The 288,085-nt window shown below is 40.3% G+C and overlaps 1 protein-coding gene across 1 annotated transcript; it reads right to left on the bottom strand.

Annotated features, from left to right (window-relative positions):
• Window positions 1-35,835: 35,835 nt before the first annotated feature.
• LOC136873950 (transmembrane protein 127) lies at window positions 35,836-170,830 on the bottom strand. Its single transcript, XM_067147337.2, has 6 exons — window positions 170,694-170,830; window positions 160,769-161,059; window positions 144,926-145,093; window positions 126,797-126,931; window positions 36,718-36,910; window positions 35,836-36,499 (listed from the first exon to the last, which is right to left on the bottom strand). Exons 2-5 carry the CDS (start codon window positions 161,037-161,039, stop codon window positions 36,729-36,731), a joined length of 756 nt encoding a protein of 251 aa, XP_067003438.1. The 5' UTR covers window positions 161,040-161,059; window positions 170,694-170,830; the 3' UTR covers window positions 35,836-36,499; window positions 36,718-36,728.
• Between the last annotated feature and the right edge of the window lie 117,255 nt (window positions 170,831-288,085).

A 288,085-nucleotide genomic window follows, 5' to 3' on the forward strand; every position in this document is an offset into this window, starting at 1 on the left:
ATGCAGCCAGTCCCTGTTATGAATGGTATGAAAATATCACTCATGGGGTTGCTTGGTGCGTGCATTTCAGTGGACTTGGCAGACTGATATGTAGGCAACTTCTGGCTCGGTGAGGAAAGCAACGGGAAACGACCTCACTCCTCATTTCCCTAGTACGCCTCTTCAGTGATGCCTAGGCCATCTATGACAGCTGTTGGCATAGCTGTGGAGGATCAAACCAGTCTTCGAGATGAATACCCAACATACAACACATATTTGAAATTTGTAACTCTTTGATATTCTAACAACCTGCTTTACATTGAACCAACACAGATAGGTCTTATGGCAATGATGGGCGTAGGAAAGGGCTAGGATAGGGAAGGAAGTGACCATGGCCTTTATTATAAGTTATGATTTTAATTTCCGTGTTGACATATAACTTATATAATAGGAATTAATTGTGGGATGTTCCACCATTCAACACAATATATAATACATAATATTTATTAAGTGAAAACTGGTTTCTACTCCCTTGGAATCATTATCAGTTCACAGTGCACCACTCCCGCGTCCAGGTGGGGATACACGAGTTCCAGACTAGCTCTTAATAACAATTCCATCTGCCAAATTTTGCTGGGTTGTGAGTTCCGCGTGAGAAAGTACACCTATGGCCTACGGTAAATCCCAACCTACGTAGATGAACGTCTTCAACACGCTATCAGTCGGTTACCGTACTTGTATGATGCCGAAATTTATCGTAAAAATCAGATTATCATGGCTTGTCAAGAATTCCGTACATGTCATCATCATAATCGCAATCAGAATTAGTCATTATAAGCTTATATCTAGTATTTATTCTAAGTAGACATTGAAAGAATTTTAATGTTTCCACTACTCAGCTTTTATTAATAAATTGGTCTAAGTATGATTTGAAATAAAGGTAGAATATCTTGAAAAATTATTTATACACTGTGGCTGGTTTCCTACGCAATCAGCATCTCTAAGGGCCGTAATTATATTGCATTGGAGAAAACAGGTTTAGAAAAACCTTTAACATAAAAAGAAATGAAATCAGGCCTCATTCATCTAGGTCTTAATCCTGGCCTGTCGAAGAATTGTATCATATTTAAGTAGTATCCAAGGAAATTAAATGAAAAGAAAAATAAATAAATTATATAATCAAGTAAAATTATTCAACACAATTATAATAATTGGATGCATCCAAATGATTTAAGTAAAACAAGCTATACTCCCTACTATATACAATGTTCAAATTGAGTTTCAATTGAAAATGTGAAAACGTAAAGGAGGTGGCCAATAATTAATCAATTAATTAATTAATTAATTAAGATCTGGAATCTTTCCATATTAAGCTGAATTGCTCCTTAAAATTACCAAAATTCAATCGTCTGAACCTAAATTCACATGCAATTAAAGAAATGCATATCACTCGGCTGAACACTTCTCATCAATGTCCACGAACAGTAGAAAAATCGTGTGAGAAAATAATGTCTGTCCATTAGGGATTTTCACTAGTTGATATTTCAAATTTTTGTATGTTTCATATTTCACATCAACTGACCTCCATATAAGCAAATCTAAGTCCACTTTAAGTCGTAAGTAATCTCAAATTAATTCCATTGTAAGGTTTATGTGGCTAAATCATTCAATTATTATTTCAATTCATGGTTAAAATTCAATTAAAGTGCGTATATGACTTAATATAGCATTACCAAGTGTATTTAATTAACCTTCCAACGAATAATACCATAGGTGGGAAAATTGACACATAGGAAGACTCTATCTTCATCTAAAATCCTCATATGAAAGACTAAGTTACCAGTGATGTGTTAAATTGCTCTCATAAAATCAAAAGTTAAGTTGCCGTATGTGAGAATGCATGAAAACAATCGTAGATATGTCAGTGAAGCCTAAATATTGACGTAGGTGGCCTCTCGGCTCTTCTGATGATCCTACATGCTCAATTAATTCTATACTGATGGCATTGAGATCGTATCCTAATTTGTATTATATATATATTAGGGAATAAAAATAGCGATCGGAAACAGTACGTTTCAATACATATACCTTAGCGTGTGCAACCTATACATACTACCATCTCTCGAAGAATACTATGACCAACTTCCTAAATAACAATAACTATCACCATCAAAATATACTATCAACTCATATACTTATTACATTCACCATTTAACATTTCAATTATCGCGTAGCATTCATAATCAAAGCACTCGTTTCATCAAATACGCAACATATGTGCCATAACCTACACATATATAAATCATTATCATTACTGTCATAGTATCAAAGAACAGCACATCGTAACCTTAAAACTGTGCCACTATATTTTATTGTAACATTCCCTAAATACGATCTTTACGCTTGTTATTTTGTTAAAGCCATCACGCATGTATATATTAGCTTCCTCTTAATACTCTAACACTTCACTGACAACGAATTAAGAAAAATATCAATCACTTCTCCACTACCATATTGACAAACTTACGAACGGCATTCACTGGTATTTTACACCTATGTCTGGGATTTATGGTAACTTCAGATGAATACCTATTTCCTTGTAAGTACACTTGTATATTAACTACGCACACACAATGCCATAATGCACATTATATATTAACCAAAAGAATAAAGATTTCTACTTACGACACGACTCAAATGGGGACTTAACTTTGCTTATCGGGTAGTGATTTCCATCTCGCTGTTAATCGTCATGGGATGGTAGGCCTCGCTCCATGGTTCGGCTTAGGTAATCGGGTCCATCTCGTCCTCACAGCTGATTACCGCCCTCCTGGGTCATCAATCTCGTGAAGCGCCACCATAGCCGGAGTAGTCTCTGCCTCAGCTTCTTAGAACATCATAGTGGTCTTCATTGCGTCAAGGACAGAATAACACAAAGCATTAGTTGATTTATACATGCTGTAATCTACTTCGTAGTGCTAATGCGAAAAGTATAATGTATTTTGGTCCGTCTAATTTGCTTATAACAGCTCTAAATATCGTCTTATTTCAACTGCCTTGCTCGCCGAAACGGTGTGAATTTTACGTGCTTTTAGAATTGCACTTTATTTTCCGTTTACATACATACATATATACATACATACATACATACATACATTTATTGAACATAACAGGCGACTTCGCCCCTATACATGTTCACATGCAATAATAATAATAATAATAATAATAATAATAATAATAATAATAATAATAATAATAATAATAATAATAATAATAATAATAATAATAATAATAATAATAATAATAATAATAATAATAACGATAAAATGAATAATAAATAATAATAATAAAATGGATAATAATAATAATAATAATAATAAGGATAATAATAATAAGAATAATTAGCAGTCATTAGCTGAAGCAGTTCACTCACTCAGTGTTCATCCAGTGTCCTTATTATGCTCTGTACTTGCGTCACATTCTTGTTACTGACCTACACCTGATCAATAATCAAACAACAACACTCAGCATTTCAGCACTTGCATTCCAGCTAACTTTAAAACAAACAGACCATGCAATCCTGTCCTCTCACCCAACTCCACCTACCTAAGTACTCAGTCCCTATATTCCCTAATCCATTAGAATTTTAACATACTATCCCCTTCCCTTATACAGATAACTATTCCACCCCCCTATTCCCCTGCCCACCCTCTAACTCACTCTCCTTCATTTTACTCTCGCAGGCCTTTTTTGTCGCACAAAAATACCTGTTCAATTCACCCCCTTTTTCCCATTGTTTAATAATCCATCTCAGTATTGCGTTCTCATCCCCTCTCCCCAATATTTCCCGATGCTCGGCACTCAATAATCCATGTCTTAACCCCCTCGTTACCTCACAGTCTCTTAGCAAGTGAAACTCATCATTCACATCTCCACAAAGTACACACCTTGTCTTATCCCTCCCCTGTAACCAGCCTGTATTCCTTGGCAAACCTAAAAGCCACCACATCATCCCATATCGTTTTGACCTATCGACGTATCTAATATTCAACCCTGCTATCTCCTCTATTTTCGTCAAAACAGTCAGCGAATTTCTTAGTCTGCTTTCCCCCAATAATTTCTGCCTATGGATATCTCTAATTCTCCTTTCCAGTATATTCATCCCTCTCACTTCTGTCTTTGACCAAACCTCCCCCCACAGGTGTCCTAATCCTATCCTCTCCAAATATCCCTTTATTTTTTCTAACCATCCACCCTTATACATGCTCTTAAATTGCTGTACATATGCTGCCTGTAATACTCTCCCACCTTCCTGTCTTTTTAAATTCATCCAGTATCTAACTATTCTTTTCACACCCTCTGATTCCAAATCCTCCCCACACATTAATTCCGCCCCTACATTTGCTGTACACCTCGGTAAGCCCATCACTAACTTAGCAAAACTACTAACAATCCTTCTTAGTTCCTCTCTTTTCTCATCCAGCCCCCAAACTTCTGCTCCGTATAATACCCTCCCAACGATTACCGACCTGAACACGAGTCTCAGTGTTTTATAACTGATCCCCGGGTACTTGAGTAGCAAATTTCTGACTGAGGCTAAGGCTGCCAATCCTCTATATTTCACTCTTTTGATCTGGTCACTCCAAGTTCCTTTATCATTAAAAATAACTCCTAGATATTCCAACTTCCTTACCTGTTCCAATCTTTCTCCCTGAATTACCCAATTCCCTTCTATCTTTCTTCTTTTGTCCACCTGTACTACCAATATTTTAGACTTATTTCCATTAATTTTCAATCCCCATTTCCTCGCAAATAGCATCACTGACTCTAAGGCCCTATTCATCGCCCCTGAAGTTAGCGTCATCAATAACACATCATCCGCAAATATCAGTCCTGGTACTTCCAAACCATTAATTACTGGTACAGCCCAATTTTCTGCCCCAAACCCCTCTAAAATATCGTTGATAAATAAAATAAACAGTATTGGCGATAACTTGCATCCTTGTTTTAAACCCACCTTGGACTCTAATGGTCCACTCATTCTCCCTTCTCCCAATTTTACACAAAACCTGACGTCCCTATATATTCCTTCCACTGCCCTCAACATCTTCTCCGAAATCCCTAACCTACCTAATTTCTCTAGTAGGGCCTCTCTATTCACCTTGTCAAAAGCTTTCTCAAAATCTATTGCTGCTACATAAACCGTACTTCTAGCCATATTCTTATACTTTTCTAAAATAGTCTTTACTATCATTATATTATCCACTGTTCTTTTCTTTTTCCTAAATCCCCCTTGGTAATCTGTCAAAATTTCATTTTCTTCCGCCCACCCGCTTATTCTGTTCGCTAGCACCCCAGTATATATTTTACTCAAAAAATCCAACAGAGATATACCTCTATAACTGTTCACATTGTTCCTACTACCCTTCCCCTTGTATATAGGGCATATAATTCCTGTTTCCCATTCCTTAGGGTAATTTCCTCCCTCAAATATCCTATTGAATAGTTTAACCATGCCCTCTATCATTATCTCATTTTTACTAATTTCCTTCCAAAACTTGTTATTTATACCATTACACCCCCCGGCCGACTTCGCTCTGGCTCTGCTTATCACTCTCCGGATTTCCTCTCTTGTGATTTCTTTATCCAGGTCATAAATTGCCACTCCCCTATTCCTCCAAATTACTTCTTCTCCCGAACCTCTCCATCTATCACCCCCCTTTTTTCCTAGTAATTCATCAAAGTGCCTGACCCATTGCACTTCCTCAATACTCGTTCTCTCTATATTCCTTCCACCCTTAATAATTCTATTAATCTTATCCCAAACTCTCTCAAAATTTTTTGTCTTGCAGTCATTATTTATGGCTTCCATTTGTTCCTCTAACCACGTCTTTTTTGTCTCAGAGATTTTCTTTTTATACTCCTTCCTCAATCTACAGAAGAACTCCCTTTCTTGGCTCCCACCTTTCCTTCTATATTCTCCTAACGCGTCCATCACCTTCCTCCGCAATCCTTCACACTCCCTATTAAACCATTCTTCTCCCTCTTTCTTATTTCCTTTTCTAGCTTTCACCTTCTGCGCTATCATCTTTATTGGATGTAGCAACAATTCCAAGGCTTTATCAGTATTATTCTCTTCTAACGCCCCTTCCCACCCATATTTCAGAAGATGTAGCTCCTCCTTTACTACCCTATTCCAATCCCGGCTCACCTTCTCTGTCCATTTATACTTATTATAACCACTCCCTCGTTTATCCTTTGTCTCATCTTCCTTCATTGTACACTTCTCTTCCTCCCTTTTCAGCATAACCCTCACCGGGAAATGGTGTGATTCAATCCAATCTCCTATTTCCATACTTACAACTTCCTCAATCATCCCTTCCGAACTTAAAACCATATCTATCACACTACCCCCCTTCTCCGTAACATATGTCAATTTCCCCGTCCTGTCACCCTCTATCCACCCATTCAGAATATACAAATTTCCCACAGCACACATCTCTAGGAGCTTCTCTCCATAACTATTTGTAATTTTGTCCTCACTCCTTCTACTTTCCAACAAACACATTCCATCCTCCCTACTATAAACTGGGCTCTGTTCTCCTATTCTCGCGTTCCAATCCCCAAATAACAACATATCCTCCTCACCTGGATACATTCCCCTTATCCTACCAATATCCACCAATAACTCTTCAAAAAAATATTTATTTGCATATGCTGAATTACTAGGGTGGCAGTAAACAAAAGCTAGATTTATTTTCTTCCTCCTTCCCTCACCCCCTCTCATATTCAATCTCAACCATATGGTTTCCAACATATCGGTCTCTATATCCTCTACTCTTTCACTAATTTCTTCCCTAATTAGAACTATCATCCCTCCTGGTGCTCGTCCCTTATTCCTCTCTTTTCTTCTATATTTATATTTTATCTCAAACCCCTTCCATGAAATCTCCCTCCCTGTTTCCAACCACGTCTCCAAGAGTGCCACAACATCAAAACTTTCAATTACTTCCCGAACTTTCTTGTTTCCTAATTTGTTCCTTAGTCCCTCAATATTCACACATCCTATCTTCCAATATAGTTATAACTTTCCCTCCCTCCCTTCTAGGTCTCCCCCTCTATTCTTACTTCTAGTATTTATCGACCTCTCTTCCTCTGTATCCTCCATCCCTTTACGTACTTTTCCCCATATGTCTTTTAAGCTCTTACTTCTGACTTTACTCATAATTTTTTTACCTTCTTGTCGATCTGTCTCCTCTTGACCTTTCTTGTTCACTACACAACTGCACCCTGTTCTCACCCCTTCTTGCTGCTCACCCCCACTCACCCCCTCACTATTTTGGACTTCTGAATCCACCTTCCTTTGTCCTTTCTTGCTCACTGCACCTCTACACTCTACTCTCCCAGTTTCTTGCTGCTCACTCTCACCGTCCACTTCACTATCTTGATCTTCTGTCTCCCGGCTGCACTGCCCATTCTCTTCCGAGATGCTCTGCTCTCCTGCCACGTCCCTCCTCCTCTTCTTTTCTTCTTTCTTCTTCCCATCTTGCCTTGTCCTCTCACCACCCTCAACCCTCTCGTTTTCGTCCATTTCCTTTAGCTTCGTCACTGAATGTACTCTAACCCACCGCCCGTTTGTCACCTCCAACCTCCAACCTTATTCGGGCCTTTAGCCCCTGGTTCCTCGCTCACCATAGGTGCCTATTCAAGATCTTCATATTTTCACTTCCTTCTCTTCCCATGTCTCCTTTCACCCCTATTTTCAGCCCTTGTAAATTCTTGCTGTTACCTAACACAGTATCTGCCATTAAGGTTGCGAACAATTTAACCCTAATTGGCCTCCGACCTTTGATTTTACCAACTCTCTCTACATCATCTATGTCTATCTCACTAAAGTTTATCTTCATTGCATCACGTATAACTTCCACCACCTTATATATCAGCTCAATCTTGCTCTCTCTCGCCCCTTCCTCAACTCCATATATAAATATGGCTTTTTTCAATCTCTCCTGCCTGTACCCCTCCGCTTCTTTCTTCATCTTCATCACCTCCTCTTTCAGATGTTTCACTTCCCCTCTCAATAACTCGATTTCTTTCTCGTTATTGACCACTCTCCTGCTCGATTCCTCTGTCTTCGTTTCAAGCCATTTCTTCATGTTCCCTATCTCCTTTCTCTGCTCCTCCATCATGTCCTTTATTTCCTGCACCTTATCCCATTGACACTTTTCCTGCATAACTTCACTTACAACCACCCTGAGTGCGGCCAAATCCTCCGTACTATATTTTCCACTGGTATTTGGGCCTGGGTTTACTTCCACCCCCCCAATAACCAGTAGCACTGCTATCACTGTCACCACCAGCACCGCTTCGCTCATTTTCAATCCGTCCGTACTTATCACCAATCCACTCCTGGTCTCCTTCTTCTGCCTTGCCTGCCATTTCCCAATAGCGGCCCGGTACTGTTCAATGCCGACCATGTTTACAGCACGCACTTCACTACGCAACCTCTCTCCTCGACCGCTCGAGCTAGACTGTATTTTCCGTTTAATTCAGCTCTCTTGAAGTTGTGCAGTATCGGGCAAATACAATGTTCCGAGCCCAACCGTGACGTAGTACAGATCCAACTTGACGTTTCCTAACAGCTGGTCTATAATCTCACGTATATGTGTCAACCACAGCTGATGTTAAGCGGGTTATCGTAGATTTGATCTTCTCTTCAATAATTGATTAAAGAATCCGATAAGTAGCTGGTTTCTTTACTCGACTCCGTCCTTTCTTCGATGCAGTGCTGAATTGAGATTTGTTCTAATGGAAGATTTTTTTTCAATAATCGGTTTAAATAATCCGCTCTCGTCATTCTTTCGCACCGCCTTCTAAAAGTGGTTCTTTCCGTGGTTGCCGGTTGAATTTATTGTCCTTTCGGCTCGTACCGCTGCTAATTGCTTTTATTTTAATTTTTTAATGGCTGGAACGCCATTTTTGTTCCTAATACTGCAACTATAGAACGGTGAAATGGCACAACAGTAAATAAATAAATCAAAGGATCTTAACAACAATCAACATGAAATCTGCCTTTAAACATATTTACAATGGTTGACATGGGTTATATGACATAAAACACATTAATATTTACAGAACGGCCTATGATGCCGGTCACTGATGACTGTAGTGCGTTTGTATGAACAGAGCTTTAAAAAAATGTATAAAACATTGTACAAACGCACTGCAGTCATCTGTGTGCTGGATCATAGGACATTCTGTAAATATTAATGTTTTATGTCATATAACCTATGTCAACCATTGTAAATATGTTTAAAGGCAGATTTCATCTTGATTGTTTTTAAAATCTTTTGATTTATTTATTTACTATGAACTGATGATGATTCCAAGGAAGTTGAAACTGGTTTTTACTTAATAAATAGTAAGTATTATATATTTTGTTGAATGGTGAAACATCCCTCAAATAATTCCTATTATGCATGGCCTTTATTAACATACAGACCCAGCATTTTCTGGGTGTGAAAACAGGAAATCATGGAAAAACCATCTTCAGGACTGGCGACAATGGGTTTTGAACCCACTATCGCCCGAATGCAAGCTCACAGCTTAGCGACACTAAACGCACGGCTACTTGCTCCGTTCTTTGATATTCCTTCTCTTACTGTGGTCCTTCCTCATGCTCCCTCTGTATTTCCCATCTTTGTATATTTTGTTTTATTTATATCCACTTCTAGTCATAGGTCTCGTGCTTTCTCTTCTAACAAAGCCTAGTTCTCTTCAAGAGCTCTTTCATTTCTTGCCACATAGTCAGCATTTGCTATAATTTGTACTAATCGGTTCAGAATGGCTCCCTCTGGGTTGATGGGTAGTTGGTGAATGACTTTTTCCAGTGCTAAATTGAAGAGCAGTGTGGAGAGCACATCTTCCTGTCTCAGCCCCCCTCTCCTCTAAAACTCCCTCTGACAAATTCTGTTCCACTCTCACCTTACACACTGTTGTTTTCAAGGTCATTTCTGTCAACCTAATAAATTTCCTCGGGATTCCAAACACTCTCATAATTTTGTAAATTTTATCGCTATCTAGACTGTCATATGCCTGTTTAAAATCAACATACAGCTGATGAAGCTACTTGTCATACTCATGAAACTTCTCCAGTAATTGTTGTAATATATCTGGCCCAGTCTAGAGCAATCATTCCTAAAGCCTGCTTGGTAATCCCTTAGTATTCTTTCCATCCAGAATTCCAGTCATGAGGCTAAAATCCTACCAGAAACCTTGTAAGTTCAATCCAGCAAAGTGATCCCTCAGTAAATTCCACATACTGTCTTATCTCCCTTTTAATGTATTGGATATATTATGCCCACTGTCCAATTCTTTGATGTCTTCTCCTTCATTCAAACCTCCTTTATCAATTCATGAACACCCTTCTCTATTCCATCTCCCTACATATCTCAACAACTCAGACTCCATTCCATCTCCACCTGGGGCTGTATTGTTTCTTAATGCTTTAATTGCAATCTTGACCTCTTCTAAATCTGGCTGCTCTACTGACTCTTCATTCAATTCTCTTTCTTTCCCATCGCCAGTGATGTTTTTCTCTTCCCTTATCATCCTCACTATTCATTGAATAACTTGTAAAAATACTCCAGCCATCTTTCGAGCACTTTGTTTTATTGCCGATGAGGTTTCCATCCTTTCTCAAGGTCCCTTCATATTATCCAGTTCTTCGATTCTCTCAAAAGCTCTTTTTTTTTTTTTTTTTTTTTTTTTTTTTTTTTTTTTTTTTTTTTTTTTTTTTTAAATCTACATATCTTATCTGGTCTTCTCTGCTTCTCCCTGTACTCTTCCATTGTTTGCCTCATCCTCCTTTGAAGCATTCTTTTCCTAGCTTCATTCATTCCTCTCTTGAATTAGCATTCCTCATTAAATCATTCTGCTCTATTTACATGTTCCTTCTTTCCCAAAGTATCATCTGTGACTTCACTGATAGTTGTTCTCAGTATCTCCCACTTATTTTCCACTTCTCCTTTCTCCTATAACTCCTTTTTTATTTCCAGAGATTCTGCTATTTTCTTCTTGTATTTCTCTTGCAATTCCTCATTTTTAAGGCCTTCAACATTGTGCTTTGCCTTTCTTCTTACTTACTCAGTTCTCACCAAGTCTAACTTTTTGTCTGTACTTGATTCTAACAAGATAGTGGTCTGAATCAGCATCTTCTAACATCCATGCCACCTATCTATAACTAGCTGTAGTACCTGGTGTAGCATGGATAGTTTTTGAATGTTTACCTTTAAGATTTGTATTACAGTAGAATTCCATTAGTCTGGCATCCAACAGTCCGGAACACCCAATGGTCCGGCACCATACCAGGCCTTTTTTTTTTTACATTTGTGACAGTTAAAGCGCACGGCACGGTTCAAAACCAGCTGGAAGTGTCCACTACGTGTCTGCTATTGTTAGACACGATCGGCATTGTTGGCTGTCACCACACACAGGTTCAGTTCATTGTTTTGATTGCAAGAACTTTTCGCTACAGTTTTTTTTTTTTTTTTTTTTTTTGCGATCTACGATCCGTATTACAGTCGTGTAGTGAACATATATATCAAAGTGCCCTGTGGAAGTTTTCTTGGTATTTAAGCAGTGAAATGTTCTTGAAACCAAAACCTTCTTCAAGTTATAACTCAGGAGAGAAACTTAAGCACGTAACTCTGACCATCAACCAGAAACTGGTAATCATCAAATGCCTGGAGAAAGGTGAGAATAGAAATATTTTGTTGAATGAATTTAATATTGACGCATCAACCATTTACGACATAAAAAACAAAAAAATGAACTAATGAAATTTGCTTCTCAGTTGGTAAGAACTGAAAAATTGGCTTCCAGACAAACATTAAAAAACCAAAATTGGAACAATTAGATAGCTTATTGTACAAATGGTTCAGTGCAGTACGCAATGTTAAGTGTATATGTGTTATGACACATAACGTTGTTTTTCTTTAACTAACCTTTCCATAACTGATTTACATCTTTACAGATGAAAAGACTTCACACCAAAAAGCTCTATTAACGTCAATATACCTTCGACTTTCGCTCCTTCAAGCAAGATAAATATGACTATAGACAGCCGAATACCTTTCCTTGCTCCCACAACTACTTAAAGAAGACTGTTATCTTATCGTAACACATTCGACTTCTTGAAGCCAGTTAAATAAGACTATAGACAGCTGAAGAAGACTGTTGTCTTATCTTAAATTATGAAATTAACATCTTTAACAGTCTATCAGCTTTATTTTTTTCTTATCCTCCAATAGGAGTATTCAAGGAAACACATTTCTATTTCATTATAAAGACTGAGCTGTTTTATTGCTCTACCCTCAACAGGTTTTGTGTAATCTTGTGAACTTGTGACATGCAGCTTGATACTACGATTTTAACCAAGGACATTCTAATAATTTTATGTTAGATAAACACCTACATTGATATCCTCTTTTTATGATATGTAAGAACAATCAGGATCCTGATTATTCACCATACAGGTTTGAGTTTGAGGCTGATGATGTCCTTAATATGGGTGAAACATGTCCCTTGTAACATTTTATAATAAGATAAAATTCTTAATTTACTAGATCTCTTTGTATTGAATAGGTGGATATTAAAAATAACACTTGTAACAGACTTTGTATTTACGTACATTTCAGTACGGACCTAACATGAGAATTATAACGTGTAACAAAATGATATTCAAGATTTTTTTTAAGTCACACTAAAATATTGTACACTATGGTACATGTAAACTGAATGTGTTTAATGAAAATTTGGTGCTGCCCTAATTTTGAGCTAAAGTTATTAAACTAATGATTCTGCTGATCAACATTTTACTGAAAAACGCCATGTTACAGCTGTTTTCACTGTATGCCTTAACCTATATCGTAGTAAGAGGTACCGTGCTATAGTCCAGCATTTTCGGTAATCCGGCACCGGGCCGGTCCCGAACGTGCCTGACTATCGGACTTCTACTCTACCAGTTAGTTATGTGTGAAGTGAATTTTTATAGAATTCCATTTTGAGATGTTGATTAATATTTTATGACCTATTATGTAGGTTTAGAGTTATTTAGATGTGTTTGATTTCAAATTTTAGATGATTTAATTTTTGAGTTAAAAAATTTGTCCTTGTGGAAGCTCAAATTGACTGGGAAGTATATGAACTCTGCAAAAAAATAGTAAATGGTAACTATGTGTATTTACCCCTTGAGCTGTAGATATGATGTTCATGATTTCAAATGTCATTGAGACTGTCACCAATCAGCCTTACAACCCCAAAAGCAGTGGATTCAACTCAATCTCGGTCAATTTAGACTATTTACTTTTAAGCCCCTCTCAACCCTCTGTCTCAATAGAGGCTGAACGTGGACTTAAACGGTATCCAGAGCATCACAATTTATCTCAGTGACACACAAACAATGGATTTGACATTAATATCGGTTATTTTCCGTTATTTTTGCATGTCATTCCCTCCCATTCCCCACCTCCAGCGGGGGTTGGTATGTTTTATCTCCATAGGATATTTTTCCAGATGGTAATTCATTTGTGTACCATGTTTCATTGAGAGCTATTCTGGAACACACCCAAATACATCCATAATTTAGGTTATTTTTATATTCATTTTCACCCCCTTCTCGACCTCCATACTGATTGTGGCTGAAGTATGACTTAACCATCCAGACTGTCACAATTCAACTCAGCGACCTCGTTAACAATGTATTCGACATTTATATCAGTCATTTTTGTTTATTTTTATATTTCACCCGCACCCCTAAGAGTGCTAGGAGTGTTTTACCCCATCAGTATGTTTTTTGATAGTAAGTTATATGTATACCAATTTTGTATTTGTGTTATACTGGAAGAAACACACATATATCAGTAATTTCAGTAATTTTGGACATTTTCAATTCCACCCCTTGTCATCTCCATGACGATAGGGGCCAATAATTTTGTATGGCTATTTCTAGCCAAGTGCAGCCCTTGTAAGGCAGACCCTCTGATGAGGGTGGGCAGCATCTGCCATGTGTAGGTAAATGCGTGTTATTGTAGTGGAAGATAGTGTTATGTGTGGTGTGTGAGTTGCAGGGATGTTGGGGACAGCACAAACACCCAGCCCCCAGCCCAATGGAATTAACCAATGAAAGTTAAAATCCCTGACCCAGCTGGGAATCGAACCCGGGACCCTCTGAACCGAAGGCCAGTATGCTGACCATTCAGCCGAGTCGGACACAATAGGGGCTGAACATGGACTTCAACGACATCCAGAGTGTCATTATTCACCTCAGCGAACCTGTAAAGTATGGACTGTCTATTCATATTTGTCGTTGTCTATGTCACCCCTCTTTCTGTATTTTTACCTCTGCCCCCCGCTGCCACAGAAATTTCTTCCAGATAGTAAGTTATATGTGTACCAAGTCTGGTTGAGAGGTATGCTAGAGCATACACACATACGTCTGTAAACTCGGTCACATTGGACATATTCTTTTCTTCACCCATTCTCACCCCTCTGCTGATTAAGGCTGAACTTCATCTTAAACGGCATCCAGAGTGTCACAGTTCATCTCAGCAACCCCAAAAACTATGGATTTTACACAAATATTGGTTGTTTTCGATTAATTTTACATTTCACCCCTACCCCAGGGGTCTACGGGTCTCTTACCCCCACAGTATATTTTCCAGATAGTAAGCCATACTTTGATCAATTTTGATTGATAGCTATACTAGAACAAACATACATTCCTAATCTAGGTAATTTTGGGCATATTTTTTCACCCTTTCTCTTCTTTATGCCAAAGAGGGCTAAACTTGGACTTCATAAATTCCAGTGTGTCACTATTCATCTCAGTGACCCCAGAAACTTTGGATTCAATGCTATTTTCGATTATTTTTATATCTCACTACCCCCTTGCCCCCTACCCCAAAGGGGTCTGAACTTGGACTTTATTCATCTCAGCAACACCTAAAACTGTGGATTTGACACTATTTTAGATTTTTTATCTCGCTCCCCAACTCCCCATTCCCTAAGGGATAAAAAATCTGGAGTGTCACTATTAATCTCAGCAAAAACTATGGATTTGACACTATTTTTGATTTTTATATCTCACTCACCCTGACACACACCACAAAGCGGGCTGAACTTGGACTTGAAATAATTCCAGAGTGGCACTATTCATTTCAGCGACCCCAAAATGTATGGATTCGACACCATTTTGATTATATTTGTATCTCGCTACCTCTGTGCCCCCCACCACCTCAAAGGTGGCTGAACTTGGACTTTTAAAAAAAATCCGGATTGCCAACATTCAACTAAGCGACCCCAAAAACTATGGATTCAACACTATTTTCAATTATTTTTATATCTCTCTCCCCCCATCCCAAAGGGGGCTGAACTTGGACTTGAAAACAGGTAATTATCAAGGGTTTTTTTTTTAAATTCAAAATATTGGTCATCGGCTTCTACACACTTCACCTATCTTTCAGGTAAGTTATGAATGCCATGCCAGAAAAACTGATTGCCTTTTGCAGCAAACCATTCATCAAGCCATTTTTCAACTTCCTCAAAATTGCTGAAGTACTGCTCTCCGAGCGCATGCTCCATTGATGCAAAGAGGTGATAGATGGCGCCAGGTCGGGGGAGTACAGCGGGTGCAGAAGGATGTCCCATCCAAGCGATTTCAAGGTGTCTTTCACTGGTTTTGCTGTATGAGTCGGCGCATTGTCGTGTAACAAAATCACTTTGCCATGTCTTCTGGCCCATTCCGGTCTTCTTTAAATCAATGCGTGATTTAAATTAATCATTTGTTGGCGATAGCGCTGTGCATTAATGGTTCACCAGGCTTTAAGAGTTCATAATAAACAATACCGCTATGTCCCACCAGACATAAGGCATGGTCTTCTTGCAATTTAAATTGTCGAAACCATGTCTCACAGGTTCTAATCGATGGAGCGTATTCACCATATGTTTCTACCAGCAAACAATGACTTTCCACAGTTTTTTTCTTTTGATTAAATAAGAAAAGCAATGCATGCCGCAAATGTTCTCTTTCGGACACAAATGTCGACACGATCAATGAACGATACAACACAGATGCTACTGCTTGTTGGACTCAACTTTTGTGTGTTGGTAGGTTGATGTCAGACGAACAAACTGACGTATGTGTCAAATTCATACACTGTGTACTATTCGCTGGCGCTATCTCTTTGTGAAACCGGAAGACTTATGCATACACTTGGTATATACAGTAGATAATTTCAATTTTTATAGGGATCTCTAATTGTTTTGAAAATAAAATACAGCCCATGTTACTCACTGGTAATGTAGCTTTCTATAGATGAAAGAATTTTCAAAACTAGTTCAGTAGTTTTTGAGTTTATCCATTACAAACAAATATACAAACATACAAATCTTTTTCTCTTTACAATATTAGTATAGAAGTATAGATAACATGGTCTATTTGGTTTCTTGTCACTCCAACTGGTGATATCCATGTCTCCTTCCTTACGTTCTTCTGAGGATGCCAAATACGTTTGATTGTAATCTGTTTCCCACTCACGAAGTCAATCAGTCTCAATCCATTATCCTTACTGATTTCATGTCCAGCTCCATGGCTAAATGGTTAGCGTGCTGGCTTTTGGTCACAGGGGTCCCGGGTTTGATTCCCGGTAGGGTCGGGAATTTTAACCTTAATTGGGTCAATTCGCTGGCACGGGGGCTGGTATATGTGTCTTCATCATCATTTCATCCTCATCACGACGCACAGGTCGCCTACGGGTGTCAAATCAAAAGACCTGCATCTGGCGAGTCAAACTTGTCCTCGGACACTCCCGGCACTAAATGCCATACGCCATTTCATTTCACTGACTTTATGCAGGCTCTTTCCTTACTGTGTGTTTATACACCTCATTTCTTCCAATCTTTGCATTTAGATCAATTTTTGTTTTGTCTACAGCATAGGTTCCCAAAAAAAGGAAATATGAGTGCGTAGATCTTGCATAACCTATCCTCAGCCTACACAAAATTACGGACTCTCTCCATGAAGGCCGGAAAGAGTTTAATTTTGATAAACAGCGAGATAAATAGATGGTGATTTTTGTTTTAAGAACAACTACCACCTACCTGAACAAAATGGAATTGGCGTATGGCTTTTAGTGCTGGAACGTGTCTGAGGACTTCAGCTCACCAGGTGCAGGTCTTTTGATTTGATGCCCGTAGGTGACCTGCGCGTCATGATGAGGATGAAATGATGATGAAGACGACACACACACCCAGTCCCCATGCCAGGGGAATTAACCAATTATGGTTAAAATTCCTGATCCTGCCGAGAATTAAACCTGGGACCCCTGTGACCAAAGGCCAGCACGCCAACCATTTAGCCATGGAGCCGGACACCTACCCAAACAAATTAAGTGGAGAAAAAATTAAAATAAAACTATTTATTTATTTATTTATTTATTTATTTATTTATTTATTTGACTTTTTGAAAGTACACAGGCAGTAAGCCCAATACAATACCTTCTTAACACAACAGTCAACAGTACTTATAATGCATACATGTAAGTAAAGATAAATACACAATAATAATGCTGAAGATAATAAAGACAAGGAAGAAGAATGAATGGAAAACACATACACAGAGACAATGACAATCCAGAGTACAACAATGATTATTTCTACACTATAAAAATACAAGAATTGCAACAAAGATATAAATAAAGTAGTAAGTGACTATATTAATAAATAAGTTAAAGAGCACCTATTATATAGAAAAGGAGTCTGAATTTATAAATTAGAAACACAGGCCTTTAAATGTATATTAATGACAGTGTGTGATTCTGAAAATAAATCTATTCCTGCAGCAAATATGTTATAAAATCGTAGCATTTTAATAAATGGCGAGTTCAAGTGATGAGATGTTCTAGATCTTGGAACTTGAAATACTGTGTTCATGCGAGCTCCAGCTCGTGGAACATGAAAGGAGATAAAATTGAGCAGTCCTATGGAATTAAATTTATTTCTTACGATTTTGTTTAACGTTTTTAGAGAAATAATGATTCTTCTGTTGCGCAACGACGTGAGGTTAAAGTTACTTCTTAAATACCGTGTTGATGTATCAAAAGGGCAAAATGTCTTATTTGTTTTATAATACAGATACCGCAAAAACTTGTTTTGAACAACTTCAATAGTATGTATTTGTTCGTTAGAACACGGGTCCCAAATTACAGATGCATATTCTAATTTACTCCTAACAATGCTAGTAAATAACAATCGATGATTGAGCAAATAATTTAGAACTCCTTATTATAAACCCGAGCATACAGTTGGCGTCGTTCGTTATTTTTGTAATATGGGCTTTGAATGTTAATTTTTCATCAAATATTACTCCTAAGTCTCTTATTGCCGAAACTGTTTCTAGTTTGGTATCTTTTATATAGTACAACGCAATCGTACCTTTCTTTTTCCTGGTAAAAGTTACTGATTTACATTTCTTTACATTAAGAGACATATGATTCATATCACACCATTCTACAACATGATCAATGTCCTGCTGTAGCTCATCCTCATCCTTCTTGTGATGTATGACTTTAAATAGTTTTACATCATCAGCAAACAGCAAACAACTGGCATGACGAAGATTATTCGGCAAGTCGTTAATCAAAATTAAAAATAGAAGGGGACCCAAATTTGATCCTTGGGGAACACCGGAGTAGCTAATGAAGTTGTCTGAGATTTCGCCTTTAAAAGACACAAACTGACGTCTATCTTTCAGGTAAGTACATAACATTCGAAGTAGTGGTTTCTAGAACCCAAACTGGTGCATTTTTTGGACAAGAATTTTATGATCTACCTTGTCGAATGCTTTTTCAAAGTCTGTATAGACAACATCCGTTCTTCCGTTGTTATCCAATACATCATACAGTGTCTGAGTAAATCCTACAAGATTTGTAATAACAGATCTATTAGGCAAAAATCCATGCTGAAATTCGGAAATACCTGCCTTAATGTGATTATAGATCTTAAAATATAGTATATGTTCGTATACTTTTGCAAAGGCGTCAATAATGGAAACAGGGCAGTAGTTAGATATATTTTCATGAATGCCTGCCTTTGGAACTGGTGTAATTTTTGATATTTTCCACCTTTCAGGGAAGCAAGACTTTTTTAATGAAAGGTTGAAAATGAAGGTTAGCTGTGGAACCAGTATTTCAGCACATTCTTTAATTATATAAGGTGGGATGTTATCTGGACTACTTGACTTTTTAGGTTTTAGTTTTCCATTAATGACTCATTTTACCTCCTCTTCTGATATAGAAGTAATATTGAGCACATCCATAGTTGGTAATACAGGAATCTCATCCAAGTCCATGTTATCGATATTATAATTAAAGTCCGGGATGGTATACACCGATGAGAAATATTGCGCAAAACCTTGTGCAATATTTCCAGTTTCATACGTGTTGTCATTATAGAAATAGGCATTATCACCTATTCGCGTTTCTCTTTTACTACTAGTAAACGTCCAGAAATTATTAATATTGTGTTTTATTCCATTTTCTAAGTTGTGAATATATATTTTATATGCAATGTTTATTTTAGATTTTAGTTCACTTCTAAGCTGCCTAAATCGATCGTCATAATATTTTGAAAACTTTCTCTTCCTGGCACATTTCTTTTTTCGCTTTAGAGTTTGGATAATATCATGTGTAAACCATACGGGATATTTGGATTTTTGAATGAGATTCCTCTTGGGAATGCATACATCAAAACATTTGTAGAGTGAGGTGTAAAAGAAATCTACTGAAAGGTCAATTTTCTCAATAGGAATACAACGGGTTCCAGTCAAAGTCACGCACTTCACTGTAAAGTTTCATAAAATCTGCATTTTTGAAGTCATAATATTCACGGCATATGTTCTTAAAAATGGGAAGTTTCCTGGTTGGTAACGATAATAAAGAGAGTGCGGGATGATGCAAATCTTCTGGTACCAGTACGAATTCTTCATGTTTTATATTAATTGGTATGTTGGCCAAAACCAAGTCTAGTGTTCTAGAGTTAAAATTGAGAACATTGTTATATGATTTCAATCCTAAATACGACATGAAATTTGCCAGACTACGACTGGGCGTTGATCCTTCAGTAAAATTATAATTTACATCATTAATTTCAGCTAAATTAAAATCACCCATAATGATGCAATCGGACATTATAAGGTGATCAATGTTTTCGACATAGTTAATGTAATCCTGATATACAGAATAGCCGGAAGAGGGAGTTATATAAACAACATTTATAAATAACTTTCGCTTGTTACCGAGAATTTGAAGAGTTAGAGATTCACATTGTTGACTATTGTAAATAGAGGACAGCTTTACACAGTATCCCTTTTTAATAGCTATTAATACTCCACCTCCACGTGACTTTCCTGTTAGAGATGCGTCCCTATCATTTCTAAATACTACATATCGATCATCGAATAATTCACTATCAAATACATCATTCGCCAAGAACGTTTCAGTTAACACTAGTACATCAAATGAACAACAAAGGAGATTTTGAAGAAATAACTCACACTTGGTACGAAGTCCTCTAACGTTTTGGTAGTAAATTGACAAATTGTTCACTGACATTTAAAAGGCAATAAAAAATGTTAAATAAAATGTAGAAGTTAACAAATGACTGGTCATTGGAAAATATACAAACATTAAGGGTAGCAAAGGAAACCAAAACGCATTACAGTTTACCTAAATCTTCGACACTACGAAGGACATGAACAGGACTTCCGTCTTCTTTCCTGATCATTATTTTTCCACTGTTATTAACCCATAGGTATTTATAATCTTTGTCGTGCTGCAGCTGTTTTGCCTTAGCAAACAGAATTCTCCTCCCTGGGGATAAGGACTGATTAATGTACACAGGATTAGTAACTGTAAAGCCCAGGTGAGAAGTTGATAAGTTTCTTTTGATTTTTCGCCTCTCGAGGAGCTGTTCCTTATGACGTCTGCGAACGAACTTCACAATAATGCCTGCAGTTGGACGATTGTTGACCTTTTTTAATCTATGGCAAGCATCAATCATGTCCTCTTTAAGCTCAACATCTAAGGCCCTAGCGACATTTATGATGGTCTGAACAACGTTTTCATTGGGACCTCGGGAACACCATATATTTCAAGAGTATTTACCCTAGAATATTGTTCACTGTCATCACATCGGATCGAAAGGTCATGTACTGTTTTCTGGAGCCGCTGATTTTCGGATAACAGATTGTCAATTATCGTTTGCTGTCTTGCTATTATTGCTTGCTGATTATCAAGAAGTTTCTGATGCTCATCTAATCTCTCGTGGCAGACATTAATTGAATTACCTAGCTGTCTTTCAATATCAGTAGTTGATTTCCTTAGAGCTGTCATATCCTCCTTCAGAGTAACCAGAAGTACATAGATGTCACCAACAGATAGCATCTCAGCTACTGACATTTCATCACTCACAGTGCTCGATTTTTTTTTACTATGACAAGCTTTGCACCTCCATTTATGATCACTGGATGAGAGTAACTTCAAGTCTCTGTCTTGGAGATTCACACATTTAGAATGAAACCATTTACTGCAATTAGAACACTGTATTTTGGCAGTGGTATCCTGCCTGGATACGGATTTTCCACACTCCAAACAGGTGCTCATCGCAAGCGTAGGCAAAGTCGATATCTCGAACAAAGAGTGAAGAACGTACTCCGGTGTTTTGAATTCGTTGGGTTTGCAACACTCACCGCCTAATGTTTACATACAATATCCTTTATAAAGAATACAAATTAAACCAGTATTATGGCTATCTACCAGTGAAACTTAGTGTTATTACTGTTCGTTGAAACTTACTACATTGGTAGACACAACTCCAAGTCAGGAAACCAGCATAATCAGCAAAAATAACACATTTACACCGGAGCACTATTCGCACACGTCCTCACTCAACCGCCATCTTCGATTATACAAGGTGTACAACTTTGCTTCCGCCGTTTTGTCCCCAATATTGGAGGCTTTAATGAAACAGATTACTTACACATGTATCATTCAAAGTAGTGTCCATCTTTTGGGCAGTGTTCGAATCCCGTGTCAAAAAGTTGTTAATCTTTTGAAGCGATCCAATTTGTGACTTCTTCATGAGATCGGAAGTGTCGGTCAGTCAGGCCATGCGCCATTGATCGAAACAGGTGATAATCAGAGGGAGCAATGTCTGGAGAATACGGTGGGTGGGGTAGGACGTCCCATTTTAACATTCCCAGGTATGTTTTGACCTCTTTTGCAACGTGGGGTCGAGCGTTGTCGTGTTGCAAAATCATTTTATCATGCCTCTCGCTGTATTGCGGTCGTTTGTCTTTCAATGCTCTGCTCATACGCATTAATTGCGTTCAATAACGAGCACCTGTGATTGTATCACTGGGTTTTAACACCTCATAGTACACGACGCCGAGCTGGTCCCACCAAATACAGAGCACGATCTTGGAGCCATGAATATTCGGATTTGCTGTCGACATTGAAGCATGGCCGGGATATCCCCATGATTTTTTGTGTTTAGAGTTATCGTAATGAACCCATTTATCGTCCCCATTCAACATCTCTTGGTTTCAACTCATACGAGACCCAAGTTCCCTCCTTCTGAATCATGCCCATGGTCTTGAGACATTTTGAAATGGCTTGCTGTGTCACTCCCACTGATCGTGCCAATTCTTCTTGAGTTTGATGCGAGTTTTAACTCAGCAATGTCTCCAATTCTGCATCTCCGAAAACTTTTTCTCTTCTACCACTATGCCGGTCTTCGACGTTAAAATCACCGTTCTTGAAGTGTTGAAACCACTCACAACACGTTCTTTCACTAATAGCTTCCTCACCATACGTACGTGAGAGCATTCGATGAGATTCAGCCACTGTTTTCTTCATACTGAAACAAAACAGTAACACCTTCCGCAAATGCCGAGAATTTGGCTCGTACACTGCCATGCTCAATTGAGAACAACTTTATGATGCAGACACACATCGACTAAGTTCGAATGGGGTTATGTTGACCGAGGTCCAAGCTAACTGCCTGACGTATGCGATCTGTTTCTTTCGACTGCTACGTACCGTTCTCGCCATCCATCGGCAAACAGCGGAAGCAAAGTTGTACACCTTGTATTATTAAGCCGAAATGGACACAAACGCATTAAATCGGAACATAAGTTCTATGAGTAACAGAACACTTGAAATTTATATGCTCTTCATTAATTCACTCTCATACAAAAAACAAATGACAAGAACAGTAGTATTCCTATCATCGGCTAGTATGAGTTGTCTCCTGCAGGCCGAGGTTCTGTCTTAGGCAAGAGAGATCAGCACTCACTGTGAATTTGTGGGCCACAGTAAATTTGGCACCACAAGAACAGTCTTCTCTCTCTTTAGGAGGTAAGACTGCATAGATCTTGCATAATCTACCCTCAGCTTAAAATTACAGCCTCAATCTGTGAAGGCTGGAAAGAGGACCACTACATGGCAGTTGTCTTCTTAATTACTCTCAGCTTGTTGAGAGTTCAGATAGCTAGCCCTCCAATTTCCAAGACGCTAAGATGATGTTGAATTTTGTTGTTTAAAGGGGCCTCACAGCTAGGTCATCGGCCCCTAATGGTACGAGGTGAACAAAACGACAATTAAAACTTCAAAATGTATCCACTGACTAGAATATAAAATGAATGATGATGAAAAAAGATCGTGAAACAAAACAACCAGTGGATCCAATTCACAATGCCTTAACCGCTCAAGTCGGTTCGACGTGTACATGTGCGGACATACAAAATATAAGCCAGGAGCGGTTAGATGTATACCTGTACGGACTAGGCTAGCGATGTTTTAGATGTACATCTGCGTGCCATCTGTTGTCTGTCAACGTGAACTTTTAGCATGGCTCTCAGCACAGGGTATCATTCTATGCAGGGGAGTATCTTCTACCATAATGCGGCAATATGTTGGCGTAAAGAATTTGTTTCATCAATGTCGATCGTTATAAACAACATGGCGGTGTCTTCGCATGGTCTGTATTTATCTAATGCAGCTCTCGAACGCATATTAGGTGAAAGTAGTTATGAGAATAATCTGAATGATAATGAAAGTGTTAGTGATGAAGATTATGTACAGCAGGAAATTACATGTGATGTACATACTGATAGTAATATAAGTGAATGCTCACCCAAGTGGTCATGGACACCTGTTGATTCAAATTTTATTCCAACAAGAAGGTAATTAGGCATTTTTTATTTTGTGTGCCACCTTTTCGTACGTAGATACAACATCTGCATGATATGAACTTCGTATCCACTTATTTTGAACAAAATCAGACAAGTTGTTCGGAAGTTATAGCAATTTTTGTGACAGCATGTAAAATTGTGATATTTTTCTAAAATATATTACCATTGTAGGGTAAAACTTGGCCAACTTTTAATACCGGCTTGAAGGTTTAATTACTGGGATGATACTCATTATCTAAAGGGGTCCAAAATCCAGGTCACTGGCCCCTCAAAATGGTACTAATCACTGGTAAAACAGAACCATGATGTTCCTCCTATAGTGGTACTAATCACAAGTAAATTAAACTCGTGGTGTTTCTCGCATGTTGGGACTAATCACAGGTAAGGTAGACCCATGGTATGTCATACACAATAGCACCACTCACAGGTAACACAAACCTATGGCGTTTTTCACATGAGGGTACTACTCACAAGCAACGCAGACCCATAGTGTTCCTCACATAGTGGAACTAATTACGGGCACCGGTATTCCTGTGGTGTTTCTTACTTAGTGGAACTAATCATAGGTCACGTATACTCATGGTGTTGCTCACATTGACGCAAGTGCGATAACAGGTATAACTTGAAAACAATATTTTCTCACTCATGGGTAACTAATGCAGATATCAAGCACAAATAATAATTATTATTATTTTATGATTATTATTATTTTGCAATTATTATTATTGTATGTATAGCTGTGAAGTGTTACATTCATTTGGTATTAGTATTATTACATCATGTGTACAGTACATGTGATATGATCACGTTGTTTTTGAGGTTATGTCGTGAAACAGGCACTGTATATAAACATTTATATCAGTTCAGTTAATGTAAATATCTGTGAATTAATATTATGATTTATTCTTACCTGTATATATAAATTGTAATCCATAATTGTGAAACACACTGTAACTTCCAGAATGGTATAGGCAAGAGAACGATTGAGAATATTCTATACATTAGAATCGGTGTATTACGCACTCTCGGGTTTTCAAGAAGATATATTTTTGTAAGGTAACTTTCTAGACACCTGGCCAGGCACATATTGATATATAAGGGGACGATCTTGACGGGGAAATCAGTTATTGTTTGGAAGTTATTGGAGTTATGATGTAGCAAGGTTATGCTTATAACCACGTGTGCGAAATGCTTATAAGCAGTCATCTGTTTTCAACTGTGTTTCAAAGTTGTAATCTCCATGTCCAGAGATTGGTAATTGTTTTTAATAATGGCGGCTTTGTTGATATTCTCGAAGTGAAGTGTTTTGTTGTGAGACTGTGATTAAGGTTATGTGTGTGTTAATTTGTGAATATGTGTGAATTAATTGTATCAACTGACAGCATCTTATGTGCATCTGTGGCTACGTTAACTGACGACCGTGACAAGACTGTTGAATCTATTGGACTCTTAAATGAAGAACGACCAGAGGACCGTGGTGATGCTTAAACAGTTAACTTCCTTCATTCAGGCCCAGTTTGGAAAACTCGAGGAGGACATCGGAGCCCAGTTGGGAAAACTCTAGAAGAATATCAGGGCCCAGTTGGAAAAACTCGAGGAGAAAATCAGGGCCCAGTTCAAGACCGGATCGACATCAGAAGAGGGAACCGAATACCCGATCGCTAGACTTCATGAGCAGGATATGGAAGCACGACACAGCCCGCAGCCACGTTTGACCTGCGAGGAAGTTGTGGGAGAATTTGGCGGGCACGGCAATGTCCACCAGCCAGGAGCCGACTGCGGGAGGGGGCGTAGTGCACCAATGGAGCGCCACAGGTGTTCAACGCCGAGACCAAACAACCAGACAACGTGATGGTGAATGGGCCGTACCGGCATAAATAGCGAGGCACTCGACAGTTGCAGTAAGTTCCACAGCACCGTGAACGGCCCAGGGAAGATGTTCAGCGTGGAGCAGAACTATTGGGAGGCTCAGACGATGTCCCAGGAGATGGAGGCAGCAATAGCAACGACACAGCCAGTGGGACCCTCTCGACGAGAGGGAGAACCAATGGGGTCGAAACCGACAACCAACAAACGAGGATGCCACCTGACCGAACACAAAGGTACGAACGAGGGGAAAGCCAGCGGAGCTTCAAAGGCCACGCGAGGACCTATGGAGTATTCTTCCCTCCTCCATCATCATAACATGCTCAAACCATCTCAATTTATTCTTCTCCATCCCATCACTCAATTTTTTCTACCCCTATCTCTTTTCTGATTTCAACATTTCTTACTCTCTCTCTCTTTGTCTTTTCTACCATACTCCTCAGCAGTGGCGCCGACTTTAGGCAGGAGTTAAGGAGTTACCTGACCCCCATTTTTTCTTCTATGGTGTTACAGTCCAGGGTGAACATTTGCCTTTCCAACGAGCTTCTGCCATCCATCAACGGTCACCTGCTGCCCTCCTCCAATTTCTGCACCCCAGCTCCTGTAGATCATCTTCCACTCCGTCCAACCATCTTGTTCGAGGACTACCTTGTCCTCTTTGACCTCCTGGGTTTCCAAAGATAATCTTCTTTGTCACTTCAGATTCCTCCATTCTTGCCAGATAAACTGCCCATCTTTTCCTTCTTGATCGTATTTTGTTACTGGAGCATCGGTGTATATAGTGTACAATTCTGCACTGTACCTTGTTTTTTATCCTCCTTTATCATACACGGGTCCAATTATCCTCCTCGAATCCATCGAGCAGCCTTGCATCGGTTTCTGTCAGGGACCATGTTTCTGAGGCATAAGCGAGGATTGGTCTAACAAGGGTTTTATAAATAGCAAGTTTTGTTGGGCGGCGGAGGAGTCTTGACCAGAATAAGTTGCTCAAGGCAAAGTATGCCTTATTTGCTGAGATCAGCCTGATCTAAATTTCAGCTGAGATATCGTTAAAGCAAGTTACTTGAAACTATCTACTCTTTCAAATGTATATCCATCTACACTGAAAGTCGTCAACATATTAGGTTGATAAGCTTTCCCACATGCCATATATTTATTTTTGTCATCATTTATCATTAGGCCCATCTTCCTGCTTGCTTGGTTTAACCCATAAATGCAGGAATTTTTATTTTCATGTTCAAAAATTATTTTTGGACTTTCCATGAAGTTTATACAACAGGAAAAATATTGAAAAAAAATATTAGTAATTTTTCCAATAAAGCAGCATATGGTTGCCGTTCAAACTAGTTATTACATAAAATATATACAAGTATGTGTTCTGTCTCTTTTATTTCAGTCACATTTGTCATTCTTACGGTACTTAGTTTTTTACATTCCCTCACTGATATGGTAAAATATATGGTATCACACCCTTCTTTCAGCCTACTTTCCTTCCCTACAACAGTACTGTCCTGAAACACTTATGCTAAATTTGAACTACTGGTGGAAAGCCTTGTAGTAATCCCTATCTTTGTTGAAACAAAGAAAAACATCACACTTTGTGCAAGAAACCAACGTGAATCCATTGCATCCAGGAAATTTGCATCGGTTTTGAGTGGTGTTCCACTTGGGCCAGTGATCCGTGGCGTCTTGTTGCAGATCTTTTGGTGGAACAACAGCTCTAGGACACTTCTTCCTGGTGTCAAGCTGTTGCTGAATTTCATGGCTTGGTCTACCCCTCTTTTGGCCACTTCTTCCCACAGAACAAAGACATTGTGCTACCTCAGTTCTGAAGTGCTTCTGATTCAGGATTTTCCTCCGAGGATCCTTCTTCAGCAGTATTTTCTTATATAAAACCCAAGCACTTATGAGTGTCTGATCAAGTAAATGGTAAAACAGTCTGAAATACCACTTTTTAGATCTCAGTGTTATATAATGGTAGCCCAGATGACTGTCCATCAAATCTACACCTCCCATGTACCTGTTATACACTATTACAATTTGAGGACAGTTTACTTCTTTGTGAGTTTTTGAGCTTCGTTCGTAGCATTTCACTATTGTTTCTGGCAATTTCCCCTAGAATGTTGACAGAAATATCACTCATTTATTGTCTTTCCAAATCAAAGAAGATACCTCAACACTATTCACATTCGCTACAAACTCTACTGATGTACCTCTTGGAAGCTTACTTAGTCCTTGCTCCATTGGTAATTTACAGTCAGGAATCCTGTTTCTGCTTACTGTTCCCAATGATGGTATGCCCTGTTTATGTAGATAGACCAGAAGAGGAACTGATGTTTAATAGTTGTCTAAGTAAAGTTTATGATTCACATGTTTAGGAATACCTCGAGCTAACCTCACCACGACATTTGAACTTGCACCTAGATATGGTTCTGTAGGTAATCGAGAGGCAGGATCATTCTCTTGTCCACTATAGATCTCGAACTGATAAGAAATCCTGATGTAGAACAGAGAACGAATAGCTTATAACCCCACTTATGTGGTTTATTCAGGAGGTATTGCCGCAGATGATGATGATGATCTTAAGTAGGACACATTTGCTCATCTATTGACAAACATTCGTCCATACGAACTGATAGAAAAGTTCCCAGTAAAGAATCAATAACCAGTCTAAGTTTATGCAGTTTATCATGACCTGGCTCACCTCTGGGTATTTGTTTATCGTTGTCATTAAAAATAGAAACTTGTTTGAATTCTCTCAAACATATCTATAGATATTGTATTCTTCACAAGATCAAGGCCAATTGTATCACTCCAGACATAAAATACGTTGTCGTTATTGGTGACAGATGTTGGTAAACAGATCCCAAGGTACTTTTGCACATCACTTTTAGTTATTTGGAAGGCTTTAGCAGGATCCCTTTGAGAGGTGTAAAGCATACTCTAATCTGTGATTCTCTGAATCAGTTCATTTGTGAAAAAATACTTGAAAAATTGATATGGAGTCTCCAAGTTCATAATTCTATCAAGGTAATCTAAATTTCCTTTGAATTTCTTCTCGTCAACACTGAGGGAAAGATTCATTGTTTTCCAGGTACAATGAAGGTGTTTTGTTCTTGATTTGACATTGTTAGTTTTGTGACTCTCCTGCTGAGTTAGCTGAGCACCGTCAATGGTTTCATTGTTATCATGATCATTTTGTGGTATTACATGGCGAGTGGAATGTTCAGTATTAGCCACCTGCGAGATACTTGTAGTAGCAGGTCTTTCATCAGCTAATGTGCCACTCTCGTAACTCATGTAGGCATATACAGTAATTCATTTGGATGAATTGTAGGATCATCATCATTGTCATCAAAGTCACTGAGATTATCGTTACCACTTCCAGAAGGTAATTCTAGGAGTTTAGAAACTCTTCTCCACTGGCATTTTTCTTCAAGAAACCATGACGATCAAATAGTCGATCCATACCTTGAAATTCAATGACGAACAATGGAATTAGTCTAATTGATAAATATATCACCCAGTCAACACTATCTATTACCAATATTGTGTATAATATGGGATTATTTACTTCAAAAATCTAAGTTATGCAACATAACCTAACAATTATGAAGTATCAATATTTACATGATGTTGCATATATGCAACAAGCACAAATTTCCGTATAACACCTGATTAGTGGTGGTCATTTCTGCTATTTTAGGAAAACGCCAACGAACTGTTTGTTTGTTGAAAACAACTGTTTTCCCAAACAGTTTGAATACAACGGGTCATTCGTTCATAACGGGACTCTGTGAAAGACTAGTGAGTCACACGCACAAGGGGTCTGCAAGATAGGAAAGGAGATCTTTCACCAGCTTTCACTGTAACTTGTTTTGTAATGCCTAGACAGACAGCACAAGCTGAAGGCTGATAAAATACCTGTATGAAGGATACACAAGAAGAACGATAAGATGAGTGAAGATTTCACTCTTAAGCAAAGGATATAGTCTTTAATTAAATTAGAAATTTCAAAAACATTTATTTATCATTAGGCTATCAAATGACATTAGCGTTTTGTGATCGCGGTGGTCTGCTCATCGTTACGGTTCCACACAACCGGAGTTGTTGTTAACCAGTCTGTTATTATTGAAGTATCTATAGTAGTATTATTATACAGCATCCATGTTCATCATATAACATTATAAGATTATTGTTCAACGAGAACTACTGTAAGTAATAGCAGTTACAGAATTTTATAGATAAGAGAGATAAATACACACGGACAAAAACAAACTAGAGTATTCACACGATGCCCAATATTAGGAAAACACTTTAAAATTATTTATTCATATTTACATTAAAGAACACTAATGTTTCAAACTTTTTTTGAGAGCTTTGTTCTTGGCATTAATTACCAATCCAATTTGGGAAAATAGGTCTTCCACATGGCAATGATGTGATCACTATGCTTCACTCAATTATTTTGTTCACATGATACCCATTATGAAAAATACTCCAGCACTAATTCTTCATATTTACATTGAGGAACATCAACATTTCAACCTTTCTTGATGACAGCCATGTTCCCTTTTTATTAACAATCAGTCCAGTTTGGAAAGTGTCTCCCTCGGCACTGAAGTGGCCACTACGTAGCACTTTTTTATGAATATTTGTGCTGAATTGGGATATACATGTTGGTGATTTTTCCACTAGTCTAAGGGGCAATTAGACTCTCCGGCATCATTTACGCAAGGTAAAATGTGATCTTTCAAATACAAATCCAGTTCCTTGATGGCTCGTGACAGAGGGCTGGTATGAGGACGTTTATCTCCAATAATGTTGTTGAAAATGCTCCAAGCGCTTATTGGACAAGAGGGCTAAAATGCACCAGTTGTAGATGGAAATGAGGACAGAATGTCACTATTCTGCTTCTCACTAGTCTGGGCATTCCTCTCTATTAGGTCCACTACTAAATTACACGCCCTCTTTTGAAGTTATCTAGTGCCGCAGGGTCTTGAAAAACGTGGTCTTTATAGCGTGGATCTAACAGAATGTATAAGGTGAAGGTGCTGTTGTGTTCAACGTTCTTGAACCTTTCTCGTAACCCTTTAATAAGGCTAGCAATTACGGCCCTCACTCCTGCGTACTCGGCTGATTGCCCGAGTTCTTCGCAAATACCTTTTAGGCACCTGACGACCACAATCACAGAACTTCCAGTCATATATGCTTCTCCACTCTGAGAATCATTAATTTCTTCAAATGGAGCTAGCATATTGTAAAGACGACGACAAGCTTGCCACTCTTCGCCAGTTATTACGGGCAGATATTTATCTAACAGAGCAATAGTGGCCCTGATAGCTTTTTTGAGTTCAACAAATCGACGCATTTATAAAAATTTGATTTCCAGCGCATCATGACATCTTGGGGAAGGTGTTTAAGCACTGCATGTCTACTTGATATCTGGTACTTCAGTAGTTTTTCACTTGCTAGTGAACTTCTCCTAAAGAAACTGACATTTTTTAATTTATTTTCTCAATGGTGACTTGTATTACCTGAAGAGAACCCTGGACAATCAAATTCAATTTCGGAGCAAAACAGCCATAGTGTTCCCACTTCTGAATTTCCTCAAATGCATTGCTTATATTACTAGTGTTATCAGAAATGGAAAAATTCACTTTGTCATTCAGCTTCCAATAGGTTAGTATGCACTTAATGTTGTTTGCCAACGCAACAGAAGTATGGCTTCTAGAAAAACTAGAACACTTCAGTAAAAGAGTTTTGAAGGAAAACTCCTTCGTAATGTAATGCGCTGTTATGGCAATGTAACTCTCTGCAACTAATGATGTCCACAAATCTGTCATTATGCACACACTGTGCTTCATTGGTCACTGTGTCTTTTATTAAAGAAAAATGTTGATGATGGAGTGCTGGAATCATCACATTTGAAAGTCTTTCTACCAGGTAATTCATAGCCAGGGGTCCACTTCATAAGTGTAGAAAACCCTCTATCCTCAACAATACTAAAAGGCTGATAATCTTAAAAAAAAAAAAAAAAAAATCAAGTAAGTCACAATCAATTAATTTATTTTGGGCAGATGAAACATTTCTGGTGACGTACGACCTAATTAATCTTTGTCTTTTAGGTGCGACACATGAATCAGCAGTTGAGCCTTTGGTATCTTCAGTAGCCCTCCTACACTTTTCATCAAACCACGTAGGTCTTTTAAATTGTCTTTCCATCCCTAGTACATCCATAGCTGATTTGTCTATAGCTGTTTTTAAAGTTAACCATCTCTGCTCATGTTCTGTCTTTTATCGTTTCTTGTTCTAGGGCCTGAGAAACTTTCTGGCAGTACAATTTGCAAGTTTCTGTTGATTTCAAGGCTGCGATATTGTACCTTTCTCTCTCTTTTTGGGCATTCGATATCCTCCCTCTTAGCTTAGCCATTACTAGAGAACGATCTGAATCCACATTAGGGCCACGGAGAGTTCATACATCCATCAAGTTTGATTTATGCCACTGGTCTATCAGTACGTGATCAATTTGATTGATAGTTACACCTTCAGGTGACTTCCACGTGCCATTCCCTTATGAGGGAATCTGGTAGACCCCACTACCATATTTCGGGAGGCTGCAAAACAGGCCAGTCTTATTCCATTGCCATTAGTAGATTCATGCTTACTACGGGCTCCAATTATGGGCTGGAAAATGGCTTCTCTTCCAAGTTGTGCGTTAAAATCACCCAGTATGATCTTGATATCATTCCTTGGGCATTTATCATAACCTTTTTCAAGAATTCATCTTTTAGGTCTTCACTAGATTCTTCTGTTGATGCATGTCCATTAATTATACTGTAATTAAAGAATCTTCCTTTAATTCTAAATACTGACAGCCTTGGGTTTATAGGCGTGAAGTTAATCACCAAGTGTTTCAGATCTTTGTGAACAAAGAAGCCTGTACCAAACTCATGTTTCCTATCATCACAACTGTAGAACATAGTACTCTCTTCCTTTTCCAATACACCACTCCCTCCTGTCCATCGAATTTCTTGGATGGCGATGATACTCTCGTCGAGTTTCCCATGCTGGTCTAATAATTTCATATGGGATTCTGGGCTATATAGAGATCGAACATTCCAGGTACCAATTCGGAGATTTCAATTTTGTATTTACTGTTTGTTGTCCAGGACACATGCCATGTCATCGTCTGTTAATCCATCCTGCTTCTGCTCTTTGGATTTTCATAATTAAATTTTTTTTATGGGAAGAGGGTGTTAACCTCAGGCCCAACCCCCAACTTTGAGGACCAGGGTAACAGTCTGGATTATCACCTTTGTTAGATCTGTCCGGCTTGGGTGGCCATACCAGGAGCACATGCTCCCACCGGCATGACTAAGGATCATTTAACACGCAAGCCTCCAAAACACCCTGCAAAATGTATTTTGCCTTCGTCAAGGCGGTGATACCATCGGGAGGTGACCCCAATTATTACCCCTCAAAAAATGTGGAGTTTGGTACTTTTGGAGGCAGCTAAGGTGTTAAATCTGGACAAGGTTGTAGATGGTTTTATGTCAAGAAATGAGATTATAAAGCAGGCATTCCTTCAGAAAACTATGTTTCCCAATGGAGACTGTTCAGACTGATAGAGCTTCATCACATTTTGTATCATGAAATGCATAATATACAGTAACAGGACATTTGTTAAGAAAATCTATTTATGAAGCAAGTTCTAATTTTTTTACTTGTAATTATTTTTTTATATGTTCATATATAAAACATTTCCTCAAAATATTTATTTAGGAATCAAGTTTCATTTCTCTATTTACATGTGAATATTGTTGAAAACTCCATACATAAGACTCGTTCAAAAATGTATTTGAGGAACAAACACTATTATTGTTGTTCTGTTTATATAGGAATGTTCACATTAACAGCTGTTCCTCATTTTACATGCATGTGTTGATGTCCCCCCAGTAACAACCGGATGTCGGCGTGCCTGCTCCTCAGGAACTTCACCTCACTGGCCTCAATTTTACTCTCATTTCTTGCTGTCGAAGTCCAAGTCTCTGATGCATACGTTAATATAAGGGTATAGTACATCTTGCACATTATCTCTTTTCATTTCATAGAAACTTCTGTTCCACACCAGGGTTCCTTACATTTTGGTAGAATGTATTTCCTGGTTGTATGCTTCTGCTGATCTCCTTATCCAACCGTGCATCTTGCACTATTTCACTTCACAAATATTTGTATTCAACAACCTCAAGGTTTTTGGCCGTTGATACTAACTATTCCTTTTCCTTCTCTTCTTGTCGTCATCACTGTTTTTCTCTTCTCCACACTGATTTTCATACTATATTTCTCAATATTGTCATTTAAAGCCTCTAGTTGGATTTGCACTTCTGTATTGTTGACTCACCACATCACTGTCATCTGCAAACAACAATATTTTCATACCCCCTCCATATCTTGCCTTTGTTTCCTTCAGAATTTCATCCATAACCATTATAAACATAAGTGGAGAAAATACACTTCTCTGTCAGTCAGTTTGGTTTCTAAACCAATCTGTTCTCCCCACTGGAGTATAGACACAACTGGAACAATTCTCATACATTGCTTTCACTAGTTCCCTTGATTGCCTTCCACATCCTTTTCTTTGTGGGGTTTCCCACACATTTTCCCTATTAACATTACCGTATGCCTTCTCTAGATCAAGGAATACCATCATCAGATCTTTTCCATATTCCCATTGTTTTTCCATCAGTAATCTCATAGTAAATTTTTTTTTTCTATTTGCTTTACGTCACACCGACACAGGTAGGTCTTATGGCGACAATGGGATAGGAAAGGCTTGGGAATGGGAATGAAGCGGCCGTGGCCTTAATTAAGGTACAGCCCCAGCATTTGCCTGGTGTGAAAATGGGAAACCACGGAAAACCATATTCAGGGCTGCCGACAGTGGGGTTCGAACCCACTATCTCCCAGATGCAAGCCCACAGCTGTGCGGCTCTAACCGCACGGCCAACTCGCTTGGCGGTTCAGATTATTTTTGAACTCTCAGGTTTCACTGATAATCTCTCTCTCACTCTTGGTCCAAACCGACAAGATTCTTACAAAGTCTTACCAGCAGAGCTTTCACAGCATCCTGACAAAAACAAATATTAAGATATTAAGAAGAAAAAAAAATTTGTTGAGGTTTGTAACTTCAACCCTTGTGAAGAAAAATTACTCCTACAGAACAAATTCTTCAAAATGAAATGAAGATAAAAAAAGATTGCATTGTTTTCTGCTTCTGGTCTCATAAATATAACATACTTTATTCAGATTTATCACACAGTTTTGCAAGTTTCTTTTTTTTTTTTACCTCACCACGAATATTTTCCATCACACTGCAACAGATGATAATATGGGTAGCTCCAGCTTTCAGTGTAAGCATTCCCATTATCATCTTTAGAGGGTTCAGGTTGTAAGATCATGTACCTGTAATTTATTGGATCTACAACTGGTAAGGGAGTAGTGTTGGTCAGTGTGTCAGGAGGCATTCACCCGAAGTTAAGGTGGGGAATCAAGGAAAACCACTTCTAGGATGACTTCTCTCTGAAAATGACTACAACTTGTTCCAGTACTTCAAACCAGTGGGAGAACCTGGACTTATTGTGTGGGAGGCAAATGTGTGAACTCCAGAATTACACAGCTCTTTTTGTAAATAATTTATTTTTAAACATTATATATATCTATTACACATTTTTACATCATTAATGCAGTCATCTCAAGAATATAATAAAAATATCAACAATATTCATGTACACTCTCTTGGTCTTAATTGACAACACTAAAAATACTTTAGTTCTCAATAAATGGCATCCTCAATATTTTCAAAGTGACAATCTACCAAACCTTTGTTTATGTTGCTCTGAGAGTAAATATTAATTAAAAGCAAAAAAGAATCATGGGCTATTAAGTTGTTATATTTAAAACTGAAAATCTAGCTACAAAATACTGAGAATAAGATAGTGGGAGAACAGATGTATGAATTTGTAGCAAGTCTTCCAGATATTTGCAGAAGAAGCCTATTTCCTCTCAAGAGATACACCGCATTTAAGATACTGAGAATGGAGAACCAACAGCCAGCTTTCACACAGACTTAATATTCCCTGTTAAGAAAACTAGCGTGGTTTCAGTTTACGAGTCCATTATTCACATGTACTTGAAACTAATGTTCTCATTTAGTATTTCATTTTCAGTAGAAATCCAAAGCATGTCACAGATCATTGCTCTACTGCTAGACTTCAAACACCATCTCCATACTTGTAGAAGTGTTACAAGAACACAACTACTCCAGAACAGCTGCTCATCAAACTACGAAAAGAAAAGCAACTTTAAAAAATGTAAAGTCACATCCCAGTGATTTGGGTTCCATGTAAAACTGGAGGTCTCGTGGCTATGAACACGATATCAACAGTCACATAAAACTACAAGTTTTTTCTTGTTTTTGTCAACATTAATACAAAAATATCTTAAAAGAAATACAACATCCATGGTTCCAACACAGAAGTAATTTCCATAAAAACTTGTACTTCATCGGCTTTCAAGGTGTGTATGGTGGTGGAGGAGGGATGCTCTCAAGAGGGGTATCACTGCCTTGTATTCCAACAGAGAATGTCTCTACTCCATCCCAATCATCTATCAGTCTCCGCCGTTGATTATCCTCAGTAGAAGTACTCTGCTGTTGGAACAGATTGCAAGCTGTAGCAAACACAGCCACAACCCCTGAACAAACAAAACAAAATACAATATTACATAAAATAAGATATAAGCAGACAATTAAAAGCAAATCAAGTAATAGGCCTACATATTTACAGAGAATGTCAGCTAAATTAGGCATCAATTAGGGAACCTCCTCTTTAACATTAACTAATACACTATTCATATTAATAATAAAAATACACTAGTTATCTAAACTCAAAACACCTAAAAGAAGTTATACTACAATGTTTATTTTCAGAGAGGGTGTACTTTGGATAATACCAGGGATGGGAAACAAAGTGACCTTGCGTAATACACAGGATAGGAAATGAGAGTGCATGCCTCAAGAAGCCCGTGAATTTCTTGGATGTCTTCTAGAGAAAAGTCTTACGAGCCTCTCACACAGAGTACACAAGCTTCTTATGTCACATAGTAAACCAAGAACTATAACATGCTGTGGCATCTAGGTAAACCAGGCAAGATAGGTGGTTGTTTGGTCTTCGATTAACAGCAAATAGCAGCCCTACAGGCAGAAGGAGAAAGTTACTGGTGCTTTAGCCAGTGCTGCCGCACGGGTGGAATGGAAATATGCTTGCTTTGTTCCCAAGCGGTGAGGATAAAATGCACAGTCAGGTAGAGCAGCGAGCATAGTTAGCGGTACGAGAATGGAATGTTTAGTTTAAGAGTGGAGTTCTTATTGAATGTATGTTATCAATGTCCTTAGTATTGCATTTTTACATTTGATGAACATTATTTTCTGTTAGCTATCCATATAGAGACATTTCTGACGTGTCTTGTGAGGCGCGCAAGTCATAATGAGCTCCATAAACATCCAGCTAAAAATTTCAATATAAGCTACAAAAAAGTGTGCACAAGTGTGACTTAAGTGTTCAAAATTAAAAATTACTTTATATTCTCTTCGCCACCATGGCTCTAAGTGAAGCAGCAAAGAAAATAAGTGAAAGACTCTCAGGCTTGCTTGGATTCTGCCATACATGCTATTAATCAAAGCACACTGAATATACTACAAACACTGGACAGCAATTTTGCAGCATTCAAAATGTAAGCCAGTCCAGAAATCAGTGACCTGAAGAAAAAATTGGATGCTCTCGATGTTCACCTGCAGAAACAAGACGATGCACTGGACTTGGCTGAACAGTATAGTCGTAAGAACTGTCTCCTAGTACATGGTGTTCCAGAAGAACCGTTGGAGGACATTTATGAGAAATTAGATGTCTTAAAAAATACATTATTGATTGACGTATGTATGTGTGATGTCAATCACTATCACAGGGTGGGACAACACATCTGAAACATATGCTGAGGTAGTCAGGCGGGAAAATCGTCCCATCATAAAATTCCTGCACTCACAATTGTGACAGTGTGGAGTGCAAAGTGTGCATTGAAAGGAAGCGGATTTCACTTGACCGAGTCCCTTACGAGTGCTAGGAAGACTACTTTAAACTGTGCGGGAGAAATCTGGGGACACCTAAATTGTTGGAGCCAGGACGGAAGGATTTGAGTGATAGAGAGTAAAAAAAAAAATTGAACTGAGACACCAGTTGCACAGTTAAATGCACAGAGTATAGGATGGACATTAGCCTGTTTTATTCCATGTATGTGTTATTGGTTTGTCTCTAATGCTGGCAGGCCAAAATGTCTCCAGTGTGAATAGCCTGCGTACTTCTCACCCCTTGTCACCCCCCCCCCCCCTCTTTCCATCCATGCCTCACAGCAACGGGACTCTTGCTGAAAGAGCAGCTTTCCGTCACCCAAATGTTTTTCGCTGTTGCTAACTAAATTCTCATTCGCTTTTAGCGCACATGGAAGAATTACAAGTCAATCTTTGAAGTAAATAATGTACATTGTATAGGCATTGCTGCAACCTGGTTGCATATCTTGATGGATATACCTAGTCTAGCCATAAATACTGTTACAACTTACAAATGAAAAATGCAAATCTTATAAGAAGTATTTTAATTTGCTGTTAGTATGTTGTTCTTACAGGCATTCTTTCCACAAATCACCAATCACTTTTCAAAATGGTCACCTTTAGCACTGATACAGGCTCTGAGTCTTTGTGGCCACTCGTTGGCAGAACAGAGGACATCCAGAGGAAAATCCGCCACTGCTGACAATAAGGAACGCTTTAAACTTCCAATGGTGGGGTGTCTCTTCTTGCAGACGATGCCCTCAAGCACTGACCACAGTCTGTAGTCCAAAGGGTTCAGGTCCGGACTGCTACTGGGCCAATATTCAGATGAAATGAAGTCAGGGACATGACCAAAGAGGATAGAATAGAATAGAGATGGAAACTCAATGATAAATTTCGGTTCCAAGCCACTTGGCGCTAGTAGTTTTAGTCTCTTTTCCGAGATAGCGCCACAGTGTGCATTCTGGTGCAATACCTTAGTATTACTATCGACAGATAGCGCGGAGAATTAACATCCGGCGCAGTGACGCACATCCGGGTATGCTTACGGCTCCTCCCCCCTCCTTTCCCTGCCCCCCCGCCAAACGGCGATAATAATGCAGTTCTACTACTTCCATGCCCAATACATTGTAATTCATATATTTTTATTTCCAAGTAAAGCTACGTTGTAAATAATGATCTGATACCCCTAGTTCGTATGGCATACTATGTTACTGAGAACATACCCACACACCTCAAAGCAGCTTTAACTTTCAAATGAATGATTGACACATTAACACAAAGCTGATATTATAACAAATAAGAAATCCATTCGAAAGAAAGACAACAGAGCACACCATATGCAAGACAATGGGGTATCACATCAATATCCGAGTACCACATGAAAATAAAAAATAACAGAATTAAATGCACTAAGACAGGAAATATATAGAACTACATTAATAGAACCATTCAGCTTTCAGCCCGATGTGTACTCAAACAGGAAATACAGGATTTCAGGAGGACTGGCGAAGATATATTTCAAATAAACAAGCACAAGGAACTAAGATTTACATCACAAGCACAAGAGCACTTGGAATTCAAACACAAATACTGTAGCATCATGGGAAATATCGATTAAAATCGATATAAGTTCGAACAAGGTTAATCGATTGGGTAAAGTCAAATTCGATGCAGTTCAGCAATATTATCTCCACAATGCTTGACGTTTTATGACTAATTTGTGAGAAGTGCCCACTGATTGAGGTTAGACTTGAAATACTTTAAATACTTCACTTCGAGACAAACTGCCTTTAATTATTAACAACGCTCATTTCATGCTTACTTGCGTGCCATCTACAGAACGTGTATATAACTATTTACACGTTATGAATGACCTCCAGCGCCATCTAGAAAAAGAGACTGAAACTACCTGAAGCTAGCTACAGATTGGAACCAAAAGCCCTATTAGAGTTTCACCCCTCTGGACATGACACCGAAGCCACCCTTGATTTGACCTAGCCTTGTGGGCTGGAGCAGAATCCTGATGAAAAATCCAGGGTTGGTTTTGAAACAATGTGCCACTTAAGTTCTTCACAATAGGCTCCAAAATGGTGCTTTCATACACTCTGGCACTGGTTTTAACAATCTTTTTGCAGAAATGCAGCTGGGTGGTGCCAGAATAACTCACCCCCCACCACACCATCACAGAGGAGGGATGATGGCCCCTCTGAACTTTCAGAACCTTTTTACTGGCTTCCCAGGATGATGCATAAACCCTGTCGTTTTGAACATTGAAAGATTCTTCAATAGTGAATACCTTTTCATTGATGAAGAGGATGTTTTGATGACCATTTTGTGCGTAACGCTGCAAGAGACGTCGACATTTAAGCACTCTCAGGTTCTTTAGGCGCATGTCAAGGTATTGTCCTGTTCGTCGGCGATAAGCCCGTAGTCCAAGGTCCTCTGACAGAAGCCTTGACATTGACCTTTGAAATGTTAATTTCATGGGCCATGATAGCCTGCTTCCACACTGCATTTCTCCAAATAGGAGCTGCTACTGCCTTTTCTGTTGCTGGAGTCCTGACACTGCGTGGGCGACCCTCCCTCGGACGATCTTTTACAGTCCCGATTGCAGTGAATTGCTCAATGGTCCGGTACACAAACATACAACTGATTTTCAGCTTTTGCAACGTCTTGAAAATGTCACATGGAGATTTTCCAAATTTATGTAATGCTATTACTGCAACACAATTTTCATAATCACCCCATTCCATGTTAAAACCTGAAGCTAGATGCTTCCTCTTTTCACAGAGAAGTTAACAATGGTTCAAGGTTACGAGGGGCATTTGAAAAGTCTGTGCAAAAATAAAAACTACTTACGTGTTTGGGGTAAACCTTTTTTATTTTTCGACACAGTCTCCTTTTAGGCTTATACACTTCATCCAACGATGTTCTAGCTTGTTGATCCCTTCCAAATAATAGGATTTGTCCAAGTCTGCAAAATATCCATTAGTGTTTGCAATCACCTCCTCGTTTGAATAAAATCTTTGTCCCGCCAGCCATTTCTTCAAATTGGGGAACAAATAGTCCGAGGGAGCCAACTCTGGAGAATAGGAGGGGATGTGAAACGAGTTGGAATCCTATTTCCATTAATTTTGCGACCACAAGTGCTGAGGTGTGTGCTGGTGCGTTGTCGTGATGGAAAAGGACTTTCTTGCGGGCCAATCGTGGGCGTTTTTCTTGCAACTCGGTTTTCAAACGGTCCAATAACAATGAATAATATGCACCTGTAATAGTTTTACCCTTTTCCAGATAATCGATGAGGATTATCCCTTGCAAATCCCAAAAGACAGTTGCCATAACCTTTCCGGCCGAAGGAACGGTCTTCGCCTTTTATGGTGCAGATTCCCCCTTGGTAACCCATTGTTTAGATTGTTGTTTGTTCTCAGGAGTATAGTAATATATCCATGTTTCATCCACAGTGACGAAATGACGCTTAAAGTCCTCTGGATTCTTCCGGAACAGCTGCAAACCATCCTTGCAACACTTCACACGATTCCGCTTTTGGTCAAGCGTGAGCAATTCTATTTCCATTAATCCATTATCTTGCGGATAGCTTTCTCATGTCCAAACGTTTATGCAAAATATTAGTACCCGTTCAGTCGAGATGCCCACAGCACTAGCAATCTCACGCACCTTAACTCTTCTGTCATCCATCACCATATCATGGATTTGATCAATGATTTCTGGATTCGTAACCTCCACAGGCCGTCCAGAACGTTCAGCGTCACTTGCGCCCATATGGCCAGTCTGAAAATTTTGAAACCACTTATAAACTGTTCTAATCGAAGGTTCAGAGTCACCAAAATGTTTATCAAGCTTCTGTTTAGTCTCCTGAGGCGTTTTGCCTTTCATAAAGTAATGTTTAATCACCACGCAAAATTCTTTTTCGTCCATTTCTTGAAAATCACTCGACTTCCTTGATTCACACGAATGCCAAACACAAAGAAATAGACCAATATGACTGAAACCCGGTGTGTGTTCATTCAAGAGATGCTACTAACTAAACATGACCTCGATACGCGCCGGTGGTACAATCTCTCTGACTTTGCACGGACTTTTCAAACCACCTTCGTAACGTGTGCACATTGGTAGTTCTTGACCTGCCAAAACAGTTGTACAGTGTGTGTCAAAAGTTTGCAACAGTATTTATGGCTAGACTAGGTACCGGTATATGCTTTTACGTAACCACATTGACAGACGAAGAGATGGGAGATGAGTTTACCATAGGAATAACTTAAAAATGGCATAAAGTTTGAAACCACTTATAAACTGTTCTAATCGAAGGTTCAGAGTCACCAAAATGTTTATCAAGCTTCTGTTTAGTCTCCTGAGGCGTTTTGCCTTTCATAAAGTAATGTTTAATCACCACGCAAAATTCTTTTTCGTCCATTTCTTGAAAATCACTCGACTTCCTTGATTCACACGAATGCCAAACACAAAGAAATAGACCAATATGACTGAAACCCGGTGTGTGTTCATTCAAGAGATGCTACTAACTAAACATGACCTCGATACGCGCCGGTGGTACAATCTCTCTGACTTTGCACGGACTTTTCAAACCACCTTCGTAACGTGTGCACATTGGTAGTTCTTGACCTGCCAAAACAGTTGTACAGTGTGTGTCAAAAGTTTGCAACAGTATTTATGGCTAGACTAGGTACCGGTATATGCTTTTACGTAACCACATTGACAGACGAAGAGATGGGAGATGAGTTTACCATAGGAATAACTTAAAAATGGCATAAAGTTTGAAACCACTTATAAACTGTTCTAATCGAAGGTTCAGAGTCACCAAAATGTTTATCAAGCTTCTGTTTAGTCTCCTGAGGCGTTTTGCCTTTCATAAAGTAATGTTTAATCACCACGCAAAATTCTTTTTCGTCCATTTCTTGAAAATCACTCGACTTCCTTGATTCACACGAATGCCAAACACAAAGAAATAGACCAATATGACTGAAACCCGGTGTGTGTTCATTCAAGAGATGCTACTAACTAAACATGACCTCGATACGCGCCGGTGGTACAATCTCTCTGACTTTGCACGGACTTTTCAAACCACCTTCGTAACGTGTGCACATTGGTAGTTCTTGACCTGCCAAAACAGTTGTACAGTGTGTGTCAAAAGTTTGCAACAGTATTTATGGCTAGACTAGGTACCGGTATATGCTTTTACGTAACCACATTGACAGACGAAGAGATGGGAGATGAGTTTACCATAGGAATAACTTAAAAATGGCATAAAGGTACTTACAAAAAAACTAACAACTTATGGATCAAAAATGAAAATAAGTTTCTATACAGAAAAAAGTCTTTTCTAAACTAAGTTACATAATGCTCATCTAGAAACTTCCTCCCTTATGGCCCCTATTGAATGGGATTCTTTTTTGAAATATGGTAATGCTAAAATTCAGAACATCTTAGATAAAATACAAGAAACCTTGAACAAAAAACTTCACAATCTTACTCTAAATCAAAAAAGCATAAACCAGTCAAAAGAATCCTCCATTAACATCTGACGTTCTTTTCGAGGACAAAGAGTTACAGATTATCAACAAACGACCCAAACATAATTGGTCTAGTCCATATAACCAAAAGCAATACATAACAACCATTGTCAAAGTGGAACAAGTCATAGCTCAGCTCCCAATAGCCCAACAACTTGAAACCAAATTCGAAGTCAAAAAGAAACTTCCAGAATTATTTAAATACCTTCTAAGGACATTAAAGGCTTAAAACAACAAATTTATTAAAAGATAATGACCTTACAATCACAAAGGCGGAAAAAGGTAATGTGTCAGTTATCATGCACAAGAAAGAGTACACAGAAAAAACCAAAGCATTTTTCTCAGATATAATACTTTCACTAAAATTAAAAAAGACCTGACAAACTCTCTCCAAAGAAAATTAAAACAAATACTCAAAAACATTAATTTCATCCTTAATGAGAATGAAATATCAAGCTTAATTAACATGAATCCAAGACTACCAACAGCGATAGCTTTGCCTAAGATACACAAACCTTACATGCCCGTAAGACCAATTATTAACTTTATAAAAAGCTCCACCTACAAAACCTCTAAATTTATCAATAGTTTTCTAAAAAAAAAGTACTATACTTTCCAAATCAGTAATTCAATAGAATTTTGTATTATTATTAAGAACACTAAATTAAAACCATCTTTCACCTTGAAATCATTCGACGTTACTAATATATATTCTACCATCCCCACAAAAGAAACTCGATATAATTAAGAACGACTTAAGGACACATAAGAAACTTAGTAACCATGACATAGAAGAATATATGTTACTCCTAAAATTTACCCTTAACAATAATTACTTTTCCTTCAATAACACAGTATGTCAACAGAGAGGTCTCCCAATGGGATCCCCAGCGTCAGGCATCCTTGCTGAAATATACATGGATTATTTAGAAAAACATAAAATTTTAAATGAAGAAAAAGGTATTGTTATCTGGCTAAGGTTTGTTGATGACGTTTTTGCAATATAGATTAACAAATCAATAGTAGCGCTAATTTAATACACTGAATCAACAGTTTAGACCCTTTCATAAAATTCACATTAGAAACGGAGAACAATAAAAAACTAAATTTCCGGGATTTTACAGTCGAAAGAAAAGAAGAAAATTTATCCTTTTCAATCTTTAGAAAACCGACCCAAACTATAAATACCATACAAAAAGATTCGTACCATCCTGAGGCACATAAAAGGAGTAACGTTTTAAGCACGTTAAATAGAGCCTTTAGCATTCCCTTGTCCGAAAACAATCTCCAAAAAGAAATTAATCTCATTTACAAAATAGCGATAAGCAACGGATACACAAAACATTACATAGATAAATAAATTCAATAAAAACTTTCCAGTCTGTCAAACACACAGCAATTACAATATAAATTATAACACTATAAATACCTGTAAAATACACTCTAATATACAAAGAATGACATGTTTCGTTCTACAAGAACATCCTCAGATTCTATCAAATCACTCACTATCACAACACCACTTCTCATTAGCTCCACCCTACACAACATTCCCCCTGCTTCCCCCACTTCCCCTACCTCTCCTTCCGCTTCTCCTCGCCTACCGCCTACACACACTGAACTGAGTTGACAACACGGCGTAAGGGAGGATGCTAAATACAATACGACCGACTGAGGTAAAACAATTTCATATATCCTTCTATACCTCACTAACAAATTCTTACAAGGTTTTCTCATTTAAAATATCTCCCTCCCTACTTAATTTCTTCTTGTTTCAGACACATTTTAACAGTAATTCCAAAACTCAACTTCAACTACAGTTATTTACAAGAGTTCCCTCGACAACAATATTCTAAGAAAATCTTTTATATTACTAATTTTATCTTCAAGATCAACAAGTATACATGTCTCCAGCCTTACGCCAATTTTACTTCGTTACTTGGACATTGACTTGTTGGAAATTTAACCCAATATGAATGAACATTTTATTTCATCACCATAATCATTACATGTGTTTTAATTGTCTTGCCATTTTTGTTTATTCTTTTAGCTGAAGATGTTCCATCATCAGAACAAAACATGTTCTATCTATTTAGTATACACCTAGAGATTAAGCTAGATTATGTCATGTAAACAATAAAACTGTTATAAGAAATTGACAAGTACTGGAAGGTGGGAATCTCCTCACAACTTAATCTCAGTAGTGTGTTGACAGAAATACTGAAGGGTCTCGTGAAACCATGGTGCATTCCCATGACTAGGCAAGCTCACAGCAACTTGTTGACAGTCTTTCCTGTGGTTAGAGATATTTAATTCGAGTTCTCATGTTGTATACTTCACACGGAGAAGTGTTACTAGAAATATTGTGATAATCGTTCTAATGAACTGAAAATACAGGAAAACAATGCTGGTTCAAATCATGATTAATCTTCCAGGAATTCAGAAAGAAAAACAAATTCAATTACTTGTGGGATGGGAATTTTATGAGCTTGTAATTAAGCAGAAGATTGCCGAATATTTACAAAGAAAAATTGATACTGTTGATAATACCTGGCAAAATGTTATGTTGATGATATAAGGGCGCATTGTCCCTGTCAAAGTAAGAGCGTAATTAGGTGGAGAAGAGTTTGGTGTACGAAACACAGATGTATTCCTTCAGGTGGAATGTATCACCTGACAGCAAGGTCATGAGTGTAGCCTTGACCGAGTAGCATGCAGACAGGTGCATATTGGTCTGTGTGTGGCGACGATTGTGTTGTTCAGACTTGGCTTATAGTGAGAGGAGAGCCTTAGCACATGATTAAGAGAGGAGTGATTGAAGGTTAACCAGGACACCGCAACTGCAATCTAGAACATTCTACTGAGTGAGTGATGAACTAGGAATTGTGACATCCAGTATATCACACCTACTGGGACATTGGCTAAGATTAAACGTGCTTACGGGGCGTGCGTATACATTCGTACCACAGAAGAACAAGCACTTATTTAATGCAATTTGATATGTTCTAAATCAAGAGTCGCTCCACTTAAAAAATTGTCAACTCCACGCTTAGAATTGTGCGGCGCTCTCCTGTTAGCAATATTACTTAAGCGAACGTTCACGAGTCTCAACCTGGATATTAGTTCTATTCATTCGTGGATAGACTCAACAATTGTCTTACAATGAATTTCGTCACCGTCAATAAGGTGGAAAACATTTGTCGCCAACCAGGTCTGAAATCCAGGACACGGCTGAAAACTGAACATGGCATCATGTATCTACACAACAGAATCCAGCTGACATATTGTCATGAGGAAGCGAATCTCAAGCATTAAAATTACACGACCTCTGGTGGCATGGACCGTCCTGGCCAGCCTGAAGAATTATAGCCAATCACTACCCTGGTTCATCATAGTATTCCAGCCATTTGATCCCTACTCTGGGGCACTGATCGGATTGAGCAGTGTGCACATTTAATGAAATAATGGCAGAGGAGTGTTCACGGCTGTCTGCAGTCCGGTCATTCCAGCTCTAGAACTTTGGACTGTCAGATCGGCAGCGTACTACTGTTCATTAAAAGTGAGAAAATGTGTGGTTTTTCATTTGATAGAGTATTTCATGATAGCATTGCTTTTTAATCACGACATTCCTACTGGCGTCATTGTAATAACCTATGTTAATTTCAGTTGAGAAAACCACTAAGGCAGTCTTTCTGAGGATGTAAAAAGGCAGGTGGAGAGTGAGAGCTTGCCCTTATAATGAAAATTCCCCAACTTGATTGTGATTGATGGTAGGCAAGAGGGCCTAATTTATATGGGTTTGGTTGTTTTACCTGAAATGGAAGATGACTTCCTAGGAGACTACTGCGTGTGCCCTTTAATAAGGCATTCAATATCAATGAAATGGTACAAGGAAACTTAGGCAATATTTAGATTCAAAATTAGAGTACAATTACATATGCATCGATCATTTAGAAACAAAATGCAAAATAAATTACATTCATATCTTTATTCACTTTACTTTTATGTTGTTTTCTTTAAAGGGTGATATTTATGTTGTTGCGTCTATTGGAATTTAAATGCTCCTGTCAGGCAGCTGCCCTTAAATGGGGAATGGCAAAGGGTTAATACTAAAACTCTAAAAAATGTTTAGCTCTAACCTCACCAGCTTACAGCAATAAGTGACAGTAAGAGATATAAGTTTCATGTAATAAATTTCATGCTATGTTCCACACTAGCTTACAATATTAAAATGTTGTGCTTTGGATCATAAGTCCATAGACTGGTTTGATGCAGCTTCCATGTCACCATACCCCGGGCATTTCTGCATAACTACTACACCCTACATCTATTTCTATCAGTTTGTCACATTCATACCTTCATCTACCCCTGCCATTTTTACCTCCTACAAATCCCGGTGTCTTATGATGTGTCCTATCATTCTATTTCTTCTGGTGAAATTTTGCCAAATCTTCCCCCTCTCGCCAATTCGATTCCACATCTCTTCATTCGTGATTCAATCAATCCATCTCCAGTGTTCTTCTGTAACACCACGTTTCAAAAGCTTTGATGCCCTTTCTTTCTGAGCTGGTTATCGTCCATGTTTCAGTTCAATACAATGCAACACTCCAGATAAATGTCTTTCTAATTCCTACATATTTTTGTACAGATTGTAGACAATAATTCTTTCTCGGTATCCGATACCGGTCACCTTCAGAATCTCAAATAGCTTAGCCCAATGAATATTATCGAATGCCTTTTCTAGATCTACGAATGCCATGCATGTACTCTTTCTTAATTCAATCCCCTAAGATCAGATGTTAATTCAGGATTGCTTCACAGGTTCCTAAATTTCTTCTGAATCCAAACTGACCTTCTCCCAGTTCGGCTTTCCAAACCTCCTGTAAATAATACACATTAAAATTTAGCAAGTGTGAGATGATAAACTAATGGTGCGGTAGTTTTCACGCTTGTCACCATCTGCTTGCTTGGGAACAGGTGTAATAATATTCTGTCTAAAATTGGATGTCACTTCTCCTGTATCATATACCTTACACACTAAATGGAATAACCTCCCCACGCTGGTTTCTCATAAGGCACCCAATGTCTTTGCTAACGCTCTCTGCTGACAATTTTAGCAGTGCAGAGTTATACGTACGGTAATTTACAGGGAAATAGCAGCTATTAAGGGAAATTGTGGTCTCTTCTCTGTCTGAATGTGGCCCTAAACATGAAAATTCAAGTGAATGTTTGGTAACTTACTTCTGATATACTGAGAGGTTTAAGATTCACCTAAGTAGTTCAGATATTTTATTTTGATTTTCTGATTTTCATTCATAGAATATGCAATAATTTCCTTCATATACCCTTCTTTTTTAATGAGCTCACATTCACAGTCACACTGTCAATACCATTAGAAAATAACAGCCACCACCATTTCTTGCCTCTAATCCACTGTTTTCATTTCAGAACGAGTTTCCACTGAATGAAAATAAGAACAGCTGAAGGATTCATAAGTATCCTTATACTTACCGACTGTCACTCACTGTCAGTCAAAATTTTACTGGAATTAGGATGCTGACAAAAAGGTACCTCTTGTACACAAAACAATGTCACAGAACAGACTTGATGAAATTAAGTACATCCTCCTTTGTAACGACGACGAATTGGTTAAGTCGAATAAGTTCTCCAAGCTACGACTTTTCCTCAATGAACTCGATAAACGATTCTTACAGTTCAGTATAATTTTTCATAACATATCTATAGATATCTATATCTATAGCTGATACCGTATTTTGGATGTCATTCCACTAAGATACAATTTGGATTCTATCTCTGGTGTACAGCCTCAGCAACAGGATATGTGTAAGTTTGAGCCTTATCGAGGAGCTTTGCAGAACAATGAAAATTTGAGTTTAGGTAGTAATAATAATAATAATAATAATAATAATCGTCCTCCCTTGCGGACCATGTGACCTTGCCAAGGTGGGGAGACTTGCGCGTCCCAATAAGCAGATAGCCAAGCCACAGGTGCAACCATATCGGATGGGTATCTGTCGAAAGACCAGACTAATGAATGGTTCATTGAAAGGGGGGTAGCAGCCTTTCAGAAGTTACAAGGGCGGCAGTCTAGATGACTGACTGGTATGGCCTTGTAATAATACTCAACATGACTTAGCTGTGCTGATACTGCTGCACGGCTGAAAGCAACGGGAAACTACAACCATAACTAGCTCCCGAGGATATGCAACTTTCTCTGTATGAATGATGTACCGATGATGGCTTCCTCCCGGTTAAAATAGACCCCCATTCGGATGTCCAGGTGGGACTACACGAGAAGGGGCGATCATCAGGAAGATGGATACTAACATTCTGCGAGTCGGAGCGTGGAATGTAAGAAGTTTGAATCACGTGGTAGGTTAGAGAATCTGAAAAGGGAGATGGATAGACTAAAGTTAGATTAGTTGGTATAAGTGAAGTATGTTGGCAGGAAGAGCAGGATTTTTGGTCAGGCAACTACAGAATAATCAACACAAAATCAAACAAGAGAAATACAGGAGATGGTTTAACAATGAATAAGAAAATAGGGCAGCGGGCAAGCTACTACGACCAGGGGCCTGTTCCATGAACAAACTTTGCAACATTTCAATTTTGCACTTTTCAATTCTTGCAAAGTGCAAAGTCTGTCTGTTCCACCATGATCTAGGTTGTACTTTCCAATTTCTTTGCAAAGTGAAAAGTCTTTGCAAATGAGTGAGCTGATCGAGTTTATTCCATGAGCGAACTGTATAGGCCTATTATTCAATGATTTTAATGCTTTACGTTTTGTGGCGAACTTGACGGTATAATTGTGGTACGGTTTAAGTTTTTATCATGGGAAAGAAAGGTATTACAAGAAGCTGGCTATGCTGGAAGTTGTCAAGGAGAAACGTGACATCTTTTTTGACATCTTTAAAGATACGGTAACCTCTCAAATGATGACACACATCAATGTTAACGAGAGTACCATCAACACATCCACGCACAGAAGGAAATTCACCCTTCATTAAAAATCCCGTCGCAATGTTATGTGGATTATCAGGCCAACGTACTGTTAGGAAATATTACATTTACTTATAACATCTATGACTTTGGTAACAGTTCTGCAAATAATTGATTTTGATGTCGCATGCATTGTGCTACACCGTGCAGCTGGGCACCATTTACAAACCAATGTATATAAGCATATAAGAATTTGTTCTTTTTCGGAAAGGAATAGACTTCTTTTTGTTGCATGTTTCAATAAATGACCGATCATTTCAAGAATATATAGTCAGCCTGTGTTGAGGTAATACGAAATCACTCGTGAAAGTCTGTCGAAGTGAGGTTATGAAAATTAATCTCATCTTTGTACGCACGCTTACTGGATTCTTCATCATCGTCTTCACTTGATGCTAACAAAAGCTTATGTCGTAACGTGTTTATATCACTAAACAAAATTCTACGCTGAGAAACTAGTGTACATACTTGTTAATTAACGGATGAAAAGGGAATCATCTCTTTGCAAGATTTATGAAAACTTTTCACTTTGCAAGCTACATCTGAAGGGTGATGATGGAATAAAATCTGAACTGAAAAGTGCAAAGTGAAAGTTGCAAAGTTCGTTCATGGAACAGGCTGCAGCATAGTGAAAGGATTATTGTTGTCAAGATAGACACCAAACCAATGCCCACTACAATAGTGCAGGTCTATATTGAACCATTCTGTTCATGGTCAAAGAAAGTTGATATAATAATAATTATGGGAATCGTATGAGACAACAAAGAAAGGGCCTTGGGTGGCATCTTACTGTGCAATAGTATCTGAGACTGCGCGCTTTGAGAGAACTTAGCGTCAGAAGCGAGCTAGAGGCTCATTAAAATTTATTGCCCCAGCGAACCTCTTCACTTGCAGCGTGGGACGCAAGCAGCTCCGTAAGAAAACGCAGGGAGGTTTACGTTGGAGGGAAAAGAATTTATTCAATATCTCTAACTACAAGAGGAATGCAGAGGATTGGATGCAAGAACTGCAATCAGGATATTTTTCTGAAAATTTTGATATGCTGCATGGCACTAGTTGTAATCACAATAAAGGTATGAGTAATTAATATGCATACCACGGGAGAAATTTTTCACTCTGCGGGCGCGCGCATGAAGCCCACACACGTAGAGCTTGGTAGCGTGGGACGAGATCGCTAATATATACGACTGCCGAGGGCGCAAGAGTAATTTCACTAGGTGTATCACTATCACGCCGCTACTCAGCGAAGAGAAGACCACACCTTTATCTACAAGCAACGCAGTCAGAGTTCACCGTATACTTGGGACGTTTTCTCCTACATCACGTGTGGACTGGACACTGCTCATCCATCACCTTGAAGCGGTAATTGGGATCGAAGCCGCCGAGCATTCTTCACGGCATCGAAGTGCGAACGTGGACCATCAGTGGCGTCCAATCATCACGACATTGATGAGGCGATAATCAAGTCACCTGAACGAGTTGCAGAGAACATCACAACCGACCAGGATGTCACCAGTCATCAAACCACGAGTGCTGTCACCAGCTTCTAACTCCAACATGATGGCGTAAATTTGCAATGTCCACAGGGGGGCTGTTCAGTTCTATCATCAGACACAGCTCAGATAATTCCATTGTTTAAGCATGCAGCAGTATGATAATGGTTAGGTCAATAGTAGATAAATTTGGCCTTCCGCCAATATGTAAATAGGTTGGGATATGAATGCCCGTGTAAATAGAATTTATGCCCAGGACTCAAGCTTAGTTAGATAATATTTGCATGTTGTTATTCTCATTTGTTTCGTTAGTGTCATTATTGCAGAGATATTATGTTCAAGGTAGGGAAATTGAGCTCGTTTTTCATTTCACCGGGACCTAAGCGGTCTCATACGAGTGTAACCCAGACAAGCAGTTTAAGTACTGGCAAAGTGCATGAGCAGGGTAGCCTGTAATGTTATTTGTCGAGTGCAGAAAGCGTAAGATCTTCTATATCTCTTGAATGCACTTGGATTGGCATATTAAGCCGAGCAATTCAGGTCATAGGAAGCCCATAAGAAATGCGGAATAATGTTATTATGCCCAGAGTATTGAGTTGAGGCCCTAAATAGCATGCGAAATAATGCTTACATAGTAATTTGTGAATGTGAGTTCCGATAAGAAGGCCAGGGTATGTATATGAATGTGCCGCTGAGAGCAACAATGATAATGAATGGGCCAGTTGTATTTGAGTTTTATCTGCGCTAGAGTGCTGAATTTGAACTCTAAGGAATAAAATGGCCTGTAGTAATTATATTATAATGAGGGCAATACATATGGTAGATTCGTGGGCCGGAAAGAGGGGAGAGTCGCCCCCTTGTCTCTGTTTACTTGCTGCCAGCTGAGGGAGATATTTATGGCAGATAGGCCTGGCTGCTCAGTTTATACAAAAAGCCGAGGTGTTGAAGGGCCAATGTGGGTCGTTTCTGACGTCACGACACGGAAGTCTGAAGGTAGAAATAGTGCGTTTGTCTGTCCAGAAGACGGGAGAGCGGTGACCTTTTTATACTATGGTCCGGAAGACGAAATTTTATACACGATTGTCGGTGTCATTCAAAGAGGCACATAACTATGCATATGTATCTGCATGATGTAAATATGTTCTCATTTTATTTGATGTCATATGGTTGTTGTACTTGGGAAAGTCTCACGATCGATTCCCAGACAGAGTGTATATTAGATGCTTGTTTAGAACTTGTAGGGTAATTATGAGCACTGAGGCAAAGATTCAGATTAGAAATAGATTATGTTCTTTGAAGACATGAGTTGCCTACAAGTAGATTTATGATTCAGTTCATTTTATTTGACGTAACCATTATGCTGCCTGTTGCAGTGTCATGTTTCCGTGACGCAAGACATCTCCTCCACAAGGTCTATAACTTCAATCGAGATACCCGTTTATGTCAAGAAATCATGAGTTGCCTACGAGCAGATTTATGATTCAGTTCATTTTATTTGACGAAACCATTATGCTGCCTGCTGCAGTGTCAGATGTTTCCGTGATGCAAGACATCTCCTCCACAAGGTCTATAACTTCAATCGAGATACCCGTTTATGTCAAGAAATCATTTAGATTTGTTTATGACAATTATGTCAGTAATGTAAATTTCATTGGATATTTGTTCATTATCAGAATTTTAGATTATTGTAATAAACCAGTTTGTTAAATCGAAGATGCAGCTCAACCGTTGTTTATTTCGGTTAGATTTGTTCATGACCTGCTCATTTTTATTCCTCATTTCATTTATTTTATTACGTTGACCCTTTTCTTACCCGATACCCACTGAAGATTGCTGTTACGCCGGAGCGGATGAAGAGGATTATTGAGCAAGGTAGAGATCGGGCCAGCTAGGAAGACATCTGGGAGCGCATGCGCATTTTGGACTATCTCGCGTAGCGTATCCCCTCCTAACAGAGCTCCTGCTACAAGGACTGTACAGTGCATAAGTTTACACTCAGCTGCCGCGCTCTGCTTTCTAATTTCCCGTTGAATAGTAACTGGTTAGTTGTGGTGTACGTTAGGCCTATCTGTGACAGTATGGAAGGCGTTAAAAGTAGCCTGCATCGTAAGGTGCTAAAGAGTCAGACTCGTGCAGCAATCTTGAACGCTATAGACTTTATGGAAAGGAAGGCAATAGAAGAAAAGTTCGTGATAAATTGTAAAAAAGTGCAGGAAAGAGTAGCAGCAGCTGTTGGTGTGTCAGAAAGTTCTTTGGTACGGATTAAGAGCGAAAAACGAAAGAATAAGGAAAACCTATGGATAGTCTGTTTGAAACACCAAACAAAAACCGAATGCTCACAAAGAATATTACTGGATTGGACGACTTTGACGAAGGTGCCGTACGTCGTATTGTTAGGAATTTTTATTTAGATGAAAAATGTTTACCTACAGTTTCAAAAATTCGTGCAAAGTTAGGTAAAGACTTAAAGTTCAAAGGATCCAATACTAGTGTCAAGCGAATTCTTCGATCATTAGGATATCATCAGAAAGAAACTAACATTAACAAGCGCATCCTAATGGAAAAACATGACATCGAATACAAAAGGTTTGTTTAAAAAAATGCCCAGTATCGGGCGGAGGATAGTTGTACATGCTGGCGGTGAAATGGGTTTCATCGAGAACTGTCTGCTAATCTGGAAGTCTGGCAGCAAGAGTGGCGACTACCACGATGATATGAATAGTGACTTTTTTTTAAGAGAATGAAAGATATGAAAGATAACTTCCACCTCGCAGTGTTCTCGTGATTGACTACGCGTCATATCACAACAAGAAAGTAGATCGTGCTCCAACCTCCAGCTCTCGTAAAGTGTTTATGATCTCCTGGCTAGTGAAAAGGAACATTCCACACCGTGAGACGATGTACAGATACGAGCTTTATGAGCTTATCAAACTGCACAAGCCGGCACATAAAACCTACGTCCTAGAAGAACTCTTGGAACAGTACGGACACTCGGTAATTCGACTGCCCCCATATCACCCTGAATTAAGTAGTATTGAAATAATGTGGGCAAAAGTGAAGAGCTGGGTAGCTTCTCACAACGTCACCTTCACTATTGACGACGTAGAGAAACTCACTAGACAGAAATTCGCGTCATTATCCGCCGAAGACTGGAACATAATGGATGGGGAATATTTTGAAGACATTATGGAGACCTTTGTGATCCAGCTGGGAGCCGACGACACGTCATCCGGTGAGGACGACAAAAGTGATGACGGAGGACTCAGTGGAACTGAAGAGATGTAGTGGACATAATACAACAAGAATGTGCTCATTTTGTGAATAATTATAGTGTCATTATTTTATTACTTATTATTTCTAGTGCCATTTAAGATATCTTCGTATACATACGTTGTTACTTAGCATATGTAGACCCTTTATGGTATTTCCTTTTATGAATTATATTTTGTTTCTGTACCTGAGAACAATTATATAATTATATATGTCATGTCATTAAGTCACATTTCTTATTTTACAAGAAAGCAACAAAATATTGGCATTAAAGAGCTAGGGACAAACGATCATATAGTCAAACATTGCTTTCTCGCCTTAAAGCAAAGTACTTATTATTATTATTATTATTATTTCTTAATCTGCATACCCTCCAGGGTCGGTTTTTCCCTCGGACTCAGCGAGGGATCCCACCTCTACCACCTCAAGGGCAGTGTCCTGGAGCGTGAGCCATTGGGTCGGGGGATACAACTGGGGAGAATGACCAGTACCTCACCTGCTATGCTGAACAGGGGCCTTGGTGGGGGATGGGAAGATTGGAAGGGATAGACAAGGAAGAGGGAAGGAAGCAGCCGTGGCCTTAAGTTAGGTACCATCCCGGCATTTGTCTGGAGGAGAAGTGGGAAACCACGGAAAACCACTTTCAGGATGGCTGAGGTAGGAATAGAACCCGGGCTTCCGGAGGTTGCAGCTAATCACGCTAACCACTACACCGCAGAGGCGGACATTTTTATTATTATTATTATTATTATTATTATTATTATTATCGAGTTATTTTACATGACGTGGCTCAGGTTATGAAGCCTGGTGTTATAGCAAACCATATTCTACACTGTACATCTACAGCGTCGTAAAGTTAATTTTACATCAAATTATAATTTAAAAATAAGGACTACGCAAATTGATACACGGAAACGATTTTGACAACTACTGTAATAAGAGGTTAAATTATGTTCTAACTCCTTCAATCTATCTGTCATCTGTAACAGTTCTAAATGCATTCATTTCGGCTAGGTATGTCTGTAATTTACAGCCGGAAGGGAATCCACTAACTGCAAATCTGCGGAGTGTTACATGTCAGTTATAACAAATATTTCGGGTCAACTGTACGTCGCCACAACACAGAGCGAGAAGGGGAAGTCAGCGTTCTCGCTCCCACGGCTCTGCTTTCTCACTCGCACACTTCCCCTCACCGGATGTCTTCCTAGCTGGCCCGATCTCTAAGCTATGTGCCAAAGTGATTCACCTGGTGGTGAGTGTATTGGTAGCTATAATGTACTTGGTCAGATTTCAGCATTGGCTTGACGTTGACGAAGGCATTATAGGGTATGATATGCCTACTAGTTCAGGGGATCATAAGGAAATCGAAAGAATATATGTACCAGGAAAAGTTGCATGAGATGGGTCCTAGGTAGTGTTCAGTTCTTAGGGGCTGGTACAGAGAAAGGTACTTGCAGTGCGAAATAATAGATGTTCTGTTTCTAAGGCTAGCTTGATTCAATCGATATGATGCGTAGAAAACTTTATTATTTCGTATGTGAAACCAAATTAATTTTACTTCCTTCTATGTAATTATTACTGCACTGTAGAAAATTCTCAAATGTTTGTAGCAAATGAAAGTCAAAAGAATCACTCTCCATGAAATAAATGTTGCTTCAAAAGAGTCTTTGAAAATTCAATATCAGATAAAACTTAAAGTTTCTTCAAGAAGTTAACACTTGAAACCTAGAGTCTTTCTAAGAAAACGCCTTCAGCAGGGATAGAAGAAAATAGAAATAATTCAGTAGCCAGCCCCTTTTTATCAGGAGCCAGTACATTTTTCGCAAATATACATTATGAACACCACTAGGATCAAGCTACGTATTATTTTTGAAATGTGGCCTTAAGTCGTATAGTCTCAGTTCATATAAGAATGGAAATTTATATTTTAAGAGATACTAACCCAAATAATCACCAGCACCTTCAAGGTCAGCGTCTTTTAAAATTACAGTACATGTGCCTCTTTGATTTCCCACCAGTAACATTCAACTTGCTTAACAATGCAAACCAACCTTCAAAATCAGTGTAGGGTCTGTTTTTTTGCAGTATGATAAGATGCCATGAACAATGGATTCATATGCTGTAACATATTAGCATTCATTTTCTTGACGCACCTCACTAACAGTGCGCATTCGGGATTTTTCATGAAACTTTCAGCCTCCTGTCGGCCCCGCGGTGTAGTGGTAGCGTGCCTGCCTCTTACTCGGAGGCCCCGGGTTCGATTCCCGGCCAGGTTACGGATTTTGACCTGGATCTGAAGGCTGGTTCGAGGTCCACTCTCTCTACATGATTACAATTGAGGAGTTATCTGACGGTGAGATGGCGGCCCCGGTCAAGAAAGCCAAGGATAACGGCCGAGAGGATTCGTCGTGCTGACCGCACGACACCTCATAATCTGCAGGCCTCCGGGCTGAGCAGCGGTCGCTTGGTAGGCCAAGGCCCTTTGGGACTGTTATGCCATTTTTTCAGCCTCCTGACACTTCGAGTGAGGATAGGATTTTATAGGATAGTATGTTTTAAACATTTCCAGTTTAAATGGTCCTGAAAATCCGGATACACCTTTAGAATGTTTGTCGGCAATACTACCAAAGTTACTGCATAATTTACACTTCGCAATTCCTTCTTCATAGCACAGCCACGGTAGTCATTCAAGCTACGCTTCTCTGCATTGTGCATTATTCTCATACTTCTCTGAATCAGTAACATTCAGCTTGCTTAACAATGTAACCAAACCTTCAATATCAGTGTAGGGTCTGTTATTTTTTGCAATATGATAAGATGCCATGAACAATGCATTCATATGCTGTGACATATTAGCATTCATTTTCTTTACGCACTTCGCTGAAAGTGCTGAAATTTCCGTTTTCCTGAAAATTGAAATTTCGACGTATTTTTTATGTTTGACCTATCATTGTCTCGAACACCATAAATTTCACGCTGGTCATTGTCGTCCTGAACTCTACAGTCGGCACTTCCATCAAGTGTTTTCTCACATTCACTCCCTTCTGTTTCACTTTGTGTTAAGTTTACGGGCCCTACTTACGAAGAAATCTGAAAGAGTACCGGTACACTGTTTGTTACTCGCATCAGTTAATTTGTGCGGTTTCGTTTGTTTCATTTTGCCGATTTTCTCAAGTATAGCACAGAAACGTGAAATACACCAGCGTTAAATGGCTTCCGAGTTCGCGGGCTTCGATGTCTGATGCTACGTTGCCAATTTTCCATAAACGCACAGGAATAAAAACAACCGTATTTATAAAGTGCAAACTGTTCAATACCAAAATGCCGTAATTAAATTAAAAGTATAAATATTGTTAGGTAAAAATACAAGAATTGATAAACACGTCATTCCGTATGTTCTAAATGCAAAGAATGAATTCCACGGGAATTTACAGTATCAGCACTGCTTTGGTGGCAATAGTCGAGGAACGGCTAGTCACGGGAAGGATGGCGGTAATGTAGTGTTTGTGGAATTATTTAACGTAGTAGTTCTCTGCATTTCTCCACAACTCTGGTCTGATCTTTGTACTCGGCTACCGATAGCTGATCATCTGTAATAGAACTCAATGTGTTACGATATGTTCACAAGAAAGGATACTTGTTTGATGGGTTACAATGATATCTCCCATGACCGCTAGGTCCGCGCAGAACTGAAACCTTCATTTCCAAGGTACGAAGAGTAATTACAGAATTCAAGACTCTGCCAAAAGCACAGAAAGTGTTTATTGCACATATTAGAATATATGAGCTACAGAAAAAAACTGTGAAACACCACACGACTTGTTACTTTGTAAAGTAATGGGAAAGTACATGTAAGGGAACTCCGGATTTCAAAAAATAAATTTTCAAAACCGAATTTGAAAATTCAGGCGCCAGGTAAAAATTTTCAGGCGCCATGGCGACTGGGCGCCCGGTATTTTTCGACCCCTGGCCTTCAGTCTGTCTAAGATTATCACTTGAAAAAAATATCACTGGAAATTTCTGGAATTGAAATTTCTGAGTTCTTTGAATTAACACCTGAATAAAAAAGTTATTAGTTCATGACGTCTATTACGAATTAGTGACTGAACTGGATTATTTATCACTTTGAAATGATTTCAAAATTTTATCACTGTCTCTGCAGTTTAAGAAGTTTTGAAATTAAAGGCACTCACATCACCTGAATTAATATTTAAGCAGGAACTGGTGAAATGTAGTACAGCAAACAGTATTGATGAGCTCCATCGATGTCGTGATGTACCATCTCCCACGAAGTACCATGTTCAGTCCCTCGTACCACGTACGATCTCCCACGTCGTACCTCGTTCAGGTTGATATGATAATGGCAACACTCGGTCAAGATTTCTGTATCATATGTTAAACTGTATTGACACTAGAAAGTTCAATTAACGGATTAACTTATAAGAGCGTTGAACTAGCACCGTTCTACTTATTTGGAAGCCAGTAAAATAGCATTAAGTATTACAGTTCATGTCACAGTCTATCATTTGAAGTTGAAATTAGAAGTATAGTTCTAAGTAAAGATACTAGACTAACAAAGAATTCACTTTGAAATTACAGCACAGTTCGAAGTTTCGAAGCACAGTCCACGATTCGAAATTCTATCTTTATAACACAGTTCAAAGCATAGTTCATTCTGTCTACACAGTTCACAGTACAACTCATTCTATTTACACGAAAATGCCAGTTTCTCTGGGTTCATGGTATTGGATAAAGAATTAATTTAAAGAGTAACGTGAAAGTTCCGTTCTCTAACCACACACAAACATATGTTTGAATGTTCCTAGTTGTTCACTGCGCCAATATTAAGCAAATAATATTTGTTAATTTCCGTCAACTGAGTTGATATTTTCTCAATTTATGGTGAAATAATCTTAAGATTCACTGTATCGTTTTGTATTACTGTTCAAACATAAGACAACATCCGATAAATTTAATCACTGAAAATGTTAATCTCAAGAATTTTTCTAAGTCCAGAGTATCATTGATACGAATTTTACAAGTCTCGAGTAGCACTGGTCGAATGTTAAAGTCACATTATCACATGCGGTAAATTTTATAAGTTCCCAGTTATCACTCTCAAAAGTTAAAGTTCACATTGATACAGGCTGAAAATTTTCCAAGTTCCAAGTAAATCTCGGAGATATGTTAATCTTGACACACACTGTGTAACCTTTATTACAGTGGTTACACAAAACAAAGCCCTAAACACAATAAGGGGGGGAAGTAAGAGCAACTACACAATGTCAGAAAACACTACACACTCAGCGAAACATCAGCTGGACTACGCGGATCTCTGCCAACAACATAATACGTAAATATCAGTAGGGCCAACTAGTGGACAATAAACCAGGAAAGTGGAAACCGGCAGGACCTTCCGAGGGCATGGACATGGCTTAGATTGCAGATTCCGAAATAAATCAACCGTGATCCTTAAGTTTTAAAAATGTTATTTACAAGTGAAATTACACAAATACATTCCGAAACAAAATCCACCAACTTACAACTTACGAACTATAAGCTCCGTGATACACAAATCTTAGGGGTTCTTTGATAATGGCTTCACTACAAATTTCAAACTTCAAACCAACTATACATCTAGTTACAAATCCAGTTGTACAATGCAATTTAGTAGGTTAAAAGCCACGTAAAAAGCAATTACAATTACAGTGAAGTGAACGTACTCTCCTAAACTCTAGTGTACATCAAGTGACACTCAATTACCAGAGGCAAACCCCAAGGTAAATATATTAAATTACAATCTACATATTTAATGAAATAAGAAATGGGAATGCCTCAAAAACAAACAGGCAAGCCCAGCTGAAAGCTAAGGCGTAATAAATAATTAATTTGGCGACTCTAGGTTAGGCTAGGGCAGACTCCTATATGAAATGGCAACCGAACATTACGGAAATTTTAGCCGGAACGGAATTCAAGAGTGCTTACCCGAAGGAGGCCCATCCCGGTAGCGAAGCGTCGCACACGACGTAAAAGTTCAGACAGACCAAGACAGACTAAGGCAGACCGAATTATCACGAACGCAGCTTCGCTCTCTATATATAGGTAAACCCTGGCCTTGGAGTAGCCAATCAGAATGCATGAGTCCGCCCATCCCCACCTAGTTTCACCAATCACAATTCCTACTTTCAGTCGCAACTTAAACTAAACTTCTCGAATGCGCACGTTCGCGAATCTTCCATTTCCAGAATAGTTAGAAAATGCCTTCTAGAACACATAACCAACAAAAGGCAACACACCCTGTTCAAAAATTCATGTAACTTTCTGGATACTTCCATTAAGTACAGAACTGAAATCTACTATTTACACATACCATATGTTACAAATATTACACAGTACAGGTTAGGTCATTACAAATAAAACATATTACCACACTTTACAAATAAAGTCTTCAATAAACATTTTCCACTTTCACTACATTGTTCACCTGTGACATCTGGATATTTTCAAAGTATCGATGCACTGTTAAAAAATCTTATAAGTCCGCTGTTCTCTCACAGAAAATGTGTTTTCTATCCACTACAATATCTCCGTAACCTGTGGGTCTATTGGCTTGAAATTTTAACAGGTGACAACCAAGTATTTGGCTTTACGGTGAAGTACACTAGTGTACTTCTATTACTCACCTACGTCACACGTAATATTTCATTTTCATTTGCAACATTTTGAGCCCCACAGCCCTTGCCTAATTCAATCACACTTCATATTGTAAATTATATATTCATAAGATTCTTACTGCTTAGAAACATATTTTAGGATTTCGCCAGATATTGTGTATGTTTAATATGGCTGATGATGACCCCGGGTAGGGTTGAAACTAGTCCCATGTAATGTAAATAACATTGTAAATACAACTTAGTATTGAGTAGGTGGAAAACTCTCCTGTGCATTATTTATATGTTATCTCAGTTCCGTACAGACCAACAACATGAAGTTCATTCCCAGAAGCAGACGTGGACTCTGATCACAACTTGTTGGTCATGAAATGCCGTCTGAAGTTGAAGAAATTGAAGAAGGGAAGGAATCCAGGGAGATGGGATCTAGACAAGTTGAAAGAAAAGAGAGTGAAGGATTGTTTCAAGGAACATGTTGCACAAGAACTAAATGGAAAGGCTGAAGGAAACACAGTACAACAGAAGAATAGTCAGTCATGAAGAATGAGGTCAGTAGGGGTGCTGAAGAGATGTTAGGCAAATGCTGGGGCTGTACCTTAATTAAGGCCACGGCCGCTTCCTTCCCACTCCTAGCCCTTCCCAGTCCCATCGTCACCATAAGACCTATATGAGTCGGTGCGACGTAAAAGCAACTAGCACAAGAGATGTTAGGAAGAAAGGAAAGATCAACTAAGAATCAATGGATAACTCAAGAGATACTAGACCTGATCGATGAACGACGAAAATACAAGAATGCAAAAATGAAGAGAGAGTGAAAGCGGAGAGGTGGAAGAAGAGAGAAGAAATTCTGCTAGAGTTCTACAGCACAGATGTCACGTCTGATCGAAACTGGAAAAACGCCAACCAGAAGCTAAGACATGTGATAATAAAACTAGCAGTGCATAGGTACCACCATAAAATATGTAAAAATATGTCTTATCACGACCCAAATGAAAAATGCGAGTGCTCGTTGTGTGATCAGTTCTGTGACATATCACATCACAAGATGTAAAAACGACAAATCTCTATGCGATTATAGCGAAGACTAAAATGGTCAATAATCTTTGTAATGCACAATTGTGCGCTTTTCTAATAATTTCAAAAATGAAGAGGACAGAAAAGAATACAGGCGATTAAAGAAAGAAAGGAAGTGCAGGGAAGCTAAGGAAGAATGGCTGAAGGAGAAGTGCAAGGATGTTGGGTAGAGCCCTAGTATAAGCACTCCAGTATATAATTGTACCTTAAAGTCCTTTTAGAAGAGAGATGTGTTAATTACGAATGCCAGGGACCCACTGACCCCGCCCAAAAAGGTATATTTACTTTTATAACGCAATGGAAGCATTCAAACGCCACCGACCATTAGCCGGCCAGCTACGAGCAGGACCATTGGCTGACGTGACGTCATTCCCATAATTCCTAACTCGCTGCTTCCGTTACCAACCCACGCAGAATAAAAACACAGCAAGAAACACGCCAAGAAAAATATGTAATTTAGTAGTTGTAACCTATCTTTCCAAATCCAGGCCAGACTCTGTCATGAGAACAGTGCTCCCTTCGAGAGGCTCTTAACTTTACATAAATAACTTAATGTTATTATTTCAAGGCTCTTAACTATCGCTGCGGCGCATACTGCCCACACGGCAAGATAAAACGTAATTTAGTAGCTGTAGGCTATTATTGCAAATCCAGGCCAAGCTCTGTCAAGAGAACAGTGCCTCCCACTCCCTTCAAGAGGCTCTTAACTATCGCCACGGCGCATACTGCCCGCATGGCAAGAAAAAAAGTAATTTAGTGGTTGTAATGGACCTTGCTGGACAATTCCTTAACAGTTGGTAACAGTTTGGAGATCACTGGCAGATCGTAAAGGACGCTCCTATCGGCAATACCGTGAACTAAAAATAAAAGAGCATCACCTGCCGCTGAGTCTCCATGTACAGCCAGCGGAGTGAGTGGAGTGCCTACACTACGGCTATGCCGGATGCTGGAAGTAGTATGGTCCTAGGAAAGGTAGAGACTGCATACAGGAAAATCAAGGAAACCTTTGGAGAAAGTAAAACAAGATGTACGAATATTAACAGCACAGATGGAAAATTACTTCTAGGGAAAGACAATGGGCGACCCAATTTTGAGGTCAGAATTCGACAGAGCTTTGAGAGACCTAAACAGGAACAAAGCACCTGGAATTAATGATATTTCCTCTGAATTACTGACTGCTTTAGCAGAATCCAGCATGACGACATTATTCCATTTAGTGTGCAAGGTGTATGCGACAGAAGTGCCATCTGATTTTCGGCAGAATGTTGTTATACCTATTCTCAAGAAAGCCAGTGCTGACAAGTGTGTAAACTACCGCAGCATTAGTTTAGTACATCACACCTGCAAAATTCTAACATATATTATTTACAAAAGAATGGAAAGACTAGTTGAAACCGAGTTGGGAGAAGATCAATGTGGCTTCAGAAGCAATGTAGGAACACGTGAAGCAATCCTGACTTTACACCTGATCTTAGAGGACCACATTAAGAAGCACAAGCCCACATATATGGCGTTCGTAGATCTAAAAAAAGCATTTGATAATGTTGATTGGACCAAGCTATTTAATATTCTGAAGGTGATTAGGATCAGATACCGAGAACGAAGAATTATCTACAATCTGTATAAAAAATAGTCTGCAATGATAAGAATCGAGGGCTTTGAAAAAGTAGCAGCAATCCCGAAAGGAGTGAGGAAAGGCTGCAGTTTGTCCTCCCTCATTTTCAATATTTATATAGAACAGGCAGTAAAGGAAATCAAAGAAGAAATTGGAAAGGGAATCACAATCCAAGGAGAGGAAATCAAAACCCTGAGATTTCCGATGATATTGTTATTTTATCTGAGACTGCAGAAGATCTGGAGAAATTGCTGAATAGTATGGGCGGAGTCTTGGGTGAAGAGTACAAGATGAAAGTAAATAAGTCGAAAACAAAAGTAATGGAGTGCAGTTGTACAAAGTCAGGTGATACAGAAAATATTAGAGTGAGAAATGATGTCTTAAAGGAAGTGGATTAATATTGTTACTTGGGTAGTAAAATAACTAGCGATGGCAGAAGTAAGGAGGACATAAAATGCAGACTAGCACAAGCAAGGAACACTTTTTTTAAGGAAAGAAATTTGCTCACTTCGAACATTGATATAGGAATTAGAAAAATGGTTTTGAAGACTTTTGTTTGGAGCATGGCATTGTATGGAAGTGTAACATAAGATGATTACTCGCTCAGAAAGAAAGAGAATAGAAGCTTTTGAAATGTGGTGTTACAGAAGATTGCTGAAGGTGAGATGGATAGATCGAATCATGAATGAAGGTACACTAAATCAAATTGGTGAGAAGTGGTGGTGGTTATTGTTTTAAGAGGAAGTAGAACTAAGCAACCATCCTCTATATAACACTAATCAGAGGGAAAAAATGGAAGGGATCCAACACTTCGAAACATGAAGATACCAGCCAAAGGAAAACAAGGGCCACGAAGGGCATGAAAATGAAAGACTCCCTAGCCCTCGCAAAACTAACAGTGTCAGGGTCAGAAAAGAACAAGAGTTGAAAAAGAGAGATTGGATAGGACAGATGAAAGTGAGGAGCCTGACACAAGTAAGTGGAAGCAATGCCAGGACTTGGCTAAGGACCTCGTCGTCGCCATACCACACTCGTAAGTTCAGGACCCCTGGGGCCCCTTTTAGTAGCCTCTTACGACAGGCAGGAGATACCGTGGGTGTTATTCTACCGCCCCCACCCACAGGGGGAGAATTGGTGAGAGGAGATCATTGCGGGTAAATCTGACAAGAAGAATAGATACAATGATAGGACACATTTTAAGACACCCAGGACTTGTGCAGTTGGTTTTTGAGGGAAGTGTAAGGGGTAAGAATAGTAGGGGTAGGCCAAGGTATGAATATGACAAGCAGATTAGAGCAGGTGTAAGGTGCAGCAGTTATGTATAAATGAAAAGGTTAGCACAGGATAGGGTGACATGGAGGGCTGCATGCATCAAACCGGCCTCAGCTACCGTGTGCAGACATTTCAATTTGACGCCATCTGGTGAGATGAGTTTTGGTGAAAATCACATCATATTTTTTGATAACTTCTTCACAAGCCATTCTCTTCTCAACGTCTGTCAGAAAAGGGATTCTTTGCAACTGGAACGATGCAAGAGAACCGACTGGCATCCTGTCCACTTCAGACAATAAAGGATTTAGCAAAGGAACCAAAGGGAGCTTTGACATCAGAATTGATGTCAACAACAAATTATTTGCAGTTACACGGCATGATAATTCTGTTATCAGAGTTCTGACCAATTTTGGTACTTAAGAGCCACTAATGAATGCAAAGATGATAACGAGGACGATGATGCTTGTTGTTTAAAGGGGCCTAAAGTCTAGGTCATCGGCCCTAATGGTATGAAATGAGACTAAATGTAATTACAATTTAAAAGTTCAAAATTGTACACTAAGCAGAAAAAAAAAACATGATGAAGAACGATGGATATGAATTTAAAACAATCAGTGGATCCGACCCAGAAACTATCATAAACAGTAGTATTACTGTCTCTAAATCACAATCCTGGATCGAGGATGCTTGTAGTCTAAAAGGGTCCAAAACCCAGGTCAACAGCCCCGCATAATGGTACTTATCGCTAGTTAACTACTCACAAGTATTGTACATCGTACAGGTAACGCAGAACTAGGGTGTTTCTCACATAATGGCACCACTAATAGGCAACGCAAACTCATGGTGTTCCTCACCTAGGTGTACCAATCACAGGTGCCGTTATTCCCGTGGTGTTGTTCATATCGTGGGTACTAATCATAGACAATGCAGACCCACGGTGTCGCTCATATAGTGGTACTAATTACAGGCGAGGCTCAGACCCGTGATGTTTCTCACAGTGGTACTAGGGGAACTTGGGGTAATTAGAACATTATCATATAAATACCATATGTAGGAAAATAAAATACAAAACTGATAGGGTAATTAGGAAAAAACTCTTGCATAAATTGAGTAACACTCTATAATGTGTGGGAATGCAAAAATATTATGGTACTAATCACAAATAGTTTCATGGTTCTAATACAATCATTCCTTGGTCGCCCCTTACGACAGCCAGGGCATACCGTGCGTGTATTCTTCATCTGCGTCCCAACCCACAGAGTGTAGACAGAGAGGGAAAAAAAGGGATCCGTCACTTTGAAAATGAAGTAACGGATGAAGACAAGAGCCACGTGAAAATGAAAGAATCCCTAGGCCTCGAATGCTCTAATACCATCGGGGTTGGAAAAGAACAAGATCTGACCAAGGGAGGTCAGACAGGATAGATGAAAATGAGAAGCCTGGCACAAGTAAGTGGACTCAGCTAAGGGCCCCGTGGTCGCCAACCCACGCCCCCAAGTTGAGAGCCCATGGCGTTCCTTTTAGTCGCCTCTTACGATAGGCAGGGGATACCATCAGTGTATTCTTCGCCTGCGTTCCCCATCCACAGGGGGTTGAATGTAAAGAGGTACAACAGGCAGGAAAAGAAGTACACCATGGTTTCTCAACCGAAATTGTTCCACAAGTACAAACAAGGAATTAGAAGACTGGATTTACATGGTAATGGCACTGCCAACCACAAGATAAGAATTAGAGACAAAACAGTAGTGGTGTACATTATTCTCTAATGATATCCACAGTGTGATTTTGGAAGATACACCGCCTGGCAACAAGCTCTACCATTTGTCAAATAAACTTCCAATCGCACATAGTTTAATGTCTGCTACGGAGTGTGGAGAAAGATTCAGAATTGGATCCAAAAGGGCAACCACTCCAAAGAAACAGTAACTTCGGGCACCCAAGCAAGAATAGCATACCATGCTCAGTGAGGGAAGATCGAATTGCTCATGTTATTTACCACGAAGAAAATGCAAGTAAAACGTAGTGATGGGCAATCTGAGATGAAATCTCGAGATTTCCCGAGACTAGCGCAGGCACTATTTCTCGCGAGAAATTTCGAGAGCACTGTCCTCGCATTGTACGACGAGCAGCGTGTCATAGGCCTACAGGTAGACGGAGCTGAATGTTGTTTGCGCCGAGTATGCGAATAGCAAACCACGCACCTTCTCCATTCCATAAATGTGTGTCAACAAGCGACTAGGGCGTTCATTTCTCTCATTATTAGCGAGAGTCTAATTTGACGCAGTATAACATAATTATAGAGGATGATACGCATCCTGGCATTGTATGCAGTGGTAAGTACACGAATGAATAGGCTAAGCACAGAAACTGACGGCTACTGTAGGTACACCTACCTGGATACTAGAGTCATGTATTATTCGAACTCGAGACGAGGCAATATGCGCCCTGCTGCATATGCAACCACCATTACGCATGAGTGGAATGTGTAATCTAAAATTCTTGAGTTTGCTCAAATTCTTTCGACAGGTAGGTGTGCATCGTTATCAGACCCCACATTCAGTATCATATATTATGACCACTGTTTATGTTTACCGATATTTTGGTGACGAAGGAAACAATTCTTACGATCTTATAGAGTATTCGCGTCATATGTTAACATAATTACCCAACAACAACAAGAGTACAACAAGCAATTCCATGGAAAGGAAATATTACAAGAAGTGCTACTAATTTAACATTCCACATCCAGCATCATCGTACACAAATTCATTATTTCCAGTGTTTAACACTACCGCTTACAATACTATAGGTTAAGCTTTCTACTAGCTTAACATTACAAGTGATAATAAAGTGAAGTTAAACCATCACTACCCTACAACAATAACAACAACGACAAGGAAAGAAAATATGACAAGAAATACCACTAGTTTAATTTTCTAAATCCAGAATCATTATACACAAATTAACACACAACTTAAGCATTTCCAGTACTTAACACTACGGCTTACAATACCATAAGTTGTACTTACTACTAGCTTAACTCTACAAGTGATATTAAAGTAAAGTTAAAACATAACTACCCAACAACTACAACAAGAGTACAAGCAATTCCATTGAGAGAAAATATTAGAAGAAATACTACTAGTTTAACACTAAATCCAGCAGAAAACCACAAATTCAGTGTCAGTTGTTTACAGCTTTTACTATACACTAGTACTAATTATCTTCTTAAACGATTTGATACCGGAAGGGAATCTGTCAAATACTGCTGCAGGTAATTTATTCCAATCCCTTATGGTCCTGTTTACGAAGGAAAACTTGCCCACATCAGTATGCTAGTTATTATTACACTACTGTAAGTGACCACTGCCGCCGGGATATTTCCCATTTGCGATGTATTTGTTAATTTAGGTACTTCGGTATATGACAGTGCAAACTGTAATTGTGTCTAGTTGTATGCGACAACTTGAAGACGATGTCCAAACCCAACGTTAAGTCGTGGATGTTGGTTATTTTGGAGAGAGGCCACATAGCACAGCCTGCTGTGCTGTTTATTCAACAATTAAAAACACATACAGAGGTGCCAACTATTACGGATTATCCGTAATTATTACGGATTTCTCCACAAGTTTACGGTATTACGGTCTAAGGGGAAATTATTAGGGAAAAGCTACATTGTCACGAAAAAATAATTGCTACGGGAAAAAGGAAAAAAAAAATATCGTTTCGAGGATTACTGTTCAATCCTCCTCGTTTCAATGCTTATGAGTTGGCAACAATATTTCAGTCATCACTTCAGTTTGCTACCCGTGAGCGTTGTGAAATTCATTGTAAATGAAGGAGCTGTACTCTGCTCTTCTCCACTATAAAATGTAATGTATTATTCCAGGATTAAGTGTACCTGACAGTAAGTCTCCCACATAATGAGTTTTCAGTGTTAATAGGAAAAAACTAAAGGAATTAAGGCCTACATTAAAAACATCTACACTGAAAGCGCTTATTGATCAGAAGACGAAATTGTCATCACAGGGTAAGGACGCAGCTAGAAAACCCACATTAAGAAGTAGCTGCTGTTTGCGAAAAAAATATCTATAAAGAATGTCTTATGACAGAACTGACTGGTAATGTGCAACTTTTACTGTGTAATATGATATAACTTAGAATAGATTTTTGTCGGGAGGGGAAGAAGGGGTGTCATTATCGAGGAATGATTTGGATATGACTCGAAAACTTTCTGATGGGAGGTGGGTATTACTGAAGAGCCCATTCAAAGATTGGCACCTCTGCACATAGTATAAATGAAGAGGAATAGTCACAGAACACCTGCGGCCTGGTCTGAATCACAAGAAGCTACCCTGCCGACAACGATTGTGAGGCATTCAGGTATGTGTACATCCTAATAACAGTTATTAACTAATTATACGGGTTATTCAGCTAAGAAGTCCACCTGAAAGAACACTTGAACAGTTTAAGATACTGGCATTCTGTCTTCACTTTCATTAATGGTATTAAGGAGCTCATAGTTCCAACATGCAGTGGGTTACGTCATGCATTTCTATCTACGAAATGTCACTGTATTTGTCACAAATGGAACATAATTGCTTTTACACATTTGAAGTCTAAAATCTGTGGTAAATTAAGAAATATTTTATTTTTGGAGAATATTATATACACCTACTTTACTACTTTACAAGTACCTTTGGTGACGCTCACAGTAACACACGTATGTCTTTTGTTTGTCTTACACTTTCAACAATTTCGTGTGTGATGCCTGTGTTCACTGAAGTTCTTTGCTTTCGTTTCATTGCTTCAGTTGTCAATGACATCATTTCCTGAATTGTATCGCGATATGCAAATGGAATAGGCGACAAAAAGCTATGGCCAATGTACATAAGAAGAATTCTGTGGACTAGTGATTTATTGGTCCAGGGATCATGCTATTTTTCTTTGAACAAAAATCATTTTGTGTGGTACTTAAGATATTCCTCTGTAATGTGCAGCACCAAGTTGTTGAATGCGTCCTTAGTTTTTTTTCTGTAGAGTTCCAGCCACATCACTATAACATGGTCATTCGCCTCATTGAAGAACGAAATAACATCATGAATGCTGTTCACCTCCATTTTGCTATTTGAACTGGCCGCTCTTGTCATATGGACAAAGATAATGAGAATCCAGAGACATAGCACTCCCATTCCTCGGTGCTAGCCCTGGACCTCAAGAAATTAACAAAAGACGGCACCAGCAGCAGAATACGACATAAAGGAGTCCTGTCTGCAGACCTTAAGTATGTATTCATATTTCTCTAATAACAACGGTATTTCTTAATTTACCGCAGATTTTTCACTTCATTTGAGTAAAAGCAATTATGTTCCATTTGTGACAAATTTTACAGTGACATTTCGTAGATAGGAATGTGCGATGTAACCCATGCAGTGCTTCCCTAGGCTTTTGACAAAATTTATCGTCGCACACGTTTCCATATGAGAACTGCTGATGATAACTATCAAGCTTACACTTGAAGTTACTGGGACGTCGCACAGCTTGCAGCACACGCGAATCTGTCTCGAGAGGGCCCATCACCCCTGCTGAAAGAAATGGAGCGAAGTGGGGCATTTTAGATTACACGTTCCACTCATGTGTAATGGTGGTAGAATATGTAGCAAACCACATCTTTCCCAGTCTCAAGTTCGAATAATGCACGCCTCTAGTATCCAAGAAGGTGCATATCCTATCTACAGTTATTCACAAATTATACAGGGTTAGTCAGCTAAGATGTCCACCCCAAATAAGTTGTGAACAGTTTAAGATACTGACATTCTGTTTTCACTTTCGTTAATGGTACTAAAGGGTTCATAGTTGAACATGCAGTACTTATCCAGGCTTTTGACAAAATTTATTAGTTCACACGTTTCCATATGAGAACGTTATTTCATGCAATAACTGCTGATGATATACTATAAGTTTACACTCGTAGTTACTGGGGCGGTCGCGCAGCTCGCAATAAGGAGAATCGGTCTCGAGATCTGTGACGTCTGTCTCGAGAGTCTCAAGCGAGAGTGTTGCCCATCACTAGTAAAAGCTGCAGGATGTGTAAATGTTGGACAATATACTGTATATATGGAGAGAAAAAAAAAAAGGCATGTTCACCTGAATACTGACTGCTTCTCAACATTCCATGAATAAAACCATAATTTCATGTCGTGAAATTTGTTCGCCAGGTTAATCTGCATAGACAGAATCAATCATGTTATAATTTTCCATGAAGCAAATATTAGGAGAAAGTGCAGGATGTGTAAGAAGACAAAATTTGTATTAAAAAAGCTATTATTAAAATTACATTATTCAAGCCATAAATTCATGTTGTGAAATTTGCTTGTGTCACTGATGAAGTTGTTACATTGTTTGTAAACTAAATAAACACAAAAAATGGAAGGTACCGGTACTGTAATCATATGTTCTACCAAGGAACTCCCAACACTGCATCAGCACAACATTAATGACCATGATCATTACAAAAGGCAGTGATATATTTGGCCAATTACTCTATTTTATTCAATTTTAAAAGAAACTGGACATAGCCTACATAAATTATAATGACAGTAAGCAGTTCTCTGATAGCAGTTGTTAGGGACATGGGATGATGTGATGCTCTAAGAAATCAGAGATTAATCATTAGGACTGAAGAAAACATACTGAAAATTATTCCGTACACTTGCCTTTCTTGCAGTATATTACGATTCTCCAGAAAAATTTAATTCTCTAGCAACTGGAGTGTTGTCTATAATTGGCACCATATCAATGTACGGCATTCCTGTGGTGACACCCACAGCAGTTGTTGCAAAGCACACTATCTGGCAGGCCAATGTAAAGCAACTTGACTCCTTATTTATATCCCCTTTCAACAGCGGTAATCCATATCTAAACTGCAATGCAGCAATTTCGTACAACGACACTGCACTCCTAATCACACCTACATTATTGCAACCATTCACAAGGCACAAACGATTGTAAAGAAAACTTGGATCGAGCATTCGGATATTATTACGAGCATTCTCAATACAATTTCTTCTGCTGGTGTCAAGCAAAATAAACACAACGTCCACATACGGTTTTATTTTATCACTATATCTAATAACGTCATAAACACTTTCACTTTTATGAACCACTAATCTGCATTTCACATCTCCAAATGAATTATGTGGTCGAAGAAATTCCTGTGTGCTTTCTAGGGCTCCTGAAAGTTTTAAACAGAGTAACCCGGGGCCAATAAGCAGTATAGAAACAGTACCGTCCGGTTTTCCAAACGCACGTAACAATCTTTCTTCCGCCATTATTTATAACATGCAAGGCAAAAACGTAAAATTAAAAATCAAGTCTACGGTATGTTACGTTCTGTCAAAGCCACACATGCTGTTTCTAACCCAGAGTATTGTATCAGCGTTTCCTAACCTATGTTTAACGAACTTACAACTTGACACCCATCAAATTCAAAACACAGCCGAACACAGCCTTCTCGATCCGGATACTTGCACAAGCCTGTAGCCCTGTACAAGATGAACCAGTGTTGCCACGTCACCCCGGTGAAAGTTTAATGGGGCTTTGGTTCCAATCTGTAGAGTAGAGAATACGCAGTGATCTCAATATATAAACAGGTGCCCGTTAGACAGAGGAGCGTAAGCAGGCCCACTCACAAAGAATGAGGGAAATTTGGGCTCTAAAGAAGGCCAAGTTCAGTGTCAAATGCAACAAGACTTAACGTGGTCCTTGATGGCCCCAGCGAATTATATATATAAACAGGATATACAACAGCTCTGCTTTGGAATGGCAAAAATGGTGACGTTCGTTTTTGTGACGTTGGCAACTGTGTACGTACTGCAGGGAGTAAAGAATACAGGTAGCTGTCCGCTACACTACTCTCTGTGGCTACCGCTTAGGGCTGGTTTACACGGGTAGAGTAGCGAGGCGAGTAGAGTGGATAGTAGAGCTACTAGCATCGTGTAAACGCCCGGGATAGTAGCAAGTAGAGTAGAGTAGTTAGTAGGCAGTAGAGTAGAGTGGGTTTCCGCTGCGGTAAAGTAACTCTACCACTATCCTTCCCCCTCCACCGGAACCGAGCTCCGAGAGCTGGCGGAGAATTCCGAGGACGTTCGATTTTTCAGCTGACGCGTCATTCGACTGCTGTATTTGCATGTGTGTACATGCGGTGGTATTACGTCGAGCGTTTATTTGGCGGCAAAATGAAGTGGACGGAAGAAGAAACTTGCAAATTTGTGGAGCTCTACAGCGAAAAAGAATGTTTATGGAACATAAACAGCGTTACTTATAGAAATAAGAATATGAGACGGGCGGCGGAAGAGGACTTGATTGCGAAAATGGGTAAAGAGGGTTTTGGGTTAACGGAACTGAAACAGAAAATAAAAAAATTACGATGTACATACAATCAAATACTCATGAAAATACGAAGATTCAAGAAGTCTGGAGGTGGTGCCGCAGACATCTACACTCGAATATGCAACATAAAATATAAACAAGTGTCAGCTGGATTTTCACTTAATATGAAGATTTCTCAAGTTTCAGTGTTACACAGCGTGTTCATCATGTGTCTCGACATGTTTAAGTTAGGCAATACAATGGTGCAGGACTGTGTACATTAATCATATTAATAACATACATAGGGATCTTCTACATATCACTTGCCACTGCCGTTAATTTTCAGCAATAACAATAATTTCCCCAACAAATTGAATAGTTTCCATATGTTGTTTGAAATATCCAAAATAATTATTGTTTACAGTACAGTGTCAGATCTAGAAGCTTAAGCTCTACACTTGGGCCGTACAAGCAACGAACAAAAAGAACAAAAAAAAAAAAAGATCAGTAATTGGGATATTTATGGTGAAGAAGCTACTGCAAATTACGCCTACGCCAGCGCAATTTACAGTGTACGTATGGCCGGTTTCGTCCCAAAACTCACGTGCAAACATTAGTAGCAAATGGTATCAAAACTCACGACTGCAAACTAATAGCTAAATTAATATTCCAATGAGTCTCAAAATCCACGACTCCGGATAGCAGGTGCCTGCGATGACGGCAGGAGGGGTGAGGTGAGCGGTGACTCACTGACCAGGCCTCTCCTGAGGCCACAATACCATTAACATTAAATTTATATCAAAAGGAAAAATACGTTATATTACCTTTAAGACCACAGAAAAATGTTTTGATGATGATAATAATAATAATAATAATAATACACTTCTGTGTCATTCATCGACCATTATTTTCCCCTGTGTGTTGGGGTGGCAGAGTAACATCCACAGTATCCTCTGCCTATCGTAAGAGGTGACTAAAAGGGGCCCCAGGGGTACTTACATTTTTTAGAAAAGGCCCTTGTCTTTCTTTGCCCGAAACCTTCATTTTCTCGAAGTATGGGCCACCTTCCATTTTTCCCCTCTGATTAGTATTAATAGAGGATGGCTGCCCAGTTGCACTCCCTCTTAAAACAGTAATCACCACCACCACCACCTTTTCCTTCATTGTTTTCAACACTTATTGATTTTTAATGAACCTTTCCACATTTTCTTGGCTGGGGAAAGAACCACCATCATAAAATATCATCAACATCAGCGCTGTGGAGTCTTTTTTAAGTCATATAGCAACAGAACGTCAAAGATAGCGATTGGCTACTTCGCTATATTTCAGATAAAATTCTGACACATTTTAACTTATGATTTTATAAATTTGGTGAGCCAAGTAGTCAATACTACAAGTATATAACATTGCGTATCGTGTAATCGCGTGGGGGCGTGATGTAATATATTAATCTATGCTAAGTAAGGCATCTGGGAGTACATGACTCAGTCATACGTGTGGAGCATGAGTTCATATTATTTTCGGAAAGCGTATCAGAGACCGTTCATCATACTCGCCCACTTTCTGAAGGGAATGGAGATAAGTAATTTAATTTCCCTGCGATGAGATTCATGACCAAATTAATCTCTAATGAAACTAAATGAGTGAATTAACAGTCGTAATATTTAATATCGGTAAAATAAAGTTTCTTATATAAGTAAATGCCGTCTTCTGGCCTCATAATAGAACTAAGCCCCGGTAATTACTACCAACTGAAAATTTATTTTAACTAGCAGCAGGCAATATACCTACTTTAATTTTATGTCGTCCGGATGCATGGATACATGGTTAGCATCCTGGTCTGTGGTCCAATGGGTCCAGGGAGTCCCAGGTTCGACTCCTGGCCGGGATTTTCACTTTCATTTGTTAATTCCTATGGCTCGGGAACTGAGTGTTTGTGCCGTCTTCAGCATTGGACTTCATGGATTGCAAAAAAAGAGGCGTATTTCTATTTTTCATCTATTGACATAATTCAATCGATTATCCATCCGACACACACCGAAAAATATATTCATGACGCAACCGATTATTCTACGCGATATAACTGAATGATATTTGAAATTCATTTGATTATTTATTCCATTATTTAAATAACCGGATGGAAGCTATTTGATTTTTAAAAAATATCCGATTATATCATCACTAGTAGGGTGGGCACATATCCATTCAAAGAAGAACTGGTCCTATTCGTGAGGTTTGAGACTGGCCCAGATAGAGAAACCTATTCTTGCTAATCCTCTTCTTAGAATTCGTGAATTTTGATACTCGTGAGTTTTGAGACTCGTGGGTTCTGAGACGACACACTGATGGCCAATGGGTATTCTTTCTATAACTTTTGAAATGAATTCTGTAAAATTTCATTCGGATAAGATTTAGGTTGGCTGAAATACAAAAAAAAAAAAAAAAAAAAAAAAATGGAAATAGAAACATCACTACAGTCTAACTGGGGAAAGGAGTACCTCACCCCTTCACCGTGGAACAAAAACCTTCGCCAGAATTATGATTTATAATTAGACTGGAGCTCGTTCATATAGTTTTATCTTAGAAATCACCACTACAGTATTTACAGACGAAGACTAGTAAAATCCTGAGGGGATGATTACACTGTCGTTACTTTCTGTACAATAATGAATAAAGTCATAACAATTCAATCGTTTGTGTTCCTGGGTTAAAATACATGCTTGTACTGCCAGGGAACTGCTCCTTCATTAACAAAATGATTCCTGAGACGATCCCTCATGTTCTTGGCCAACTGTGTCGAGTTTGTCCCCCCATATTTCTCCAAATTGCCAAGTTCTCTCAGAATTAATGCCGATGCCCCGAGTGTATCTCTCCTACTAAGCCAGCCTCTTACCCATTCCCTTTTTTCCTCATTTACTTCTTCTTCTAACGCTTCACTAACCTCTTGCAGTAATATGTTTGTAAATGTCTTTAAACACTTCCTTACGATGTGCTTACGTCTTGACATGGTGCTACTACTGTACTCTACTCTACTGTATGACTCTACTCCCGTATGAACGATACGAGTGTCAACTCTACCAGACAGCGGTAGAGTAGAGTAACGTGGCTACTCTACTAACTACTCTACTCGCCTCGCTACTCTACCCGTGTAAACCAGCCCTTAAAGCCAACGGCCACCACGCCCACCATAGTTACCAAAACATGGCTATTCTTACATTGTGGATATATATTATACAAACTAAGACATTTTCTCGGGAGCAGGGAAACTTCGAATCGCATAATTACGTACAATAGTTTTCAAAATAACACGGCGATTAGCTGTAACAAAATTTTCTGGCAAACAGACCTGTTAAGGCTTTTTTTATATAGTTCTAAGGAAGCGCTTCTCACAAACTGCGGCCTTAAATCTACTCTCTTGCTAGTTGACTATCGGTACTATAAACCGAGTACCGTTATCTTAAAAACAGGACATGCAAATCTTCATCAGATATCAGTCAAGATAAGGAGTGGGCTGTTAATAAGGGCATACCGCAATCTGAATGTTCGAGCGGAATGCGCAATGAATCACCAAACTGGACTTAGCAACATTCCTTTCTACATATTTTGGAGTGGTAGTGGCGGTCATTGTTTTAATAGGAAGTACAACCATCAAGTAAATCACTCTCTACATAAGTGGGAACAATGCAGGACTCGGCTAAGGGCCCCTTGGACGCCAACCCACACTCCGAAGAACCATTTAAGGCCCCCTTAATCGCTTTTTACGACACGTGGTGGTGATTATTGTTTTAAGAGAGAGTACAACTAGGCAACCATTCTCTATTAACACTAATCAGAGAGAAATGAAGATATCGACCAAAGAAATACAAGGGCCATGATGGGCGAGAAAATGAAACACTCCCTAGTCCTCAAAACCTCTTCTAGCCTCGGAATTAGAAAAGAAGACCATCAGAGGTCTGACACAAGTAAGTGGAAGCAATGTCAGGATTGAGCTAAGGGCCCCGTGGTTGCCAATCCATGCTCCCAAATTGACAGCTCCTGGGGCCCTTTCCAGTCGCCTCTTGTGAAAAGCAGGGGATACCATGGGTGAACACCTCCACACAGACTTTTACGACAGGCTGGGTATAGCGTGGGCCTTATGTTATCATCCTCACCCATAGGGGGATATATATTTTAGAGGTGGTGGTAGTGATTATTGTTTCATGAGGAAGTACAACTGGACAACTATCATCTATTAACACTAATTGTATGTTTAGTCATCAGCCCAAAGGCTGGTTGGATCCTCAACAGCTTTGCCATCAGCTGTAATAGATGGCCTAGGCATCACTGAAGAGGAGTACCAGGGAAATGAGGAGTGATGTAGTTTCCCGTTGCTTTCCTTACCGAGCTAGAAGTTGCTATTACATATCAGTCTGCCAAGCCCACTGAAATGCATGCACCAACCGACCCTATGAGCAACAGTTTCACACCATTCATAGCAGGGACTGGCTGCATAAGGAATGGCATTTCTAGCACCGCTCATACCTCAGTCACTTTCATACTGTCAAAGCCAAGATAAGACAGAGACAGATCAATGAAAGTAACAAAATTGCTCTAGCCTATACCAGAAGACATCAGCTTTGTTCGTGCAGTAAATCTGTGATAGTTTGTGTTTTGTTTGAGAGCGCATGCGCGGATTAGGAACAGTTGGAAACAATTTCCGATTCTTTCCTGCGCGAACGGTCACATAGTACTGAATATTACCACTAGATGCCAGCACATTTCCCAATTAATTTCTATTCGATTTGATTGATTGATTGATTGATAGATTGATTCATTGATTGTTTTACTGCGAGTTGTTTTGTCGTAAATACATTACTCATTTGGAATAAGAGGAAGAAAATTGAACGCAACATGCAAGGTACGAATAAAACAACTTATTATTAAAGTCTATGTTATGTAAATTCTAAGGATTTTTACAGAACAGTATTATTGTGTCCATTGTTAATACAATAGGAATAAAGAACGTATGTTAGATTGCAATGCAATACAGTAGAGTTATTTTTCTTTTACAGAAGAACTTCAAGAATTTTTGATTCTTCAAGGCACATCAGCATCAAATAGTGATGTTGAGTATAGGTCATGGTCACATGATAACACAAAACTTTTAATAGACCAATTCAAGAAGTACAGGAACAAAGTGGGGTCGATGGAAATTAGGAATATGAAGAGATTGTGGGAGTTAATTGCATTGAAACTGAGTGAAGAGTTTAGTGTGAAAGTTTCCCCAGCCAACTGTGAAAATAGATGGCGTGTATCAGAAAGAAATTATAAGAAATACATAGACAATATGAACAAAACAGGGAGGGGTAGGAAGACCTTTGAGTATGCCAACGAGATGGATGAGATTTTTCAGAAGAAACGAAATATTTATCCTGAACTTCTCTTATCCACCACGACAACTGCCCATCTCCCGGTAACCACACACTGTGAAACAGCCGAAGGAAGTCTTGCTTCTTGCAGTGAAGCAGCCTCCGTTGCAGTTGATGATCCCAACCCGACCGTAGGGAATCAAATTCCTAATAAATTGTCGCACGAAAACAGGAGCTCATTAAGGGCAGTTAGAAAGAAATATAGAGTTGATATGCTAGGGAATTTTAGGCAGGAGTGTTTAAAGTATCAGAAGGATAGGTTAGATTTTGAAAAAGTAAAATTCGAAAGAAAAATGGAATTGGACGAAAGGAAATGGCAAGAAAAGAAAAGAAGGAATGATCTCATTTAACAGAGGAATAACTTTATGAAACAGCTGATAGAGAAGAATATAAATGTAGCTTCTACAAGTGATATGTAGTGTGTGTGAATTTATTTTTCTGTTACCGTACCCATTAAATGTAAAATCTATTGTGAAAACTGTTCAAAGTATGTTAAAGGCAACATGATTTCTCCTGGCTATCCCATCTCTGTCATCTCTATCCTCTACTCCCACGACCTCTATCTCCTCTTGAACAATCGGCACCTCATAACCTGCTTCTTCATTTTCATGATATTCAAAGTTGTCGTCAAGAGCAAGGTTATGTAAAACACAACAAGCACGAATGAAGTGCACAATATCGGGGATCTTCTTCAATTTTATGTGATATAATTGACGAAACTTTTGTTTTAATAAGCCGAAACAATGTTCTATCACATATCGGTTTCTGGCTAGTTTCACGTTGTACTCTTTCTCTGCATGCCTTAGTTGACCACGGTCCCTAAAAGGTGTCAACAAGTTGCGCAGACAAGGGTAGCCGCTATCACCCAGGATATAAAATTCACCGCATTTCTCTGGCAAGCTCTGCTGTAATGGTGATCTGTGAAATATCCTGCTATCGTGGACTGATCCAGGGAATCCAAGAAACACATCCCTTATTCTCCTTGTGTTATCGCACACAACCTGTAACTGAGACAAAATTTCGGCTTCGTGATTAGGGTTATCGTATTCCTTTGATAAAGTGAAACCATTTTACCGATTTATAAAGCATAAAATGAAGGGCAGAGTAAACTTTGTATCTTACCTGGATGGAATAAAAAGATTTCCTGTTAAGGTAGGAATCAGGATCATTTTTTGGCTTATCAATGCGAATATGTGTGCCATCTATCACTCCTATTACTCCAGGGAAATGATTATGCCTAAAGTGTCTTTCAATAGTAGTGATTTCATCTCCTGTAGGCCACTTTATTATTTGATCAGATAAATAACTTATGAAGTACACCATACGTTGTATGACTTTGTGCAGTGTACTTAAGGTGATATTGAATCTATCACTTACATCACGATATGAAGCTGTCTGATGACCAGCAAACCACAAAAATATGAGCGTCCATCGGAAGCTACTTAATTTCCCATTTCCCCCTGCTTGATAATTAAAATATTGGCTGTTGGAAAAACGTCCAGCTAAACTTTCTGCCACGTGTCGACTGACTCTAAAATGTTCCATGAACTCTTGATCATTATATCTTGGCACAAAAACCTCAAAATAATTTTCATTCTTCGGCCGTGCTCTATTCAGATTACCGGTAATATCATCAAATAAATCTAGATTGTCATCCTCAGTTGAAGATTCACTGGAGTCACTCGTAAAACTAATGTCTGACATATGAAAATATACAAGATTTTATATCGTCAACAGTCTGTGATATTCGCGATTAGTGACTACCAACAAGTAAGAATACACTAACAGATTATTAAAATGCATTCATTTATCCACAGTACCTGGACTTACTTACATTGACAGTTCACATGTATTTTATCGTGATATTGGTTTTAATTAACGACGATATCTACTGGATGAAAAGTAACCGCTCATGTACACCCATTAAACGGAATGTGCAACTGCTACATTTAATTAAGAATTTATTTCAAAATACCGCCGTCAAGGAATGTTATTTTCAAGAAATACGCGGAAAAAATATATTTATAAGGATATGTGCTTTTTGAACCATGTGTGACAAGGGCTAATGCGCATGCCTCATTTAGAAATTCGAAAACAATCCACAAATTCTGCTGACTGTTCTCAGACTGTACGAAACTGGAATTCACGACTGCACGAACAGCAGACTACCAGTCAGAATACCAAATTCTCGCTGCACGAACGCTTCAAATAAAGCGAAGTGCATGTGCGCATGTGCCTGACAGTTTTGGATAGTTTTGTATTGCTGCACGAACAAAGCTATAGTGCACTGTAAACACTAGGTCCCACTAGGAAAGGCACTAACACTAATTAGGAGGGAAAATGTAAGGGATCCGACACTTCGAAAAATGAAAGTATCGGCCAAAGGAATACAAAGGCCACGAAGGACGTGAAAATGAAATACTCCCTAGGCCTCGATACCGAATACCCTTGGAGTCAGAAAAGAACAAGAGTTGACCAAGGGCGGTCGAATAGGATAGATGAAAGTGAGGAGCCTGGCACAAGTAAGTGGAAGCAATGCCAGGACTCAGCTAAGGGCCCCGTGGCCGCCAACTCACGCTCCCAAGATGAGAGCCCCTGGGGCCCCTTTTAGTCGCTTCTTACGACAGGCAGGGGATACCGTGGGTGTTATTCTACCTCCGCCACCCACAGGGGGATACATATTTTAGAAGTCATAGTACTAACCTATATACATTTTATCCTACTGGCCTTGGAGAAGAACAAGTTTGTTGTACAACTGCCTTTTTGAGGTAATGCAACTGACAAATGATTTGGTAAAATGCTCGATTCTTGCACTGAGGTAAGTATCAACTACAGCATGAATCAGGTGGGACAGATGATTGTCAAAACGCTCAAATTCCATTGAGTGATCATTTAGGCACCTGAAAAGTTCCACAGTTAACAAATCTTGGAGGATGTTGATCTTGAGTTTCAGGATCTTGCTGCTGTTCACTGAAAGACCTCCGGCAGTACTTCTCCTGAAGTGGGTCTCATATATTTTGCATATTTTGAATACGCCATTAGAAGGATATACAAGAAATCCTTTGTCTTTATAACATATCAGGGACTTTCTCTGCCTATCAGGATCAAGTATAAATAAGGAATTCACACATGTTACACACCTTAATTTCAACATTAACTTTCTAGCCAGAAACCCAGAAATATAATAGACAACATTTTCAGCACAAAGTGACAATGCATGAGGAAGAAACAAGTAATCATGCTCTCCATAATCAGGAAGGGCAGAATACTCTACATTCTCCATAATCTCATTAGCCTTTGTAGTCACATTGATTAACTCCACAGGTTTTGGTACCGGTACAGAAGAAGAAACTGACATTATTGAAACTGCTGAAAGAGGTAAACAGTTACCATTTCCAGTAGTGCCTATCTGAGAATTTACCAGCAATTTCTTGTATGCTGATGAAAACTGTTGAGCAGTAGGATTATTGTCCCATCCTCCTTCGAGACGGATGCAAGCAAAGAATAATTCAACATGATCTTGGCTCAGTTTATGCATAGGCAAATACTTCAGAGGGGCACTACTTGACAAAACATGTTTTTCCACTAATACTATCATGCTCTTAATACAGATCTGAAATCCTAAAAATCCAACTTTCCTATTGGACTGAATAATGCAATCTCCACTTGTGCTGCATCTGAGCTTACCAATGTATGAAAATGTATCAATTAGAAAACTTAAAATATACTCCCACTGCTCAGCACATGCTGCTTTTTTTCCATCCAACCTGCTTCAATGATCTTGAGTTTAGAATGTCATACAGATCATTGAATAACATAATGAACTTCATAGTTGCTCTGAACCAAGAAATAAACTCAACCTCAGCACTTTATTACAAAGGTCTATGGCAGTTGCACATGATTTGCTTAAAACTTGAACAGCCAAAGATACTTTCATTTTGTTCTGGCCAAAATTGACATGATTTGACCTCAGTTTGTTCCCTAAATGGAGACCTTCTTTCTCTTGCAAATCAACCAACTCTTTCACATACTTCCATGAAATAACCATACCATCACCGTCAATAATAGTTCCCTTTTCACCCAGGGCATTTCTGACAAACTTAAGCATGTGAGGAGGATCCAGTAACACTGCAATTTCTTCTCCCGATATAGGATGCTTAAATGTGGTACAGAAATTTGCTGATGAGAAATTAGAGCCAAGCTGTCTTGCCATTCCCATGTTAGAGGCTAGCCCATCAAAAGTAAGAGAAACTACTCTTACATTAGCACTATGTAAGAGGGTAAGGCACTGCATAACTAAATTTACCCTTTGAGGGGCATCAATTGCATCTACAAAGAAATACCCAACTGGAATTTTCCATTTCTCATTAATACATGTCAACATAAACACCAAAGCATCTTTTGCTATTGGCAGTTCATCATCATTTATTTCAACACCCATATTAACATAACCATGAAATGATTTGCCATCAAAAGTCACCTGCTGCCTAACAGCCATCTCATCCATGGATAATGCAAATAGTAATTCATGATCACTGTGACTTACTTTCTCTTGCAATGTTTTTATGGCTTCTGCAGTAAACCTAGGAACACCCTGAATTTGTTCATACAACTTCGAGAGTGTTCTAGGATGTGGGAGACACAAATTATACTGCTCTCTTACAAAACTGTAAGCTCTGGGAGAGTAAAAGTGCAGTGTTAGGTCAAATGCTCGCAATTCTTCTGAATATTTACTAGGCAAACTTTCACTCTGAGCTTTAGCCAACTGTCTATTTAGAAACTCTTTATTGGGAGCAGCAGCCTTAGCAAGAATATCGAGAGCTGAATCATTCATAAGATGATTTTTTCTGAGTTCTTCAATTAGAGATTTCAGTTCTCCTACCTTCTTCTTGCTTCTTCTGAGAGTTTGTCGCAAGACTTTAATTTTCTTCAACTGTCGTGCTTCCCTTTCTTGTGCTTCCTCAAGTCTTCTTTTATATTCACTTTTGGTTGGTGAAGGAACCGAGGACTCATCTCCACTGGCAGCAACTGGCTCAGGTCTTTCCGTGGGAGGAGCACGAGCATTTGTTTTCTAAAATGAAAAGAATACTTGGGTAATTATGACTTAATAAATAGTATTATTATAATACATTAATTTTATATCATACTATTATGATACATTAATTTTATATAGTAGAATTTTCACTAATATGCCAACTTACATTCTGTAGGTAAGAAGGGAATGCTTCAAAAATAGTAGGTACTGCATTCTCCTTCAAAACCACTTTCTTCATGGACCGATCAAACAATTCCGGTTTGAAATGTGCAGAACATATTCTGGTGTAAGGAGAAGGTATCCAATTTTCCCTTCTAATGGCCTTAATCCACTCTGCTCTCCTTTCTTCATGAACAGGAAACCTCAGGAAAAATTGACGATAAACAACAAGTCTAACCTAAAAATTCTTACGAAATGCGGACGGTGCTTCTGAGACTCAGAAATACTAGCAGAATAACAATGGAAGTAATATAATGTACTGTACTACATATTACAAGCCATACTTAGAATCTTACCTGTGAAATGTTATTCCAGGAATATTTTTGGATTTCCAATTCGTGCAACTGTACGCACAACACGACATTGTAAGAGCTACAACATCAACTAAATATTAGTATCTCTTTTACATTTTAGCGCGTCGTACAGTGCTTGCATCTGAAAATTCCTGCAATTACAATTTGCACACATCGTATTCACTTCAATGAGCTGTGACAGATTTGACTATCGAAAAAGAGCATGCGTTCTCATGCCTATTTACGACCACGCCCCCTATGTAGACCACTGTCATTGGGCTTCACTCTCAGCGCTCCAAGGCATCTCTCTGTATTCTTTACTCCCTGACGTACTGAATGCTAATTTGTCATTAGTGATTCCTATTGTAAAATATATTTCTAGACGAGTTTTTGTCCTTTTTGAATGATAAAATGGTGAAATATTGCATGGCGTATGGTTGTAAAGAGCTCCAGAGGAAAGGATGTGGAGTTCAGTTTCACAGATAAGTTATTTTAGTACGTAACAAAGGAGGAACTGGTTGATGTCAGACATAACCTCAAACGGTACATGGCCAAGGCTATTTATTTATTTATCTTCCCTAACAATACCTTTGATTTCAAAAATGATAAAATGATTAATGCACACAACATTATTAGGCCTATCATTCGGTTCTAAGTTTTCCTTACGAATGCTCTCAACCCAATTTTGCCTTAATACTAGGTTTTTTGGAAACGGGAACACTGAAGCTTGTGCCCTACCTCTTATTTACATCCAGGCACACAGCACATTAAACTATAAACATAATGCATAGGTAACTAAAAATAAATAAAATACTTTCAGAGAAGAACGCGAGAATCAATATTAACCTAATCACCACCGATATTGTTGGAATAAATAAGCTCTTTGAGAACAAACAGCTTCTTACGGCACCGAAAGAGTATTAAATGACACTTGTATGTTTTATTATTCATCCACCTATTCAATACAATACAATTTTAAAAATTAGGACATTGTCCTTATCAAAACTGTCGACATGAAATTAATATATTAGATGGTACATGTTTTGCCTATCAATAGTAGGCATCATCAGCCATATTTTTCACCTTAAGATAGATCAGGTACCTGATTGGAAGTAATTTATGAATGCTGTTAAAAACTATGTCGTTTAAAATGTATCCAACACACACACCACCCACCTCCCCTGCTCCCACTGCCGACAACTCCTCCTCACGCGCAGCGAATGGGCCCTCAGCCACGTCTTCTCAAGCTCACCCCCCTCCACCAAGACTCCACAAATACAACACACGTAGCAAGAGCTTGGCGACTGCCAGTTGCTCTAAAACTCTCAACGTAAACTAACATGTCAGTGGTCGAAGGGGTAAGTGTCAACACTCTTCATTTAACTTCCACTATTCAGCCCCTTAATTCCAATTATGGTTATTCATTAAATTTTCAAATTAACTCTTTAATTACAGAACTCATCATACCTTTGGCTAATTACCGAATGACAACAACATTCCCTTCCAACTAATACGCTCACCTCAACACGCCCAACAACAAAGAGATGGTCTAATGACGCCTATAAAGACTTCAATATAGCCTACGGCACCAACATTTCCAACTAATATTATCTCAAAAGGAACCAGGCCATATAAAAATTCTTCAAAATCTACAAGCAAATACATGAAAATCAACATTTATTAACTTCAAGAACCAACGACCATTACCACTGCTCAACTTTCCATAAGTTTGTAACAACACGCCACCTGACAACTAAATGGAATGTGTTTTCTGATTTTTATCTTCATTGTAATATCTTTTAATATGTCATAATCCTCAAATAATTGTCATGTTTTTAGACTCCAATATTATCACAAATATTGCCAAGTAACAGCATACTACATTTTATATTGTAATAGTTGTTTAACAATCTCCAATACATTTTAAACGGCATAGTTTTTAACAGCATTCATAAATTTACTTCCAATCAGGTACCTGATCTATCCTAAGGTGAAAAATATGGTTGATGATGCCTACTATTGATAGGCGAAACATGTACCATCTAATATATTAATTTCATGTCAACAGTTTTGATAAGGGCAATGTCCTAATTTTTAAAATTATATTGTATTGAATAGGTGGATGAATAATAAAACATACAAGTGTTATTTAATACAAATATTTTCAATACGGATCCAAAAAGGAATTTTATCACATGTAAAACCGAAAGAGTATCTATAGCCTTCTTAAGACTATAAATAAATATAAATTAATAATATTAAAATTTCAGTTAATATTTGGTAACAACATGACTTACACAAATCAAAACGAACGCATGCTAGCACTCCAGCTACCGCCATTATGGACAGGCAAAAACATATCAGATGTAAGACTTTTCCATTTTCCATTTCCATTATGGACAGTTTCGATAGGTCGTTAAGGTCTGAGGTATTGTAGTTGGTCCTGGCAAGACCGACTCCAAGCGCAATGAAGCACAGCAAGCAGTGTTATGATAAAAATTTGCATAGACAGCAACTTTTTGAGGTCCACATTGAACTGGGAACGTTGTTCTTGATAACATCTCAAAGGACTTACTTAGTGCTCATTTCCACCTCATTAGGATTGCTCCATTAAAGGGGCACTGTAGTTTTTATTGAATTATTTCTACTACGATATTACGTCAAGTTTTAAGAAGTGTGATAAATTAAGCACATAGTGTTTCAAGACTATTCTATTTTATAATGTGTTGTTCTTTTTTAAATCCACTTTATATTATAAGTGAGCAAACCGGTTTGCATATGTTTTTATCAGTTTATGGCATAAGACTCGTAAGTCTTTGACTTGTTGAAAATATGAATTTAGAGACAGTATATTTTTAACACAGTTTCATGTTGTTAATATGGTTTTAAATTGTGATAAATTTGACGTTGATAAACTTATATGATTGTCAAGTTTTCTACAAACTTTTATCAGCTGATGATGACGCAGTGGGGCATCGAAACTAGTACTGATTGAAAAATATATGTTGTAATTATATCTACACAACAATTTTTATGTATTGAATAAGGTGGACCCAAAATGATAAAAAAAAGTTGCAATCTTGGTTCAATACGAACAAACAATGAAGTTTATTAATTTAACATTGTTTGTTGACGTTACTCACTCGGTGTACTTTATCAATTCATGTGTAAAGTGAAGTGATCTAATGAATGAAGAGAGTGGTGGAGATGGGTCTCCTCATCCAGCCTCAAACATAAATGTTGGTCATGAAGAAGTTGTGCGATCACAATCAGATATGTTAAATAAGACTCCTCTGGATACTTCCTTAACGGCTCAAAATAGCAACACTGTCTCAAAGTTATCTTGCTACCCAAACTACCAATTTTAAAGATAAAAATTTCATTGTTCCGTATTGAAATTATTAACATTAAAAATTAAATAATTAAAGTTCAACCAATTCAATACATAAAAGAAAGAAATGTAGTAATTACATTCTTATTTAAATGGGACCGGTTTCGACCCTAGGTCCAATATTTGTCTTCAAGACATTCTCCACTCTACTTTGGCGTTCGAGACCGCAGCGCATGACCTTGAATGTGCCGCGCTGATCACCGGGAACTGGCGGTTTGCTTCTACAAATCTATTCGTCTGCGACTTCAAGTTTATTTATAATCTTCATATATTATTTGATAGTGTTGTGACTTTGTGCCTGACAGAGTGAAACTGACCCATTTCTCCAATATTCATAAACATTGTGTGATTTCGCCTACTTGTTTTTACGGCTGACGATGACCTGGACTAGGGTCGAAACCGGTCCCATTTAAATAAGAATGTAATTACTACATTTCTTTCTTTTATGTATTGAATTGGTTGAACTTCAATTATTTAATTTTTAATCAAACTACCAATGTCGATATTGAAACCTACCCTATGAATCATCCCGGTCCGTATATTGTCTTTGTTTCTGCACAAGGGTCTAATAATACAGGAAATATTCACCCCATGGCCCTCGATCGATTGTTCTATGAATGCGACATTCACTTAAGAGGGATCAAGCCCAAAGGATGTAACCGCATTCAGGTTGAATTTGTTAATGCTCTTCAGGCAAATACTTTCCTGAGGAATTCCGTTCTGTTTCAACATAAACTAACAGCATTTATCCCCCAATCTAATATATATCAGGTTGGCACTGTACGCGGTGGTGACGATTTATCTGAAGCTGATATACCTAAGCTCCTTAAGAGTGATATTAAGGTAAAATCCGTTCAACGCTTAAAGAGAAAATCCCTTCAAGATGGTGAGATTATATACGTTTCCAATGGATCTATTAAGATTGTTTTCTGCTCTAAGAATCTGCCTAAATATGTCTCCATCTATCAGGTATACTTAGAGGCGACACCATTTATCTTTTATCCAATAATATGTGCAAAGTGTCAAAGGTACGGCCATACTAAAAAAAAAACTGCCAAGTTACGTCCTTCCGCTGCCGTAATTGTGCATTAAACCATAACACTGCCGACTGTCTGAAAAACGTTCGTAAGTGCTTACATTAATATATAAGTAATAATAATAACAACGTAAACATTTCCACTTTTTCAATACTAAAATATATTCACAAAATTATAAATTACACAGTACTAGTTTCGACCCATCTAGGGGTCATCATCAGCCGTATTGGAGCAAAGATCACTTTTGGCGAAATCCTAAGAAAATGTTATTTTAAAGAATAACAAGTGAAATGAGATATTATGGTAATAGTTAATAATACAAGGAATATACATATTAAGAGGTTTTTAACAAAGAATAAAGTATAAATGGGGTGTTGTAAAAATTATAATCATGGAAATCAGTAAGTTCTTGTGTTGAAATGACATATATAAAATTATATATGGCTTAGGAAGAGGGCTTAAGGTGGGGCTGAAGGGTGCGGGAGAAAGTGTAATTGTCTTGGAAAAGTACCTTTGATTAAATTTAGGATTGAGTTTAGGTTGGCTGCATTATTGTTTCTGAGGAAAGTGATAAATAGATCGAAGAGTATGTTGGGTTTCTCTGAGATTTCATTGAGATTGTGACTGGCATTAAAGTATTGGTCTAGGTGTATGTAGTAATTTTCCATTATGTTGAGTAAAGGGCCCTTGTTTGCTAATACGAGGATGTCCATGTCTTGTTCAATATTGGTGAAATTATGGTTATAATCTTGCATGTGTTGGCCGATGGCTGAAAACCTGTTGTATTTTATTGCGTTAGTGTGCTCGTGGTATCTGATAATGAAGTTTCTCCCGGTTTGCCCGATGTAGGTTTTTTTTACAGGTGGTACATTTGATCCTATAAACTCCTGATTTTAAAAAACTGCTGGTCTTGTTGATGTGTGAAGTATTGTATAAAACGTTCATGTTCTTATTGTTGGTTTTGAAGGCTATTTTAACGCCTTGTTTCTTAAAGATGTTGGTTAACTTGTAGATATCATTGTTGAACGTGAAGGTGGAAAATGTTAGAGGTTTGGTTATTTCTTTTTTGAGGGTAGTTTTTGGGCGATGTTTGTGTTTATTGATTATCCTTTCTATAAAATGATTGCTGAAGCCGTTGAATTTTGCGATTCCGCGGATTGTGTTGAATTAGTTTTTTAGATCTTTATTGGACATAGGTATGCTGAAGGCTCGGTGAACTAGGCTGTTGTATGTGGCTCGTTTGTGGGACTGGGGGTGCACTGAATCTTGGCGAATGGTGGAGGCTGTTTGAGTGGGTTTTCTGAAAATTTTATAACTGAAAGAATCTGAGTTTCTAGTGATGGTTAAATCTAGAAAGTTGATTTTTTGATTTGATTCAGATTCTAGTGTGAATTTGATATGAGGATCAATATTGTTGAGTCTTAAGAGGGTGGTGGGTGCGTTAATTGATTTCTCATTCATGATTACAAAGACATCGTCGACATATCTGGCCCAAAAGAGAATGTTTTCGAATTCGTTGTCAATTTTGGTGTATTCGAGGAAGTCCAGGTATATTTCTGCTAAGATGCCTGAGGCCGGTGACCCCATTGCCAAACCATTTTGTTGATATATGACATTGTCAAAAGTGAAGAAGTTATTGTCGATGATAAGTTTTAATATTGTGATAAAGTCTTGTATCTCTAGTTTGCTTAAGTGGCTGTTTTTGTTTAAATTGTTTATAATTATCGGAATTAATTTTGATACTTGTATGCTTGGGTACATGTTTACAATATCGAAAGAGTGGATGGAGTGATCCGGTTGCAAATTGAACTTGTTTAGTTTTTCTACTAGCTCAGATGTGTTTTTAATAGACTTTTTGGATAAGAATTGATAATTTTTTCTTAAGAAACATTGGATGAATTGTGCTATTTTGTATAAGGGGCTCGGTCTATAGTTGATAATTGGCCGGATGGGAATTCCGGTTTTGTGAATTTTGGGAAGAGCTTTAGCAGTGGGGAGTCCTGGGTTCATATGTGGAAACGTTTACGTTGTTATTATTATTACTTATATATTATTCTCTGTTCAATACGGACCAAAAACATGAAATTCATAACCATTAGTGCTTACATTGTCAGAGGGAGCATTCGACTGGGTCCTCTGTATGTACTATGCACAAACGACAAATTGAAATCAAGAAACTTATGTGCTTAGAAAACATCTTATTCAGAAACTTCCTCTCTGTTATATCCTCCAGAATTGCTTATGACAATCACCAGCAATTTCCCCCACTTCCTCAGCAATAGTGGAAACGCCTCAAATGAGGAAATTTACACAAGTAATTGTCAAAGATCCCCCTCCTATTCCCACACCAGGATATGACAGAGCTGGTTATCTCCCGATAATACAACCCTCCTCTGTATCTAGACAACCTCAGGTCCATTCCCAAATTCCTACTACACCCTTTACATAGCATATTTCTCCATCATCTAGGCAGGGTGTTCCTATGCAATCTCCACAACAATCCATGCCTGTTATGAATGTGCACATGCAATGAGAACACCTACAAAGTAGTATCAATAATTTACTTCTTCAACATCAGTTATTGGGCAATCAACCCATCATATTTCCTGCGTTATGTCAAAGAGATATTTTAAATGTAATGTTCTCCACCGATGGTTCCCATCCTTCAATGGAATACTAGAAGTTTATTAAACAAGGAATACAAACTCAAAATTTTATTACAGGAACCGTTCCGCAAATTACTGCAGTGCAAGAAACATGGTTTTCACCTGCACCCGATTTCGTATCAAAGAATTTTCAAATCAAACACCATGATGGAAATGGTTATGGTGGGGTAGCCCTGTTGATACATACAACACACTCCTACACCCTGTTGCCAATTCAATACAAAATACCGAATACCTATGTCATTGTCATTATATATCAACACACATTAATTATCAATATGTATTGGCCTCCTGATATCTACATTCCATATGGTTACTGGATGAAATTTTTCCAACAGTTCACAAATGTCCATAAACTAATTATCTGCGGAGATTTTAATATACATCACACTCAGTGGGGGTCCAGTGTGGGTACCAGTTCACAATTTTTACAGGCGGCTCATATTCATGATTTAGTAATACTCAATGATGGCTCACTGACACATCTCACTCCCCCCTAGTTCCCCACTCAGCACCGTTGATCTTTCCCTTTGTAGATCTACTAATGCTTTGTTACCATATGGCGTATATTCGGCGATACCCATAATAGTGATCACTTCCCGATTCTAATTACCTATGGTATAGGGAATCCTCTCCCCACCCTACCACCCGCACCTTCTACTGGATGTATTAGGTCATTGCGTCATTTTTATGACAAGTGTTTTCATGCCTTCATGGTACAACAACTGGAGAATATGAAAGGAGACGAGTTACATTATAATTCCTTATTGCAACTTATATACAACTATCTTGAATTCCATCATCCATTGAAATCACCACCTTCCCACTCCACTCCTCACCAACATGGGTTACGATGGTGGGATTCAGAATGTCATCAGCTTGTTCAAAAACGACGTCGTCTGTTTCGTATTTATCGCAAAACTTTCACTCCATTGCATTACTTCAGAATGAAGTGACACATCGCTCATACTAGACAGATCTTTAATCTTAAGCGTCGACATGCCTGAAAAATGTTTATATCCTCTTTCAATGCACATCTATCTACATATCGATTATGGAATGCTGTATGTGCACTTACAAGAGTTTCTACGCACATACCACGTCTTACCATATCTCCACATATTTTATCGGACTTTCTCAAATCATTAACCCCTGACTATGTGGTCCCAGCCTTCACCCCCTCTTCAATTCCCACGTCTACTCATTTTTCTGTACTTCTACAACCTATAGACAGTTTCGAGTTTGTATCAATACTTCACCGAAGTAAAAATTCTTCGCCTGGACCAGACTGCATCTCTTATGCTCAAACTGTCTTAATACATTTATTTAATGATATTTTACGCACCACCATTCCCCCTACAGACTGGAATGCCTTTTTTGCTTCCCGTTCTAAAACCACGCCTACATTCGAATGATCCTAATAACTTTTGTGGTATTGTTCTTCGCTCCTGTATAAGAAAAATTTAAAAAAAGAAATTATGTTACAGAGGTTTGTATGGGCGTTAGAGTATTACGCTCTCATGCCGAAATATCAATACACATATTTTAAAGGCAAGAGCACTCAGGATGCTATCAACACCCTAATTATTGACCTACTACTAGCAAAATCATATAAGCAAAGTACGGTAGCAGTTTTCCTCGACATACGTGGTGCTTTCAATTCGATTCCCCTTCATATGCTGTGGAACATGCTTTCTTGCAAAGAATTACTCACATCCCTTTTAAAGATCTCACACAATCTCCTCAGCTATCGTAACCTCATTCTCAAACCTCCTCAACCTGCCCAGATGATGCGTACATCGACGGTAGGTGTCCTCAAGGAGATATCTTCAGCAGCATCCTCTTTGCATTATATATGACTGACCTGGAACATCTGGTAACAAATGTTGCGTGCATTCTCATGTACACAGATGATATAGTCAACTATTACACACAGATATTGACATGACCAGGCACTGTATAACACAACTCATGACTCAAGTTCAGCAGTGGCTTTCTAAACACGGGTTATACTTAACTCCATCTAAATGCTCTGCGATGATTTTTACCCATAAACACCAATTCAATGCTGAACCTATCAAGTTTACCTATGAAATTCCCATATGCACATCGCATAAGTATCTTGGCGTCATGATCATTCGTAAGTTAACTTCCCATCAACATCTAAATAGACTACATCATAGCACCACTGCATATATAAAAATCTTGAAGGCCATCACACGTAGATCATGGGGATCAGACCCTGCTACGGCTAAGTTGCTTTATCGTTCTACAATACGCATAAGATTTGACTATTGTGCTCATGTCATTGATCTTGCCCCCCCTCCTCGCAATCTATGAATACTTCACAGTATCAAGCTCTATGTATCCGTTTTGGGGCATTATCCACCACCAATCCTCTTTTGGTGGAAACTGGAGAAACTCCACTACATCTTCGCCATAGGTTTCTCTCATCCAAGTACCTCTTAAAACGATTTACGGTTGTTACGAATCCCTTGTTACCCATAACTGCAACTATTAGATACTTATTATCAACAGTCACCAATAAGGAGTAGTCGAGCTATTGCATTACTTTGGGCATATAAAACTATACATACATTTCAGGCCTCCATTATTCTAAACCCTTTCGCTCCCTATTACTCTGTATCATACGATGTGCTTTGGTATGTCCCTACTATCATTATCTCTAGAGCTGCTTGTTTTGATATATTACCAAATAAACTGCGATTATTCCCCTCATCTTTCAAAAAATTCAGTATTTCCAATTCCCCTCACGGACAAAACTTTTACACTGATGGCTAAAAAATTATTGTGGCATCGGTGCAGCTTTTTATCATGAACCATCTCAACATGTAGGATGCTAATTAATTTTTAACTATTCAATACATAAAACTTTTTAAACAATTAGGAATTTATCTTTATTTCCATATGAGACATGTTTCGCCTTATCATTGAAGACATCGTCAGTCATCATCTGCCTTGAGGTAGTACTGTGACTGATGATGCCTTCAATGATAATGCGAAACATGTCTCATATGGAAATAAAGATAAATTCCTAATTGTTTAAAACAATGTATGTATTGAATAGGTGATATTAAAAACTAATTAGCATCCTACATATAGTATCTTCAATACAGATCCATAATGATATTTCACTTGCAACAATCTCAACATGTCGAGTCGTATCATTTATCCTCCTATTTTTCAATCTTTTCTGCTGAACTCTTTGCCATTCGTCAAGCATTATTGCACAAAAACAAAACTCATCCATCAAATCTACAACCATTTTCACCGATTCCCTCAGTGTCCTACAATCCTTACCGTCTACCAAATATACACTAAACTGGTATTTATACAATGTAAAACATCTCTTCCTCCTCTGCGAACCATGTGACCTTGCCGCGGTGGGGAGGCTTGCGTGTCCCAATGATGCAGATAGCCGAGCCGCAGGTGCAACCATATCGGATGGGTATCTGTTGAGAGACCAGACTAACGAATGGTTCATCGAAAGGGCGGTAGCAGCCTTTCGGTAGTTGCAAGGGCGGCAGTCTGGATGATTGACTGATACGGCCTTGTAATAATACTCAACATGGCTTAGCTGTGTTGATACTGCTACACGGCTGAAAGCAACGGGAAACTACAGCCGTAACTAACTCCCGAGGACATGCAGCTCTCTCTGTATGAATGATGTACTGATGATGGCTTCCTCCCGGGTAAAATATTCCGGAGGTAAACTAGTCCCCCATTCGGATCTCCGGGTGGGGACTACACGAGAGGGGGCGATCATCAGGAAGATGGATACTGACATTCTGCGAGTCGGAGCATGGAATGTTAGAAGTTTGAATTGTTGTGGTAGGTTAGAGAATCTGAAAAGGGAGATGGATAGGCTAAAGTTAGATGTAGTTGGCATAAGTGAAGTACGTTGGCAGGAAGAACAAGATTTTTGGTCAGGCGACTACCGAATTATCAACACAAAATCAAACAGAGGAAATGCAGGAGTTGGTTTAATAATGAATAAGAAAATAGGGCAGCGGGTAAGCCACTACGACCAGCATAGTGAAAGAATTATTGTTGTCAAGATAGACACCAACCAATGCCCACCACAATAGTGCAGGTCTATATGCCTACTAGTTCAGCAGATGATGAAGAAATCGAAAGAATATACGAGGAGATAGAAGATTTAATACAATATGTAAAAGGTGACGAGAATCTAATTGTGATGGGAGACTGGAATGCAGTGGTAGGCCAAGGAAGAGAAGGTAGTACAGTAGGAGAATTTGGATTGGGACGAAGGAACGAAAGAGGAAGTCGTCTGGTTGAATTCTGCACTGATCATAATTTAGTCCTTGCCAATACTTGGTTCAAACACCACAAACGACGGCTGTATACGTGGACGAGACCTGGAGACACTGGAAGGTATCAAATAGACTTCATTATGATTAGGCAGAGATTCAGAAACCAGGTGTTGGATTGCAAAACTTTCCCAGGAGCAGACGTGGACTCTGACCACAACTTGTTGGTCATGAAATGCCATCTGAAGTTGAAGAAATTGAAGAAAGGAAAGAATGCAAAAAGATGGGATCTAGACAAGTTGAAAGAAAAGAATGTGAGGGATTGTTTCAAGGAACATGTTGCACAAGGACTAAATGAAAAGGCTGAAGGAAACACTATAGAGGAAGAGTGGAGAGTCATGAAAAATGAAGTCAGTAGGGCTGCTGAAGAAATGTTAGGAAGGAAGAAAAGATCAACTAAGAATCAGTGGATAACTCAGGAGATACTAGACCTGATTGATGAACGACGAAAATACAAGAATGCTAGAAATGAAGAGGGCAGAAAAGAATACAGGCGAGTAAAGAATGAAGTGGATAGAAAGTGCAAGGCAGCTAAGGAAGAATGGCTGAAGGAGAAATGCAAGGATGTCGAAGGCTGTATGGTCCTGGGAAAGGTAGATGCTGCATACAGGAAAATCAAGGAAACCTTTGGAGAAAGGAAATCTAGGTGTATGAATATTAAGAGCTCAGATGGAAAACCACTTCTAGGGAAAGAAGACAAAGCAGAAAGATGGCAGGAGCATATCCAACAGTTGTATCAAGGTAAAGGATGTAGATAATTTGGTTCTGGAACATGAAGAGGCTGTTGATGCTGATGAAAAGGGAGACCCAATTTTGAGGTCAGAGTTTGACAGAGCTGTGAGTGACCTCAATAGGAACAAGGCACCTGGAATTGATGACATTTCCTCTGAATTACTGACTGCCTTAGGAGAAACCAGCATGGCAAGGTTATTTCATTTAGTCTGCAAGATGTATGAGACAGGAGAAGTCCCATCCGATTTTCAGCAGAATGTTGTTATACCTATTCCCAAGAAAGCCGGTGCTGACAGGTGTGAAAACTACCGCACCATTAGTTTAGTATCTCATGCCTGCAAAATTTTAACACGCATTATTTACAGAAGAATGGAAAAACAAGTTGAAGCTGAGTTGGGAGAAAATCAATTTGGCTTCAGAAGAAATGTAGGAACACGTGAAGCTATCCTGACTTTACGTCTGATCTTAGAAGATCGAATCAAGAAGGACAAGCCCACGTACATGGCATTCGTAGATCTAGAAAAGGCATTCGATAATGTTGATTGGACCAAGCTATTTATGATTCTGAAGATGATAGGGATCAGATACCGAGAACGAAGAATTATCTACAATCTGTATAAAAATCAGTCTGCAGTGATAAGAATCGAGGGCTTTGAAAAAGAAGCAGCAATCCAGAAAGGAGTGAGGCAAGGCTGCAGTTTGTCCCCTCTCCTTTTCAATGTTTACATAGAACAGGCAGTAAAGGAAATCAAAGAGAAATTTGGAAAGGGAATCACAGTCCAAGGAGAGGAAATCAAAACCTTGAGATTTGCCGATGATATTGTTATTTTATCTGAGACTGCAGAAGATCTCGAGAAGTTGCTGAATGGTATGGATGAAGTCTTGGGTAAGGAGTACAAGATGAAAATAAATAAGTCCAAAACAAAAGTAATGGAGTGCAGTCGAATGAAGGCAGGTGATGCAGGAAATAATAGATTAGGAAATGAAGTCTTAAAGGAAGTAGATGAATATTGTTACTTGGGTAGTAAAATAACTAACGATGGCAGAAGTAAGGAGGACATAAAATTCAGACTAGCACAAGCAAGGAAGAGCTTTCTTAAGAAAAGAAATTTGCTCACTTCAAACATTGATATTGGAATTAGAAAGATGTTTTTGAAGACTTTTGTGTGGAGCGTGGCATTGTATGGAAGTGAAACATGGACGATAACTGGCTCAGAAAGAAAGAGAATAGAAGCTTTTGAAATGTGGTGTTACAGAAGAATGCTGAAGGTGAGATGGATAGATCGAATCACGAATGAAGAGATACTGAATCGAATTGGTGAGAGGAGATCGATTTGACGAGAAGAAGAGATAGAATGATAGGACACATCTTAAGACACCCAGGACTTGTTCAGTTGGTTTTTGAAGGAAGTGTAGGGGGTAAGAATGGTAGGGGTAGACCAAGATATGAATATGACAAGCAGATTAGAGCAGATGTAGGATGCAATAGTTACGTAGAAATGAAAAGGTTAGCACAGGATAGGGTGGCATGGAGAGCTGCATCAAACCAGTCTATGGACTGATGACTCAAACAACAACAAAACATCTCTTATATACTTTAAATCAATTAAGATTTACGATAGTGCATGTCTGGGTTCCTGCCCATAAAGGCATACCTGGAAATGAACAAGACGATCTATAGCTAAGAATGCATCTCTTTTAACCACACCTCCGCTCACTATCGCTGCTCCTTCATCAGATTTCTATACACTCATAAAATGGGAAGTGCATGGTTCATGGCGAGAGTTATGGACCCAATCTGCAAAGTACAAGGGAGCTTTTTACTATAGTCTGCAACCTATCTTATCATCTAAACATTGGTATGAAATTTCTACATATACATGTCGATACATTATAAATATAATATCGCTTTGATTTAATCATGTGTTAACACCGCAGTATAAATATAGATTTCATTTACTTGATCATTCACAGCGAGTTTGTGGTTTTGCCAATGCTGATCATTTAATATTTCAATGTCCTGAATATGATGCTGCATGTTACCCCTTTTATTCGCGCTTAATCAACCTACAATATTTGCTACCGACGAATGTGGCTTGTCGCTTACATAAACATACTCTCGAGATCTTGACGATGCTTAATACATATTTGGACGATACAAAGATACAGTTATAATGTTTTATTTCTCGTTAGATAGCTGCCTCTGTGGATCAGTGGTAGAGTGTCGGCCTCCGGATCCCAAGATAGCGGGTTCAAACCTGGCAGAGGTGGTCGGATTTTTGAAGGGCGGAAAAAAGTCCATTCGACACTCCATGTCGTACGATGTCGGCATGTAAAAGATCTCTGGTGACACATATGGTGTTTACCTGACAAAATTCATTAAATCTCAGCCTTAGACGCCCAAGAGAGTTTCGGTTTACTCGGTCTGCCATCTAGTGGACCTAGAGTAAAACGGAAAGTCGAAATTGATGAACAGACAGCCAGATGGCATCAAATGAAATGTCTGCACACGGTAGCTAAGGCCATACGATTATTATTATTATTATTATTATTATTATTATTATTATTATTATTATTCTCGTTAGATATTACTTTTTCAGCTCACGGACCGTAGTCACATGTTTCGACAGCTATCTTATTTAATTTGTTTAGAAGTAGCAGGTTAATCCTTACAGTTCGTTTCATTTATTTGAAGTCTTTCCGATGCTCTGCGTGTTGCGGTAATTCATTTGTTACTATATTGTGTTGTGTTAAACTTCCTCTTGACCTATCCCATTAGTTTCCGTTTTTCCCTTATTCTTTTCTCCCTTTATACACTGATCCGGTCATGTTTGTCTTGTAGTAAGTCGCCGAGAAGGATCGCTCTGCCGTGAAGATTTGCACCTTGTGTCCTTGTGATATTCCTGTGTATATATATAATAGGTTAGGTAGGGTTTCATTTACATGTTTGTTAATGTACCACACATCACAGTGTCTTCCTCCGGCTGTTCTAGAAGTTATCGGGTAACCTTGTTACTGAAGTGCCTGTCTCAACCAAGTATAGAAATTGTGGGCAGATAACGGTGATTAATTACTCCAAAATATAGTTGCAAGACCCCACTAGTTAACGAAGTGCATCAATGAAGATTATGTCCTTAACAAATACCATACAAAGTGCTTGATCATTTTCTTATTACATTTATCCAAGAGATATGACAAGTTATTGAATTGCATACAAATGTGAGTGTTGTTTGAGGAAGTGCTACTTGTACGTACTGTAATTCTTAATGTGAGTGGGTGAAAATAAAGTGCCCATTAATCTTTCAAGAAGAAAAAGAAGTGCTTGTTTATTATAAATATATCTTCGCCAGTCCTCCTGAAATCCTTTATTTCCTGCTTGAGTACACCTCAGGAGCTGGAAGCTGAATGGTTCTATTAATGTATCTATATATTTCCTGTCTCAGTGCATTTAATTCTGTTAATTTTATTTTCATGTGGTAGTTGGATATTGATGTGATACCCCATTCTCTTGCATATGGTGTGCTCTGCTGTCTTGCTTTTGAAGGGATTTCTTATTTGTTATAATATCAGATTTGTGTTGATGTGTCATTCATTTGAAGTTACTGCTAGATTGCTTTATGTCACACTGACACAGATAGGTCTTATGGCCGACGACATTTGAAGTTAAAGCTGCTTTGAGGTGTGAGGTTATGTTCAAAATAACATAGTATGCCATACGAACTAGGGGTATCAGATCATTATTTACAACATAGTAAGTACTTGAAAATAAAAATATATGAATTACAATGTATTAGGCATGGAAGTAGTAGAACTGCATTATAATCATCGGAAGGGGGGGATGATGGGCAGAGGAAAGGAGGGGGAGCTGTGAGCATAACCGGATGTGCTTCTCTGCACTATCTGTCGATAATAACAGTAAGGTATTGCGCATTATGGTGCTATCTCAAATTTCGCACTGTAACTACTAGCGCCTAGTAGCTTGGTACCGAAATTCATCATTGAGTTACATCTCTATTCTATTGATTAAGACGGTTGCTTATGCAAGGCTGGGAAATACAAGGCCTCGCTGGTCGTGAAACTGGTTCCCGCTTGGGCTCGTGAAACGCAATGTTTTGCCGCTAGATGCGCGCTTCTTACTAATAAAATTGCGCGGGCGAGGTACTAATTCAAACATTCACGAGCGTGTCAAGACGTATTTTTGTATTTTATGAGCTTTCTTGTGCTAGTGCAGGTGGTTATAATTTAAATTAGCTGAAATGAACACAGATGCAATAACAGAAAAAATTCGTTAAGGAAATATAGATAATGCCATTGCCAATTTAGAAAGATGTATCAAAGATATCATCATATAAAACAATCAACAAAATCGAAAAGCGAATCCCTGGTTTAATCACAACTGCTACAGTATAAAGCAAGGAAAGACACACTGAAGGCACTGAGATGCACGAGAATAACGCCAACAGAAACATCCCTACGAAAATATCATGATGCAAGAAATAATTAAAAACAATAATCAGAAAAGCAAAAGACATGAAAGAACATTTCAGCAAAGTCTTGCAGGCAAAAGAAAGAAGCCTTCGACCTTGTAAGTAGAAATATAGCAATCGATAAACTGGAAAAATTCATTGGGAAAAATTACATCACGAGGATTTTACGGAACATTCTGAACAAAATTTTCATACAAATAGATGACAATGTTGATATATCAGATCCAATAGAACAAACTGTCACCTTTACTACAGCGGTTACACTAATTACTACAGCGCTTGCAATAAACAAACACTAAACACAGTACCAAAACACTACACACTCAGAGAAACATTAGCTGAAATTACGCGGATCTCCGCCGACAACAATATACGTAAATATCAGTAGAGCCAACTAGTGGACAAAAACCCAGGAAGGTGGAAGCAGCTAGGACCTACCGAGGGCATGGATATGGCTTAGATTGCAGATTCCGAAATAAATCAACCGTGATCCTTAAAGTTGAAAAATATTATTTACAAATGGATTTTACAAATACATTCCGAACAAAATCCACCAACTTGCAACTTACAATCTATATGCTCTGTGGTACACATAACTTAGAGGTTCTTTGATAATACCTTCGTACGAGTTCAAAATTTCAAACCAACTATACATCTAGTTACAAATCCAGTTGTACAACGCAATTTACAGTGAAGTAAACGTACTCTCCAAAACTCTAGCATACATCAAGTGACACTGAACTACCAGAGGCAAACCGCAAGGTAAATATATTAAACTACAATCTACATATTTAGTGAAACAAGAAATGGGAATGCCTCGAAAACAAACAAGCAAGCCCAGCTGAAAGGCTAAGGCGTCATAAATAATTAATTTGGCAAATCTAGGTTAGGTTAGGGCAGACTCCTATACGAAATAGCAACTGAACATTACGGAAATTTTAGCCGGAACAGAATTCAAAAGTGCTTACCCGAAGGTGGACTATCCCGATAGCGAGGCGTCGCACACGATGTAAAACTTCAGACAGAAATATGAAGTTTAGAAGCTTCCACCTAATCAATACAGATATTTACACACCATTGTTCCACAGTACCGGTTTCGACCTTGTGAAGGTCATCTTCAGCTGATAATCACAATTTGCAATTGAAACATCACAATAAGAATGTCATATGATATGGGCGAAAACATAGTCATTACAGTTGTTCTGGTTTAAATAATCGTCTACAATAACTGATATGATAATTAAAATAATTAAAACTTAACATTACTATATGTACATGAATGATGTATGTTAAAATACGTTTTTCTTAAATTATAAAGGTGTCATATAGTGTGGATAAAAACGTCATCAATTTGCAAATGTTTTTCGTTGTATCTTCGTCTACGTTAATCGATATGAGAATTAACTTTGCAGTACTATTATGTGCACAGGTGATATATGTTAAATGTACAATATTCTTGAATTATAAAGTGTCCACTGTTCCACATTAAAACTTATGGTTAGATGAATAAAATATTTCGAAGTACAGATTAATTCTTGCGGCGTGTTGTATATACGGCTATGTTATATTATCAGCCGTGTTAGTCTACTGATATGATAATTAAAATAATTAAAACTTAACATTACTATATGTACATGAATGATGTATGTTAAAATACTTTCTACACGAGTGCTCGACGTGCTACCGAATAACACACATCAAGTGTCAACATCTACAATATAAAATATGTCCTACAAGAAAGAAGCTTTCACGCTAACAAAAAACACAAGATATGTTGAAATCAAGTATTATAATACATATTGACATTTGAAAAATAAAATAACATTAAAACAAAGGGAAGCACGTCGCCAAATCAACTTCTTATCTACATTTATATACCGCATTTTATGGTCAATTCAGTCTTAGCATAAACTATAAGCTTTGTGTATATATCGACAAAGTCCCGCACTAAACACCGGACAACTACCTGATTTCAACATAAGTGTTCATATTACTTCAAGAAACTCAGACTATTATACCACCAGCAGACGAACACGGCTGATCATATAAAATAGTCGTATATACAACACGCCGCAAGAATTAATCTGTACTTCAAAATGTTTTATTCATCTAACCATAAGTTTTAATGTGGAACAGTGGACGCAAGGCAAGGCAAGGCAAGGCAAGGCAAGGCAAGGCAAGGCAAGGCAAGGCAAGGCAAGGCAAGGCAAGGCAAGGCAAGGCAAGGCAAGGCAAGGCAAGGCAAGGCAAGGCAAGGCAAGGCAAGGCAAGGCAAGGCAAGGCAAGGCAAGGCAAGGCAAGGCAAGGCAAGGCAAGGCAAGGCAAGGCAAGGCAAGGCAAGGCAAGGCAAGGCAAGGCAAGGCAAGGCAAGGCAAGGCAAGGCAAGGCAAGGCAAGGCAAGGCAAGGCAAGGCAAGGCAAGGCAAGGCAAGGCAAGGCAAGGCAAGGCAAGGCAAGGCAAGGCAAGGCAAGGCAAGGCAAGGCAAGGCAAGGCAAGGCAAGGCAAGGCAAGGCAAGGCAAGGCAAGGCAAGGCAAGGCAAGGCAAGGCAAGGCAAGGCAAGGCAAGGCAAGGCAAGGCAAGGCAAGGCAAGGCAAGGCAAGGCAAGGCAAGGCAAGGCAAGGCAAGGCAAGGCAAGGCAAGGCAAGGCAAGGCAAGGCAAGGCAAGGCAAGGCAAGGCAAGGCAAGGCAAGGCAAGGCAAGGCAAGGCAAGGCAAGGCAAGGCAAGGCAAGGCAAGGCAAGGCAAGGCAAGGCAAGGCAAGGCAAGGCAAGGCAAGGCAAGGCAAGGCAAGGCAAGGCAAGGCAAGGCAAGGCAAGGCAAGGCAAGGCAAGGCAAGGCAAGGCAAGGCAAGGCAAGGCAAGGCAAGGCAAGGCAAGGCAAGGCAAGGCAAGGCAAGGCAAGGCAAGGCAAGGCAAGGCAAGGCAAGGCAAGGCAAGGCAAGGCAAGGCAAGGCAAGGCAAGGCAAGGCAAGGCAAGGCAAGGCAAGGCAAGGCAAGGCAAGGCAAGGCAAGGCAAGGCAAGGCAAGGCAAGGCAAGGCAAGGCAAGGCAAGGCAAGGCAAGGCAAGGCAAGGCAAGGCAAGGCAAGGCAAGGCAAGGCAAGGCAAGGCAAGGCAAGGCAAGGCAAGGCAAGGCAAGGCAAGGCAAGGCAAGGCAAGGCAAGGCAAGGCAAGGCAAGGCAAGGCAAGGCAAGGCAAGGCAAGGCAAGGCAAGGCAAGGCAAGGCAAGGCAAGGCAAGGCAAGGCAAGGCAAGGCAAGGCAAGGCAAGGCAAGGCAAGGCAAGGCAAGGCAAGGCAAGGCAAGGCAAGGCAAGGCAAGGCAAGGCAAGGCAAGGCAAGGCAAGGCAAGGCAAGGCAAGGCAAGGCAAGGCAAGGCAAGGCAAGGCAAGGCAAGGCAAGGCAAGGCAAGGCAAGGCAAGGCAAGGCAAGGCAAGGCAAGGCAAGGCAAGGCAAGGCAAGGCAAGGCAAGGCAAGGCAAGGCAAGGCAAGGCAAGGCAAGGCAAGGCAAGGCAAGGCAAGGCAAGGCAAGGCAAGGCAAGGCAAGGCAAGGCAAGGCAAGGCAAGGCAAGGCAAGGCAAGGCAAGGCAAGGCAAGGCAAGGCAAGGCAAGGCAAGGCAAGGCAAGGCAAGGCAAGGCAAGGCAAGGCAAGGCAAGGCAAGGCAAGGCAAGGCAAGGCAAGGCAAGGCAAGGCAAGGCAAGGCAAGGCAAGGCAAGGCAAGGCAAGGCAAGGCAAGGCAAGGCAAGGCAAGGCAAGGCAAGGCAAGGCAAGGCAAGGCAAGGCAAGGCAAGGCAAGGCAAGGCAAGGCAAGGCAAGGCAAGGCAAGGCAAGGCAAGGCAAGGCAAGGCAAGGCAAGGCAAGGCAAGGCAAGGCAAGGCAAGGCAAGGCAAGGCAAGGCAAGGCAAGGCAAGGCAAGGCAAGGCAAGGCAAGGCAAGGCAAGGCAAGGCAAGGCAAGGCAAGGCAAGGCAAGGCAAGGCAAGGCAAGGCAAGGCAAGGCAAGGCAAGGCAAGGCAAGGCAAGGCAAGGCAAGGCAAGGCAAGGCAAGGCAAGGCAAGGCAAGGCAAGGCAAGGCAAGGCAAGGCAAGGCAAGGCAAGGCAAGGCAAGGCAAGGCAAGGCAAGGCAAGGCAAGGCAAGGCAAGGCAAGGCAAGGCAAGGCAAGGCAAGGCAAGGCAAGGCAAGGCAAGGCAAGGCAAGGCAAGGCAAGGCAAGGCAAGGCAAGGCAAGGCAAGGCAAGGCAAGGCAAGGCAAGGCAAGGCAAGGCAAGGCAAGGCAAGGCAAGGCAAGGCAAGGCAAGGCAAGGCAAGGCAAGGCAAGGCAAGGCAAGGCAAGGCAAGGCAAGGCAAGGCAAGGCAAGGCAAGGCAAGGCAAGGCAAGGCAAGGCAAGGCAAGGCAAGGCAAGGCAAGGCAAGGCAAGGCAAGGCAAGGCAAGGCAAGGCAAGGCAAGGCAAGGCAAGGCAAGGCAAGGCAAGGCAAGGCAAGGCAAGGCAAGGCAAGGCAAGGCAAGGCAAGGCAAGGCAAGGCAAGGCAAGGCAAGGCAAGGCAAGGCAAGGCAAGGCAAGGCAAGGCAAGGCAAGGCAAGGCAAGGCAAGGCAAGGCAAGGCAAGGCAAGGCAAGGCAAGGCAAGGCAAGGCAAGGCAAGGCAAGGCAAGGCAAGGCAAGGCAAGGCAAGGCAAGGCAAGGCAAGGCAAGGCAAGGCAAGGCAAGGCAAGGCAAGGCAAGGCAAGGCAAGGCAAGGCAAGGCAAGGCAAGGCAAGGCAAGGCAAGGCAAGGCAAGGCAAGGCAAGGCAAGGCAAGGCAAGGCAAGGCAAGGCAAGGCAAGGCAAGGCAAGGCAAGGCAAGGCAAGGCAAGGCAAGGCAAGGCAAGGCAAGGCAAGGCAAGGCAAGGCAAGGCAAGGCAAGGCAAGGCAAGGCAAGGCAAGGCAAGGCAAGGCAAGGCAAGGCAAGGCAAGGCAAGGCAAGGCAAGGCAAGGCAAGGCAAGGCAAGGCAAGGCAAGGCAAGGCAAGGCAAGGCAAGGCAAGGCAAGGCAAGGCAAGGCAAGGCAAGGCAAGGCAAGGCAAGGCAAGGCAAGGCAAGGCAAGGCAAGGCAAGGCAAGGCAAGGCAAGGCAAGGCAAGGCAAGGCAAGGCAAGGCAAGGCAAGGCAAGGCAAGGCAAGGCAAGGCAAGGCAAGGCAAGGCAAGGCAAGGCAAGGCAAGGCAAGGCAAGGCAAGGCAAGGCAAGGCAAGGCAAGGCAAGGCAAGGCAAGGCAAGGCAAGGCAAGGCAAGGCAAGGCAAGGCAAGGCAAGGCAAGGCAAGGCAAGGCAAGGCAAGGCAAGGCAAGGCAAGGCAAGGCAAGGCAAGGCAAGGCAAGGCAAGGCAAGGCAAGGCAAGGCAAGGCAAGGCAAGGCAAGGCAAGGCAAGGCAAGGCAAGGCAAGGCAAGGCAAGGCAAGGCAAGGCAAGGCAAGGCAAGGCAAGGCAAGGCAAGGCAAGGCAAGGCAAGGCAAGGCAAGGCAAGGCAAGGCAAGGCAAGGCAAGGCAAGGCAAGGCAAGGCAAGGCAAGGCAAGGCAAGGCAAGGCAAGGCAAGGCAAGGCAAGGCAAGGCAAGGCAAGGCAAGGCAAGGCAAGGCAAGGCAAGGCAAGGCAAGGCAAGGCAAGGCAAGGCAAGGCAAGGCAAGGCAAGGCAAGGCAAGGCAAGGCAAGGCAAGGCAAGGCAAGGCAAGGCAAGGCAAGGCAAGGCAAGGCAAGGCAAGGCAAGGCAAGGCAAGGCAAGGCAAGGCAAGGCAAGGCAAGGCAAGGCAAGGCAAGGCAAGGCAAGGCAAGGCAAGGCAAGGCAAGGCAAGGCAAGGCAAGGCAAGGCAAGGCAAGGCAAGGCAAGGCAAGGCAAGGCAAGGCAAGGCAAGGCAAGGCAAGGCAAGGCAAGGCAAGGCAAGGCAAGGCAAGGCAAGGCAAGGCAAGGCAAGGCAAGGCAAGGCAAGGCAAGGCAAGGCAAGGCAAGGCAAGGCAAGGCAAGGCAAGGCAAGGCAAGGCAAGGCAAGGCAAGGCAAGGCAAGGCAAGGCAAGGCAAGGCAAGGCAAGGCAAGGCAAGGCAAGGCAAGGCAAGGCAAGGCAAGGCAAGGCAAGGCAAGGCAAGGCAAGGCAAGGCAAGGCAAGGCAAGGCAAGGCAAGGCAAGGCAAGGCAAGGCAAGGCAAGGCAAGGCAAGGCAAGGCAAGGCAAGGCAAGGCAAGGCAAGGCAAGGCAAGGCAAGGCAAGGCAAGGCAAGGCAAGGCAAGGCAAGGCAAGGCAAGGCAAGGCAAGGCAAGGCAAGGCAAGGCAAGGCAAGGCAAGGCAAGGCAAGGCAAGGCAAGGCAAGGCAAGGCAAGGCAAGGCAAGGCAAGGCAAGGCAAGGCAAGGCAAGGCAAGGCAAGGCAAGGCAAGGCAAGGCAAGGCAAGGCAAGGCAAGGCAAGGCAAGGCAAGGCAAGGCAAGGCAAGGCAAGGCAAGGCAAGGCAAGGCAAGGCAAGGCAAGGCAAGGCAAGGCAAGGCAAGGCAAGGCAAGGCAAGGCAAGGCAAGGCAAGGCAAGGCAAGGCAAGGCAAGGCAAGGCAAGGCAAGGCAAGGCAAGGCAAGGCAAGGCAAGGCAAGGCAAGGCAAGGCAAGGCAAGGCAAGGCAAGGCAAGGCAAGGCAAGGCAAGGCAAGGCAAGGCAAGGCAAGGCAAGGCAAGGCAAGGCAAGGCAAGGCAAGGCAAGGCAAGGCAAGGCAAGGCAAGGCAAGGCAAGGCAAGGCAAGGCAAGGCAAGGCAAGGCAAGGCAAGGCAAGGCAAGGCAAGGCAAGGCAAGGCAAGGCAAGGCAAGGCAAGGCAAGGCAAGGCAAGGCAAGGCAAGGCAAGGCAAGGCAAGGCAAGGCAAGGCAAGGCAAGGCAAGGCAAGGCAAGGCAAGGCAAGGCAAGGCAAGGCAAGGCAAGGCAAGGCAAGGCAAGGCAAGGCAAGGCAAGGCAAGGCAAGGCAAGGCAAGGCAAGGCAAGGCAAGGCAAGGCAAGGCAAGGCAAGGCAAGGCAAGGCAAGGCAAGGCAAGGCAAGGCAAGGCAAGGCAAGGCAAGGCAAGGCAAGGCAAGGCAAGGCAAGGCAAGGCAAGGCAAGGCAAGGCAAGGCAAGGCAAGGCAAGGCAAGGCAAGGCAAGGCAAGGCAAGGCAAGGCAAGGCAAGGCAAGGCAAGGCAAGGCAAGGCAAGGCAAGGCAAGGCAAGGCAAGGCAAGGCAAGGCAAGGCAAGGCAAGGCAAGGCAAGGCAAGGCAAGGCAAGGCAAGGCAAGGCAAGGCAAGGCAAGGCAAGGCAAGGCAAGGCAAGGCAAGGCAAGGCAAGGCAAGGCAAGGCAAGGCAAGGCAAGGCAAGGCAAGGCAAGGCAAGGCAAGGCAAGGCAAGGCAAGGCAAGGCAAGGCAAGGCAAGGCAAGGCAAGGCAAGGCAAGGCAAGGCAAGGCAAGGCAAGGCAAGGCAAGGCAAGGCAAGGCAAGGCAAGGCAAGGCAAGGCAAGGCAAGGCAAGGCAAGGCAAGGCAAGGCAAGGCAAGGCAAGGCAAGGCAAGGCAAGGCAAGGCAAGGCAAGGCAAGGCAAGGCAAGGCAAGGCAAGGCAAGGCAAGGCAAGGCAAGGCAAGGCAAGGCAAGGCAAGGCAAGGCAAGGCAAGGCAAGGCAAGGCAAGGCAAGGCAAGGCAAGGCAAGGCAAGGCAAGGCAAGGCAAGGCAAGGCAAGGCAAGGCAAGGCAAGGCAAGGCAAGGCAAGGCAAGGCAAGGCAAGGCAAGGCAAGGCAAGGCAAGGCAAGGCAAGGCAAGGCAAGGCAAGGCAAGGCAAGGCAAGGCAAGGCAAGGCAAGGCAAGGCAAGGCAAGGCAAGGCAAGGCAAGGCAAGGCAAGGCAAGGCAAGGCAAGGCAAGGCAAGGCAAGGCAAGGCAAGGCAAGGCAAGGCAAGGCAAGGCAAGGCAAGGCAAGGCAAGGCAAGGCAAGGCAAGGCAAGGCAAGGCAAGGCAAGGCAAGGCAAGGCAAGGCAAGGCAAGGCAAGGCAAGGCAAGGCAAGGCAAGGCAAGGCAAGGCAAGGCAAGGCAAGGCAAGGCAAGGCAAGGCAAGGCAAGGCAAGGCAAGGCAAGGCAAGGCAAGGCAAGGCAAGGCAAGGCAAGGCAAGGCAAGGCAAGGCAAGGCAAGGCAAGGCAAGGCAAGGCAAGGCAAGGCAAGGCAAGGCAAGGCAAGGCAAGGCAAGGCAAGGCAAGGCAAGGCAAGGCAAGGCAAGGCAAGGCAAGGCAAGGCAAGGCAAGGCAAGGCAAGGCAAGGCAAGGCAAGGCAAGGCAAGGCAAGGCAAGGCAAGGCAAGGCAAGGCAAGGCAAGGCAAGGCAAGGCAAGGCAAGGCAAGGCAAGGCAAGGCAAGGCAAGGCAAGGCAAGGCAAGGCAAGGCAAGGCAAGGCAAGGCAAGGCAAGGCAAGGCAAGGCAAGGCAAGGCAAGGCAAGGCAAGGCAAGGCAAGGCAAGGCAAGGCAAGGCAAGGCAAGGCAAGGCAAGGCAAGGCAAGGCAAGGCAAGGCAAGGCAAGGCAAGGCAAGGCAAGGCAAGGCAAGGCAAGGCAAGGCAAGGCAAGGCAAGGCAAGGCAAGGCAAGGCAAGGCAAGGCAAGGCAAGGCAAGGCAAGGCAAGGCAAGGCAAGGCAAGGCAAGGCAAGGCAAGGCAAGGCAAGGCAAGGCAAGGCAAGGCAAGGCAAGGCAAGGCAAGGCAAGGCAAGGCAAGGCAAGGCAAGGCAAGGCAAGGCAAGGCAAGGCAAGGCAAGGCAAGGCAAGGCAAGGCAAGGCAAGGCAAGGCAAGGCAAGGCAAGGCAAGGCAAGGCAAGGCAAGGCAAGGCAAGGCAAGGCAAGGCAAGGCAAGGCAAGGCAAGGCAAGGCAAGGCAAGGCAAGGCAAGGCAAGGCAAGGCAAGGCAAGGCAAGGCAAGGCAAGGCAAGGCAAGGCAAGGCAAGGCAAGGCAAGGCAAGGCAAGGCAAGGCAAGGCAAGGCAAGGCAAGGCAAGGCAAGGCAAGGCAAGGCAAGGCAAGGCAAGGCAAGGCAAGGCAAGGCAAGGCAAGGCAAGGCAAGGCAAGGCAAGGCAAGGCAAGGCAAGGCAAGGCAAGGCAAGGCAAGGCAAGGCAAGGCAAGGCAAGGCAAGGCAAGGCAAGGCAAGGCAAGGCAAGGCAAGGCAAGGCAAGGCAAGGCAAGGCAAGGCAAGGCAAGGCAAGGCAAGGCAAGGCAAGGCAAGGCAAGGCAAGGCAAGGCAAGGCAAGGCAAGGCAAGGCAAGGCAAGGCAAGGCAAGGCAAGGCAAGGCAAGGCAAGGCAAGGCAAGGCAAGGCAAGGCAAGGCAAGGCAAGGCAAGGCAAGGCAAGGCAAGGCAAGGCAAGGCAAGGCAAGGCAAGGCAAGGCAAGGCAAGGCAAGGCAAGGCAAGGCAAGGCAAGGCAAGGCAAGGCAAGGCAAGGCAAGGCAAGGCAAGGCAAGGCAAGGCAAGGCAAGGCAAGGCAAGGCAAGGCAAGGCAAGGCAAGGCAAGGCAAGGCAAGGCAAGGCAAGGCAAGGCAAGGCAAGGCAAGGCAAGGCAAGGCAAGGCAAGGCAAGGCAAGGCAAGGCAAGGCAAGGCAAGGCAAGGCAAGGCAAGGCAAGGCAAGGCAAGGCAAGGCAAGGCAAGGCAAGGCAAGGCAAGGCAAGGCAAGGCAAGGCAAGGCAAGGCAAGGCAAGGCAAGGCAAGGCAAGGCAAGGCAAGGCAAGGCAAGGCAAGGCAAGGCAAGGCAAGGCAAGGCAAGGCAAGGCAAGGCAAGGCAAGGCAAGGCAAGGCAAGGCAAGGCAAGGCAAGGCAAGGCAAGGCAAGGCAAGGCAAGGCAAGGCAAGGCAAGGCAAGGCAAGGCAAGGCAAGGCAAGGCAAGGCAAGGCAAGGCAAGGCAAGGCAAGGCAAGGCAAGGCAAGGCAAGGCAAGGCAAGGCAAGGCAAGGCAAGGCAAGGCAAGGCAAGGCAAGGCAAGGCAAGGCAAGGCAAGGCAAGGCAAGGCAAGGCAAGGCAAGGCAAGGCAAGGCAAGGCAAGGCAAGGCAAGGCAAGGCAAGGCAAGGCAAGGCAAGGCAAGGCAAGGCAAGGCAAGGCAAGGCAAGGCAAGGCAAGGCAAGGCAAGGCAAGGCAAGGCAAGGCAAGGCAAGGCAAGGCAAGGCAAGGCAAGGCAAGGCAAGGCAAGGCAAGGCAAGGCAAGGCAAGGCAAGGCAAGGCAAGGCAAGGCAAGGCAAGGCAAGGCAAGGCAAGGCAAGGCAAGGCAAGGCAAGGCAAGGCAAGGCAAGGCAAGGCAAGGCAAGGCAAGGCAAGGCAAGGCAAGGCAAGGCAAGGCAAGGCAAGGCAAGGCAAGGCAAGGCAAGGCAAGGCAAGGCAAGGCAAGGCAAGGCAAGGCAAGGCAAGGCAAGGCAAGGCAAGGCAAGGCAAGGCAAGGCAAGGCAAGGCAAGGCAAGGCAAGGCAAGGCAAGGCAAGGCAAGGCAAGGCAAGGCAAGGCAAGGCAAGGCAAGGCAAGGCAAGGCAAGGCAAGGCAAGGCAAGGCAAGGCAAGGCAAGGCAAGGCAAGGCAAGGCAAGGCAAGGCAAGGCAAGGCAAGGCAAGGCAAGGCAAGGCAAGGCAAGGCAAGGCAAGGCAAGGCAAGGCAAGGCAAGGCAAGGCAAGGCAAGGCAAGGCAAGGCAAGGCAAGGCAAGGCAAGGCAAGGCAAGGCAAGGCAAGGCAAGGCAAGGCAAGGCAAGGCAAGGCAAGGCAAGGCAAGGCAAGGCAAGGCAAGGCAAGGCAAGGCAAGGCAAGGCAAGGCAAGGCAAGGCAAGGCAAGGCAAGGCAAGGCAAGGCAAGGCAAGGCAAGGCAAGGCAAGGCAAGGCAAGGCAAGGCAAGGCAAGGCAAGGCAAGGCAAGGCAAGGCAAGGCAAGGCAAGGCAAGGCAAGGCAAGGCAAGGCAAGGCAAGGCAAGGCAAGGCAAGGCAAGGCAAGGCAAGGCAAGGCAAGGCAAGGCAAGGCAAGGCAAGGCAAGGCAAGGCAAGGCAAGGCAAGGCAAGGCAAGGCAAGGCAAGGCAAGGCAAGGCAAGGCAAGGCAAGGCAAGGCAAGGCAAGGCAAGGCAAGGCAAGGCAAGGCAAGGCAAGGCAAGGCAAGGCAAGGCAAGGCAAGGCAAGGCAAGGCAAGGCAAGGCAAGGCAAGGCAAGGCAAGGCAAGGCAAGGCAAGGCAAGGCAAGGCAAGGCAAGGCAAGGCAAGGCAAGGCAAGGCAAGGCAAGGCAAGGCAAGGCAAGGCAAGGCAAGGCAAGGCAAGGCAAGGCAAGGCAAGGCAAGGCAAGGCAAGGCAAGGCAAGGCAAGGCAAGGCAAGGCAAGGCAAGGCAAGGCAAGGCAAGGCAAGGCAAGGCAAGGCAAGGCAAGGCAAGGCAAGGCAAGGCAAGGCAAGGCAAGGCAAGGCAAGGCAAGGCAAGGCAAGGCAAGGCAAGGCAAGGCAAGGCAAGGCAAGGCAAGGCAAGGCAAGGCAAGGCAAGGCAAGGCAAGGCAAGGCAAGGCAAGGCAAGGCAAGGCAAGGCAAGGCAAGGCAAGGCAAGGCAAGGCAAGGCAAGGCAAGGCAAGGCAAGGCAAGGCAAGGCAAGGCAAGGCAAGGCAAGGCAAGGCAAGGCAAGGCAAGGCAAGGCAAGGCAAGGCAAGGCAAGGCAAGGCAAGGCAAGGCAAGGCAAGGCAAGGCAAGGCAAGGCAAGGCAAGGCAAGGCAAGGCAAGGCAAGGCAAGGCAAGGCAAGGCAAGGCAAGGCAAGGCAAGGCAAGGCAAGGCAAGGCAAGGCAAGGCAAGGCAAGGCAAGGCAAGGCAAGGCAAGGCAAGGCAAGGCAAGGCAAGGCAAGGCAAGGCAAGGCAAGGCAAGGCAAGGCAAGGCAAGGCAAGGCAAGGCAAGGCAAGGCAAGGCAAGGCAAGGCAAGGCAAGGCAAGGCAAGGCAAGGCAAGGCAAGGCAAGGCAAGGCAAGGCAAGGCAAGGCAAGGCAAGGCAAGGCAAGGCAAGGCAAGGCAAGGCAAGGCAAGGCAAGGCAAGGCAAGGCAAGGCAAGGCAAGGCAAGGCAAGGCAAGGCAAGGCAAGGCAAGGCAAGGCAAGGCAAGGCAAGGCAAGGCAAGGCAAGGCAAGGCAAGGCAAGGCAAGGCAAGGCAAGGCAAGGCAAGGCAAGGCAAGGCAAGGCAAGGCAAGGCAAGGCAAGGCAAGGCAAGGCAAGGCAAGGCAAGGCAAGGCAAGGCAAGGCAAGGCAAGGCAAGGCAAGGCAAGGCAAGGCAAGGCAAGGCAAGGCAAGGCAAGGCAAGGCAAGGCAAGGCAAGGCAAGGCAAGGCAAGGCAAGGCAAGGCAAGGCAAGGCAAGGCAAGGCAAGGCAAGGCAAGGCAAGGCAAGGCAAGGCAAGGCAAGGCAAGGCAAGGCAAGGCAAGGCAAGGCAAGGCAAGGCAAGGCAAGGCAAGGCAAGGCAAGGCAAGGCAAGGCAAGGCAAGGCAAGGCAAGGCAAGGCAAGGCAAGGCAAGGCAAGGCAAGGCAAGGCAAGGCAAGGCAAGGCAAGGCAAGGCAAGGCAAGGCAAGGCAAGGCAAGGCAAGGCAAGGCAAGGCAAGGCAAGGCAAGGCAAGGCAAGGCAAGGCAAGGCAAGGCAAGGCAAGGCAAGGCAAGGCAAGGCAAGGCAAGGCAAGGCAAGGCAAGGCAAGGCAAGGCAAGGCAAGGCAAGGCAAGGCAAGGCAAGGCAAGGCAAGGCAAGGCAAGGCAAGGCAAGGCAAGGCAAGGCAAGGCAAGGCAAGGCAAGGCAAGGCAAGGCAAGGCAAGGCAAGGCAAGGCAAGGCAAGGCAAGGCAAGGCAAGGCAAGGCAAGGCAAGGCAAGGCAAGGCAAGGCAAGGCAAGGCAAGGCAAGGCAAGGCAAGGCAAGGCAAGGCAAGGCAAGGCAAGGCAAGGCAAGGCAAGGCAAGGCAAGGCAAGGCAAGGCAAGGCAAGGCAAGGCAAGGCAAGGCAAGGCAAGGCAAGGCAAGGCAAGGCAAGGCAAGGCAAGGCAAGGCAAGGCAAGGCAAGGCAAGGCAAGGCAAGGCAAGGCAAGGCAAGGCAAGGCAAGGCAAGGCAAGGCAAGGCAAGGCAAGGCAAGGCAAGGCAAGGCAAGGCAAGGCAAGGCAAGGCAAGGCAAGGCAAGGCAAGGCAAGGCAAGGCAAGGCAAGGCAAGGCAAGGCAAGGCAAGGCAAGGCAAGGCAAGGCAAGGCAAGGCAAGGCAAGGCAAGGCAAGGCAAGGCAAGGCAAGGCAAGGCAAGGCAAGGCAAGGCAAGGCAAGGCAAGGCAAGGCAAGGCAAGGCAAGGCAAGGCAAGGCAAGGCAAGGCAAGGCAAGGCAAGGCAAGGCAAGGCAAGGCAAGGCAAGGCAAGGCAAGGCAAGGCAAGGCAAGGCAAGGCAAGGCAAGGCAAGGCAAGGCAAGGCAAGGCAAGGCAAGGCAAGGCAAGGCAAGGCAAGGCAAGGCAAGGCAAGGCAAGGCAAGGCAAGGCAAGGCAAGGCAAGGCAAGGCAAGGCAAGGCAAGGCAAGGCAAGGCAAGGCAAGGCAAGGCAAGGCAAGGCAAGGCAAGGCAAGGCAAGGCAAGGCAAGGCAAGGCAAGGCAAGGCAAGGCAAGGCAAGGCAAGGCAAGGCAAGGCAAGGCAAGGCAAGGCAAGGCAAGGCAAGGCAAGGCAAGGCAAGGCAAGGCAAGGCAAGGCAAGGCAAGGCAAGGCAAGGCAAGGCAAGGCAAGGCAAGGCAAGGCAAGGCAAGGCAAGGCAAGGCAAGGCAAGGCAAGGCAAGGCAAGGCAAGGCAAGGCAAGGCAAGGCAAGGCAAGGCAAGGCAAGGCAAGGCAAGGCAAGGCAAGGCAAGGCAAGGCAAGGCAAGGCAAGGCAAGGCAAGGCAAGGCAAGGCAAGGCAAGGCAAGGCAAGGCAAGGCAAGGCAAGGCAAGGCAAGGCAAGGCAAGGCAAGGCAAGGCAAGGCAAGGCAAGGCAAGGCAAGGCAAGGCAAGGCAAGGCAAGGCAAGGCAAGGCAAGGCAAGGCAAGGCAAGGCAAGGCAAGGCAAGGCAAGGCAAGGCAAGGCAAGGCAAGGCAAGGCAAGGCAAGGCAAGGCAAGGCAAGGCAAGGCAAGGCAAGGCAAGGCAAGGCAAGGCAAGGCAAGGCAAGGCAAGGCAAGGCAAGGCAAGGCAAGGCAAGGCAAGGCAAGGCAAGGCAAGGCAAGGCAAGGCAAGGCAAGGCAAGGCAAGGCAAGGCAAGGCAAGGCAAGGCAAGGCAAGGCAAGGCAAGGCAAGGCAAGGCAAGGCAAGGCAAGGCAAGGCAAGGCAAGGCAAGGCAAGGCAAGGCAAGGCAAGGCAAGGCAAGGCAAGGCAAGGCAAGGCAAGGCAAGGCAAGGCAAGGCAAGGCAAGGCAAGGCAAGGCAAGGCAAGGCAAGGCAAGGCAAGGCAAGGCAAGGCAAGGCAAGGCAAGGCAAGGCAAGGCAAGGCAAGGCAAGGCAAGGCAAGGCAAGGCAAGGCAAGGCAAGGCAAGGCAAGGCAAGGCAAGGCAAGGCAAGGCAAGGCAAGGCAAGGCAAGGCAAGGCAAGGCAAGGCAAGGCAAGGCAAGGCAAGGCAAGGCAAGGCAAGGCAAGGCAAGGCAAGGCAAGGCAAGGCAAGGCAAGGCAAGGCAAGGCAAGGCAAGGCAAGGCAAGGCAAGGCAAGGCAAGGCAAGGCAAGGCAAGGCAAGGCAAGGCAAGGCAAGGCAAGGCAAGGCAAGGCAAGGCAAGGCAAGGCAAGGCAAGGCAAGGCAAGGCAAGGCAAGGCAAGGCAAGGCAAGGCAAGGCAAGGCAAGGCAAGGCAAGGCAAGGCAAGGCAAGGCAAGGCAAGGCAAGGCAAGGCAAGGCAAGGCAAGGCAAGGCAAGGCAAGGCAAGGCAAGGCAAGGCAAGGCAAGGCAAGGCAAGGCAAGGCAAGGCAAGGCAAGGCAAGGCAAGGCAAGGCAAGGCAAGGCAAGGCAAGGCAAGGCAAGGCAAGGCAAGGCAAGGCAAGGCAAGGCAAGGCAAGGCAAGGCAAGGCAAGGCAAGGCAAGGCAAGGCAAGGCAAGGCAAGGCAAGGCAAGGCAAGGCAAGGCAAGGCAAGGCAAGGCAAGGCAAGGCAAGGCAAGGCAAGGCAAGGCAAGGCAAGGCAAGGCAAGGCAAGGCAAGGCAAGGCAAGGCAAGGCAAGGCAAGGCAAGGCAAGGCAAGGCAAGGCAAGGCAAGGCAAGGCAAGGCAAGGCAAGGCAAGGCAAGGCAAGGCAAGGCAAGGCAAGGCAAGGCAAGGCAAGGCAAGGCAAGGCAAGGCAAGGCAAGGCAAGGCAAGGCAAGGCAAGGCAAGGCAAGGCAAGGCAAGGCAAGGCAAGGCAAGGCAAGGCAAGGCAAGGCAAGGCTGCCTCGCACTCTATATAAAGGTAAACCCTGGCCTTGGAGTAGCCAATCAGAATGCATGAGTCCGCCCATTGCCACCTAGGTTCACCAATCACAACTCCTACTTTCAGTCGCGAACTTTAAACAAGTTTTTCGAATACACACGTTCGCGAAGCTTCCATTTCCAGAATAGTTAGAAAATGCCTTCTAGAACATATAACCAACAAAAGGCAACACACCCTGTTCAAAAATTCATGTAACAATTTTCTAGATACCTCCAGAAAGTGCAGAACTGAAATCAACTATTCACAAATACATTTGTTACAAATATTACACTAAAAAGGTTAGGTCATTACAAATAAAACATATTACCACACTTTACAAATAAAGTCTTCAATAAACATTTTCCACTTCCACTACATTGTTTACGTGTGACACAAACAAATGGAGTTTTACAAGGTGATCCGCTTAGCCCGCTCCTATTTAACATAGGAACTGCAGACATAACTCAGAGCATTAGAACAGAAAAGGTAAAATTGTATGCATACGCGGACGACATTGTGCTTGTATCTACCGAGTTAACGAATCTCCAGGAGGCTTTCAACAAACTTACAGTATGAGCAACCAAGAATGAACTTCAATTAAATGAAAACAAAAAAACGGTGTAAATGACTTTCAGAAAAGGAGGCAAACTGGCAGCTAACGATGTTATAATTTATAAAAGCGGCACACTATCGATTATAACACATTACAAATATTTGGGAATCACATTACAGACTCACGGAACTGTATACAGTATCCATGTTTGGAAGAGAGTTATCGCTGCTTTATCAACTATGAACAGTACACCGAATTTACGGAAGTTATCATCAAATACTGCATTGAAAATCACCCCAATAGTGACATATGGTTTGACATTAATCTGGGACCAACTGAGAAAGAAGAACCTCAAGGAAATAGAAAAATTAAAAGCAAGATTCCTGAAAAAGGCCTTGTGTATTTCAAAGTATACACCCTCACGTCTGGCATATGTTCTCGCCAGAGAATCCTTCTACATTGAGGATTTGAGATACGACCTATGCCTGCCATCAACAGAAGCATACCAGAGTCTACTCCGAGAACTGCAAGGAAAAAGAGAAGAAATATTTCCTGAATTTTACGCTATAGATGGTATGGTCAACAGAGAATGGATAAAAGCCAATTATGCATTGAGACACTTCATGACGTGTTTTGCTGTGCATGGTTTTCACCACTGTATCTGCACAAGAGACATCTACCACCAACTGGATGAACTATGCATATGCAAACTTTGTGATAACCCATGTGACAGATATCACGTAATGACATGTAAGCACAGAAAAATATCTCTGACAAAATTCTGTGGAAGTCCTTAAGAGTATGTCCTCTACTTATGTACATTGTGCGAAATTAAATTAAATATAATTTTGTGAGAAATTAATTACTGTATTTACGTTATGTGAACATCGGATAAACTTTAAAACATAGTGTACTGCAGTGTTCCTTATCGCAAATCAAAGATCTTAAAAGGGTGTGGTATTTCATTTCACAGATTTCCGAAAGGACGAGGAAAAACTAAATGATGTTTGGCAATTTCTCGTCAGCGAAATACACTGGGATCTCTGTGGAAACCTAGTTTACATTCCACTGTTTGCAGTAGGCATTTTAAGGACTCAGATTATAGTGTGAGCACAGCACTAAAAATTCTACTTTCGAACATCATTCCATCTGTATTTCAAGACTTTTCCAGACACAAACAAACACAATCACATACAGGAAGACCACTTAAGAGGAAGGCTCTAGAAGTGGGAAATGAAGCTAAACCCTACAACAAAATTGAACTTCATGTGAACCAATCATATCTACAGCCAGTGAAAAGAATGACCCTCCACCTGTACCAGTGGCAACTCCTGACTTCTGGTTTAGGGGATGTAACCAAAATGAAACTGCAAACATCAAACAGACCATCATTCCAAACACATTTTTCAAGAGAAAATAACAAACAAGGCAAACAAAAAAGTTTATTTAAGATCTCACATCCACTAATCCAATGGTCTCTTTCATAAATATTTCTGTTGAAATGACAAACACACAACTTTTGTGTAGTTACATTCAGAGTCTGACGCAGTTCTCCTTCATTTATAATTCTGCTTTTCTCCGTAAAAGAAAGTATACTAAATGGTTCTCTTAACAATCGTTCAATTGCACAATGGTTAGAATTCTTTTTGGATTGTGCGGTAGAAATGCGTAACCCTGGCACTCCTACATCCATGCCTGCTGAACTACTCTCTGATCGGTGTGACGTCATTTCAAAATCATATCATTCCCGCATTTTCTTTGTTTGATATTTACACTACAGGCCCACAAAACAATAATTTATATTACAACACACATTTGTCATATGTATATCATTTATGGCACAAGAAAAGCCACTCACAAGCAAAAAGTCCAATATTTCATGAAATAGCAAATAAAACCCAGCCACACGCAATAAACTGCGGGATTCCACCTTGTACCGCCCTCTTGACGGATGTGGCTGTTCGTTCCACATTCCAACCCCATGAAAGAGATCAACAAACAAGGGTCCAATGCTCGTGCTGCCACCTCTGAAGTAGTTTGGCAATTAATATTTATTTTTTGTTGAAAATGCAAGGGATGTAACATATCAATCACATGCATTGGAAATTCGCCACCGACCTGTACTTATTTGTGAACCATTAGATAAAATCACAGCCACACAGTGTTCCATTAAACATAAACTATACTGCACTAAAGTAGATTTGAAACTGAAAAGAATAGCCAGGAAATGTAGGAAACAAAGAGCACTTACAACAAAGCAGAAAAAATATTATTACCACTTTAAAAGAAAGGGTGCATCAACTCAAAAATTAAAAAATAAATAAACATGGACTTTACAGTCAATTAAATAAAATTACAGAACTAACTGAACAAGGTGATTTAAAAGCACATTTCTTGATTGATCAGATTCAGGCTTATTTTGTTTATTTTCCGGGTTGAACCGTGTTATTGTTATCGGTACATAGCGTACAGTTTGCCAACATTTTGAATACATTGCAGTATTCTACAATTCTACTCAATCCGAGGTAGTCAGTCCCCAGGCAGCAATCACACTATAAGGGTGGTTCCTGACCTTGGTCTTTTATATCCTAGCCTTTCTGGCTGACATAAGCCCCTGGCTGTCTCGTGAGAATTCTGGAAGGTATGTGTCACAGCCAGGTAGTGGGGCTTGCCCGCGCTGTTATATAATTGAAGGTTCGCACTGCGTGTTAATGTTGTGGTCTGTCTTAAACTATGAATGATAGGCATCCAAGAATTACTGATTTTATATCATTCTTCTAAATTCATATTGTTCGGATGTTTCTTGATTTCGATAGCCTTGCAGATTTTCCTTTCCAGATTCCAAGGGATAGCTGCTAGGATCTTGGTCTTGTCAAATGATATCCTGTGCCTTGTTTCGTAGGAATGCTTAGCTACCGCTGAGATATCTGTGTTTTGGTTCTTGGTGAGACGGATATGTTCTTTTAGGCGGGTGGAGATCAGACGTTTTGTTTCAACAACATAACACACTCCGCAGCTACATTCAATGTGGTATACTGCAGAAGCCTGTAATTCTATTGTGTCTTTTACTGGTGGTAGATAACGGGACACGATCCTGTCTGTAGTGCTTTTAATGTATGGCAGTATCGCTGTTTTCGGGCGGGTTAGTTCTTCTTTCCCGTTGTTTTCTCCTACGGCAGCCTTGTCTTTGTTCTCTTCTGATTTTCTACAGGCTCATCGGATGTTATTGAGCGAGTAGCTGTTCTGCGTCTGATATCGCTATGGCCCTGTTAACCAGTGATGTTAGAACAGCCTGCTTATGTGATGGATGGTGATGAGAAGAGGTGTGCAGGTACCTGTCTGTGTGTGTGGGTTTCCTGTATACTGCGTAGCTCCGAGTCAAGTTGGTGTTGGGTTTTACTAGGACATCTAGGAACGGTAGTTTTCCATTTACTTCGATTTCCAGGGTGAACTGAATATTTACGTGAACAGAGTTGAGATGGTCGAGAAATAGCAGCAAGTTATTGCTCCCATGAGGCCAGATTACGAAAGTGTCATCCACATAACGGAGAAAACATTTCGGTTTCAGGGTAGATGTGGCTAAGGCTTTCTGTTCGAAGTGTTCCATATACATCTTTGCTGTTATTGGAGAGAGCGGCGACCCCATCGTGGCCCCTTCTGTCTGTTTGTAGAACTCCCCGTTGAAGTAGAAATCAGTGGCGTTTAGGCATTCTTTAGCTTGTGTTGACAGGTCTTCTGGAAGTTTCTGGTCTAATAGCGGAAATACATCTGTTAGCGGCACCTTGGTGAAAAGGGACATGACGTCAAAACTTACTAATAAGTCTGTACTTTCAATTGATTGGTCCTTAAGGAGTTGGATGAAATGTCGGGAGTCCTTCACGTAGGTTTCAGTGTGTCCTGTATGTGGCTGAAGTAGTCTGGCTAGGTAACAGGCAATATCGTGCGTACGAGATCCTATAGCGCTCACGATAGGTCGCAGAGGTATGCCTTCTTTATGGATTTTAGGGAAGCCATACAATTTAGGAGGTATTGGGTCCGAGGATAACGGCTTCTTCTGTATTTCGGCTAGGATAATGGAATTTTTTACTAGTATGTGGAGTTTGTTCTTAATGCGGTTGGTCGGGTTTCTTACCTTGCTGTATGTGGAATCGGTGAGTAATTGTTCTATTTTCCGTGTGTAGTCGGTGCGTGTCATTATCACCATAGCGTTGCCTTTATCTGAGGGTAGGATTATTGTTTCCGTATCTTGACGTAGTGTTTTGAGGGCATGAATTTCTTCTTTGGTCAAATCGGATGGCGGTGGCTTTGCGGTTCTCAGTAGGCATGATATATCCCATCTGATCTCTTCTGCAGATTCGGTAGAGAGGTGTCAGATTGCAATTTCAACTTTGATAACTATTTCTTCTACCAGTATCCTATTAGGAGCTACTGCGCAGTTGAGTCCTTTTTTCAAGGCCGAGGTAGAAGGTTCACTGAGTGACTTATCTGTGACATTAACTATTACATTCTTCTGTAGTGAAACAGGTGTTTTCGGTTTCTGTTTTAGTAAGAGGCGGTTGAATTTCTTGTTTTGTTTGGCAGTGGCTAGTTCCAGTGTTCGCTGGGATTGTGTGTTGCTAATAGTGTCTAACGTGGTCCAGTCATTGAGTCCAAAGTGCTGGTAAGTTGCAGGTGAAGGTGAAATAATTTATTGTTGAGGTGGTCCAGAGTCTGTCTGGTGTCACTGATCCGTTCCCTGAGGAGTTTAATGCTGATTTCATGAAGAATGCGGTCTGTCCGTCGGTTCTTGGTGTGATATTTCAGTCTTTCACATGCTGGTATAATGCTGTTGTCCCTGCAGCATTTCAGAAAGGCAAATCAAGCCAGGTAGCTACTCATCTTCTTTAGAAGGTTGTCAAACTGCCTAGTAGCTTTGAGAACACCCTCCCCGTAAAGGTTTCGTATCTTAGAGGTGAAGCTTCCACGGTGAGTAGAAATATTTTGTTTATTTTCCGGGTTGAACCGTGGTGTTGTTATCTGTACATTAAGTACAGTTTGCAGACATTTCGAATACATTGCAGTATTCTTTTTCAAGGCGACTGAAATACCCCTACTCGACTCAAGGTGGTCAGTCCCCAGGCAGCAATCACACTATAAGGGTGGTTCCTGACCTTGGTCTTTTATATCCTAGCCTTTCTGGCTGACGTAAGCCCCCTGGCTTCATCACTACTGATACTCTGTTTTACACATTTTATTATTTCGTCGATCAATATAATAAACAATAATGGTGACAGTGCACTTCCTCGCTTGAGACCTATTTTTTGTACAAAAAGTTTCAGTCACCAATTCCCACTTATACACTGCTTTTACTCTCATGATAATTTTTATCTTGTTAATTAATGATTTTGGTACATTCCTTTTCAGTAATCATTCCCATACATGTTTTCCCTTAACTGTATCATAAGCTTTATCGAAATACAAAAATACAAAGAGGATTTCCTTGTTCCTTTCCAGATGTTTTTCCAGTATCGTTCGCACCGTAAATATCAAGTCTATTGCCGATCTATTTCGTCAAAAGCCATATTGTTCTTCCTCTAACTGTTTCTATTATATCCCTCAGTCTGTTGTCTATGACTTTCTCCATTATTTTTAGCCCATGTTATAACCTCTATAATTTTCACATTTCTTCCTATTTCCTTTTTTTAACAATGGTACAATGCTTCCTTGTTGCCAATCTTCAGGTATCCTTTCATCCTTCCATATGGCATTGAGGGCTCGGTATAGCCACTGTAGTCCAATGCTTCCTGCTGCCTCAATCATATCAGCATTGAATTAGTCCTTTCCACTTGCTTTACCTTTGGTCATCGCTTTCACTGCCCTTTCAAGTTCCAACCATGTTATCGGGTTCTCTTCTTTTTCTTCATCTATTATTTCCATTTTCTTATCTCCTTCTTCCTCCAAGCAGTCATCCTCATTATAAAGTTTTTCAAAATACTTTTCCATCACATTCTAAAGACCCTTTTTGTCATGTACTATGGATCCATCTTCTCTCTCTAACGCCTTGATTTTTTCTCGATTTATTCTTTTCGATTTTATTACTCTGTATATAGTTTCCAATTTCCTTGACTATCTTGCTCAGTTTTGTTGGTAAACTCTCCCCAACATTTCTCCTTTTCTTCCTTGATACTCCTTTCTACTTGTAGTTTCAATCTTTTGTATTCCACATGTAACCTTTCTATCTTATTCTCATCCCTCTGATACATTTTTTGCTTTTCATAATCCACTTCTTTCTTCACCTTGTTCCTTTCTTTTATTTCTTTTTTATTTTGTCTGTTCACCACCATGTCTCCTTTCCCTTTACCTTTGCTTTTGTTTTCCCACATACCTAAATTGTTGCTTCAGTAATGAATGACGGTCGCCCACTACACTTTTCGCCGTGGGCATTAGTACGGCCCTCTTAAAAGGCTCTAACCCATTTTCTTACCATGCCTTCGCTCACTCATAGTGTTCTCTGTTACCGTGTTTTAGCGGTAGTTATGCGTAAAAGAAGGTGCGGGTGTGAATGGGTTTCAAGCTACGAAATTATAGTGCATGTAAAATTAATTTAAAATTTAACAAGGTTATATTTTCTTTTCAAAAACAAAGCAATAACAGACATGGCAGGTACAATGTAGCAAAACAAGGGGAGTTACAATATTTACAGGTTTTGGGCTTCACGCCCTGACTTCAGCGATCAGCTCAGTTTTACCACAAACACAAGTTTTAACAGAGGGGCAGAAAACCCCATTCATCCCTAGGAGCCCCTGGCTCCGAATTACACAGAAAAGCCTCCACGAGGCATATGACACTCCATTTTCAAAAGAGCGATCCGCTCTTAAAATTTAAGCCTCTCAAAGGCCACACCAAACTCTACCTTCAAGCTGTCCTCTAAGGACGTATTCACAGGGGTAAAATACCCAACCTACTGAGGTCTATTACATGAAAAGGAGGTTGATTACATGACCTCTAAAATAACAATTTGAGAGGAGGCTAACCGCACTCCTGATACACTTTGATTTTTTAAAACCTACTTTGGCACTAGGCCGTTATTACAAGGGCTAATCCCATACTACAGAGGTGACTTAATAGCAATTTACATTACATTACGGAAGAATTGGTTGAGAAAATAAGTTCACCTTAAGACGATGTGAGTGGGAGCTCGAGAGGGTTAAGCACTCTCTATCCCGATATGTCGTTTTAAAATAGAATAGATACCAGTTGTTTTTACATTTTAGGAAAAGGTTACATGGTTGAACGCTTAGAACCCGCCCCGAAAGTTAAACTGCTGAGCAAGAAAAGAAAGAATTTATTAATCGGCCATTACCTTATTGTTGACCGCCGCCGAGGAAAGAGGCGCTCCCCGCCTCCTGCTATGTACTTAATACACTGAAAGATGGAACAGAAGTGGCCCGGAGACCCCAAAATCAGCAGTTTATATCCTCTCACGGAAGATTCTAGGCGTTAGGGGAAAGAAAACACCCTCCCACAAAAATTTTATTGGCTAGGGAAAAGAAACCCCTACATAGAGGAAGAAGAAACACATTATTGGTGGAAAATTAATTAAAGAAATTCGGGATTGGCTAGATCCAAAATAAGGGGAAAAAGAGGGGTATACAGCCAACTTAAACAATGACAGAAAGAAATTTAACCAAGAACAAACTCTTGAAATAAAAATTTCTCCAACAAAATAGTTCTTTGACTCCGCACTAGGTCGCACTATTGTTGATCTTCAGTAGTGTCCTCTAGAAGAGAAAGTTCACACTTCTTACTTCAAGCGAAACAAAAACACATCAAAAATGACACAGTTCACAAACTCAAAAATTTCCAGGTAGTGACATCTTCTGAGAAATTAGTAGATTAATAGTGTAGATAAAGTTCAGACTTCCTCCAGAAGAGGAGTTTCAACTGGCGCAACTTTTAAATAAACAGAGTAGAGGTGTACCGCCCGGTACATTCTCCATACCCTTCACTAATCTGCCGATGAATTTCAACAGCTTTTGCGCCTTTTCCATTCAGAATACAAATCATAGCACGAACTTCACACTCAGTGGGACTGTTAATTGTCAGAGGCATTTTTAATATGCACATATAGACATAAATATCGGCGAATGCTTCCGTAATGGCGTTTGTGGCTAGCCTACAGATGTACGTACTGAGCGCATATGCTCTGAACAACGACTGAAGCACTGTAGCGGCCATATTTAAAACGGTACTTACTTAAAAAACATGCTTCGTATAATCAAGGTATGGGTATTTGATGATGTATCAACCAACAGTATGAATACTTAACAAATTAAAAGTGCATCACATTTAATGGAAAACTGTGTCAGACCTAGAGATTGTTTTCCATAGTTCTCCATTTTTACACCAGACAAACACTGGGAATAAACCTTAATTAAGGCTATGGTCACTTCCTTCCTAGCCCTAGCTCTGTCTTATCCCATCACTACCATCTGAACTCTCTGAGACAGTGTGACATACAAAAGCAACAAAAAAGAAACTCTATGCATTCATGCAAAAGATGCATTCTGCTGTTGTTAAATAAAACAGGCTAGAAAAGAAAATATAATGAAAACTCATACCTGCAGCAGTAATGGTATAACATCCATATTCATACGAAACATGCACTCTGTAACCAGGATGCATTTCACGTACAGCTACTTCCAACAACAGTGTAATGTAGTAACACAATCCAACTATGGCAACCACCCATAGAACTGAAAATAAAACAACAATCAATACACATCAAACAAGAGTCTACTATCATGTAATGAATAAATAAACACACACATACACATCGTAATTATATACTAATATGCCTTTCAGCGTTCAGTCTGCAAGCCTCTATGAATTTATTTAATGCCGCCACAATCTTCTATACACAACTAGTTCTGTGGCCCTGTTTAGTTCAATACCTCTTATCCTTAAATCATTAGAAACAGAGTCTAACCATCTTTGCCTTGGCCTTCCTCTACTTCTCTTAACTTCCATAACAGAGTCTATTATTCTCATACGTAACCTATCGTCCTCCATTCGCCTCACATGACCACACTACCACAGACGATTTATACACACTTAGCCTTTATCGCCTCATTCCGAGTACCCTCCTGCCATTGTTCCCATCTGTTTGTACCAGCAATCATTTGCACTACTGTCGTGTCTGTTACTCCTAATTTATGAATAAGATATCCTGAGTCCACCCAGCTTTCACTCCCGTAAAATGAAATTGGTCTGAAAACAGAACGATATGAAAGATAGTTTCATCTGGGAGCTGAATTCCTTCTTACAGAATACTGCTGATTGCAAATGCAAGCTCACTGCATTAGCTTTACTGCACCTTGATTCAATCTCACTTACTATATTGCCATCCTGAGAGAACACACATCCTAAATACTTAAAATTTTCTACCTGTTCCAGATTTGAATCCCCAATTTGACATTCAATTCTCTTGGATTTCTTACCTACTGACATCAATTTATTCTTAGAAAGGCTAATTTTTATACCATACTTATTATACCTATTTCAAGCCTCAAGATATTAGACTGCAGGCTTTCAGCACAATCTGTCATTAAGACCAAGTCGTCAGCATAGGCCAGACTGCTTACTACATTTCCACCTAACTGAATCCCTCCCTGACAATTCATACCTTTCAGCAGATGATACATGTAAACTACGAACAATAAGGGTGAAAGATTACAGCCTTGTCTAACCCCTGTAAGTACCCTGAACCAAGAACTCATTCTACCATCAATTCTCACTGAAACCCAATTGTCAACATAAATACCTTTATTGCTTTTAATGATCTATCTACCCTTAATCCCATAGTCCTCAAGTACGGCGAACATATTTCCCCTCGGTACTCTGTCATATGCCTTCTCTAGATCTACAAAACATACAAATAACTGTCTACTCCTCTCGTAGCATTTTTAAGTTACCTGGTGAATACTGAAAATATGATCCTGACAGCCCCTCTGTGGTCTGAAACCACACTGGTTTTCATCCACCTTACTCTCAACCACCAATTGTACCCTCCCTTCCAAGATGCTAGGGAACACTTTGCCTTGTATACTGATCAATGAGACACCTTTATAGTTGTTGCAATCCTTCCCGTTTCCTTGCTTATAGAAGTGTAATTACTGCTTTTGTCCAATCAGAAGGTACCTTACTAACACACCATGCTAATCTTATTACTCAATGAAGCCATTTCTTCCCTGCCTTCCCACTATATTTCACCATTTCAGGTTGAATTTCATCTATTCCTGCTGCTTTATGACAATGGAGTTTATTTACCATCCTTTCCACTTCATCAAGCATAATTTCACCAACATCATTTTCCTCCTCTCCATGAGCTTGTTTGTTCACGATGTCTCCAGCAAGATTGCCTTTTACGTTGAGAAGAATTTCAAAATATACCTTCCAACTTCAATAATAATAATAATGCTATTTGCTTTACGTCCCACTAACTACTTTTTCAGTCTTCGGAGACGCTGAGGTGCCAGGATTTAGTCCCGCAGGAGTTCTTATACGTGCCAGTAAATCTACCAACACGAGGCTGACGTATTTGAGCACCTTCAAATACCACCGGACTGAGCCAGGATCGAACCTGCCAAGTTGGGGTCAAAAGGCCAGCGCCTCAACCGTCTGAGCCACTCAGCCCGGCGCTTCCAACTTCAGTGATTCCCTGGGATCTATCATGAGTTCACCGGAATTACCTACAACAATACTCATCTTCTTTTTTCCCATTTTCCTAAGATTCTTTATTCCTGTCCAGAAAGGTTTCCCTGCTGCTTGACATAGCCTTTCCAAGTCACTACCAAAATTTACCCATAACTTCCTTTTAGATTCAACACTATTTGTTTTGCTTTGTTTCTTTCATCTACGCACAATTCCCTGCCTGAATCAATCACTGTTTGGAGCCATTTCTGGTACGCCTTCCTTTTACGTTCACAAGCTGTTCTCACTTCATCACTCCACCTAGATGTTAAATTTTTCCTATCTTTACACTGTTGTTCCTAGGCATGACCTTGCCGTTTCTACTACAGCATCCCAGTATACCGCCCATTCTCTTTATATACCCTGAACCTGCTCACTGTCCATTGTTTGGAACTTTTTACTAATCATATCCATGCACTTCTGTCCAGTGTCCTCGTTCTGGAGATTGTCTAACCTTATTTCTTGCAGACAGATTTCACTTTCTCTATCCTAGACCTAGAGATACTTAGTTCACTACAGATCAGATAGTGGTCTGTATCATTGAAAAATCCCCAGAAAACCTGCACATTGCTAACAGATTTCCTGAATTCAAAGTCGGTTAAGATATAGTCCATTATGGATCTGGTACCTTACTGTCCGATGTGTAGTGCTTGAAGAATGCATTCATAACAGCTAAACACATACTACAGTAGTGCAGATGTCCACCAAATGCTTCCCATTCTTATTAGTTTCCAATCTTCCCCACATTTACCAATCACCCTTTCATATTCTTCAGTTCTATTTCCAACCCTCACATTCAATTCATCCATTAGCACTATCCTATCCTTGCTGTTGACCCTGACTACGATGTCTCTCAATGCTTCATATAACTTGTAAAATTCATCCTCATCTATACCCTCACATAGTGAATACACTGAGACAATTCTTATCCTAATTCCTCCAACTGCCAAATCTACCCACGTCAATCGCTCATTTACGTGCCTAACAGAAACTATGTTGCATGCAATAGTATAGTAAAACCTCATAAATTCGAAGTCGCTGGGACTAAAAATCGGACTTCGAATTACGTGATTTCAAATTAACCGCCAATTTGCAATTCAGAAGTACAATTCCTTGCCGCGTTACAAAATTTTCTAAAGCCCGTTACTGCATGCAGTTAACCTTGATTCACAGTTTAAACCTTTCAAATGCAGTGCCATATGCTGGGATTGAGATGTGGGCTACCATTAGACTTAGGTTACCTCTTTTTGATGCCTGGTTTAGTGAACGTCAAGCCTTCACCATTTTGAGCTGCAGCCAGTAGCCAACGGAGAAGCCTGCTGTGTTGTCAAGGCTGCTTTACAGGCTACTGCCCCGGCCTCTGCTACAGCCAATGCTCAACTCCTGATCGGTGGAGATGGTAGCCTAAGGTTTAGCAAATGAAAGTCCAGCTTTGTGGCTAAATGGATAGAACATTTGCCATTGGTCCGATGGCCCCGGTTCAGATTCCAGAATCAACCCACCTCATACTGTTAAATCCCCTGGCTTGGGGACTGGGTGTTTATGATGTCTTCGCCATTCATTTTATCCCCATTAGGTCAACAACAAGCCTATATAGATGCCATGCCCCGCCCCATTATTATTATTATTATTATTATTATTATTATTATTGTCTGATCAATGATCAATACATTTCTGATCGAAGTCAGGGCTTACAATGCCAGATGTGATCTGGCAAGGTGATGAATGGTGAATGATGGGTGATGAAAGATGAATTGTGAAGAAGGCTTTTTGCCTTATTTCATCCTAGTTGTTCAGGACTGGGAGTAGGCATTTCCTCCATACCCCGCGAACGTTATGGTTTTCCCGCCAATACTCGGGTAGCTGATTGCAGTGGTTTCCCACTGGGCGATGGGGTCCACAGTGGAGATTGTTGCCAAATGAGGTTATCTATCGGGAAAGTGAGTCAATCACAGACACGATGAGAAAAAGAAGAATTGCCTTTTTTTGTCATATATTTCGACTAAGTGATAACAGAGTTTTAAAACAATTATTTAATTACTTTTGGAATAGTAAATCAAAAAACAATTGGTTTAAAGAAGTTCAAAGTGATTTGGAGGAGTTGAATATTACCATGCAAACCATAGAAAACAGAGGCAAGAAAAGTATTTTGAAGAATAAATGCATCAGGCTTCCTCTGACCACTGTACAGAGGAAACAATATGTTATAACGGATGCAGAGAGGGCAGCCAGGTCAACCAGACTTAAGACTTTTTGGGAGAAGAAAAGGAAGACAAATTTGTTGTAGTCTGATTTAAGTGCTCCAATGTGGGTGTAAACTCTGTAAATAAAAAATAAATAAAAATTATTATTATTATTATTATTATTATTATTATTATTATTATTGTCAGCTGTTATTTTACCCCAAATGAGGCTATTTCTGACTTTCAGACAAAACTAGATGGGCTTGATGATACTCTGCACGGGATGAACACTAACCTAGTTGTTGCTGGCGATTTTAATGCTCAAGCAGTTGAATGGAACATGCCTCAAAGAGATTCTAGAGGGCGGCGTACAATGGAGATGGTCACCAGATTGGGATTAATGGTTATCAACGTTGGTAATGTGACAACCTTTCAGCGACCAGGGTGTCAGGGAACTAAACCAGATGTAACCTTTGCTTCTGAAGACATTGCGTCTAGGATAACTGAATGGCCAGTAATTGAAGAATATACTGTAAGCGATCATCAGTATATCACTTTTTGTGTACTTCAAGAGACTCCGCATCTAAGGATTACCACGCGCAAGCCAGAAAGATGGAACATAGCCACTATGGATAGAGAAAAATTTCATGAAGTAATACAGAATAGAATGGACTGTATGACGGATACATGTCACGGAGGCAAAAGAAGCATAATTGCTAATAAATGCGTGGAACACACCACGAGACTCCTTCAGCAAGCATGTGACGCACCAATGACCAGAATCAAACAACGGAGGGGCAAGTGTCCAGCATATTGGTGGAATGAAGAAATTGCTGAACTGAGGAAACAATGCCTGCGACTCAGACGAAGGACACAAAGAGCACGACATAAGGATGAAGCTCTCTCAGTAGAGTATAAGACAATGAAGAAAAGACTGCGAAATACAATTGAAAAGAGTAAAGCCGACAAGTGGTGGGAAATGTCTAAGGAAGTGGATGAAAATCTATGGGGATTAGGATATAAAATTGTTATGAAGAAATTCGGGATGCTACCAAGCCCTATCATGGATCCATGCACCATGGAAGAAATAGTACACACACTATTCCCTGATCATGCAGAGAGGATTGATGATGAGGCCGAGAAAGAACTAGATAATGTACTACCTTCTACAACTGAAGAACTGATAACAGCAATTAATTCCCTTAGAAATAAGAAAGTCCCTGGACCAGATGGTATTCCAGCAGAAGTACTGAAGGTGGCAGTCGAATTATGTCCTCAACTGCTGTTGAGAATATATAATCATTGTTTGGAAGCGGGAATTTTTAGCTTTCATTGGAAGATAGCTAGATTGGTTCTGATCATTAAAGGGAAAACTGGGGGTTACAGACCTCTATGTATGCTGGACACCGCCGGGAAAGGTTTAGAGAAACTACTTCAACCGAGAATACTAGCAGCAGTCCGATTAGCTGGCGACCTTTCAGACCAACAACATGGATTTCGCAGAGGTCACTCAATGCTAGATGCTGTGAAGGAAGTGGTGAAGACAGCAGAACGAGCTCAAATGGGTAATAATTACTCTAGAAAGCTGACGCTTCTTGTGACTCTAGATGTTAAAAATGCTTTCAACTCGGCAAGATGGAGTGATATTTTGGAAGCTCTACAAAAAACTTTCAAGCTACCACAATATCTCATGTATATACTGCAAGACTATTTGAAAGACCGTGCATTGTTATACGACACGGAAGATGGTCAGAGAAGAAAACGGCTCACAGCTGGTGCAGCGCAAGGCTCAATTCTCGGACCACACCTTTGGAATATCATCTATGATGGTTTGTTACGGCTGGAGATGCCAGAAGATGTAAAACTTGTGGGTTATGCTGATGATGTGGCTGCTGTGATAGTAACCCGTAACCTAGAGCTAGCTCAATTTAAACTGAATCAGGTGATGCGACGTGTCAAAGAATGTATGACCGGGCTGAGTGGCTCAGACGGTTGAGGCGCTGGCCTTCTAACCCCAACTTGGCAGGTTCGATCCTGGCTCAGTCCGGTGGTATTTGAAGGTGCTCAAATATGATAGCCTCGTGTCGGTAGATTTACCGGCACTTAAAAGAACTCCTGCGGGACTAAATTCCGGCACTTCGGCGCCTCCGAAGACCATAAAAGTAGTTAGTGGGATGTAAAGCAAATAGCATTATTAATATTATTATTATTATTAAAAAGAATGGATGATAAATCACAAGTTAGAACTCGCAGATCATAAAACGGAAATTGTCCTCCTGACGAGGAAAAGGATTAATACTGTTGTACTGATGCAGATTGGGCAGATAGCCATCGAAACAACTAGGAGCACAAAATATCTTGGTGTAACGCTTAATACTAAGCTTACATATTGGGACCACATCCAACGGGTAACAGATAAGGCAGCAAAAACCATGACTGCACTGAGTAGACTCATGGAAAATATCAAGGGGCCGAAATCTAGTAAAAGGCGGCTTCTCATGTCGACTGTTCAATCGATACTGCTATACGGTTCGGAAATTTGGGCTGAATCGTTAAAAATTGCGAAATATCGGACAAGAATTGCGGCTGTACAACGGAGAGCAGCTTTACAAATTGCTTGCGCATATCGCACAGTATCAGAACCTGCAAATCTAGCAGTAGCAGCAGTAGCTCCTATTGACTTGTTGGCCTTTGAAAGACAAGAAATTTGGCTCACACAAGAAGAGCTAGGAAGGAAAAGGGCAAAGGCTTTGGCTCTTAGTCACAGAATGCAACGATGGCAAACAAGATGGTTAGATGACTCTAGAGGGAAATGGACAAAAAGACTGATACCTTCTCTGGGCGTATGGGTTGGCCGAAATCATGGTGAAGTGAACTACTATCTCACACAGTTCTTAACAGGTCATGGATACTTCCGAAAATTTCTTCATAGGCTAGGGCTAGCAGCTAGTCCGGTGTGCATATACTGCGATGATATCGATGACGTATTACATACTTTCTTTGTGTGTGTTCATTGGCTGCCACAAAGAAGATGCTTAGAAGTTATGCAGGGAGAACTGACGCCAGAAGGGATCGTGTCAGTAATGCTACGAAGTCAAGAATCTTGGGACCAGGTGGCAGTCTATGTAGAAAATATTCTGCGTCAGAAGAAGAAGGACCTGGACGATTACAACAGACAGTATTATTATTATTATTATTATTATTATTATTATTATTATTATAGCTCAAAAATATTTCCACCTTTATTAAAACTCTCACTTCGTAACTAACCCAATAAAGGAATCTCAACCTCAAAATCATATCAATCTAAATAAAATAATCAGTGACCTTACAGAAAACGAAAATAATTTCTCTTTTCACTCTGTCAGTGTAAATGATGTAAAGCGTATTTTAAATTCAGTTAAGTCACAAGCTAAAGGAGCAGATAACATCCCAATAGGCTTTATAAAAAACATTATTGGCGCGGTCCTACCAATTATTACCCACATTGTAAACCACTGTCTCACCACCGGGACGTTTCCAACTGCATGGAAGGATGCTCTAGTAACCCCAATATTAAAGCATACCGGTACCACAGCAAAGGCGCCATCTGATTACCGGCCTATTTCGATTCTTCCCCCTCTCTCGAAAGTTCTTGAATGAGTTGTACACGAGCAGCTAGTAGAATTCTTAACCAGGCATTCTCTTTTTGACCCATTGCAATCTGGCTTCAGAAAGGGACACAGTACTACGACTGCACTTCTTCGGGTAACAGATGACATAAGACTAGCAATGGACAAACGGCAGGTGACGATACTGACACTCCTTGACTTTAGTAGTGCGTTCGACACGGTAAATATAGACATACTATTATCCAAGCTACGCTCTCTGCATATCGGCCCGATAGCCCTTAATTTTTTTAAGTCGTACCTTACAAATCGTCGCCAGTGCGTAGTGGTAAACAATCAAAGATCCCAATGGGCTGTAAAATCATCCGGTGTCCCTCAAGGGTCTGTTCTAGGGCCCTTACTGTTCGTCTTGCATATTAATGACATATCTTCCACACTTCAGTATTGCAACTACCACTTATATGCTGATGATATGCAGATATACAAACACACCACTACAAACAATTTACATGAAACAGTTCAGCACATTAATTCGGATATTGAAAGGCTTACCGCCTATGCTAAAAACAACCACTTACTCCTAAATCCTCGTAAAACACAAAGTATTATCATAGGAAACTCTAAATTATTACATGTAATAAGCAATATCAATCCTCCTCCAATCATAATCAATGACATTGCTGTACCGTACCTTAAAAATGTAACTAATCTTGGAATCTCCATCAATGAGAATCTGACCTGGAATGAACACGTAACAAATGTATGTAGAAAGGTTCATGCAGCTCTATATCCCCTGAAACGTCACAAGAATTCTTTTCCTCAAAAACTTAAATTAAAATTAATCCAAGCATTACTATTCCCAATTTTAGACTACTGTGATACAGTACTAGTCAATCTAAATGCTGAACAAGCTTTGAGACTTCAGCGAGCACAAAACTCATGCATACGATATGCCTTCCAACTGCGACATGACACTCATGTTACACCATATTTCAAAACATTGGAATGGCTACGCATAAATGAACGAAGGAATTATCACCTAATGACACTTGTTTACCAAGTGCTCTCGACGAACACTCCTACTTACCTCTCTTCTAATTTTCGTTTCCTTTCCTCATTCCATGAAATTAGTACCCGTTCTGGTTCCTTACTTGAAATTCCACTAAGTCGAACCAATTCCTACAATCAATCCTTTTTAGTTACCGCATCGAGACTCTGGAATACACTCCCAATGGACATTCGGCACCTTACTTCCTCTCATAAATTCAAATCTGCCTGCAGAAAGTTTTTCCTGGTAACATAAAACTGAGTTGTGTGAGTCATTGTGTGTATGTTGTGTGAATGGGTTTTCTTCATTTACTATTATTATTATTATTATTATTATTAATATTGTTATTATTAATATTGTTATGATTATTATTATTAGTAATTATCACATTAATTGCTGTACTGATATGTAGGCCTAACTTACCGGCAGTCTTAGAATTATCTGTTTGTAGTATTATTTCTTTTTAGAATTTCTATGTCTTACTTTTATGTTTACATTTTTAAATTCTGTTTATAGTGGTTAAGTGTAAGAGAGGGCCGTGAGCCCTAACTTCGCCACAAATGTAAGTCAGGAATAAATAAATAAATAAATAAATGAACACAGAATATTAACATGTTTTTACACTTGGTCATAATAATCATCCTTTCTTAATAACATTTACAAAAACATAATAAAGGTGATATGAGATAGAATCTGATAATGTTCTTTTAGTAACGAAACATCATTCTGTTATTAATTAAATGCTTTCTTTTGTGTATATTTGGTATTCAGCCCAAAGGCTGGTTTGATCCTCAACACCTCCATGATCAGCTGTCATAGATGGCCTAGGTGTCAATGAAGAGGCATTCTAGTGAAATGAAGAGTAAGTTAATTTCCCGTTGCTTTCCTCACGGAGCCAGAAGAAGTTTGCCAAGCCCACTCAAATGCAAATGTATGCACCAACTAACACTATGAGAAACATTTTCACATTATTCATAACAGGAACTAGCTGCATAAGAAGTGTCATTACGAGCATCGTTCCTACCTCAGTCACACCAAGGATGAGAGTGAGATAGGTCAACGAGAGTAACAAATTTCATGTAGCCCATTCCAGAAGATAAAGTGCACTGTAAACACTAGGTCTCACCAACAACGGCACTTTTCTTCTTATATTAGTATTCTGTTATTAGTTAAATGTTTTCTTTTAAAGGTTTCTAGTATTTCTTTATGTTACCATTAGTTTTAACAGACTGAAGGAGGAGGGTTATATTCACTAGTGCAGTGTTCCTATGGTGGTTTATGGAGTGACATGTTGTATATAAATAAAGATGTGTATTAAGATAAGCACAAACACCCAGCCCCCGAGCTACAGGAATTAATCGAAGTTAAAATTGCCAACACGACGTGGAATCGAGCTCAGGGCCTCGCTGAACCAGGATAAGAGTGAGACAAATGAGGGAAGAGGACATCCAATAGATTGAGTGCAATAAGTCTGGCTCAGTGGCTAAATGGTTAGCATGCTGGCCTTTGGTCCAGAGGGAGGAGAAGCCAAGAGGCCAAGGAGAAGCTGTTATTAATATATGCTGGTTAAATGCATTCAAAATAGTTGTAAGTCCTTGGCATATAGGAGTTTGATGACAGAGATTGAGGACAGTTTGGTTTTGGCTCACAGTCTGCCAAGATTAATTAATCAGTCTTCAAATATGTACACTATTTCCAAAGCCAAAGGAAAAGTTTCCCCGCCACCAAGATACAGTATAATCCCTACAAACATAAACAATACAGTTGCAGTGATTACATGTCCCTGCCTATGATCTGAAAGGACTCTCCAGGTCCGTTGCAGCCAAGAACTGAAGCACTCGTCATCATCATCATCATTGTTGTTGATGAACAATTCCGGTCACCCAGGTGTGATATGAGCCCTCTCCATCTTTGTCTATCCATGAATCACTCTCCTCATAACCTTCTCACAATCTTGTCGTCTCTCCTTGATATCTTCCTTTACTAGATCGGTCCATTTTTCTCTGGATTTGAACACTAGTCTTCTTCCAATTACTTCTCTTTCATATTCTCTTCTTGCAGTCCTGCTGGCGCTCATCCTTTTTTACATGACCAAATCACTTCAGTCTCGCCTTCTGGAGTCTCCTGGTCCCACCTACTCTTGGATTTCTTCGTTCCTGATCTTGTCCTTTCTAGTCTTCTGGATCACTGTGAGATTGGGTATGTAATAGGATTTATACAGCATCACCTTAGCTTTCAGCAATACTTGTTTTTCCCACACCAGCTGCCTTACTTGGCAGTAAAATAGCTTTGCTTTGCTAATTCATCCACCACATGTTTTGCAAGGTTGTCTTTTGATACTATCCAAGAATTTAAACTTTGGAACACTGTCTCATCACCACCATCTTAGCCTTGCTGATATTTAAATCACATCTGTCAAACTTCTGACTCCATCTCTACAGCTTATCCTCCACATCCTTTCTGGTTTCATTCCAAATCACCACATCATCTGCAAAGATGATGATGATGATGCTTGTTTTCAAAGGGGCCTAACATCTAGGTCATCAGCCTCTAATGGTACAAAATGAGACTAAATGCAATGACAATTTAAAACTCCAAAATCATCCACTGACTAGAATTGAAATCATCATAATGAAGAATGAAAGGATAAATATGAATTAGACTGAAAGTTAAAAATAATTCCAAAATCGATCCACTGGCTAGTATTAAAAAAGTTACGAACAATGATTAAGAAATGAAAACAAACAGTGGATCCGATCTGCAATGCCTCACCTTCCCAGAAACTATATTGAAAAATTATGATGGTGTTTCTCACATACTGGCTCCACTCGTAGGCAACACAAACCTATGGTGTTCCTCACATAGGTGTACTGATCATAGGGACCCGTACTATCCCGTGGTGTTCCTCACATAGTGGGTACTAATCACAGGTAGGGTTACCAACTGTCCGGCTTTTGCCGGACATGTCCTGCTTTTCAATCATTTTGGTTATGTCCGGCCGGCATTTCTAATTTATCGACATTGTCCGGCATTTTTCGTTACAAGATTGCTCACTTAGGTTTTAGGCTGAAGACAGCATGTTATTGTATCGTACATAAACTCCATGTGCTCAGGGCGCTACTTCCGAGGGTGGAACTAAGTAATACTAATATTCGATATATTGAACTCGAAGTCCAGGCATCGATCAACCAATCAACACGCTTCATTTCCACGTTTATGTTGAGAGAAACCAGAAGTGTCGAGAGCTACAGTATACATGTGCTTGCAATATGATTTGTAGCTATCGTGTTGGTTATCTGGTTGTCGCCGTGAATTATAGTGCGAGTATGCAGCGAGTGGACTGAAATATTAATCTCATTGCATCCTATTACGTACCGGTATGTCATCCTTGCAACCTGAAAGGAGCGACTATAAAAAAAGACAGTGTAAATTTTGGGATAAACTAAAACATAAGTATCCTTGCTTTATTCACAGACGCAGTGAAATTGAAGCGAAATGTGCAGTGTTTGATAGTTATGTTAATGTCGGATACAAAGGTGTTGGTGACTTGGAAAGACACGTTAACAGTGAAAAACACAAAAAGACGGTGAGAACTAGGTCAATATCATGTTCAATGTTATCATTTGTCACTCCCAAATATTCACCAGATGATAAAAAAGTTCAAGCCGCAGAAGCTACAATGTCATTTCATACAGTTTTCCATCACCAGTCGTACAAATCAATGGACTGCACAGCTAAATTGAATAAGAGTATGTTCTTAGGTTCTGAAGTAGCACAGAAACTGACCTGTGCAAGAACTAAAACAGAAGCCATAATAAATAATGTTATTGCTCCTCACTCGACAGATATTATAATTGAAACTCTTTAACAATAAAGTTCCATTTTTTGGCCTAGGAACAAATGCAAGCAATCATGGTGCACTAAAGTTGTTTCCAATTGTCATCCAATTCTTTGATTACAAAAATAATGGCATTCAGATAAAAGTTCTTGATTTACAAGCATGTCCAAATGAAAGTTCTGAATGTATTTCCTCCTATTATTTTAGATACTCTCAAAAAGCATAAAATTACTTCTAGATGCATTGCACTTTTTGGAGACAATGCCAATGTTAATTTTGGAGGCCTTGCACACAGGGAAGGGAAGAATGTATTCTCTGCTCTCAAAAAACACTTGAATGAAAACATAGTAGGTGTTGGATGTCCTGCTCACATTCTACATAACTGTTTGCAACATGGAGCTGATGCTCTTCCTGTTGATATTGAGTCTGTGGTGATGAAAATTTTCAACTTCTTTCATATATATGCAGTGCGCACTCAGGAACTGAAAGACTTTTGTGAATTTGTTGAATGTAAATTATCTGCAGCTTTTAAATCATTCTAAGACTAGGTGGTTAACATTGTATCCAGCAGTTGAAAGAATCCTGCAATTGTTCCCAGCACTGAAATCCTACTTTCTTTCTCAGGGTAGGAAGTCAGTGCCTTCATCAATTAGAAACTTCCTTGAAAATGACTTTTCAGAGCTCTATCTTTTGCTTCTTTCTTCAACCACTATAAAATTTTGTCACTTGAGAAAGAACATAATTCAGTTGTAGAAGTGCTTGAACTATTAGAATCTGTTCAATCTTCATTGAAAGGCAGACTTGAAGGCCAATCCATTCCCCTTAAAGTCAGACAGATGTTAAATACATTTTCAGAAGATGGTTTGGATAAAGAATGCAAAGTGTTTATGGAGAATGTATCTTGTTTCTATGAAACCTGCACTGAGTACTTGGATAAATGGATGCATCCTATAGAGGAATTCAAGTGTTTCAAATGGTTGAAACTTCAAAATATTAAAGACCTCAGCTTTGACGATATTGTACCATGTATTCAGTACTTACAGTCAAAAGGTGTAGAAATAGATGATTCAAAATGATTCGACCAGTTCTGCAACGTAAGGGCTTATTCTAAAACTTCAACTTTGGATAAAGATACAACACTAGACCAACAAGGGTCTGTTTTTTTTAATAAGTGCCAGAACATTGAGGTATTTTCTGAACTTTTAAACATTTGCCACTTTTTCTTTGCCATATCAGGCAGCAATGCCTCCACTGAATGTGTGTTTTCATTCATAAATGCTCAATGGACAAAGGAAAAGAACCGTTTGTTGGTAGAATCAGTGAAAGGAATGTTACTTGTGAAGTTCAATTTCAAAGATGTGTCGTGTGAAGACTTTTATAAACATGTACTTCAAGAAAATAACTCGCGTCTTCTTTCAAAAGTAGGTTCTGTTGAAAAATACAGCTTCAAGGAAATGAACTGCAGCAAGGACTGATCATTAAGTAAGGTATTTCCTTTTGTAAAAAGTTGTGTGTAATATATGTATAATTTTGTTATCGATTGAAATTGTCAGGCATTTTTCTTAAATGTCCTGCTTTTTGCTAAGCAATGTCCTGCATTTGGAAATTTTCAGTTAGTAATCCTAATCACAGGCAACGCCCACATCTGTGGTGTTTCTCACAATAGTACTAATCACAGGCAACGTAAGCCCGTAGTGTTCCGCATATAGTAATACTTATCACAAGTACTGTAAACCCACAGTGTGCCACCCACTATTGCTATTAATCACAAAACTATTGAGTACCTAACATAGTGGTACTGCTCGCAAATAAAGGCAACCCATGGTGTTCCCCGTATGATGGTACCAATCACAAGCAGTTTCATGGTTCTGATTCAATCATCCCTTGGTCACCCCTTTTAGTCGCCTCTCATGACAGGCAGGAGATACCGTGGGTGTATTTTACATCTGCGTCTCCCACCCACAGGGGGTAAACAGAGATAAAAAAGAAGGGATCCCTCACTTTGAAAAATGAAGTAACGGACGAAGAAAGGCAAATGCCACGATGGGCATGAAAATGAAAGACTCGCTAGGCCTCGAATGCTCTAATACCATTGGGGTCAGAAAAGAACAAGAGTTGACCAAGGGAGGTCGAACAGGATGGATGAAAGTGAGGAGCCTGGCACAAGTAAGTGGAAACAATGCCGGAACTCAGCCAAAGACCCCATGGTTGCCAATCCATGCTCCCAAGTCGAAAACCCCTGGGGCCCCTTTTAGTCACCTCTTATGGCAGGCAGGGGATACTGTGGGTGTATTCTTCATTTGCGTCCCCCACCTGTAGGGGGTCAACTGCAAGGACAAAAACTTGCAAGTCCTGCTGCTCCTGCCTTTTTAGTGCCTTTGTTATGGCATCTATCATAGTGATAAATAGGAGAGGTGAAAAAGCCCTGCCTTACTGTACTCCTCTCTTTGTTTCAAACTATTTGGACAGCCCGAAGCCCAGAACATCTGGTTTTTCCATACATTTAACTTTTGCAATAAAGCTGTAGCAAACCTTCAGCTTATTTAGACATTTCCCGGTATGTTCCCTTGGTATGCTATCATAACATCGTAAGCCTTTTCGATGTCTAGAAATAGTAGAAACAATGGTTTCCCTTTTTCCCAGTGCTTCTCCATTAACATCCCGGCAGAAAAGACAAGGTCTGTAGTTGTTCTTCCAGGTCTAAAACCATATTGTTCCTCTTTGAATAGAGATTCTAAAGTTCCCCTTAATCTACTCTCTAAGACTTTTCCAAAAGTTTTAAGCCAAGAGAGAGCAGCTTAATGCCATTGTAGTTGGCACATTTCCGTCTACTCCCCTTCTTGAAAAGAGGTATGATTATGCCCTTGTTCCAGTCCTCTGGGAAAATGGTTTCCTGCCGTTCTGTGTTGAGGAATCTATATAACAAATGGACTGCTAGAAATCCTGCTGCTTACAACATACCTGCATTTTAACTCATCCACTCCAACTGTTCTCCTTTTCCTCATACTTTTCAGAGACTTTTCTATCTCCAGCCACATAACTGGTGGGTCTATACTTCTACTTAGCTTGTTACTACTACACAGCTCTTCACTGTCTGATGTAGCACTTATCACTCCATTTAAAAGCTTACTGAAAAAGTCTTCACTGCTGATTTTGTCCTCTTCTCACACAAAGGTTCCATTGTCCCGTTCTATTGCCTTGCTCACTCCTGTTCTTCACTACCCTGTACAATAATTTTTCTATTTCCTCTGCTGTCTACTTCCAATATTTCCATGAACTGATTCCATGTTTCCTCTTCCCTTACAACCCTCCTTGCTATGAGTTTCTTTTTTTTTTTTTTTTTCCTATGAACTATTAACTTCTTGGCTTATTTAGTTTTGGACAGTTTTTGTTTTTCTTTGTCTAGCATTTGTTTTGTTTGGTTTCTCTCTTTAATGGCTGTTTGGACTCTGTTGTTCCATCAAGGTGTCTCTTTTTCCTTTTTGGTCGGTCCTGTTACTCCACATAGTTCTTTAGCTTGTCCTTCAAATCTTCAAATGTCTCTTTAACAATGTTTCCACTCTTCCTCTACTGTTGATGTTTCTCCCTTTGGTAGGTGTCATCATATTCTGTTCTGATATTCCTCCTGCAACTGGGCTTCTTAAATTTTCATGTTTTTACTTTTAGTTCCTTTTTTGTTTTCTTCTGAGTTATATTAGTCATATGGTTTAAGTCCATAATCAGCAATCTATGATCACTGTCTACTCTCCTTAGGAATGACCTTAGCATTACGTCACCCATTTTCTCCCACCTTTGTTTCCACCGACATAATCGATCAAAGTTTTATGTTTGCCGTCCCAGCTATATTTTGTTTTTTGTGGCTCTCTCTTTTCTTGAAGCTGGTGTTTTTGATGAACATACCATTTCTTCTACACAGATCAATCAGTTGTTCACCTTCAGCATTTCTGTTTTCAAAGCCATGTGGCTCATCAATGTCCTCTCAGCTATGCTTGTCTGCTCCACTTGTGCATTTAGGTCTTCAATAATGATAACACTTTCTTCATCAATTGCATCATCTAAGCCTTGAAGAAATTTTTCTTTTTCATCAGCATTGCATCCGGTCTGTGGGGCGTACACCTGTACTACGTGTATTTTATAGACTCAAATTGTACAGATAATTTTATGATCCTGACTTCGTTGCAGGAAACTTCTGTCACAGCATCCAAATATTTTTTTTAGTGAAAATCCCACATTATTTTTGGACTCCTTTTTCAGTCCACACCAATATCATTTGTAGCTACCTCTGACAGCCTTGCTACTCTTCTTTCACCATTTCATTTAACTCAGACCCAATATAAATATGTTTCTTCTTTCCATCATATCTATGAGTTGTTCTGTCTTTCCAGTGAGGGTCAAGATATCCATGGTCCCAATTTGTAATTCTCCCTTCTTACAAATGTGCGTACCATCATACCTGATAGATCTGCTTGAAGATTGTGTCATATTAGGTAATAATTTTGATCCAAGACTCCCTTCAGTGTTTGAAAATGATAAAAGATGCTAACCACTGGCTTGCTACACCTATCATGGATCTTCCCATGTTAGTTTTGCACCAGATAGTCAATGCCAGACAAACATTTCCTCATGTCAGTCAGATCTATGGTGTGGCTTGCAGTGGTTGCACAATGGTCGATGGGGTAGCCACATCCCTACTCCTAACAGAAGCATTCATGTTGTCAAGAATTAGCAATATAAATGTTGATTCCCATAAGGAAGGTAGCAAGGTAGAACAACTCTGGAGCATACGACAGAGAGTACAAATAAATTCGGCAAACACTGTTAATTTTCCATTCAAACCTTTGCCAAAAATGTTTAATTTTCCAAGCTTGAGTTCTTTCTAAAGTAGTTACAAAAAAGTCAGTTTTCAAATAGACACAAGCATGGTACATGGAAAGGAACAAACTAGTGTAAATGAAGTCATACATAGAAAATTAAAACACTGAAATGAACATATAATACGATAAACACAATTACAGATTCAGTGTGAGAAAGCAGGAGAAAAATAAACACAAAAGGGCAACATCTTCCTACACTGCCATCTACAAATATATAGATTGGTTCTCTCCTTATCAATTCCAGTTCTTTTACATCCAAACTATCTGAGCCTGTCTATTTGAAGATGGCAGTGTACAAAGATGTGGAGATTGTCCTTGTAATTTTGTGTTTTCACACTCTCTCTTCCCACAATGGCCTGTCATTGTGTTTAACCCAATATATGTTCCATTCAATGTTCATATCTTTTATGTATGTCAACCATGGTATATTATAAAAGCAAATATTACCTGTAATTGTACTTGGAATACCATTCCTTCGAATTACTTTCAGTGTTTTCCTTGTGGGTCCAACGATATCAAGAAAGAATCCAATTAGTGAAGATATCATGGCCAGAAAGCACAGAAGAATGATAATCCTCATTAAATTTGCTATTTCTGGAGTCACACACTGCAAAGCTGAAAAATGCAAAGAATTGTAATCAAATGCATTTTAATAGGCTATATCACACTATATATTTCTGAATATCAATCAGTTAAAATTCTGGTATTTCATTGAGAACTAAGCTCGTAGAGATAAAAACAGAAGTTAATTCACCCGATAAATACCAAATCCACCTACAAGTGCAATTCATCAAGAAATAATGTATTCTCATAACAGGGTTCTAATTGAATTAATTATACTAGAATGCAGATTAAAAATACTAAAATAACCAGTGAATGTAGAAACAAGATACTCATTCAAGCAAGAAATATCTTTTTCTAAAAAAGAGAAGTTTGCAAACGCGGATATCTATTACAGTAGCTAGATGTTCCAGAATATTATGTGTGTGGAAGATAATACTGTATGAAAGAGAAACATGGATTCTAACTACTGAAGGAGCAAAGAGAAGCTTCTGAAAAGTGGTGTTACAAGATTGTTGAAGGTGAGATGGGTAGGCGGTATCGCAAATGAAGAGTCTGAACTACGTTGACAACAGAGGAATGGTTTTATGAAATTTGACTAGAACAGGAGATCGATTGGTAGGATACATTATGAGACATCCAGGACTCAAATGTTATGGAGGTTGCTTCTTAAGTTACGGCTACCGTGTTATAACTTGTGAACATGTGGCAGTATGGCAAGACCAGGTTTTGAGGGTACGTCGTCCAAAATTTCTGGACCAATCATATTTCCGACCAAGAAAAACACGTCCAATCCAGAGGAACATTTCATCCAAACTTATTTCATCTTCTATGTTAAAAAAGAAATACTGTTTTACTATGTATACATATATGTTAACATATTTTAATGCCAAAGAATAAGGTATGAAAATTTATTCCTCCTCATTCATATCTTCGGATGGATTAACTTTCAGATGATAAGCAATGGCCCTCAGGTATATATTGTACCGTTTTCATCGTCCTGATAACGGAATAAAAGATGTCATACGATGTTAAAAGTTTGCCATGCATGGTAATGAGATCGCAAAGATTATGTAATTGAGCCATACATCTAAAAAGAACAAATATATTAAATGAAATAGGCCGTGATTTCAGAATATATATAATACGGACGCATAAAATCAAGGAGGCCATGCATGTGATGGCAAAGATGTTCATTTGGCAAATTAAGTATGCCTAGGTCATGGAGTTAGACGTAAAGTTATAAAGGATCCATGCGGCCGTGATAAAAAAATAATAGAAAGTTTTTAAAATTGTTAAAAAAGAGGAAGTGGGTGAACAATAAAAAAAATTTGGTACGCAAAACTTCGAAGTAAGTTTATCCACGAAAAAAATAATCCTCGCGGAAAGAAGAAGGGAGATATTTCAATTAATAAGAGCTGAAGAACCTGCACAGTGAAGAAATTTTAGAATTACGCCTATATCTGATCAAATATCGAGGCGGAAAGTCAGAAGAAGTTCAATAGTATCCGGACAGTAGTCGGAATATAGACCGAAGGCCGTTACGAAATACCAAGTCAAATTTAACGTATTATAGGTTGATTGGCTGGATAAAAAAAAATTAAAAGCTAATTTGATAATTTACCTGTTAAAATCTGTCACAAGGAATTGACATTGAATTTCTGACATAATAACCTGAAACAAAAATATAATCTAGATTCTTTGTAGAACATTCTGAAGGATATGGACGTGATATTAATTGCCATATTGGAAACGTTTCTTTCACATATGACTAACGGCTACAACATGAGAGGCTAAATCGGAGATGGAGCCGACTTTCCGACGTAGACCGCCCAGCTGTTCCTGCTAACCTGAGTTTTGAGACTACAACCTGATGGTGACGTAACGGATGTTGGGGACTTTCTACGCAGCCCTAAGATGACAACATCGGAGCCTAACCCAGTCATCTAACATCAGCAGCCGCAAGCTAAGTTCCAGAGAATTATTTTATTATCTTGAAACTAATGTGTCGTAGACGTAGTATTTAAATATTTGTAGTGAACATTGGTATGTTGCTTGTTACGGAGTTCTTCGTGATGAAATCTCAGTCGATACTATCTTTGCAATGAGATTATCCTAGTTGATTTATCATTATGGGAGTAGGTATTTCTTCCAGAGTTTATAATCAATGTCATAACATAGGAATGTTTATAATTGAACAAGGAGAGATTTAAAGTGATGTCTTTTAACCATTATGGGATTGAAACAACGTATACAAAGAGACATATCCCAGACGTAATGTTTTAAAGAAGATAGTTGATTTTTGAGTAACTTAGATCTGGTTACTATTACGACGTGATGACATGTGAGTAAATATTAACTTGTTTAGTTTATACACGTGTTTCATTTACAGGATAACGTGTTCATGTGTATTACAAATGAAACTTAACCCAGAAATGTACCGTTGCAGTACATTAATGATATGTTAAGATGATTTGCCGCCTAGTTGGAAATGATAAATGTTTACGTAGGGAAGTTAGGATTTGAGTGACATGTTGATGTGGTTTTACGAATAATTATTCGCTGAGATATATTTATGGGAATGAATAACGAGATATTATGATAATTAAATATTGATAAATGGAGAGATAGATATGCTTATGGATAATTTTGGTGGTAAATACGACGTATTACTGGCCAAGGGTGATGTTTGACATACGCGGCAAGATATAAAAATGGTAATGCGAGATATATTGGGTTAGTGGTACATGAATACAATGAAATACATCGTAGATTTCGTATGTGGGTTACCGTAAACTGTCTTCAGATTAAATATCCAAATAAGAAATAAATAAGGGGAAACTTGTTGTCTTCATAGAGAATATGTCAACGTTGTACTGAATGTTATTTGAAGTTTGGTATCGAGAATGTCTTTAATTGATAGAGCAACTTCATAATTTGAATCTCTACCACAATTAAATAAAATAGATTACCAAATACATTCCTACAAATTTTATGATACTTGATTGGACATTGGTGAAACCATAAATCATGATAGGTATAATTTCTATTTGAACTACGATAATAATTGTTCTTTATACGATACCTACATTTAATTTTAGGATGTCATCTGAATATTTTAACCAAATGACATGGTCAAAGTGACCAATATTTTTCATTTAATGATCGATATATATTTGAAATAGCCATTTTGAGCTGCTATATACTTGGAACTTACTTGCAACTGCTGACGTTACAATATTGGAAGATATACATTTGTTAGTGACAGAATATCAATTTAATATCGACGAAAATAAGCATTTTTTTTTAAAAAGAAACAAGAGCTGATGGACTCAGATTAAGCATATTTATTATGAAATTTACTAAGGCTTAGGGACTTAGTTTTTTTAACCCATATTAATTTTTTCTGCTTATCAATTAATTGTCATTATTATTATGAGATAATTAATTTCAGAGAATATTAAACTACATCCTCAACAGATAGAATATGTACCTACGATTTGTGTGATTAAGAGAATTTCTTCTTTATTTTTATGATGCGGATAATAAGTGCAATCAGTTGAATCAGATTGTAGATAGATTAAATTTAAATTTTTCCATATAGAGAGGAGGAAGATAATTGATGTAAATAAATGTTATCAGATTTTCTTTTATGATTCTAGAATCATGAAATAAACTATAGATTATTCAATTTAGAGGTTATTATTGAAGATAGGCTAATATCATTATGGTATAGATGATTCTGAATTAATTAATTTAAAAATTATTATTATTATTATTATTTTTTTTCTTTCTTTTCTTTTCTTCGAATGACTGGACTTGGACAACTTAACATTGATTCCGGTCGATGGATGGTATCGATGGTAATTTATTAAAAAGGAAATGCGGTTCCCAGTTGACCTCACGTAAAAATAATACTATTCACAGATGCATTTTAATTATCCCTGAGAGGTGTCGCGTGGCAATTTAAGGATTATCCTATCGATAAATGTGATATGAGAAATGAAGATTGCGATATCGCTTAAATTTTATGATGCGGATACTGTTTATTCAATGAATGTTAGAAGCGAGCATAGCTACCGACACTAAGCATCGTTCTTCTTAAATGCATTGATCCATTTAATGATCCGTAGAAGAGATGGTTGGATGAGGGAAAAATAGCCGGAGCAATTGATGGGTCGCCCAATATGATGCAAGAAAGAAATCCCCTCAGGATGGTGCAATATGAAGTCTGTTTCCATTTTGTGCAGTTGATATTGTTGTACCCATGAGAATAACCTCTCTTGATTGTGCATGTGTCAACTATTTACCAGAGTCCTGATGCTTCTCTGATCTCCTAGAAGGCATGTGATGTCTCGCTCATTCTGCCTTTACTGCTCCTTCAGGAAATCGATAAATCTCCATTGTCGACAAACTTGACCATATCGGTCCTTAAATAGTCCATATTGACTCATAATAACAATAACGTACAACGGGTGATTGTTTGGTCCGCCCTGTCAATATATTTTGAATAATTTATACGTACATGTTTCGGGAGCCTTAACTCCCTTCGTCAGTGTATTCACATCAAAATCTACCTTACCTAAGTTTCAAGATATAACATCTTATCACATTAACATTCAGCATTGTCCTTTCTAACCTCAACTCTAGATACTATATGTACACTTTGCATTTTTGTATAATAATGCCTGTTGTACCCGACACGTAAGGCATGGCACATTTTAATAACACTCTTGAATCGTCCATTCATTCCTCCTGTCCTTTGCACTCATACACGTGTATCATCATCCTGGATGGATCCACTAGCTGTGTCGACCACTGATGAAATGTTACTTGTCACTGCTTGCATTGTCTTGACACTATGAAGCTACTATCTTACGTCCAATTTGATATCCTTGGAAGTTATAACCCTTTGTTGCACTGAATATGGTCATCGTTGTAATATATATTTAAAAAATTTGTTTTAGCCATGCATGTGCCATCAGGGCAGATGGCGTTTGCTCGATTGTTGCAGGACCGGAGTTTGTGAATCAGAGCGAAACAAACCTCCTGTTATGTTTCTTCAAATGCTCCTCTAGTACTATAAAAAGAAAACAAATAAAGAAAGAAAGGCTATTTTACCTAGTTAAAATACATAATCAGATTCTATGTGATATAAAATACTTGGACTTACATAAAATGATAAAGCAGAGGAAAAACTATCCGCTTGCCGGCCAGCCATAAACAGAAAGAATATTACCCATAAGACCTAACAATTTAGCGGATGGGGAGGGGGAGCGGTGGGGAGTGGGCCTGACGTTATAATTGATGCTATCTATTATCCTTTTTCTTTCTCTTCACATATTGGTTAGCTAACTTAAATAACGGATTTTCTTCTTTAATGTGTTCATTTAAATTGTTGTCAATATTTTGTTTCTGATCTATGTAATGCACCTGTAGGGGGTACATTTTTGTATTGTGCCTTTTTTTTTTTTTTTTTTTTTAAACTTCATTAAATACTCCGGCCAATAATTCAATATGTATTATGTTGGGCGATCAAATACATATATTGGTTTCTCGCAATCTCTGAGATATCACGCAGATGGGAATAAAAAAATAATGGCATCAACCTAAATCTGCGACCTGACATTAATATCAATAGTCATGTTTGCCATTTCACTTGAATATTTCATCCCATAAAAAAAAAAAAAAGTACTCTTTCGCCGTCGCAACTCTTTGGTTATTCTGATAAATTCCACTTACATATCATGTTTTGATGTCAATTTGTACCAATTCTCCGCAGGATACCTTTCAGGGATAATTATTGGAGCTAAATTTTTTTTTTTTTTACGTGGACTCAACCGAAGTAGTGCACAGCCTCTTTCCTAAGTTCGTCGGCCTAACCATTTCCACTTAACTGTTGCCAATAAATGGGTAATACCCTGGATTCATCCACTGATTATCTTATACGTATTCCATCTATTACCTCTTCTGATAATGAAATGAATAAATAGCAAAAATTTCAATCAAAATCCTTATCTGCTAGTTTATTCAAAATATCATTGCACTTGGTATGAAAACATAATATTATTAACATCTCCAATCATATTCACTGAATTCCGATCCAAAAATAAAGTATAGTTGACTTAATTATTGACTGAAGTCAAGTTTTAACCTCGTAGAAAGAAAGTGAACTAGTCATAACAAACCATAAAGTCACAGTGATGGAAAACCAGTTAACATATTCTAAGAATCGTGTTAAGTATTTACATAAATAAAATATTAGTGAAACATTTTTAAAATGTACATGAAAATATATTAAACATCAATGAAACACCACTGGAGTATCAATGAAATATCACTAAAATATCCTTGAATTATCATTCAAATATCATTGAAATGTCACTGAATTATCATTGAAATATTATTGAAATATCATTGGAATATCATTGAAATATCACTGAAATATCACTGAAATATAATTGAAATATCGAGAATGTCCCTTGCACTTTGCACGTATCATCCCTTGCCTATCTTGCTTTCTCAAATTTCCATTATAACGTAAGCAATATAAGTAAGTTCCACATGACCTGGCTTAATATAGCCATTCAATAACATACCAACGAAAATCAAATTAAAAATAAGAAATATCAATTAATTATCTCTACTAGTTGTAATTATTAATTCATAACATCTCCTGAAAATATGTAGGAGTATGCTAACGTACCGCACATATGTCGATTAGCAAGTCAATCATCTGGTAGTGTCATACTTTCCTTCAAATACAATCACCTATCCGCAAAATTTCCAAAGAAAAATGTAGATGATAATTACCTGTTTGCGGACAGTAGTTATATAAATCATGAGGGTGTTTCTTCCACCCAATCTTGTCTTTGACAGAAATCAACTTGGACTTAGCCTAACATGCGAAACTCTTCTAGAAAAATATCAAGTTTTGGACGTAAATGCATTATTTTAGGATTTACTTTCGATGATCATACACCATTGACAGCCTATTATTATTATTTTATTTTTTTTGCTAGTTGCTTTACGTCGCGCCGACACAGATAGGTCTTATGGCGACGATGCCTATTAATTCAATAACCCCACATCAACATATGCATGTGCCATTCAACCCGACATCGTACGCTACTTTATAATTCACATGGCAAAAACAACAACTATAACCTATCATTAGCATAACGTTGCATTAATATCACCAATTACTCAAATATATATACATATTTCGTCGTGTACACATCATATCTAACATAATTCCTCATGAATCGTATACTTCCATATATCCGATTTATATTCTTGCCTATAATCTCATTATTCCGCTGATCATTTCATCATTTCCATATAATAACATCATTCGTTACCTCCCTAGTAGTGCAATGTATGCAAACTCCACTATCATAGTATAACGGCACATTACGGGTTTATTATAATACAGAACACAAGCAATTACTCATTTCCTGTAAAAAGAAAGGCATATGTTAATATTTCAGGCTCTATCTACTTACGTTTGGTGACGAATTACCGTTATATCATTTTTTTATAGTTCTAGAAGACGATCTTATTTCATTCCTCATTGCATTTGGATTGTTTTACACTATGAAAGACATAAATCTCCAGCACAACGTTGAGAATGCTGATTTTCAAAGCTCTCCTCAAATAAAATAAACATTCCTACACATTGAATATACAGTGGTGGTCAAAATAATAGAGCCACCTGGCAAAGGTTTAGAATAAAGTGCAAATTTATTACTAGACATGTTTGTACTATGATGGAAACAAAATTTTACGTTGTACAGGAACCATTACAACAGAGTCACATTGTACCACAGTCAGTTATATAGATAACACAACTGAAACTAATCAATAATATTCAAAATAATACCAGACCACAGGGTCAAAAAAAATAGAGCCAATTGACACAAATATTTTGTACTTGATCTAAGTCTTATGAAATTTACAGGAACAGTCGTTTTTGCATAGGAGTGCATTAGTACTTCGTGGTGTAACCCTTATTTTTGAGGATTTCCCTGCACCTCTTACCCATAGAGTCGACTAAACGCCTGCATTCGTCGCTGCTGATCGCATACAAGGCTCTCTGGATTTCTTCCCAAAGTTTATCTAAAGACGTAGCTTTTGAGCGGTCAATTCTATTGTCTACGATCTCCCATAAGTTCTCGATGGATGATGCGTCAGGGGATTGAGGTGGCCACTCTAATACTTCGATATGGTGATATTGAAAAAACTGCCTTATGATCCTTGCAGTATGCTTTGGATCATTATCGTGCTGAAATTTCCATTTCAGCGGCATTTCCTCTTCAGCATAAGGCAGCATCACATTTGCTAAGATGTCGTTGTACATTTCTGCGTTCATTATGCCGTTGATACGGTGTATTGGACCAAGGCCATACCATGAAAAACATCACCATACCGTAACACTTCCGCCACCGTATTTCACAGTTTTTAAAGTGTACTTGGGATTAAATTCCTGGTTTGGTGGGCGGCGCACATAGACTTTTCCGTCTGAGGCAAACCTATTATACTTGGATTCATCAGACCAAAGGATGTTCCTCCATCAAATATTGGGTTTGTGTTCATTTCTCCGGGCGAAGGCCAACCTTTTCCGAACATTAGCTTTTGAAACATGTGGCTCCTGTCTCGCAATGCGCCCATTCAATTTTGCAGATCTCAGTCGTCTTTGAATCGAAGTTGATGGTTGAACATCATTTTTGTCGCTAAACAAAATGGCTTTCAGTCGTGGTGGTGACAAAAATGGGTTTCTTTACTTCCCTAGTGATGAGTCTGTCTACGCGAGGAGTAGTTACACGAGGTCGCCCCCTGTTCCCCACCTGCGGCTTTGTTTGTTTTGCCAGTCTAATGGCGTTCTGGACTCGTTTTCGCGAAACGTGTAAATCTTTGGCTATTTGATTCATGGATATCCCACTTTTGAACATCCGGAACATTACTATACGACCATCATCACTTGTATGCTCTGCTCTGCCCATCTAGAAGAATGTTAACAAAACCAAACGTCAGTTTACATACAAAATAATATTAAGTGGAGGTTTGTTGACAAATAATATTGCTAGCCCCCAAAACAACTGCAAAAAATCAATTTGAACAGGACTTCTGTAAAACGGCTCTATTATTTTGACCCATAAGATTCTTACCTTTATGCTTCTTTTCGAACGTCTAGCTCAAACGCTTCCTTTCGCACGACTACAGACAGCAGCGACGTCTTCCCTGATATTGTCTAAAAGGGACTGACAACACGGCACTCGTGGAGATTTTGCGAACTACTAGATATCCTAGTTCTTCATCTCGTCAATAGAGGTGGCTCTATTATTTTGACCGCCACTGTACATTTGGGTTGTCCAAGACTACCTAGGTCCGTATTCTCAAGCAAATTATATGGATTCCCTTTTAAAGACACTATTCATTGAACTTATAACTCGAAGAGCTGAGTATTGACCTTGCTATAATCATATTTTAACTTAAACGCACACTATTTATACACTCAAATATGAATAATTTAACTACCTAAAAGTAAATATATGGAACTTGACTTATCTTTGCTTTCGTTATTCGTCTGGGTTGGATTTCATCATGGATCTTATTTGGCCACCGGCTCGGGTTTAAGTACACGTCATCGCTGGTTACTGGTCTCCAGCCTCGGATGTGCGGAACGGCTGGTAAGGACTCCACCGGACAACGACCCCATCCTCTTGATTTACTCAGTCATAATAGCACCGCCGGTTACATGTGATGAAAAAATATTGAAGAACGACATTAGCGGCATTTTTCAATCACAAGATAAATTATCTTGAGTCTATTTACTATCTCTCTAGCAAATCACTTCTCAAAAAGGTAGTATTTGAAATGGTACTTATTGTCGCTAACTTAAAAAAATAATAAACTAGCGAACTCTAATTTCTTTAAGTGATTCTGGTTAACAGCTTTGGGTTTGGATTGACGACTTCTACCAACTAGTCTCTTCTTCTTTTCCTAATCTTCTTTTGCGCCTGATATTTTCAATTTGTATTCAAGATTTGGTGTAATTTCTTTATATTTTTATATTGTCGCAATTTTATTAACAGCAACTCTTTTTTCGACTTTAATTTCTTCTTTTCTTGCGTGCAGAATCTTGCCTGTCACTTCGTTCCGATGTCAAATTTTAAAAAAAAAAAGTGATTGTTCACCAACCTGGGATAACAATTCGATCTTTTTTTTTTTTTCCACGGCTGTATGGATTTCTTAGGTCTGTTCGTAGTAATGTTAACTCATGGCTTTCTTGACTCGTTATGTTTGCAGTTCTTTTGACGTATTCACGGCTTATCTAATTCCGCTTGTCTGTATATTTTCCTTGTAATATACTTTTCCATCATATAATTTTCGTCATTCTACCGCGATGCATGGCAACTGTTAAGTGACATAACTCTCATTCATGACGCAAACTGGGCAATGAAATGGTACAGTAAATTTCTAATTTCTCCAGGATGTCCATATATTTCCCTTTGTTTGCTGAATGTATTAATTTCATGTCTTGTTTGATGTTGGTGAAGGAATGATTATTTTCATGCATGTGTTCGCACATAGCTGAATATTTTCCGTACTTTTTGGCATTTATATGTTCTTTGTATCTAATGGCTATATTTCTTCCTGATTGTCCGATGTATTTTTGGTTACAGTTTTGACACGTCAGTCTGTATATTCCTGATTTATTGAATTGGTTGTCTGTGTTGATCTTGCTTGAATTTGCGAACATATTATTATTATTATTATTATTATTATTATTATTATTATTAAGTCTCACGTGTGCAAATCGAGATGCAGAGACTCCATGCACAGTGCATCGGTCCGACTCGGCTCAACTCGGCTTGACTCAGATGGTGTAGTGTGCTGAGAGCGACGAAGCGTTCGGTGATAGACGGCTTGTTTATCAGTGAAATAGATAAGTGCAAGACTACAACATAATAATCAAGCAACCTGTTTAGAAGAAAGTAAAGACTTCCGAAAGTCCATTTCAATCGAACTGGGAACTTTCGTATTTTTTTGTCAGTCATGGCGATAAAGTCAAATGCTTAATCCATGGGACAATAATTATGTGATAAGTTAATCAAAAAGATCTATTTTCCAATACAAAGGCTTTGTTCAAATTCTACGAGAATTCGTCGAAGGAAGATTTTCCTCTGCTGCATCGAGAAGCAGCTACGATTATTTCTATATTTGGTTCCACATGCATATGTGAAAGGTATTTTTTCCTGTTTTGACTTGTACGAAAACTAGATTGCGTGCGAGTAGGCCTATTTCTGATTGTAATGTTAAGGCGGCTCTCAGAATTGCTGTCAGCCGGTCCCTTGTTCCAGTCATAACTGATATCATTGCAACGATAAAGGAAAAGAACTAGAGAAGATAAATCGTCTGCTTAAACCAAATTGAAAGAGTGCTTTAACACCGGTAACATTGTTCCATATAACAGTGTCACCGCTCACCGCACATAAATATTTCGCAGTGAGGAGAGAATCAGCGGGGAAGGTGGAGAAGGCGAAGACAGGCCAAACGGGTGAGACAGGTGTAGGGGAAGTGGAGTGGGGGTTTGCACTCTGGTCAACCTAGTGAAGTCATCTCCTGCACCTTGCGCCGTGCAGTGCACGGGTGCATGCACTCTGAGAGGCCCTGGTCTAGATAATACTTAACAACCTCCACAAATTTCACTGTTGTAAACCTGATATATGTGATTTTATAAAAATTTAAACGAAGCGATCGATGTTTACATGGAACGGACTTTGAACTTTACAAACCATTACGTTTTTTCTGAATTCTATGAATTGTGGTAAGTTTTATTGGCAACGTCAAAATATTGTTTACAAGCAGGACGAAGGTACATTTTGTGAAATAAACCAAATGTTTAAGCTGCGTAGTGTCTGCACAATATAGTTAAAGGCGATCGTCGCATGTTCACTTGACAGTGTCGCGGGATTACATACGCGAATCAGTTCTATGGTGGCATGGCATGAGGGGCTAATAAATATTAAACTCTGCATCAAATACGGTCACTGAATTATAAAATGTGCATTTAATATCGCAGCAAATAATAATATGAAGGGACATGATGGTGCAGCGGTCAACCTGCTTGGAACCCTCAAAACTGACTGGGTTCGAGTCCCGATTAATGCATGTGTGATTTTCGAGGTGAAAGTCACGTCCGGTGGTTCGGATTTTGCGTAAAAAAATGAAGTCTCATGGCTTATGATAGTCAGATTATCGGTCACATAAAACTGAAAGCTTCATTCCTCCTAATAATGATGATGATGATGATAATAATAATAAGGTATACAACTACAGATATTGGTACTGGCAGATGGCCTGCTTAATAAAGTAAAGAGTTTTTATGAATTCTCACACATTTAACACTAATAACAGTGAATGTAAAATGAACTAAAAATATTTTAAAATAACTGAACATTCAACGCTTAAGTAGCCTACAATTTGAATGAAAGCCTGGTCAAAAAAAAAGTATAATAAAATTTAAAAAAAAAACATTTTTGTTAATTCTGCTTCTGGTATAGACCCAACAAAATACCATTTGCCATGAAAAAAAACAAGTCACTTTTCTTTCGATTTCACTTACATTTAAAAAGCACTCATCTTTTGTCGGTGGTTTACAAAACAGTTTAACTTCATCGTTGCACTTGCAAAAATTGATTACAAAATAAATATCACCATTACTTTCAGTTATGGTACAAAAATAATATTTTGAATGTTTCTTTCCGCTGTATTTTCCAAGTACAAAGTCACTAACTTCAAAAGCCGTATCACAGGGTGAATTTTTGTCATCTGCTTTAATCTTGCAGTCTGGATGTAGAGGGTGTGTGGTAGTAGTTTCAGAATATTATTATTTTCTTGCCTGAACTATATATTTTGAATGGCTCCTCATTATGAATATCATGTGTTCCTGGTAAGTGCACAGATATATACTTTAGTATTCTTGTTTAAAAAGTTTGTAGAATCACATAAATCATTTTTGGTTTTTAATTTTTGTCCAGAACTGACCTTTATGGAGAAAAAATCTCTTGCTCGAGGAGATGGCCAACTGATATCATCCAGATTGAGAAATTTAAGAACTTCTTGATATGGAAGCGAGACTTCTTGCGCTTGCCAGAGGTAGATGAAGTTACACAAAATTTTACACTCAGCGCAGAAACAACTTCGTGTTTCTTCCGCGGACTCACTGGTAAAGTCTGCTCCAAACGCTTTACAGCCTTCCCGCATGTTTATTTGCATTTATAAGCAGACGTTGGCATTCTTGGCTCTGCAATCGATGTTGATGGTTGTGTTGTTGGACCTGTAGAACAGGAAGTACCGCTAACTGTTAATCAGCCCTGAAGTTGTTTCTGAACTCTGTGTTTCTTCACTGATTCTCGGAACTTGTTGGCGGCGTACGCGTAACTGGGCAGGTGTCATCTTACTTATTCTCCTTGCATACCTTTCCTTTCTTTTAAAATCCTCTTTTTCTTCTCGTGATGCCATTTACAACGTTCCTTGTGAGTAAGCGGCATTATTAAATATCACCTCAGTGTGAACACCGATTGCTATTCTAAAATCAGTCATTTACAAGTGAGTCATCTTCTTTTCCTACCGCTTTTTCCACACACCTGGGGGGGTCGCAGGTGCAAACCGCGTTGCACATGTATATTTGGCCCTGTTTTACGGCCGGATGCCCTTCCTGACGCCAACCCTATATGGGGATGTAATATCTATTGCGTGTTTCTGTGGTGGTTGGTAGTGTGGTATGTTGTCTGAATTTGAAGAAGAGAGTGTTGGGATGGACACAAACACCCAGTCCCCGAGCCAGAAGAATTAATCAGAAGCGATTAAAATCTCTGACCTGGCCGGGAATCTAACCTGGCACCCTCTGAACCGAAGGTCAGTATGCTGACCATTCAACCAACGAGTCAGACATTTATAAGTGAGTGAGATGAAGAAACTGAATCCTGTAGGCAGCGTGTTGCGGCAACGGGGAACTTCCCAGTCGCCTGCTCGCAAGAACGCTGTAAACACGCGATATAATTTACTATCAGCTTCGTATGAATCCGTTTGAAATTTTAAACAAATGATATAACAGCTTGAAAGGGTGTACAGTATTAGCTTTGCATTATAAGTTTTATTCAAATTGAGCCACACACTTTTCATCTACAGAAACTTTTATACCTTTTTTGTCGCGTGTTTACATGGCTTGCAGCAATAAATTCGTCACTTTATTACACCTTATATAAATGGTTAATAAACTAAATAAGTACTTTACTGTGAAGAGAAAGAGCATTAGAATTAACATTTACTATAATTATTTTCACAACTTTTCATCATAATAAACAGGAATTCCTAAAACTATTGAGAGATATCAAACGAATTTAGCCTCTACATAAAGGTTCAATTAACCACACAATTAAAAATTAAAAGACATCAATAAATGAATACATATCATAAAATTAATAAAAATTCATGTTTTACCTCTCATAAAAACAAATTGTTGAGTTTTATTTTAAACTTTACTTTTTCCTACTTGGGTGGACTATTCTCTGAAGTCAATCATAATATTTTTTATATATCTGAAGTCCTTGAATAAATTACATGTCCACAGTTTTCACCTGTATTTTTCGTCAAAAAAGTGTGTTAATTATGTAAGAAAATACGGTATATAGAAAGATAGGAACAATGCAATGAACTCACTCCTATCTTTCTGTACATGAACTGAATTGCACTTGTTTGTTCTTTTCCATTACCTACTTAAATCAACCTGCTGGGTTCGTTTTATCTTTTTGTGATTGCCTGTGTTCCTATTCTTTTACCACCTGTGTTCATCTTTATCTCTGTATTTTATTTATTCCTTTGTTTATCCAGCTTTCTTCTTATCCTACATTTCCCATATCAAGACTGAAGATCCACCCTCCTGATGAAGTTGGGAGGCAGAAACAAGCCCGTCGGAAGGCGAGAAAAAAATGGATGTAGAAAAACTGGGATTGATGAGGAGAGAGCCAATCTATCTCTAGATATCAGTGTATGAAGATGTGGAGATTGTCCCGTGACTTTTGTGTTTCCTTTCTATTTCTCACACCGATCTGTCATTGTGTTTTTCCTGTTGCATGATCCTTTCATTTTTCCTGCCTTTCTATATATGACTTGAATTGCACTTGTTTGTTCTTTTCCATTACCCATTTAAAGTTAGAGGTTGTTGTTGAATGGGTCTTCTAATCATTCTGTATGGGCCACTGAGGAAAGTTTCCCCTGTTGTGAATTCATGCCCAACTACAGGACGGATATATGAAAGAGACCATTTTTCTACAACTCTGGTAAATTTCTACATCTGTCAGTGTACTTTTTTTTTTTTTGCTAGTTGCTTTACGTCACACCGACACAGATAGGTCTTATGGCGACGATGGGACAAGGAAGGGCTAGGAGTGGGAAGGAAGCGGCCGTGGCCTTAATTAAGGTACAGCCCCAGCATTTGCCCGGTGTGAAAATGGGAAACCACGGAAAACCATTTTCAGGGCTGCCGATAGTGGGGTTCGAACCTACTATATCCTGAATACTGGATACTGGCCGCAACAGTGTACCTCTAACCTTAAGCTTCAAGGTATGAAACTACTAACTAAATATGTTTCAAACTCTGTCCAACTTGAATCACAAAAGGAAAATAAATGTTATATCTAGTACTATTTATACTGTACTCACATCCATTTGGGTAATATGGGTTTGAAACAACTTCATTTCCTGATATGTCATTTTGCATGGATGTAGTATCAAAATATCCATAACTAAAAAATTGGTATACAGCTAAATGGGGTACACATAGGCCACCTCGTAGACGAAACCAACCCAACTGAGCCAGTGATGTACAAGTCAGTGCTATTGTTGCCATATGAAAAAAAGCAGCAACAAAGTTTCTATCCTGCTCCTTTGGAACAGTCCACCTCTGACGTGGAAAGTAGCTAGGAGTATACATCTTCGATGATCATTCAAAATCTGAAACACAAAAACAAGAGAACATCATTAGCTGCAGGAATTGTGATAATAGAAGTACTTTAATAGCTTTCATATGTGGCACTATGAAGATAAAAGGTGAACTGAACATGGCAGAAATATTATTTAATTTTTTGTATATGAGGAAACAATGGCAGGAAGGTACTCAGAATGAGGAGATAAAGGCTGTTTGGAACGAGCTCAATGGATGAAGCTGTACACATAAACCGGCTATGGTGGTGGGTTCATGTGAGGTGAATGGAGGAGAATAGGTTACCTAGAAGAATAATGGACTTGGTCATGGAGAGTGAGAGAAGTAGAGAGAGGCCAAGGTGATAATGGTTAGATACGGTTTCTAATGAAATTATCTTTCAGATTACTGGAAATATACAAGACCATAAAGGTACCATAAAGGTAATTACAAATAGAGGATTGTTGAGGAGTTAATTCACAGAGGCTTGCAGACTGAATGCAGAAAGGTATAATAGTCTATACTTAAGATATATATGTATGTATGAGCCATAGAGAACAATAATGTGAGTCATCTTTATTGAATTCACACTCCTTTCCTTTTGATAACAACACTGAAGAAAACTCTGTAAAGATTTGAGCAATTTGGCAGCGAGTATGAAGGCAAACTCAACAGCTCTCCTACTTACTAATGTAACCATCTGTGTATTTCCAAGTGCACTTTCCCCTTCACCTTTGGCAGCTCAAGCCAACATGTGCCTAGTTCAACCACTTACCCATAAGAATACTAACTCTGTTAATTCACTCTTACCTGTTGAGTGAAGAGAGGTTTGCACTGGCTATGCATAATCTGTAGAAATTGTTTGACTGTCAAACTGCCTTACCAAATGCAAAACTAAAAACCAAACAAAACCCCATGGCACTACAGCCCCTGAAGGGCCTTGGCCTACCAAGCGGCCGCTGTTAAGCCCGAAGGCTTGCAGATTACGAGGTGCCATGTGGTCAGTAGGACGAATCCTCTCGGCCATTACACTTGGCTTTCCAGACCGGGACCGCTATCTCACTGACAGATAGCCCCTCAATTCTAATTACATAGGCTGAGTGGGCATCGAACCAGCCCTCAAATCCAGGTAAAAATCCCTGACCTGGCTGAGAATCAAACCCGGGGCCTCCGGGTAAGAGGCAGAAACGCTACCCCTACACCACGGGGCCAGCTAAATGTAGAACTATACAAGATATATGAGTTGTAGCCATATGTGCCTCCACCGTGGAGCAAGACAGCTTGAATAAATTTCATTTCAAGACTGCATGGAGTTTGTTAGAAAAACTGACCAATGAAAGGCATCCAGCCATCTCAAATTTTGAGAGGATTAGTGTTTTTATGCAGTTGAGGAACTTGGACCTACTGTATTTCACAGATAAAGGGTTAGAAATCCCTATTTTAAAGGAAATTTAAAGCCAACTTTAGCAACTGAAATATATTCTTCTAGCTGATGTACCCGTGCTCTACTACGGAATCATCAGAAAGACTGTATTTGTGGTTTTCCCAACTGAAGACAACATAGATCATTACAATGTCAGTAGGAATGTCACGGTTAAAGGCAATGCTATCATATGAAATACTCCATCAAATGAAAAATCGCACATTTTCTCTTTAAATACACAGTACTCTGCTGCCAATCTAACAGTCTAAAGTTCCAGAGGTGGAATGACCAGGTCGCAGACAGCCGCGAACACTCCTCTACTATTATTCCATTAAGTGTGCATACTGCTCATTCCAATCAGTGCTTTAGAATAGGGATTGAATAGCTAGACTGCTAAGATGAGCCAGTGTGTTTACGTACCAGTAGATTCAGAAAATTTATGAACCAGATGAATGGCATGCTAAAGAAGGGAGAGATCTAACTCCCCAGCTACTTCCTGCCAATACAGCTATTCAGGTTGGCTGTGATACTCAGTACGCAGCAGTAATTCCATCTATCAGAGATGAGTGGCAGCAGAACACACAAAGCACATCACAACAAACAATGGTCAATGTAATGTTATCGCTGATCAATTTTATGAGCTTTCTAAATTGTAGGCCTTCACATTTAGTTTTCTTCCAATTTTGGGATAGCTGTACTTCCTCCTAAAACAATAATCACCATTACTATCAATCTTGACATAGTTGGTCTGGTAAAACCGAATAAGACATAAATGATTGGAAATTGTATTCTCTATAACTTTTGTTATGAAGTACTTTTCGATAGGACCAATAACACAGGCACAGTAATTAAAAATTAAGTTTCAGGCACGTTCCCCTTAAGTACCATTTCAATCAGGGTGAATACAATTATTTATAGCGTAAACTACTTTGTTTTTCCCCGACTTAACATACCGATTCTGATTACCATAGCCCATACGGTAAAATTGTACAAGACAACAGAAATGTAATACTATATAACTTTAGTATTAATCAATAACACAAATATTTGAGAATTAAATTTTAGGTGTTTTCCCTAAACTACCATTTCACTCAGCGTGAATAAAATTATTTATGGCCTACATTGTAGTGTCTTATTCCAAGACTTTATATACCGATTTTCATTCAATTATCTTCAGCCGTTTTCTTAGGATGTACGTACGTACGTACATACATAGTAATTACGGAAAATTAAAAAATGCATTTCCTTGCTACTGTGGACATGACTGATACAGAAATACCATTCTTTTTAAATTCCGAGCAATGTATAGACAAAACTCTTATATTATACATATAGATATGAGATGTAATTCGCCAATTGTTTTACTATAGTCTGAAAATTAAATGAACTGACACATTTTTTTAAAAGACTGAATACCTACATATGCATGAAAATGTTACATACTTCACATAATATGTAAAAATATGTAATATTACAAAGATATATAAAAATAAGTCAAATGAAACACAGGTATAACCATATCACAATTTGCCAACATTTTCAGTTGTCTACAAGTAAAGGAATGAAATATACAAAAATTGCATAAGAATCTGGGCCCTAATAATGACACAGTTAAGATATGAGGTAATAAAATTGTTTTGGATCCTCCATATTTTACAACAAAATTATTGTTGTTGGTTTAGATAATTTATGTAGTTTAGTGTTCTCTAATACAGTAAGTACAGTTACTTATTAAATAATCAAATTAAAGGCATGATTAAACTACTTTATAACTAACTGCAAAAAAAAAAAAAAAAACATATGGTAACAGTATTATACCTGAAACAGAAACACCTTAATTAAAATATAATTTTAATTAAAACAGTTATAAACTAAGCAAGTCAAAACTGAAAAGAGATGGCTTCAGATATTACAACGAAAGAGGATTAAACTACTTCAAAAAATTTAAAAAAGAATGTTATGCACTGTAAATCATGGAGAGTACATTCAACCCTTGTCCTGTTTCTCTATGTGGTAGGGTATGAAGATGAATCTTCGTAGCAAGTTTTTATGACAGGATTGCACTTTTTTATGTCAACCTCATCAGAGGAGTTAATGCAAGACATGTTATATGATAGTAGAAAGGGAGAGGGTGAAATCCAGTGCCGCCACATAGTCCACTCCTGTCAAATAATACCAATGACCCTGTTCAGGTCTTAAAAGTCCCCATCGGATGAATGAATCACCATCAACAGCGTCATGCCCTCACTCCATACGAACACTATGGAGAGATCTGGAATTGAATCCAGGCTTTTGGCACGCAATCTAGAGATTAGAATTGTCTACCCCGCCAGCCAACATTCTGATGGTGAAACTTTTTTCGAACAATGGGACTCGAACTGGCGAACCACAGTGTCAGACCATATAGACTTGATGCCTTAACAATCCTTGCTACCAGGAAGACTGCACAGTAAATTGCAGAGTATTTTACATAATTAACGACAAAGTAATCGTCAACAAGAAACAGCAAGGAAATGTCTAGGAACAACACCGTGTAAAGATGGGAAAAAGCGAACATCTTGGTGGAATGAAGTGAGAGTAGCTTGTAAACGTAAAAAGAAGGCCTATCAGAGATGGCTCCAAACAAGGGTCAATGCAAACAGGGAATTGTTCGTAGATGAAAGAAACAGAGCAAAACAAACTGTTGTTGAATCCAAAAAGAAGGCATGGGAAGATTTTGGTAACAACCTGGAAAGGCAAGGTCAAGCAGCAGGGAAACCTTTCTGGACAGTAATAAAGAATTTCAGGAAGGGAGGGGAAAAAGGAGGAACAGTGTTTTGGGTAATTAGGTGAACTCGTAATAGATCCCAGGGAATATATATTATTTTTGCTTCATGTTGCACCGACACAAATAGGTCTTATGGCGACGACAGGAAAGGAAAGGCCCAGGAATGGGAAGGAAGCGGCCGTGGCCTTAATTAAGGTACAGCCCCAGCATTTGCCTGGTGTGAAAATAGGACACTATGGAAAACCATCTTCAGGGCTGCCGACGGTGGGGTTCAAACCCACTATCTCCCGAATACTGGATACTGCCCGCATTTAAACGACTGCAGCTATCAAGCTCGGTTTTGTGTGAAGTTAACATACTAGCAGAAAGGAAAACCCACACAGGGTTGACACCACAAATGACGTCCAGCTGTAAAACTGGGCCAAGTTTAGATTTATGACATCAATCATCTGCATTTAGGACTGTCAGCCAGGTGGCAGATTCCCTATCAGTTGGTTACCTAGTTCTTTCTTAAATGATTTCAAAGAACTTGGAAATTTATCAAACATTTTCCTTGCTAAATTATTCCAGTCCCTAATTCCTCTTCCTATAAATGAATATTTGTCCCAATCTATTCTCTTGAACTCCAGCTTTATCTTCACAGGGCCTACTATGATCTTTCCTACCATGAAAAGCTCCTCTCAAGTTTATTCATCTACTAATGTCACACCAAACCATCTCTCCACTGATAACTCGGAACAACCCACTTATATAACTCTACCACGGATCATTATGAAATTTATTACTTGTAATAGTAACAACCCACATAGTCTAGCAGGTCGTCTCCTTACTCCCAAGTCTTCCCAACCCAAAGTTTGCAACATTTTTGTAACACTACTCTTTTGTAAGAAATCACCCACAACAAATTGAGCTGCTTTCCTTTGCAGTGTTGCCAACCCATGAATCTTTTCTCGGCTACTTTTTGTTAAATATCCGCTAAATTTCGAACTGAAGCAAAATAGCTTATACCAGCTGTTTTAATAAAAGAGATTATCTCAACACTCACCAGTTTCAGAACAGAAGTTCATCATCTTCTCCTCCCCGCACTATATGCTCTCAAGCAAATGTGCTGGGTTGAGGTCCTGTGCTTTCATATGAAGCCACATGGTACTATTATTTTTCAAAATAATTGCTGGCAGTTCACAGCAGCAAAGCACATACGGAAATTTTCAAATCTATTTCGAAAGTTATTTTCACTTTCATTACCGTTTTCATTGTTTTTGATAAGTGCGGAATGAAATGATGTCAATTTTGCATTCATGTTGCACTGCCAATTGATGCATTGTCCATGTTTGGGATCACTGGGAAGCTCAACCAACTAGTATTTTAAAGTTGAATTATTTAACCACTCTTTACAAAATATGTGACTAATTTTAATCCTTCGACTTATTGACGTACCAAAATGAACCTGATGTCAAAAGAAACACGTTATCAAACACGACACTACCCGGCTCATCAAGAGTACAGTAACGATTGTAACAAATTCTGACTGAGGCTGCGGGCCAGAGCTGGTCTAGAAAACGAACGGCAGTATGCAGCATAAGTTCAATACAACGGGAATAAGTAGATTATTATACCGTAGTAAGTTCTATATTATTTTTTCTCCTGGTGATGAAAGGTGATATTGTTACCGCTGAAAATCGCTAAACGAAGTTTGAAAATCCGTCAAAAATCCGCTGTCCGCTAAATGGAAAATTTATCCGCTGTTCCATTTAAAAATCCGCCAAATTTGGCAGAAAACCCGCTGATCCTTTGGATCTATTCCAGTTCTGTTATCAAATAATCCTGGTGTGAATCACATACACCGGAACCTTACTCAAACTGAGGTCTTAGCAGAGTTTTTTTTTTTTTTTGGCTACGTGGAAGGAAGCGGCCGTGGCCTTAATTAAGGTACAGCCCCGGCATTTGCCTGGTGTGAAAATGGGAAAACACGGAAAACCATCTTCGGAGCTGCCGACAGTGGGGCTCGAATCCATTATCTCCCGACTACTGGATACTGATTGAAATAATAACATTAAGTTATTTATTAGACCACCTAATCAATACAAAATCGTCTTGGATGATTTACATAAATTTGTTAGCTAATAGTGGTACATGTTTCGCCTTCCCTGAAGGCATCATCAGCCATAGTCTTAACCTTAAATTAAAAATAAGCGTCTAAATAACATGTAGTAATGAAATGAATTTTAAAATCTTGAAGAGATTTGAAGTAAAATAATATTAAAAATAACAATGATGGTTTGATAATACAATGTGATGAGATATAATAGTGGAAGTATTAACAAAATTAACATTAGAAGGCTGCTAAAATAAGTACAATGGATAAAACAACAGATTGTTATACAACAAGTAGTAAGATTGCATAAAAGTAAAGTTGATAGTCTGGCGGTTATAATTAGACGATGGCGAAAAATCGTATATAATCAAAGTAAAGAAGAGAGAATAAAAGTCAAAGTTAGTCGAGAGATCCGAAGTTAATCATGATCTTGAAGATAAAAGATGAAAGTCAGATGCATATGGTGAAGTTGTAGAACACGTTGAGGATATGAAGTTGGTGAATAGAAGTTGAAGAACAGTTTCAAATAGGATCACTATGGACCATCTCAAAATTTGAAGTGATGTTCAAATGTTGTAAATTGTGAGTTTGTAGATATTCTAGTTGAAAAAGTATATAAAAGTGGAATCATTTGATGGTGACAAAGATAGCTTGTAACATTATGAGTTAGAAGTATTTGCAACAGTAGACTTCTTGCTACGTGTGTTATAACTCATGATATTTATTACATGTAATACTGGATACTGGCCGCACTTAAGCGACTATAGCTATCGAGCTCGGTTTAGCAGAGACTTAGAAGCCCTCTCGTTTCCATCCTCACTACAATCCCAGAATATTCTCATATCCATAAGAGGAGATCTCTAACATTCATTTACAACCTTATTTATGTGATTTTGCCAATAATCTTTCCTTATATTAACACCTAATTATTTACAGTGATCTCTGTGAGGTACAGTCACCCCATCAAAACTAATTCAATCGGAGAGGACTTTCCCTCTTGGTGAAACTTATAACCTAACACTCTATCCTGTTTACCATCATACCACTGTCTGCTGTCGAGGTCTTTTTGCAGTCGCTCACAATCCTGTACCTTAATTACTACCCTAAACAGATAACATCATCTGCAAAAAGCCTTAGCTGTGATCCAGTCCTTTACTCATATCATTTTTATACAAAAGAAAACGAAGGTCCAATAAAACTGCCTTGTTGCCACCCCCACCCCCTTAATTGTTACAGGATCAGGTATTGCTTCACCTACCCTAATTCTCTGAGAGTTATTTTCTAGAAAATGAACCACTCAATCAACCACTCTTATGTCTAGAACAATAGCTCTCATTTTCATCAGCAGTCTCTCATGACATACCCTATCAAAAGCTTTAGATAGGTCAATAGTGATACAGTCCATTTGACTTCATGAGTCTAAAATATATCTATCTGGAATCCCACAACTAGGGAACTATCCCTTCTTAACAATAATCATAACGTTTGACACTTTACAAACTGAATGAGAGAAAGCAGGGGTGGTGCGTGGTATTGTTGCAGTGTTGCAAAACTCCCAATAATTTTACACTTCATTTGTCATCTTTTCTTCTATTTTTTTTAGTTTAGTAAACTCAACATATTCTAAGATATGTTAAAATCAACCACCTTTGATCGTTCGATGTACTAATGCTTCGTAATGGACCAATAAACGCTGCCAGCTTTGAATCATACTCAGGGAGTTCGCTTTCCTACGCCAACTCCCAAGCAGTAAGCCTATACTTGTATGTAGCGTCAGGTAGCATCCTCGCCAATATCGGACCTTGGGTGCTGCACAGGACCAGCAAACCCTCTATCGCGTAACAACTTCAAATGTCTCTTAGACTACACCGTTCTACGGAGATGACTTCATGCCTGCTTTCTCTCCTCTCGCAACGGTAATTTCTTTCCCACGCTACTGGCGTACACCATACTAATCTACCCATAACATTATCAACATTTTACATCAATGAAAAACAGGAGGGCAAATTTTAAATTCAAGTGAGGTAAGAATATCTGTAGTTATGCTATATAATCAGCCTCTTATTTCCTGTATTTTAATTGCCAGATATATTTTTTAATAGGAATGTAGTTCATTACTTAATGATAACAGAGTTTCATGTTATTTCTGTAAGCTTCTCATTAAAACTGTGATATTGAAAAATTTGGTGCAACGCCCAGCTTCAGATATCACCAGCTGCCACTAAAAGAAAGAGAACAGACATGAAGAGCATGCAAATGAAAGACACCTCAGGCCTTGCAAATCTCATACTGCCCAGGTCATAAGTTGACTAAGAGGAGTAGGATATGAAAGGAAACACATCACATACAATTGATCATTGCAAGTTTAAGGGCACAATAGCTATTGGGAGGTGAAGGACCATCAACAGCTCAAGTGTCATACATAACACGTCTTTTGGCCAGTTGGTGTGGTATGTGACTCATTCGAACAGGACAGCATACAACTGGCAAATGAAGCATGTTTGAATACATTCAATTTTCTCTGGAAGTATTTATCCCACTTTTAATAATAACGTTATTGGTTTTATATCCCACTAACCACATTTTAACGATTTTCGGATACGCCGAGGTGCTGGAATGTTGTCTCGCAAGAGTTCTCTTACGTGCCAGTAAATCTACCCACGGCAAGCTGACATACACGTATTTGAGCACTTTTATACATCACGGGACTGAGCTTGGATCGAACCAACCAGGTTGGGCTCAGAAGGCCAGCTGAGCTACTAGGCCCGGCTCCGATTTTCGAAATAATCACAGCAGTAAATGGGTAATGTCCATAAGTTTAAAGGTAGATGTAGAAAAAGGGGAAGTCCCACTTAAAAACAAAGTTGATACCGTACCATTATTTCAGCAGATATTGACGCACTGGAAAACAACAGCGAGTTCCAATATGAGCCTTTTAATAAAATTAACGAAAATTAAAACAGAATGGCAATACCTCGTGCAGGTTACGAGTTATTTAAAATGGATTTCTTAGCTGAATAACCCTCTAAAGGTCCGGCCCAGAAACAAACAAAATTGCGTTTACGACTATCAACAGAACAAAAAAAATGCAAAGTACTGAAAATTCTTGTGTTCATATTACTCATAACAAGTAAGCTATTAGCTTCAAGCGCAAATAAATAAAATTCATAAACCGAAGAGACTGTGTCCTTGTGGCAGCCTCCTCATGGGGGAAGTTGTATTAATAATAAAATTAATAATAATAGCAAAACGAAACTCAAGCCGAAAATAAAACCATGGATGATTGTTTTATAAAACCAGAAGTTTAAATGCTACTTCTAGTTTCAGTAAACCTGACATGCACAATATCCTTGAAAAACAGTAAACTCGTGTGCTACTTACATCAGTTTCCCAAGTATAAATTCGAAGAACATTGAATAAGTTGTATAAGTATTCACCGTTTGACGCGGGATTATTTGTTTTTCACATCAGCTGATTTGACAAGACAACCTACAAAACTTCTACTTCTTCTTCTTCTTCTTCTTCTTCTTCTTCTTCGTGGTTGGCTTTTGGACATCGTCGTAAGACGCTACGTCCAGTCACTGGTTTGCGGGATAAGTAATGTTTGGGAGAGGTACCAACATTAGAGGAAATTAGTACACTACGAGATAGTAGGGTTAGCTATGTAAGGAAGCTAATTACAGCCGGAAATAATGAAACTGAGGAAAATACCATTAATACGGAGGCTAAACTATCAAGGCATAACACAAAAACACTGGGACACAGGGTTCTAATGCTTCACGTCTGTGTGGTCTGCCACGACGTCTTACTACAGTAGGGCCCACGAGAGTTGAAGTCTGACGTTTAGCGCAACCGGCGAGAAAAAGTTGACTAACGCTGCTCGAAAATGGCCTGTTGCTATGGCAACGATAACAGAGTTGCAACATTTTAGGACGCTATAATCACGTGGATTGGCTTGCTCTCAGTCACTTTTGTCGTTCATATTCTGACTGATTTATTTTCTCGATGAAGTATCGTCTTCCTATTGTGTTTATTATACCGTAGTTTATTCCTGAATTGTACAGGTACCGTTAACAATCCGAGTTAAATAATAAAAAACTATCAATGTGGGTAGTGTTGTTCTATTCTGTGATTAACATGTGCATTTGTTGAGGTTGTCAGAAACTGTTAATTTTGTTAGTGATTATGAAATCTTTTATATATATCGATAATGTCGTGTTCTGTCTTAAATGCTGGAATTATTAACACTAGCTTAGGAACCGGTCAAGGGTAAATGAATTGTATTAGGCCTAGGCCTACATGTTTTATTAAACACTCAGCCTGTCTCAAAGTGTGGTAGGCTGCAATTGGAGGTAACTATGACAACGCAGCGTACTTCGTAGTTACAGCTTTCGCCGCTCACCTGTCAGACTTCAACTCTCTTGGGCCCTACTATACAAACGAACTAGACCGGACCACAAATAGGGGTGGGATGCGAAAGTTCGTACCTATAGGGAAGGAAAAAAGGGTACAATTGGATGTTACAGGTAACTAAAAAATTGAGTATGAAGGCTACAACGCGAAAAGACGGTTGGAGCACTAAACAGGAAACATTTAAAGGCAGTTGGTAACCCGCATGAAGAAGCTTAGCTATGAACAAATACAGTAGAGACAATACACGACACTTACGGATTTCGCCTTGCTAAAATGGGAGACAATTCGACGGTGGCGCTCCTAGTGACTTGACCTGAACAAATCGCGCTAAATTCAAATATCAATGGAAATGTATATACGGAAATGGATAAATAAATTACGTCTAGAAAGAAAGTGGTATTGAGATATTAACAGCGAAGTTGCTAAAGCAATTCTGGATAAATGAATGAAGAATTATTTAAAAGGTTATTATTCAAAGACTGAAATTAGACATATAAACAAGGTGTGAAATGAACTGCTGTGAAATGGCTTGATCTTTCATTTATGCATTACTTTTTTAGCTTTAGCATACCTGCCTGAAATCTTACGGTTGGATTTGTCTTTTTTCCTCATTTAAAACAATGTATCATCACATTAAGACATTTGTCAAAAATATCGGCACATTCCTTACACATATGATACAATGAATTAACATTTAATAGCTGGACAATTTTCCTCTTAACACGAAGAAAGAAAGAAAATCTATAAAATCCCGGCTTTAATCTGAGAAAGGGATAAAAGAAAGAAAAGTTTGAAAATGTTGACGATAGTGATGCTTTGAGGAATATTTACGTACAATTAAAGTAAAAATGTAACATACCCTTGGTTGTATAGTCGAGGATTTTTAAATTCGCTGGCCTGGAAACGATCTGAACAGATCTTATAATTCTTATACAAGCGTAACGTCCCTTCTTTCTTGTACACTTTCTCCAAATCGCTTCTGTGACATTTCAAATCCCACAGATCACACCTACAACAAGGTTAACTGCTGCACTATACAATAAAATATGCGTATAATATTTTAAGCCCGTTAAAACATGGGTCGAGCCGGTCAGAAGATTATGAAGTACTATAAAAATCTGTCACTGGAAGAATACATACGCAAACACAATATTACTTACATGTTCTTGTCACGAGGGAACCTGAAGAACGAGCGCGCATTTTTCTCTACTTCGTAATTACTGCAGCCAAACACAGCACATACCTTTCCCCTCATGTTGAGAGGAGATATCAAGGAATGACACACGCTACTATTTAATTCTGTCAACTCACTGAAAACGCATAAATAACACCAAAAACTTCACACAAAAATACACGTGCTCTTATGACAGAATCAGTACCGTTCAGGTCTATCCGCTAGAGTGTGCTCCAATAGCTGTCCCTCGATATCTCGCTCAGTGTCGTGTATTGTCTCTACTGTATTTGCTATGAAGTCGCGACGTTGATGTGCATTTGTCTGACACTGAAAAAAGAAGTGATGTACAGTAGCTACTGCCCGACAGCATGGGCAGAAGTTACTTTCGAGAAGATGCAGGCGATAGAGATGAACAGGTGGACAGAAGAATCTCCTCGTGTACTAATTTTAACTTAGGCGTCCATGGGTCGTTCGGTCCCATTTCCGCTATTAAATCTGCTAATTGTTTAAGGGCGGTTCGACAGTATTCATTAGAAATAACGTTTGGTTTACAAGGTAAAGCCATGACAGAGGGAGATGCCGGTAGTGGTGCGTGGGGATCCGTAGGTTGCCCTTGAGGACTTGATTTCCGTGACATAGATGCAGTCTCGGTAGGAGTAGCAGGTATCAAACGCACCATTGGAGTGCCAGAACGTTCTGGAACCGATTTCGGATTACTTATCAAATTCAGGTATGATGCCCTGTCATAACCTGGTGTGACAGGTGGGCGGGGAGGGTTCCGAACTACCATAGTAAATTTACGCTTTCGAGGGAGAGTTTCTTCCGATTGGGAAGATCTACTGGGTAAAGGAGGGAAATGTTGTGGCATCGTAAGGGGGTTAGATATGGACGCTAATGGGGCAAAAGAGTTTTTTACTTCGAAATATGATTTGTTTTACACTCATAATGCGTTTAATTTCCTTCTGTTGTTTGTGGACTTCACAACATTCAGCCCCCGCAGGGTGATTTTCTGCACAATTAGCGCATTTAACTAGTAGATGAGTGCAGTCTTCGGTAGAGTGATTTAGTGAACAGTTTCCACATCGCGGCTCCCTGGAACGACAATTAGTGGCGGTGTGTCCATACCGCTGACATCGTTTGCATAATAAAGGAGAGAATATAAAGGCCTGAACCTCTAAAATGACTTTAAAAATGGACACACTTTTCGGAAGTTGTTGACTTTCGAATACAACCTTCACAGTACCTGTAGGGATATATTCAGTTTTTCCTTCTTTGGATGAACGTCTATTTAGACGTTGTACATTCACTACAGGATATGGTGAGTCTAAATAAGTGAGAATGTCGTATTCGGAGATAGTAGTGTCTACTCCCCGTATTACCCCTACTCGCTGAATATTCGAGGACGGAATAAAAGCTGTCAATTTTTTTTCTGTAAGAATGGGATGAGAAAGAAAGGCGTTTGCAGCCTTACTAGACATGAAAGTAACTTGAATTCTATTTCGGCCCTTCCTATGGATGGCCTTGACGTCACCAATTTGCCTCTCATAGAAAATCCGACCCAGAGTCATAGGGTGAATATGTCCTATTTTATTTTGAGATTCAGTCGATTCGACAAATACTATGTAAGGGCCAAGATGAGTATTAGAATAGGTAGGTACAGGAACGTGCGGACGTTGATCCCTGTCACGTATTGAATCTTGAGAACTATCTCGGTGGGTATCGGTATTACTAGTGTCCATGTGTAAGTCCTCACGCACGGCATCTTTACCGATATCAGGAGGTCGTCCTAAAGGGCCACCTCCACTATCTACAGACATAGTAGTCCAAAAGGGAATTACACTATACTAGCACCGGAACAAACACAAAAGAAAATTTACGAAGAGACAAACACAAACATAAAACACTCTACTTATCTACAGATGGGAAAAAGCCGCTGCACCAGTGACTGGAACGAGACGTGTGCACTGCACAACAGCCGAACACCGAATGTCTTCCTCTTCTTCTTCTCCTCTTTCTTCAACTATATGCCTATTCTCCTTGAGGTGGGGGGAGTTGTAACATGAGGGGGAGTCCAAGGCCAACTAGATACACAGGCCATAAGGCTCCCCCTCCACTTCGGGCGCTACGTCACACCAAATACAGTAGAGACAATACACGACACTTACGGATTTCGCCTTGCTAAAATGGGAGACAATTCGACGGTGACATTTGTCAATAAAAATATCGGCACATTCCTTACACTCTAAAAAGAAACAAAAATTGTTAAAGGAGCATGAAAGATTTTGTAACTTGCTGGATAGAGTCTACGTTAAACGTGAGCTGAACTATAAAGGAGGAAAGGTTTTATTTCTTGTTTTTTTTGCTAGTGGCTTTAACGTCGCACCGACACAGATAGGTTTATGGCGACGATGGGATAGGAAAGGCCTAACAGCTGGAAGGAAGCGGCCGTCGCCTTAATTAAGGTACAGCCCCAACATTTGCCTGGTGTGAAAATGGGAAACTACGGAAAACCATCTTCAGGGCTGCCGACAGTGGGATTCGAACCCACTACCTCCCGATGCAAGTTCTCAGCCGCACGCCCCTAACCGCATGGCCAAATCGCCCGGTAGGAGGAAACTTTTATGTTGTCATCCAGTCTTTAAAAAAATAAAGACGTTGATTTGTTTCCATGTAAGAACCTAACGTGGCATTACTAAGAAGAACTAACTTTGCAAGCCTTTAAAGTATTAATAGATAGGCCTATAGCTTATAAGGTAGCATGCATTTCTTTTTTGCAAGTTGCTTTACGTCGCACCAACACAGGTAGGTCTTATGGCGACGATAGGACAGGAAAGGGCTAGGAGTGGGAAGGAAGCGTCCTTGGACTTAAGATACAGCCCCAGCATTTGCCTGGTGTGAAAATGGGAAACCACGGAAAACCATCTTCAGGGCTGCCGACAGTGGGGCTCGAACCCACAATCTCCCGAATAGGGCCTACTGGGCATAATTTCTAATAATAACTGTGTTAGTAGGAAAATGTTTGAAAAGCTGTGCAAGAGCAATTTACAAACCACTTTTCAAAACCCATTTGACGAAACACAAGAAATAAATAATTGTTTGATACTGGTCATTTATTTAAAATCCTAATAAATAACTGGCTTAATGAAGCTGACAAATCCTGATTTTGACAACCCTGAGTTAGACAAAAAAATGTCTATCTGAGTCTGTCTAGTGCGGCCTTGGCTTGCTCCTGCCCTGGACCAAACGGTACCAGACTCTTTTAGAGCTACAAAATGTAAACCTGAGGATTCTCAGATAAAAATTCTGATTTCGCTTGTCAAGAATGTTCTGGAAAATGAAAACGTCATGTTTAAAACATGCAGTGATTAAATAAATAGTTTTAAACATTTCGTTGACAAATGTATATACATCTTTTGTAATATATTATTGAATAACAATAGAAAAGTTACCGTAGACAAACTCATGGCTAAGAAGAAGAAATCCTCAGGAAAATAAAAATGTATAAACTGAAACCTTAGGAATTGTTAGGTAAGTTTTAAGTTGCTGCTTAATTTCTAAGAAAGGTTTCAGACTATTGTTGTGAATCATGTATTTTCCTAGTAACATTACAACTATTTGTAAACGTATTATGCGTTCTAATCTTTTACACGATACCGTGTTCAGTTACAAGTGACAGATGTCAGCATAATTTTAAGTAAAGAAGTGTACACATACTGCCCAGCCAGTTTTCTCCCCGCATAAAACTCGTGTAGTATACAAGCCTGAGTAAAGCCACAATTGAAGGAGTGTTCACTTATATCGTTAAGGTTGAATAAATGAACAATATCATGGTGAAAGTGAGAGTGGGCCCTACACTGCCATGCTGAACGCCAGCCACTATCGTGACGTCACGGTCCGAGCCTTGTGGCCTGTCTATCTAGTGTGGCCTTGGGGAGTCCTAGATTCACCGCCATCTAGCACCACGCGTGACGTCACACAAAGCCGAATATAGCCGACTCTTTCTTTCTTTCTTTCTTTCTTTCTTTCTTTCTTTCTTTCTTTCTTTCTTTCTTTCTTGAGGATATTGGTTGGGATTGAGTGTTCTGTTTCCCAGTCTCAAGCCATACATAATATTTCACTTAATTCACTTTACGATACACACGCATCACGAGTAAACTTTATGTGTACAAGTATACCAGGTAATATGAAATATTAAGAAATACTACAACACCTTCAAAATAATAAAAGATGTGGGCGAAGCCTTGGACCTATAGAAGTGTCACTTCCATAAACGCAGGGAAACAAATAATCGAATGTAGCATAATTACAACCCGATTTGAGTAGAGTCAAGAAAATGGTTGAGGATTGTGATTCTCTGTGGTGATGGTTGAAATAACAAGACTGAGACTCGCGTAGGCAAAGGTACGTGAATACTTACTAATTTCCGAAGTAAGAGTCGTTGTTGAGGTGCATATTGTGGACAATGAAAAAATAAATGATCACTATCGCCATTAATACACTGACTGACAGAGCAAATGCAACACCAAGAAGGAGTGGTTCGAAAGGGATGAAAGTTGGGGAAAAAACAGAGACGGCACGGACGAATAATTGATGTTTATTTCAAACCGATATGCAGGTTACACAATGCGCACGGCATCGACTCAGTAGGATGTAGGACCACCGCGAGCGGCGATGCACGCTGAAACACGTCGAGGTACAGAGTCAATAAGAGTGCGGATGGTGTTCTGAGGGACGGTTCTCCATTCTCTGTCAACCATTTGCCACAGTTGGTCGTCCGTACGAGGCTGGGGCAGAGTTTGCAAACGGCGTCCAATGAGATCCCACACGTGTTCGATTGGTGAGAGATCCGGAGAGTACGCTGGCCACGGAAGCATCTGTACACCTCGTAGAGCCTGTTGGGAGATGCGAGCAGTGTGTGGGCGGGCATTATCCTGCTGAAACAGAGCATTGGGCAGCCCCTGAAGGTACGGGAGTGCCACCGGCCGCAGCACATGCTGCACGTAGCGGTGGGCATTTAACGTGCCTTGAATACGCACTAGAGGTGACGTGGAATCATACGCAATAGCGCCCCAAAACATGATGCCGCGTTGTCTAGCGGTAGGGCGCTCCACAGTTACTGCCGGATTTGACCTTTCTCCACGCCGACGCCACACTCGTCTGCGGTGAATATCACTGACAGAACAGAAGCGTGACTCATCGGAGAACACGACGTTCCGCCATTCCCTCATCCAAGTCGCTCTAGCCCGGCACCATGCCAGGCGTGCACGTCTATGGTGTGGAGTCAATGGTAGTCTTCTGAGCGGACGCCGGGAGTGCAGGCCTCCTTCAACCAATCGACGGGAAATTGTTCTGGTCGATATTGGAACAGCCAGGGTGTCTTGCACATGCTGAAGAATGACGGTTGACGTGGCGTGCGGGGCTGCCACCGCTTGGCGGCGGATGCGCCGATCCTCGCGTGTTGACGTCACTCGGGCTGTGCCTGGACCCCTCGCACGTGCCACATGTCCCTGCGCCAACCATCTTCGCCACAGGCGCTGCACCGTGGACACATCCCTATGGGTATCGGCTGCGATTTGACGAAGCGACCAACCTGCCCTTCTCAGCCCGATCACCATACCCCTCGTAAAGTCATCTGTCTGCTGGAAATGCCTCCGTTGACGGCGGCCTGGCATTCTTAGCTATACACGTGTCCTGTGGCACACGACAACACGTTCTACAATGACTGTCGGCTGAGAAATCACGGTACGAAGTGGGCCATTCGCCAACGCCGTGTCCCATTTATCGTTCGCTACGTGCGCAGCACAGCGGCGCATTTCACATCATGAGCATACCTCAGTGACGTCAGTCTACCATGCAATTGGCATAAAGTTCTGACCACTCCTTCTTGGTGTTGCATTTGCTCTGTCAGTCAGTGTATATCCACAAGTACAAGATGGACTGTTATCGATATGGAAACGATGTTTATAAGTGGGAGTTAAAGAGTGATTAAAACGTAATCGTATAATATTGATAATATATCGACGCGTGTACGATCCTTTAAAACACCATGGTTGTTTCGGAATGTTAGGCTGCAATTGGTAATAATGTTGTCCTTTCGTACCTGCAGAAAGTCGCCATAGTGTATGCCAGGCCTGATTAGCGTCCATCTTAATACGTGAAAATAGGTCTGAAATCGGAATTCTAATTTGTAGTAGATTTGAGGTATCATTACTTGCCTCTTTAGCTGCCGAATCGGCTTTATCATTACTGAAATTATTAATATGCCCTTTTATCCAGATTAACGTTATATAAAAGCCTGACTTCTCGAGTTGATAGATCAGGTCTTTAACTTCGTATATATACATATTATAAGTTTGTGAAAAAGATTGTAGCGCTTGGAGAACACTTTGGGAATCGCTAAATATATTTATCTTCTGGAATCTCAGTCTTTGAACATATAAAAGTGCTTGATAAATCGCATAGAGTTCGGCTGTAAATACAGTTATACTATTCGGTAAAGGATATTTGAAACTTAGTTGTACTTGAGAATCAAAGAAGGCTGCTCGTACTCCATTATGTGATTTTGCCCCATCGGTAAATATATTATAATCTTGTGAATGTAATAATCCTTTAAATTTTTTATGAGTAGGGTAATACGAGTCGATTTCGCGTGAATATTGGGTCAATGGACAGGAAGAAGATATAATTATGGACGGTCTGAATGTAAGAATGTCATAATTGTACGAATACATAATTAAGCGGGGTGTTTGTAGAATGGATTCATGAATATTCTGCATGTCAACATATGCCATATATATCGCTGGGTATCGGTGATTTGTTGGGGGACGCTGTTGATAGTATTCATACAATAATTTCAGTTTAGGAAATATAATAGAGTTCGATCTACCGATATGTTTGAGCAGAAATTTTTTCGCAATTTTTAATCGACGTATATAAAGAGGTTCTTCTGTGGCTTCAACCAACAAAGCGTTTGTAGGTGTTGTTTTAAGTGCACCAATACTTAAACGTGAAGCGGAAAATTGTATTCTATCTAATTTTAAATGATTTTGTTTGGGTCCTAAGTCAATTATATGTGCACTGTAGTCCAATGTAGATCGAATGGTAGCGCCATATAACTGTAAAGCTGAAGAGGGTTCAGCACCCCAATTATGCCTAGTTACTGTTTTCAAAATGTGGATATAACGTTCTGACTGTGTAGTTAACCGCTGAAGTTGATAATTCCAATTTAAATTTTGATCTATACAAATTCCTAAATATAAATGTTGGGGGACAAAGGGGATCCTATAATCATCGAAAGTAATAGGACTTTTGTCAAAAACTCGTTTGGTAATGAAAACCATTGCTGCACACTTAGGTAGTGAAAGATGGAGGCCATGAGAAGTTAGCTACCGAAAAACAAGACTCAGGACATGCGATATTGTGTTCCTACAATTGTCAATGTTAGTATGGGAATAATAAATGACATAATCATCTGCAAAAGCTACTCTACGGGCATAAGGTGTTACAATAGTTTCAAGTTCCTGCATATATAAAGCAAATAGTATTCCACCCAAGATGGACCCCTGTGGTAAACCGTTCGATGTTTGATCACTGTCAATTTGATATTGGGTAGATTTGACTGTAAAAGTACGGTTTTTGAATAATTGGTGCAAAATAGATATAAAATTAAAGGGAAATCCATAACTAGATAATTTTTCCAATAATACATGCAATAACACTGAATCATAAGTACCTTTGATGTCCGAGAAACCGGCAATAGTAGTTTGCTTCCGCCATTTAGCTAATAAAATATCGAGGATCAATATAGTGATAGGATCCTGTGTACTGCGTCCTCGCATAAAGGCAAATTGATACTTAGGAAACAGGGAGTAATATTCTAACGTCCACGCCATTCTTTTCAGTAAAATTTTGCAAAATGTTTGCGTATGCATGATCCTAATACAATTCCTCTAAAATTTTCGGGTGCATTTGGACGTTTGGTGGGTTTTAATATTGGGGTTATAAAAAAATTATTCCATTGTGATGGTACTTGAAGAGACGTAAGAATATCATTATAATATTGTAGTAATAAGATGTGGGCTTGGGGAGGAAGTAATTTCAGCATATTATACGTAATAACATCCGGTCCTGGCGATGAACTATTGACATAAGATATTACAGATTGAAGCTCATTGTAGATTATTGGTTGTAACAATGTAGTGAACTGGCGAGAAGAAAGGGATGGTGAAGGTAAAAATGGAGGAATAGCCGAAACTGGGGTGATCGATTGCAGAAATTCTTCTAAGACCATACGAGGAAAGGAATATTGAGCTTGATATTGAAACGATCTCGTTATCATACGAATGGCATTCCATAATTTTGCTGAGGGTTGCTGAGGGGTTAATGATGAAATAAATGCTTGCCAAGCCTTACGTTTCTTGGTATTAAAAACGAGTTTCGTCTTTGCGATATTCTTTCGTAATTGCAGATAATTGTGTTGAGTCATAGACTGACGGTATAATTTAAATAGTTGTTTTCTCTTAATTATGAGATCATTACAGACTTTATCCCACCATTTAATGACGTTACCCGGGGGAGGACTAGATGCTTTGATAGTGCTGCAAGGGTGAAATGTATTTAAGTATTAGGTCATATAATCAACTAATGATGTGAAAGTTATATGTCTACCACGCTCCTGCTGCAGAGTATGAGTAATATATGCACGATAAGTTTGTGAATTGAAATTTTTGTATGATCGGACATTACTTACTTTGTGCAAGGCTAATGATGTAGGGACATATTGTCTAACTCCATACGTTATGAGAATAGGGAAATGATCGCTGGTGTGAGTGTCTACCAAAGTCTGCCATGTGGTAAGGGGAACCATATTCTTACGGCAAAGCGTCAGATCCACTGCGCTAGGTGGGGATCCGGGAGGTGAAAGACGAGTCGGGGAGCCGTCATTTAAAATGAAAAACTCGTGTCGATCAGACATTAATAATAAATTTAACCCTTTTATCGTATCTGTTGTACATCCCCATTCGGTGTGATGACAATTGAAGTCTCCTACAACGAGTCAAGTGCTGCAAGGGTGAAATGTATTTAAGTATTAGGTCATATAATCAACTAATGATGTGAAAGTTATATGTCTACCACGCTCCTGCTGCAGAGTATGAGTAATATATGCAACGAAGATATGCTGAAAGTGTGCAAATTGAGGAAAAAATTGTGCCCATTGTCCTTGGGTGACATAAATGTGCGGAGGACAATATATATTCATAAAACAAATGTTATAATAAACTATTCCTACCGCATAAGTGTGTGGGATAAAATATAGAAGAGTTAGCGTGGTATAACTTAAGGACTTCTGAATGCACGTGGCTACACCGTCATAACCGTTACCATCATGTCGTATGACCTGATAGCAACTTAATTGAAAAGGAGAGTTAGGTTTAAACTACGTTTCCTGTAAAATATGAAATTAGCCTGAGTCTCATTTATTAATAAATGCAATTCATGTTGCTTGGAAGTGACACTTCTACTGTTCCATTGCAGTAATTTGATCATAAAGTAATATTCACGATATGATCCCTCAATTTATAGATGACATTACCTAGTTGGGGTTCGTGCCCTAAGTGCTGTATTAACATTATTAGAATACGTTGAATTTCGTTGTGAAGGTATTCCTTCGTGGGAATATAACTTGTGGCTTGGGAGGCCGAAATATTTCTCTGATCGCGTTGCTGAGACGGAATATTTTGTGCATGTAACACTGGTTCAGGTGCCACCGTTGTACTCGATGACGGAGTTGGTCGTTCTGAAGGTGCATGCTCATTCCTAAGAATGGCTAAATAACCCTGCTTATCAAAACCAGGCTCAGGTATGGAGGGTTGAGATTGTAAGATAACTTGAGTAAACTTGCGTTTTCGTGGATTTTCTATTGGTGGTGTTCGATTGTCGTGTGATAATGGATTTTCACGTGGTAATGGAGGAAATTGACTCGGCTGTTGATCTGGGTAGTAAACTGGGAGTGCTATTCGAGCCTTTGCCTCCGGAAATGAGAGGTATTCTGTACTCATAAGATTTTTAATTTGGACTTGATATTTATGCTCAGGACAATCCTGTGATCCCGTAGTATGGTCCTTCTTACAATATGCACATTGAAGAAATTTTTCAGTACAGTCTTTAGTTTCGTGTAATTGGGAACATTTTTCACATCGGGAATTTTTTGCTTGATATTGTTTTATAGTGTGTCCATATCGCTGACATTTTCGGGAACGAATAGGTGGAAAAAATGAAGGGCTCAACTTCCATTTAAACTTTATATAAAGCTACCCGTTGAGGTAGCATTTGAGCACGGAAAACAATCTTAATAGTGCCGGTAGGCAGATACGTTGTTTCACCGTCCTGGACAACCCTACGATTTAAACTTTGCACGGACTTAACTGGTGCTACAGATTCTAGATGGTTGAGAATTTCCTCATTTGAGATGCCCTTATCAACCCCACGTATTATTCCCACTCGTAATACTTGGGAAGAGGGAATATACGCCTTAATTTTCAATGTTTCTAAGATCGAATTTCGCAAAAAAGCATTGGCCTGCGTGGCATTATGAAAGGTCACCTGGATTCGGTTTCTTCCTTTACACTGAATGGATTTGACATATAAGTCTTGTTCATAAAAACAGCGACCAAGGGCCATGTGATGTAACCTACCAACATCCTTTTCTACAGTAGATTCAACGAACACTATATATGGCCCATGATGGAATTTGTTATAATACTCAGGTGTAGGCACTTCTTGTTGCACTGTTGATTGTTGATTAGGCTGTTCGTCATTAGAAGGAAGTTGTTCTCCTGTATCTAAACGTCGTTGGTCACGCTTGGTTGAATTAGTTAACGGCAGTTGCTCGTTATCAGACGATTTATCAGACATGGATTCTTCTTCCATTGGAAGTTCAATTTCACGTCCTACTACTATCTGATCACTCGTCACTGGCAATGGGCCTTCACTGGAGGCAGCCATGGCCTACCACCCACTCACTACTCACACTCAAGGAAAACTAGTCACCAATACCGTACACGACTTACACTCACTCACTAGCTAGGCTATCGCACGGCGAGCAAACACGAACTTGTGTGAGCAAGACACTAAAGACAAACACAATAATATAGCCGACTCCGCTCCGACCCGAAACAGTCTCTTACTGTAGCACCCGACCAAAACCTACTAGATACTAGAAGGCCTGGGCAGAGAGCCAGTTTCTTGCATTAAAAGCGGGGTAATAGTTTTTCTCTTTTCCACCGCTAGGTTCGCGTTTATGTTCTGTTGTTTGGCGCGAATTCTATGATTACGTGTGTTACTGAAACATGTTTTATGAGAAGAAATAACATATTAAACACAGTTTTATAAGGAAAGGCCTTATCTAACATGAAATATGAAGAGTTTTGTCGTTTTTTAAATTTATTTGGTCTCACGATTTGCAATGTATGGATGGTTGCTGAGATGCACTTATTATTTGTTTAGTTATGTGCTTCCAAATTACTGTGAAGGTGGTGGTGATTATTGTTTTAAGAGGAAGTACAACTAGGCAACCATCCTCTATATAACACTAATCAGAGAGGGAAACTGGAAGGGACCAGACACTTCGAAAAATGAAAGTATCGGCCAGAGGAAGACAAGGGCCACAAAGGGCGTGAAAATGAAAGACTCCCTAGCCCTCGGAAACCTAATAGGGTCGGGGTCGGCAAAGAACCAGAGTTGACCAAGGAAGGTCGGATAAAATAGATGAGGTGAGTAGCCTGGCACAAGTAAGTGAAAGAAATGCCAGGACTCAGCTAAGGGCCCCGTGGTCGCCAACGCACGATCCAAATTTCAGACCCCCTGGGTCCAATTGCCGTCAAGTTTCTCTTTCCAATCTGTAGGTTAAGGTGGTTTATTGCTGCGTGCCTAACTGCACATCTGACACAGCGAAGAAATATACACAAATATAAATTTTCGACTTTTTCCTAAAGATCCGAGTTTAGGGAACAAATGGAGGCTTGCTATTTCTCGACAGGGCAGCAGAAAAGGATCTCCTTGGGCTCCTAATAATAACTTCAGAATAAGTAGCTTGCACTTCGTCGAATCAGTACTGTGAAGAGAATTCTGCTCCCCGACAAAGTGCCGGCGCAAATTCGTCTTCTTCTTAAAAATGTATTAATATTTACAACGCGGGCGTTAGGACATCTAGGAAAATGTAACCTTGTCCAAAAGCTGAAATTCCTTACCGATCCAAAGTTTAAAGAGACGTTTCAGTGCCGCGACTGTGATCAAGCACACTTCACATTCGTTTTACTCACAAAATTTTTCAGGCCTCTTCTTGGTACTAATGCAAAGAAAGTGACTAAAAACTGTGATTTATTAAACAAATTCAAGAGCAACCTCTGAGCAGAAAAGTGTTGAAATTATAGAAATAGGGGAGAATCGTGTGAGTACTTCTATTTAAGCCTAAGGCCTATTTCTTATGTGATAATCAAGTGCTAAATGAAAGAAATTCGGTATATGAAGTGTAGTGTGTTCTAAGTTGTTTTATATACTTATATCTAATTCACATCGGGCATAATGATAATAAAATGTATTATTTCGCGTTATTGTACGAATCTTCAATATAAGGATATAGACAGAACATGAGAACAACAGAACATAAACGCGAACCAAGCGGCCATTGCCTGAACTACCGGTACTTTGTTCGCCCAGAAATGTGTCGGCTTGTCCAGGCCTTCTATTATAGCGTAGGCAACGACCCGACAGTGGCCAGCGCTGCGCGCACGCTGGGACTCGCATTAGTGTAATCAACTAATCATCTACGAGCTTAGCCTTCTTTCTCGCTCGTTGGTAATAATTTAAGAAAATACTGAAAATAATGAAATACTGAAATATACACTTTCACTGCAGTACGCATGATAACATGAGATCATCCCCAGGGGCCCTGTTTCATAAAACTAATAATTTTAAAAGTAACTTGAAGTAGGCCTATATTTTAAAATCAAAGTTCTTTTTCTTTTCAGATATATAAATACAAAGTACACAATAAATTTGATATATCTGATGTTAAATATTACTTTGTCAGAAACATAATGCTGAAATTCAGCGGGATAGGAATATATCACAAAATAATTTTATTCAGAACGTTCTGATAGTTTTGTGCCTTCAGTCAGAATCCTTGGAAAACTCTCTGTAAATAAATAATATTAATTCACTGTTACAAAAAGAATATTTTCATGACAGCAAACGATGTGTTTAAAATTAAATGTAACTTTATTGTTAATGCAAAAAGAAGATTCGCTTAGATACCAGTTTTCAATAAATAGTACAACTGTGCAATAAAATACACAGTTATTATTCGTGAGTAGCTAGTTATCTCCCTAGAAATGATGCCTTTAGTTAATCTCCGTTTCAACCCAAACCTCGTAATTATCTCTATTTCTGTTTATATCTCCATGACAGTGAGAAGGTGGTGGTGAATGTTTGCTTTAAGAGAAAATACAACTGGGCAACCATCAACGCTTAACAAAGTGATCACAGGAAGAAGTCCCAACACTTCAACAAATGAAGGAATCGGCCAAAGCAAGACAAGGGTCACAAAGGCGTGAAAATGAAAGACGTCGTAGCATTCGCAGATGTAATACCGCCGGGGTCGGAAATGAACAAGAGTTGACCAAGAAAGGTGGGACAGGACTGATGAAAGTGTGGAGCCTAGCACAACTAAGTGGAAGCAACGTCAGGACCCAGCTAAGGGCCTCGTGGTCGCCACATTACGCTCCCAAGCTGAAAGACCCATGGACCCCATTTAGCCACCTCTTACAAGCAGGGGATACCGTGGATATTATGTTCTACAGACCCTGCAACTTCAGAGGGTACCGGGCGAGTTGGCCATGCGGTTATGGGCGCGCAGCTGAGAGCTTGCATCCGGGAGATAGCGAGTTATAACCCCAGTGTCGGCATCCCTGAAGTTGATCTTCCGAATTTTCCCATTTTCATATCAGGCAAATGCTAGGGCTGTACCTTAATTAAGGCTTCAGCCGCTTCCTTCCCATTCCTAGGCTCCATGAAAGCCGTTATATATTACCAACAATAAGCCTATACAGTACGTCAGTGTAAATTTAATATTAAAGATGTCTATTTTGGATACACTGTATAATTATGATTTTTAAAACAATGTGCATGGCTATAACACATGCTATTAGCTCCGTACATTAATGGTCAGCGTCAAACCCTCCACTTCAGGACGTCATAGATTCGATTCCCTGCCGTGTCGCTTTATAACTGCGTCTAGTTAATTTAAATCGGGGACTGGGTGGATTTTCTGCTAGTGATTTAACGTCGCAATAACACATTTTCAGGGCTGCCGACGGAGGGTTTCAAACCCACCAACTGCCGCATGCAGGCTAACAACTGCGTGACCCTAACCGCATAGCCAACTAACTCGGTACTCGTAATATTGAGTACATCCCTCCACATATATTTGGCTTTAGGAAGGGCATCCGGTCGTAAAGCAGGCTCCAGTCCACATGCGTTGCACAGTTGGCACTCGACTTCACAATGATGTGGGAAAAACAGAAGAATAGGAAAATTCCATGGCACTATTGCTTTCCTATTGCATCTGTTATAGCTATGCACATTATTTTTAAAAATTCAGAAATGTTTGTTTGTTTGTTTGTTTGTTTGTTTAAAGCGGCCTAACAGCTAGGTCATCGGCCAAATTCAGTATTAGTATCCAATCTAGAAATCTATAATATTAATATTAAATAATATTAAAGTTTCACTGAAGTATTAAATAGGCTTATTGTTGGTAATATACAAGACCTTTCATGTAGCCTTCTGAGATTGCGGGGTCTGTAGAATATAATATCCACGGCATCCCCTGCTTGACGTAAGAGGCGGCTAAAAGAGGTCCCTGGGGTTTTCAGCTTTGCAGCGTGGATTGGTGACCACGATGCTCTTAGCTGAGTCCTGGCATTGCTTCCACTTAGTTGTGCCAGACTCCACAATTGCATCATCCTGTCCAACCTCTCTTGATCAACTCTTGTTCATTTCCGACCCCGGCTGTATTACATCTGCGAATGCTACGGAGTCCTTCATTTTCACGCCCTTTGTGACCCTTGTCTTTCTTTGGTCTATTCCTTCATTTGATGAAGTGTTGGACTTCTTCCTGTGATCAGTTTGTTCAGCGTTGATGGTTGCCCAGTTTTATTTTCTCTTAAAGCAAACAAACACCACCACTTTCTCACTGTCATGGAGATATAAAATGAAACAGATATAATTACGAGGTTTGGGTAGGAACGGTGATTAACTAAAGACACCAATCCTAGGGAGATAACTAGCTATTCACGAATAAAAACTGTGTATATTTTCTTTGTACAATTTTATTATTTACTGAGTTTTTGTAACATGATCAGGTCTAGCTTTAGTAGAGAGTATAACTTGCTATGCTGGTTCGATTCATTAAATTTGGGGCTTAAATGCAAAATGTTAAATATCTAGAAAATGGTGCATCGTAGAGCAAAACGGACAAAATTTTTCTGCACAATACCTAGGTTCGCAGCATCAGGAACACGATAGCATAAGAAAAACATAGTCTAATGATGAGATCAACGGTTCGATTCTTACTTAGGCCCTTTGGCATTGGCACCTATCCAATTTAAGTTACAAGATGGCGGCTATACGTAGCTCCTCATGAGACGGCTTAAGAGCGCTTGCACAAGATGGCTGCTGATCTTATGAGACTCCCTAGGGGTGCTTGCGCAAGGTAGCAGCGACAAGGCGGTGACTATACACAGCTCCTTATGATACAGCGTAGGGGTGCTTATACAAGATGGTGGCTGCTCTTATGCAGAAGGCTAGCTTAGAGGCTACTGAGAAAGATGGCGGCTGCTGTCATGCATATGGTAGAGGGCAACTTGAAATTCTACGTGCTCTCGTTCGTAAAATTCGACGTGCTATTTTTACAGTTCTCATCTTTAATCAACAGAGCATCGTGCAGGTATCTTTACAGCACTAAACCTCATACCTTTGAAATGTGGTGGCGGCAATTTGAAAAATTATTTTAACAGCTGTCATCTTTAAACAATGGCGGCTATACATAGGCTGTTAAGGCCTCGTCGTTCTCATTCTCCTCCTCCACCTCCTCCTTCACCTCCTCCTCCTCCTCCTCCGCATCCTATATCAAGGCATAGCTTTTTCGAACAAGTTTAAACCTGCATCACAAAGGCAAGAGTGTGCAGCGATAACATCATTGTGCATGTTTAGACTTGCGAAACATAACAAGACTAGAATTAAACACAGTACTCGATGTCGTTAACCTCAACAAGTGATCAGAACATTGCTGGATGTGTTCAGAACACTACATAAGTGATGAAGACTAGAATCGAATACTGTACTCTATACAACATGTGTTTAGAACATGTTAGGGGATACCGTTGTTCTAAGAAGATGAGATTGAAACAAAACAAGACTAGAATCTAACACTGTAATCGATGTTGTTAACTTCAACATGTGATCAGAACATTGTTTGATGTATTCAGAGCAAAAGTACAATTCAATTATTTGCTTACTGTAAAAAATAAAAAAAACACTGTGCACATATCGCGTAGCTAACTCGCTTAGTAAACGATATTGAAAAAGTACAACTTCCATGATTTGCCCAGTGTAAAATCGAAAACATACTGTGCACATATTGGGTAGCTAACTCGCTCAGTAAACCGATATTGCAAAAGTACAACTTCAATGATACGCCTAGTGCAAAAAATCAAAAACACACTGTGCACATACTGCGTAGCCAACTCGCTCGGTAAACGATATAGCAAAAGTACAACTTCAAATGATTTACCTTCTATCATTCGTCTTGTGCGAAAATAAAAAACTACAGAAAAACTATACTGCATAGCCAACTCGCTCGGTAAACGATAATCTGACTTAGTTTCAATAGAAAAAACAGATTCAAACCCTGTTCTATTATCGCAAACACGGAGAGTAAAATTAAACAGAACGACTGGTGCTATAAGAAATACATTGGTTACATTTAAGTCCCTTGCAGTCGAACAAGTTATCGCATAAACATGTAACATGAAATATTAGTCAATCTGTTGGCAGGGGTTACAAGCATGTAGCTCATGCGGAACGATACAACATGTGTTTAGAACATTGCTTGATGTGTTCAGAACACTAAATAAGTGATCAAGACTAGAAGAGAACACTGTATTCGATACAACATGTGTTTAGAACATATCACGGGATACTTTTGCTCTAAGAAGATCAAATTACAAAAGAAGTGATTAAGACTAGAATCGATGTCGTTAACTTCAACATGTGATTAGAACATTGATTGATGTGTTCAGAACACTAAAGAAGTGATCAAGACTGGAATAGAACACTGTACTCGATACAACATGTGTTTAGAACATATCAGGGGATGATTTTGTTCTAAGAAGATTAGATTACAAAAGAAGTAATTAAGACTAGAATCGAACACTGTACTCGATGTCGTTAACTTCAACATGTGATTAGAACACTGATTGATGTGTTCAGAACAAAATGACTTTTCTTCCACCTCCTCCTCCTCCTGTCTGCGTCCTCCCCCTCCTCTTCCTTCTCCACCACTTCACCACACCCTCCCCTTTCCGGAAGGAGTTAGCTGAAGTTGGTACATTTTTAACACCCTCATCGTTCGCTATCAGCAAGAACGAATCTACTTTGTTAAGTGTAGCAATTTAATCTCTATTGGTAAATAGTTTTGTGTTCAGAACAAGTAATGTAACCCGAGGGTCACGTCTTATCAGAATTACCTAATAAAATCTCCGAGGTGAGATGAGTTGCGTTTTTGTAACAGAAATCAGTATCTGCATGATTGTTTTTAGTGTTTGGATCACTGAACTTTTCAAGAAGGCAGCAGTGAGGTTAGCGATGTTCTGTTGTTGGAGTTTAAGTTCCGCGCTACGACATGCATAAGGTGTCAAACTTGAGGTTTAGCACTGTAAAGATGACAGCAATGAGGTTAGCGATGTTCTGTTGTTGGATTTTAAATTCCACGCTACAACATGTGTAATATGGTAGCGTTGAGGTTTACCGTCGTAAATATGGCAACCGTGAGGTTAGCGCTGCTCTATTGTCCTTCAAAGTGAGGTTAGGGTCAGTCAAGAAGACAGCTGTCAAAAACGCACGTGGCTTTGTTTACCAACAAGAGCACGTGGTCGTGACGTCACGGTCACGCGGTATGCTAAGTCAGCATGCGAAGTTCGAAAATCCTCGCCTACGTGGTTAGAACTTTGCTATGTTCACAAGATTTTTACACATAGCTATTCTTTATGCTTTAAGTTCGTGTACATACGTTATGTTAAGATAGCGGCAGATACAAGAGATCGCACGCTGTAGTAGAAGATGTATACATTATCGAAAGGTGAAGTTTACATGCTTTTAAACCTTGCTATTCTTACTACTGCTATGTTTACAAGATTTTTAAACATAACTATTCTTTGTGCTTTAAGTTCGTGCACATAGGGAAATTTTAATTTTGACGGGGAAATTTGAATTTTGGCGCGAGATTTGAATTTGTAAACAAAGCCACGTGCTTTTTGACAGCTGTCATCGACAACAACGCATCGCAAACCTGCCATCTTGACGGGCCTAAACCTCAGTGGTACCAACTTAACCTTACTAGAGCGAGATTTGAATTTGTAAACAAATACACGTGCTTTTTGACAGCCACGTGCTTTATGACAGACAAAAACGCATCCCTAACCTCAGTACTGCCATCTGGACAAGCCTAATCCTCAGTGGTACCAACTTAACCTAACTAGCGCGAGATTTGTATCGGTAAACAAATCCATGTGCTTTTATGACAGCTGTCATCCGCCATCTTTAATCTGTAGAGCCCAGTGCTGCCCTCATTAGCTACTTACCTTTGAAATGTGGTGGCGGATAATTTGAAAAATGCTTTTTCACAGCAGCCATCTTTGAGCACCGAGCTGCCCTCTTTAGCTAGATACCTTTGAAATGTGGTGGCAAGCAATTCCACGTGACAGCAGTCATCTCTAATCAAGAGAGCACCGTGCTGCCCTCTTTGTGGCGGTGGCATATTCCACGTGCTCTTGTTTGGAAACAAACTCACGTGTTTTTTCTGATTGCTGACATCCGCCATCTTGCATCACAAACCTCTGTGCTGCACTCTTTAGCTAGATACCTTTGAAATGTGGTGACGGCAATTTGAAAAATTCTATGTGCGCTTGTTTGGAAACAAAGCCACGTGTTTTTTGACAGATGTCGTCCGCCATCTTTAGGCAATACAGCACTGTGCTGCTATCATGCGGGCAATTTCGTCAGCTGTCATCCGCCATCTTTAATCCACAGAGCACCGTGCTGCCCTCATTACGACATGTTGTAAGGGGGAATTTGAAAAGTTCTGTTAGCTGTCATCCGCCATCTTTAATCAAGAGAACACCGTGCTGCTATCTTTAGCTAGATACCTTTGAAATGTGGTGGCGGCAAATTGAAAAATTCCACATGCTTTTGTTTAGTAAACAAACTCACGCGCTCTTTGTCAGCTGTCATCCCCCATCTTACATCGCAAACCTCAGTGCTACACTCTTTAGGTACATACCTTTGAAATATGGTGGCGGATAATTTAAAAAGAAAAATTCTACATCAGCCATCTCTCGACGCAACTTGCACAAGATGGTGGCTATACATGACTCCTTAAAGGTGCTTATGCAAGATGGCCGCTATACATACGTTCTTATGAGACTCCCTTGGGATGCTTGCGCAAGATGACGGTTATACAAGTCTCCTTATGAGACGCCCTAGGGATGCTTGCGCAAGATGGCGTTTGCTCTTATGAGGAGGCTTAAGGGTCCTTTGCACAAGATGGCTAGAGATGCCCTAAGGATGCTTGAGCAAGATGGCGGACGCAAGATGGTGGCTATACACGACTCCTTATGAGACGCCTTAAGGGTGCTTGCGCAACATGGCTGCTGCTCTTATGAAGAAAGCTAGCTTAGAGGCTAACGTGTCATGCTAGTTCGATTCATTAAATTTAGGGCTTAAATGCAAAATGTTAAATATCTCGGAAATGGTGCATCGTAGAGCAAAACGGACAAAAATTTTTTGCCCAATACCGCGGTTCGCAGAATGAGGAACATGATAGCATAAGGAAATGGGCAAAAGGGCTAAAGGGCTAGGGTGCCTCTCCTCTCTTATCCGGGCTTGAGACCGGCTCTACAACTAGAGGCGGAGTTAACACCCTAAGGAAGGGAGAATGTTGGGAAATAATCTATACGAATATAGCTTCTCGATCGGCTATATACTACAGATGGATGACTTAGGTGAGGATGAGCGCTTACTTAATAATACCTACACGACGTAATTCATGCTCTATTTCAAAAATATCTTCTTTGTACTGCGTGTAACCAGCATCATGATAGGCTCTTAGCAGTTGTAAACGTTTTACGAGTACGTTGGGGTCTTTACAGTATCTCATATCTACATAGGGTAAACAGAAGCTTGTTGTGAATTTTGAGTCTATATGCAGACAGTTGATGTGTAGGGACTTCTTTTGATGTAATACGTGCTTCAGCAGTAGCGTTTCTAGGTACAAACTTAACTTGTTTCGATAGCGATGAAGCGTTGAAATTTCCTTCTTCTTTACCTTGCATCTCTTCTTGAGATGTTTGCACTGCGACAGAACGTGTAGTAGGCTTAGGAAATGAAGTAAAATCATCAATCTGTAATGGCAATGAAACATTACGATTTTCTTCTTCTTCTACTTTCCCTTTACTACTGTTTTGATCAACATCATTATCCTTATCATAGTCATGACCTGCCTCTCTTTATCTTGAAGTTTGTGCTTAGTAACAGAACTTGTAGCAGGCCTGGACAGCAAGGGAGAATTAAAAACCTCTCGCAGAGGTGTACTTTTTAAACATAAATCAGTGTTCGCTTCAATATGGTTGAGCTCTTTGTTTTTTGTTCCCGATGAAGCTACATTACACGCGGCTACATGACGTTGAGCGTTGTATGCGTTCTTGAACTCTCTTCTACAATGCTTGCATTGAAAAATTGTCCTACATGATATCTCATGACGTCTCTTGTGGTAGCTTCGGGAAAATGCTTTTCCACACTCTTCGTAACTATACCTAGAAATAGGTTTTTCCATGACGGACTTTTATGTTCTGCTAACAGATTCTTCTTTAATCTACTTGACATTTGTTACTCTCTACTTCGATGATGCGAACAGCTAAGCGACAAACAGTAAACTAACACAAAAGCGTATAACCAAGGTAGCAACAGCAAGGTTTAAGCCGATCAAGATGGCAAGAGTAAGGTTAGCAATGTTCTGCTGTTGGATTTTAAATTCCGCACTATAACATGCATAAGGTGGCAGCCTTGAGGTTTACCGCCGTAAAGATGGCTGCAGTGAGGTTAGCGACGCTCTATTGTACTTCAAAGTTAGGTTAGGGTCCGTCAAGACGACAGCTGTCAAAAGAGCACGTGGGTTTGTTTCCAAACAAGAGCACATAGAATTTTTCAAATTGCCGCCACCACATTCCAAAGGTATCTAGCTAAAGAGTGCAGCACTGAGGTTTGTGATGCAAGATGGCGGATGACAGCTATCAGAAAAAAGCACGTGAGTTTGTTTCCAAACAAGAGCACGTGGAATTTGCCACCGCCACAAAGAGCGTAGCGCGGTGCTCTCTTGATTAAAGATGGCTGCTGTCACGTGGAATAGCCTGCCACCACATTTCAAAGGTATCTAGTTAAGGGGGCAGCACGGTGCTCAAAGATGGCTGCTGTCAAAAGCATTTTTCCAATTATCCGCCACCACATTTCAAAGGTAAGTAGCTAAAGAGTTCAGCACTGTGCTCTATAGATTAAAGATAGCGGATGACAGCTGTCAAAAAAGCACGTGGATTTGTTTACCGATTCAAATCTCGCGCTAGTGAGGTTAAGTTGGTAGCACTAAGGTTTAGGCCCGTTAAGATGTCTGCACTGCGGATGACAGGTGACGAATTTGCAGCTACTGCGATAAAAAGGGCAGCACAGTGCTCTGTAGTTTAAAGATGGCGGATGACAGCTGTCAAAAAAGCACGTGGATTTGTTAACCGATTCAAATCTCGGGCTACTTAGGTTAAGTTAGTACCACCGAACTTTAGGCCCGTCAAGATGGCAGTACTGAGGTTATCAATGCGTTGTTGTCTGTCAAAAAGCACGTGGCTGTCAAAAAGCACGTGGATTTATTTACAAATTCAAATCTCGCGCTAGTAAGGTTACGTTGGTACCACTGAGGTTTAGGCCCATCAAGATGGCAGCAGTGAGGTTAGCGATGCGTTGTTGTCGATGACAGCTGTCAAAAAGCACGTGGCTTTGTTTACAAATTCAAATCTCGCGCCAAAATTCAAATTTCCCGCGGGAGGTGGAGGCCTCTCCCGAGCGCCGGAGGTGGAGGTGGCGGAAGAACTGTCCTATTATACTACTCACATCAAACAATGTTCTGATCACATGTTGAAGTTAACAAAATCGATTACAGTGTTAGATTCTAGTCTTGTTATATTTCAATCTCATCTTCGTAGAACAAAGGTATCCCCTAACATGTTCTAAACACATGTTGTATCGAGTACAGTGTTCGATACTAGTCCTAATCACTTATGTAGTGTTCTGAACACATCAATCATTGTTCTCATCACATGTTGAGGTTAACGACATCGAGTACAGTGTTTAATTCTAGTCTTGTTATGTTTCGCAAGTCTAAACATGCACAATGATGTTATCGCTGCACAATCTGGCCTTCGTGATGCAGGTTGAAACTTGCTCGATAAAGCTATGCCTTATCGGCTTGAATTCTGTTGTTATAACAAAAATGATAATTATTGGAAAGTTGTTCCTTGTAGGCAATTATATTTTTTCCGTTAGTCATTACACAGTTCAATAAAAATACTAGTAACAAGAAGGCACTTCGAAATAAGTGCAATTTCACTGAATCCCTACGCGTATTCGATGGAAAAAGTCAATGTGAATTTCGGAAGTCTATGCACTCGTATCTCGCTCTCCCTATCTCTCTCTCTCTTTTGATCACGGCTGGTTGCAGGCATTATGAGTTGCAATATTGAGCAATAGTTAATCTGCAACAGATGCTGGATCGTTGTTCACATTGTGACCATGGAATCCTATAGCAACAAAGGGAGTAGAACTGTAAACAGAATTTAACTTAATAAACTAAATAAAAGATATAATTTATAAACATAGAGTGTAGTAAATATTGCACAGTACATCATTTTTGTCCTATCTTTGTACCTCAGCCCCAAGGTACGAAAAATGCCCCCAGAAGATATTTTCTGAAATAAATCCTGCTAACTACCAGTGCACTCATTTGGATAATAATAAGTGAAAAAATAAAAAAGCGAATGAATGAATGAAGCGCGTAACTGACGCTAAAGAAATAAAATGTGCCAGGTTGTGAGGCCTATTGCACTCCTCTGGACAATGATTAATGAATGAAAAATGAAGAAATTGTGGAGGAAAGTGTTGCCAGAATGAGAGATGGCAGGAGAAACCTGAATAAAGTTATTCCTGCTCCGCTTTGTCCAACACTAATCTCGCATGGAGTGATCAGTGTTTCAACCTCCGGAGCAATGATGGGAGGCCGTTGTTCTACCAAGTGCGTCACAGAGGTATCTCGGAGAATATTAAGTCATTTAAAATCTTTAAAATAAAATTGCAGGCCAATTTTAAAGGAAAGGATATTATTACAAGATAAGAAAGATAATAAAACAAAACTCATTTCAAAGGAAAATTTCTGAGGTTGTATTCTTCCTCCCCGCTGTTTTTCAATGAGTAGCGTTGGTCTGCCAAGTGATGCCCAGAAGTGACCCATTTATCAGCGACGGTAACTGCATCCCACAATCTCAAAGGGAGTACATTGAGTTTAAAAGTCATCAGAGCCTGCAAAGTGTTTACCAACAAGCGATTTCTTTCGGTTGTTCTGACGCTATGAGTAACGCTGAAACCTCGTTCACAAGCGGCGATTGACATAGGCACTGAACGAATTTTGCGTACTAAAACTTTCAAATGAACCAAATCCTTTAGTGTTTTAGAGCCTATCTTATACTCCCTCCATTGCGATACCACAGTATCACCATTACAAACCAAACAACTCAGCTGCATTATATACATCAGAATTGCCACACAAACCACTCATATCACTACTTGTTTCCTTTTCAAACACTGCAAAGCACTTCAGTACTTCACTTGAAGGAAATCTTCTTTCTACTTCATCTACTAAACCCTGAATTATGTGTCACCTTACTCTGTCAAACTCTCTCTTTTCATCCTCCTAAGAATCGCATTTGCAATATGTTAAATAATTTTCCTTGGAAATAGTCAAATAAACATCGTCTTTCACGCGCATTTCTTTAAGGGTTTGTGTACCGGGCGGTACACCTCCACGCCGCTTATTTAAACCTTGCGCCAGTTGAAACTCCCCTACTCGGAGAAGCCTGAACTTTGTCTTATGTGTTAATTTTCAAGTTACCCTGAAGATGCCACTACTTGGAAATTTTGAAGTTTCTGAACTGTGTTGTTTTCGATGTATTTTTGTTTTGCTTGTATTAAGAAGTGTGAACATTCTCTTCTAGAGGACACTACTGAAGAACTACAACGGTGCACCCTAGTGCGAAGTGAAAGAACTGTTTTTGTTGAGAAAATTTAGTTTCAAAAGTTTGTTCTTTGCTAAATTTCTTTCAGTCATTGTTTAAGTTGGCAATATTAACCCTTTCTTTCCCCTTTGTTTTGAATTTAGCCAATCCCGAATTTCTCGAATTAATTTTCAACCAATAATATGTTTCTTCCTCGTATTGTGTAGGGGGTTTCTTGGTGAACCAATAAAATCCTTGTGGGAGGGTGTTCTCATTCCAAAAACGCCTCGAACTTTCCGCGAGAGTATATAAACTGCTGATTTTCGGGTCTCGAGGCCACTTCAGTACCATCTTTCAGTGTGTGAAGTACATAGCAGGGGGCGGGAAGCGCCTCTTTCTTCGGGGAGCAGTTCAACACCAAGGTAATGGCCTTTTAATATCTTCTTTTCTTGCTAGCTCAGCAGTTTAACTCTCGGGGCGGGTCCGAAGCGTCTATGCCATGTAACTTTCCCTCAAATGTAAAGACTCTTAGCCTCTATTCTCTTTCAAAACTACATATTGGGATAGAGAGTGCTTAACCCTCTCGATCTCCCACTCATATTGCATTGAGGTGAACTTATTTTCACAACCGTTTCTTCCCTTCTAATGTAACGTAAATTGTTTCCTTCTAAAAGTCACCTCTTTAGTATGGGATTACCCCTTGCATTAACGGCCTAGTGCCAGGTAGGTTTTAAACAAGTGTATTAGGAGTGCTGATAGCCTCCTCTCAATTGTTATTTTAGAGGTCTAGTAATTAACCTTTTCTCACTTAATAGACCTCAGTAGGTTGGGTATGTTACCCCTGTGTATATGTCCTTAGAGGACAACTTGAAGGTGGAGTTTGGTGTGGCCTTTGATAGGCTTAAAGTTGAGAGCGAGTGGCTCTTTTTCGAAAACTGAGTGTTGTATGCCTCGAGGAGGCTTTACTGTGTAATTTGGAGCAAGTGCTCCTGGGCTTGATTGGGGTCTTCTGCCCCTTTGTTGAATTCTGTATATCGTAAAGTTGGGCTAATTGCTCAGAATTGTGTGTCTGGCTCTCGGAGCCCAAATCCTGTAATTGTACATTCTCGATTAGTGGTTTAGCTACTCTGTACCTGCCATTATTGTTACTTCTTGTTTTTTGCTAAGAAAATATAACCTTGTTAAACTTTACATTAACTTTAATTTCGTAAGTAGTATAATAAGCGGGTTCGGCGGCCTCCTCCTCCGCCCGCGGCGCGGGAAATTTGAATTTTGGCGGGAGATTTGAATTTGTAAACAAAGTCACGTGCTTTTTGACAGCTGTCATCGACAACAACGCATCGCTAACCTCACTGCTGCCATCTTGACGGGCCTAAACCTCAGTCGTACCAACTTAACCTAACTAGCATGAGGTAAACAAAGCCACGTGTTTTTGACAGCCACGTGCTTTTTGACAGACAACAACGCATCGCTAACCTCAGTACTGCCATCTTGACGGGCCTAAACCTCAGTAGTGCCAACTTAACCTAACTAGCGCGAGATAAACAAAGCCACGTGCTTTTTGACAGCCACGTGCTTTTTGACAGATTTGTAAACAAAGCCACGTGCTTTTTGACAGACAACAACGCATCGCTAACCTCAGTACTGCCATCTTGACGGGCCTAAACCTTAGTGGTACCAACTTAACCTAACTAGCGCGTGGTAAACAAAGCCACGTGCTTTTTGACAGCCACGTGCTTTTTTGACAGCTGTCATCCGCCATCTTTAAACCACAAAGCACTGTGCTGCCCTCTTTAGATGCAAAATTCGTCACCTGTCATCCGCAGTGCTGCCATCTTGACGGGTCTAAACCTTAGTGCTATCAACTTAACCTAAATAGCGCGAGGTAAACAAAGCCACATGTTTTTTGACAGCTGTCATCCGCCATCTTTAATCTATAGAGCACAGTGCTGCCCTCTTTAGCTACTTACCTTTGAAATGTGGTGGCGGATAATTTGAAAAATGCTTTTTGACAGCAGCCATCTTTGTGCACCATGCTGCCCTCTTTAGCTAGATACCTGTGGTGGCAGGCAATTCCACATGACAGCAGCCATCTTTAATCAAGAGAGCACTGTGCTGCCATGTTTAGCTAGATACCTTTGAAATGTGGTGGCGGCAAATTGAAAAATTTCACGTGCTCTTGTTTGGAAACAAACTCACGTGCTTTTTTGACAGCTACCATCCGCCATCTTTAATCAACAGAGCATAGTGCTGCCCTCTTTAGTTTGAAATGTGGTGGCGGCAAATTCCACGTGCTCTTGTTTGGAAACAAAGCCATGTGCTTTTTGTCATCCGCCATCTTTAATCAACAGAGCACCGTGCTGCTATCATGCGGGCAATTTCGTCAGCTGTCATCCGCCATCCTTAATCCACAGAACACCGTGCTGCCCTCTTTATGGCTACTACCTTAAGCACGTAGTAGCGGGCAATTTGAAAAGTTCTGTTAGCTATCATCCGCCATCTTTAATCAAGAGAGCACCATGCTGCCATCTTTAGCTAGATACCTTTGAAATGTGGTGGCGGCAAATTGAAAACTTTCACGTGCTCTTGTTTGGAAACAAACTCACGTGCTTTTTTGACAGCTACCATCCGCCATCTTTAATCAACAGAGCATAGTGCTGCCCTCTTTAGTTTGAAATGTGGTGGCGGCAAATTCCACGTGCTCTTGTTTGGAAACAAAGCCATGTGCTTTTTTGACAGCTGTCATCCGTCATCTTTAATCCAGAGAGCACCGTGCTGCCCTCTTTAGATGTAAATTCGTCACCTGTCATCCGCAGTGCTGTCATCTTTAGCTAGATACTTTTGAAATGTGGTGGTGGATAATTTAAAAGGAGAAATTCTACAGCAGCCCTCTCTCGACGCTAATTGCATAAGATGGCGGCTATACATGACTCCATAAGGGTGCTTACGCAAGATGGCTGCTATACACAGGTTCTTATGAGACTCCCTTGGGATGCTTGCGCAAGATGGCAGTTATACATGGCTCCTTATGAGATGCCCTAGGGATGCTTGCTCAAGATAGCGACTGCTCTTATGGGACGGCTTAAGTGTCCTTGCACAAGATGGCTTGAGACGCCCTAAGGATGCTTGCGCAAGATGGCGGACACAAGATGGCGGCTATACACAACTCCTTATGAGACGCTTTAAGGGTGCTTGCGCAAGATGGTTGCTACTCTTAGCTTAGAGGCTAACGTGTCGTTCTAGTTCGATTCATTAAATTTAGGGCTTAAATGCAAAATGTTAAATATATCGAAAACGGTGCACCGTAGAGCAAAACGGACAAAATTTTTCTGCCTAATACCTAGGTTCGCAGTATGAGGAACAAGAAAACCATAGTCTAATGATGGGATCAACGGTTCGGTTCCTACTTGGGCCCTTTGACATTTGCTCTGTTTTAGCTTGTATTGAAGCGAGTCTTCGTAACATGATCAGGTCTAACTATGGTAGAGAGTATAACGTACCGTGCTGGTTCGATTCATTAAATTTGGAGGCTTAAATGCAAAATGTTAAATATCTCGAAAACGGTGCATCGTAGAGCAAAACGGACAAAATTTTTCCGCCTAATACGTAGGTTCGTAGTATCAGGAACAAGAAAAAACATAGTCTAATGATGAGATCAACGGTTCGATTCTTACTTAAGCCCTTTGGCATTGGCAGCTATCTATTTCTACAAGATGATGGCTGCTCTTATGAGACACAAGATGGCTTGAGACGTCCTAGGGATGCTTACGCAAGATGGCGGACACAAAATGGTGACTATACATAGCTCCTTATGAGACAGCCTAGGGGTGCTCGCACAAGATGGCAGCTACTCTTATGAAGAAAGCTAGCTTAGAGGCTACTGCGCAAGATAACAGCTGCTGTTATGCATGTGGTGGAGGGCAATTTGAAATTCTATGTGCTTAATTAACAGAGCACCCTGCTACCCCCTTTAGCTGAAATGTGGTGGTGGATAATTTGAAAAATTCTTTTGACAGCTATCATCCTTAAACAATGGCGACTATACATAGGCTGTTAAGGCCTTATCATTCTCCTCCTCCTCCTCCTCCTTCTCTACCTCCTCCTCCACCTCTTATGTCAAGGCATAGCTTTATATCGAACAAGTTTAAACCTGCATCGCGAAGGCAAGCGTGTGCAGCGATAACATTATTATGCATGTTTAGACTTTCGAAACATAAGAAGAGTAGAATCAAACGCTGTACTCGATACGACATGTGATCAGAACATTGATTGATGGGTTCAGAAAACAAAATAAGTGATCAAGACTAGAATCGAACACTGTACTCAATACATCATGTGTTTAGAATATGTCAGGGGATACCCTTGTTCTAAGAAGATAAGATTGAAACATAACAAGACTAGAATAGAACACTGTAATCGATGTTGCTAACTTCAACATGTGATCAGAACATTGATTGATGTGTTCAGAACACAAAATAAGTGATCATGACTAGAATCGAACACTGTACTCGATACAACATGTGATCAGAACATTGATCGATGTGTTCAGAACACAAAATAAGTGATCAAGACTAGAATCGAACACTGTACTCAATACAACATGTGTTTAGAACATGTTAGGGGTACCCTTGTTCTAAGAAGATCAGAATGAAACATAACAAGACTAGAATCGAACACTGTAATCGATGTTGTTAACCTCAACATATGATCAGAACATTGTTTGATGTGTTCAGAGCAAAAGTACAATTTTGATGATTTGCTTAGTGTAAAATCAAAAACTATGGAAACACACTGTGCACATATCGCATAGCTAACTCGCTCAGTAAGCAATATTGCAAAACTACAACTTCAATGATTTGCCTAGTGTAAAAATCAAAAAACACACTGTACCAATACTGCGCAGCTAACTCGCTCGGTAAACGATATAGCCAAAGTATAACTTCAAATTATTTACCTTCCATCATTCGTCTTGTGTGAAAATCAGTCGAACAAGTTATCGCATAAACATGTAACATGAAATATCAGTCAATCTGTTGGCATGGGTTACAAGCATGTAGCTTATGCGGGAAGTAAAATTAAACAGAACGCTAGTGCTATAAGAAATACTCTGCTTACATTTAAGTCCCTAGCTGTTGAACAAGTTATTACATAAATATGTAACATGAAATATCGGTTCGGAAACATATTGTTTCAAGGATGAAAGGACTCCTCCTCCTCCTTACCGCACATTCCTTGTAGGGCTAAGGGGCTAATGGGCTAAAGGGCTAATGGGCAAAAGGGCTAAAGGGCTAATGGGCTAAAGGGCTAAAGGGCTAAAGGGCTAAAGGGCTGAAGGAGCAACAACCTCATCGATCGCTATCAGCAAGAACGCTTGTACTTTGTTAAGTGTAGAAAATTAATCTTTATTTGTAAATGGTTTTATGTTCAGAACAAGGAATGGAACCTAGGGGTTACGTCTTACCTAATAAAAGCGTGTAATCATTACCTAATGATTTTGCACGAAACGACTATCATACTAAACATTTTCCACTAGATTGTGCTAAAATCATGTAAGTGTGCAGCTATCTTAGCATAACCTATCGATTTTACATCCATCGACAATCATACTAGACTTCTTCCGCTAGAGCATGTAGCAATCGCTTTTGTGTATCCCTAACCCATGTGCTCGAACTTAAAGCACAAAGAAGAGCTATGTTCTAAAGCGTGTACATATCACCTATCGATAATGTATGTATCGAATATCGTACTAAACTCCTCCTGCCAGAGCGTACGACTATCGCTTGTGTGTGCGCGAACTTAAAGCATAAAGAATAGCAATGTATAAAAATCTTGTAAACAAAGCAGCAGCATTAAGTATAGCCATGTTTAAATGCGTGTACACATCATGTATATATGATGCATGCAGTACTAAACATATTCCATTAGAATGTACAAAGTTCGCATGTGTTTGTGCTGCTATCTTAGCATAGCCTATGTGCATGAACTTAAAGCATAAAGAATAGTTATGTGTAAAAAATCTTGTGAACATAGCAGAATGTTTACTACGTAGGTGTATACATTGAACTTTGCATGCTGAGGCAGCATACTACGTGACCGTGACGTCACAGCCACGTGCTCTTGTTTGGTAAACATAGCCACGTGCTTTTTTGACAGCTGTCTTCTTGACGAACCCTAAACTCACTTTGAAGGACAATAGAGCGTCGCTAACCTCACTGCTGTCATCTTTATGGCGGTAAACCTCAAGGCTGCCACCTTATGCATGTTATAGCGCGGAATTTAAAATCCAACAACGGAACATTGTTAACCTCACTCTTGTCATCTTTACGGCAGTAAACCTCAAGGCTGTCACCTTATGCATGTTGTAGCGCGGAATTTATAATCCAACAACATAACATGGCTAAACAATGTGCTATCATCTTGAAAAGTTCAGTGTTCCAAACACTAGTTCGAAAAACGTAACTCATCGCACCTCGGGGATTTTATTAGGTAAGACGTAACCCCTAGGTTCCATTCCTTGTTCTGAACATAAAACCATTTACAAATAAAGATTAATTTTCTACACTTAACAAAGTACAAGCGTTCTTGCTGATAGCGATCGATGAGGTTGTTGCTCCTTCAGCCCTTTAGCCCTTTAGCCCTTTAGCCCTTTAGCCCATTAGCCCTTTAGCCCTTTTGCCCATTAGCCCTTTAGCCCATTAGCCCCTTAGCCCTACAAGGAATGTGCGGTAAGGAGGAGGAGGAGTCCTTTCATCCTTGAAACAATATGTTTCCGAACCGATATTTCATGTTACATATTTATGTAATAACTTGTTCAACAGCTAGGGACTTAAATGTAAGCAGAGTATTTCTTATAGCACTAGCGTTCTGTTTAATTTTACTTCCCGCATAACCTACATGCTTGTAACCCATGCCAACAGATTGACTGATATTTCATGTTACATGTTTATGCGATAACTTGTTCGACTGATTTTCACACAAGACGAATGATGGAAGGTAAATAATTTGAAGTTATACTTTGGCTATATCGTTTACCGAGCGAGTTAGCTGCGCAGTATGGGTACAGTGTGTTTTTTGATTTTTACACTAGGCAAATCATTGAAGTTGTAGTTTTGCAATATTGCTTACTGAGCGAGTTAGCTATGCGATATGTGCACAGTGTATTTCCATAGTTTTTGATTTTACACTAAGCAAATCATCAAAATTGTACTTTTGCTCTGAACACATCAAACAATGTTCTGATCATATGTTGAGGTTAACAACATCGATTACAGTGTTCGATTCTAGTCTTGTTATGTTTCATTCTGATCTTCTTAGAACAAGGGCACCCCTAACATGTTCTAAACACATGTTGTATTGAGTACAGTGTTCGATTCTAGTCTTGATCACTTATTTTGTGTTCTGAACACATCGATCAATGTTCTGATCACACGTTGTATCGAGTACAGTGTTCGATTCTAGTCATGATCACTTATTTTGTGTTCTGAACACATCAATCAATGTTCTGATCACATGTTGAAGTTAGCAACATCGATTACAGTGTTCTATTCTAGTCTTGTTATGTTTCAATCTTATCTTCTTAGAACAAGGGTATCCCCTGACATATTCTAAACACATGATGTATTGAGTACAGTGTTCAATTCTAGTCTTGATCACTTATTTTGTTTTATGAACGCATCAATCAATGTTCTGATCAAATGTCGTATCGAGTACAGCGTTTGATTCTACTCTTCTTATGTTTCGAAAGTCTAAACATGCATAATAATGTTATCGCTGCACACGCTTGCCTTCGCGATGCAGGTTTAAACTTGTTCGATATAAAGCTATGCCTTGACATAAGAGGTGGAGGAGGAGGTAGAGAAGGAGGAGGAGGAGGAGAATGATAAGGCCTTAACAGCCTATGTATAGTCGCCATTGTTTAAAGATGATAGCTGTCAAAAGAATTTTTCAAATTATCCACCACTACATTTCAGTTAAAGAGGGTAGCAGGGTGCTCTGTTGATTAAGCACATAGAATTTCAAATTGCCCTCCACCACATGCATAACAGCAGTTGTTATCTTGCGCAGTAGCCTCTAAGCTAGCTTTCTTCATAAGAGTAGCTGCCATCTTGTGCGAGCACCCCTAGGCTGTCTCATAAGGAGCTATGTATAGTCACCATTTTGTGTCCGCCATCTTGCGTAAGCTTCCCTAGGACGTCTCAAGCCATCTTGTGTCTCATAAGAGCAGACACCATCTTGTAGAAATAGATAGCTGCCAATGCCAAAGGGCTTAAGTAAGAATCGAACCGTTGATCTCATCATTAGACTATGTTTTTTCTTGTTCCTGATACTACGAACCTACGTATTAGGCGGAAAAATTTTGTCCGTTTTGCTCTACGATGCACCGTTTTCGAGATATTTAACATTTTGCATTTAAGCCTCCAAATTTAATGAATCGAACCAGCACGGTACGTTATACTCTCTACCATAGTTAGACCTGATCATGTTACGAAGACTCGCTTCAATACAAGCTAAAACAGAGCAAATGTCAAAGGGCCCAAGTAGGAACCGAACCGTTGATCCCATCATTAGACTATGGTTTTCTTGTTCCTCATACTGCGAACCTAGGTATTAGGCAGAAAATTTTGTCCGTTTTGCTCTACGGTGCACCGTTTTCGATATATTTAACATTTTGCATTTAAGCCCTAAATTTAATGAATCGAACTAGCACGACACGTTAGCCTCTAAGCAAAGAGTAGCAACCATCTTGCGCAAGCACCCTTAAAGCGTCTCATAAGGAGTTGTGTATAGCCGCCATCTTGTGTCCGCCATCTTGCGCAAGCATCCTTAGGGCGTCTCAAGCCATCTTGTGCAAGGACACTTAAGCCGTCCCATAAGAGCAGTCGCTATCTTGAGCAAGCATCCCTAGGGCATCTCATAAGGAGCCATGTATAACTGCCATCTTGCGCAAGCATCCCAAGGGAGTCTCATAAGAACCTGTGTATAGCAGCCATCTTGCGTAAGCACACTTAAGGAGTCATGTATAGCCGCCATCTTATGCAATTAGCGTCGAGAGAGGGCTGCTGTAGAATTTCTCTTTTTAAATTATCCACCACCACATTTCAAAGGTATCTAGCTAAAGATGACAGCACTGCGGATGACAGGTGACGAATTTACATCTAAAGAGGGCAGCACGGTGCTCTCTGGATTAAAGATGGCGGATGACAGCTGTCAAAAAAGCACATGGCTTTGTTTCCAAACAAGAGCACGTGGAATTTGCCGCCACCACATTTCAAACTAAAGAGGGCAGCACTATGCCCTGTTTATTAAAGATGGCGGATGGTAGCTGTCAAAAAAGCACGTGAGTTTGTTTCCAAACAAGAGCACGTGAAATTTTTCAATTTGCCGCCACCACATTTCAAAGGTATCTAGCTAAAGATGGCAGCACGGTGCCCTCTTGATTAAAGATGGCGGATGATAGCTAACAGAACTTTTCAAATTGCCCGCTACTACGTGCTTAAGGTAGTAGTCATAAAGAGGGTAGCACGGTGTTCTGTGGATTAAAGATGGCGGATGACAGCTGACGAAATTGCCCGCATGATAGCAGCACGGTGCTCTGTTGATTAAAGATGGCGGATGACAAAAAGCACATGGCTTTGTTTCCAAACAAGAGCACGTGGAATTTGCCGCCACCACATTTCAAACTAAAGAGGGCAGCACTATGCTCTGTTGATTAAAGATGGCGGATGGTAGCTGTCAAAAAAGCACGTGCGTTTGTTTCCAAAGAAGAGCACGTGAAATTTTTCAATTTGCCGCCACCACATTTCAAAGGTATCTAGCTAAAGATGGCAGCACAGTGCTCTCTTGATTAAAGATGGCTGCTGTCATGTGGAATTGCCTGCCACCACAGGTATCTTGCTAAAGAGGGCAGCATGGTGCACAAGGATGGTGCTGTCAAAAAGCATTTTTCAAATTATCCGCCACCACATTTCAAAGGTAAGTAGCTAAAGAGGGCAGCACTGTGCTCTATAGATTAAAGATGGCGGATGACAGCTGTCAAAAAACATGTGGCTTTGTTTACCTCGCGCTAGTTAGGTTAAGTTGGTAGCACTAAGGTTTAGACCCGTCAAGATGGCAGCACTGCGGATGACAGGTGGCGAATTTTGCATCTAAAGAGGGCAGCACAGTGCTTTGTGGTTTAAAGATGGCGGATGACAGCTGTCAAAAAAAGCACGTGGCTGTCAAAAAGCACGTGGCTTTGTTTACCACGCGCTAGTTAGGTTAAGTTGGTACCACTAAGGTTTAGGCCCGTCAAGATGGCAGTACTGAGGTTAGCGATGCGTTGTTGTCTGTCAAAAAGCACGTGGCTTTGTTTACAAATCTGTCAAAAAGCACGTGGCTGTCAAAAAGCACGTGGCTTTGTTTATCTCGCGCTAGTTAGGTTAAGTTGGCACTACTGAGGTTTAGGCCCTTCAAGATGGCAGTACTGAGGTTAGCGATGCGTTGTTGTCTGTCAAAAAGCATGTGGCTGTCAAAAACACGTGGCTTTGTTTACCTCATGCTAGTTAGGTTAAGTTGGTACTACTGAGGTTTAGGCCCGTCAAGATGGCAGCAGTGAGGTTAGCGATGCGTTGTTGTCGATGACAGCTGTCAAAAAGCACGTGGCTTTGTTTACAAATTCAAATTTCCCGCCAAAAATTCAAATTTCCCGCCAGAATTCAAATTTCCCGCGCCGCGGGCGGAGGAGGAGGCCGCCGAACCCGCTTATTATACGACTTTCGTAGTTTGAGACCCGTTCACACCCGCACCTTCTTTCACCTCTACCTACCACAAAAATACGGTTACAGTTTGTATTGTAGAATTAAGCTTGTGTTCGATTTCACCATAAGAAACCGATTCATTTTGCATTGTTGTACTTAAAAGGGACAGTACACACGATACATCTAACCGGAAACCCAACAATAGAACATTTTTTCTCTCCGACAACTTTCTGTACAGCCCTGCAAATTTACAACGATCTTTACTCAACACTTCACGGTTTTCAGATTCACGGATTACGTTCATCAACGTACATAATGTACAAAATCAAATGTTTTTCTGTAGACTCGTCCACAGGAATTGAAAAACAGTCAGTCGCTTTGCAAGTGAAGTCTTTGAAAACTGCCAATAAACATTTCTTCTCACTTGAAATCCAACGAACTTGGAAGAGCTTTTTGACTTTCAAGAACCCTGAAACACCTGTGACTGCCGCAATATGTCTCAGTTTAGCGGCTGCAGAAAGTCTACTGAAAAGTTTATAAAGTTCGTCTAGTACGCATTCAAAATTACGAACAGCATTCACAAAACTAAAAACTTGTTCTGAAACAAGGTCCATTCTATGAGCCATACAATGCACGCTGATCAAGTGCGGAGATATGTTCCTCCTGATTCTAGGAGCAACACCTTCATTTCGGCCAGTAAACACTGTAGCTCCGTCCGAACCAAACCCCACAAGTTTGTTTTTGAGCATTTCTACATCTATATCATCTTCAGAAAAGGCTTGGACAATTTTCTCTTCCAGCGACTTAGCATCAGCATTTTGATCAGGTACTAGCCTATAGAAACAGCAGCAAGCGTCATTCTGTTCATCAACGTACGTAATGTACAAAATCAAATGTTTTTCTGTAGACTCGTCCACAGAAATTGAAAAACAGTCAGTCGCTTTGATAAAATTCACTAATTTTAAACGTAATTTTTCCGCAATAAAATTGGTCATTGCCGCCGCAGTCTTGTCTGTATTAAGATGTGTCCCCATGTCTAAGCCATTTGCGATCTATACATTTATAAGCTCCGGATCATCACGGAAACTCCACTCTCTTTCCGCTGCTACATAAACCGACCTTTACACTTTAACAGTTGTATCTAAATTTTTCTGTTGACTTTTCATAAACAAATCACGAGCGCTCGCTGCACACGCTTCTAGAACCTGTTTATTACACATTTCACCCTGCTGCGCACAATGAGAATGAATTACGCTATTTTCGTGTTTATAAACAGCGTCCAGATTTTTCTTTTGATTTTTCCTCATAACACCGTCTTTTGCCCAAGGTAAATCATTAGATGAATTTCCTACCATTTTACACACGTGTTGCGAATGTTTAACATACTGTGCCATTTCACAGTTCTTTATATGAACTGATCGGAACAAAAATGGAGTCCAAGTAATTAAAAAGTCAAGTAATTGAAAAGTCTAGCTTAAATACGAGCTGAAATGATGATCTTTTCATCAGGCATTTACAGAAGGAACCGCACGTACAAGGTGGAGGAAAAAGAAAGACATATGGAGATTATTTAAACCTATTATTAAAATGAAGACTTTCATCTGAATAGCATTCTTTCAACTGACCTTCAGGAAATAAGACATAATCGAGTACGAGAACATAGATCAGCTTATCGGAATTAAACGTCAAGTATTAACGGAAAGTATAATTCGCGGCAACACGCACGACAGTAGCTGCAGAAGTTAAATCGCTGCGCGAAATTAAACGACCTGTGAAAAGAGCTATTAAGATTGCTACTGCGATACGTCATAACTTGACTTGGACGATATATATTTATTTGATACTCCCTATTGCAAACAGCTGTGAGCTGTGACCAGTGCATTAAAGAGAAGAAAACATAGAGAATCATTTTTGCTTTCTAAGCAAGATAAATAACCATTACCTATCCCATTATATTTAAGACGACCTTATTGAGATAAACTGTCCCATAACAAAACCTGCTTATCGTAGTCATTCCAAAACAGATATCGACTGTAAGATGACGACATTGAGTAATATGTTTTATTATTCTATTCCACATGCACGAACCACCACCATGATGCTGTAAAAGGAAAAGGCGATACTGCTCAGATGATGGCGGCGCGGAGCGATGTTGATGATCCATGATGGCTAGAAATCAGCTGAGAGAAGCAACTATGTACCCTAATTCCTAAAGGAGAGCCATGGAGCGATGTCCGCACATCCCACCTAGATGCGAGACGGCAGCACGGTTCCATAAGTAAAGTTAAGTCCACTATAAGTCGCAATCTTAAGTAAGAATCTTTTTGTTTATTGGCTATGTGTTGTCATAACTTGGTGACAGTGTGAGTATGTGCGTAAACGATTATCAAAGTGAAGTTACAGGATGTAGGTATTCTTCTACATTTAATGTCAAGTCCACATGTAGGCGTAGTCAACCAGTGATAACCGTTCGTAATGTTATCAATGCGATGTGAGAGAAGGTAATTTGTATTTCTATCCTTATCAGTGAAGTGCATAGAGTGTGAGATGGATGTTAATACACAAATTATGTGAAAATATTACCAAGCTGAGGTAATAAGAGATCGTATATAGGATATGTTTACGGTGAAAATGTGAAATAATACTTCTCAGAATTATGATATGTTTTAACACTATGACAGTAGTAATAATTTTTGGTAATATGAGGAGATTATGATGTATATACGTCGTGTTTAATGAAATATGTGCTTATAATGTAAGGAAGTGTTTTCTACGTGAATTATGGAATGATAATTGAGGATTTGGAGTAATGATATAGGATGGTGACGGTTAATGATGGTGATATTTATTATTCTTCGAGAGGTTGGTCATAGTAGTTTGGTGAGATGATGTTATTGTCAAGTTATACATTCTGAGATAGATTTTGGAAATGTGCTACTTTCATTTCGAAGATATTAACCAGAAATATACTCGAGGTAGCTTAGGATACGATCTCAGCGATATCAGAGTGGGGTAATTATTTACATTTAAGATCATCAAACGAGCCATGATGTTAGCCTGATAATCTAGCCTTCACTGAAATATTTCTAATGATTATAGAGAACTCTCACATATAATAAGTTAATTACAGATTTTACTTAAGCAATTCGACACAACACTGGTGACTTAGTTATATATATAAGGATCAATAGTAGAAGATAGTGTCTTCTGACCAAACAGATTTTCTACTTGTGGTATGTTTTTGTAGAAGTTTAGCAAGATATACTCATTAATGCAACTTCTAGCTTAAATACGCACTTTAATAAATTGATAACCTTGGTATAAGGTGATAGTTTCCTAGAATTTACCACATATGCTATATGATTATGTTAGTTTATGTTAAATGTCGACTTAGAGCGGAGATAGCTTTGCTTATATTGAAGTAAACTTCAAGAAACAAGATGATCCGGATAACATAAAAGCTTACATTAACTATTTAAAGTTATAAGAAATGTGAGATCGATTTTCCATATTATTTTCTTTGTGTATGGACACATGATATTTAGTGCAGCCCAGGATAACGTTTTTCGTTAAGCAAGAATGGATTAAATGTTAGCTGACAGAACTTTTAAGTTAATTTGAGGAGCAATTTCGCTCAAGAGGAAGAGATTTCAACCCTTAAAGAAATACTTATCGAACATTCTTAACTGCGTTCTACATTCTCAAGATAACCTCGATCTGAAATATTGTATATAGCAATTAACATAATATTCTTTTCATCTTTATTTGGTTAGATGCATCTAATGTTTTGTTGTTATTTAATATATTTTTCTCATTCAAATACTTTAGTTTTAGACTGATTTTCTAAATATTTTCCAATATTTTACTTAATTTTCCAATATTTTCATGAGGCCAAAAATTTAATGGACCAACATACTTATGGCCTAGGACATTGGTACTCTTTATTAACTCCATGAACCTAACTTTTCTTTTACTACAATTTAGTCTAGTACGAATCTACTGTACTTTGAATTAGCTATTTCACAGAGGTCGAAACGACTTTAATTTCAAGTAATTTGAATAGGTAAAGGAATTCTAAGTACACAACGAGGTTCACTGACCAATATTAGCAAGTATCAGAGAAATATTTCTTCGTTGTTCACAGGGTGTGATTAATAAATAATGCATTGTGAAACCTCACACTTCTTTCAATGTCTTCTTAGGATAAGCATTAGTTGTAAGCCTGTATTCTTTTATTTTATTTGCGATTTTTCTGGCGATGTTTATGGTATCTAACTGATAGCCTGTAGGAGACGTCCTCCGGCGTGAGTTAGGGTTTACCATAAAATTAACCGGCACTTTCTCTAGCGGGACTCATAGCCCATAAACTTTGATCAGCGAATACCATTTTACAATAACAGCTAGTCTGGATCTTATGCGTCCTTACCTGGAATCGGGAACGGCGCAATACACACTACAAATCATTACTTGACAGTTTATCTCATTGGTAGTAAACAACAAGCAGGCTCGATTTTCTGCCAAGACGTTAAAAATTTCTCGGTTGCCACCAGCATTGATAATCCTGGATTATCTTCATTGCTGCATTCGACATTGTGCTCGTTGTGTAAAGGACATTCCGCAGGCACCTTATGTAACACTTCATCACATTTAAGTTTTTTATTGGATCTTTCCTGCACATCATCTTCATGTGACACTGATTGAACTTACTTCGTCACTGGTATTGACTGTATATTATCATTGCCAGTTTTAAAGAAGTTACTAATTAAACTATTCTTACTTTTACCGCAAGTTTCATTTCTAGATTCTCGACCTCGACTGTTCGTTACCATGTACAGGCTTGCAGACTGCAGATTGATGCCAATGGCGTGTTTGGCAGCGGTAACGGCAGCAAGTTCATTTAAAATCCAGACGGGAGGTTTGTTTTACGGAGTAAGAGAGAATTCGGTGCAGCGAAGGAGAAACAAAGAAAATCGGCTGAGAGGTTTGTGAGAGACTGTCCCTTTCCTAAGAAAGGACAGACGAGGCGCGGTTTTTCCTGATTTATTGCTTTATTGGTGGAACCTTCCTCTACCAGGGCTAAATTCTGACTGAACAAATTTGTCAGTTTGTACATTCCTGAAGAGTATATTGTCCTATTGGCTACCTATGGAAACACACCCTCCCTAAGAAGTACATGAGTGGTGTACACTCGAGCTACTTATTTTGTCCGGGTTTCATATGGTCCTGCCAGACTGAAACAGGAAAAATAGGCTGTAGGTGCGGAGTTGCCACCTCTACGTTGCTTCATTGCTCAAGGTCTTGCAGTCATTCTATTATTTCTATATTATGTGTATTATTGGCAAGAATATTCATTTCAGTATATATTATATATTTTCCTCATCACTTTATAATGAAAGATTCCCCTCCGGGCAATTTTAGTGGGGGGTAACTCTAAGATAAAATTGACGGTGGAGGGGAAAAGCCCCATCCCAACCGCGATTTCGCAAGCTGACGCCACCACCACAGCCCAACCAGAATAACACATACAGCTGCGTAGCCTGCGGCGTTTAGCCTAACCTATCAACAGAGCAATTTTCCAAGAGCTTCTGCAGGCAGGATTACCGGTGCAGAGAGCCTTCAGAATTCCCAACGATGACGGACCAACAAACCTTGTACGCCTACACCTGCCTACGCCCGAGGACATCCAGCGACTAATCAACCAAGGGATAAACATCAACGGCCGTCACCACCGGAGAGAATCGTCCTGCTCCCCTCCCCAAACCCCCAACCGACCTAACTTACCCCGCCCCCGTCCGGCAACCCTTCTTCAACTTTCCAGTCCACACTTCCGTTTTCCACCATCACCACCCAGCAACTATCCACCACCTCCACCTAAAAATCTTTTACCACCCCACCTAAAAACCTCCCGCCACACCCTCCACCACCTAACCTCTCAAACCTCCTACTCACCTCCCTGGTTAACTTATCATCCATGCACCACACCCTAGCACTCCACCTTATCTCACAACCTAGCGAAACCCCTCAGGTAACCTGGCTGTAAACACTATGTATCTCTTGTATGTATAAACCCATGTATGTATGCACTTACGTCTAATTAAGCACTAAAAGAACAACACTTACCTTAGCCAAGAGGTCAAACCTCCATCACACCCCCACGTGATACATCACCGTTTTCCCCTCTTCCAACTCTTTCAATCCTCCAAACCCGCCAAACCTCCTGGCCAGAGAGGAGGCGTTACCTTCTAGGTGGCCCTCCCCTCCCCTTCGGGGAGGGAAATGAAAACCTGTCCTAGACCCTAGGAGTTAAGCAGATCGTGCACTTGACTCAGGAAATGGTTCCAATGCAGTTGAAATAGTTCTGTTGTTGTTGCAAGTTACTTTACGTCGCAAAGACACAGATACGTCTCATGGCGACGATGGGACAGGAAAAGGCTAAGAATGGGAAGGAAGCGTCCGTGGCCTTAATTAAGGTACAGCCCCAGCATTTGCCTGGTGTGCAAGTGGGAAACCAAGGATAACCATCTTCAGGGCTGCCGACAGTGGAGTTCGAACCCAATATCTCCCGAATAATGGATACTGACTGCACTTAAGCGACTGCAGCTATCGAGCTCGGTTGAAACATTTCACTAGAAAACGTAGCACCTAGACAACTGACAGTGATTCCTATAATACTAGGAGATATAGGAAAAGCACAGGGACACAAGGTATACTAATCTTCACGTTAGAGTGACACATCTCAGCGACTTTGTACACAACAAACAAAGACCGGGTCTACATATAACGGATAAGTAGGAAAGGGAGGTGAAACTACGGAGGGGTGAATACATGTAAGAGTGATGGACGTTGGACAGAGGGAAATTTATATCTGGTCAACGTATATTGGGGACATAGAGAGAGGAAAGTGTTATTGATATCTTATAACCAAGGGGCGTGATGGTGTGATGATATGACGGCAATGAAAGTGTACACGCACTTGGGGGAGGTGGAGAGGTGATAATATAAAGTAGCTATGTGGCGTGGGTTAAAAGCGGTCGGTATAGGGGACGTGAGTCAAAATGAGAATATGTATTATGAAGTATACGAGCTTGAGGGAAAATATTATGAAACAATTGAATGCTGTCAAGTTATGTTTGTAATGAAGAATTAGAGTTGTAAATTAGAGTGATCTAAGAACTGATTTAATATACTTATTATAATGTGAGAGGGCTTGTATACCAGACATGCAATTGACGTGGGCAGAGGATAATTTAAATTTATTAAGCGTGAGTACAGGCAGCGTCGAGAGGAGTTATACAACGGACATTTGAAAAAGAGATGATTAATATCGGCATGTGCGAATCCACAAATACATAGGGGATGTTGTTTGGAAAGGGAATCGAAATTTAAATAGTGGTGTGAGAGCATGATTAAAGCGATGGCGTAAAATATTGATGACATGACGACGGGTGTAGTTTGCGTTTTGATAACAGAAAGTAGTAGGTAATAGTGGTTGTAGACTATGATAGAAATTTCCCTTCTCGCGTGCAAATGTTGTCCATATGTGTTGCCATAATTGTTTTGTTGTGATTTTAACAGAGATATGAAATCTGAGGCTGCAACAGAAAATGTAGCTGGGTTTGTAGGTAATAGTGAAGCCTCTTTTGCTAATCGATCAGCCCTTTCATTACTTGGTATATTTGTATGTGCCGGTATCCAAATGAGTGTAACGTGTACACCTAATAGGTGTAAATTAAATAGGATGTGCTTGACGTTATATGCATACCAATTGAGAGTAAACTTGTTATATGTTAGTGTTTGGAGCACGGATAGGGAGTCAGTAAATATATTACCGGTAGGAGACTGTATGGATGATTTTTTGTGTAGAGTAACATTTGTCGTATGGCAAGGAGTTCTGCAGAAAAATATAGAAAAATATGACGATAGATGATACAATTCAGCATACTGAGTTTGTTCGTAGTAAAAAGCAGCTCCAACGCCACAATAATTTTTGGACCCATCACTATAAAAGTTGTTTCATGGATTAATAGATGAAATACGAACTTTTATAAAATATAGAGGGAAATATGAAAGCCGGTAAGGGAGCATCGCAATGTGTGAATCTTGAGAAAAAATAATAGTAGGGATGTATTGAGTCACTTCATATGATACAGAATAGTATGGTAATGTGCCCTATAATGACTTAGTCCACGTCAAACCAATGCTGAAATCGGACCAAGTGCATCATAGTGAACAATACATTCACCGCCAAGTGAATTGATCTGGCACATAGCTTACGTTGCATGATTATCCTCTCCATCATCTCCGGCGAGGAGAGTAATTCACAAATTATCACTTGATTATTCTTCTTATTCTTTTTAGGCCCTCAACTCAATACTCTGGTCAAACTGACGTTATTTCTCAATTACCCCGTTATCTTCAGGGGTAACGGGTAAGGTAAGGGTGATCGTAGTAAATAGAAAAATGAAGAGGAATAAAAAATATACAAGGTGTTAACTAACAATGGCTAAAATAAAATAACAGTTGAGCTGCATATCCTGGTTTTAACCAACTGGTTTATTGCAATCCTCTAAAAATTCTGATAATTAACAAAGATCAAAATGTATATAACTGATATGATAGTGAAAAACAAATTAATCAGTTTCTTGACAATATTGGGTATCTTGCGTCATATGTTGACGTAGTGGAAGAGATATCGGGCTCATACAAAGGTTAAGCGCTGCAACAACACCATAACTGTTACGTCAATTAAAATGAATTTTTAATCTATATCTGCTCGTAGGCAACACCTATCTACTAAGAATCTACTTTATTACTAACGTGAATCTATGCCTCAGTGCTCCTAATTATCCTACAACTTCTAAATAAGCATCCTATATACACACAAATATCTGGGAATCGATCTCGAGACCCTCCCAAGTATAACCATATGACAACACTCAGATGAGAATGTATATTTTACTACATGCAAATACATCTAACGAGTCATGTGCTTCTATGAATGACATCAACTAGCGTGTATAAGATTTCATCTTCCGGACCAATATAAAAAGGTCACTGCACTCCTGAATACTTGACAGACAAACCTACAGTTTCACATTCCAACTTTAGTGTTCTGACGTAAGACAAGAGCTATATTAGCCTCTCGCCACTTCGGTCTTTTGTACCAACTGAGCCAACATTCCTTTCTGCCATAAATATATTCCTCAGCTGACAGCCTGTAAACAGAGACGAGGGGGTGCGTTCATCCCTTCTTCCGGCCCATGAGTCTAACATACATATTGCCCTCATTATAATATAATTACTACAGGCCATTTTATTTCTTATATCACAAATTCAACACTCTATCGTAGATAAAATCAAATACAACAGGCCCGATCATTATTTAGCATTAGTGCTCTCAGTGGCACATTCCTATACATTTTTCGGCCTTCTTATGGGCACATACATTCACAAATTATCTCTTGATTATTCTTCTTATTCTTTTTAGGCCCTCAACTCAATACTCTGGTCAAACTGACGTTATTTCTCAATTCTTTTAGGCTTCTTACGATATGACTGACTCAGCTTGATACGCCAACCCGAGTGTGTTTAGGTGATATAGAAGATCTTAGTCTTTCTTCACATGACAACTAACATCAGAGTCTATACTGCACATGCACCTGGATAGTACCTAAACTGATTGTCTTGACTACACTCATATAAGACCGTATAGGTCCAGGTGAAATGAAATACACGAACACAAGTTCCCTACCTTGAACAGAATATCTACAATAATGACACTCACGAACTACCTAAGAGTAAAACATGTAAATCAATAAACTAACCTAACTTGCGTCCTGAAGCATAAATTCTATATACACGGGCATTAACAGCCTCACCTATTTACATATTGGCAGAGAGCCAACTTTATCCATAACTGTGACTATTATCGCGGCGCTTCATGCATAAACAATGGAATTATCTGACCCTGTGTCTGAGGACATAACTGAACAGCTCCCCTAGTGGACATTGCGAATTTACGCCATCATGTCGGCGTTAGAAGCTGGCGACAGCACTCGTGGTTCGACGACTGGTGACATTCTGGTCGGCTGTGATGTTCTCTGCAGCTCGATCAGGTGACGTGGTGATCGCCTCCCTGATGATGTGATGATTGGACGTCGCCAGTGGTCTTGGTTCGCACCTCGATGCCGTGAAGAATCCTCAACAGCTTCAGTCCCAATTACCGCTTCACCGTGATGTACAAGTAATGTCCAATCCACTCGTGATGTAGGAGAAACTGTAAGGAAAATGATATTAAATTGTGTCCTCATTTCCATTCCTATATCTCCCCTCTAATATTTTCTTTTAATCTCGTAATATCAGGTCACATTCTGAGCGTTGGCCTAGTATTACAGGTTACAACTCTCAACTGCACTGCACTTTTCTCTTGACTGCTCTCTCTACTGACCGAATTGCATTAATTTCAATCTCCTGAGCCTACACTAGTATGTCATTCGTTTAGGACAATATGAACCTCAGATTATGCGATGTGAATATGTACGAACGGCCTTACTAACAGCAGAATATTCCCATAAGGAAACACGTCAACACTTGCTGTATAAAGTTCTGATCTCTATTATCAATTATGTTACTTACATTTCCCAAGTATAAGGTGAACTCTGACTGCGTTGCTTGTAGATAAAGGCGGTCTTCTCTGCGCTTGGTAGCGGCGTGACAGACAGCGATGCACGCAGTTTAATGATCCTAGCGCGCTCGTCAGCCGTATATAGCAGTTTAGCATCCACGCTACCAAGCTCTGCGTGGGTGAGCTTCTATGGCGCGCCCGCGATATGGAAAATTTCTCCCGCGAGATGCATATTAAGTAGTCATAATTTTATCATGATTATAACTATAGGCATGCCGCATATCAAAATTTGCTGAAAAATGTCCTAAGTGCGGTTCTGGTATCCGATCCTCTGTAGTCCTCTTGTAATCGAAGATATGAAATAAAGTCCTTTCTCTCCAATGTAAAAATTCCCGCGATATCTCTCACAGCTGCGTGCTTCCCAGGCTTCAGTGAAGAGGTTCGCTGGGGTAAGAAATTTTAATGAGCGTCTAGAAGCTTCAGCTCGCGTCTGATGCTACTTTCTCAAGAAAAGCGTGCAATCTTAGATACTCTGACACAATAAAATGCCACCCAAGGCGATTTCTTTGTGGTTTCATGTAATTCCCATAATTATTATAAAATCAATATTCTTTGGCCATGAACAGAATGGTTCAGTAACACATGACTACGAATAATATTAGGTTTAAATGGAAAAACGGACTCAAATGCCCAAATTAAAGCAGGGGCTCGCAATGTTGTATGAGAGGTGATGGGAATGATTAAGCGAGTAGTTGTATTTTGGGTAGAAGGTTATTGGAGCTCACGAGAAGTCGTTTGAGAAGATATTTAGATGCAAGAAATCTGCGCCGAAGCAGAAGAGGAGGGTCACCAGTTCCTACCAATAATGCATTAGTAGGAGTGGTATATAAGTTAATGCACCAAAACAAACTCGTAGCGCTTGATTTTGTACGGCATTGAGGGATTGAAGGGAGGATGGTGATGCAAGATCAATGGTATGTGCACGGATGGTGGAGCAGTATACTAATTTTGCTATAACAGTATCAGCTCCCCAGGGCCAACGTGTAATAGCTTTTAGTAGATTAATATATGTGGCAGTACCGTTTCGTAGATGTTGTAAATGTTGGGAAAAGTGTAATTTACGATCAATTATACAGCCAAGATATTTATGATTCGAACATATGGGAATTTCATATGTATCGTATAGTAAAGGTTCTGAATTATAAACACGCTTGGTAGTATCAATTACCGCAGATCATTTATCAGGAGATAAGGATAACCCATGAGTGTGTTACCAAGACTGAACTTTAATCAGGAGCTGTGTTATGCAATTTCAAGCAACATCTGCATCTTCATGGGAGAAATAGATAACTATGCCGTCAGCATACATAAGAATTCTCGCAGATTGGAGGGAAAGTTGCTCAAGGTCGGATAAATATAATGCAAAGAGTATTCCACTAAATAAATCACCTTGAGGGAGGCCGACAGTAGCTTGTCGAGGGGATTGTGTAGTGATAGAAGGTTTGAAGATAAGAGTGCGATATATTAACAAATGGCGTAGAAGAGTTATGAAAGTGGTCGGGATTCCTTTCTGTAATAACACATCCCGTGTCTTTGCTGGCGGGACCTAGTGTTTAAAGTGCACTATGTCTTCTGGTATGGGCTAGAGCAATTTTGTTACTTTCATTGATCTGTCTCAGCTTTATCCTTGGCTTTGACAAAATGAAAGTGACTCAGGTATGAGTGATGCTAGTAATACCATTCCTTCTGCAGTCAATCCCTGCTATGAATGGTGTGAAAATATAGCTCATAGGGTCGGTTGGTGCATGCATTTCAGTGGGCTTGGCAGACTGATATGTAATAGCAACTTCTGGCAAGGTGAGGAAAGCAACGGGAAACTACCTCAATCCTCATCTCCCTAGTACGCCTCTTCAGTGATGTCTAGGCCATCTATGACAAGGGGATGATTACCTCGTTGTACTTCCTCTTAAAACAAAAATCACCACCACCACCACCATCTATGATAGCTGATGGCGGAGCTGTTGAGGATCCAACCAGCCTTCTGGCTGAGGACTAAACATACATACCTAATAACACATCCCATAACATATTCAGGGGGATTGAATCAAAGGCTCCTCGTATATCTAGGAACACAGCAATAGTGCGCTGTTTCCTAGATTTAGCTAATAATATGTCAATGATAAGCATATTAATCGCATCCTGAGCATTTCTACCTTTACAGTAAGCATACTGATACCGGTACTTCGGAAGAAGAGAAGAAACCGTTCGAGCATGATTTTGAGAAATAGTTTGCGTAGACAAGATGTCAAGATTATTCCCCTAATATTGTGAGCGGTGGCCATTGGACGACGAGGCCACCGCCATGCCACTGCACCATCCCAATGCATTAACGTAAAACAGTGCCCGAAACGGGAATACTAGACAGGAGATAATTCAATTGATTAAAAGCACATAGATATTACAACAATACTACTGATTAATTACACCTATGATGTCCTTTATTTTACTGTTAAAATGAAACACTGGTATATCAATTTACAAATGCTTTAAAATAGCCAGCCTGTTACAGACCGATCTATGGTCAAATCTGTTTCCATTCACTCTCTTACAGCATGATTCGCACATGTCTTCAAGTACAGTGATGCAATTACACTAACAAGGCAGGCCAGGCTGAGTGGTTCAGATGGTTGGCCTTTTCATTTCAACTTGGCAGGTTCGATCCTGGCTCAGTCTAGTGGTATTTGAAGATGCTCAGGTACGTCAGCCTCGTGGCGGTAGAATTACTGGAACCTAAAAGATCTCCTGCAGGACTAAATTCCAGCACCCCAGCGTCTCGGAAAACGGTAAATGTAGTTAGTGGGACGTAACGCCAATAACATTATTATCAGTACCTATTATTATTATTATTATTATTATTATTATTATTATTATTATTATTATTGTCGGGCTAATTGGATAAATGGTCAGCGTTGAGGCCCTCAGTACAGAGGGTCCCGGGTTCGATTCCTGGTAGGTTCAGGGATTTTAATCATGTCTGGTTAATTCTTCTGGCTCGGGGACTGGGTGTTTGTGTTTGTCCCAACACTTTCTTTTTCATATTAACACACTACCAACCACCACAGAAACACGCAATTGTGATTACATCCCTCCATATACGGTTGGCGTGAGGAAGGGCATACGGCCGTAAAGCAGGGCCAAATCCACATATGTGTGACACAGTTCGCACCCGCGACCCCACAAGTGTGGGAAAAGCGGTAGAAAAGGAAGAAGAACGTTGTTGTTGTTATTATTATTATTATTATTATTAGATACTAATAAGGCGATATACGTACGTGTCAATTGGGTTTAGATCTAAAGCATGTGAACTTAGACTTCAAAATAAATTTGTTTCATACAAGTGAGCTGTGACTTCATTAGGTATGTTCCGTTTCAAGACTGAACTTAAACCATTACATGTATTCAGTCCGAAATACATCATAGGATGTTTGCACACGTGAACAAAAACTTTCGTAGGAACATAGGCCTACAGATTACCCCTATTCTTAAAAGAAATGAATGGATAAGAATATTATTTTCGTACAACTACTTCCTTACAAGTTGCTCATTGTAGAGAATTGAAAAAACATCTCTACCACAAATCCTGAGATATATGGTATTCAAATAATATTTTGTTACAATAAACAGAACACCTATTTCGATTTATGCAAGAATACCAATCCTCCCACTCAAATTTTAACAGTATTTTTGCCATCTTTACAAGATATATTTAAAGTGATGTATTTAGTTTTATTATGTAACTATAGGCTATTAGTGCCGTATATTATTTGCTAGCGCTTCATTGAGTTTGGTCAGATTTTACCACATGAGATTGTAAATAAATGGTACAGATCGTTGCACATTATTATGAGGGTATTTAGGGGTTGTAGTAAGTACGTAAGTATGGGAAGACCTGGGAAATAGAAGATGAGCTATTCGACTACGTGGTATGTTCTGAGCATTCAGTGGAGAGATGGCATTGCATGACATTATTAGACGAATTAGTTTGTGTGGCGTCTTCAAAAGTAGGAAATGTCACAATATGAAAAAAAGTTGGAATTTAAGAGGACAAATTGGGGTAAATATTTATTTATAAGAATCTATCAATCAATCAATCAATCAACAATCAATCAATCAATCAATCAATCAATACTGATCTGCATTTAGGGCAGTCGCCCAGGTGGCAGATTCCCTATCTGTTGTTTTCCTAGCCTTTTCCTTCAAAGAAATTGGAAATTTATTGAACGTCTCACTTGGTAAGTTATTCCAATCCCTAACTCCCCTTCCTATAAATGAATATTTGCCCCAATTTGTCCTATTGAATTCCAACTTTATCTTCATATTGTGATCTTTCCTAGTTTTATAAACGCCACTCAAACTTATTCGCTTACTAATGTCATTCCACGCCATCTCTCCGCTGACAGCTCGGAACATACCACTTAGTCGAGCAGCTCTTCTTCTTTCTCTCAATTCCTCCCAACCCAAACTTTGCAACATTTTTGTAACGCTACTCTTTTGTCGGAAATCACCCAGAACAAATCGAGCTGCTTTTCTTTGGACTTTTTCCAGTTCTTGAATCAGGTAATCCTGGTGAGGGTCCCATACACTGGAACCATACTCTAGTTGGGGTCTTACCAGAGACTTATATGCCCCCTTCTTTACATCCTTACTATAACTCCTAAACATCCTCATAACCATGTGCAGAGATCTGTACCCTTTATTTACAATCCCGTTTATGTGATTACCCCAATGAAGATATTTCCTTATATTAACACTTAGATACTTACAATGATCCCCAACAGGAACTTTCACCCCATCAACGCAGTAATTAAAACTGAGAGGACTTTTCCTATTTGTGAAACTCACAACCTGACTTTTAACCCCGTTTATCATCATACCATTGCCTGCTGTCCATCTCACAACATTTTCGAGGTCACACTGCAGTTGCTCACAATCTTGTAACTTATTTATTACTCTATAGAGAATAACATCATCCGCAAAAAGCCTTACCTCCGATTCCACTCCTTTACTCATATCATTTATATATATATAAGAAAACCTAAAGGTCCGATAATACTGCCTTGAGGAATTCCCCTCTTAATTATTACAGGGTCAGATAAAGCTTCGCCTACTCTAATTCTCTGAGATCTATTTTCTAGAAATATAGCAACCCATTCAGTCACTATTTTGTCTAGTCCAATTGCACTCATTTCTGCCAGTAGTCTCCCATGATCCACCCTATCAAATGCTTTAGACAAGTTAATTTGACCTCCAGAATCCAAGATATCTGCTATATCTTGCTGGAATCCTACACGTTGAGCTTCAGTGGAATAACCTTTCTTAAAACCGAACTGCCTTCTATCTAACCAGTTATTAATTTCACAAACATGTCTAATATAATCATAAAGAATCCCTTCCCAAAGCTTACATACAATGCACGTCAAACTTACTGGCCTGTAATTTTCAGCTTTATGTCTATCACCCTTTTCTTTATACACAGGGCTTACTATAGCAACTCTCCATTCATCTGGTATAGCTCCTCTGACCAAACAATAATCAAATAAGTTCTTCAGATATGGTACTATATCCCAACCCATTGTCTTTAGTATATCCCAAGAAATCTGAACAATTCCAGCCGCTTTTCTAGTTTTCAACTTTTGTATCTTATTGTAAATGTCATTATTATCATATGTAAATTTTAATACTTCTTTGGCCTTAGTCTCCTCCTCTACCTGGACATTATCCTTGTAACAAACAATCTTTACATACTGCTGACTGATTACTTCTGCCTTTTGAAGATCCTTACATACACACTCTCCTAGTTCATTAATTATTCCTGGAATGCCCTTCTTGGAACCTGTTTCTGCCTTAAAATACCTATACATACCCTTCCATTTTTCACTAAAATTTGTATGACTGCCAATATGCTTGCCATCATTGCCATCATGTTATCCTTAGCTGACTTCTTTGCTAGTTTCAATATTCTAGTAAGTTCTTTCAATTTCTCCTTACTTCCACAGCCATTTGTAACTCTACTTCTTTCCAGTCTGCACCTCCTTCTTAGTTTCTTTATTTCTTTATTATTTTAAGGTGGATCTTTACCATACCTTACCACCCTTAAAGGTACAAACCTGTTTTCGCATTCCTCAACAATTTCTTTAAACCCATCCCAGAGTCTGTTTACAATTTTATTTACCGTTTTCCACCGATCATAGTTACTTTCTAAAAAATGTCTCATGCCTGTTTTATCAGCTATATGGTACTGCCTAATAGTCCTACTTTTAAGACCTTCCTTTCTATCACACTTATTTTTAACTACGACCAAAACAGCTTCATGATCACTAATACCATCTATTACTTCAGTTAGGGACAGGAATAACTTACCAAGGGACGTGTTCAATAAATTTCCAACTTCTTTGCAATCATTTAAGAAAAGGGTAAGAAAACAACAGATAAGGAATTTGCCACCTGGGTAAAGTAAGGGTGTATTCTGCCCGAAGGCAGGTCCGAATCTACAAAGAGGTGTGCCTAAGCCGGAGTTTATGCACGGCAGGTGACCCGTTTCCTTCCGCTCCTCCTTTCCCTTACCACCCACCAACTGCATGTGGCATCCCGTCCAAATATTGACCACGCCCAATGTTACTTAAATTCGGAAATCTCACGGGACCCAGTGTTTCAACACGGCTACGGCCGTTGGCTGCCACCTGGGCGACTGCCCTAAATGCAGATCAGTAGTGATTGATTGAGCGAGACTAGTATTATTCAATTACTAACATAACCAAAACAAAATCTTAACCTATAACCAGTGTTGTACCAACATTTCAATCAATCAATCAATCAATCAATCAATCAATCAATCAATCAATCAATCAATCAATCAATCAATCAATCAATCATTCAATCAATCAATCAATCAATCATTCAATCAATACTGATCTGCATTTAGGGCAGTCGCCCAGGTGGCAGATTCCCTATCTGTTGCTTTCCTAGCCTTTTCCTAAATGATTTCAAAGAAATTGGAAATTTATTGAACATCTCCCTTAGTAAGTTATTCCAATCCCTAACACCCCTTCCTATACATGAATATTTGCCCCAGTTTGTCCTCTTGAATTCCAACTTTATCCTCTTGAATTCCAACTTTATCTTCATATTGTGATCTTTCCTACTTTTATAAACGCCATTCAAACTTATTCGTCTACTAATGTCATTCCACGCCATCTCTCCGCTGACAGCTCGGAACATACCACTTAGTCGAGCAGCTCTTCTTCTTTCACTCATTTCTTCCCAACCCAAACATTGCAACATTTTTGTATCGCTACTCTTTTGTCGGAAATCACCCAGAACAAATCGAGCTGCTTTTCTTTGGATTTTTTCCAGTTCTTGAATCAGGTAATCCTGGTGAGGGTCCCATACACTGGAACCATACTCTAGTTGGGGTCTTACCAGAGACTTATTTGCACTCTCCTTTACATCCTTACTACAACCCCTAAACACCCTCATAACCATGTGCAGAGATCTGTACCCTTTATTTACAATCCCATTTATGTGATTACCCCAATGAAGATATTTCCTTATATTAACACCTAGATACTTACAATGATCCCCAAAAGGAACTTTCACCCCATCAACGCAGTAATTAAAACTGAGAGGACTTTTCCTATTTGTGAAACTCACAACCTGACTTTTAACCCCGTTTATCAACATACCATTGCCTGCTGTCCATCTCACAACATTTTCGAGGTCACACTGCAGTTGCTCACAATCTTGTAACTTATTTATCACTCTATAGAGAATAACATCATCCGCAAAAAGCCTTACCTCCGATTCCACTCCTTTACTCATATCATTTATATATATATATATATATATATATATATATATATATATATATAAATAAGAAAACCTAAAGGTCCGATAATACTGCCTTGAGGAATTCCCCTCTTAATTATTACAGGGTCAGATAAAGCTTCACCTACTCTAATTCTCTGAGATCTATTTTCTAGAAATATAGCAACCCATTCAGTCACTCTTTTGTCTAGTCCAATTGCACTCATTTTTGCCAGTAGTCTCCCATGATCCACCCTATGAAATGTTTTAGACAGATCAATCGCGATACAGTCCATTTGACCTCCAGAATCCAAGATATCTGCTATATCTTGCTGGAATCCTACAAGTTGAGCTTCAGTGGAATAATCTTTCCTAAAACCGAATTGCCTTCTATCGAACCAGTTATTAATTTCACAAACATGTCTAATAATATTAATATTATTATTATCAGTGGCGTATACTGAGGGCTACCAAGACTATCTTTGAAGCCCAAACCTAAACTCAGAATAATGGAAGTCTAAAGCACATTATAATGTAAGCATCTGACAGATTGTTCCATTTAAAAATCTTGAAAGCAGTGAGAAAAAAACGTCGCACGTACTTCTGAGAGCAAGGCATCGGAAAGTGGTATTGCAGCCCAGACACTTGTCCCTCTCCCCTCGGCCCACCTCAAGCGGCATGCTCACATATGTCCGACATGTGCTGGGACCGGGGTGATAACTGCGCCAGCCTTCGTTCCGCCCTATCGCCACTGCTATCAACCATGCGTTACTCATCGTACATGTTTCCTCACCTCATATTCATAGATAACAGAGCGCTGGTATTTCACTCCAGTTCACTTCCTCATTCTTTTAGGAAGGAAGACATTGCAGTGCTGCTGTTATACAAGTAATATAGTTTTCTTGTTATAGGTAGATCTGCTAAAATGAAATGCATTCTTTCAGGTTTAGTGTTCTCTTCTGTTGGTTGGAATCGATACCCGTGATCATGGGTCGGACACCACCATCGACCTCCCGAGGAAGCTAATTAACCAGTGAACGATGGGTACGACAACTATAAAATTCCACATGCTTATTTCGTATAATAATAATAATAATAATAATAATAATAATAATAATAATAATAATAATAATAATAATAATAATAATAATAATAATAATAATAATAATAATTGTTACGGTGTTACCCGTGGATCAGCAGAGATGAAAGAAGGTGCCGGGATGAATTGGTCTAACTACGAAGTCAAAGTTAATTAAAATTTAACAAGGGTTATATTTTCCTGAAACAACAAAATTTAAACAACTTAGAGAAATAACAATGACATAGCAATTTAGAAACAAGACTTAGAAGATCCAAGATTTCAGAATGTTAACACTTTTGGGCTACAAGCCCCTAGTCTTACAATTTTGAGCTCCTAGCTCAACTTTACGAAAGAACCAATTTGTTCAAAGGGCAAAAATCCTCTAATACCTGGAGCACTTGTTCCCAAAATTGCAATATCAGGCCTCCCAGAGACAATTTTACTACACATGAAAAAGAGCTCAAGCTCTCTCAGTTCTTAAGCCTATTCCAGGCAACACAGTATGAAAATCCAATAATCACTGGCCTTACAAGGCACTATTTACAAAAGCCATCTTATTACACAGGGGTATCTAGTACCCAACCTACGGGGCCTTAGTAAAAAGAACAGGTTCAATAAACGGCCCGAGTACAACAGGAATGGTGTCGGAGATTGAGCTCCACAAAAAAATTAAAAACCTATAGGGCACTTGGCCAACGACACAGGGGCTAATCCCAATCTACTGAGGTAGCGCGGATGGAAATCAGTTTAATACATTGCAGAGACAAATGCGGTACCTAAAACCAAGATGAAGGGGAGCTCGAGAGGGTATATCACTCTCTATCCCCGGATTACTGTTAGAGATTTATGAAAATTTTACATGAGCCGAACGGAGAATTACATTTTAAGAAGTTGGTTACATAATAAAGTTTCGAACCTTTCCCTAGGGTTAAACTGCAGAGCAAGCAAAAGCTAAGTTGTTAAGTGGCCATACCTTGCTGAAGAACTGATGGCGGTTGAAAGAGGCGCCTCCCGCCCCCTGCGTAACACACACACTTAGTTAGATGTTGATCAAATGGCCAGGAGACGTGAAAATCCGCAGTTTATAAACCCTCGGGGAACGTTCGAGACCTTTCATGAATTATCAAGACACACCCACAGAGTTTTATTGGTTAAACTCAAAAGTTGCACTCAAAATCGAAGAAGAAATATGGGATTGGTTGGAAATTAATTACAGAAATTCTTGATTGGCTAAATTCAAAACTGGAGGAAAGAAAAGATAAATATTGCCAACCCAAAAATGAATAAACAAAATTTAGTACAGATGAAACTTATGAGTACAAAGTTTCTTCAAAAAGGTTCACTTCGCACCAGGGTGCATGATCAGAGTTTGTTAGTAGTGACGTCTATGATAGAATGTTCAAACTTCTTGATGGATAGAAAACAAGAAAAAGTAGAAATTCGAACAGTTCACAATAACAAATTTTAGTGGTGCCATCTTCAGAGAAAATTTATAAGTTGTTCCAGTTTCAAGTTTACGGTTTCTCCTGTAGATAAGTAATTTAAGGCGCAAGATTTAAATGTGCGGCGTAGAAGTGTACCCCCAGAATAATAATAATAATAATAATAATAATAATAATAATAATAATAATAATAATAATAATAATAATAATAATAATAATAATAATTGTGCATGGCATCTGTATAGGCATGGTGGTGATCTAATGAGGATAAAATGAATAAATACCCAGTCCCCAAGCAAAGGGAATTAACAGTATGAGGGGGTTGATTCTGAAAACTGAACCAGGGCTATCGGACCAAAGACAAGCATTCTATCCATTTAGTCACAACGCCGGACTTTAATTTGCTAAACTTTAGTCTACCATCTTCACTGATCAGGTGTTGAGTATTGGCAGTGGCAGAGGCCAGGGAAGTAGCTTGTGAAGCAGCCTTGACAACACGGCAGGCTTCTCCGTTGGCCACTGGCTGCAGCTCAAAACGCTGAAGACTTCGCGTTCACTAAAACAACTATCGAAAAGGGGGTAACCTAAGTCTAGTGGTAGCCCACGCCACTGATTACTACTACTACTACTACTACTACTACTACTACTACTACTACACCGCACTCCATCACTAGCAGGCTAACGCCAACAAATATACATCGGAAGGAAGTGATCTCTGTCTCCTACATAATTAGACATCTTTAATAGTTGATTTAATTGTATTAATAACTAGATAACAAGCGTACATGAGAACATGTAAGCCACTTACCGGTATATAGAAATTCCAATTCCTTCCTTCTTCTTACTTCGTGAATACGAAAAACCACACCCAAACACTATGCAGGTTTTCACCATTCTGTCACACAGTAGTTTACCAAATAATTAATGCAAAATATACATAAAACAGCATAAACGAAAACTGCACATAACACGGTAACACACATGTTTACAGTAGGTGTGTAGTGACGTAGAATGGCTATGGCTGCAAGTTTCGGGCTTCGCTAGCACCAATGCTACGAGATAGAACGCTGCCAGTCTATTTACTATATGACTGTGGACATTAGTAGCGTATACGAGTCCAACCAACACCTCCTAAATATGAGGCCTCACAACCGTTCTCGGAATGTACTGTGACGTCAGCAACAGGAGGCAAGTTTGAACCTTTTCAGTAATAACACAGCAATGAGTTTGGCCATGTAACGCTGAAATTAGAAGAGTTTTTATTCGTTTAATGGTGCCAGTTGCTAATACCGTTGTACGTAATTGTACTGATGTGTTGCGTACTCAACTGTAAGGAGAACTGCGACAGTGATAACGAAGTGCGTGCATTAACTTTCCGAAGGACGAGATTATGCGGCATATATGTTTATGTGCAATTCCAAGACAATACTACAGATTTACTAACAACTCAATGGTGAGTAACTATTATTAATACATTCTCACACAATCATAATTAGCATAGGACTATGACGTATTTAACTACACGCAACAGCATAAACCAAATCTGCACATAACACGTAATACATAACATATGTAGGCATATTTACTCTTCAGTGATATAAGGTCATGTTAGCTCACAATCATTGGTACATTGTTTCAACGGTATTATTTTTATTATTATACGCATTCAAACATACCACCTACAAGAGCTGCTGGTGTAGGCCGATTCACCCTGGAAACGCATGGATTTCGCTCACGGTGATACATTATTTTACAGGTATGCAACAGACATTTCAAATTCGGTGATATTTTATGGGAAGTAACTGGTACTGATACTCAGGGAAAACTTTTAACTACTCCTCTTCCAAGACCATGACTGTCAGAGACTGCAGTGCCTTATATCTTTCCCAACTGCCCATCATATTTGCCACATTCTGGCAGGTGAAGAGAAGAACCAGGCAAAAAAATAGAATAGAAAGAGGAGCAATAAACAGAGCCATTGAGGATAGTACATATCTCGTACACATAATTTCAATCCACAATTTTACACAGCTGAAAAAAATATATAAATGTTGTTACCTGATGGTTGTTGTACTGTGATGAAGTGAACGTAAGTAATTTCTATGTACGTCGATACATCAAGGCAACTATACTGCATAGCATATGTAATCATCTAATAGGACATGGCCTTTATTCTAAACGGGTTTTATTAATGTATAAAATATTTGTAATGTGTATGTGGACAAAATTACTAATACAAATGCGGTAGCTTCTTTAGTTACAAAACATCATAGCTGCATAACAAGGAGTGAGTGTGACAATGTGTAGAAAGATACAAGAAATAAGTTAATTCTAGTCCGAGTTGGTGAATTGAACACCGAGGATGATGTCCCCACAGTTAATTTAATAGTCACAGTTACAACATTTTTTAGTTCATAACGGAGTATGTGTATGATTTTCTTATTTGTTCAACCTTCTGTCTGATATCTCCTCATGTTTACAAATTTATGGCCGACCCTGTGGTGAAGGGATATAATGCCTGCCTCTTACCTGGAGGCCCGGGTTCGATTCTCGGAGAAGTCAGGGATTTTTACTAGATCTGAGGGCTGGTCTACTCAGCATACGTGATAACATTTGCGAGCTATCTGCCAGTGAGATAGCGGCCCCCATCTATAAAGCCAACAATAACGGCCGAGGGGATTCGTCTTGCCGAACACAAGACATCTCGTAATCTGCAGGTCTTCGGGCTGAGCAGGGCCAAGGCCAAGCCGTTCAGGGCTGTTGCGCCGTGCGATTTTTACAAATTTATGAGACATAGTAGCAATTTAAAGTTGCCACATGTCAATATTTTTTAAAAGAGTAGGCTCCAGTCTGAATGGTAGTCCAATATTAGGACAGACACTTACATACTTTCTGGAAAACATAAAACATAATGTTCAAGGTTTCGAACAGAATGACAAATTGGTAACACCGATGGTAGGTGAAATTCTCATTAAACCATACATGAACTTCAAGGGAGGAAACATTGTAGGCTTATGTGTAAATATTGCCACTGATGCTACATCAACTTAGATGCTAATATTATGCGTGCCAGTTTTATTTCAAGATCATGTAATGCCTATATAAATTGAAATATGTTTGTAACATCCTGTTGTGCTGTTAGCGATTCGGCCTAAGTAAGTTAACATTGCAAAATGCTGTCGTGTTTTGCAACTGTTTGCTGTTTATCTTTAATGGCAGAGTCACTAAAATACGGTAATAACGACAGTATAATTCAATATCCTTTAAAATTTAAACGCTATTTGTTAGTAAATAAATGATTCCATTGGCAACACATATTAAAATCATGTCTGTGCTTAATCATGTTCCGCGTTTCTCTGCATTGCCATCGCCTCCTTAGCGTGACGTCAACGCGCTGTTGTTAGGCCTTATTATCTAGTCGGTGTTGGTCCAACACTCGGCGGTTGAATTCCTCGCTGCACATCTTGTCAGCAAAGAGAATGCTTGTAAGGAGTCCCGATTTCAGAAATAGCCGTGTGAGCGCCAAAGGTATGGTTTATATTTGCCATCTGTCGGCATTCAACTAAACTATTGGAATGGCTGCCAGAGCGGGTGATTTGAATATTTCTTAAAATATTTGTACATACGAAAATGAAGCACGAAAATGTAAAATAATACTAGGGAAAGATGTAGCTACAAATGAAACTTATGGACAGCAAACTGTATTTTCACTTTAAGAATACCTATCGTACGTGTACATAATGATATAAATTTAAAATGATTCTGTACATTGTAAAAGTGGGCCAGTAATATTAGTACATAGAAATAAATAAGCCCTTGACATCAAATTTCCCTCAGGTAGATTATACAAAAAATACCATATATGTATTGTGTTATCCAGTCAAAGTGTAAGAATACGATAAATATAAGGACCCTATTTATAAATAACGGTGACATTGCAGATAGATTAAGCTTTCCATGTCATAATCTCCTCTGCCTTATCATTAGCAGCTTTAGGATTGCACCCGCGAGATAGTGGGTTGGAACCCCACTGTAGCAGCACTGAAGATGGTTTTCCGTGGTTTCACATTTTCACACCAGGAAAAAGCTGGTGCTGTACCTTAATTCAGGCCACGGCCGCTTCCTTCCCACTCCTAGACCTTTCCTATCCCATCAACGCCCGCCATAAGACCTCTCTGTGTCGGCGTGACGTAACTTAAAGCAACTAGCAAAAAAGGATTATTACCATACATTTTACAGAACTCGTACGCTCAGGTTAATTGATAGTACTGATTATATAGCCTGCATGCTGAACGTATTTATTATTTATAATTATTATGAAATGTGTTGTCAATACAAATTGAGGTTAGGTATATACACAATTCCTAATGATGTTGACAGGGAGGAAATTTCCATGTAAGATCCATCTGCGGTGTAAAAAACGTATAGAATCTGTTGAAGTAAATAAAATAGTATATGCTACATACAGCATACTTGAATAATTTTTTTTATTAATTTAAATGTGGCGTCCGCGGCATGTTCGATCTCTAACCCAAGTTTCGCCGACTGGGTATCAAAAGTTTTACCAATTTATATACATGCATTCACTTTGAAAGCTCTGTTCAAACTTGTCAGTAATTTTTATTTAACTGTAATTGCTCTTATAATTATCTATACTGCAGAAGTTTCATGAAAATGATAAAACAATAGGCCTAAGTTACTACATATTGTAAGTTGAACATTCAGATGTCGCTTGGCTAAAAAAAAGAATCCCTGTGGAATGCTCCTCCAAAAATATGATTTAGCAACGTTACATAGATGGAGTAGAACTTTGTTTTACGATATCTGTTTCAGAGACCCCTTGTCTGTAACGTCAAATATTCTGCACCACAGTACTAAAATATTGCTCATGGGAAAAGTGTTGCCCTGCTTCATACGACAATCATAACTGCATTTACCTTGTCATTTTCAAACACAGCTTTTTAATTGGACTATTCTAGGAACCATAGTATTTAAAGATCTCAAGCGTCACTTGGACATTTCGTTAGTCGGAGTTCACGTCCAGATAAATTCCTCACTCTCCATTTCTGTCATTGACCTTCAGAATATGCTGCAGGCAAGCTCCCCACTCCATTGGCAATCTCACCGCTCACATATTCTGACATCGCAGTAAACATTTCAACAACTTGCTTAAAGGTTTAGAATGGAAAAATTCCTCAGTCTGTTTCCATTCATTTGACCGGGTCAGGAATGGAATGGAGGCGAGGATAGGAATTGCGCTGGCTACTGAAGCTTGTTACATTCCACTGGGGAAGTGATTAATGAATGACAGAGGAAATAAAATGATTGTTGGTGATTCGAGACGAGTACATAAAGACACTACTTTCCAGGAGTGACATATCATTGGATATCCCTCGATTATGCATGATCTATACATTAAACCTAATACAATCCAATCTCCACTTGAATTCTGACACAAGTTCACACTAGTTCGAAGCTTCGAACCATAAAAATAACAAAGACTGCTACATGGTCTTCTTTACTTCCTGTCAAGATTTCACTGAAGCGTCTGAAGAATGGGAATATTTGTCAGTGTTAACCGAACGGAAGGGCTTCTGCACTGGCTACTCTTCTGAAGACTGAATATCTTGTGTAGAAGTTCATGCACTGTAACTGGATCAGCATTAAGCTACAACAGTTCAAAAATATCCTCAACATTTTCGGTGACAATGTTATTCCAGCCAAACTAGCCAGTTAAAGAAAGTCTTCTTATTGCACAACTTCCACCGCAGCAAATCATTCCAATGTTCTTCAAAATATGGAAATGTAGTCTAGAGTGTCTTTTATTCTAAGTTTATAACCATAGCGTACTGAATTTTATACCTATGCCTATATTCTTGTCGTCGCCAAAAGTCCTATGTGTGTCGGTGCGACTTAAAGCCACAAGCAAATAAAGCCTTTATTACCTTCTATGTCGTACATAATGTCCACTCAAGAGGTGGTAATTGTTACATAATAGAAGAGGCCGGAACACTACCCCCTGAGACACGGAGGATCCCCTAAATGTTTTTTCAATCAGTCGCTACTGATCTGCATTTATGGCAATCACCCAGGTGGCAGATTACCTATCTGTTGTTTTCCCAGCATGTTCTTAAATGATTTCAAAGAGATTGGAAATTTATTGAACATCTCCCTTGGCAATGTATTCCAATCCCTAACTCCCCTTCTTATGAACGAATATTTGCCCCAATTTGTCCTCTTGAATTCCAACTTTACCTTCATATTGTGATCTCTCCTACTTTTAAAGACACCACTCAAACTTATTCGTCTTCTGATGTCATTCCACGCCATCTCCCCACTGACAGCTCGAAACATACCGGTACCACTTATAATACAGATGTTGATTCGCATAGGGAACCTGAAATATTTGTCCCGTATTAGTAAATTTATAATACCAATATAGTTGGTCCGTTAATGGACATTAAAATTTTTCCAGCTAACTCATTCCTGGTTGCAAGTGTTTCGCCCCATAACGGACCAACTATATTGGTAATGCATACACTTAGTCGAGCAGCTCGTCTCCTTTCTCTCAAATCTTTCCAGCCCAAACTTTGCAACGCATTTTAACGCTACTCTTTTGTCAGAAATCACCCAGAACGAACCGAACTGCTTTTCCTTGGATTTTTTAAAATTCTTGAATCAAGTAATCCTGCTGAGGGTCCCATACACTGGTACCATACTCTAGTTGGTGTCTTACCAGAGACTTATATGCACTCTCCTTTACATCCTTACTACAACCCCTAAATACCCTCATATCCATGTGCAGAGTTCTGTACTCTTATTTACAATCATATTTATGTCATTTCCCCAATGAAGATCTTTCCTTATATTAACACCTATATATTTACAATGATCCCCAAAAGGAATTTTCACTTCATCAACGCAGTAATTAAAACGGAGGGGACTTTTCCCATTTGTGAAACCCATAACGTGACGTTTAACCCCGTTTATCATCATTCCATTGCTTACTGTCCATCTCACAACATTATCGAGGTCATTTTCCAGTTGCTCACAATCTTGTAATTTATTTATTACTCTGCACAGAATAACATCATCTGCAAAAAGCCTTATCATTGATTCCCCTTCTTTACACATATCATCGATATACATGATAAAACATAAAGGTCCAATAATACTGCTTTGAGTAACCCACCTCTTAATTAATACAGGGACATACAAAGCCTCGCCCAGAAGCACAATCCATCAGTTACTCCATATGTATAAAATAAACAATAGCACCAGAAGCACGGTCCATCAGTTTCTCTGTATATATAAAATAGACAATAGCACCAGAAGCACGGTCCATTACTTGCTCCATATGTATAAAATAATCAATAGCTCCAGAAGCACAGTTCATCAGTTGCTCTGTATGTATAAAATAAATAACAGCACCAGATGTATAGTCCATCACTTGCTTCATATGTATAAAATAACAATAGAATTAGAAGCACAGTCAATCAGTTGCTCTGTATACATAAAGTAAATAACAGTAGCAGTATCGCTTTTTAATGCTATTTGTTTGGGGCGTCAACCTATATATATTTTTGTCCTACTTGCACCATGTGTAATTGGAATTGCGGAAGTATAGAGTGTTGAATGTGAGGAAAGGAACGTTAAGGACGACACAAACACCCAGTTCCCAGGCCAGGGACATTAATAATTTACAATTAAAATCCCCTGACCCGGCCGGGAATTGAACGCGGTGTCGCCGGATGACAGACGGACGCGTTGCCTCCTACACCGCGGGGCCGGACACCAGTATCACTTGATCCATATGTATGAAATAAACAATAGCACCAGAAGCACGGTCCATCACTTGCTCCATATATATAAAATAAACAATAGCACCAGAAGCACAGTCCATCAGTTGCTCTGTATGTGTAAAATAAATAAAAGCACTAGAAGTATAGTCCACCACATGCTCCATATCTATAAAATAAACAATAACATCTGTTGAAGATTATGACCATGTACAAATTAGAGAATTTTACTTTTGTATGTTGACAGTTGATATAGATAATGACAAAACAGTTGACAGCAGATTATTATATTGTATGTTCACGAGACGTAATAAAAAATCACGATCAGCTAGTTTTGTAATAAACACGCTTTCAATTGACACCCGTAAAACATATCATGGTGCCGAAACCCGGGAACACGGAATACAGGAGAAAATAAAATACAACAAACTTTAATCTTGTGTAATACGTAATAAGGTGTTGATTGAAAAACCTGTGAAACTGTACCTATCGGCCCCTTCGTCAACATACGTTTCACCACGACAAGGGGACAGATAAGTACTTACACGGCACTAATACTATTTGGAATGCTGTTAGAGCACTAAAAACTTGCTTTTATACACGGTTGAGTGCTCCTTGATTTTCAATCAACTCAAAATACTATATTTGATTGCAATATATTTTAGCCGCCATGTTGTTGTCATATAACCTGCAAAGAGGTCATAATCTCTAGGAGACTCTAACAACTACAGGGTGACAACTGAGCATTTCTGTAACTACAAAAGAAAACATATTGTCAGACACGTCATAAGAAAATTCACGGAACATTATTACACTAACCGACTAACAAGAAAGAATGTCTCAGTCCTCGCTTGACAAGCTAAAAAGGAAACGCACTACTCAGCGTTCCAACGTTACACGTTTTACTGAACAGATAAATGATTTCAGCGATACTGCGGCGCTGGACGATGTAGAACACTGCTTGGAACGCCTTAAAGACACTTTTGAAAGCTTAATCGTTCTAGATGATGCTATACACGATCTGATTGAGAACGATGACTATGACGAGGATATACAAGTCTGTGAAAATTACATAGACAGTGCTAAGCGTGCAATGTGGAAGGCTAATAAACGCACATGCTTGCTCAGCTACTACGTCACCCATAGCTACTTCCGAAGTTAAGCTTCCTACTATTAGAATAGAGACCTTTTCAGGAGACATAGAATAATGGCCACGGTTCTGGGAGCAATTTCAGGCTTCGGTGGACAAGACCTCAGCGGTATCGGTGATAAACAAACATGTATTCCTTCGAGGATATCTCGACGGTGAAACCAAACATCTGGTGGATGGAATATCAGTAACGGTCGATACTTACGAACAGGTGAAGAAGATTCTGGAGTCCCGTTATGGAGATAAAAACAGAATTATTCAATCCCACCTGGATTTTTGGAGCATCTGCAACCTGCACATTCCGACAGTCCTGAGATTCTCAATGCCACGTATATTGAGTGCCACCGACGGATTCAAGCGCTGACAGCACTAGGTGAAGATGTAGACGTCTATGGAAAACTGTTAGCCCCTAAAATTCTTCGCGCATTTCCTGACGATCCTTGTCGCCGATGGCTACTTAACACCAAGAGGTTGGAAATACCAGAAAGCAGTATCTCGCGTCTAATGCAGTTTTTGAACGAAGAGGTGGAGTGTGCCTTGACTACGCAGAAGATACGTTGCGACCGGCCATTTTCAAATACTTATACTCCGACGGCAGCGGCTCTCCATGTTGACACCAGACCTAACAAGCCGAAGAGAAAGAATATCAAACAAGTCATAGAACCGTATTGCGTTTTTTGTGAGAATCGAGGTCACTGGGGTCAAGATTGTCAAACAAGAACGAACAACCAGGAGAGAACTGAAAACTGAAGAAAGCGAACAGATGCTTCCTTTGTCTTAGATGAGGCCATCACTCTAAAGACTGTGCGAAGAAGAATAAGGTATCATGCTCCATATGCAAGAAGACACACCACGTGATAATTTGTGGAGGAGATGAGAGAGAAGCTGTAGCGGTGGGCAAGATAGATGTAAACACGCCCTCCAACTTCACGTATCTTCAAACTGCTCTGGTTTGGATAACTGGCCCGACTGGACTGACCAAACTTACACGGGGTATTTTAGATGCTGGAAGTCAGTCCAGTTTTATCGAAACAAGCCTCGTGGATAAGCTCAAGCTTACTGTTGTCGAAAAAAGGAAACTGTCTGTTACGGCACTTGAGTGTGATTGACACACCGTTACAACACGTAGAGTTGTCCAGTTTAACATCAGTGGCGTGTGGTCGAAAACTAATATAATCATAACAGCTTTCGAGAGCGAAAACAAGTATTTCCCGCATCCTCCTGTTCCACACGATGTATATTCTTTATCATGCGCCCGAACGTTGCTATTAGCAGACCCCAAGGACAATGAAAGCGACCTCCCTATTGAATTTCTAATAGGTGGTGATCACTACTGGAAGGTGATCCGAGATGGCCAACCAATACGCCTTTCTGAGTCCATAGTACTTCTCCCGTCTAACTTGGGTTGGTTTCTTAGCGGAAACAAGTCAGGAATCACAGTCCATCATGTCGCTATAAATCATGTTCACACAAGTCAAGAATTTGAACCTAAAGACGAGAGCATGCGACAATTCTGGGATTTAGAGACCATGGGAATAAGAGAGCAGCAAGGTAGATCACTTTCTAGGAAGGACGTTACCATTCTTCAACAGTTTCACGATTCATTTCGTATGAAAGTGGGGCGGAGTGTAGTGTCTCTACCCACAAAACAGGAAGTTATCTTGCCATCAAACCGCGTCAACGCTAAGAATCGCTTTAGATCACTTGAAAGGAAACTTCACGACAATGCTGAGTTTCGAGAAATGTACTGTTCACAAATGACTGACTATATTGAGAAAGGTCATGTTGAAATGACTGCTGCAGAAGATATTCTAAGCGATGTTTTCTACCTACCACACCACGCTGTCAAGAAAGAGAGGAATGGAGCAATCAAATGGAGGATTGTTTTCGACGCTTCGTCACACGAGAGAGACTCGCCATCTCTTAACGACGCTCTGGAAGCAGGACCAAACCTCCTTCCTGAAATTCTGTCAACGCTAATCCGCTTTCGTACATATCGAAAAGCAATAGTCGGGGATGGAACTCAAGCCTTTTTGCAACTGTACCTAGATGAAAAAGACAGAGAATTAACCAGATTTTTCTGGTATCACGTCCAAAAGGGGGAAGATGGTAACTGGCAATCAGCAGATGAAATTGTCACGTACAGGTTTACGCGGCTACCGTTTGGTCTTACACGCAGTCCTTTCCTTCTATCTGCGACTCTACGTGAACTGGCTTCCAGGTGTAGTAACACATACCCCACAGCAGCAGAACTCTTAGATCAGAGCACATTTATGGACGACTTCGTTGCTGGTGCTGACGACGACAATGGGGTCATAAGCTTATATTACGAAGAAAGCTCCATGCTCAGGCACATAAGACTACCAATGGATAAATGGGCAACGAACTCAGAAACACTTAAGAGCGTATGGCAGTCTGAGAGACGAGATATCAAACAAGAAACTGGAGTATTAGGTATCAGGTGGAACACAGAATTGGACTGTATCCTTTTCGATCATCGAGAAATTACTGAAAAGCTAGCTCACATTCCTACCACGAAACGTCAGCTCTTACAAAAAACAGCAAGATTTTATTGATGGCGCTTGCCTTTTATTAATTTCTGTATTCTGTCAAATTCCTTATCTCGCACGAACTGTAAGAAAGCATGGATACTCTTATCAAGTCTTTTAACATACACACCTCTCAAATATTCATATTTTATGGTTCTGTGAAATCTTACTAAATGCACATCGTTGCTAATATCACAACCTATTCTGAAGCTTTTGCCCACATCTGTAGAATACTTGTGTAATAATTTCCAAAATACAAACCAAAGTTTTGTGTCTCTGGATCTTGTGCACATTCTTCAAAAGAATTGCCAAGTGCCCGTGAAAAATCCTTTTGATGAGGAAGAGACTGAAGAATCTTCAAGGAAGTCATGACCTTTTGTTTTTGTGCATTTTTAATTTTGGAGGAATTCTCAGTCTATGCTTTAAACACATGTCATAGACATAGCAATTTCTGAAATGGCTCTCCCATGCCATGTAATACGCTTCAGTGATATCGATCATAAAGTATATGGCATATAGAAAACCAGTTATTTTCTTAATTTTCATGAAGAGTAATTCATAAATATAACAGTCTCTTCGATTAGAAAACATGACAAATACAGAGAGACCTTCGTTGTAGTCATTTAAAACTAATACAGTTGTTAGTTCAAAATCATAACAATTTAGGCCATGTGTTCCATCTATACAGATGGCATTCCTTGAAAATTTTCTGAGCATATGCTTCCGTACTTCGTTCATAAGCACAATCCAAAAGTCATTTCTTGACAGCTCATGTCATTCATCCCCCTATTTTTGTAAAAAGTCACAGGATTTTGTTCTTCAAGCTTCAGTGATAGCTGCACAAAAATGTCAACACTACAGGAATCGTTTACACGACGCTGCCCTGAAAGGATATTTAAACTGATCTCTTTTCTTATATTGGGCAGGTCGATTCTTGCTACAAGGTCAGATCTCTTCACTTCAGAGCCAACATTTTCCCGAACAGAATTTAGCACCGTTTTGGCAGGCAGTCCTTAACTCATCTGACCTGCTAAACACTCTCTCTCTGCTTTTGTAAGTTGGAGATGTTTTATTTCCTGCCCATGACCATAATGAGTAGCCCAAAACGCTACATTTGTTTTCCCCCACTGTCACTTTGCAATGGCTGGTGCAACCTGCATTGATCTTTCGAGATCCCTGTGCTTTAGAAGCTCTCTGTCTCGGTGCTTTACATTCACGAGACTTTCCTGAGCGACTGCAGTCATAATAAATAATTTCGGAACCATGAGTTCTTCTTTTTCTGATCCTGCGATAATACTGTGAGTTTTCTCGTTGCTTCTGTCTCAGCCACTCTTCAAAGTCTGAAAAAGAAAGACATCTCACATATCTGCAAGCTCATTCATTTTGCACTATAAAATCATCTGGAATGGTCCGTGGTGTGGGTTAGAGTATTCACGTCTTAGTTCTAGAACTATGGGCAATGGCTGAGTGGCCTAGTAAGTGGTTCTCAGAGTCAGGATACTGGTTGCTATAGAATAGGAGCGGACACCTCGGTTATATTTTGAGTCATGGACCCCCTTACGCTCAAGTGGCTAGGACTATACAATACACCGGTGATCTCTAGCTGGACTACAACCAACGGTGGTCCTTAATCCGTTGGATAAGAAATTCTCACCGGGAATATGTGTAAGTAGGGTAGCATCTTGCTTCACAGAACATTTACCTAGAGCGCTCAGAACATTTTAAGCAGGCATCAGATCTATGTGAGTTATAGAGTCCCACTTTCATTTGACAGGTGAAGGTCCCCTTGGAAACAACTTTGCATAAGAAATCGAATTCGATGGGGAGTTATCAATTTCAATAGGGCTTATGGAAGAAATCAAGTAGAATTGGCTGATTCAGCAAAGAGGATGTATCTGTATGGGTTATGAGTTAATGATATTAGGGTAAGCGTAGATAATGACAAAGAGTTAAATTATAAAATGTTCTTAATAGGTGTTAAAAAGGGAACGGCAGAGTGTGGGGTTAAGACTTTTCCTCAGGAATAGTATTATATGCAACATAGTTTCTGTTAGGCATGTAAATGAGCAAATGATGTGGGTAGATTTAGAAGTTGAAGGACTTAGTATGAGAACTATCTCAGTATATTTACCATGTGAGGATACAGATGAGGATGAAGTTGACACTTTTCATGAATCGGTGAGTAATATCACAGTCCGGATCAACTACAAAGGTAAGATAGTGCTAAAGGGTGATTTCATTGCGAGAGGTGGAAATAAAACTGAAGAATATGACAAGGTGATGGGTAAATGTGAGGAAGATATGTAACAGGAAGCTAATAACAATGGGAAACCTTTACTGGACTTCAGTGCTAATATTTAAGCACAAGGCTATTCACCAGTGGCGAAGCTAGGGGGGAATCTAAGAGTCTCAGATTCCCAGACGAAATACGAATAATAAATTATTGATATTATGCACCAAAATTATGTCTAATAAACTTAATAGACTTCACGGATCTCCGATCTGAAGCGCTACTCGCAGAGCACTGAGCCTAGCCGTTGAGTCTGGCTTCAGCCAGACTCTTACCTTTCTGCTAGCGGGCGGGGCTTGTGCTGGTTGCTATGACAACATATGACGTCATGCAGCGGTAAGTGCTCGCTTTGAAACCTAGCTGGGAGTCTAGTCTCCAAGTCTCGAGTTACGAGTTAATGTTTACGTTCTGATCTGTTGATCTGTGAAGCTTACAACTTATTATTAGTGGTCTGTGTTTTGTGAAGAGTTGCCAGTATTTTTTAAATCCGTGTATACTGAATGAAAGTAATGATCTTATTACATACTTGCTTCGAACTCCATTTTTTTCTTTGTCTTTCGAAGAAAAATATGCCCTGAAAGACAAGCGGCCACAGCCATTATTGAAAATTGTGCAAAAGGATGGAAACCAAATAAGAACTTTCCAGTCCCAATGGTATAAGGATTATACATGGCTTACAGCAAGTGTGACAGATTGTAAGTTTTATTGTTACATTTGCATATTATTTGGAGGTGATAGTAAATGGAATGAGGGTGGCATCAGTACCCTAAAAAAATTTCATAGAAGAGCACGTAAACACCAGATTTCAAAAAGACATATTCAGAACAGTGAGCGTTTTCTTCTTCTCGGCAGGAGTAGAATAGATCATGCGATATCAGAAGTGGCTCGTCTTGCAGCTCTAAAGCATAATGAGTTAGTAAATCATAATAGACGGGTTCTTGGCAGGTTAGTTCAAGTGGTGTGTTTTCTCGGAAAACAAGAACTTCCATTCCGTGGGCATGACGAGAGTAGTGACTCCGTAAATAAAGGTAACTACCTCGAGACCTTGGAATTGCTAGCACAAGAAGAACAATTCAAGAGAGAGCATCTGGGAGCAACTTCAGGATTTAAAGGAACTTCGAGTGACATTCAGAATGAACTTATTGACTGCGTAACTCAAGTGATGAATGAAGAGATTCAGAAAGAACTTTCTATTTGTGAATCTGTATCAGTTCAGGCGGATGGAACATTAGATATATCTTGTCAGGATCAGATGAACATTATATTTCGGTATTGTGTTGGTTATAACGTTTACGAGAGGTTTGTGGGGTTCTACGACGTCTCAAATGATAAAAGTGCCACTGGACTGTCAGCCGTAATATTGGATGTCTTACGAAAATGGGGCGTAGAAAAGAAGTTAATATGTCAGACTTACGACGGGGCTTCCGTAATGGCGGGTTCTACAGGGGGTGTTCAAACTATCGTAAAGCAAGTTTGCCCACATGCAATGTTTATACATTGCTATGCACATAAGCTTAATTTGGTACTCTTGTATGGAGCAAAAGCTATAAAGAAAGTGCGTCTCTTTACTTATAATTTGACTGCCTTCCATACATATTTCAGCAAGTCATCAAAGAGAACTCAAGTCCTAAGAGATAAAGGTTTTAACTTCCCCCGGCATGTACCACACGTTGGAACTTCCACTCCAGAGCAACACTAACAACAGCATCCCATTTCAAGGACTTGAAAGAAGTTCTTACACACATTGTTGATAAAGATGAAGAATGGGATGGCGAATCTGTTAATGGTGCTATGGGACTGGTTAAGAGATTAGATGACCCTAATTTCCTCTTCCTGTTGTGCGTCTTCAACAAGATATTTTGCTACGCGGATCATTTATTCAAGGTGCTGCAAGCAAAATGCACATCTAATGTAAATATCTGCAACCGCGAGATAAAGCAAACCATAAATAACTTTAAAAATCTGAGAAATGAAGAAACAGTGAATGAATTCATAGACACCAGCAAAGCTCTCAATACCGTAATGGCAACAGAATCATTTGTAGTGTCAACCCTTACAACATTAGCATATGAAATAATTGATACAACCGTGGTACAGATGGAAATACGGTTCTGTGACTTTAAAAACTTCCATTTTGCAGAATTATTGGATGAGAATCAATTTAAGGCTTACAACACAAGTTTTCCCTCAATGAAAATGAAACAACTCCTGAAGATGTACCCTTTTTTCGAAAGTGAACAACTGACAAATGAACTTGTGAATGTGTACTCTGATGAAGCTAAACATCTACCTCCACAAATACTGCTAAAATATATGTTGGATAATGGTCTGGACAAGGTTTACGAACAAACAACACGTTTGGTTCGTTTAGTTCTCACGTTTTCAGTGACAACATGTTCGAGTAAAAGAAGTATGAGTGCGCTAAAACGCATAAAAACCTTCCTGAGGAATTCAGTGACAAACAGTAGACTATGTAAATTAAGTACACTTGCGATACAGAAATTTCTATTGCACAAACTGTCAAATAATCAGAGCTTCAGGGACCGTGTCATTGGTACATTTGCACAGAGAAAGAAGCGCCGCATACGCTTGCTTTATAAAAGAATTTAAGGTAAGCTTGAACATTATTCTTAGACTCCCCAAGTAATATAGCTACCTTCGCCACTGCTATTCACTGCTACACATGGGAGAGTAGGAGCACCATATCCATAATAGACTATCATAAATGACATTCTATTCAGGAAATCTTTTAGGATGTTCAGGCATTCGAGGGATTTTTGATAAAACAGACCATTATCTGATCTGTAGTGAACTAAATACCTCTAGTTCTAAGATAAAGAAAGTGAAATGCGTCTTCAGACAATTAAGGGTAGAAAATCTCCAGGATGAGGCAATTAGACAGATGTACATGGATATGATTAGTAAAAAGTTCAAAATAAAAGAAAGTAAGTAAATTCAGGGTATAGAAAGGAAATGGGTGGCATACAGGGATGCTGTAGTAGAAACAGCAAGGGAAAATTTAGGAACAACTGTGTGTAAAGATGGGAAAAAGCGAACATCTTGGTGGAATGATAAAGTGACAGCAGCTAATAAACGTAAGAAGGTATATCAGAAATGGACGTTAGGATATGTGTCATGCCACGGTGCTTCATGTCTTCAATCAACTAATTTTCAGTGTTCAAGATAAGATGACAGTGGTAGATAACTCCACAAACCGGGTTCGAGGTTTTGTGCTCTTTCACTTTGATGGGGATTTTGCCAAAGTGGTCGCACCTGAGCAACTGATCAGCTTAAAGTGGGGTGCGAGACTTAAGTAGCAAACTACCATTGTGCATTTTCTTTAAGTATTTCAGTTCGCCGTAGACACCTTCAGCGTATCTACAGAACAAAACAGACTTCACCACCTTGAAACCTTGCCCATCAGTGCCAAATTCAGGCTGACCGAGGTTATGAGCACAAGGACTCCCTTCCTCAAATCACTTGCAATAGCATGTACCCCATAACGTATACAGAGTATTAAATATAGATGTAAAAAGTAATAAGTCCTTCTGGCATTAAGCTGTGTAGGGACCTGCATTGTAAGACAGATACTAATGCTGAACACATGGCGTTCGTACCCAACTGGACTCTTGGGATACCATCTGGGATTTTGAGCATAATCACACGCGTAAGAGGCCCTTCCCCAAGCTGCACTCACATCAAAATTTTGATTCAGTCTACAATTTACAACTAAACCACAAGAAAAAATAAACAGGTAAAGAGGGGACCAATTGCCACACGACACTTTTAGTTGCCTTCTACGACAGGCAGGGATTACCTGTGGATGTATTCCTCCCCTCCCATCCACAGAGGCTATAACACATGGTACTAAAGCCACAATCCATTTCCGCACCTAGGGTGCACCTTTTACTCACCTCTTATGGCAAGCAGAGAATACCATGGTTATATTCTTCATATGCGTCCCCCCGCCAACAAGGCGTTACACCGGTTTGTTTTCAGTCCAACTCTCCTTTATGGAAGTGAAAGCTGGGTGGACTCAGAATGTCTTATTCATACGTTAGAAGTAACAAACATGAATGTAGCACGAATGATTGCTGAAACAAACAGGTAGGAGTAATGGCAACAGGGCACGCGGAATGAGGGGAAAACGGCAAAGTTAGGACTGAACTCTATTAATAAAGCTGTATGCAAAAACCGGCTTTGGTGGTGGGACCATGTGAGGCAAATGTGGCTGCCTTTGCTCTACAATGCAAATTAGAGATAAGAACTGGCCGGGAGACGAACAATTATTGGAGCGCGGCACCCTCTGGAAGAGCTGGACATTTTGTATCACAACTGGGATCCTAACTTCCATTAGAATAAGGGAAAAATTACACCAGACAATTTTAAAACAAAAGATGAGGTCCTCAAATAATGTTGAGATCACAAAGTCTATTAAGAAACTTAAAACATATCGAATCTGGATAAACAGGCTCATTAAAGTACCAAAAGAGAAGTACTATTCAAACAAAATTATGTCAAGCTCAAACAAATCTAAAATACTATGAAAAGCATAAATGACATAACATGTAGAAAGGAGAAAAGAAATTCAGATATAGACAGCATAAATCTTAAAACAACCCAACCAACTATCATTGCAGACAAATTGTAGATTATTTCAGTGATATAGGTTTAGAACTTGCTGACAAATAATGCATGCCAGCAAATAACCTAACGACACCTGTACATACGGCATGAATGTCATGCAATACCTCAACCACAATCAATCTTTCTTCTTCCTATAACAGAAAGAGAAATATAATGAATCAAGTAGCTGCACTAGAAGATAACTCAGCCAACGGCTATGATAATATCTCAAGTAAAACACTAAAACAATTAGTTCACATATTCTGCACCCTCTGCATTATATTGTTAATAAATCACTAATGAAAGGACAATTTCCAGACACATTCAAAATTGTTATCATAATCCCAATCCATAAATCAGACGATAAAAGAAAGTTAAACAATTATCGCCCAATTTCTCTCACAACCCACCTTTCAAAATTACTAGAGAAATGCATTAAAACCAGATGACTTAATTGCCTGAATAAGTATAACATATTATTTCCAAATCAGTTTGGTTTTAGACCAAAAGTTTGAGCTCAAGATACAATATTCTCCTTAACTTATATAACTTATATAAAAACATTGATAGCTCCAAAAGAACTATTTCTATATATTTGGATTTAACAAAGGTATTTGATACTGTAGACCACAATATACTCCTTAGAAAACTTGAAATAGTATGCATTCGTGGAATTCCTCAAAATCTAATTAAAAGCTTTCGTTCTAACGGAATACAAATGGTAGGAATCAAGGATACCCTAAGTAAAAGTGCTCAAGTACAAATAGGAGTACCCCTAGAAACCATGTTAGGACCATTTTTTTCTGTTGTATATCGATGATCAGTGTGAGCTAAACTGTAATGCAAAAATCAACTCATATGCTGATGGCACGGAAGTCACAGTCACGGATGAAACTTGGGAGGACACCTGCAACAGGGCTCAAGAAATGGCTAAACAACCACCCACTTACTTTAAATGAAAATAAAACAAAATTCCTCTGCTTCTCACGTAATAAAACAGTGCAACCTCCGGACAAACTAACACTAAGACTCCACACACCAACTTGCAAAAATTCTGAAAGCTGCAACTACTATACTTTACAGAAATCAATAAATGTTTCACACCTAGGGATAATTATAGATAGTTATCTGAAATGGAATTTTCATGCACCAAATTTGACCAGTAAACAGAAAATTATGTATATATTTTACAGAATTAGAAATGTTATTTCAACAAAAGCCTTGGAGTCCGTATACTTTTCCTTAGTTCAATCGCAACTGCAATATGGAATTAACAGTTGGGGTGGAATACTTGATTCACACTTGGCCAGATAACTGCATGCCAGAACCACATACTGAAAGTCATGTACAAAAATCCACTGATGTTTCCAACATATGAACTGTTCCAGCAAAGCATGCCACTTAACATACAGCAGCTATTTGTGCAGTCAGTGACACTGTACATGCATAAAAATTTAAAGCCCTTCTGCAAAGAACACAAGTCAAAAATTTGCACTAGGGTACAAGACAGAACTGGAATAAGTATACCATGCCGGAACACTTTACTTGGACAAAGAAATCTAAGTTGTCTAGGGCCACGGATATACTATGCATTACCTGTGGACGTGATCAGTGGCAACCAGAGTACCCTGATTTACACTTTGCTCAGATAAATACGTGCCAGAACTACATACTGAAAGTCATGTACAAAAATCCACTGATGTTTCCAACATATGAACTGTTCCAGCAAAGCATGGTACTTAAAATTAACATTAACAATTATTACAAAGTAGATCAACTTATACATTTCCGTAATAATATTTAAATCAACGAGCACACTGTTCCCTTCTAAGAAATCAACCTTACCTTTAACCCATGTCTCTCATTTCCAGCTTCCTGTTTATTACACCAAATGCAGAAAAGAGTTCAAAAAATTACTGTAGTACAATATCACCAAAATGATAATGGAGTAAATGATATTCACTAGATGCCATGATGTACATAATGTAGCTATTGCATTTTTGAAGCTCACACACAAGTTTACCTTATGTGGGATTTACACTGTATCTTTTACTACCTCTGTATGTATAGGTTAGGTATTGATCGTGAATAAAAATGTTTAAAATAAAAAAGAAATAAAAACTTGGGCGAACCAAGCCTGTCTTGGTGATGCACTTCCTTTATTCCTTCTTCTCCTTGACTGTCGTTGTCACCATTAGCGATAAAATTACCCGAAAGTGATGTGAAACTTATAGTTTCTCATTGAAGATGGCGCTCTAGCCATCTGTGTTGATTCACAGTCTGTCTCTCGCTCTCTGAGTGTTAAGTAGATCTGCTCGTGATACCAACAATGGAGGGATCGAAAATGATGAGCAAATTGGGATTTTGAATGTGCTTCTTGATCTACGAATTGCTATTATCGTGGATTTACTTGTTCCAAGGCTTGGCTTTCTGCTGGGAGACCTTATTTTGATTGACGTAAATATTTCGAGATTCCTGATTGCTGATCCCAGGTATTCAATCATTTTATTTCATTTTACCTGCCATAGTTACAAGGACGGTTCTATATGACTGTATTTCGGTAGTCTTTCATCACCTGTCTTTGCAGGCTCTAAGTTAATTAATTATGTGTATGTTTTAAATTTTTCTTTCGTTGTTTGTTTGCACACGCGCGAGAACGGATAGTGGTATTTACCTATCTGTTTGTTTGGGCCCGTGTGTTTGTGGGTTTTGAGACCATGCACTTTTGTTTCCTCATCGTTTGGAATCATGGCTGAGCATTGGTTTAATCCATGTTTGTCCACGTGAGGCAATTTGGATGTCCAGGGTAGCGGGTCTACGAATGTTGTGATTGCTACGATTATGTTTGGATCACTCTTGCTTTTTTTGCGGCTGTCCTGCACTGTTTCTGAGGTGTTCGAACCATCCTCATGAGTCCATCATATCCGTCGCTATCCAGTGCGATGGTATATGTCGCGCCTTGACATACCGGTCTGGTCTGGGTCGATTTTAAATTGGATCTCTCTTCTTGTTCAAACGTGTGTGTGCGTGCCAGTGCTGTCTGCCTGTGTACGGTTTATAGTACTCTCCGTATCTCGTAACTTTAATTTTAATTTTTCTTTCTTTTTCTTTCATTTTTCGTTTTAATTGGCCGGTTCTGGGCATTTGTGGTGTGCTATTTTCTATTTCTAGGCAGTTATCTGCTCCATTGTCGGTGATTAGTTTATGTTTGTTTTTGTAACTGTGGCAACATCTTCTTTTTATTTTGCTTTTGCTCCTTTGGGAGGCTGCGCTTTGGCATTGTTGTTGTGACGCGCTAGCATCGAGAGGACGTTCGTTTGGAGCACAGATGCTAACTGTTGATACGTACGCGGTCCGCATTAGTACGACTGCATTACCCCTTTCGTGGTTTCATTTTCTGATTCCTTCGATAACGCTTTCCACGTCACATTATTTTTCTGAAACGAATTTGTATTTTTATGCGGTGATACGGAAGAGAATAGTGCGATCGTGTATACTGTTGCCGTGTAACACTAAACAATCTATGTCATTGAAGGGGATACTCCTTGATGTGTGTGTTTGTAATAAACCCGATTTTCTTTTAATCCATTGTTTCATTCATGCGGGTTTCGGGTTCTTGCCTTTTTGACCTTTCGCTCCCCTTTTGTCTATGCACGAACCAGCCCCGAACAGTTTTAGCTCGTTTCAGTCCATCCACGGCAATTGATGAAGAGAGGTACTTGAGGTAACTATCTGCGCGTTTATGTCGTGTATTGTGTTGATGTGTTATGGTAGCATGGTAGTGGTTGGTAGAAAGTATACTTTCGAAAACTTCTTTCAGCTTTTCCCAGTCATCCATAACTACACTTAAAAATTTTGAATTCGAGCTCCAGCGGACAGGAGTGCGATCTGAATGCGCGGCCCCGATAGGCAGAAATGGCGTAAGTTATCTTCGCCGATTGATGGAATAAGGATGGTATTCCAGAAATTGATGAAAAAATATACGACACTTTCGTATTATTTTACAACTCTGTTATAAGACCAAATTTAATCGGTGCGCCAAACAGTGTACAAATACTGCAAGAGGAGCTTCCTCCTTCATCTTTCCCTCGAGTAAATTTAAATGGACAGACATTACGCTAGCAGCATCGTAACACGGTCCTACTAGCAGTATAATACAGGGATTCTGCGGCCACCTCCTCCTCCGGCTCTCGGGAGACACCTCCACCTCCCGCGGGAAATTTGAATTTTGGCGGGAAATTTGAATTTTGGCGGGAAATTTGAATTTTGGCGGGAAATTTGAATTTTGGCGCGATATTTGAATTTGTAAACAAAGCCACGTGCTTTCTGACAGCCGTCATCGACAACAACGCATCGATAAACTCACTGCTGCCATCCTGACGGGCCTAAACCTCAGTGGTACCAACTTAACTTAACTAGCGCGAGATTTGAATCGGTAAACAAAGCCACGTGCTTTCTGACAGCCGTCATCGACAACAACGCATCGATAAACTCACTGCTGCCATCCTGACGGGCCTAAACATCAGTGGTACCAACTGAACCTAACTAGCGCGAGATTTGAATTTGTAAACAAATCCACGTGCTTTTTGACGGCCACGTGCTTTTTGACAGACAACAACGCATCGCTAACCTCAGTGCTGCCATCTTGACGGGCCTAAACCTCAGTAGTACCAACTTAACCTCACTAGCGCGAGATTTGAATTTGTAAACAAATCCACGTGCTTTTTGACAGCTGTCATCCGCCATCTTTAAACTACAGAGCACCGTGCTGCCCTCTTTATCACAGTAGCTGCAAATTCGTCACCTGTCATCGGCAGTGCTGCCATCTTGGCGGGTCTAAACCTTAGTGGTACCAACTTAACCTAACTAGCGCGAGATTTGAATCGGTAAACAAATCCACCTGCTTTTCTGACAGCTGTCATCCGCCATCTTCAATCTATAGAGCACAGTGCTGCCCTCTTTAGCTACTTACCTCTGAAATGTGGTGGCGGATAATTTGAAAAATGTTTTTTGACAGCCGCCGTCTTTGAGCACCGGACTGCCCTCTTTAGCTAGATACCTGTGGTGGCAGACAATTCCACGTGACAGCAGCCATCTTTGAGCACAGTGCTGCCCTCTTTGTGGTGGCGGCAAATTCCACGTACTCTTGTTTGGAAACAAACTCACGTGCTTTTTTCTGACAGCTTTCATCCACCATCTTGCATCACAAACCTCAGTGCTGCACTCTTTAGCTAGATACCTTTGAAATGTGGTGGCGGCAAATTCCACATGCTCTTGTTTGGAAACAAACCTATGCGCTTTTTTGACAGCTATCATCCGCCATCTTTAATCCAGAGAGCACCGTGCTGCCCTCTTTAGCTACTTACCTTTGAAATGTGGTGGTGGCAAATTCTACGCGCTCTTGTTTGGAAACAAACCCATGTGTTTTTCTGACAGCTGTCATCCGCCATCTTTAATCCAGAGAGAACAGTACTGCACTCTTTAGTTGAAATGTGGTGGCGGCAAATTCCACGTGCTCTTGTTTGGAAACAAATTCTACGTGCTCTTCAGCATCATCCACCATCCTTAATCAAGAGGGCACAGTGCTGCCCTCTTTGTGGTGGCGGATAATTTGAAAAATTCTTTTTTTGACAAGCAGCCATCTTTAATCCAGAGAGAACGGTGCTCTCCTCTTTAGCTACTTACCTTTGAGGCGGTTAACTTGAAAAATTCTATTTGACAAGCTGCCATCTTTAATGAAAAGAGCATCGTGCTGCTATCTTGCGGGTAATTTTTACGTCACAGCTGTCATCCACCATCTTGCATTGCTAACCTTAGTGCTGCCCTCTTTAGCTACTTACCTTTGAGGCGGACTATCGTAAACCTCAGTGCTGCACTCTTTAGTTGAAATGTGGTAGCGGATAATTTGAAAAATTCTTTTTGACAAGCAGCCATCTTTAAACTACAGAACACCGTGCTGCTATCTTCATCGTAGTAGCGAGCAATTTGAAATCTAGATGCTTTTTTTTCTAACAGCTGTCATCCGCCATCTTTAATCTAGAGAGCACCGTGCTGCCCTCTTTGTAGTGGTGGTAAATTCCACGTGCTTTACAAACCCACGTGCTTTGACAAACAGCCATCTTTATTCAACACAATTACCGCTATCTTACATCGCTTACCTCGGTGCTACGCTCTTTAGTTGAAATGTGGTGGCGGTAAATTCGAACAAGTTTAATCATACATCGGGGGGAGTTAGAGTAAGCACGTGCTGCAGTGATGACGTCATCATGCATGTTTAGACTTGTCCGTTTCCTTAAGAGTAAGTCGGTGTAAAGGAATGTGGATGCGGTAAATTCGAACAAGTTCAAACATGCATCGGGAAAGCTAGAGTAAGCACGTGCTGCAGTGATGACGTCATTGTGCATGTTTAGACCTGATCGTTTTCTTAAGAGTAAGTCGGTGTAAAGCAATGCAATAAGTACAACATTTTTGAATGCGATCAAATATTTATTTACAAATGTACTACAACACTGTTCGTTTTTGCTGCTGACAAGGTTGGTATGCTTCTTAACAACGTATGCTTCTGAAATGCCTCCTGCAACATTCAAATTAAACAAAAACATTTAGAAATATATTATACTAAGTATGTTATGCTTTACAGAGAAGATCATATGTTGCTTATAGTGATTGAGAACTTGTAATTATGATTACTAAAACTATCTACCCCAAACTGATCAATTAACGTACTTTCAATATAGTCATGAATATCGTCTACTGAATAACTACCTGAGGGTAGTGTTAGCACATACTCATCGTAATAGAACTTGTTTACACCATCACGCACATTATAGATTTTATTGTAGCTTTCAAACGATACTAGTCCGTGACTATGCGGCTGATAGCCAAGTTCGATTGGTGGATTAAAATAGACGGTTGTTTCAGGTCCTTCTCCACGTACAACAAACGTTATTTCACTGTTCGTCATCACGGAGACACTAATGCACTTTCTCTACTGTCTGGGTTTGATATAAGACCATTAGACATAATCGTCCGCACATGCGTGTATTAAAGTTTTGCACACGGTTTTTATTGTAAACAATGTCTGCACTGCTTCCGAAATAACGTATGAGCTCAAAAGGAGGAGGTAAGTCTCCATAGCTATCAAAATTCCATACTTTAGATTTACGTTTTACATAAGCAACGTAATGAGTTCCAGGTCCACGACTGTCGTCCAAGTTAATTACGGCACTTTCACGTTCACGTTGGCGCGTTGGTAGTTGATCGCGCATATACACTCCTCGAAAATAATGAATTCCTAGTTGTTTAGCAAACGTTAAAACTTCATTATGCGTTACAGCTCGATGTGGCAGTGCATTCAGTAGACGTTTTTGGAGAAATGTAGATACCAAGCCCTTTTCTTGTATGGCGCTAGCTTCATGTTCACACCTTTGCCTCGTAACGCAATCGCCTCCATCGTCTTGTTATGACGTTCACTCTCTTTCAACTGTTGTTTCGCTTCTTCTACGGCTTTGACAGTTCCCGCTACAGCACTAGCACCACCTAGCAATGACCCTAATGCTGCTAAGAAAGCAAACAGCGCAGGAAGAAATCCTCCTCGTTTTGGTACAGGAATAATTAGTGCACGTTTACTAAATATTGCTCTGCACTTTGGAGAAATTCTCGCTCTTGCTGCGCGTAACGCCTTAGTAATAGCTACACGAGGATTGTATTACCCTCGAATAGCTTTTTGCGCAGCCTTTATAACATCTTTCCATCCAACAGTTTTTACTTTCTTCTTCTTCTTCATGTCGTTTGGATATCGTTGTTTCACCATGCTGTACACGACTTTACTAGTCAAGAGCAAATCATAAACTAACCGTAGCCTCTTGTTTCGTTTAATATATATATTACTATTACGCACTTTATGATTCAGTTATCATGAAGATTATAAAGCAGCAAGACACACTGCCTGTTACCGACATTGTACCACATCTCTAAACTAGTTCTAGTACAACTACAAGAAAACGTCATGGAACGTTGTTTCCTTTTACTGTTCGATGTATTATATCAGGTCCGTCGGGATGCGGGAAAACAAATCTTTTACTCACACTTATTACTTCTGTAAATGGTGCACGCTTCGAGAATATTTACGTTTCCGCAAAGTCACTCTATCAGCCGCTATATACTATTCTACAAACTGTAATGCACGATCTAGTTAAAGATGGAATAAGATATTTTAAATTTAATTCGCATGAGCAAGTACCATCACCAGACGATGTGCTTCCTAATTCTCTTATGATCTTTGATGATGTCGCAACAGAACAGCAAAACGTTATTCGTGCATTCTTTAGTATGTGTCGGCATAAATATGTTGATTGCATCTATTTGTGCCAATCCTATTCTCGTGTGCCTAAACAGTTGATACGCGACAACGCAAATGTTATTGTGCTTTTTCGATAAGATGAGCGCAACATGCGACATGTGTATAACGATCATGTTAACACTGATATGACATTCGATGACTTTAGACGTATGTGTGTTAAATGTTGGTCATTACACCGTTACAGCTTTTTAGTTATTGATAATGAAAGTGATGTACAGCATGGACGATATCGCATGGGTTTCGATCATTTTATATGCATTAACACAGAATTACAGTAACTACTTGATTAAAAACCATCATCATGTTAACATCTAGCAAGGAGATCACAAAGCATATCATCCAAGCTCGAAACAATATTCGACGGAAATTTAAAGAGCTTAAACGTATTCAAGCAGACACGGATTTATTTTTAAAAACACAACTAAGTACACCACTCAAAGAAATTTTTAATTCTACTTTATTACCGCAGTCTACTTCAAGTTTTGCTTCTATGCAAACATCATATCATAAAGAGAAGCATGAAGAAGAAGAAGAAAAGAATGAACAAGATAAGGAAGAGAAGAAGCAGGATGTAGATCAAGAAGAGGAAGAGGAAGAGGAAGATAAGGAAGAAGAAGAAGAAATTAATGATACATCACCATCTAAGCGTGTTGAGTTTTTAACTACAGATGTTATTGCTGAAACATCTACTACATCGACGCAAAAACTACCATCTTTGTCTGAGGTTATGATTACACCAGAGTATCGCAATCAGTTTAGCACTTTTATTCAAGATACATATGGATCTCTCTTTGCACTTTATATAGAAAAACTTTTTACAGGACAAACTGACACTACCTACGGTAGTCGCTACGAAGATGACTGTTTCTGGATAGGAAGTTCAAATGTTAAGATTAATAACAACAAACCCATTGTAAAAGTGTTACCTATAAACCTACGAAAGGACTCTGAGAACTTCTTTTCTCACGAATACCTGACAAGGATATAATTTTACAAGATACATATTGTTGAAGAATCGAAACGCTGCCCAAGGCTTCTTCGAACTGATCAAGGTAAAGAGTTTTACAACAAGGATTTTTCTTCTTACCTCAAGTTACTTGGCATTCAACACTACTCTACGTTCAGCAATCTCAAAGCAAGTGTTGTAGAACGCTTTAATCGTACACTCAAAACAATGATGTGGCGAGAATTTACAGCGCAAGGTTCATATCGTTGAATTGATCTGCTACCTAGACTTTTATCTACCTACAACGATACACCTCATCGCACTATCGGAACAAAGCCACGTCTTGTTACAAAGAATACACCTCGCATAAATGCTATTCATCTTGTAATTAAAACAGCTGACCTACGTCGCCATCGCTTTAAAGAAGGTGATTTTGTTCGCATCAGCAAACACAACTCTATCTTTGCAAAAGGATACACACCTAACTGGAGCACTGAAATTTTTCATATCAGAAGTGTTAAGCTTACTAATCCAGTTACGTATTTACTTCGCGATCTCAGAGGACATCCTATTGAAGGAGGATTCTACATCGAAGAACTGCAGAAAACAAAATATCCTGATCACTATTTAGTTGAACGTGTTATTCGACGTCGTGGCAATAAACTGTATGTTAAATGGCTTGGTTTTAATAACAGCTTTAATTCATGGATTAATAAAGATGATGTACTTTAAATCTTATGTGTGTTTTCTTTTAATCCTCTACGTTTCCTTTCTTCTAAGTCACTAGGACATGCTGTAGGATTAAACAACACCTGTAATATGTTATGGTTCATGTTTGTGGGTTACTGTAGTCACGTCCTAGTTCGTGAACCATGGGCAACGGCTGAGTGGCCTAGTAAGTGGTCCTGAGAATCGGGATACCAGTTGCTATGGAATGGGAGTGGGCATCTCGGACATATTCTGAGTCGTGGTCCTCCTTGTGCTCAGGCGGCTAGGACTATACAATCCACCGGTGGTCCATAACCCGTTAGAGGAGAGATCCTCACTTGGACTATGTGCAAGTAGGGCAGCATCCTGCTTCATGAATCGACCGAGCTCAGAACATTTTAAGCAAGCCTCGGACCTATGGGAGTAACGGAGTCCCACTCCCATTTGACAGGCGAGGGACTCCTTGGAAACAACTTGGCGAACGAAATGGAATTCGATGGGGAGCTATCAATATTAATGGGGCTTATGGAAGAAAGAAAGTAGAACTGGCTGAGTCAGCAAAGAGGATGCATCTGGATGTGCTAGGAGTAAGTGATATTCGGGTAAGGGGAGATAACGAGGAAGAGATAGGAGATTATAAAGTGTACTTGACGGGTGTTAGAAAGGGAAGGGCAGAGTCTGGGGTAGGGCTCTTTATCAGGAATACCATTGCACGGAACATAGTTTCTGTTAGGCACGTTAATGAGCGAATGATGTGGGTAGATTTGTCTGTTGGAGGAATTAGGACTAGAATTGTGTCCGTGTATTCACCATGTGAGGGTGCAGATGAGGATGAAGTTGACAAGTTTTATGAAGCATTGAGTGACATCGTAGTCAGGGTAAACAGCAAGGATAGAATAGTGCTAATGGGCGATTTCAATGCGAGAGTTGGGAATAGAACTGAAGGATACGAAAGGGTGATTGGTAAATGTGGGGAAGATATGGAAGCTAATGGGAATGGGAAGCGTTTGCTGGACTTCTGTGCTAGTATGGGTTTAGCTGTTACAAATACATTCTTCAAGCATAAGGCTATTCACCGCTACACGTGGGAGGCTAGGGGTACCAGATCCATAATAGACTATATCTTAACAGACTTCGAATTCAGGAAATCTGTTAGGAATGTACGAGTTTTCCGGGGATTTTTCGATGATACAGACCACTATCTGATCTGTAGTGAACTAAGTATCTCTAGGCCTAAGGTAGAGAAAGTGAAATCTGTCTGCAAACGAATAAGGGTAGAAAATCTCCAGGACGAGGAAATTAGACGGAAGTACATGGATATGATTAGTGAGAAGTTTCGAACAGTAGACATTAAGCAGGTTCAGGATATAGAAAGTGAATGGGTGGCATATAGGGATGCTGTAGTAGAAACAGCCAGGGAATGCCTTGGAACAACTGTGTGTAAAGACGGGAAAAGGCGAACATCTTGGTGGAATGATGAAGTGAGAGCAGCTTGTAAACGTAAAAAGAAGGCTTATAAGAAATGGCTCCAAACAAGGGCCGAGGCAGATAGGGAGTTGTATGTAGATGAAAGAAACAGAGCGAAACAAATAATTGTTGAATCCAAAAAGAAGTCATGGGAAGATTTTGGTAACAACCTGGAAAGGCTAGGTCAAGCAGCAGGGAAACCTTTCTGGACAGTAATAAAGAATCTTAGGAAGGGAGGGAAAAAGGAAATGAACAGTGTTTTGAGTAATTCAGGTGAACTCATAATAGATCCCAGGGAATCACTGGAGAGGTGGAGGGAATATTTTGAACATCTTCTCAATGTAAAAGGAAATCATCCTGGTGGTGTTGTGAACAGCGAAGCTCAAGGGGAGGAGGAAAATGATGTTGGTGAAATTATGCTTGAGGAAGTGGAAAGGATGGTAAATAAACTCCATTGTCATAAAGCAGCAGGAATAGATGAAATTAGACCTGAAATGGTGAAGTATAGTGGGAAGGCAGGGATGAAATGGCTTCATAGAGTAGTAAAATTAGCGTGGAGTGTTGGTAAGGTACCTTCAGATTGGGCAAAAGCAGTAATTGCACCTATCTATAAGCAAGGGAACAGGAAGGATTGCAACAACTATCGAGGTATCTCACTGATTAGTATTCCAGGCAAAGTATTCACTGGCATCTTGGAAGGGAGGGTGCGATCAGTCGTTGAAAGGAAGTTGGATGAAAACCAGTGTGGTTTCAGACCACAGAGAGGCTGTCAGGATCAGATTTTCAGTATGCGCCAGGTAATTGAAAAGTGCTACGAGAGGAATAGGCAGTTGTGTTTATGTTTCGTAGATCTAGAGAAAGCATATGACAGGGTACCGAGGGAAAAGATGTTCGCCATACTGGGGGACTATGGAATTAAAGGCAGATTATTAAAAGCAATCAAAGGCATTTATGTTGACAATTGGGCTTCAGTGAGAATTGATGGCAGAATGAGTTCTTGGTTCAGGGTACTTACAGGGGTTAGACAAGGCTGTAATCTTTCACCTTTGCTGTTTGTAGTTTACATGGATCATCTGCTGAAAGGTATAAAATGGCAGGGAGGGATTCAATTAGGTGGAAATGTAGTAAGCAGTCTGGCCTATGCTGACGACTTGGTCTTAATGGCAGATTGTGCCGAAAGCCTACAGTCTAATATCGTGGAACTTGAAAATAGGTGCAATGAGTATGGTATGAAAATTAGCCTCTCGAAGACTAAATTGATGTCAGTAGGTAAGAAATTCAACAGAATTGAATGTCAGATTGGTGATACAAAGCTAGAACAGGTCGATAATTTCAAGTATTTAGGTTGTGTGTTCTCCCAGGATGGTAATATAGTAAGTGAGATTGAATCAAGGTGCCGTAAAGCTAATGCAGTGAGCTCGCAGCTGCGATCGACTGTATTCTGTAAGAAGGAAGTCAGCTCTCAGACGAAACTATCTTTACATCGGTCTGTTTTCAGACCAACTTTGCTTTACGGGAGCGAAAGCTGGGTGGACTCAAGATATCTTATTCATAAGTTAGAAGTAACAGACATGAAAGTAGCAAGAATGATTGCTGGTACAAACAGGTGGGAACAATGGCAGGAGGGCACTCGGAATGAAGAAATAAAGGCTAATTTAGGAATGAACTCGATGGATGAAGCTGTACGCATAAACCGGCTTCGGTGGTGGGGTCATGTGAGGCGAATGGAGGAGGATAGGTTACCTAGGAGAATAATGGACTCTGCTATGGAGGGTAAGAGAAGTAGAGGTAGACCAAGACGACGATGGTTAGACTCGGTTTCTAACGATTTAAAGATACGAGGTATAGAACTAAATGAGGCCACAACACTAGTTGCAAATCGAGGATTGTGGCGACGTTTAGTAAATTCACAGAGGCTTGCAGACTGAACGCTGAAAGGCATAACAGTCTATAATGATAATGTATGTATGTATGTATGTATGTATGTATGTATGTAATATGTTTTGACAATTCATATTTATTTTAGAATATATATATATATATATATATATACATTTTTATCTTTTGTCTATTTTACGGTCTTTGTCACTCAGTTTTCGTTTTATTGCACCAACAACGACAAGTGCTGCTATCTTCTGAGTAGCTAAAGCACTAGGTAATAACACACACACACGCAGCATAACTGTACGAAGCAGATTTTAACAGGTACACGACATACTCTATGCAGGCAGCATGTAACTACGTGTCAGGCGAACGTGTTCTAGGGCCGCAGGGGAGATGAAGCACGAAGAAAAGAAGATCAATCACTCTATTGATGAGTCCACGCCCAACATGCTTCCTCATCTTTTTCCCAGCACGTTTCTTCACCTTTTCCTTGTTTACTCTCTTCTCAGCCATGATAAGTGTTTATAAGCGAAGACAACACGTTAATTTTAGGTTCGTGATACAGCTTAATTAGTTGACATGTACGGCACTGTCTCACAGAAGGTCTTCTACCTAAACTCACGTGTTCATGATGTAAACTACACGTTTGAAGCTCTGACAAAACAGGATCTTGAGTCCACTCACGAGGCATCTTATCCCAAATCTTCTTTACTGCATTCGCAGCTACATTAACCAAAAATGCCTTTGGTAATTCATTTAACTCTTCTTCAGTAAAAGTGTTTAGTTTCTTTTTGCTTGCATAAAACTTTACGATCGCGTTTTCTACTGCGTTACACTTAGTATCTGTTAGAAATGACATGATGTCTTTACTCTACAAATGTTTCTTTTACACTAAGGTTATTTCGACACTGCAGTTTACATATGTTGCTCACTTCCCGGCATGCACTGCAACACAACCAATCAAAGAGCATGCATACATGTTGTAAAGACTGTTTACTTGTTTCTCTACTATGCCCTTTCGGAAGAGTTTTAAATGATGGGCACCCCAATTCATGCATGTCGATAATTTCACACGATGATGGTAGAAAATCACCAACCATTCTTTCTTTTCACAACCATTTAAAAGAACAAGATCTGCTCTTGACAAATGTGCATTCATCATTAAAGGTAGAAAACGATAAGGTATTCCTTTTTCTTCCCACTTCAAACCTAAATAGTTTTCAATCCACTGAGTCTGCTTTTTATCTTCATCTGTTTGCAAACAGTAAGGGAACGGTGGGCTAAATACTAAACTAACAAGTTTTGGTGCCCACAACACACTGCAATCTAACACAGCCACCTCTTTAAACAGAAATGTGTTTCCGTTTACTTTAAAGCCTTGCACATCAACTATTAATGTTTTCGTCATGTTTGCACTCCACTCTCTATCTCTGTTTCTCGAAGACTAAAGCGTTTAGTTAACGAACGGGTTTAAACATGCGCACCTGCAATAACGTCATCGCTGCAGCACATGCAACCTCTTGCTTTTATGATGCATACATATTGCATTCCTTTACACCGACTTACTCTTAAGGAAACGGACAAGTCTAAACATGCATGATGACGTCATCACTGCAGCACGTTCTTACTCTAGCTCCCCCCGGTGTATGATTAAACTTGTTCGAATTTACCGCCACCACATTTCAACTAAAGAGCGTAGCACCGAGGTAAGCGATGTAAGATAGCGGTAATTGTGTTGAATAAAGATGGCTGTTTGTCAAAGCATGTGGGTTTGTAAAGCACGTGGAATTTACCACCACTACAAAGAGGGCAGCACGGTGCTCTCTAGATTAAAGATGACGGATGACAGCTGTTAGAAAAAAGCATCTAGATTTTAAATTGCTCGCTACTACGATGAAGATAGCAGCACGGTGTTCTGTAGTTTAAAGATGGCTGCTTGTCAAAAAGAATTTTTCAAATTATCCGCTACCACATTTCAACTAAAGAGTGCAGCACTGAGGTTTGCGATAGTCCGCCTCAAAGGTAAGTAGCTAAAGATGGCAGCACTAAGGTTAGCAATGCAAGATGGTGGATGACAGCTGTGACGTAAAAATTACCCGCAAGATAGCAGCACGATGCTCTTTTCATTAAAGATGGCAGCTTGTCAAATAGAATTTTTCAAATTAACCGCCTCAAAGGTAAGTAGCTAAAGAGGACAGCACTGTTCTCTCTGGATTAAAGATGGCTGCTTGTCAAAAAAAGAATTTTTCAAATTATCCGCCACCACAAAGAGGGCAGCACGGTGCTGTCTTGATTAAAGATGGTGGATGACAGCTGAAGAGCACGTAGAATTTGTTTCCAAACAAGAGCACGTGGAATTTGCCGCCACCACATTTCAACTAAAGAGTGCAGTACTGTTCTCTCTGGATTAAAGATGGCGGATGACAGCTGTCAGAAAAACACATGGGTTTGTTTCCAAACAAGAGCGCGTAGAATTTGCCACCACCACATTTCAAAGGTAAGTAGCTAAAGAGGGCAGCACGGTGCTCTCTGGATTAAAGATGGCGGATGATAGCTGTCAAAAAAGCGCATAGGTTTGTTTCCAAAAGAGAGCATGTAGAATTTGCCGCCACCACATTTCAAAGGTATCTAGCTAAAGAGTGCAGCACTGAGGTTTGTGATGCAAGATGGCGGATGACAGCTGTCAGAAAAAAGCACGTGAGTTTGTTTCCAAACAAGAGTACGTGGAATTTGCCGCCACCACAAAGAGGGCAGCACTGTGCTCAAAGATGGCTGCTGTCACGTGGAATTGTCTGCCACCACAGGTATCTAGCTAAAGAGGGCAGCACGGTGCTCAAAGATGGCTGCTGTCAAAACGCATTTTTCAAATTATCCGCCACCACATTTCAGAGGTAAGTAGCTAAAGAGGGCAGCACTGTGCTCTATAGATTGAAGATGGCGGATGACAGCTGTCAGAAAAGCAGGTGGATTTGTTTACCGATTCAAATCTCGCGCTAGTTAGGTTAAGTTGGTACCACTAAGGTTTAGACCCGCCAAGATGGCAGCACTGCCGATGACAGGTGACGAATTTGCAGCTACTGTGATAAAGAGGGCAGCACGGTGCTCTATAGTTTAAAGATGGCGGATGACAGCTGTCAAAAAGCACGTGGATTTGTTTACAAATTCAAATCTCGCGCTAGTGAGGTTAAGTTGGTACTACTGAGGTTTAGGCCCGTCAAGATGGCAGTACTGAGGTTAGCGATGCGTTGTTGTCTGTCGAAAAGCACGTGGCTGTCAAAAAGCACGTGGATTTGTTTACAAATTCAAATCTCGCGCTAGTTAGGTTAAGTTGGTACCACTGAGGTTTAAGCCCGTCAAGATGGCAGCAGTGAGGTTAGCGATGCGTTGTTGTCGATGAGAGCTGTCAAACAGCACGTGGCTGCGTTTACAAATTCAAATCTCGCGCCAAAATTCAAATTTCCCGCGGGAGGAGGAGGCCTCTGGGAGGGAGCCGGAGGAGGAGGTGGCCGCAGAATGCCTGTATGATACTACTCCTACTAATCTGTGCTCGTAATCGAATGGTCCCAAAATTTTGTCCAATAAAGCAAACAAAGCATCTGAAGATCTGTCAGCACTTACATCATGAAAAACTAGGAAACGTTCCACTATAGTCCCGTCAGCATTAACAAACCTCACGATTACAGAACACTGACGCACCTGTGTGATATCTGTCGCATCGTCCACCTGAGCAGAAAGAAATCAGCACTCGTCAATTATGCTTTTACGAAATCATCGATGTATTCTGAAATGCAGTCGAGTAACTCATTTTGAATATTCTTTGATTCTCCACTAAACACACGTTTTATCTTAGAATACTGGGTTTGTATTTCTGCAGGGCTCCTTGATGCCAACAATGAGAACAATTCCTTAAAATTACCACAATTTGTTGAATTTAATGTTTCGTCATGACCACGAAAAACTAGTTCTTGCTTACTTAAATAGACTACTGCATCAATTACCAACGGAAGGAAAAGCCTGTTTAAACGTACATTTTCATTGAACTGCACTGTACAATATACAGTCTAGCATTTTCCTTCAGGGCATCAGAGATAGTATTTTAGTTTCTTTCCAAACTCTTCGAATCTAGCTGGCATGTAATATGCTCTGCAGAATTTGAGTGCTTATGTAAAGAACGTGTTAAGTTCAAAAGAGCTGAAAATCCTTCTTTATTCCAAACGTTATTTTTTTTGCTGAAAAGCAAGCAGGGCAAACAAAACAACTGCTGTAGAGCTGGAGAGGTGCACAACCATCGAAATTCCTTGAACGACGATCGTTTGAAACTAAGATTGTAAGATTTACCGGAATGTTTCACTTCTTTTGTAGCACAAATACGCAATGATTCAGTAGGGCGACCAAAACGTAGAACTTCATTCTGATCTTCGTTCCTCCAACGAGAAAATTATGTTTCTAATAAAATACCCACTATGTTATAAGCAGGATACAAGATTAAATAAAACAGCACAACACTACGAATGAACCACGATGCGTAAGTACCTACTCGTACTTCACACAGGATGACGCAGGGAAGACGAAATATTCCGATCTTCAGGCAACTTCACTTGCACATTCTACTATGAGGAAATTACGCGGGTGACGTCACGGTTGTCATGGCAACCGCAAAGGTCAAGCGTTACGAGGGAGCACATGGGAGGTAGAGCCAGCTGCGGAATCTTTCGTCTTTACTTAATCTCACGCGCCGTACTGTGGCTGACAGCCGGCGCTTTCGTGAGTTCCCCTTGTTCTCATCGTGTGATGCGAGTTCTTGGTGCTCCAAACGCCGTACAAAATGTATTTTCTTTTAAAACCAACAAATATAGTAAGAAAAATAAATGTTAAAATTATTTCTGGTAAAAATAAATGGTGAAGTGGCTCTTCACCTACTTAACCTGAAAAGCCGCCCTTGTATGGAAGGAATCAAATATCAACTCTTGCTTAGAGCTATGAAATTGATGTTGTTCCTCAAGATGTGTTATTAAATCTATTTTGAAATGGAAGCTTGCAGTACACAGCGGTTCCAAATACCTATTCATTAGCGTAGAGCATACTTCCTCCTTCTCTCCATCTACTAATTGCATATATCTCACAATATGTTTAGAATTAATACTCATATTACACTTACATCAAAAGATCTGATAAGTCGACAAAGTCCATACAGAATCCAAGGGAGTGTACTAAAAATCAAGCGAAGTTAAACGTAATAATGGATCAAGTGAAACACCGTGTAAATTGATTAATTATGATTATTAATTAAAAGACCAGAAAACAGTAAATCGTGCAAACTTCATCCAGAATCCAAGACGATGTACCAAAAACCAAGTAGAGTTAGTAATAGAATAGTCCAGAATAATAACTGTAAATCGAGAATTTCATCCACAATGGAAGAAAATTTTGCAACGTAATAATAATAGTAACGGTCCACCTCTGTGCTGTAGCGGTTAGCATGATTTGCTGTCAACCCCTGAGGCCCGGGTTCGATTCCCGACTCTCCCACGAAATTTGAGAAAGTGGTACGAGTGCTGGAACGGGGTCCACTCAGCCTCGGGAGATCAACTGAGTAGATGTGTGTTTGATTCCCACCTCAGCCATCCTCGAAGTGGATTTCCGTGGTTTCCCACTTCTCCTCCAGGAAAATGCATGGATGGTACCTAACTTAACGCCACGGCCGCTTCCTTCCCTACCCTTTCCAATATTTCCATCCCCCACAAGGCCCCTATTCAGCATAGGATGTGAGGCCGCCTGGGCGAGATACTGGTCCTTCTCCCTGTTGTATCCCCCGACTCTGCAGGGTAAACAGATGAAGAAAGAAAGAAAGAATAACATTAACGTAATAATAGATCAAGTGAAAAACGTCGCCGCACAGAAAGCTAAACAAAGTGGCAGGTTGAGCGCAACACGACGAAGTACATCGCTCTAAAAATACAAACCATCGATTCTTAACGCCAAACGCTAGGAGTAGATCGCGGAAAAAATCCTAATTCGCTAGGAAGTAGTACGCGATAGAAATTCAAATCGCCGGCTATTACCAGCATTCCTACAGTTTAGTTGAATGCTGACAGACGGCACATACAAACCACACCTTTAGTGCTCACACGGCTATTCCTGACATCGAGACCCTTACAAGATTTCTCTTTGCTTACAGGCTGTACAGCACAGAATACCAATATATAACAGAACAACGAGCTAGTTATTCTAGCTCGTTGTAACAGAAGTACACATTCCATGTTCGAGCTTAGCCTACAATGAATACAAAGCCTGCCCAATAGCCACTCATAGCTGTCCGCCCTGTGGATGCTATATTTGCCGCTAGATGCGCTGCAATTCAAACTCACATGAACACCTCGGTTGGCGGTATTTCTACACGTTGTATGCTTACTGGTGACGTTTACTACGAAAGTTGAATGTTAATACCGATAGAAATAATGAAACTCAATAATGATTTTGTTTAGTTCGAATCATTGGCTGAATGGTCAGCATTGAGGCCTTCGGTTCAGAAGGTCCCGGATTCGATTGCCGGCCAAATGGGTGATTATAATCACGTCTAATTAATACTTCTGGCTCGGGGACTGGTGTCTGTGCTTGTTCCAACACTTCTCCTTTCATATTCAGAAAACACACTACACTTCCAACCAGCACAGGAACTTGATATAGTGATTACTAGACCTCGGACATTTAATATGCATTATTTAAAATACCATGCTGATTTTGCTAAATTAATTATAATTCGTTACGTGGAAATATAAAACAAGTTTCCCTCTCCTCTTTGCTGCAAACGTCTCAGAATATAATTTTACCATCCAATGTGAAATGGGGAAACTCTTGTAAATTGAGGACGACTTGGAACCTGACACTTTCGGCTTAATTCACACACTGACCAAACGGGAAAAATGTATTGTTCAAATACGTCAATTATATTACAATGGTGTACTGCTGTGTACCGTTTTCTAAACAAGGCTCTAGAAATAAAGTTCTCCATGAATTCCCTTGCCAAGAGCCAACTAGGGAATTGTGGATTAAAGCAATAAACAGACAGTGTATGGTACAGAAAATACGCAGACCCTGTGACGGCAAAAATCAGGTTACTTATTATTATTATTGCTCCTGTTCTGATAATAAGAATGTCCTTATTCTGTTGTGTAGGTGGTACCAAGTACCAAGGATAAGTTATGGAACACTAGTGACCGCTCCGTCGAGTGCTGCAATGGCATATATTGGAGGGTACTTGGTAAGAGTTGTCGAAGACCACATGCCATGTCAAGAGTGTGTTAATAAAATTAGTAGTATCCAGAGTCCATCTCCACTAACGTCATTAATAAAAATCAAAGACAGAGGTGGTCTCACGTCTCAGGTATCCAAAGCCAAGTTTTGTTTCACTGCTGATGAAACTGAGGCAAATAAGGGACGAAACGTTATCGGTAACGCTGGACAGTCCAAAATAGCACAAACATTAACCGAAATACTGTTGCCACGTGTTGCTAAAAATCCTATTCTGCGGTGTGGGAAAAGTGATCATCCTGAGGAACTAAGCAGAATAATACTGCAGAAGTATCTACGCGCCTCTGTCACTAACTATGCTAATGGCATCACAGATGAGTATCGCCGAGAATACTTCTTGAGAAGAAAAACGATTTATGAGGAGAAAATATCAAGGAAAATGGTTAAAGTCGTTCATTTTCACTGAAAATATACGGTGCGGTAGTAAAAATATCTAGTGTAGACCTTATGTCCTTTTAAATGCCAGACACAAATTTCGACAGTTATGTGTGTTATCTGAAATGAAAATCCACAGCTAGGGGTAAAAGGTGAACATTTATTATTTTCTACTTCATTCTGCTCAGTAACGTATATAATATACAGGAAGTGTAGTGTACAGGTAAATTTGTGCTAGTTTCAACTCCCGTTTTCTATGCTAGTGAGTGCAGATGTGAGGTGGTATACTAGCGCTGCAGTGGTCAAGACGCGCACTGCCAGGCGGACACTGTTTCTGAAGAGTGCACTGCGATTGAGCAGGCTTTGTATTCCTTGTAGGCTAAGGTAGAGCTTGGAAACAAAGATGACCGCAGCGCTCCTATTGGTCTGACTGCTAAGTGATATCACGGCCGAATGGATCTCTTGATGCGCTAGTGAGAGCTGCGCATCAAGTTGCCCTTGGTTATAGGTATGCGAAAATAGCTTGCAAATTAGCTCATGTTAAGAAAACTTTCATTTTGTTATAGAGGCTATCCCGCTTCCCCACACGTTTCTCTATAAATTTTAACGTGTTGAATAACATGTAATCAGGGGCGAAGCGTCAGAGGAGACAGGGTAGACAGCGTGTACCCTTAATATATTGTGAAATAAATATTGTCTAGTTAATTCAATTACTTTTTAGAACATTAATTATTTCCAGATTCGTGACATTATTGTATTCCCCGCTTTACTTATTTTCGTCTCACTTCGGCAATGCCAAGGATCGCGTTAGTTACACGAAGCACGTAGGCGAAAGTAGACGCTGTCCATTCTCTGTATTTTCCCTTTGATTTTTAAAGCTTTCAGATAGAGCAACACTAACGCTATCTGTAGGTGCTGACGGAACTATGACTTTCCTGTAGCGAGATGGCTCCGCCCAATAGACAGACTTACCAGCGACTCTTCTTGCTCTCATTGGCTAGTATTCGGATCTCTCTCATAAAGGTGCTCTTATTGCCTACCATCTTAGACATGCTTTTAATGTTATTAGGACACGTCTAAAAATAAATATTATTTAAATACGATGTATAGTAAACTTACACCTAATAAATGAATGTCAGCATCAAAACGCTTCAAGTACGTGCATTTTCTTGCCCGCCAATTTTAGTTGCGGTATTATAACCCCAACAACTATTGGCATCCAGTCTTAATCAGGTACTCCAGAGTACGTATACGGAAAAAAAATGTTTAACTTGATGCTGTATATTCCGTTAAAGCCATTTTCTAGTGAACGTGGTATGAGTGCATTCAAACGAATTAAAACGTACCGTACCTATTTAAGGAATTGGATGACCAACCAGAGAGTGTCTAACTTGGGAACTCTAGCTATAGAGAAGAAATTTCTGTGAAATCTTAGCAAGACGCCTGACTTCAAGACGAAAGTAATAAATATATTTGCCGAAATGAAGGACAGGCGGATTAAACTCATTTACAAGAATGTTGTTTAAGGTGACTTGTACCAACAACTATTTATTTCTTATTGCTCTTATTATATCTATATACCGGTAACAATGAAATATATTGCTATTTTCATTCTAAAAATATGTTGTTATTTGACAACTCCCGTGGCCTATTTCGTTTATATTTAAAAATGAAGCAAGTGCACGTAGGGCTATAGGTTCTTGTAGGGTTTATATTATTTTCAGAGTCATTAATATAATACTGAATACAGATGTATGCGTCGAAAACAAAATTCCATATAATAATATGATTAAAACAGTTTAAATAAAATAAATCTCTGTCTACACCCTTAATTAGTTCACGCTTCGCCACTGCATGTAATAGTCTTCTTTTTGTCTCATAATGAATACGGCATGACTGTGCAATATGTTTTACTTCTGGTTCATAAATTACTTTGTATTTTTAGACTTTCGTATACATAATGAAACGAAATTCAATATATTATTCAATATCTTAAATTACTGAGAAATGTGTGGTGACGCGGTATATCCTAAATAACAAAACGAAAGTTTTCATACCAGAAGGTACCCTGCGAACTAAGATTCTCATACCTATCACCGCGGCCAGTTCGCTAAATTCAGAAACCTACAACCTGAAAAATAAACTGTATCACTGGGAAGAGGACCGCAATGTCGCATACTATGTCATTGTGTGTTCAGTTTGGAATGAGAAGCTTTGAGTGCTTTGTATTCTGTGAGAGAAATACTAACATAACCTTATCAACCAATAAAAACATTATCATGATGACATTTGAAGTTTATTGAATTGCAAATTAATTAATACATTGAACAATACAAACATTAAAAAGGACAACAGGAGAAGCAGATTAAACTGATCTTTTTTTCGGAGAAGGGATATGTACATAAAAGAAGACAATCAATCAATCAGTCAATCAATCAATCAATCAATCAATCAATCAATCAATCAATCAATCAATCAATCAATCATCAGTGATCTGCATTTAGGGCTGTCGCCGAGGTGGTAATTTCATTACAATGTACACAAACAATGTTTACCACCATACAAGTCTTAAAATTGCCTAGGCTTTCATCAGTTAATGAAGAAAATACAGTACCACGGTTTCAGCAAAAGTACAAGCATCAATAACTTACATACATATATCTTCATCATAGACGGTTATGCCCTTCACCGTTCAGCCTACAATCCTCTGTGAATTAACTGTGTCTCCTCAAAGCCTTATTTTCCCAACTAGCTCTGTGGTTTCGTTTAGTTCTACACCTCCGACCTTTAAGTGGTGGTGTTGGTGGTGATTATTGATTAAAGAAGTACAACTAAGCAACCATCCTCTATATCACACTAATCAGAGAGAAAAAATGGAAGGGATCCGACACTTCGAAAAGTGAAGATATCGGCCGAAGGAAGACAAGGGCCGTGAAAATAAAAAGACTCCCTAGGATTCGCAACCTAGTATCCTCAGGGCCGAAAAGAACAAGAGCTGACCAAGGGAGATCTGATAGAATGGATGAAAGTGAGGAGCCTGGCACAAGCAATTGGACGCAATGCCAGTATCCAGCTAAGAGCCCCGTCGTTACCAACCCACACTTGCGTTTTGAAGCCCCTAGGGCCGCTTTTAGTCGCCTATTATGACAGACAGGAGATACCGTGTGATCTATTCTACCCCCACCTCACAGGATTATCTGACCTTTAAATCCCTGAAAACTCTGTTTAACCATCATTGTGTACAGCGAGGAATCCAGGCGGGCGACTGTTGGACTCGTATACCCTGCTGTTCAGCAGAGTAAGAATAAGAAGAATAAGAAGAAGAAGTGGGATTTCTTCAAGTCTAGTTTGCTCCTTCGTGTAGTGAGGTTGTTTCGCGAGTGCGGTTGAGTAATGTCGTGTCGGTTCTCGAACTTTCTACTTCGTTCTTGCCGATTCGTAGTGTGCATCGGTGTGTGACAATATGAATAGTGAAAGTGATGGAGACGAGGAGCCTGATCCTGCATCTAATTCAAATGTAGGACGGGAAGAAATTGTGAATACGGATCTACTTGCGTCAAATAGCATCCTGAAGACCTCTGTGTTGAATAATACCACCCCTCGCCACTCTAATGATTCACCTTCTAATACCACTAACACTAATTAGTGTGACTCATATACCTATCAAATTAATCATCCAGGTCCGTATACAGTATTTGTCTCAGCAAAAAGTCCTAATAACATTGATAACTTGAACCCAATGGCACTATGTAGACTCATGCATGAAAGTCAATTTCCGGTACAATCTATTAAGCCAAAAGGTAGAAACAGAATACAGCTTACTTTTGAATTTGTTATGCATGGCAATAGATTTTTGCAAAGCACTTTTCTTGCATCACATAAGCTCCAATCATTCATACCGCATTCAAACATCTTTCGTATTGGGATCATTAGAGGTGTAGATAAAGATCTTGCTGAAGCAGACATATTAGCCCTCATCAAAAGTGAAATAAAGATACACTCTGTACAGAGACTAAATCGAAAAATCCGACAAGGTGGCAAGGTTGTATATGTGCCTACGGGATCAGTAAAAATTGTTTTATGAGTGAGAAACCTCCCAATATATGTCTCTATCTACCAAGTGGTATTAGAGGTTACTCCCTTCATTTTTATCCGATTCTTTGTTCTAAATGCCAAAGATATGTCCACATTATACGCATTTGCCAGTCTTCCTCATTTCGATGTCGGAATTGTGCATTGAACCACGCCACAGCTGACTGCATGTCTAATGTACTACAATGCTTACATTGCAACCTCAATCGTGTCACGGGTTCTGCCGAGTGCGCGGTACATAAGCGACAAGTAGACATTAAGAAATTAATGTGTTTAGAGAATACCTCATTTTCTGAGGCTGCTTCCCGTTTATATCCCACACAGGTTGCTCCAAATGATAGTCTTCAAAATTTCCCTCCCCTTCCTGCACATGCATCTCCAATTAATGTTGAAGCTCCGTGTACGCAAAAGTTTACTCAAGTTATTTTATAAGGATTTGCCTCCTAAACCAACCCCAGGATATGGTCGAAACGGACATTTGAACCATTTGAACCTTATTCAGCCAGATCATCTGCCACGGCACGTACCGATTCAGAATCAGCAATATCCCATTTCCACTGCTCAGCCTCTCCCATCTACGTCTAGACAATTCATACCCCTGCAACCGGCTCAACAAACCATTGTGCCGGTTCCCCAATACACAAAATGGACATGTTCCAGATTGCGTTCATACGCTCATGTTACACCTGACACCCAGTATTCGGGAGATAGTAGGTTCGAACCCCACTGTCGGCAGCCCTGAAAATGGTTTTCCGTGGTTTCCCATTTTCACACCAGGCAAATGCTGGGGCTGTAACTTAATTAAGGCCACGGCCGCTTCCTTCCCACTCCTAGCCCTTTCCTGTCCCTTCGTCGCCGTAAGACCTATCTGTGTCGGTGCGACGTAAAACAACTAGCAAAAAAACACACTTACTTAAGCATCAGCCCAATATCTTACCTATGCTTGGGCAATTGCATCAAAGCCTCCAGCTACTTTTTCACTCCAGACAATGAGAATTCTACTATGTAATGCTAGGGTTATATGAAATAAATATCATGAACTGCAAATATTACTACAAGAAACATCACCGTACATAAAGTACTGCAAGAAACTTGGCTTCCAAACGACTATAGGTTCTTTTTCCGCTGTAGCTAATGAAGCTACTGTGCCTCTAATTCCATGACTAATGTCTTTTGTCATTCCTACTACTAGTATTTATGTACGTACTTCTTTTGTCCACAAGTCCAAACATCATACGTTACGGGTTTCGGTTATGACGCCGACATTAATAACAAAATCTTCAGTTATTTTGCACATATTCCTTGATCCCTCCTTCAATGTAATCCCTCCCATTGGTGTTCTCCAATCCCCAAAATGAACTCCTTTAATGTTGTTGTCATTTGTCTTCCTTTTCTTCCCAATTGTTGATACGGTACTGTTCGACTGGTAATAAGTCGCCAAGATGTATCACTTCGGCGTGAAGATTAGAACTTTGTGTCCCTGCGCTTTTTTCCTATGTTTCTTTACCCTTATGAGTGACAATCCGTTGTTTCTCACTACTATTAGAGGTTATTGGGTCATAGTAAGTTACGCATAGTAGCATCAGTCCTACATGATAATGAGGTATCCGTTAGACATCCTTTAGCAAGACGTTCACATATAGAAACGGGAATGCCCTGTCAGCATTCGCCGTTCATGTATTTCTTGAGGAGAACGCGCTACCACCCGTCTGTGTGGATTCAAAACAAGCGCCGAGCGCGCGGGCAGCATGGGTGACAGTCTACAAGTGATCGCTCGCTGCGGAGTACTAGTCAAGGCCAAGTAAAGTCACGATCGAATGTTGCATTCGCTTCGATGTCATTATATCACGAACTGGATGTCCGATCGTGATTTGAAGAACGTCATTTTGTAGGCATGTATGACAAATACTACTGCCCAAAATGTCATAAAATTCGGCGGAAGGATGGCCGAGTTATAAAATTTTAAAGAAGTTCATATCTCCAGTCTGGCCGTCCGACCTAGGGCAATATAAAGAGCTCGCCAGCCCCGTAGTAGTCACTCGAGTGAGAGTTTGACAGCCGTAGTGGAAGGACGTGTTCCTCCCGCTCGCTCTCTCTCTCCTTGCCAGGCGCTCTGTACTTTCTCAGTACTAGTCAGGCAGCTGTACTTGTTAGTACATCTTCGAAAGAGCATTGTCTGAGCTGTAGCACTTTTCAGTGCTCGCTCTTTCTTCTGTTTCAGGAATTCTTACAGGAGGACCAGGATGGAGAAGCCGACCCTACCAGTGAGGCTGGTCGACTACGACTACGAGGGAGCCGTCGACAAGCTGCTGGACGCGATCGACGAGATGGATGTCCCCAGCTACGACCGCCCGGGACTGGTTGTGTTCAACCGGCTGGGGGAAGGCGACCACCAGGGGACGCTGCGCGTCTTCGACCACCTGAATGCGACTGCGGAGATCATCGGAGAGCCTCTCCTGCCGATCATCGGCATTATGATTGCTACCTGGGCGATCATAATTCGCCCTAACGACGCAGCCAGCTACAGGATCTACGAGGAGCGCGCGTCCCACCAGTTCCAGGTTGCCCGGCTACCAGGACTCAGGGAGCACCTGGACGTCTCGGGCTACCAGGAGGCAGCCTCGCAGACGGAGCCAACGACCCAGGACGACGGCGGCGCTACCAAGCGCCGCGACGGCGCGACTCCAGTTGGAAAGCTGTACTCCTCGAAGTACACGCAGACCAACAAGGCGACAACCAGGGCGAAGTGGTCGCAGACGCAGGCCTACCAGGAAGGGCCTGTTACCCGGGCGCAAACCAGGAACGCGTGATGGTGGAAAGCAGCACAGCGGTGGAGAAGGACGCCCCCTGGCGTACTGAGACTGCTGCCCAGGTCCAGCCTGCCTGCACGTCTGTCGAGTTGCAGACCTCGATGTGCGCCCCCAGGACAGGGAACGCAGTCGAGTGTTAGCATAGACCGACGCCACCGCCGCCGCCAGCCAGGAGAAAGAAGACGATGGCGACGCAGAGGAGCCGGCAGCTACCTCGGGGTCACCAGGCCGGGAGGAGGGCCACCCGGGCGAGGCCTCTTCCCCAGCCGAGAAGCAACCCTTGGGACAGACCGACGCCGCCGCCAGCCAGGGGAAAGAAGAAGATGGCGACGCAGCGGAGCCACCAGCTACCCTGGGGTCACCAGGCCGGGAGGAGGGCCACCAGGACGAGGCCTCTTCCCCCGCTGAGAAGCAACCCCCGGGAAGCAGAAGAAGAAGAAGACGCCGCACCAGGAAGCAGAAGGCGTCGCTGGCTCACCAGGAGAGGACCGCCAAGCCGCAACCCAGGACTGCTCCCAGGACAGCAGTCAACCGAGGAGCCAATCAGGAGAGGACCTCAGCGGGTAGCGGCAGTCAGGTGAGAGTCAAACGTCCCCCTCAGCACCTCTTGCAGTGTTTCCGCTGTCTGAGGTGGGGCCACCGTCAAGTTAGCTGTGGACTCCAAGTGAAGTGCAACCGCTGTGGTGGTGATCACCACTACACGGCCTGCGCAACACTTAAGGAGGCGCCGGTGTGCGCCAATTGCGCGGGGGGCCACCCGGCCTCCCACCGCAGTTGCCCAGTCTACAGGGCCATGGCGCGGGCAGAGAGGAGGGAGGCCCGGCGCCATGACCCACCCCATTCCAGGAGGCCCCCGCCTCGGCGGGCTTGGCCTCATTCTCCGGGATCGGAGACTGGGTACGAGGGACCCCAAGGAGGTGGAGTCGTGCGACAGGCCCTAGTGGTACTTGACGCATGGCTCCGCAGCCGGCAAGGACCGCGCTAGTCTCAGCAGTGCCCAGACGGACTGATCCCCAGGCGATGGAATGGCGAGGAATTGGTTTATGTTTTGTGCATGTTACCTGTTCCTAACTAACACAACCTCTGGTCTTTTTCCAGCCCACATCCTTGCATGTGCTATCACAAGATGTCAGGTTTTACATGTAGGCTCTTTCTTCTTTCTGCCTATGTGGTTTTTCCCTGACCCTTCAATACCAAACTTCAATACCATATACCTAATACAATATCGCCTGGTAGCGTGTTTGACATGGAAACAGGCAGATACTCCTTGTATCACTTCCCACTCTTCCCTGCTATCTCTTTCTTCTTCTTAGAAATAATAGCATGTCGGAGGCCATGTAGATTGAGTCGTTGGTCACGCGGGGGGAGCGGGCTTCGGGGGCCCCCCCGATAAAAAAAACCGTAGTAGTCAGTGTGAGTGTGATTTCGTCGTGTACCAGCTGCCACGTTGTGCGGGCCAGCTGCGGTAGTACAGTCTGTTACTCTGTCCGGCTAAGGACCGGTGATAGAAAATACGCGATACAAGTGTCAGACAAATTATCATCGGACTCTAAGTTCGCGCGCAAGCAGGAAACTTATTCACTTGTAATGTCAGTGATAGAATCTGTCGAACTGTTTAACATTATTTTCAACTTGTGAATTTTTGTCTTGCGGAGACTATACAGTATTCGCTGTCTCGTAGATATTTTCGAGAAACTGTGCTGTTATAAGGGTGTGAAGGACTTAGTGCGTAAAGACTGTGCCTTAGTGAAACATTGTTTCCTTTTCGAGAGACTGTGTTAAGTTATTTCTTGAAAACTGTGCCCTAGTGAAAGTACGTTTCTTTCCAAAGGACTGTGTTAATTCACTTCGTGAAATACTGTGCCTTCGTTTCTTTTCAAAGACTATGTTAATTCACTTCGTGAAAGATTGTGCCGACATTTCTTTTGAAGACTGTGTTAATTCACTCCGCGAAAGACTGTGCTAACATTTATTTTCATAAGACGGTGTTAAGCTACTCGTGAAAACTGTGCCCCAGTGGAGAATTTATTTCTGTGAAGGACTTTGTACATTTCTTTTCCGAGAGACTGTGTGACTTCTTTTTGGTAGACTGTGCTTTAATGGAACTTGATTCTTTTTCGCGAGACTGCATGTTGAGAGTCATAAACTGTTCCTTTACTGTCTTCATAGAAACTATAATATATTTCCACGTGTGTGTGTGTGTGTGTGTGTGTGTGTGTGTGTGTGTGTGTGTGTGTGTGTTAGATCATTGCATTCGCTTCTCCGTACTCATTACAAGCAGTATGAAAGACTGTGTCCGTGGGACTCGATTTATTTCTCTTCTTCGTACTGAAATTAAGTGAAGTTGTATACAGTTGAATCTCAGAAAGTTCCAGATATCTTTTTCTCGTTGCCTATCACTTCGAGTTCGCCAGTGACTATTTCATGAACAGTGTTAATTTCTATTATTTTCACACAACTGTGATTTTGGATCCATTTCTTCAAAGTAATGTGCGTCCGACACCATTGACAGTGGAATTTGTAAGTTAATAATCAGTGTCTTCACACAACTTGCAGTGCAGTGCGGTAGAGAAGTGTCGTATCAGATTCTATTGACATTCTGTGCGAACCTCTTACATTTTTCTACTCTCTTCATGGGACTAAACTAATCGATTACTCCACGCTGCACTATCACCGGACGACAGTCCCCAGGTTCGATTCTTCTTTAACATCGAGGGTCGACAGCCGCCGTGGGATGACGTGGTACCTTGGTGAGAGGTGAGGAGTTCAGCGACGTGGGACGACGCGGACACCGAGGGACGACGCCTCTTCCACATCCTTCAGGACGTTCCAACTCCAAGAATTCATCTGTGAAGGTGATATAATTTCTATGTTTTCTTGAATAAACTTCATGTTCCACTTTCAAATAAACTTATCGCACTGCCCTTCTCTCTTATACTCTCTGAACATGGACCTTAACGCCGGTCTCCACTGATTAACATTTAACACCAACATGTTGAATTCAGCATGTTACAATTGACATGTATATTGTGATTGAGTCTTCCAGTTGACTTTGCATGTTAACTTAGAATTTTGAGGTTAACACTTTTAACATGCTGGCGTGTTTTCCGCTCCAAGTGGAAAACATGTCGAGTCAATTCGTTGTTCGTGAGATGTCGGCACAGCTTCGGCAACCTCCGTGCTGTTTTCATTCCAACAGATAGCATAAACGACACCAACGACGTACTTCTCGTGAAGTAGGATTATAGTTACAACACTCCTCAATACTCGTTCTCTTTTTTATAAGCTACAAATACAGTACGTGCACGTATGTCTTGCTCTCTGCTCTGCACTATACCGGTACTAAAATTTATAGTCAGAAATGGAGTTGAGCAAGGAGATTACTCTGGACTTAATTAATGATATAATAAAAAGGCGTTGTTTTTTGGATGTCTCATCAAAGGAATACAGAGGTAAAGCGAAGAAAGCCGACAGTTTCCAGGAACTCGAAATTATCTAAAATTGTTCTCGCGAGTGCATCGGAAACAAATTTAGCGTCCCCGCTCGAAGTACGGTACAGTCGAGAATTGTAAAAAGTTCAGAAAAGTCGGGGACGGCAGCGGACGAAGTTTATACTTCAAAGTGGTTTGCTTTTGAAGCAATGAGCAGGATGAGGGGAGCCTGCATTTCTAAATCATAACAAGAAACAACAGTGACATTAACAAAGGCCAGATACTCTTCATCTTTTTTCTTTTTGCTAGTGGCTTTACTTCGCACCGTCTTGTGGCGACGATGGGAGAGGAGAGGCCTAGGATCTGGAAGGAAACAACCGTGGCCTTAATTAAGGTACAGCCCCAGCATTTGCCTGGTGTGAAAATGGGAAACCATGGAAAACCTTCTTCAGGGCTGCCGACAGTGGGGTTCGAACGCACTATCTCCCAGATGCAAGCTCACAGCCGCGTGTCCCTAACCGCACGGCCAACTCGCACGGTAATTCTCTTCATCTGAGTCCATTGTCCTTGTTTGATAATACTAGACATCACCTACATGTAGGCCTATTACCATAAATTGATATAATGAACTGCCTGTATATAGAAAAAGGAAGTCAAGTTAACATGTTTATTAAGTGTGGACACAATGTTAAATGAAACAGTATTCAACATTTAACGTTTAACATGTTGATGGTGTCACCAGTTAACATTTAACACTTTTAATATTTAACATGTTGTTGTTAAATGTTTATCAGTGGAGACCGGTCTGTACACGCCCTGGCGTCAATCCATGTTCTCGACTAAGCTAAAGTACGGGCGTTCCTGTTTCAATATATTGGCACATACGGACATTTTCTTGTACTTTGCTTCTATACACCATCTATTATTTTGTTTAATCGTGTTGTGTAGTGTTTACTTTTTAAATGTATTGGAGCTGGGTGAAAGCTGAAGAGCCCATTCAAATTTCAAGAAGAATTAGTCTCGTCCGCGACATCGTACTGTACGGTTGGTAGTGTTCGAGGTTTCGTGTTCAGTGTCTGAAGTTTCTCGAACTTACTCCCGCATTCGAGTGCTAGCTTGCGTGTGATTGTGAAGTGATGGCATGAGTTCTGATAGTGGAGGAACTCGGGACTTTCATCCCGCGTTAAATAGTAATGTTGAACGGGAAGAAGAAGTGAAAATGGATACAAACGTGAATGATCGTTCTACTACTACCCCTTCGTTGCAAACTTCGACCCAATGCAATAATAACCCTTCCCTTTCTGTCCAACCTCCTAATACTATTGCATGTAATTTATACCCATTAAACCACCTGGGACCATATCTTGTTTTTGTTTCATCCAAACAAGGTAATAACATTGGCAACCTGCACCCTATGGCTATTGGGCGTTTACTTCATGAAAGAAACTTTACTGTTAAATCCATCCAGTATAAAGGCCGTAACAGGATTCAGGTAAACTTTCACTCTCCCAATCATGCTAATGACTTTTTTCAGAATAAGTTCCTTGATACACACAAGTTGCATGCCTTTATTCCTCACTCCAATATCTTCCGAGTAGGCATTATACGCGGTGTTGAGAAAGATCTAACTGAATCTGATATTCTTACTTTACTTCAGAGGGACGTCAAAGTTCATTCTGTTCATCGCCTACGCCGTAAAACCCTCCAAGATGGTCAGGCAGTATATCTACCTACCGGCTCTGTAAAAATTGTTTTTTGCTCCAAAACTTTGCCCAAATATGTTTCAATCTATCACGTAATGTTAGAAGTCAATCCCTTTATATTCTACCCCTTTATTTGTTCCAAGTGCCAGCGTTATGGTCACACCATACGCAATTGCCAGTCCACTAACTTTCGCTGTCGCAACTGTGGTTTGAATCATGCTACCTCAGACTGCCTTGCTAATGTCAAATTATGTGTACATTGCAATCGGGAACACGAAACGGGTTCATCAGATTGTGCTGTTCATCAGAAGCAAGTGGAAATCAAAAAACTCATGTGCACTGATAACATCTCCTTCTCAGAAGCTTCTGCTCGACTATTTCCACCTACTTATTCTGAGTATAATAACATTCAACAATTTCCTCCCCTGCCATCTCAACATCCTTCTCCAATACCAGACATCCCTCGCAAACGCAAATTCACACAAGTGATTGTTAAGGATTTGCCACCTAAGCCTTCTCCCGGATATGATAGAGCTGGATATCTCCAGCTAGTGCAATCCACTACATCCTCTCGCCCCTCTCAATCTCTGAGTTATCAATACCCCATTCAACCCAGTCAGACAACTCCCTTAACATCGAGCCCGCCAGTGCCTCTGCAACCCGCACAGCATCACCAAACAGCTACTGCACTCCCACAGCGAGAACATGTTCAACAGTGTGTTCTCAATCTTCTCATGCAGCTTACTCAACTAATTGGAGATCACCCCAATATCTTACCAGTTATTAGTCAACTTCGAGAAAGTTTACACCTTATCTTTAATAATGGTAGTAGGCACACTTCAATGGAATGCTAGGAGCCTACAAAATAAACAATACGAATTAAAAATTCTCATGCACGAAACATCTCCTCATATAGTCGCTTTGCAAGAAACTTGGTTTTCTCATACAACTAACTTTTATTTTCCAGGATATTCTATCGAACGCCATGACGGACCAGGATTTGATGGTGTCGCACTTATGATACATAAGTCGTTATTGTACACTCCATTACGTCTAAAAAACATAATACCAAATACCTATTCCCTAGGCCTTATATATCAGAACACATAAGTTATAAACTTGTATAATCCCCCTGATAACTACATTTCTTTCGCCCAATGGTTCAAATTTTTTAAGCAGTTTCCACCTGATACCCCACTGTTTTTTGGGAGATGTCAATATTCATCGTACTCAGTGGGGAGCCCCGCTCGACACCTCCAAAGGCACACAGTTCTTACATGCTGTAACTCAACATAATCTCTTGCTTCTGAACGATGTTTCCCCTACCAGGCTCACTCCTCCTGGTTCGTTGCCAAGTGCAGTCGATCTATCACTTTGCCGCAACTCTATTGCCTCTATCACCACGTGGCGGGTACTCAGTGACACTCATACAAGTGATCACTTTCCTATCCTCATTACTTATGGCCATGGGTATATTACTAAAAACCCACTTAACGACCATTATATCGCTCCGCTACGTTCCATGAAACAGTTCAATACTTCGTGCTTTAACTCCTACATGGTCAACCAATTGGAGACCTTCCCTGTAACAGAATTATCCTATCACTCACTTCTCCAAATAATAAAACAGTATCTGGACCTATACCATCCTTTTACAACACCATCAAACTCCATGACAACTGGTACCTCTAAATTAAAGTGGTGGGACAGCGAATGTCACCAATTAATCCTTAAACGCAAGAGACTCTTCAAAATGTATCGTAAAACTCTAACCCCTTCACACTACTTTCACCTCAAACATCATATTGCTCATATCAGACGTGTATTCAATCAAAAACGACGACAGGCCTGGAAAACTTTTATATCCTCTTTCCATAACCATATTTCTGCATCTCAATTATGGAATGCTATCCGTGCTCTCACCCGGGCTTCCATTCACGTCCCACGCCCTCAAATCCCGCCGAATATTCTAAATGACTTTCTAAGGTCCCTCACTCCAGATCATGCACTTCCACCTTATACCGCAGCTATCTCTGCTTCCACTAGTCAGTGTTCAGTCCTTTCTCGTCCCATCACTCTCCCTGAGCTCACGTCCGTACTTAACTCTTGAAAATCATCCACTCCAGGTCCTGATTATATCTCTTATGCTATGTTACAACAGTTGCCTACCAAAGCCCTACAAGTGCTTGTTCAGTACTTTAATTTTGTGTTACATACTACGACTCCCCCTCCCGAATGGAACACTTTTTTCCTAGTCCCGGTTCCAAAGCCTCGTCGTCCAATGACCTCCCCTCACAATATTAGGGAAATAATTTTGCCATCTTGTATACGCAAACTATTTCTCAAACTCATGCTTCAAAGGTTTCTCTGGTACTTAGAATATTATTCCCTTCTTCCCAAGTATCAGTATGCTTACTGTAAAGGTCGAAATGCTCAGGATGCGATCAATATGCTTATAATAAACATATTATTAGCTAAATCTAGAAAAGAACACACTATTGCTGTCTTCCTCGATATACGAGGTGCCTTTGATTCCGTCCCCCTGAATATGTTATGGGATGTGTTATCACAGAAAGGCATCCCAATCACTTTCATAACTCTTCTACATCATCTGTTAACGTCTCGCACTCTAATCTTCAAACCTCCTCTCACTACACCATCCCCTCGTCAAGCTACTGTCGGCGTCCCTCATGGTGATATATTCAGTGGAATACTATTTGCTTTATATTTATCCAGCTTCGAGCAACTTGCCCTCCAATCTGCCAGAATTCTTATGTATGCCGACGACATAGTTCTCTACTTTTTCCATAAAGCGGTAGATGTTGCTCGCGAATGCATAACACGGCTGCTAATTCTCGTTCAGTCCTGGTTACACACTCATGCGTTCTCTTTATCACCCGATAAATGCTCTGCCGTAATCTTTACTACCAAGCGGGTTTACAACTCCGAGCCTTTACTGTTCGATACTTATGAAATTCCCATACGTTCACACCATAAATATCTTGGCATTATCCTTGACCGTAAATTACAATTTTCCCAACATATACAACACCTCCGCAACTGTACTTGTTGTTATTTGTTTTACGTCCCGCAACTGTACTGCCACGTATATTAACCTCCTAAAAGCCCTTACACGTCGTTCCTGGGGAGCTGATCCTGTTACAGCAAAATTAGTCTACTGCTCCACCATCCGTGCTCGTTTCGACTACTGTGCACATATAATTGATCTTGCATCACCCCCCGCCCTTCACTCCCTCAATACAACTCAAAATCAAGCACTACGAGTTTGTTTTGGTGCGTTGTCTACCACTCCCACTAATGCCTTATTAGTTGAAACTGGTGACCCTCCTATTCTCCTTCGACGCCGATTTCTAGCATCTAAGTATCTCCTCAAACGACTTCTAGTGCTCTCCAATAACCTTATATCCAAAATACAATTATTCGCTCAATCATTCTCATCACCTATCACACATCCTTGTCGAGCCCCCGCCTTAATTTGGGCATTTGAGTCTGTCTCCCCATTCAAATCTACTATTATTCGTAGTCACGTGCTACCATACTATTCTGTGGCATACGACGTGATTCAATATACTCCCACTATTATTCATTCTAAAGAATCTTTTGCTATGCTCCCTTACCGGCTTTCATTTTTTCCTCTCCATTCTAAAAAAGTTCGCATTTCATCCACTAATGCCTGTCCCAATTTTTATACTGATGGATCCAAAAATTCTTGTGGTGTCGGCGCTGCTTTTTATTTCGAACAGACTCAGTATGCTGAATTGTTTCACTTAGCGTCCCACTTTTCTATTTTTCCTGCTGAACTCCTTGCCATACGACAAACATTACTATACATAAAAAATTCATCCATACAATCTGCTAATATATTCACCGACTCTCTCTCCGTGCTCCAAACACTGAAATCTAACAAGTTTACGCTGAACTGGTATGTGTATAATGTGAAACATATCCTCTTCAATTTACATCAATTAGGTGTCCAAGTAACCCTCATTTGGATACCTGCACATAAGAACATACCAGGCAATGAACTAGCCGATCGATTAGCGAAAGAGGCTTCCCTATTATCTACAACCCCAGCTACATTTTCTGTTCCAGCCACAGATTTCATATCTCTCCTCAAATCACAACAACGACAATTATGGCAAAACACATGGACAACATCTGCATGTCAGAAGGGCAAATTCTATCATAGTCTCCAACCCATATTACCTACTACTTTCTGGTATCAACACGCCACCTACACTCGTCGTCATAGCATCAATATCATACGTCTTCGCTTTAATCATTCCCTCACACCTCTATATAAATTTAGATTTCGCTTACAACAGCATCCCCTATGTCATTGTGGATCTGTAGATGCTGATATCAATCATCTCTTTTTTTAATGCCCATTGTACAACTCTCCTCGCCGATGCCTGTACTCCAGCTTAATACAATACAATTATCCACTCCCCTCGTCAATTGCATGTCTCGTATACAAGCCCTCTCCCACAATCATACGTATCTTAAATCGGTTCTTAGATCTCCCTAATTTACAACTCCAACCCCACTTTCCCACAATACATTGACACTACTTACATATTTCATCATATTCTCATTTGCCTCACGCCCTCCCTAAAGCCTCTTCTTCAACCAAGACACATAGCTACCGTTTATTCTCATCTCCCCCTCCACCGATCGCGTGTACGTTTTCATTGATGTTCATATCAACACACTGTCGCCCCTCTTAATCTTTTGTTTACGATTTCAATGACATTTTGCGCTCTCTACATCTCCCATATACGTTGCTCAGATATTTCTTTCCATCTGTCCAAAGTCCCACACCCTCACATATATCCACCCCTCCGTTGTTCCACTGCCCTCTCCTGCTTATCTCTTATATGTTGGCCCGGTGTGTATGTTTTGTAGAAGTCGCTGAGATCGGCCACTCTAGCGTGAAGATTAGTATACCTTGTGTTCCTGTGCTTTTCCTGTATCTCCTAGTCTTGTATAAATATTTCCTCATTCTCAGTTGTCTAGGTGATACGTCTTTGCATGAAGCACTTCAAGTGCTTTGAAACCATTTTTTGAGTCCGCTGCATGGTCTACTTCCCTCAATCTTCAAGTACTTCGTACTCAGGACAAATTGTGAACTGCATTGGTGTACTACTTTATTGGAATTGTGTCCGCGTGTAGAACTAGTACAAATATAATTTCAGTATTGTGACTGGGTGAAATAACGAGCCCACATCAACTTCACGAACAGAACAGAACAGAACAGAAATTTTGGGATTCGGTGTTCGGCTGTTGTGCAGTGCACACGTCTCGCTCCGGTCACTGGTGCAGCGGCTTTTTCCCGTCTGTAGATAAGTAGAGTGTTTTATGTTTGTGTTTGTATCCTAGTAAATTTTCTTTTGTGTTTGTTCCGGTGCTAGTATAGTGTAATCCCCTTTTGGAATACTATGTCTGTAGATAGTGGAGGTGGCCCTTTAGGACGACCTCCTGATATTGGTAAAGATGCCGTGCGTGAGGACTTACACATGGACGCTAGTAATACCGATACCCAACGAGATAGTTCTCAAGATTCAATACGTGACATGGATCAGCGTCCGCACGTTCCTGTACCTACCTATTCTAACACTCATCTTGGCCCTTACATAGTATTTGTCGAATCGACTGAATCTCAAAATAAAATAGGACATATTCACCCTATGACTCTGGGTCGGATTTTCTATGAGAGGCAAATTGGTGACGTCAAGGCCATCCATAGGAAGGGCCGAAATAGAATTCAAGTTACTTTCATGTCTAGTAAGGCTGCAAACGCCTTTCTTTCTCATCCCATTCTTACAGAAAAGAAATTGACAGCTTTTATTCCGTCCTCGAATATTCAGCGAGTAGGGGTAATACGGGGAGTAGACACTACTATTTCCGAATCCGACATTCTCACTTATTTAGACTCACCATATCCTGTAGTGAATGTACAACGTCTAAATAGACGTTCATCCAAAGAAGGAAAAACTGAATATATCCCTACAGGTACTGTGAAGGTTGTATTCGAAAGTCAACAACTTCCGAAAAGTGTGTCCATTTTTAAAGTCATTTTAGAGGTTCAGGCCTTTATATTCTCTCCTTTATTATGCAAACGATGTCAGCGGTATGGACACACCGCCACTAATTGTCGTTCCAGGGAGCCGCGATGTGGAAAATGTTCACTAAATCACTCTACCGAAGATTGCACTCATCTACTAGTTAAATGCGCTAATTGTGCAGAAAATCACCCTGCGGGGGCTGAATGTTGTGAAATCCACAAACAACAGAAGGAAATTAAACGCATTATGAGTGTTGAAAACAAATCATATTTCGAAGTAAAAGACTCTTTTGCCCCATTAGCGTCCATATCTAACCCCCTTACGATGCCACAACATTTCCCTCCTTTACCCACTAGATCTTCCCAATGGGAAGAAACTCTCCCTCGAAAGCGTAAATTTACTATGGTAGTTCGGAACCCTCCCCACCCACCTGTCACACCAGGTTATGACAGGGCATCATATCTGAATTTGATAAGTAATCCGAAATCGGTTCCAGAACATTCTGGCACCCCAATGGTGCGTTTGATACCTGCTACTCCTACCGAGACTGCATCTATATCACGGAAATCAAGTCCTCAAGGGCAACCTACGGATCCCCACGCACCACTACCGGCATCTCCCTCTGTCATGGCTTTACATTGTAAATCAAACGTTCTTTCTAATGAACACTGTCGAACCGCCCTTAAAAAATTAGCAGATTTAATAGAAGACCTGGGACCGAACGACCCATGGAAGCATAAGTTAAAATCATTACATGATGAGATTCTTCTGTCCGCCTGTTCATCTCTATCGCCTGCCTCTTCTCGAAAGTAACTTCTGCCCATGCGGTCGGGCAGTAGGTACTGTACATCACTTCTTTTTTCAGTGTCAGACAAATGCACATCAACGTCGCGAATTCATAGCTAAGCTTCTTCATGCGGGTTAACAACTGCCTTTAAATGTTTCGTGTTTAGTGCTCCAACCGTCTTTTCGCGTTGTAGCCTTCATACTCAATTTTTTAGTTACCTGTAACATCCAATTGTAACCTTTTCCTTCCCTATAGGTACGAACTTTCGCATCCCACCCCTATTTGTGGTCCGGTCTAGTTCGTTTGTAGTAAGACGTCGTGGCAGACCACACAGACGTGAAGCATTAGAACCCTGTGTCCCAGTGTTTTTGTGTTATGCCTTGATAGTTTAGCCTCCATACTATTGGTATTTTCCTCAGTTTC

Source organism: Anabrus simplex, chromosome 5 (genome assembly GCF_040414725.1).
Source record: "Anabrus simplex isolate iqAnaSimp1 chromosome 5, ASM4041472v1, whole genome shotgun sequence".
NCBI classification, from domain to species: Eukaryota; Metazoa; Arthropoda; class Insecta; order Orthoptera; family Tettigoniidae; genus Anabrus; species Anabrus simplex.

Coding starts and splice junctions, on each gene's coding strand:
- LOC136873950 (XM_067147337.2), bottom strand. CDS start 161,039: ATGTATACTCCTAGCTACTTTCCACGTCAGAGGTGGACTGTTCCAAAG. Junction 145,094..160,768: donor CCCATATTACCCAAATGGAT/GTGAGTACAGTA, acceptor TGCATTTTTCAG/CTTTGCAGTGTGTGACTCCA. Junction 36,911..126,796: donor TTATACCATTACTGCTGCAG/GTATGAGTTTTC, acceptor TTGTTTGTTCAG/GGGTTGTGGCTGTGTTTGCT.